At 45.3% G+C, this 288,358-nt stretch overlaps 4 protein-coding genes across 8 annotated transcripts; 2 read left to right on the top strand and 2 right to left on the bottom strand.

Moving 5' to 3' along the window:
* The first annotated feature begins 145,310 nt into the window (after positions 1–145,310).
* SLC25A48 (solute carrier family 25 member 48) lies at positions 145,311–187,664 on the top strand. Of its 4 annotated transcripts, none has more exons than XM_044227094.1 (8): positions 145,311–145,411; positions 149,926–149,969; positions 154,567–154,638; positions 156,688–156,946; positions 173,971–174,228; positions 176,584–176,717; positions 183,760–183,889; positions 184,811–187,664. In XM_044227094.1, exons 1-7 carry the CDS (start codon positions 145,366–145,368, stop codon positions 183,880–183,882), a joined length of 936 nt encoding a protein of 311 aa, XP_044083029.1. In that variant the 5' UTR covers positions 145,311–145,365; the 3' UTR covers positions 183,883–183,889; positions 184,811–187,664. The 4 variants fall into 4 exon arrangements, with proteins under 4 accessions (XP_044083029.1, XP_044083047.1, XP_044083056.1 ...); XM_044227121.1 differs by lacking the exon at positions 145,311–145,411 and adding an exon at positions 145,880–146,138; XM_044227102.1 differs by lacking the exon at positions 145,311–145,411 and adding an exon at positions 149,803–149,827.
* A 10,487-nt stretch (positions 187,665–198,151) lies between these two features.
* Positions 198,152–200,988, bottom strand: IL9 (interleukin 9). The gene is made up of 5 exons (XM_044227083.1): positions 200,872–200,988; positions 200,719–200,757; positions 200,601–200,633; positions 199,291–199,422; positions 198,152–198,262 (listed from the first exon to the last, which is right to left on the bottom strand). Exons 1-5 carry the CDS (start codon positions 200,986–200,988, stop codon positions 198,152–198,154), a joined length of 432 nt encoding a protein of 143 aa, XP_044083018.1.
* Positions 200,989–201,009: 21 nt separating this feature from the next.
* Positions 201,010–260,462, top strand: LOC122891419 (F-box/LRR-repeat protein 21). 2 transcript variants are annotated; one of them, XM_044227060.1, is made up of 9 exons: positions 201,010–201,091; positions 238,177–238,350; positions 240,449–240,504; positions 245,932–246,298; positions 246,748–246,870; positions 250,146–250,317; positions 251,570–251,703; positions 251,819–251,880; positions 260,264–260,462. In XM_044227060.1, the coding sequence occupies exons 4-9, from the start codon at positions 245,933–245,935 to the stop codon at positions 260,367–260,369; spliced, it is 963 nt and encodes a 320-aa protein (XP_044082995.1). In that variant the 5' UTR covers positions 201,010–201,091; positions 238,177–238,350; positions 240,449–240,504; position 245,932; the 3' UTR covers positions 260,370–260,462. The 2 variants fall into 2 exon arrangements, with proteins under 2 accessions (XP_044082995.1, XP_044082986.1); XM_044227051.1 differs by lacking the exon at positions 260,264–260,462 and having other exon boundaries at positions 251,570–252,268.
* Positions 257,086–264,754, bottom strand: LECT2 (leukocyte cell derived chemotaxin 2). Its single transcript, XM_044227072.1, has 4 exons — positions 264,709–264,754; positions 263,138–263,234; positions 261,988–262,133; positions 257,086–257,354 (listed from the first exon to the last, which is right to left on the bottom strand). Exons 1-4 carry the CDS (start codon positions 264,752–264,754, stop codon positions 257,188–257,190), a joined length of 456 nt encoding a protein of 151 aa, XP_044083007.1. The 3' UTR covers positions 257,086–257,187.
* Positions 264,755–288,358: the final 23,604 nt, after the last annotated feature.

Here is a 288,358-nt window from a genome sequence, read left to right as displayed (position 1 = left end):
CTGGGGGTACAAATACCCAGAGAGGGTCCTGGAGAGGATGGGGAGGGCAGGATGCTGGGGGAGAGTAGAAAAATGTGTACTGTCTCTTCCCAGTTTGAGTCTTTGGCCGCCTTGAGAGGATGCTTGGCCATGAAGAGCCTGCAGCTCGTGAGCTGGCTTCAGGCCATTTCCTGAGTCCTATGCGTGCAGTCGTATCTATACTTAAAGCAAGGCCAACAGCTGGATATTTGGGTTTATGCAAAAGAGGAGTACAAGGGAGTGATTTTTGGCATTCGTGTTAATTTTAAAAATTTTTAATCCCTTGAAATGTTTTTCTTAGTACAAAATCAAAACCTTTGTTACAGAAAAATCAGAAAACACAGGCAGAAAAAAAGCATAGAAAAAACACACCTCCCCATCCAGAGGTCTTCACCAAGATGCCACCCCTTTTGTCTTTGCTTGCATTCATTTGCATCAGTGTGATCAGTGTGTGTGTTCCGTTTAATAACTTGCTTATTTTACCTATCACGGTATCACCAACATTCTTCCACGTGGCTGGTTTTGCTTCTCCACGCTCTTTTTAAATATCGTTATATGAGTTCATAGAGCATTGTGCCTGGGACCTTGGTGTCTCTGTGTCAGACTGCCTGACACAGGTGTGTCAGACTGTGTGTCTCCGTGTCAGACTGCTACTAGCTGTGGGATCTGGGGCAAATGACCGAACTCTTTTCAATATTGACTTTCTAATCTGTGAGATGGTGAGGAGAATGGTACCTGGAGCTTAGGGAGGATTAAATGAGATCACACCTATAAAGCATTTAATGCAGTCCCCATCACAGAGGAAGTGCTCACTATGTGCTGTGTGTAGTTGTTAGTATTTTGGATACAGAATATGCCACTGTACGATGTGTCATAATTATTTTTGTCATAATTATTTTAAGTAATTACTCTCTGCTAGATACGTAGATTGTTTTCCACCGTATTATCTCAGAAGCAGTGCTGTGTGACAGATATTCTTGTAGCTCAATTTTGGGACCCTTTAAAACTTGATCATGTCTCGGGGTGCTTGGGTGGTGCCATTGTCAAGTGTTTGCCTTCGGCTCAGGTCACGATCCCAGGGTCTTGGGAGCCCCATGTCGGGCTCCCTGCTTAGGTGGGAAATGGCTTTCCTCCATTTTCCACTCCCTCTGTTCTTGTTCCTTCTCTTGCTGTCTCTCTCTCTCTCTGTCAAATAAGTAAATAAATTCTTTTTTTAAAAAATTGACCATGTCTCAGAATCATTGGGCCATGTCATGCCCATTTTAAGTCTTTTAATACAAATTTAAAAATTTAAAAAAATTTTAAAAATATAATGCATTTTATTCGCAAAAAAGCATTTCTCACCTACCAAGCTTTCTCAGACCATGTGAAATAGTTTTGTTTTGTTTCTTTTTAATTAACAGTGCTGATTGGTTAAGTAGGATCTAACAGCATCAAGGATCATGGTCACTGAGCTTTTATAGGAAAAAGTGGGCCCTAAAAATACAGGCCAGGTTCCCAACTTCCAGGGTGAGATCAGAAGTCAGGGAATCCCGTGTTTAGTCCCTAGTTGTACTCCTTAGTGTATGAATGCTCATCTTTGGTTTGCAGAATACAGCTCTGTGTGTGTGTGTGTGTGTATATGTGTGTGTTTAAAGATTTATTTATTTATTTGAGAGGGAGAGAGGGCCGCGTGAGCATGCTTGCTGGGGGGGAGGGCAGAGGAGAGGGAGAAAGAATCTTAAGCAGATTCTGCACTGAGCATGGACCCTAATGCAGGGCTGGCTTTCAAGACCGTGAGATTACGACTTGAGCCAAAACCAAGAGTCAGATGCTTAAGCAGCTGTGCCACCCAGGTGCCCCAAAATACAGTCATGTGTTTCTGCAAGCAGAGCTCTCTCCTGTTTGTGTGAGTTCTTCTGAGGGTCACTGGTACAGGAGAGGATGGGGGCCTTCTGCTGCCGGCCTGTCTGTGGACAATGCTTCTCAACTGGGAAAGAGAGTGCTCTCGACCTTTGACTTACCTTTAGGGTGCAGACTCTCTACTGAGCTCATGTGGGGAGTCTTTGAGCAGGTCAGTGGGGTAGGGTGAAGTGGATCTGGGAAAGACAGTCCTCAGCACACCAACACTGCCTAATTGAAGGGGATCTCTGGAGTTTAGTGAAGGACCACAGATATATCCTGCCCTTTGGAGCACAGTCTGGTGTGTGTATGTGTCTGTATGTGTGTGTAAGTACTAGCAACTATTTATGATCATGATGGCTTTTGTGGAACGGGTACATGCAAGTTGTGGGGTGCACAGAGATGGGAGGAAGTAGAAGCAGAAAATCATTCCTAGAGGGAGTGGGAAAACTGTCTGAGATCGAATTCAGAGTCTAGTGGGGGAAGACAGACATTAATCACACAACCAGAAATGCACATGAAGTTACTCCAGAGCTAGATGTACTGAAGGGAAGCTGGTGGGTCTCATCAGGGGATCTCAGCAAGTGGGTAGGCGGAGGTGGCTTCCCAGAGGAAATGCCCCCTGGGCGGCAGTCTGAAGGATGAGAAGGAATTAACTAGGTGACAGTGGGAGGAGACCACTCCTGCCCCCTTGTAGTCTCTACTCTTCACACAGTGATCTTCTCGGGTTAACACCCTGCTCAATGCCCTTCTGGCTCCTGATCTCAGGAGTCAAAGCCAGTCCCCTCGTTACCAGCATCCACCTTTCTCTCCATGGCCATTCTCCACCAGAGTGCCTTGTCCTCTCCTTCAGATATGCCAAGCCTGTCCCTGTCTCGGGATCTTTGTCCTTGCCCACACCGCTGCTGTCCAGGTGTTGGCAGGTGGTCCTCTTCTCCCGAATAGTCACTCTTGAGACCAGATCACACTGTCAGTCTCCTCCTTCCTGTGCCTGCAGTCAACTGCCATTGACCTATTTTACTTTTTACATTGTATGTGCAACAACCTCACATTGTACCATGTTCTTGTTTATTTGGGGGTGTATGGTGGGTCATCCTCTGGTCTGCTGGTTCTGTGAAGTAGCGTCTGTGACTTCCTTGCTCATCCTCTGTACCTACTGCTGTGCCTGGCCACATCTTTGAGTAAATAAAAGTGTGTTTCAGGCAAAAGCCCAGGGATGTGATAGAGAATTGCTGAATCTAGGCTGTGTAGACCACAAGGTCAGGTGAGAGGGGGAGAGGGGAGGGTGTGCACGTGTGTTCACGTGTAGGGGTGGGGAAGGGTGACTGTTGGAAAGACCATGTTTTCAGTAAAAGGCAGTTCTTCTGAGCACATTTGCTTTCAGAAAAGTGTTTGCTGGGAGGAGGAGGAGAAGGTGAATGAACAGGAGAGTGTTTTTCCCAGGAAACCCTGCAGGTATCTGGGTCTCACCCCAAAGGTCTGCAGAGCAGGTGGGTGTTGAACTGGTCAAGGCTGGTTTCCTGCTCAGGGAGCCCAGGGAGCCGAGAGACAACACTTCCCCGTGGTGGAGGTTTGTGTACCTTTCTCCTAGTGTCCCCCAGAACCTGTGGGATCCTGGGTGGCCAGTTGCCTCCTCTTTGGTGGCTTTCCTTTAGCACAGTTCTGCATACTGACCCCCTCCCCATGGCTTTGCTCTGAGGGAGAAAGGGATGCAGATTGAGGTTTCCTGAGGACAACTCTTGGTTTTGTTCTTTATACTTGGAATGTTTAGAGAGCCTGAGAAACCGAGCGTAGAGGAAATGGTGCAGGGGGTAGCCAGGCAGTGTTGAATTAGGCTTTGGGCAGCCTTGTGGAACAGAGGGGCTCTGCCACTCGGGTGGGTAAGCAAGGGGCTGTGTATTCCCCTGGACATGCAACAGGATTCTTGTGGCAGACACGACAAACCCACAGTTAGCATTTATCTTCCCATTTATTTATTCAGCACCACCTCACTGCAGACAAGCCACTTTACCATATCAAGAACACAAGCAAAGATCTTTTCAAAAGGGGGCTCTAACAAGTAAATGAGCAAAGGACATCAAAATGCAATTCAGGGGGAACACAGAAAAGCAATTATTAGCCAACTCATGAAAGAATGTGCATCCTCATTAGCAATCAAGGAAAGCCACACGAATGCTGCAGTGTCATGGCATTTTGGTTTGGGTCCTACCCGATAATGAATATTTATTTTAAAGCATGACATTCAAAGCGGACGACGGTAAAGGGCGGAAGCATCACTCAGGCATCACTGGCAGAGCTATAAATTGGTACAAGATTTGGGGAAATTATATTTATTGTATGTAACCAGACTGTTTGAAATGAACTGTTTCACCCCATTAACACACTTCAGACTTATTTAAACAGTTTATAAGGGAAAAATGCCACGTGCAAATAAGGAGTTAAACTGAATGCCCAACAATGGGATGTTGGTTAAGTAAACAGTGAAAGCCCTGAATGAAATATCATACTGGTACGAAGACTCCTGATTACAGAATCCGTGGAATTTCGTGGAGTAAATGCTTATGCAGCGAGGAGGGACAATACAAGGTCTTGTAAACACCGTGATTGCAAGTATGTAAGACAGCAACCGCTGTATACAGCAAGGCAGAATGAGAGGTACAAACAGCATGTTCTTTGAGTGGCAAGACTTTGGGCATTCATTTAAGGTTTTCTCCTCGATTTCCTGTTTATTTGAATGTTCTTATTCTGGAAGGAACTCAAGAACATTTAGTTGGAACAGCGAGGCCTGGGTCACCTTAACCGCTTTGCAGGGCACCACAGAAGCGGCACATAGAGTTCCTGGGGTGCAGGTGAGCCCCATGAGGGCTTGGGCCCCATTGGCACAGCTGTCCCTACGTTCCAGAGCATAGCTCACAGGCATGTCCCAGCAGGCCCCTCCTGCCTCGTCTTGCTTTCCTCCTCCTTCTCTTGCCAGTCCTACTTCATGCTCCCAGCAGGGTCCCGGACTCTCCCCCAGGCCTCTGTCAAGGTCCATTGAGCCCTGTCTCCTGATGTGGGTTTTGGGAGCTGCCCCTCACTAGCCTGTACTGTAGGGGTGTCCCCACCCCTTCCAGCCACACCCTTTAGTCTTCAATTCCCTGAAAGCTCCAACTCAAACTCCTTTGACAAGCTCCCTATTTCTCCGAAGCCTTCTCCCCTGCCCCCTGGTCAGGCCAGTTGCTGCTTTACCTTCTTAATCTGCAAGGCTTCACAGGGAAGCCTTCTGTGACCATGTGCCTCTGTCCCATCCCCTCCTTGCCCCTGTCCCAGTCAGGGAGAGGCCACTACTGTCGGCGTGCATGGTCTGTAGGCTCATTTTCTCTTTAGTACCTCTTCTCATGCCCACAAAGCCTCCCTCAAGATCTTCCCCATCAGTCTAGGAACTTCAGAGGACTTTCTTATTGACTCCAGTGTTCCGGCAGGAATCCATGGCCTGGTACACAGCAGGTGCTCAAGGAATGCATGAATGAGTGAATGAGTGATGAACAAACTGACACAGTTTACCCCAGTCTAGTGAGTTAGAGTCAGACTTTGTGGTTCAGAGCCGTAGTCTACCACTGGGTGCCTCTCGGTGCCCCAGCTTCCTCATCAGTAAAAAGAGGACAGGCGAAATAACAGTCGGACTGTGGTGGGGATCAAGTAAGGACGAGCATGCGGCACAAGGTCTTGTCACATAGCGTGCTCCACAGATGTCTGTTCTTGTTTTATTTTACTATTATTATTAGATTTCCCTGTCTTGTCCCCTTGTCTGTGGGTTTGCTTAGCTAATTGCTGTCGCTTTATGTTTGTGAGAGGCTTAGATAGCCCTCATTATGGTTTTTTTTTAAGATTTTATTTATTTGACAGACAGAGATCACAAGTAGGCAAAGAGGCAGGCAGGGGGCGGGGATGCAGGCTCCCCGTTGAGCAGAAAGCCCAATGCGGGGCTCATCCCAGGACCCTGGGATCATGACCTGAGCCGAAGGCAGGGGCTTTAACCCACTGAGCCACCCAGGTGCTCTAATAGCAATTATTTTGTGTCAAGGATTATTGTGAGCGCTGTACAACTATTTATTTATTTAATCATCATAAACACCTAGGGTGGGTGACCCCCGTGTGTAAAAGGGCACAGAGACACAGCAAAGGGAAGAAACTTGCCCCAAATAACTGGCCGGTAGCGGAGCTGATCTTTACCTCCAAGTAGTGTGGCTACAGGATGTGCTCAGAACGGCCATATGCTGCCCCCTGCGAGGAGAGAACAGGGGAAGGTGGCCTCCCCACTGCTTCCCTTGCCCTGTGGTGCTGGCCTGTGATCTTTACTTCCTGTCCCTGCAGGGTGTCCCAGAGCTCCCATCCAGCTGGGGTTGGGCAAACACAAACACACGATGCCCATGCAACATGCGGGGACACACTTACCCCAAAAACTTATGCATTACTCGTGTGAAATTCATATGTAGAATTTACGAAAGAAAACAAGGGAGCATAGGGGAAGGGAGGGAAAAATAAAACAAGATGAAGTCAGAGAAGGAGAAAAACCAAAAGAGACTCTTAACTATAGGAAACAAACTGAGGGTTGCTGGGGGAGCAGGGGGTGGTGGATGTGGTATCTGGGTGATGGGCATTAAGGAGGGCACGTGATGGAATTAGCACTGTTATATAAGACTGATGAGTGACTGAACTCTACCTCTGAAACTAATAATACACTCTATGTTAATTAACTGAATTTAAATTTAAAAAAGTTAAAAAATAAATCATAACTCCCCCCCCAACAGTTCACTAAAGTTCTTGTAATTTGAATAGTTACCCTACATTCAGCATCAGGGGCTGCAGTGTGGTTTTGGGCCACCCTCCTTCCAGTGGTGGTCTCAGACACACAGACGTGAGAGCCCCCTCGGATCTGCCTTGGGCAGGGCTGAGGAGGGGAAGGATAGACACACTTGGGAATTCTCTTGTGGGGCAGAGTGAACATTCAGGCTCTAGTGGGGGAGGAGGAGACCATCTGAAAAGACAGGCATCAAGGAGGACATTCCAGGTGGAGAGAGCAGCTTAAGTAAGTGCTTCGGAGATGGTGGAGGGGGCTGTTGTCACAGGGCAGCTGGGACAGACTCACAGACAGCTGTGGGTTTAGGGCCAGGATCTGGCACATGAGCAGGGATGGCTGGATGTGTGAATGAGGGCCATACTGCACAGGGCCTTGGCCTTCACCACCTAGATGATAAGGACCCCTTGAGCCCTGTGAGCAGGAGGGTCCAGTGATCAGATTTTACCTGTTAGGAAGATGTCTGGCTTTCTGTGAAGGAAACATGAAGGAGAGTTGGGAGGCAAGAGAAACCTTGGCCAAGGGAAGTCCTAGACCAAAGGGCAGGGAATAAACACTTTGTCTTCTTATTCTGAGAATTCTTTGTCTTCTCCTGAAAAATGTAACTCAGAGATGGAAAATGAAAGCCGGTTCAGGCCCCTTTGTTATGGAGAGGGAGGTGTTTGCAGTGCTGGTATTTCTACCAAGCCTTCTATCAGTGGGTCTTTAGCTCCCAGAGAAAGGAGTATAGCAGAAGGAGGAAGTGACTGGGTTTGGGGCGGGGATGTTTCTCATTTGCCCCTAAATCAGGGTCTCAGCCATGTATAAGAGGACAGGGTCAAAGGCGTTGCTCAGAGGACTTACCTTCCAGGTGAACGTTAGCCTTAATTAATCATGTATAAGGAAAATTTTTCAACCAACTGTCTGACATACATTGCAAATTTCTGTCTTAGGAACTAGTCTAACTAGTCCTTGCTTCTGAACACGACCAGGTTCCTAATGGTGAATGATTTAGGGCTGTAAAAGAATTGTCATAAACAGCTCCCAGGAGCCAAGAGCACAGCCCAGATTTTAAGCACATAATGGAATCATATCAAAAGCAAGGAGGGGCAGCAGGACCCATAAATCCTTGAAGTGCAGAATCTGTCCATTGTGAAACTTGCGGGGAAGGAAAACCAGATGTGCATGCTGGAGAGGGGCAGGTGGGAGGGGGCAGGCAGGAGGGGGGTGTGGGGGGGAGGGTAGGCAGTTGGGGGGAGGGTTACAGGTGGGGGCAAGTAAGAGGGGGAAGTTGGGGGGATAGGTGGGAAGGAGGATGTGCAGATGGAGGTTCAGGCAGGAGGGGACAGGCAGGAGGGAGGGTGTGGGGGACAAGGAGGAGGGACGGGGTTGAAGGGAAGCAGGTGCAGGGCAGGTAGTAGTGGGGGACAGGCGGGGGAGGGGATGGATGGCCTGGAGGGAGGAGGCAGGCTAGAGGGAGAGGGGAGCACCCTGTGGGCCCGAGGTGGAGGAAAGGGCTCCCTGTGAGGGCGGGAGGTGGCTTCTGCATCACTGACGGAGATGGAGTCCAGGCCAGGCCATGGCAAAAGGGCAGGTTTGCCCCTGTTGGTGGTGGCTGGGAGGTCCAGCTTCAAAGTGAAGAGGCAGAGACTGGAGGGTCTTCAGCAGGACTAACAGAAGTATTTTATAAGCTTCTCCTGAATTTTTGTCTTTGAAGACGACATTTGAAGTAGTCCTTTAACAGTATACTTGAAATATCACGAAAAGACCAACTTTGTTTATTCTGTAGAGGAAAAGAGTAACGTATATGGAAATCCCTTTGGATTGGGGTGAAAGTATATTTGCCCAAGTAGCCCTCCTTGGCTTGAGATGGAGGATTTATTTTATACTGTTGTTTACTGTCCTTTGACCATGAGCACTGCATCTTTGCCAGGGAGCAGGGGCTGCAAAGATGCGGGCAGCTTCGTGATGTGTCTGTGGCGGAGGGAACCACAGGCCAGCAGTCTGGGAAGATTCCTTTAAATGGGTTCCAGACGTGTGTTCTGGGATTTCAGAGGGTGGCTAGCGGCAGCCCCATTCAGCTAAGGAGCCAAGCGAGCTTTCATGGAGCAGGTCGGCTTGAGGTGGACCTTGCAGGATGAGAGAGATTTAGCCAGGGAGAGAAGGGGAATTTAAGGCAGAGCCATGGGGACTGAACAGCAGAACAGCCTGGAGGCAGAGTGTGGTGAGTCAGGGAGTAGCTGGTTCCATGAAGAGGCAGATGGGGGCTGTGGGCAGCAGGGACATTGGGAGAGTTTTGAAAGCTGGTGTCAGGAACTTCTAATCAACTTGTTGGAAAGTTGAGTTTGGTGCTTAGGTCTTTTTGATGCCATTGCAACACTCATTTCTTAAAAAATATTTAAGCAGCCGCGTCCCTGCCACCAGACAATACAAGTGTCTTGTCCTGAAGATAGTACGGGAGCACTGAGGAGAAGAAAGGGTACCATGGAGCTATGACCCTGCCAAGAGCCAGTCCTGCTGTCCCTGCTGACTTTCACAGAATTACAGTCATACTATATGATCCACGTGCATTGATCTTCTTTGGCACACATTATTTTATGACTCCCCTCTTTGCTCCACTTATTCCCCACTTTAAATGACCTAGGGAGGGTAATGACCTAGGGTAAAATACAGGCTTTCTGGAATATGAACAATTTCCAGCTTAGTGGTTTGAGTTTGGATTCTCCAGAAGTTTCTCTAGTTCATACCTGCTGAAGGTTGGAGAGCCCTTTGGGCTGGCTCCCCCATTTCACTCAACCATGTGCTCCTACAGTACCAGGGAAAGTGAGCTTGTGTTACTGTGCCCAGGTTCCTGGCTGGCCACTGGGGTGACAAAGGTCATGCAGCAGGACAGGGATTTATGGCAGCGCTCTGGGATGACCTCTTGCATCTGCCAGGCACTGGGCTCAGTCTGTTAAGGGCCCCAGGTCAGTCCTCTCAATAAAAATCAATCCTGAAAATCGAGGTACTGAAATACCAGTTTATCTGAATTTGGTTTCTGTTCACTACTAGTGACATCTATGGGCTTTTTTTGTTTTAAGATTTGCTTTATTTATTTGAGTGAGAGTGAGAGAGAGAGAGGGAGACAGAGACACCCGGCTGAGCAGAGAGCCTGACTCAGAGCTCAATCCCAGAACCTTGAGATCATGACCTGAGCTGAAGGCAGACACTTAACTGACTGAGCCACCCAGGCGCCCTGTGGGCATTTGGTTCTTGCCACAGCTGCTCATTTGGTTGCTGTATTTTTGTATCTGGTGATTTGACATGCTTTCATGCATTTTGAATTTTGGACATCTTGTGTGTTGCAAAAAGAAAGATTTCATAAATGGATTTTTCAATCCAGTGTCGTGATTTTCCTGACTCTATATATTCCCAGATTTGTTTAGTGAGACGTGAGAGGGACTGCATTTCTGGGAGTGTGTGGAGAGGATGGCTGTTCTCATCCAGGGCTTGCATGTACCCATTTCATATCCGCAGCAAGACAAGCTGCTTTTAAGAAAAGCCTGTCCCTGGGATGTAAGGCCTCTCACAGGAAAAGCTGCATGAACCTGGCTTTTCACTGAGCTGAACCTCTCCCCATCCTTCCTTCCACCCACCTGCAGTAGGGCCAGCCTAGGAGTCTGCTATTGGAGACCAGTGAGGAGCTGGAGGAGGGGCCTTTCCCACCCCATCCCTGCCTGTGGCCTGGGCCCCTACCACCCTACTGGGTGTAGGAACTGTTCTGTGGTCCCTGAATACCTTTGCTCTGTGTTTGGGTCTGTAAAACTGCTTGGAGCCCCTAAAAATGCACCACACTCCCTTGCAAAATCACCCTTTATTTGTAGATGATTCTTTCTTTCTTTCTTTTTTTTACTGAAGGCACCTGGTTCCGTTAAGCTCAGGCTCCTCAGAGGGCCGAGGGTCTGAGCTAGTGGAGGGGAACACAGCCCCTGCTGGGGGACTGTAAAGCTTGAGCACTTCCAGGGCTGCTGCTGGCCCCCCCCCAACACCTGCACAGCCCCCACCCCCCAGCACTGTTCTATCCAGTGAAGGAGGGTGGGAGGCTTTGCAGGAGAGTCAATAGCCTGACTTTGGGGGAGCCCAGCTGATATTCTCTGGCCCGCAGATTGGGGCAGCCAGCAGAGGGCATTTGCTGCAGAACTGCTCTGTGCTAGGTCTTGGGTACTGGTTCTTCACAGATACTGTGTCTTCAGACTATCAGCCAAGCCCAAAGTTCAGCCCGTTTCCCATTGGCAGAGAGAATGAATGACCTTTCTAAAGTCACCAGCTTTTGGGCAGACCTGGGCTGTGAACTCACATCTCAATTCCAAGGCCCATGCACTGTCACAAGCTCTCTACTGCCCTCACCCTCTCCAACCCCCAAATGCTCGAGCAGGAGCCTCCACAATGTCCAGGGGACGAGGACTGCCTTGTCTCCAAAGTGATTCCCTGCTTATTTTGCAAGGGAGTGTGGTGCATTTTTAGGGGCTCCAAGCAGTTTTACAGACCCGAACACAGAACAAAGGTATTCAGGGACCACAGAACAGTTATAAGGTACCTGTAATTTTGCTGTTAGACTGTACCTTTCTGGCCAAAGGCATGGGCTTAATTGGTGATGATGGGAGTGCAAAGCACTGGAGAGTCATATACTGCCTTGCATCCATTTTTGTGCCATCTGTAGAGAAAACATTCTGACCACTCTTTAGGGGATAGAGAAACTGAGACCCAGAGCAGATAAACAACTGCTTCTTCTCAGGAGTGGGGTTGTTCTCAGATGTTTGCCTGATGCCTAGCACATGCCTGGCATATTAGTATCCTTGGGGTGGTCCTTCTCTGGGATGGAGGCTGACTCAGGCCCAAATGTGCCTGTTGTGGTTGCTCCCTCAGCCTATCTCTGATTTCAGTGGTGGTTGTGGTGGGCAGTTCCAACTCACCTCCCCTCCACCCTGCCTCAACCCACCTCAGGTGTTCCACGCACCCTGTTGCTTTCTCCCGCAGAGGCTTCTCAAGCCCATAGGAGCCCCTCTTGCCTTTATTTATTTATTTATTTATTTATTTATTTTTAAGATTCCACTTATTTATTTGATAGAGAGAGAGAGATAGTGCATAAGCAGGGTGGACAGTGGAGAGAGGGAGGGAGAAGCAGACTCCCTGATGAGCAGGGAGCCCAATGCGGGGCTCAATCCCAGGACCCTTGGATCATGACCTGAGCCTCAGGCAGACGTCTAACCATCTGAGCCACCCAGGAGCCCCCTGGGACTACTTCTTTTTTTTTTTTTTTAAAGATTTTTATTTATTTATTGGATAGAAAGAGATCACAAGTAGGCAGAAAGGCAGGCAGAGAGAGAGGGGGAAGCAGGCTCCCCGCTGAGCAGAGAGCCCGATGTGGGGCTCGATCCCAGGACCCTGAGATCTTGACCTGAGCTGAAGGCAGAGGCTTAAACCACTGAGCCACCCAGGCGCCCGACCTGGGACTACTTCTGAATAAGCCACTCACACCTATGTCCCCATGCCAGGTTCTGTGAGTGTTAAACCTAAACTAAGTACCCCCATAGCCAATCCTACCCCACTTTTCAGGGCCAGGGGAATCTTCTGGGCCAGGGACTTGAAATATGTAGAGTGCCTGAAAACCATGCTGGCCTGCTTATGGTACAGCAGAAACTCAGGCCCAACCCTTCAGGCCTGTGGTGTAGTCTCATTAAGGGCTATGTAACTAAGCCCAGATGACCAGAAATGGACATTGTCTGTGGCTCCAGGAATGCTCTTTCACTCCTAAATGCCTTTGACTTTGTCCTGTCCCTGAAGATCCACTGTTAGTTCACACCAAGGAAGTTCTCCTTGATTCTGTGCTGAGGCATGGTGGCTCCAGAGTGCGTCTGTCTTGGGTTTCCATTGCTAAATGCAGACCATCCTAGACAGGGGTGTGTTAGGGGCTCAGCCGGAAGGGCCAGAGGGAATGGGACACGGGGGGAAACGGATAGGGATGTGAACATGGGAAACAGAAATGGGAAAAGAATGGACCGTGGAGAGTAAAACTGTAAGATGTGATGTGCTGTGAGAGCGAAAGGAAGGCAAGCTGGGTGTGATAGCGTGAGTGAGCTCAGGGAGGGTGAACATGTGTGAGTGAGCATGTGCAAGTGTTTATGGGTGTGCATTGATTGTGAACATGCATAAGTGTGAGTGTGAGGGTCTTTGTGAGTGCGAGAGTGCTGCATAAGTGTATGTGGGTTGTGAGTGTATGAGTGTGAGGGTCTATGCGTGGGTGTCTGGTGTGTTGTGAGGATGTGAGTAAGTGTGTGTATGAGAGAGGGAGAACACATACATGACCTGAAACAGTCTAGCCATGGCCCTGGGAAGCAGGAAGGTAGAATGAGGGCACTGGGAGTTTGGGGGAGGAGTTGGTTCCCACGTAAGTACTGGAGAGCGGAGGGCAGATGTTTGGGGCTTCTAGAAACTCTGAAAACACCAAAGGCACCAGTACCTGTAGCAGAACTCTCTGAGAGAGCCAGTGGGGGTTGAGGTGGGAGGGAGAGTCCTGGTGTAAACACCCTACTCCTGACAGGAATGCCCATTGCCTGGTCCATTGCCCAAGGTTCTGGAGCTCCAGCAGTGGCCAAGGGAGCGCACCACCCTCCCCCCCATCCCAAACTCAGCAAGATTCCAGATGAGTGCTCATGTCCAAGGTCTCTTAGTGCTGCTGACTAGGCTCTCAAGGTTGCTGCATAGGAAAAGGCACTTCATCCAGCTCTGCTGGTTTCTCCCTCCTCCTCTGTTCTCATCTACGAGTTCCCTCCTTTTCTGTTCACAGCTGATGTAGTCCTCAATGTTCTCCATTCCTGGGGCATAAGCCAGGGCTTCTCCATCTTGGAATACACAGGGTCAAGTACAGTGGGCCCTTAGTGAGAGGCTGGTGACCAGTGAGCCTGATTGCTTTGTGTCTGCAGTGGAACACCAGCTGACTCTCTGTGCTGTGACTGAGTGTCAGCCTCCATCACAACCTGTGTGTGCTAACCTCAGGTCAACACTTAACAGGTATGTGTGTATTATTTCTAATCTCTGCCAGATCTCATCCAGAACAGAAAATGAAATGGGGCTTCAATGGATCTAGGGAAGTATTTTCACTTGATTAAAGCAGCATCTGCAATTTCTGGCACCATAAGACAAAGTTCCAAGGGTTTCTTCCAAGAGGCAGATGGGGAATGACATCTTAAGGGACTGACTGATGAGCTAAAGCCATCACAGTGGCCCATACTCTGTGGGAGTATGGTACCCAGGGCTTTGGTAAGTAGTCCTCACTCCATATATTCTATCCCTGTTTTGTAGTTGGTCAGACTCTGTACCCAGATTTCGAGTCTTAGAGATGTGATCCACATGCCTTTGAAATCTAATCATAGCTGCAGTTGACTCAGGCCCCACTTCCAAATAGTCCCTGATGAGGCAAGTAGAGACCTCCATCTTTAAACAGTACCATTCTGGTGGGTCCTCTCATTCCCTTACCCAGGTCAACCCTGTATAGTCCCTGCCACCTTTTCCATTTGGAGACAATATTGGATCGCCAGGGCTGGGTGTTGCCTAACTCTTGGGCAATATTCCCATTGTATGCCATCTGGAGTTGTGTGACATGGTAACCCTGCTCAACCTCATGGACTCCTGGAGGTCAGAGCTGCTGGCGGTTCTACCCTGGTTGAGAAGGTTCCCACTGGATGGACACTGCTGACTGGAAACATAGAGCTACCAGTGGATTTTCACTACTGGGTAGGGACATAGGGCTACCAGTGGGTGGACTACTGACCATGGACATAGACCTGCCAATGGGCAGATACCACTGATCAGGGAGATAGATATACCAATATATAGACATTGTTGACCAATGGTTGAGTGCTTCTGGTCATCAGGAACATCTTCCCATCAGGGTCACCCATCTATGGAGCTCCATCCTGGGAAATTAGGAAAGCTGTCATGCCCCTTACCTTGAAAATTTCAGTGTTGTCTGGCAGTCATGACATCCACATTTGTGGGCCTGTCGTATAATGCCAGTCGAGGAGGGGGCAGAGAGAGCAGGGGTTTTAGACTGAGATGGACTTGGGCTCTACGTCTTTTTAGCTATGTGACCTCTCTGATTTCCTCTGTTTCCTCACCATAAATTTTTTATAATGACAGTTATATCTAACTCCTAGTGCTATGGTGAGGATTACAGAAAATACTGGTAAAGTGCATGACGATGACTGGCACACATTAAATTCTGTGTAAATGTTAGCTTTCATCACTCACTCACTCATTCATTCATTCATTCATTCAACACAGTCACATCTATTTACACAGGCTTCAGCATAAGGCCCCAGGCAGGCACAATCAATAAGTACAATGACGAAATGATCACTTACCTGAATGGTCCCTCTGAGTATCAGTCACTCCCAGCTCTAATACTCCCAGTGAACATTATCAAGTGCTGGACACTGTTTTCTGTGCACCCCTGCCTGTCACTCAGCCAAGCCCTTACCCTTGCCAGACCAGCCTCAGTGAGGACACCTGATGTGCTCATTGCAGAGTAGAGCTGAAAAAGCAAACTGCATCGGTTCTCAAATTATTATTTATAGCCATATGGTTACCCAATTTTATCTATTTTTGTGTGTAGATATATTTTATATTAAAAAATCTTAATAGGTTCTCTGAACATTCTGCATATTTGATTTCCATGATTGAAGCCCTAGGGGTATTTTCCAAGAATATTTTATGTAAAAGAGACAAGTGATAACTGTTTATACTCAGATGGTAACCATAGAGATGAAACTCCACCAGATCAAAGTATGAAGGTAATTAACTCCCTGAAAATTATAGTTGTTGTACTTATGCACAGAGACACATGACTTCACTCATGGGCTAAGCAGCCAAGGAAAAATCTCTGGGGGGAGGAAGAGGATTAGCAAGTGTTCCTCTGCATAGCTGTGTCCTTCTGTCCGCATCCAGAGAGAGGGCGTATGAGCAACCTTAGCTTCAACCTAAAGCGTCAGCGTCTACAGCTTTCAAAATCAAATATCTTGAGTCTTTTTCCCTCACTTCGCCATCCAAGTGGTCTCTTTTTTCGCCCTACCAGGCCAGATTTTACAGATGTGGGGAATGAAATGACCTGCCAAGCTCAGCTGTGAAGTTGCAGAGGAGTGAATGGTTGTCAGCCCCCACTTGCGCATAACCTCCATGTGCCAACTTGCCCCACTTTCTAAGAAGGACAGGGAATTTTCTCATTGGTGCCAACTGCTAAGCAAGCAGAGCTTTATGCCCCACTTTTAATCAGAATGACCCACCGCAGTGTCCTCCCATAGTCCACCACAATTTTGAGAAAGAGTGCCTATCCAGTGGGCCCCCCTGTCCCTCTCCTTCTGTTCTGCCCCTACCCCAGCCTAATGGAAGCTGGAAAAGACATGCCCACAGGGCAGCTTCTGCGAGGTAGTGTAACCGTGTGCTTCCCATCAGGGGATTATACTGTAAAGGTTGGGGGTGCACTTGGCATTGGGCTGACATCTGGTTCTGTCACTTACTAGCTGTGTAGCCTATTGTGAATTGCTTAGCATCTCTATGACTCAGTCCTCTTTTGAAATAATGAAGCTAATAGTAGGTCTGTCGTGAGGGGTAATGCATATAAAAACCCAGCACAAGGCCTTGTGCAATACATCGAGGCTAATTTAAGGTATAGCAAGGGGAGATTTAAAGTAGGGAATGAGGTCCTACAACTCTGTTCAGAGGGCTGGAGGAGCAGATCACTGACAAGCCCCTGGAAGTATATCCCAGACAGTTCAGAACGGAACCCTCTGGGGTAGGGCTGCCCGCCTCTGACACTGGAGCTCAGAGCTCAGGACTCAGGCTTGCAGCTGGGATCCAGGTACCAGGAAGCCAGAGTGAAAAAAATCACTGCTGCTGCTGGTGGCACCACACTCACCTCTCAATAATTGAGAAGTTGTGGGAGGAGGTCTGGAATGTGCCTCCAAGAAACCCCACATCTCCAGGGCCATGCTTGCCACTAGAAACAGCTGAAGGACATAGGAGGATGGCCTCTGTCTTCTGCTTTCCAAGTCTGGTGTGAGTGTATCTGACTGGCAGGACCTAGATCACACCCTAGACCCTAGCTGCAGGAGTCTAGGAAACTTGTTTAGCTTTCCAACCTCCCAGCTAGAAAGAGAATGGAATGGGGGTTGAGAGGACTAATCCACAGAATCCAGTGCAAAGCGTTCAGGATTAATGCAAGTGCTCAAAATATTTGATATTATTATTATTGATATCATTATCATTATTTTCCTGGCCTTCTCAGGAGTCTGGCTTGGCCCCTAATGAACAGTGTTAAGGTTCACCTTCCTCTTTGGGGGCCTCCCTTGCAGAGTGGTTTTCTGTGATCCAGTGTCTCATGTAATGGTGTCATATTGTCCTCCGCCGTACTGTCTGTGCCAGGAGCTTGGACCATTCTGACTTACTCTCACTGCCAACCTGCTCACCCCAACCAGCCACCAAGCCTCATAAGGCACCTACATGTCATACCTGTCTCTTTACCCGTTGCCCTTTTCCCTCTTGTTGTCACTTGAACTTGTCCTCTCCCACTCCTGGGACGCACATCCCCAAAGGACAGACCTTGACTTTACCTAGATGTACAGGTAGAAGGTAGAAGGTAGAAGGACAGACCTTGATGTTACCTAGACGTACCCCATGGGCAGGCTTACCAAAGCCTGACACCCAGGACAATGGTGCCTGAGGTCATTGCTGAACTGCTCAAGGGACAGCTGGAGAAGCCATCAGGATGGAGCGATGTCAGTTCCAAAGGCAAGGACCAAAAGGTGCCACAGGGCCCACTGTAGGTGGGTGAGTGGAGGAGGGGAGTTTGTAGGGCCTTCACAGAGTTAGTCCTTCTCAGTGGTCCCACTCTGTTCTTCCTGCTGGCCAGTGGCCTGCACCGAGTGCAGCCCCAGCCTTCCAGACACTTCTCCCTCCTACTCTGGCATTTTTCTCAATGGTTGTCTTGTCAGAAGTGTTCCAATTTTCCTGAATTACTTTTTTTTTTTAAAAGATTTTATTTATTTGACAGAGAGAAATCACAAGTAGATGGAGAGGCAGGCAGAGAGAGAGAGAGGGAAGCAGGCTCCCTGCTGAGCAGAGAGCCCAATGCGGGACCCGATCCCAGGACCCTGAGATCATGACCCGAGCCGAAGGCAGCGGCTTAACCCACTGAGCCACCCAGGCGCCCTCCCTGAATTACTTTAAAAAATATTTATTTATTTGAGAAAGAGAGTGAGTATGTGCAAGTAGGGGGAGGGGCAGAAGGAGAGGGAGAGAGGGAATCCCAAGCAGCTTCCACACCCAGCACAAAGCCGAAGTAGGGCTCAGTCTTACAATGTTGAGATCATTGCCTGAGCCAAAATCAAGAGTCTGCCCCTTAACCGACTGAGCTGCGCAGGTGCCTCTGGTTTCCTTGAGTTATTAATGGAAGACCTGCTCCTTTGACATGCAGACCTCACTGACAAGTAAGTAAGCCTTCTTTCTAATTTTGTTCTCGGCTTCTTCCTTGTGTGTGTACCCAGTGTGTGCCCAGAGTTTGGTGATGTTGTGGTACAGTGATGGCCACTGTCGCTATGGTGTCAGGAGGTGCTGGACACCCCATTCAAGCTTTCAGTCTAACAGTGATCCGAGGAGGCGGTACTGGCATTCGTCCCCTTCTGCAGTGGAGATGTCAAAGGGATGGCTAGTGAGCTGCAGAGGCAGGACTGCCAGCTCAGAACGGCTTGGTTCCAGAGTGTGAACTCCCTTGTGCTGCACACACCACTTTCTTATGATTGTGCTCCTGCCCTGGTGCCGGAGAGTCAGGGACAGATGCTCCTGGGAGGTCAGAAGGATGAAGGCTCACGTGGCCACAGGATGCTGACAGTGACCTTGGTAAGAGCACTTCTGGGGCAGTGGCAGGGATAGAACCAGACTGCAGTGGTTGAAGTGGACGAGGGCAAGCGAGGGTTGTAAGCAACTCTCAGAGGTCACCTCCCTTTGGTGGGAGGAGAGAGGGCAGCAAGTTGAGGGAAGGTAGAGAAATGAAGTGGAAGGAGAGTTGTGTCTTTGGTTTCTGGATGAGTGAGCAGGACCCAAGCGTGTTTGGGGGAAGGAGGCAGAGGGAGGGGGTAGAATTGGGAGACTGGCAAGAGGTGGGATGGGTAGGAGAGACCCGTGCCCCCAGCAGTGAGAGAGGGACCCAGAGCCTAGGGGTGGAACGATGACATGCGATATTGAATCAGAAATGGACCTTCTCCATGATGCAGGGATGGATCTGCACGTGGCAGGAAGGGCACGGTGGTGTCAGGAGGTGGGAGAGGAGAGTGAGAAGAGCTGCTGCTTGGAATTTTGACACAGAAGTCTGTGGGAGGATCACAGCCCCCTCATGTGAGACCGTGGGGGCGTACCAGTGGGGCTCTGAGGCAGGATGGGCTACTAGGGAAACTGAGGCTGGGAGGACACAGTCAATATTGCCAGTATTAATGGTGCTCTTGCTACTCTAGTTGTAGGGAGCACAGGCCAGCCCGATAAGTTGCTTGTCACCCCTTCCTTCTGGCATTCATTCCCCTGAAAATTTTATCCAGAAAATATTCCTTGTTGCTACTTTTGGGCTAACTCTGTGCAGGGAGCTAGAAGTTGGAGGGCACAGCCCCAGTCCTGGCCTTCAGCACTCACAGGCTTGTCCAGGATGGGGCTGCCTCTCCAGGCAACTTTGGGGAAGTCAATACATGGCAGTGACTTTAGGAAGAGGAGTCTATTCCTGTCTGTCCATGCCATAACATATCTAAGAAAGAATCCACTCGAATTTCTGCATACTCCCTTCTCCCTTGGCCAGCCCCCTCGGGGCTCGAGAGATCACTCAGCCCTTGTGCTGTGTTAGAGCTGTCAAGGCTCCATCTGCTGGCCTCATTATAGCTTCTTCTGCTAGCAGCTATGTCTTAGGGTGTAGTCTTTGATTGATTACAAGTAGGTTAAAATAATAAGGTAGATGAGGCATTTCCAGGGCCTTCATGCTCTGGTGCCTAGTTGATGGCTGGGACATTCCAAGTAGAACAGCTTAGGGAATAGATGAGTAAGGTGGCCTCCTTCTGCATGGGGGCAGGGTTGCCATTCTTGCCTTCTCTGCTTCCCAGTGATCAAGCCCTGAGGATGTTGTTTTGTCAATCTGAGGCTCTTCAGCTTACGGACAGTGGTGCCAGTGTCCTCTGAGCAAGTGTACCTGGAGGGAAGGAACACCTTTTCTCTTCTCTTCCCTTCCTTTCCTTTCCTTTCCGTTCCCTTCCCTCCGTTCCCTTCCCTTCCCTTCCCTTCCCTTCCCTTCCCTTCCCTTCCCTTCCCTTCCTCTCCCTTCCCTTTCCTTCCCTTCTTCCCTGGCTAGTACCTGGCACAAAGTCATGCCCAGATGCTACCCCTACCCCTAACCCTTTGTAGCCCCTACTTCTGTGCTCCTTGTCTGGAGTCCTTGCCTGGAATGTCTTCCCTGTCAGGGACTGTGTGTTTGGTGTCATATCCCAGCACCAGACACTGTGCCTGGCAAATAGTAGACACTCAAGTGTCTGTTGACTGACCGATTGACTAGATGAATGAACAATTGTTATCCCTCCCCTGTTCTCACAGAGTTAGTCACAAAAGTGGGAAGTCACAAACCCAACCATAGAAGAAGACACCAGAGATCAAAGGGCTGGCACTGGTTGAGGGAGTGACCTGGGGAAGTTCTGACCACTGGCTAGGTAGCCACCCATCCTGGGTTGGGTAAGTCATTTATGGTTTCAGACACCAAGGTCTCCATCTGCAGTAACAACCTATGGCTGCTTAGTGTTCTTGCAGAGGTCTGGGGCCAGGGGGACCTCTGCGTAGTGTTTTATGTCCATGTGAGAGGCTGTCACTGCTGAGGACTGCCTCCTTCTACAGGCATCTCCTGCTGCCTGGGGATTCTGGCTTTTCCTTGGTTTCCACCTTCCTGGTCAGGCCTGGGAATCTTCTAGGGACAAGTTCTTCTATCCTGGAGCTAGTCGTGTGTGTTTGAAGTGTTTGTCTTTACCTTATCTACACTCTTAGGAGAAAGTGTGGTTCTACTTCCCTTCTTGACCTGAACCCAGGGGTTATACAGTCTTTGAAGAAGCTGCCCTCTCTCCCCAAGCTCTTCCCTTCTTTATGGCTCCCTTCAGGGGGCTCCCACACTTTTGTGGCCTTGGTTGGGCCCTTGCCATCTCCTGCTGGACTGTGGGGACTGTGGGCTGCCCAGCTGGACTAGCCTGGGCTTCATTCCTATCGTATCTATCCATCCTTCACACGGCTGCCACAGTGAACGCCCAGCTATGACAAAGGAAGTCCTATTGTAGAATTCCTGAGGATGCCGTGTGCGTGTGTGTGTGTGTGTGTGTGTGTGTACACGCATGCACCCTGAGTTTGAATCTAGCAGCATACTTGCTTGCTCAGTGACCTTGGGTGGTTATGCAATGTTTCTGGGCCTTGCTTTTTTCTTTTCATAAATCTGGGTTAACAACATCTAACCCCCCTCCTTGGGTTTGTTGTGAGAAGTGACTTCAGTGTCAATCACCTTGCCCTGGGCCTGCCACTTAGCAGAGAGCAAAGAATTAGTGCTTCTCTCCAGCACAGGGCAGGCACCAATCCATAAACTGTCTCTTACTTTTTGCAGATTATATATAAAGCTAGGGCCCACTGCCTACAAAGTGAGCCTCTAACAGTAAGAATCATCTCTGATGGACAAAGTAGGGTTATTTACATCTAGCTCCTTCTGCGCTAATACGTGCAACTAAGAGGATCAGGAAGACTCAGTGGGGCTAAGTGTTTCTCCCACAATTGTGTTCTCTAATGTGCCTTCCATAAACCATTACAATGGAAGGAACCAAGCATTCCCTATCCTAGCTATCCTGAATTCTGGATGAGTGATTTTGATTTAGTGAGATTTTTACTGTAGGTTTGTGGGCTTCTGCAGACCTGGGGGTGGACCCAGCTTCCAGATTCTCTCCCCATGCCCCAGTTCCAGGAAGGCATTTACATACAAGGGTTTGGCGGCTGGCATCTCTACTCCCTGGGGCTTTTAAATTATGGGGTTTAGGATTCAATTTTAGCTTCTAAATAGATTTTTTTTTCCTTGTTGCAAAGGATTTTTCATTCTCAGCTGGGCTTTGTAGCCTCCCATGAAGTTTTCTGAGTGAGGAACTAGTCCACTCAGATAAGTCTTTCTGTCTCTCCGGTTGTCTGGTAACAGAGAATCATCCTGGCAGATAGGAGGCCACTGCTGTGGGGAGCAAAGGGCTGGAGAAACTAAACCACAGGACCTGTGGGAACGTGCTTGGGCACGACGGTTTCCTGGGTCAGACCTCCACTTGACCAAGTCAAATAGGCTCAGAGGGAAACCAGAAAAGACCCCCTCCAGTTCAGGCCCAGATGCTGGCTTGAGACTGAGGCTGAGGAGTCCCCCCTTTTTGTCCTTCTTGGGTATAGATTTAGCTGGTTAGCTCTGCTCCCAAGACTCTTGAGACCATGCTGGAGGCCCCCTAGGAATTCCAGATACTAGCACCCTAAGCCTCCACCTGCACCCTCCAGCCCCACAGCTGGTATGGGATTTTCTTCTGAAGACACTTTTTGGAGGTTGAGAGTGAATGACTTCAGGCAGATGATTAGCCTAATTAAACTTAATGCCTCCTGCAATTACGATGCTGGCTTTGAGGAGTGTCCTGTTCCTCCCTTATAGCCCGAGGGCTGAGTGGAAATACTGTAGAAGCAGGCCTGCCTTCCAGCACGCCTAGCCCTGCCTCCAGATTGCATCTCTCTGGAGCTGGGGAGGGGGTGTTGTCTTTGAGGGGCATGCCAGCTCAAAGTCCTAGGGAGCCTTATCACTGGAAGCTGGCAGGCCTGTGTGGTGACAGCCATTTTCCTGCATACCTCAGGTAGGAACCAAGGACAGGGACTTTGGAAACAGGTATTCCAGCCCCAGGGGCAGGATCAAGCTCCTCAGAGTGCTCTCCTTCCCTGATTCCTTTAGCAATGCTAGTGACTGTGTGGGGTACTGGAAGAGGCCTTCAAAACCCCAGCAGTACTCTCTGATGGTGGTGGCCAGTGGCCCGTGGCTGGGCATACTGGTCAGGTCTCCTGAGGTGTGAATTGGAAAAGGGAAGTTGGAGGGTGACCAGGTCTCTAACCTCCCCTCAATTCTGGCTGCTTGAGGGTTACTGTGTCACAGACTCAGACCTGATTGGTGGTTCCTCTGCCGCCGCCCCTCTCCACCCCCCCCACCACCCCGGGCTCCACCTCGACAGAGAAACGAATGAACACAGGGGAAATCAGAGAAGGTAGAAAATGAGCAAAGAAGTAGTACGAAGGGCTAGGACTTAGCGAGTCCCTGCCAGAGGCTAAATTCTTTGACATGTATTATTTCATCTAATTCTCACAATGGCTTGTGTGGTGGCTGCCATTATGATGCCTGTTACACAGGTGAGCAAACGAGGTTCAGAGTGGGTAGGAAAATTGTCCAAAGTCCCACAGCTAGGAAATGGCAGGGCCGGGAGTCAGTCCTACCTTGTCCGACTGTAGAGTCTGTCCTTCCCATCCCAGTGGATGAGACGACATCCACGAAATAAACAGGTATATTTTTAAAAGCCAAAAACAAAACAAACAACACCCCCCCCCAAAAAAAAAAACAGGCTTGTCCTGTACCCAACCCTGGGCCAGCTTGGGCCAGGTACTTCAGGTTCATCGAGATGTCTCCTTAAGTCTTATCAACATCCTGTCAGGCAGGTCCAAGTGCCCTGTGTTAGTGAGAGAAAGTAAAGTGCAGGCAAATGAGGCAGCCTGCCCAATCTTGAACAAGTGGGGAAGCAGCCGCTCCCTGGAGCACCAGGACCTGGGGGTGGGGGTGGCAGGCGTCAAAGAGCTAATGCTCTCACAATGGGTGTTTCTTTGGCAGTGTTTCCCTTACTTTGCTATACGTGGCTTGTAGTCAACAGTCGAGGTATCTGATAGCCAGGATCCTCTTCCTATGGTCAACAAACTGAGAGAGCCCAAAGGACCTTGGCCGCAAAGGACTTGGAGGACTTAAATGTGGCATTGCTTCAATCCCAGGAGACCCAATTGGAATATTATTGAGTCCTAAAAAGTCAGGTTTCCAAAGGCTGCAGAGACAGTGCCTCATGGTGGGCGAGGGAGCACGGCCTTTGGAGTTAGAAGCAGGTTGTGAACTCCAGCTCTGCTGCCTGTCTGCTCTGTGTCCCCAGCTGCACATAGGGAGGATAATAATACTCACCTCACAGGCCTCCTGTGAGGATTAATGCTTGTGAGGCGCTTAGAATAGTTCCTGGTGCAGAGTAAGGTCTATGTGGGTGTTCGTGAAATATAAACATTGAATGCCATTGGAAAATGCTTTTAAGTAATTTTAGGTGAGAACCGTGGGATGCAAAAATTATGCTTCTAATTATATATTTATATATATACACACATACACATTATATATATTTATATACAGACATGCATATACATATGCATTTATAGAAATTTTAATAATGATTATCTGTATGTTATGGAAATTTGGATGGTTTTTATTTTCTTCTTTATAACATTCTGTATTCTCTCTCTTTTGTGCAATGAACATGAATTACTTTATAATTTTAAAAAATCTTATTGAAGAATATAAAACAAAGCTTGTTCTTTCAGGCCAGGATCCAGCCTTCCCAGCCCTCACTCCTTTACAAGATGGGTTCTAAATTATGAGGACTGTGTACCTTTGAAAGATTGGGGGTTCTTGATTGGAAACGTCTAAGGCTTCCTATTTAGATCTGATTAGGAGGGTTTGGGAATTTCCTGGTTGGTGGCCTTCTTCTGGCTAGCATGTCTGGTGGGAAACACCTGTTCCTGGGTCTCTCTTCTGAATGAAGAAGGGGCATACCATCTCATCTGCAGAAATGCTGCGGGTATCCATGGAGACAGTGGACACTCTGGGTTGAGCTTACCTTGGGTACTTGCTTTCCAGAAATATGAGCGCTTAACATCATCTTCCTTGCTTGAAGTTTGAGCATCCTGAAAGACACATCTTTGAAAGTGGCAGTGAACTTGCGCTTGAAAATTTGTCCTAAGTTTGCCAGTGGAAAGTCTCAGGCTGAGCAAGACTATTCTGCCTGGTCTTGACTGCTCCTTGGCAGTGCTGGTTTTTACCGCAGCACCAGAAATGAACAGAGAAAAATCCGTGTTGCGACAGGAACTACAAGTTTTGGGTAGTGGACACCTGGCTTCGGACAGTGTTGTCAAAGAGATGTTGGCTGTTTAAAGCCAGCATTTCACAAATTACCATCTTATTTTCAGATTTAGTTCAAGAAACATGTATTGATTATCTGAAATGTGCTAGGTACTCTCCTAAGCAATGCCACTGCAGAGAGCTGTGAGAACAATTTCAGCCCGAGGGGAGGGAAGAAAAAAAATCTGGCCTTTTAGCAAGGGTAGACTGGCTCAAAACCTTTACACTGCAGTTGTATTGACGCGCGGTTAAGTCGGGCCCAGGCCTGTGTCTAGAGTGAGACCTGATGGTTCACGCTGGCTCACATTCTACCAGCCCTACGTTTTTCATCCATATAAAATGTTCAAATTTTCAGTTCAGAGGGTGATGGTCTGAGTTATTGGTTTATCTCGACAAAGCTGGGGAATATGTTAATTTGGGTTAAACTCAAAGTTAATATGAGGCCCTAGAAATTGATGATAATTTGCTAGGATCTGACTTCATTTTTCAATTTTACATTTGAAATATTTAAGGGACACCTGGGTGGCTCATTCGGTTAAGCATCCGAACCTTGGTTTTGGCCCAGGTCAGGATCTCAGGACTGTGGGATCGGGCTGTGTGTCAGGCTGTGTGTCAGGCTCTGCACCCAGCATGGAGTCTGCTTGGGATTCTCTCCCTTTCTCTTGCTCCCCTTCTCCCTGCTCTCCTTGAGTGCTCGCTCTCTCTCAAATGAATCAATAAAATCTTTAAAGTATTTGAGAAGCATTTATCTGCAGATAAGCCATCTGTGATTTTTAATCCTCTAAATAGACAAATGACACCATTGTCCCTGTGCAGAGCCCTTCAGGGTCAGCAGGTAGCCACCTGTGCTCTGTGACAGGTTCTTTGTGTCCTGACCAGGCCTGTCACCCAGCGGTAGTGTCAGGGTGGATTAACAGGTAAGAAGCCAAAGCTCAGGGAAGATAAGTGGCTCAGCCGAGGGTCCCTGTCGATGAGTGGCAGACCCTGAGCTGGATGCCAGCTCTTTTTGACTCCCAAATGCCCAGGGTTCTTCTGTCTTTCCTGGTACACAGGTCACGCTCTCTCCCAGGGCAAGTGAAACTTCATTGGGGTGTATACGCAACACAAGATGAGTAAGGAAGTTCCTTGGAAGCATAACATCACCATTTGAGGTGCCTTTGTTTCTGTGTCTCTGAACAAACTTCCCCAACCATAAAGGAGAGGTTTTCCAGGCCTGGAGAAGCTGCCCCAATGTGTCTTTGGTTTGCTTTTATAGTTCAGAGGAGCAATAAAATGGATGAGATTACCACTGTGGCTCATGAGAGAGTGAATTCCTTGCTGGTGAAGCCCATAATACCTTTCAGTTCTCTCATGTTTCCTGCCCCCCACCCTGACCATATCCTGCCTTGACCACTCCCACACTTTGTCTAGACACCAGGATCTCTAAGTGTCCACCGAGTCAGCTAGTCTGCTTCTCCTTCTCTGTCTGCAAATGGGCCAGCTAGTGAGGTGGTTTCCAGAAAGCCTGACCCATTTGAGGAAGAGCAGTTTTCCACTTGAAGCCATGCGCCCCTTCTCCACACTCTGACCTTGATCATGCAGCTATGCGGGTCTATAATGACTGAGGGTGCAGTATGTGGGGGACTGCTCCGTGATGGATAGCACACTGATCTGTGGAAGTGAGGGGGCTGGGTCAGAGGTTTAAGGGGCTCTCTTCTCCCCAGGCTGGCTATGCAAGTGTGAGAAGAAATTCCTGGGCTCTTTCTGGTGCCCCAAATCCCTAACAGTTGTCAAATGTGAGGAGGACAGTTTGTGTTCCTTGAGGGGCTAGCTGCTTCCTGGGGTGGCGTGGGGCACATCCTTAGATCTTAACTGGAGGAAGGAGTATGAGGGATTTGGGCCCCTTATCTGTGGATATCTGTAGAGTTAGGGTCCTATTTGAAAACAAGGACTGTCATTTTGGAAGCTGAGATTTGATGAGTATAAATCGGCATTTTTCTAGAGGCAGAAAAAGTCACAATGAATTGAATCACAATGTTTCAGTTGTAATTTTGACTATCACTGACCCACTGTGTGGCCTCAGACAAATTATACTTCCTCTCCAAACCTGTTTTTCCATCAGTTTATTGGGGTTAATTCTTACCCCATGATCTCATACTGCCTCATCTGTCCCTCGACTGGGAAACAAAGGAGCTTTGTAAAGTCACAAGGTTACTTTATTTTCTTACCCAGTGCGCAGAGAGCACCTGTCACAGGCAGTGTGTGCTGGGCACCAGGAGAATGACAGTGATCGCGGTAGTCATGGTCTTGCCACCTCATCGAGGGGCTGTCTCATGGAAAGAGACGCATGGTGAACCAGTAAATAGATGGGCAAATGAAGTAGTTGAATACCCTGTTGAATGGTATGGAGAAACCATACCCTGTTCCGAGAGAAGAATCCATCCGGCGGGGGTGGCAGGTATTTCTTAGATAAGGTGACCCAAGAGGACACATTGATGGAGGTGACTTTTAAGTTGAGACCGGAGCCTGAGGAAACTGCTGTGCAGAGTTGCAGAAATGTGTTCCAGGCAGAGGGACACATGGCAAGTCCCTTTACACTTCTGCAGGTGGTTTACAGATTACCTTTCCTTGCAAGGATTGGGGGAGGGAGTCTGAGCCTGTTGGGTTAAGGTTTAACTCCATCTCCAAGCTAGATGATCAGATGGAAAAAACAAAATGCAGAACAAGGTGTATAACTTACCATCATCTGTTTAAAAGAATGTGTATTTATTCATGTATGCTTGTACATTTGCGGAAATCTCTAGAAGGGTACACTAAAAATTGGTGGTTGAGAGGGAGAGCCTGAGAGGGATTGGGATAAAAGAAAGACTCACTTGTAACTGCATGTCCACTTGCACTATTTGATTTGTGTTTTAGCCACATGAATATATTACTTCCCAATGCAAAAACCCAGTTGTATAAAACTATGTACGCTTACTTAAAGGAAATGTCTGTAGGCCATTTGGCAACAAAAGTAAGACTGGTATATGAGGAAGGGTATGTGGAATCTTCGGTGCCAGAAAAACAAGCCAGGTGTGTGACTGAGGATGGGCCTGGGCCAGCTCCAGCCTGGAGAGCGGCGTGACCGGCCCCAGGCATCCATTCCCACAGGCTCAGACCTTTTTCCACGGCCTTTCCCCCACTGCATGAGACAGGGATGCCTGTTTTCTTTCTCTGGCATTCCTACCTCAAGTGACTGTTTCTTTGAATCTGATAATTGCAACCCCGACCCTCACGCATGTGCTGCCTGTTACTGTAATAATTCTGTGCACATTCAATTCTCTTCCAGGGTTGTGTCCCCTCAGAGTTGCTAGCATACATAGAGCTTCATGCAGTGTCAGTACTTGAGTAACCCTGGAAGACAGATGTATACAAAACCAGATTCAGTTGCCCCGGTAGATTCTTTTTTTTTTACATTTTTTTTTAAGATTTTATTTATTTATATGACAGAGAGAGATCACAAGTAGACAGAGAGGCAAGCAGAGAGAGAGAGGGAAGCAGGCTCCCTGCTGAGCAGAGAGCCTGATGTGGGCCTCAATCCCAGGACCCTGAGATCATGACCTGCCTGGAACCCACTGAGCCACCCAGATGCCCACGCCGGTAGATTCTTTACTGTTCCTCCTTTGTGTTCTTTCCAAGGTAGAAAGGGCATGGATAACAATAATTTTCATTGTGTCTTAGGATGAAATCTCCCAATAACTTCATAAGAAGCCTCTTGAATGATTATAGAATGAGATGTTTCATTTAATTTTCTGTTTTACTGTCTGCTTTACTCCTGTTTTATTATTGAAGTTCTTAAAGCATGTTTATGTTTGCTTTCTTGCCTATAGGGGTAATAATGCTCCCCCTAGCTGGAATCCTGTCTCCCTTGGAGCAGGACTGACAACCACTGAATACAGGGAGAAGTTTAAAATCAGCCATAATGGATCAAGGTTTATTTGTAATAAAACTCACTCTCACTCCTAAAGAAATTGCTTTCTCAGAGCTTACTCTCATTTTACATATAGCTTTAAGAAGTAGGGTTCTCTAACTTAGTGCTCTACAAAAACTCTATAGTGAACAGTAATTAGAGACACATGCCTTGCCGTCAGGAGGAAATGACAACTTAAGAGCACAGAAAAGAAACATAAAAAGCAGAGCCCTGACTTCAAGAAACATAGTGGCAGGAGACATGTTCTTATAGAGGCAAGAATGTTTGTGTGCCCCAAAATGTTGCAGTAGTGGATATGCAATCAGTGATTCTGAATTGTCAAGGAAAATTATGCTCTGAATCTTTCATTTAAAGAAGACAGAAGTCAATAGATTTTAGAAAGATTTTTTAATCAGAAATTAACATTTAAAAATGCTATGTTGCAAAGAATGTTTGTTTAACAGGATAAAGAATATTTGTCTAAGCCAACATCCAACTTTGTAGAAAATAGGGAAACAGCAGAGCCATTCCCATTAAAACCAGCAATATGATAAGAATGTTCCCTCCCACCTTTACATTTAATATGACTCTATGAAGTAAAGCGTGAAACCAGAAAACAAAAGGTATAGCTATTGAAAAGAAGAAACAAAGTGATCGTTACTTTAAAATTGTATAATTACTTTCCAAGAAAACTTAAAAGCACTAATAGGAGTATTATTAGCGTTAATAAGAATTCAGTAAGATGGCCAAGCTGCATAGATACTTTATAGTAGTTTTTCCAAGTATTAAAAACAGCTAGCTGGAAATGTTTTCAGTGCAAAAGGTCTTATTTTAATTTTTTAAGCATATAAAATATCTAGGAATGAGTAAGCAATATGTTGAACCTCAGAATATTACTCGGAGTAATAATTAAAGATGAACTGAATCAATGGAGAAGTGTGCCATGTTCATGAATTGGAGGACTTGGTACTTTGGAGGCATGTGAGACACTGCTTCATGAAGACGACATGGAACAGCTTATAGTCATATTACCCTGATCCTAGTGCCAGCTTTACTACTTACCAAATGTGTAGTCCTGGTTAAATTGTTAAATATTTCTGGACCTAGGTTTTTCCTCATCTCTAAGATGGCGACAGTACTAGTAATTGCCTCATTAGATTGTTGGGAGTTGTTATGTGGCAAGAGTGTAGAGGAGTGCCTGCTACAAAGGAAATGGCTTAATAAATATGAGCTATTATTTTTATACTAATTCCCCTAAATTAATGCTTCAGTTTATGGGAATATTAAACAAAAATCTAAAAGATGTTAGACCCAGGTAGATATTGGAATGTAATTTATTGTTTAGTATGTTATGACAATTGGTAAAGAAAGGTTATTCAATAAATAAGCTGGGACAATTCACCCATTACCAAAAAATGTAGCCTCTCACTCTATCAGTGTTTTTCAGAGTGTGGCTGCAGCCATCAGAATTCCTTGGAGCACTCTTAAAATGCAGAATTTTTTAGAGGGGAGGGGAGGAGCAGAGAGAAAAGGGTGAGAGAGAATCTCCAGCAGGTTCAATGCCCAGTGTGGAAGTATGGAAGGCCTGGAACAGGGCTCTGTTCCAGGACCCTAAGATGATCATCTGAGCTAAAACCAAAGGTCAGGCACTTAACGGATTGAACCACCCATGCATCCCTTAAAATGCAAATTTTTAAGGTTTACTCTGAGCTTCACATTAAAATGTGGGAACTGCTGTCCCATACCACACATCAGAATACATTCCAGGTGAGTTACTGGGATAAATGTCAACATCAGTATGTCAAACCAAAAACAGGATAAGGAAATATTTATATCATCTTCCATATTTTCAGTTTAAGATCTTTTACAGTTCAGTAAGAAAAATAGGAGTGTGCAAGAGTAAAAAGGGCAAAGGACATGAATAACCAAACCACAAAAGAAAAAGGAAAAAGGCCAATAAACATATGGAAAAATGCCAAACTTCACTAACAGTCAAAAAATGCACACTAAAACAACATCATTTTTCATATTTCAAGAGAGAAATTATTTTTAAAATGATAAGATGCAGTGATGTTAAGGATGTAGTGAAATGAGCATTTTGATTTTCAGGTGAGGTTGGGGATGCTAAAGCAGTTTTCTGAAATGCTTTGTTTGGAAAGTTTGAGAAATATCTATACCTAGGGGGCCAAGCTATTCATCTTCTATGAATATCTTGGAGGAGAATCAGAGATTCATATACAGACTTACATATGCAGGTATCTATCAAAGCATTATTTTAATAGAAAAAAATTGGAAACAGATGAAATGTCCAGCAATATGGTAACAGTTAACTCAATCATGGCTCATCCATGAGACAATACTCTGGTCATTAGAAATCATGTTTTTGAAGAATCCTGTCATTAAATTACCTGAGAAAATCTTTACAATGTATTAAGTAAAAACATCAGGATATAAACTGTATATAGTGTAATTCCTTTTTTTAAAAAATTAAAAATAATCACACACCTAGATAAAAGATGGAAAGAAGGAAAAAAGATATACCAACATTTTAATGGTGCTTACATCTGGGTGGTTGGATTTGAGCAATTTTTATGTTCTTTCTACTTTTCAGATTTTCCAGTTTTGTGCAATGCACACATACTTGTAATGAGAAAAATGTTAGTTGAAACATAATCAAACAGGTGAGACTAGCTGAGAGATTTTGAAAGTGAGTCGTATTTTAAAAAGGTAGTAATGACCCGGTGATGGGTATTAAGGAGGGTACTGATTGCATGGAGCGCTGGGTTTTATACACAAATTAATGAATCATGGAACACCACATCAAAAACTAATGATGTACTATATGGTGACTAACAACATAATAAAAAAAAAGGTAGAAGACTGGATTTAATAGAATGAATCAAGGAAGCAGAATGGATATATCAGAATCTGATTGTTCTCGAAAGGCAGTGTGGCATGGAGGTAGACAGGCAGGCTGGGCAGAGTATGTGAGGCCCTGCAGGGTGCCACAGCTTCTCAGAGAGGCTGAACCCCCTCTGAGTAAACCCCATCCTGCAGACCACCCTGACCAGGCATGAACGAAGCCCACACCCTTGAGCACTCACTACAGCATAGCAGGTGCCTCCAAACATGCCATGAGGCAAAGACGTATGGGGTGTGGCCAGTTCTCTCTTTTTATTTGATTTTTTTTTTTTTTTTTTTAAAGAGAGAGAGAGTGAATGAGCGCAAGAGCGGGGGGGGGGCAGGGGGAAGAGACTCCAAGTTGAGTGTGGAGGCTGATGTAGGGCTCATTCCCACAACTCTGAGACCATGACCTGAGCCAAAACCAAGAGTCACTTAACCAACTGAGCCACTCAGGCACCCCACCCCTACCCGCTCCTCAATTCTCCTTTTGACTCTGCTGCATTAAAAGGAAAAGATCCCTGGTATAAAGAGTTTACTCTTGAGATACCTCAGGTTGCCAATACGGTGCTGTGACTGAGCTTTCTTTCCTCTTATTCCTGTCTAGCACCCAGCCTAGTTCCAGGAACTTGGATGCTTACTGGCCCAGAACAGTGGTTGGGACATTCTGGAGACAAGTGTTTCCCCGTTGGCATGGTGCTCAAGGCCTGGAAGAGTGTAATCTCTGCTGACCACCCCAAAATGGACTATAATGTCACCTGGGGACACCAGGATGGCGGGGAAGGTTGGTCTCAGGTAGGTTGGGAGGAGCAGCAGAAGGCTCCTGGGCGTTGAAGTCCTTTACACTGGGTGTCGACTCCTGCTGTGGGAACGCAAAGAAGCTGCGTGACTCTGGGCGTGACCATGTCCCTTCACTTCACAGGTCAGCCTCAGGCCCTCCCTTTATAAATTAAGCTCCCCATCGGTATTAAGTACTTCGAGGGGCCATGTGAGCCTTAAGTAAGCAAATGTATGCAAAGCATTTATCCCAGCCCGACACAGAGGGAGGTGTTCCATAAATCACAGTTATAATGACTTCAGCCTTTGTCTTCCCCCAGCTAGGCAGCATGTGGGTATGGTGCCAGGTGCTCACGAAATTTACCTGGCATTTGGGCAGGAAGACGTCAGGGGCTGCAGGCTGTCATTATTATTGCTGTTGCTGCTGCTGTTGTTGCTATGGCCTCTGCCCCTAGGCACCGCGTGAGCAGATGGCAAGACTCTCCAGTCCCCACCTTCAGCTAGGTCTTTGTGAGAACAGGCTTCCTGCTGGTTCTCGTATCTGCCGGAGCTACTTGGAGGATGGAGAGCAAGTGGGTGGGAGCTGGAGTGGGTGTGCGTATTCCCTGAAATGAGCACAAAGCCTGGCTTTGACCTCCCCGTTCCAGTGTTTGCAAACTCTGCTCACAGTAACCTCCTTAACTGGGCCCCCGGGAGCTTCTGGGCAGGGTCAGTGAGTCAGCCGAGAGCCCGGGAGCCAGGCCCAGGAGCCACTGTGCCAGCTCCCTGATCAAGTGGAGCAGAAGTGGTGACATTTCAGTCCACAGAGTCAAAAGGCAGACACAGCAAATGGGGGCCACCCCCAAGGTGGCCATGCTCGACCCGAATGGGAGACCCAAAGGTTGTCTGTTGTGTACAGACTTAAGGAAATGTTAGCTGTTTTGCGTTTGGCTTAGTAGATATTAGGAAAAATAAAATGCACTAAATGAAGAAAGCTCGGTTTGAATAGAAGAGGGTAATTTTAATGTTATATGAAGAAAAATACAAAATTAATAATAACATAGATAGTAAGTGGATGATGGCAAAAATTATGACCATGGTGGGGATGAGCGTTTGAGAACTGGAATTCCATGGAGTCTTTTGTCCCGTTAGTAGACCCTTCTGATTCATCCATTTTTATGTGTTATTTTTATTTTAAAGATTTTTTTTATGTATTTATGACACACACAGAGAGAGAGAGAGAGTTCATAAGTAGGCAGAGAGGCAGACAGAGAGAGAGGGGGAAACAGGCTCCCTGCTGAGCAGAGAGTCCAATGCGGGGCTCGATCCCAGGACCCTGAGACCATGACCTGAGCCGAAAGCAGAGGCATTAATCCACTCAGCCACCCAGGTGCCCCTTTATGTGTTATCTTAAATGGATAATGGCAAGGCAGGGGATCCTTTAAATTTGTCCAAACCTGGGGGAGTCTTTATCAGAAGTTACCAACTTTGTGTTTGTCTGAAGCTTGTTTGAGTCTGTAGATACATGGAAAACACAGAATGCGTTTTTGGCTGCTATGGTTGGCTTAGCATTTTCTTGGCTGGATCCGATAATAGAGATTTCCTTTTAGGTCTGTGGCCAACAGGTCAGATATGTGGAACAGAATTGTCCACCTGAATCTAAATCAGGTGGGGAAGTGTGGCTGATATGATTAAGTGACATGGCTTCTCTTTCTGTGAACTGAGTTGTGGAATCTGAGTGTGCCTGGTAGAGGGCAGGTGACACGTTCCTGAGCCCTGCCCCATTGAGTTCCCTGTCCACTGGGGGTGAGGAGCCCGGGAAGGTGAGGATGAGACCAGAAGTGGTGGTTGACCTGGCCCTTGAAAGGAAGGTGGGAAGAGCCTTATGGGAGGCGGAGATTCACAGGCAAAGGCTCAGAAACTGCTGGCCTAAGAAAACCCAGGCTCTGTGTTGTGAAGATTGAGGCACCATAAGAGCCAGATGAGGGGAGTGTGGTAGAGACAGCAGGAAATGAAGCTTATGGGGCTTTGTGGACTGGACCCAGGAGACTACGATTCCTTCCTGAGAGGTGAACTTGTTTATAGGGCATTGCCTTGGTTCTGCTCAGGCTCCTTCTTACCCAGCTTTGGACTACTCACCCTCAGACTTGGTGGGACATGATGAGGCCCTCCAGGCAGAATGGGGCCCCTTCCCTTCCATCTCAACCGGGGAGTTCTGTCCTAGGGCTCAGGGTTTAGTTCCGTGTCTGTGTGCATCTGTTCCCAAGATGCCTAATGGCAGACTGGCATTTTAAGGCCTTTTGGAGTACTCCCAGGTATAATAGGGGAAGAAGGCCACTAAAGGGAGGCAAGGATATGGGAGGTAAACCTCCCCAGACTCCCTGTCTTGCCTGAGCTGGCTGTGACAGCCACCTTGCAAGGAACCATCCAAGTCTCGTGGGTCAGCCTTTACTTCCTGGGGTAGGGCAGCAGCTGGCAAACTCTGGATATGTGTCTGGTTCAGTAACACTATTCTGGCCACTGAGAAGGTGGGTCTTCCCAGGCCCCAACAATGACTTTGTCTGTATGAGCCAAGCTGCCACCCCTGGCCTTCAAATTTCTAAATGCCCCATCTCTTCTGGGCTTAGCATAGCCTCAGAGTCTCCCAACGTCAGTGACCCTAAAACCAAGGCTAAAGCTTGATGCAAAAAATCTCAAAAAGGTTGGGGTAGAGTAGGAATAAGACTACTCAGAATTTTGAGTCTGAACTTCGGGAGCCAGGGTCTACCTGCCCTTGTTGGTCCTTTTCCATTTCTCTGATGAAAGTTTGGACAAGGTGGGTGGTAATGAGTTTATTTAACATGTCAGATTCGTGAGGCAGATCCTTGAGTATAAACAAAGCTTCTAAATACCCAGCTGTTTCTCTGCAAAGTGGGATTTCTTCCATATTTTCCTGTAAACATTCATGGGCGTGTGAGCTCTGCTTATGTGTCAGAGTTGGTTGTTCTCGGCATTACTGGCCACTGGCTTCGAGGTTCTGGAAAGCAGGCTTCCTAATTCCTCCCTCTTGTGGTTCAAACCTCTGCTGGCTCTTATCAGATTGCAGTAGAGGGTGGTAGGCAAATCCATGATCTTAGAGGCATCCTGAAGCCCTGAGAGGCCAGGTCAATCATATGGCCCTGAGAGAGTTGACTTTATGGTCCCATGGGGATGGGGGCTCCTTGGGAGTGGGGTGAGGGAGTTGGGCAGTTCTAAGTTCGCCCAGGCTGTTGCCAGGCTTGGTGGTTCCCTTTGCCTGCACTGCTCTGGATCCTGACTAGCCAGGCCAAACCTGCCTGCCCGGGCTCCTTGATCAGGGGCTGATCATCCAAGGTCCAACCAGTGTCCCTCCCTGACCTGGCTGGTTGTCCTCTTGGAACAGACTTACAGAAGTATCTCCACTCATGGCCTGAATTGGCATGGCAGGGGTGGTGGTAGGAGGGACATAGAAAGAAAAACTCAGGACCATGGCAGGGATGGGACAGATGCTTGTTGTGGAAGAAGTGAAAGAAGAATGTTCTTGTACTGTTGCTTCAGATCCATTTCACCCCCTGCTCCAAATGGCATCACAGCAGCAGTCAAGGGCTTAGGTGGCATTCCTCAGGTTCCCTTACCTTCTGGTTTCAGAGTATGTTTGGCCAATGGGAGGCCCCAGTGGGAACCTGAAGGGCAAGAAACAGGCAGAAGTCAGGGTGTGTCTCTCCCTTTCTGTTTAGGGCAGTGCCTAGGGCAATGGCCGCATCTCCTCTAGGGTTGTATTTACCATAGACTGCGTGGCCCTCTTTGCTCTCAGATCTGACTGGTGGCCTTGGCTCCTGGACTCTGGTAATACTATCTCTGTCTTGTAACCTTCCAGCAGGGTCTAGTTATGGATGATGTCTAGGTTACCTCATTGTTCCCTGCCTTTGGCCACTCTGTAACTTGTTTCTTGTACTAAAATCCTTCTGTGAAAGTACTTCCTGTTTTTTAACTGGGCCTGGATGATCAAGGACTGTCTGTTCCTCTTCCTCATTACTTACTCTTCCTTCCTATCTCCTGCCAGCTCCATTCTGCTGAGGAAAGAAGTGATGTCACATGGGACAGGGGAATGTCATCTGCCCTATGCCTTCCTTTTGCCACTCTTGTCATGGAGAGACCTAAAAAGTTATTCCTTTGCCCATCTTCTTCCTCTAAAATGTATGGAGCACTTTTTGCAGCAAGAAGACTCTATGCTGATGTTGGGGGTGGGAGCTGGGGCCAGAAATGAAGAGGCAGGCCTCCCTGCCAGGAGCCTGCTACACACTGAGAATGTAGGGGCTTGCACACAAGTAAGGGTAACATGGAGCACCACCCAAGGAGGGAAGTACAGGGAAGTCTGGAGCATAAGAGCCTTCCTTTGGCATATGGAATCAGGGAGGGCTTTCAAGAGGAGGTGGCATTTGGCTGGGTTTTGAAGGATGGGTAGGATGTGCAGAGATGACTATAGGGAGATACCCAGAGGTTAAAGGTGGAGTCTAAGGTTTTTAATTCCTCTAAATAACTGCAAAGCCCTCAACAGCTTGTCTGTGTCTTAGTGAAGACTTCTAAACCCTTTCCATGGAGGTAGTGCTGCCACAAAGGGTTGATTCACACCCAGAGGAGCTTGAAGACAATCTCAAATACGTTTTAGGCAAGTTTAGAATTCCAAAGGTGGCTCTTTAGGGCTCAGTTGTCTTCTGTTGGAGAAGCTCACTTGGTATTCACTTTGCTTTCCATATATCTGCTTAGAGAGAGATTGAGGTAAATTGTTGGAGGGGAGAAGAGTGGAAGAGGAATAAAATGAGGTTTGGGCCCCAGAGATAGCCGGGGAAGAGCATCCCAGTGGGTCTGGACTATCTTAAGGCAATCTGAGGATACTGGGACCAAAGGAAGGTGAGATTGGGCAGATTTAAATCAGTCGGTGGTTGACAGTCTCTTCCGTGGTCTGGGGGTGTTGCATGAGACCTGTCTCACTGTTCCCAGGGTTATGGCAGAGAAGAAGCTGGTGCATGTGGTTAGAGGAAAACAGAACCTCCCTCCCTCTTTCACTACAGCCCTCCCTCCCTCTCTCCTACTTTGGAGGGATGTCAGAGGTGTCATTACTGAGATAGAGGGTAGGTTTTGAAATATATCATGGATTTAATAATGGAGATTTGTGGGATTTCATCTTGCATGCCTCAGCCCCCCGAGGCCATCCCATGTCCAGATGAGCATATGTGTGAAGACAAGGATATATGTCTGCAGGCTGGGGCCAGGAAGCTGCAGCTGGTGCTAGGTTAATTTCCAAAATTAGGCTGTGGTCTCTTTTCATAAAGTCCCCAACAATTATAACAGCCGTTCAACTATGACTTTCTAAGGGGGGAATTTTTATTATGATATGTTTCCAGTTCTGCCTTGTGGGCTATTGCACAGAAATTCAACTTTGGAATGAATCTAAAGGGACATCCAATACCAGAATCCCTGGTGTTGTAGCCTCTTTAAAGCAGCCCTACTTAAAGCAAAACAAAACAAAACAAAACAAAACAAAACAAAACAAAACAAAACTACAACAACAAATAACAGCAACAAAACTTCCTAGCCTTTGGATTCGTAGCCAAACACCTGTGTTGGACTCCAACTGCATAAAACAGGCACGGAATGCCAGGAATGCAGCACCTGTGGATAAGTTATTGACTCAGAGGCCAGTGTGGTCTCCGAAGACAAGGACTCTCCAGTGCCCCTCTCCCCTACTGCCCCTGGGGGACAGCTCTGTACAAAGAAAGGGGCTTAGTGTTGTGGAAAGATCTGGGGCTTTGGCATCACATCGTTTTGGCTTCTAATCCCAAGGGACACTGGACAGTGCAGGGTGGAAAGTGAGGAAGTAAGATCGGGAAGGGAAAGAAGCCAGTAGAGGGTCTAGTGGGTTACTCTGTGAGTGACTTAGAGTACATCAGACTCAGGAGCTCTGGAAGACAGTGCAGAATGTGCCCAGAATTATCACAACCAAGGAATGAGAGGGCTGGGATACTGGTCCTACAAATCCCATCCACCAGGGGTTGAGGGCTGCTGCTGGTGGTGAGTAGTGTTGACTCCCTAGCACTCAGGCTTGCTCTGTGCACAGCCTCAGCAGACTCTGTTGGCTGGAGAAAGCCCTAGGACAAAAACTTTCGGGACCCTGTGTTTGGAAGCCATGCAGTTGGCATGCATTATAATGGTGGAGAGGGTAAGGGCAAGGCATCAGCAGTGACTGCGCAGGTACCCAGACTCACAGATTCCTGATCTGGTCGTTTCATCTCTCTGACCCTGCTGGGAACCCAGTAGGTGATCCTTTCCCTGGCGGCGGGGGGCAGGGAGGTGTTTATTCTTACCTAGGACTTGGAAAGTATCATGCTTGATGAAGGAAAGAATGTTAGGGTTTGAAGACAATGGCCAAGAAAGGATTGTTGAGATATCTTTGTTGCAAAACGTGGTTTTATTAAAGCATGGGGACAGGACCCATGGGCAGAAAGAGCTGCACCAGGGTTGTGAGGAGTGGCCCATTTTACACTTTCGATTTGGGAGGAGATTAGGGATAGCTAAAGACTCTAGGGAATTTGGAAACAAGGTTTCCAGGACCTTGAGGGGGCTAGTTATTGTTAGGAAAAAGTCATTTATTACCATCTAATAAAACCTTAGTTATGACCTTTTGGATGTATATCAGTGGGTCATATGCTTGGAACGGTGATTGCCAACACATATCTTGGCGGGGGGATTAGAGATAAAGGAAATTTCTAAAGAAATTTTTATATGTTAGAGTAAACTTTCAGGATCCTGGTGGTGGAGGCTGTGGGGGAGATTATGCTAGGATTGTCTTTTGCCTTTAACAAAGTATTAACATGGAGGCAGTTGAGTCCCTAGAGGAATGTCACACTGCCTGTTTCAAGGACTTGTTAATGGGCTGTAGATAGTAAGGCAATTTAGTAATTTTTCTTCTGCCTTTGTTTCCCACATCAGTGCTTATGCCAGGAACTGAATGACTAGGGTAGAATGTGGCAGGTTGCTGAGAGTTTGGGGTGGGCAGGCCCCAGTCACCTTTCTGCAGTGATCTTCCTGCCAATGAGGAGCCTGTCTGGAGTGGGCAGTGCTCTTGTGTTCGGCCAGCTCTCTCAGACTCAAAGGCACGTGCCTTCTCCCATTTCTGCTGTAGTCCTATGAGGCCTCCTGGGAAGCTTTCTTCTGTGCCTCTTTCTTCTCTTCTCTTTTATTTATTTATTTTTTAAAAAGATTTAATATTTTTAAAAGATTTTATTGACAGAGAGATACAGTGAGCGAGGGCACACAAGCAGGGGCAGAGGGAAAGGGAGAAGCAGGCTCCCCACTGAGCAGGGAGCCCAATGCAGGGCTCGATCCCAGGACCCTGGGATCATGACCTGAGCTGAAGGCGGATGCTTAACAACTCAACCACCCAGGCATCCTGTTCTGTGCCTATTTCTAATGAAAAATCTCTTCCACAGCCCTGAGAATGGAGCACCTGGCCCCACAGGGAAGTTTGGAGAATGTTGTTGCAGCCTTGTTCCTCATCATAGGGATGGTGAGACCAAGGCTCTGGTGTAGATCGGGCAAAGCCTTGACTTGAGTGTCCTGGTCCAGGGGCCTCAGGATGGGGTTCTAGACATTAAACGTTTCTCCCTTCTGGATTGAGGGTAGATGGGAATGGCTGAGCGCCATTCTCATGCAACAATGTTGGGAGCTGGGCCTGACCAAAGGAGGCAGCACCACTTCTGCCCTCCTGCTATCTATCCCCAGAGGATGGCCAGGATAGACGATAGGGCCTGTGGAAGGATCCTGAACACTTCCCTTCCTCACTGACCCTGGAGTTTGGCATGAAGCCTCTAATTAGAAGCATGTATGTCTTTCATTTGGCAAAATGGACAGTTTTGTGGGTGGATGATCAATGATCCATGCAGAGTGTAGGGTTCTCTAGGTGGAATTTGGGGCATGCTTTGGTTAGGAGAGTGGAGAATGGAAGAGGAGGGAGGAAAATAGACTGAAGAGTCTTGACTTCCTTGTGGTGGGGTTTCCTTTCATGGGCTGATGAGTTTCCTGGGAAGTGGGCTCAGGTCATGCTATGAGTTTTGTGTCCAAAGTATGGAGATGGAGCCATGCCTTGTGCCTTCGAGGTGATTGCAGCCTCTCATCTCTGCATGGCTCCTATCTGTTTTGCAGCTCAAGAAAGGCTCTGTGCAACTGGCACTTGAGTCGTTCTCATTTTAGAAAGATTTCAGGATGACTTAATGCTCCAGGAGACCAAATTCAAAGGTAAAAACTCCAGGGTGACCCAGGAAATGCCTGATTTTCCAGAACTAATCTGTCCCCCTTGACTTGTCTCCTCACCTCTCCCCACATCAGCACAGCCGTCAAAGTCATTCTCATGTTGTGCAAAATGACAGCCGTAATCACAGATGAATGATACGGGTCTACTGTGGAGAGGAGACTCTTTTTGGAGGATGAGTCATTTAAAACATCTTGCAAGGTTGCTCTGCACTTTATCCGCCATACGAAGAACAGCCATAGGATTTAAACAGCTTCTCAGTCCAATCATTAGTGTTGATTTTAAATGGCGTTACTTCTCATAGGATATTTTTGCTCTTTATCTAAACCACTGTTTGGCAGAGGAATTCCTTTGAAGTCAGACCCAGGGAAGGGAGAAGTCTTTGAGACCATGCCAGCCTTCTCCCTGCTGTGATTTAGATGCCCTCTGCCTAGAAACAAGGGCCTACGTGTTGTGTTTTTTAAGATCCCCTCTACCTGTGTGGTTCTTGTCCCTCGAGGGTTAGGATGAAAGACTAACCTGAGTGTGACATCTCTTGTGGCTGGATAGGTTCTCCTAGCATCCTCTGGAGGCCTGGCCCATAGGGACATCACGAGTTACCACGGTGACCAGGTCACAGAAGGCCTTGCGTGCCATACTGTAATGTGTAGGCATTGTCCTCAGGGCCTTGGGGAGCCGCTAAAAGGTTTCTACAACAAAGTAGCAAGGAAGCTTAGTGCCATAGAAGGATGGTTCAGGTTTCCATGTGGTGGATGGATGACACAAGAGAACCTAGGGCCACCGAGACTTTGTGAGAGGTAGGTGTGTGCCCAGGTGAGAGAAGACATGGTGGCTTGAACTCAAGCAGGGGTGGAAGGAGTGCAAAAGAGAGGCACATTCGAGAATATCTAAGAAATAAAACTTAAAATCCATCAAGATGGACTGTGAAGTACTGAAGGAGGAAAAGTTTAGTTCCTACCCTGGAAATAGTGATGTACAAAGTCAGGGTTGACTTTGGCCCCTCATTCTTGGGAGCGTGTTACTGAACACAAGGTCTCTAAACCATTGGGAGGGAAACCTTGTGAAAAAACAGAGAGAAGAGCCTGAGCAGAAAGAATAGTGGGAAGGAAGTTCAAACCAATATTTTGAACTATTTTTTTAAATCATCATTTCCCAGACAATGTCATTCTCTTAATTTGAAAGAGAGCGATTCAATTCATTTTCTATTTGTGGTTGCCAGCCGCATGAATACTTGATGGTTTTGGATTACAAAGCTTCCAGCAGCGGCTCTCATGTGGTCAATAGAATGGAGGGCAAGGAGAGGCCCGCGGCGAGGTATTGATAGGCTGTGTGCCTCCTCATGTGTCTCCTTCTTCAATAGCATCTATTTTGAGCTGAGTTCTTTCTGAAGCTCTGGCAGGGTGAGGAAAATGAGCATTCTTCCTGCTTCCAGGACTGGCTGTCAGAGTTCTGGAAATGATCTGTTGTGACAAATGGCAATGGCTTCAGGTTATGTGGGAGGACTGCAGCCCTCAGATAGGTAATTATCTCTGCGGTGTAATGGTGATTGCAAGGGGATGGGGGAGCTGATCCGAGTAATGGGAACATGACAGACTAGATGAAGTGATGTTTTTTCTCTATGCGCTGTTGTTTAGATTTCTTGTAAGACAGTGGGTTATATTAATCAGACACATGCCTACCATGAGAAAGATAAGTAGTCTGGAAGAACTTGGAGACGTGGCAAAACTCATCACGGACATTGCTATGGACCGAATTGTGCACCCCTCAAATTCATAATCCCCCAGTGTGACTGTGCTTGGAGATAGGGCTTTTAGGCAGAGGTAAGGTTAAGGTTAAATCAGGTCATAAGGGAGGAGTCCTATTCTGATAGGATTGCTGGCCTTAAAAGAAGAGAACGAGGGAGAAAGAGAGATCCCTCCACGTGTGCGCACCGCACACACACACACACACACACACACACACACACACACACTAAGGAAAGGCCACGTGAGGACACAGCAAGAAGGTGGCCACCTGCAAGCCAGGAAGGGGGCTCTCACCAGAACCTGACCGTGCTGGCACCCTGATCTTCAACTTCTAGCCTCCAGAACTGTGAGAAAATAAATTTCTATTGCTTAAGTCACCCAGTCTGTGGTGTTTTATTATGGCAGCCCAAGCAGACTAAGACAGGTAGATGTGAGGATGATTCAATTATAGTATTTATTTGAACAAAACAAATCCACTCTCATGGTTCTAAGTTTGGAATCAGTAATAAACACTGATTCTCCTGGATTTAGATTTTTGTACAATGAAGTAGCAAATATCTTGCTCAGTTTTAGAATTTGCATAAGCATTATGAGCTCTAAAAAAAATTTAAACTTAATTTAAGTCTGAAGTTGGCAAATGGTTGACATGTTCCCCAGATGACTTCTGAATTCTTTCAGGGAAAGTAAATCCATTTCTCCCCAAGTTTGTGTTCTTTTCTGAGACTAAGTTAGAATTGGGGAAGGCCAGGTGCTTCATGCTATTTTTGTTTCTGTTCTGTGGGGATACTGTGCCCAGAACTGTCTTTTAGTCAGTCCAGTTTTCTCCAAGAACAAGGCAGGGCCAGCTCTGTGTCACCTGGTCATGAGGGAGTGCTGGGTGTGCTTAGCCTCTGGGCTCTGCTGCTTCCTCATTAGGGAAGTGGCTGCCATTTCTGTCACTCTCTGGGGAGGCATTGCTGGCATGGAGTCCATTCTGCAACCCAGTGTACATGCAAAGGCAAAGAACAAGAGAAGCAATAAAAAGAGCGAGAGAGAAAATATCTTCTAGAGCTGATCTATGATCCAGTGATTGGAGAGCCTAGCCAATGACCAATAATCATGGAACCTTGAGACCCCTGACATTGAGCTAGACACTATAGAAGGACGCTAGAGAAAGAAGAAGTTTGGGTCCTTCCCTCAAGGAGCTCATGGTCTCCTTGAAAAAACAAGACCCATAGGAAGTCAAGACAAGTCCAAGTAGGGGTCTTCACAGGATGACTTCCACTGGGGGAGTTTCTGAGAAGGAAAAGGAATGATTTGGGGTTAAGCCCTGGGTTTTTGTGGTATGCCTGATACCTAGGGTCTGAGAAGTCCTTCTGGAGGAGATGTACTTGTTCCAGTCCTCAGAGAGAGATGAAGTCTGAGAGGCCCAAGGCAGAAAATGGTTGTTAGTTTGCTCACTCAGAGAATACTTTTTCAGTGCTTACTGCCTGTCAGGCCATGGATGTGTCATGAAAAGGAGAAAACAAGTAGCCACATGTGCATGGGGGATTTCTCTAGGTCTGTTGTGGCTTTGAGGACGAAGAGAGCTGAAGCCAGATGAATTCCTTATTCACGGGAGGAAGCCAAGTGTCCCCATGCATTGAGTGCTGCCATTGTTGCAACTTTGCTTTGGGACAACTGCTAATTACCTTCATCTGTGTCTCCTGTGACTCCTGTACCCGCAGGCCCTCCCATTAGCCCCATGTGACTCTTGACCTCATGAGGATGGGATCCCTGAGGTAGATCTCAGAAACCACATGCTATCTGCAAGAAAATGCTAGTGGCCCTGCCCTGCAGCCTCTGCTTGTTCACAAGCATGTGGAGTCCAGGGCTGCTCCACGTCTGCAGCGGAGCTTGGGGAAAGCTCTCATGCCACAGAGCAGGAAATTATCCCCAGCAATGTGCCAACTCAGGGCTCTGAGCAGGACTGCCTTTGGGGGGCTAAATCTGTACGTACTGAGCCAGGGCGTGGTGGTGTTGGTGTTGGGGAGCCAGATCTCTGGCCAAGTCCATACGAGTTTAAACAGGTGAGATAAGCAGGCCTGGGAACCTTGGTTGTGGGGCCAGCAACAATGACAGCCATCCAAGGCGTGAGGTTCTCCAGAGGGGGCAAGAGATGTATCAAATAACTTGGTGCTGGTAGAGGCCTGAAAGGTTATCTTGCCAACTGTGTTTAAGTGTAGGATCTCATGTATAAATATCAGGCATTGAATCGTTAATCAGTGCTATGCTGGTAGATGCCTAACAGCTGGCTCTCTGGGGAAAATTTAAAGGTGTTTGTTTGTAATTAATAGTTTCCATGGTGTAAATACTCCCACCATGGCTGATTTCAAGCTACCACTACAACATCTTTGAACACAGCCCTGGGAAGATACTTACAACCAGCTCTCTCCAGGAAGTACAAGTCAGATGCTGCACACCATTGCCTTTAGTAAAATACCTCTAGTGATAGGAAATTCATTACCCTTGATGTTGCTCATTCCATTCTTCCTTTCATGTCTTGGGTCTTTCAGATTTCATCCTCTGGTGAGGTCAAAATAAGTCCTTCCCTAAGCAAATATTAGAAAACTATGTCAAACCCAAATCTGTCATTCTTTCATATTAAACAGTACTCCCCCTCCATCCCCAACTCTCATTTCTGGTTCCCATTTCTATAGATATTTAAGAAGCAGCCTGCATTTTAGGACTAGAGATTCTAATAAAAAGAGTAATTATTACTCACTGGTCTTGGATAATGACCTTCTGCTGACCTCCTAATCGTCCCTTTACAGGTTACCTCATATCTAGCATGTTTTGTTTCTAACTAATTTCATTCAACAAACACAATAGAGAATCTACTTGGTGCCGAGTCTTGTGACAGACACTGTGCGGAAGTAATGAGTGAGACACAGACTCCTCCTGAGGGGCTAAGTGTTCAGTGAGGGGGAGAGACAAGCCAATCTGAAGTGCTTTGTTTTATGATGAGGGGTAGGAATGTGCTCTGGGGCTTTCTGTTATGGAAAGGTCACTTTTGACTCTATGGTCATAGAAGATGACCTTGAAGTCTAGTGGCAGTCATCTGTAAATCGCTATAGTGCTTGTGGTGTGCTGTTTTTGGCATCTATGCTGTGGAAAGGGACCAGTTAGCATGGCTAACTTCTTAGGGCAGAGACCACTTTCCACAGAAAGTTCTGGGCAGCTTCTGTCACACTCATGTCTGTAGGAAGCTGCCCATGTTTCAGTGATAGGAGATTTAACAGCGCCACTGTTAATCTGATTAAGAGCTCAGCGTGTGAAATGGAACGAGCCCTTAGTTCTTGTACTAGAAACATCCTCTGTAGCAACTGTACACACAGTAGCCACAGTCTTTAGATGTTGGACTCTGGTGCCAATTTTTTTTTTTTTTAAAGATTTTATTTATTTATTTGACAGAGAAATCACAAGTAGATGGAGAGGCAGGCAGAGAGAGAGAGGGAAGCAGGCTCCCCGCTGAGCAGAGAGCCCGATGCGGGACTCGATCCCAGGACCCTGAGATCATGACCCGAGCCGAAGGCAGCGGCTCAACCCACTGAGCCACCTTTCATTACTCCTGAGGTTGAGCAATACCACTTTCACACACCGGGAAACATGTGGGCTGTTACTAGTCAAGCCAGACCGTGTTGTACATCTCTGCTGAAGCGTGGTCTGCTTCCCATGGGACTGAGGAAGAATTTTCCAAGTTATGTACTGCCTCAGCGTAGAGAGAAAGAGAGTGAGGAAGAGTGAACATCCATTAGGACTTGGAGTGAAAAATAGAGAAGATGACCTTTAAAAAGTCAGCCCCTTTTAACAAACACAGTTACTCCTGGCATCTGTGTTGACTGGCATTTGTTTAACAATTGTGTGTGGATTTGGAGCTGATGCAGGGTGAGTTGAACTGATCCCATCCCTGACCTTCAGAATTTGTAATTTATCATCAATGGGGTCAACCCAAATAGCCAACAAGTAAACTTCCTATCACATGCTGGCTATGAACTGGCAAAATAACCAATACAACCCAAATGTTGGCTTAGTTCTGCCCATGTGAAACCATACCCTCCTGTTGGAGTTGAACCAGCAAAGAAAGCTATGTGAAGTAGATGCTGCAGGATTCCCAGGACTTCCAGATGAATTCATGGCCTCCCTCTCGCTCTCCCCCTCCCTCCCACTCCTCCCCCTACTGACCCCTCCTGCCACTTCGTGAAAAGGAAAACTTACCAAGCACACAGGGACCCAAAGAAGAGCAGGATGTTACCAACTTAGGAGCTCGAGCCTCTGCAACCATTTTGGGGCGGTTGGGTGAAAGATTGTTGAGAAGTTCTTTTAATCATGGTCCCCAACTCATTTTTTTTTTTTTTTCACGCTAAAGGTCAGGTTAAGGAGTACAGCAGTTTTATTTAATCCAGGAGGAGTCTCTCTTGGCAGAAGTGTTTTTTCATCACGGGTTTCTCCATCAGGAGAGAAATGTGAGTGCTGAAAAGTCTGGTATGCAGCAAAGCAAAGAGAATTCCTTTCATAAGCAACAGAAATGGCAGTTATGAAGTGGGTTGGAAGTCTCAGCTCCCTATTCTTGGTTAAAGCAGCATCCTCAACCTCCTGTCAATTTTAGAGAAGCCATTTGTGGCTCCCTTCGGAACAGTTTAGGCCACAATGACAGGGACTGCTGAGAATATTTCGACTGTATTTGTTTTTGTAAGAAAGGACCTTGATTTCTAGTTCCAGAAAAGCCTAAATCTACATAAAGAGTGACTATATTTTTCATCACTTGCTCCATTTCATCAATTTGAAGATGCAGATTTTCTCTGTTTTTCTTATCTTAACATCTCTATAATTCATGGCGTGGTCCGGTTCCTGCTGGCCAGGGAGCAGTCATGACATGTCACCATCTGTGCATGTGAAAACTGGGTCTTAACTGTTCATATTTTCACTTCAGTGAGTTTGGAAGTTATGTACATTTTGGTGCTGTGTATGTTAAGTCTCACTGACATTTAGAATTGTTTTTTAAAAAGATTACATTATGCTTTGGTATTGAAACAAACACAAAAGAGCAGAGGTATTTAAAATTACTATTAAGTGGAGCAAATATCAGTCATTGGAGAAATGACCAAAATTCCTTATTTCTTGCAGAACAACAACCAAGTACTTTACGAAAATACTTCTTAAGCTTTTAATGTGCATACAAATTGTCTGAGAATCTGGTTAAGAGTATTTGAGAGATCTAGGGTGGAGCTCGAGGGTCTTCTTTTGTAGCTAGCGTCCAGGTGATGTTATTAGTACAGGCCCAGACCATACACTGAGTAATAAGGCTTTACCGAAGCTATAAAGGAAGTTAATTATAAATAAATGAAGCTGTGCTCATTTTGTTAGTGAACTGTATACAATGGATTGTATATCTCTTGATGAGTCATACTGCTAAAGACATGATAAATACCAAATCCCCAGGCATAGGATGAAAGAAATTCTAGAACCATAATGGTGCATCTGATTTCTTGTGTCCCAGAAGGCTGTTGATGAAGGATCATGTCATAGTTTAAGTAAGGTACCCAAAATAGTAAGTCTTATAATCAAATGGTCTTAGATTTCATGAGATACAGTGATGTGCACACATCTTTATCCTTATATAAATCATGAAGCACTTGGTTTCAATTCTAAGTACTCTATGGATTCTTTTTCTGCATCTTGTCAAGGTATTAGTATGACCTGGTATTAGGCTCAGAATGGTATTAGGACAAAAACACAATAAGACAGGGGCACCTGGGTGGCTCAGTTGGTTAAGTGTCCAACTCTTGATTTCAGCTTAGGTCATGATTTCTGGGTTGTGAGGTTGGTAGGTACCAACCGGTGTGAATAGCCCATTTAATATGGTACTTCAAACAAAAGGTATTCGGCAAGACCTGGGCTCTTAACTACCAACTTTGTCTTTATAATGATCCTAAGAGCACCAGAAGAAAGATACTTGTGTGTTTCAAGGGCTATAGTATAGTAAGGTAGATGCCAGACAATGAGAATTTCTAGTCTCATAGCTCTCCAGCTCTCTGTGTTATTCAGAAGGCTTAATATTCCACAGACATCTATCACCAGCTTTTTTTTTTTTTTAATAAAGCCTAGCAAATTAAAGTAGATTGATGAGGCAAAAATCAGAGTTTGGAGATACAGTGGGGCAGGGTTTTGGAGGGGAGGAAACTGCAAGGTTGGAGTGAATATAATGAGCTCTTCAAATGTTCAGTTATTACCCTGGAAAGATCATATTTTAGGAATAAGGATTACTCCCTAGATTGAGGACCATATCTTGAGACTAAGGAAAAACAAACAAACACACAAAGGCAAAACTGGACCAACCCCAACAAAGAATAAAACCAAAGTCAATAGGATCAAGATACATTATTTAACTGTTCCATAACAACAGCAATACGCTTTAAAGAAAGATGACATTATTCAGGACTTTATCAGGTACCACTGACAGTGTGAGGAATACAAGAAAAAATTACTGGGTGTACTAAGAAGCAATAAAATGTGACTACTAGTTAAGAAAAAAAATAAAGACCATAAGATGACCCAGATGACTGAAATTATAGAGAAGGGTCTCTGACAAAAAAAAAAAGTAGAAATCAGTATTAGTAAAATATCTAGGAAATCCCAAACAATACTTTTCCAAGTGTGTTCTAAAAGATAGTTTTGAACGGAGTTCCAAAATGAAATCTCCAGGGAAATTAGAAATATTTTTCTCTTTTTTTTGGAGATTAAGAATATTTTAAATGATAATGAAAACACCATATTAAAATTTGTTGGGATATGGTTAATGCACTAGAGAAAAAATTATACCTTTAAATGTTTAGAGTAGAAAAGTTTAAAATCAGTGATTAAATTTCCACCTCAGGAAGCTGGGGGAAAAGATGAGCAATTTAAACACAGAGTAAATACAAGGAAAGAAATTTTAAATGTAAAAAAAGTGGGGTACCTGGGTGGCTCAGTCAGTTAAGCATTTATCTTCATCCCAGGTTATGAACTTGGGGTGCTGGGATCAAGCCCCAGATCAGGCTCCCTGCTCAGTGGGGAGCCTGCTGCTCTCTCTCTCCCTCTGCCTCTTCCCCAGCTTGTGCTCACTCTCTCATGCTCTTCCTCTTTTTCTCTCTCAAATAAATAAAATCCTTAAAAAAAGGTAAAAAAAAATCAATGCAATAGAAAACAGTAACATGATAACAGAAAATTAACAAAGCTCAAAGTTGGCTCTGTAAAAAGATTTTTATTTTTTTTGTTCCAATTTATTTATTTTCAGAAAAACAGTATTCATTATTGTAAAAAGATTTTTAAATGTGATAAACTCCTTAAAAGATTGACTAAGGAAAAAAGAGAAGACCCAAATTACCACTATCAGGAATGAAAGAGGTCCCCCTATGCGTCCTACATTTATTAAAAGGATAACAAGGGAACATAATGAAGAACTTTATGCCAATGGCAGAGTAGATATAATGTACTGATTTCTTATAAAACACAACTTACTAAAATGGACCCAAAAAGAAATAGAAAATCTGAACAGTTTTATATCCATTAAAGAAGTGAAATACATAATAAAAAACCTTTCTGTTACCCAAACTGCAGGCCCAGATTTTCATAGATGAATTCAATCAAACATTCAACAGAGATGTGATACTGGTATAACACTATTTCAGCAAATAGGGAAGGAAACATTTCCAACTTATTTTATAAAGTCAACATAACTTTGATACTAAAATATGACAATATCATGAAAGAGGAAACCAAAAGAGTAGTATTTTCCTGAAAGTAGCCAAACAGAAAAAAGTCTTAACAAAATATGAGGAAATTAAATCCAGAAATATATATAAAGTATTGTACATTATGACCAATTGAGATTTATTTCAGGGATATAAGCTCAATTTAATATTTAGAAATTGATTATCATAACTCAGTATATTAAAAGAGCAAAGGAGAAAAACCATATGATTATTTCAATAAATGTAGCAAGAGCATTTGACAAAAGTTCAACACCCATTTTTAATCAAACTTTTCAGGACACTAGAAATAGAAGGGAACTTTCTCAACCTGATAAACAGCATCTGTGAAGAACCTATAGCTAACATCATATTCTCTCATTAAAGACCAAATACTTTTCTCTTAAAGTCAGGAACAAGACAGGGATGTCTGTTCTCACCACTTCTATTCAACATTGTACTGGAGCTTCTAGCCAGTGAGATAATGCAAGAAGAAAAAAAAATGAAAGGCATACATACAAGTTTAAAAAAAAAGAATAGAATAATCTTTATTTACAAGCAACATGATCTTGTATGTAGAAAACCCTAAAGAACCTATGGGGGAAACATACAAGAGTTAAGAAATGATTCTGTCAAAATAATGGGGCACAAGGTCAATACATACAATCAACTGATAAGAAGCTTGGTTTGAAATCTGTTGAAAATGAGACGTCAAATTGGCAGCTGAATCTAAGATCTAGGATTCAAGGAAGAAGCCTGTCATGGATATATAAATTTAGAACCATTTTATAAGACATTTAAGACATTTGGATGAATGATAGAAAAAAATAAAGAGGGAAGAAGAAAAGTCCAAGGACTGTGGGTCCTTTGTAAAGGAGATTTGCTGTTTCACATACTTGCTCCTGCTCTGAGTCTTGACTGTGAGGTGAGGAGCATATGGGGCTTCTTCTGGGCGAGAGTCAGTAAAAGCAATATTTCAAGCCACTTTCATTTGAACAATGGTAGGCTCCCCAGGGGTGTTGGAACTCTGTTGCCCACACATAGTTTTCCATTAGTACCAACTGACTCTCTAGTTGGTATTTGGGATGACCTCACTGATAAGCCCTAGGACATGCAGAGGCTTATGCCCACAGAGCATTTGTCCTTTCTGGGTTGGAAGAGGGGTTATCTGAACCATTAAGAGTATGAATCTTCTTTCCATTGATTGCCCAAGAGAAGGCATTTCTGTGATAAAGTGCAGGGCTATTTCTTCTTTGGGCTTTTTATGCCTTGGCATCTCATTGAGTCCATGTGCAGTGTTTGGCTCTGGGGCTCTGTAGAGACAGGAATGCTTCAATACATCACCGTCATCTCCAGGCTCAGAGCTCTCGTGTTGATGTCTCACTTCTGTTCCACCCCCAGATCTGGGAAGATGAAAACTCTGGGCATTTCACATGGCTGCAGGCTACTGATGACTATAAAATATGGAGCCAGATGGATTCACATTTTTTTGTAAAGACAAAACATAACTTGTCTCTGCTAAGATCTTATCTATTTAATGAGCAGAGGCAGTATAATTAAAGCCTCTCTTCATTGCATTAGATGTGCCAAACCTACTGGAAAGTTTGCTTAGTTTTCGTAAATCAAATTGATTTGGACTTTCACACACTTGGGGGCTAGTTTTGACATCCATTAATAGAGACTGTCACAGTGGCTTTTATTTTCTCCTCTCATGCGCAAGTTGCCTTTGTTTAGAGGGAAACCTTTCTGGCCAGATGGCCATTCTCAAGGCAAAGGCATGGGATGAAGGAATGTTGCTCTCAAGCAGGAGGTTTGAGAGGTAGTAGGGCTCTCAGAGTGAGCCCTATGGCATGGAGCAACTTCTGATATTGGAGAACCCAAGAATAACTAGTGTTAGGCAGTCCCTGACCAGCGAGCAGGGCCAAACCACTTAGGGTGACTTTCTAGGCTCTGCTGCCTGTAAGAGGCTTTCAGCATGGTTCTCCAGAATGCCTGATGGAATTAAATATATTTGCAATTTGCATTCTAAACAAGCTGTTTGGAATAAATATGCTGGCTACATTGTTTTCTTGGCTCTCATTCATTGGTTAATAATGTGTTATTTTTTTGGAAACTTGTCTTTCTCTTTTGGCTTGGAAGAGGAACCCAAGAGAAATATTGTTTTGGATTCAGTGCTAATCTTTCAAAACAACACGTGTGCAAGCATGGTTTGGCCAAACCTGACTACGTCCATAGCGAGTGGATCTGGACATAAGAAGGGCTGAGGTTGGGATGAAAACTCTGTTGGAAGGTCCTGATGGTGCTGATGTGGCATCTGATGGGCATTTGCTCAAGAGTAGAGAGAAAGGGGGACACCTGGGTGGCTCAGTTGGTTAAGCGGCTGCCTTCGGCTCAGGTCATGATCCCAGCGTCCTGGGATCGAGTCCCACATCAGGCTCCTTGCTCTGCAGGGAGCCTGCTTCTCCCTCTGCCTCTGTCTACCACTCTGCCTGCCTGTGCTCGCGCACTCTTTCTCTCTAACAAATAAATAAATAAAATCTTTAAAAAAAAAAAAAAAGAGTAGAGAGAAAGGAATAGGCATCCACCTCACTTATGATCTTTGCAATGGCATTAAGAGTCTACCTCACATACAAGCTCCACAGGAGGGACCTGGGGCCATGGGAGCTGGAGGGAATGGCACACAAGTCCTGAACCCATGACACACAGGCAAGGAAGTGTACAGAGAGCAGCGTGGGGGTGCACAGAGTGGACTCATCTCTCACATGTGTTAGCTGTCCCATCACCGGCCCATAACACATACTTGCTGGACACAATGTATTATTCTGAAGCGGGTTCTTTTTACAGCCACAGCTGCTCAATTTTGTTTCTGTCCTGTTTCCTGACGGGTGGTCGGGAAAAGCCAAGAACAGCTGCAGCCTCCATGAGAATGAAGCCCAGTTCTTTGGTCATTTGTGGCCCTGCCCAATGTGGGGCTAAACACAAAATCCCTGGAAGAGGTGACCAAGCTGAGTTTCTAGCCCTGTCTATGGTGACCCTTTCAGAATGGCACTCACCTGCTCCAAATAGAAGAACCTCCAAGCTAGGAGTGGGACTGAAGCAAGAATGAATTCTTCCTGCCTCTGGAAGGCAGAGGTGAGACCAGAGAGACCCTTCAGGGGCCCTGATGAGGCCAAGATGGGGGAAGGGCATTTTGCTGTAGAGAAGGGCACCCTCCATTACAACCTGTCTCCCATGGGCCTCATTCTCCTGCAGTGCTGATGAAGGGCTAACTTGCCCTCTGTCCCTACTTAGCATCATGCAGAGAGATCAGGATGGGCATGGTCTCAGCCTTCAAGGGCTAACTCTCCCAAGGGAAATCCTATTCAGCCATCATTTATGGAGCATCTGCCCCTGCCAAGAACCATGTTCTTCCTGTGGAGATGATCTAGTTCTTGGCCTTTGAGGGCTTCCAGGCTGGTGAGCCAGTGACCCAATTTACTCACACATGTTCTCAGAGTAGGAACAAACAGTTCTGGACTAATACATACCATGTGCCTTCACTTGCATAAATATGTTTAATGTTCCCAACAGTTTTGTGTGTTTGGTACCATGAGTATCCTCTCATTTTACAGATGAGGAAACTGAGGCTTTGTGCATCAAGTATTGCTTGACATGGGCCACCCATAATAAATGGAAGAACCCATACCTTGCTAGAGCCAGAGGACTGACAGCAGAGCACAGTACATTCTCATCTAGGCCTTAGGATAAGCAACTGATGACAGTACATAAGACTGTGCTGTGGAAGGTCAAGGTGGTTGTTCTAACAGAGATTGAGGAAGGCTCTTCAGGGAAGACCACTCATGACACAGATTTTGGAAGACCTATGGAATTTCAATAAGGGCAGATGGTAAGAAAAAATTCCCAAGCAGAGGACCAGTCTTAATAAAGATATTATAGTGTCCCAGCTAAGCAGGGTATGCTCAGGAGAAGTCTGATGTGGTAGGAACCTGGCATTTGTGGTAGAAGGTGGTAGAAGATGACACAGGCAGCTAAGATTCTAAGTCAACTTTGCAAAGCAGTTAGTGGGAGCTATGGGGATTGGGGCAGTGCCGTCTCTAATCCGAGTGCACATTTGGGGTTGATGCTGATATCTGGCATATGCGTGGCATACTGGTGATTAGTGTCCTAGGGGTGGTGTCACCTGCTAATATTCATGAAAAAGCCAGCAATTTGTTCTGCATATCTGCATAGCTGCCACCATACTGGAGGGTTTTTATTTATTATCTCTAGTATTTACCCTGCCCTGCAATGCAGATGAAGAAACTAAAGCTCAGAGAGGTTAAGTCACTTCCTCAAGGCCACCCAGCTAATAATGGGTGATGGAACTCTGAATCAGACCCAGGTCTGTGTCATTTGATAGCCATGCCCTTTGCACACCACATAGGTCATTTCCCAGGAGATTAGAGGATGAAATGAAGACTGTTTTCTTGCTCATCATCACTCCCATGAGGCCACCTTTGCAGGGGTGAGTCGTTGATGAGGCTATCACCTAGTGCTAATTTCACCTGCAGGGAGGTAGCATTCACCCAGGCCTTCCCTTGCCATCAGTGTTGATGGAAAGGGTTGGAATACCACAGAGGAAGGTTCTCACTCACCATAGTGCAGTCTCTGCAGAGGGAGTAACTTGTTTTGGGGGGGCAGTGGGAATAAGTCTCCTGTCTGCTGCTCTGTCACTATTCGGAAACAGCCAATGTCTCTGAACTGCTCAGGTGCACACCAGTTTGGAATGGAACCAGCTCACGGCTATTAAATGATATACAGGAGTCTTGATATCATTCTGAGGGTAAGGACTTGTGGACAGTTTTTCCTTTGGTTGTTCGCTTATTTTGCGTTGTGTTTTATGTTTACAGATATTAAACTACAGCTGGCTTCCTCCTTTCTGTAAAGGCCCTTTGATAGACAATCAACTGAATTTTCCACTATTATTTTTCACGGGGCTAATAGCTGTTGGCAACTACTTTGTGTTATTTTGTTCACATAATTATTCACTGGGCCTGAAATACCCCCAAACGACCATCAGCATCTCAGCTGTGACCTTACTCACTGGAGTCACTCCTAGAAAGTGGTTATAACCTCAAGGACGAAATGGGGAGCTTTTCCTGATGAGGTTGATTCAGCCACTAGGAGCAAAACCTGACATGGAAGTTGAGTTCAAGTTCACCCTGAGTTGCCATGACATGGTTGCCCCCAAGTTCCTTGAGTTCTGCCAGATCTGTCTGTGATCATAACTCTTCTTGGAGTAGTGTTTTGGGGAAGGACAGGCTGGCCTGGTCTCTCTTGCTCATGACTAAAATTGAGAGCAGAGCAGAGACCATTGATCCCTATGTGTAAATGCCCTCTGTGGGTTTGTCTCTTGTTCAGCAGCTCCTCGGACCAGAAGCTGCCAAGAATTCCTATTTCTAGCACTTAGTAGAACATGGATATTAGAAAGAGAAGACCCAGAGACTAGGACCCACTCCCTGCTCTGTCAGCTAACAAGCTAGTTGGGGAGAGAGCTTGAACTTCTCCTTCTCCTTCATCTCATGACTTCATACTTCCTGGCATTGGAATGCAGGGCCGAGGAGGGAAGAGGAGGGTGAGGGCCATCAGGGGCAGTGGTGGGCACAGTCAGACCGCAGGATGGAAGGAAGGCCTCATGCTTAACCAGAGACTTGGAAATAGCTGCACAATTTCTGTTTGTGTGAAAAAGAGCCCTAGGAAGTGTTTGAGTCTTAAAAAAATCTTATAAATAGAAGGAAGAAAGAATTTTCCCTTGGTAAGCTTCTGAGGACTACGTTCCAAGGCTCTTGAGGAGGGAGTAGGAAGGAATTTAATTTCCCGCTGGAAGGAGTTGGATGTGCAAGGAGGGATGGCTGCTCTCACCATTGACACTGCACAGGGTGGGAGAGTACTCTCAGGTGGGCTTTGGAGGGAGTTCAGAAGTCCTGGCAAGTGTTTCAGAGGCCTTATGGCAAATCGCTCACTTTTACTTGGATGTGGATTTCCATGTAGTGTGTTAATCCCAGAGTCCTTCTATATATGGGATTGTACAGGTGACTTCTTACACAATCTCTGCTCCTCTGAGGGGCGGTGACCTGCTGCCTACCTAGACTCGGAATGTCTGCAGCTCTGTCCTCAGTCTCCTTGGCTATAAAGGGTGATCATAATTGCAGCCTCCATAGAGTTTGGGGAGGATTAAATGAGATAATACAGAGGAAGTACTCAGCCCCATGAATGACACATAGTGATTCCATGATCAGTGGTTACTTTTTTATATGAACGTTTTATTTTGGGATCATTTTGGATTTACAGGGAAGTTGCAATAACAGTAGAGAGTTCCCATATACTCCTCACTCTTTTATACCCTGTTACCCCTCCTCTGTAATGGCTTTCCCCATTAACATCTTACATATTGGTGGTGCATTTATCAAGAGTAAGAAACCAACTTTGATATATAACTATTACTTAAACTCAAGATTTTATTTGGATTTTACTGGTTTTTGTACTAGTGTCCTTTTTCTGTCCCCTAATCCAATCCAAGGAACTACACTGCATTTAGACTTAATTTGATTAGGCTTCTCCTATTGGTCTGTAGGCCCCTGAGATTAGCAGCATCCTCCCCTCTCATCTCAGACACAGAACAGTCAGGCGCGTGGCCAGGCACAACCGAAGTCTGGGTATACAGTCAATTACTTTGCTCTGAAAACATCTTGGCTAAAACCTCTGTGCTTTAGGGAGACCGTTAGGGCCCAAGGTGGCAGTCCTCATTGTGCCATCAAACCTCAGCCTCCCAGCCGTGTGGAGATTGGAGCCTAGGACATTTCCAAAGGGAATCTTCTGGCTTTCCCAGCCAGCCTTGGCCTTCCCTATCATCCCAAGCCAGCATAGGGTCCAGTGTCCTCTGCTGAACAGGCCCTGCGGTGGGATCCCCTGGGGCCACAGCTTTATTAAAAGCTGATTCCTTGGAGCATAGGCCTTGGCTCTCAGAGCCCTGCCTGGAAGTCCCACGGTAGAGGTTTAGAAAGAGCTTTGCTCAATTTCCTGTCAGGGCCTGTGGTGGTGGAGAGAGGAAGGTGATGACCCAGAGGGCTTAGGGCCTGCATGGCGTCTTCCGGCCTTAAGCTAGACCCTTCCTTTCTGGTGTTGGGCTTTGAGGAGGCTTCCATTTACCTCAGCTGCTTACCTCAGCAGGGATCTCCATTCCTGGGTCTGTAGCCCCCTTATTAGGGAAGAACCTGGGGGGGGGAGTTTGACATGAAGAACCCTAGGATTCATCCTGCCTGGAGAGGACACATCCTTGCCGTCCTCTTTCCAGATGGGGATCTTGGGGGCTGCCACTGAGGCCTGGCACTTTGCTGTGGCACCGTGCTACAACATGAGCATTTTCAGGGCCTGTGGCGTGGAGCTGTGCCGCAGACGGCGAGACACACTGGGTCTCAGAGCCCTCGCATCAGGCAGCCAGCCTGCCCGGCGCTGGGGGATGGCTGACGACCAAGAATGTGCACTTAACACACATTCCTTCTCCAAACTCTAAGTGCTTAATATTTTGAAACCTCAAATCAGTTTGTTCTCTTAAAAACTAGAACCACATGCCTGCAGAGGCAGTGTGCTGATGGGCTCTGATTTTTCACACATGAAATGGGAACACTGGGTTGTGGAAGCAGGAGCCCTGCACTCCAGCCCTACATACACCACTAAGCGCCCTGGGAGCTTGGGCAGGTCCCTGTGCCTCATGGGCTTTGGTTTCTCCACTTGAAAAACAAGGACACTGGGATCTTTAAGGGCCTACCAGCTCTGCGGGTTTACGATTCTTAGGGGGATGGATACTCTGATGTTGACTGGTTTATAGGAAAGTTTATTTGAAATCCACGAGGGCTTATGATTGCTTATAAATGTTTAAGATGGATTTTTTTTTTTAGTAGGTCTAAACACAAGCAAAACTGGCAAGAATGTAAACAGTCCTTAGATCCTCTCTGCTGGTGCCTGTGGATGAGGACCACAGTAGGCACGGGGAGGCAGGCAAGGGCCAAGCAGCGGTGAACTGGTCTTCCAGGGCTGTTGCACTGGTGGCCTGGGGACTGACTCATAGCTGCCCAGAGCTGGCGCACACCAGCAGTCTGGGATGTCTCCTTCTCTGCTGCTTGTGGCCACAGTTTTTCAGGTCTTTCCCAGAAACAAGGGCTTGAAGCCTCCAGCCCTGACCTCCCAGCTCTTCTCTGAGAGGACCCTCAGACTCCCTCTTGCACACTTCCAGCTTTGAATTCTGGTTGGAGCCAAACAACTGGGAATAAGGTCCCTGGCTAACTCATTTATGGGAAAATGGAGCAGAGGCAGTAAGGGGACAAACACTGGCCTGTGACTGGCCCTCATTCGGCAGTGTCTGAGAGCCATAGCATCTGCAGGAGCCACTAGGTGGGGGCCTTTGGGTTTCTGGGATGAAATTGCTTTGGGACAGAGAAGGGGTTCTGTGGCTAATAACATGAATTAGAAAGAAATGCTGTAAATGATCCATGTGGTATCAATTAGCCTGGGAACCCCTCATGAGAGGTCTGGGAGTCCAAGGGCTTCATTTTTCCCATCATGGATGTCTCTCAAATGTCCCGGAGGTACCAGAGACTGTGCTGGCACCCGACTTGACGGAGCCGGGATCCTGGCAGGACAGAAAGAACATCACCAAGTGAACCACAGATGAGGAAGTGGTGACAAGTGGCAGACAGGAGGCCCTCTCTGTGGAGGTGACTTTACTCAGAGACTTGAAGGCTTAGGAGGAGCCAGTGTGCCGGTGGGTGGAGGGCAGAGCATCACCGGCAGATACCCCTGTACAGGCTAAGGCTCTCAAGCCAGAAAAGGCTGGGCAGAGCGGGGTTTGAATGAGAGGGGGTTCGGGCCTCAAAGATGCATGTGTAGGATTTGCTTGGCTGTAGTCCTGAGGAGAGGGTGGCTTTGGAATAGGATGGATGTGGAGGCAGGACGGAAAGAGGACTCTTCCTGTGTAGTCATCGGCGTCTTAGGAGTGGACAAACTTTGCCCACTGAACCAAGTGGGATATGTATGCAGCTTAAATGCCAGACTCTTGACTAAGAGGCTGAAAATCGCTCCCCAGAGCCTCTTTCAAACAGAGTGAATTAACAGAGACTTGCCCACCTCCACCCACCTCCCCTGCCAGTCATCATCAGGGGACATTCTCATCTTTTGTCGTTTTCTGGCCATTACTCACATTTCCCCAATATATGCCCATTTACATTTCCTGCAGTCCCATTGTTCCTGCTGCCCCATAATTGCTTGAGGAGAGAGTAGGCAGGAGTTCTTACTAAAGTGTCCTCCTCCTGCCTTCAGGGGTCAGAGAAGGAACCAGAGTGGGAAGAGGAATGTGACCGTGACACACAGCATGTACTTGATCCAACCCCGGGAAGCAGGGCATGCTGAGCAGGAAGAGCACGTGGGAAGATCAGAGGCAGGACAGGAGAGAATAGTGGTTGTGGCAGGAGGAAGTGAGGGTGCTGCACCCCTGCTTGGACGCCTCCCTCCCTGCAAAACCTCCTGGTCTTGGAGAGCCAGTTCCAGCGTCAGCAACTCTGTGAAACTTTGCCTGACTTCCTAGACCTTGTTGGGGCCTGTAGCCTCTGGATTCATGAGTTCCTATGTCACCATGGTTCTGTAACCCACAAACTGGAGACCCTTGCAACTCAAAGTGTGGCCAATAGGTTGGCAGCTTTGGCATCACTTGAGGTTGTTGGACATATAGATTGCCTGAGCCTTCCCTAAAACTTCTGAATAAGGATCTGCCTTTCAAGAAGCCTCACGGTGGTTCCTTTGCTCATTAAATGTTGGGAAGGATGGACCTTCAGCACCTGCTCTTCTACCCACCCTGCCTCATCCAGGGGTGGGACTCTGCTCTCCTGGGTGGGATGGTGAGCTCCTAGGGACAGAGCCCTCACATCCCTCTTAAAGCCAGGCTACGGAGGATAATGGCCATCCATGTAGGGACTCAGTACTTGTTGGATCTGCCTTTTTGAGGGAGGTGAGGGGTGAACCAAACTGAGCAGTAAAGGAGGGGAAAAGAGAACATTTATGAGCAGTTCATCCAGGGTCTCAAGAACCTTGGAGAAGCCTATGTATCTCTCTGGGATTGTTCATTGTCCAAGACATTTTTCACTTAGGGAGCCCAAATGGAGACTTTTATAAAATCAAGGCCACAACTTGGAGACATTGCAAGATTGAGAGCACAGTGACCATCCTTTCTTAATACAAAGTCCTGGAGACCCCAGGGGGCCTCTTTGCTTCTTTCTTTGTCTTTCTAAAAGCCTGACTCTTAAAAGGCAAAGGTTGGAGAGACCAAAATTGCATCCATCTCCAAGGTACGCCAAGGACTGCTCCTTCCCTCCACTACTCTTCCCATCATGACACTCCAGGCTCTCTCTGTCATGAGGATGGAGGGACTTTGCCGGCCCCCAGGAGGTCAGAGCTGCGGTTAGAGCAATAGAGGGTGACACTTCCTTTACACAGGGACGAAAGAGCCTCCAGAAGCAAAGTGACTTCTCAGGAACCAGCTGGGGTCATAGGCAGGCTGCTGTCCATGGGAAGGAAGATTTTAGGGCAAACTATGACCCTCAGGTTAAAGTGTGGTCGCATGCTGATGGAGTGGAACAGGAAAGTCTCTCAAAGTCATTGACTGTTATTAAGTACCTCCTGTTAGCCTGGCCCTGGCCAGCTTCTGGGGATATGAGGGAAGATGCTCAGATAAATGTCAGGCTCACAGAAGTTGCTTTTTGTAAGGGTGGTTTGCTTAGACTTGAAGAGAACTGAGAACACTCAGGCAGCCCCTACCCTTGGGTTGAGCGGATCATCTTACTGGGGTGGCAGAAGCTCACTTTCTGCCTCCTACAGGCAGTCTTTCCTGATTACTCTGGCCCTGCCTCCTGATGAAGTTATGTCTGCTCAGATTATACATAGAATAGTGCATTGCAGAATGTTAGTTTGCTTCCTGCCCTTCTCTCTGACCATCTCCTAGTATAGCACCCCTCAACCCATGCCAGTTGCCAATTTATTGCCTTTCAGCTCCAAACTCATCTCTGCCTGCTCCATGATAGTAGAAATGGGCTTTCTAAATATTTCTTCTTTGCCAGCTGGAATGATTCTAAGCCTTGTCAGTAGAGGACATTGAGACACACTGGAGAAAGAAGGGGTTTCCACTCTCTGGTTTTCATTTACCAGACTCCTACAGATCATGCTTTGTCCAGTACTCAGGTCCTGAGAGCATGTGGTTTCTGCTGTTAGGCTCCTGAAGGGGCTACCTTTCTCTAGTGCCTGCCTGCTGTAGTCGTGGTGTCTTGAGCTCCTGCAATGCCCTTATGGTTTGGCTTGATGATCCAGGAGTTGGAAGGAACATGATTGGAAGATTAGTGACAATAGAATCTGGGGGAAAGAGGTATTGGATGGACCTCTCTCAGAATGGGCACAAACTGTGAAGATATGTGTGTCCCATGTGGATACCCAAAGGGTATCCACTACAGGGAAGGTTAGTCACCACGTGGACAAAATTACATATTCTGTGGACATCAGTCAACCTCCTTCCCCAGCCTCTCCAGGGCTCGCTCAGTGGGCCCATTAACAAAGGAACCGTGTGCAGTCATGGAGGCTATGCAGGAGCTAAGTGGCATGGGTGCTTATACTGCTTATTCTGCCTACAGCAGAGACTGACCCTGGGCCCTTGATACCATTCCCTGGGGTAAGTAGCCAGCAACTTAGTGGCATATTGATTACATTGGACCTCTTCTGTCATGAAGGAAGCAGGTATTTGTCATCATTGGAATAGACATGTGTTCTAGCTATAGATCTTCACATAGCTTGTCTGTAGCACCACCATCCACAGAATGATTTGTCTACCCCCATGGCATTCTCCATAGCATTGCTCCTGATCAGCAGTCCATTTCTTAGCAAAGGAAGTGTAACAGTGGACCAATGACCCTTCCATGGAATTATGTGGCTTTACCCCATCCACTGGACATGGTTGGGCTAATTGGAAGGTTCAGTGACTTACTGAAAACATAATTGCAGTACCTTTTGTGAAACAACTTCCTGAATGGGTGCGGTTCTGTCTTACAGGATGTAGTATATGCTTTGAATCAAAATCCTAATATAGTACTGTCTCCCCAACAGTTAGAATGGTTGGGGCAAGGAATCAAGGGGCATAAATGGGAGCGGCTGCTCTTGCTAGTATGCCCAGTGATCCATACACAGAATTTTTGCTTCCTGCTCAGGTGTCTTTGAGTTCTGCTGGTTTGTAGGTTTTAGTCCCCCAGGCAGAGAGTGCTTCACATGAGCTGTGATTCCATGAAGTGGGAAGATGAGACCTTGCTGCTTTGGGTTCCTTACACCACTGAATCAAGAAAAAGGAGTTGGCCTACTTGCTGGAGTGATTGACCCTGAGCACCAAGAGATGATAGGTTATAGCTACACAGTGGGGGGAAGGAATACTATTTCTGGAACCCATGGGATTCTCTGGGGGCACCTCCTAGTAGTTCCACACCTGGCAGCACAGATTAATAGAAAACTACAGCAACTAAAATACAGGAAGTATGACTAAGGACTCTTCAGGAATTAAGATGTCAGTCATGCCTTCAGGTAAAGAGTCCAGCCATCTGAGATCTGACTGAGAGCATGGGAGGAGTATAGAACGGAGGAAGGAAGCCATAGGTAGCTTTGATGACAGTGTGAGAAATTCTTCCCTTGGAAGGAGGATAGCCTTATCATGGCAGGTGGAAAGAAGATAGCATTGTTTCACTGTTACCTGAAAGTTCAAACGTCTGTCCAAAGGCCCACGTGGAAACTGAGTAGACAAAAGAATAAACTATGCTAGTTTTTTGGGCATATTGCTTCTTAGCTCCAAATCCACCTCCCTTTGCTGACTCTGTCAGCAAAGGGAGGTGGGCATGGGCTTTGCAAAGAGTTCTTCTTTGCCAGCTGGCAAATTGTTCCATGTGATCACTGGGAACCCTGAGGGCACAAGGGAGAGAAGAGGAAGAGGCTTCTTCTTCCTAGTTCCACTGTGTCTCACTTGCCAGGCTGAAGGGCACACGTTCTCCAGCACTCCATCCCTGCAGAGGTTGGCTTCTGGAACTGCTAGTTCCTGTAATTGTGCCACAGCCAAAAGTGTTCAGTGGCCAGCATCTTCTTCTGGCATCTTTTCTGGCAGCATCTGGAGTCATGAAAATATTGCCAGCAAGGCATCTCTATGTGAGCACATCCTCCTGGGTAATTCTGGGGACAGTTGTCCCCAGGAGCATACCTCCTGGCATACCCCAGGAGGTATGCCACCTCCCCATGCCGAAGCCTTGTAGGCACATACGTTAAATAAATTTGAAGGAAGACAGGTTTAAAGTCCCACCATTATGAGTGAAATGGAATGAAGGATTTATTTTAGGGATGAAGAGTGAATGCAAGTGGGAGAGCTGATGAAAAAGTCAATGGAAAGCTATCTTCTCTGTGTCTCATGGTGGGCCTGAAGTTGTTCTAGGTCACAGAACAAGAGGGTGGGAAGAAAGCTAGACATGAAGTGGGGAGAGCAAAGATAAATGAACCTTGAACGTGAAGGTTAATTTTATGTCAACTTGGTGATTCTACAGTAGCCAGTTAATTAGATACGAATCTAGATGTGATTAGTATCTATGATCACTGGACTGTAAGTGAAGGAGTTGACCTTTAATAATGTGGGTGGGCCTCATCCAATCAGTTGAAGGCCACAAGAACAAAAACGGAGGTTTCCCAGAGAAGAAGAAATTCTGTCTCAAGACTGCAGCATCTAATCCTGTCTGAGTTTCCAGTTCCCCCACACAGACGGTAGGAGCCCAGCCGGCCCCACTCCTGTGCGTATTCCTAGCAACTCTGAGCACAAGGCTTGGCCCAGAATGCATGCTCGATAAATATTTCCTGTCTGGAAACGACAACCATCTGTCGGAGTCGGTGTGAACAGAGCTCTGCCTTGGGGCAGGGGCGGAAGCTGAGGGACTGAGGAGGGCCTTTCCTGTCCTTAGATCCTATGACAGGGAGCGGGAAGCTCTCCAGATTGAGAAGAGGTTGTTGGGAGACAAAGTGGGAAGGCAATCTGAGATCTATAAAGTAAAAATGAAAATTTAGGAGGCGTGCTGGAAGAGAAGCAGCTTCGGGGAGAGATTTGAAACTTCAGCTTTGCCGGAGTGCTTGCTGCAGGTGAGGACTTGTGTTGGCCGTTGTGAAGGGGCCGGCGCTTTTTTCGAGCTTCACATATATGAGTCCGTAGCACCCTCACAGCCACCCCACGAGATAAATTCTATATGGTCCTCAACTCACAGATGGGAAAAGGGAGAGACAAAAAGGGCAAGTAGCTGGAGAAGGATTCACTTTGCTCTGCGGGTGCTGCTTCTTCAGGGATGACCCTCAGGCAAAGGGAAATGGCCCCTTGGTTTGTCATGTCTGATTCTGGCACAGACCTCCACTTTTTTTTTTCTGGAGTTTGCCAAGAAAATCCCAAAGGCTGAATGAGTCTCCTATCCTCTCTGGGGCCCGCGGTATGCTCTGCATCAGCCCTGGTGGTCTTCAGCATGGGGACAAGATTTCTCTGCAAATCTTTTCACTCCGACTGCAGAGCTAACTTTGTGGTCACATGTGCAATTCATAAAGTTTGCATTTTCCATGGGACTTGGTTTCCAGAGCATTTTGGCCTGAGCACTATGAGCTTTCAAGAATTTCAGCTGAGAAATGCTGTCCACAGTTTTGCTCAGCTACATCCATCCTTCCCACGGCTGTGAAGTTTGGCACGAGCATTCTATTATTGCTCCGGGATTGGATTTAGAGTTTCATTTTATTAATATTCTTTTCTGCAAGGACTTAGAAGGGGGAGGGGATCTGCACCAGCACTGGTTTTTGCGGGTTCGTCGTTACTTCCTGCTGACACCTACCTATGTTTGGCGTCTTTCTGCCCATTTTTGACCCCGTTGGCCATGTAGACTCATGTCTTCTGTATCTTGAGGGCTGGCTTTTGTGCAGTGCATGGAAATAGAGTGTGATTATGTTTATAGTCTATAAATTTGAAAGCTTACTATAAATTTCCAACCACCATATTAGCTGGATTTAAGAGCCATGTTTACATTAGTTTTTTTTTTTTTTCCTGAATCAAAATAATCTTGACTTAAAGGCCAGAGCCTGGTGTTACAGGGTTTGATTTTGGTCACCATGGGGCTCCCATCCTGGGCTGTGCTCTCAGGCCACGTTGGCCAGTATCCTCGGGAAGTGTGTGGTGGTCCATAGCCTACACTGACCATATTGTCCAAGCACTTGAGGTCTGTAGCAGACAGCATTGCTACTTATGTGCCCAGTTTGGGCATCAGATTTTTGCTGAGGCTGAGAGCACTGGGTCCTACATCCTGCCTCCCCATGTCTCTGCTTCTCCTGGAGGTCTGCTTGTCTTCCTGCCATGCTCCCAGGACACTGGATCTTGCCAGTCATGGAACCCTGGGCCCACCGTCTTATTCAACCCCTCTGTATGGGTTGTATTATATCTCCTCCAAAATAGATATGCTGGAATCCACTACCTCAGAAAGTGACCTAATTTGGAAATAGGGTCCTTGCAGGTGTGATTAGTTAAGAGGTTATTCTGCAGTAGGATGGGCCCCTCATCCTGACATCTTTACAAGAAGAAAGTGAGAGACATGGAGACACACAGGGAGAAAGTCATGTGACAATGAAGACAATGACAGAGCTTGGAATTAGGTGGCTACCAGGCAAGCATTTACCATTCCCAGCTAACCCCTAGAATTGAGGAAAAGGCAAAGCATGGTCTCCCTCCAGACTTCAGAGGCAGTGCGCGGTCCTGCTGACACCTTGATTTCCAACTTCTGGTCTCCAGAACAGTGGGACAGTACATCTCTGTTTTAAGCCACCCAGTCTGGGACACTTTGTTACAGCGGCCCTAGGACAGTATGTATCCTCTGTCTCAGGGGTGGCATCTTTCCTGTCCCTCAAACACATGTCTGCACCCCACCCTCTGGGAGCATCTGGCACAGCCCCTCCTCACTGGGCATTCGCACTCATGTTGGTGGTGGATGCCCTTTTCAGAGGGTGAGTGTTGCAAAGTTGATGCTGAGACCAGCCCCTTTGCTTCTGTTGACCAGTTCTATTATTTGTTTCTATCACTATTTCTAAGCATCGCATGAGCATGTGACCATGGCTGGTTCAAGTTTGGAGCCAACATCCAAACACACGGATGTTCCTTTCCGTTAGCTCTTACACCACGGAAACCAAGCTGAGACCTAGGTTTGATCAGAGACGTTTCTCTGAATGCTGATGAAGCAGGGCCCCTGTGGGAAATGTCAGGCTCATGAAAGTCCATATTTGTGAAATGCAAACTCTTTCCCAGCTTTCTGGCACATGGCAGCCATGATCAAGCATGAGCTACAGGATAAAGAAAACCAATAAGGAGCTTTTTTGTCATTTGAGTGTACAGAGAACAGTGTTGTGCTGTGATTTCCTCCAGCCTTGGACTCTGTGGGTGCTAAGTGTGTAGCTCTGGGTTTCTGTCTTTCTCTTCTTGGTGCTCCTTCCAGAAAGTTTCAGCCTTAAATTTCTCATCCCAAACCTCTTTTGCATTACTTTTGGCATCAGGGCTCCATGCCTGGTTGCCCCCTGTGGTCTTTAGTTACTTGGCTCTCACCCAGGCCTTGGAGACGGATGGCTTTCAGATTACCTTTGACCTGTGTGGTCTTAGCCCTGGACTGTGTGTCTTTTTCTGCTCCATGAACTAGGGTGAAAACGGGGAGGCCACAAGCTGAGAAGAGATGAGATTCTAGTGCTCTGGAGAAAGAGAAGAATTTCTCCAGACTGGCCAGTGGACCATAAAATTTCTGGTCAAAGAGTGAAACCAGAAGCAAGAGAAGTAGGACTCACCCTCAGCTCTGAGATCAGTCTGAGACTGGTAGTCCCCCAAGAACTGTTTATTGAGTAGATACTATGTCCCAAGGTCCATGTGCTAGGAAGAGTGATGAAGTGACCAAATTGAAAACCCTACCCCCTGTGTTTACACTGAAGTGGATTACAACAAGAGAATAAGCAGGAAGACAAGACAGGAGGTCCTAAGCTGGAAAAACTAGAAACAAAATGGGAGGTGGAGTGTTCTGGGTGAAGACAAGGGGGTCAGGATAGAGGCTGCACAGCGCTTTGTGCTGATGGCACGTTTTCTTAGACTACTGGTGTCAGTCTACTAAGGTGAAGTTCAAGTCCCTATTAAACCTGGATTTTGGGTGTGGTAGATCTCTTCAGGAGCATATCAAACAGTCTTCTGGATATTTCCACTGAAGATGATGGAATTAATATAATCTTCAGCTGAATAGCATTCTCCAATGAGATGAGGTTTGAGGAAAAGGAAGACATACACACATACATATAGAAAGAGAAGGGGTGGAAAGAAGAAGGCTGATACTGGCTTCCGGACTGCCATTCCACAAAGACTGCAGTCCCCAGGCATGGCAGACCCGGTCCTCTCCTTGGATCACTGGGCAATGACCTCCCACACAAAGGCCTGTCTTTTCAGTTGCCACCCAATGTGAGAGTCATGTGGTGGCTTACTGGGACCACCCATGCAGGTTTCTGTGATGTGGTGTCTGTGACAATCTGGGGCTGGCTTCTGGCAGTGGTCAGCACGGAGAACATCCATCAGAAACTACTGTGCAAAGTGACCGGAGGTGGCAGTCCCCAAGGGGGCTTAATCTTCATTTTACAGAGTTCCCTGCAGCCTGGCAGGCCTTGCTGTGCTGTGAAGGAAGAGCTGCTTGCTGAGTCTGGTCTGGACTCTAGAAAGGAGTGTCAATGATGCCTACTAGCCGGCTTCTGCCACAAGTGGCCGGCAGCCAGCTGATGAACCACCCACCAGGGAGGTCATCTCTTCACCTTAGAACTTTTCAGCCTTTTACAAAAATGCCTGATTCACATGACCTGAACCAACCATTGGTTTCAATCAGAACTATGTGGTACACAACACATCTCTCTCTCTCTCTCTAACATACACACACACACACACACACACACGAGCTTTGGGGTTCACCATTGGGCTAGGTGTTTTTGCAGACTGTTAATTGACATAACTCTATCTGTGCTTGTCTAACAACCAGATAACCCCCTGCTAAGAACATTCTGTGAAGAGCAGGATTCTAATTTGGCTCTTTGCTCTTAAAAGTTGATGGTAGGGACACCTGGGTGGCTCAGTCGGTTAAGCATCTGCCTTCGGCTCAGGTTATGATCCCAGAGTTTTGGGAACGAGTGCCACATCAGGCTCCTTGCTCAGTGGGGAGCCCGCTTCTCCCTCTCCCTGCTCTGCCTGTTTTGCCTGAAGCTCTCCGTACCTCTGCTCTCTCTCTGACAGATAAATAAGTAAAATCTTAAAAAAAAAGTCGACTGTAGTCCATAGGATACTCTTCTTGTTCTGCTGCAAGCCAGTCATGGTTTCCCCACTTTGGAGCCCTCCTGTTTTATTCTTTAGCATCAATACTGCTTTATGAGATTATTCCCATCTAAATGACTAACAGGTTGTGGTTGTGGGAGGCATGCACACGTGTGTGTGTGTGTGCGCGCGCGCACACGTGTGCACACACGTGTGCATGCTATAAGCCGAGATACTGGAACAAAGGAGAATTAAATGTTAAAGCACAAATGGTTTTGGTAAATAGCTGCACTTGGATTTGGTACCTCCTCTCATTCCCCCTCCCCAGGCCTTTAATTGTGCATATTTTAATCAGAACACACTTCTGGTCCATATGTGAAAAATTTAACTTTGGCTTCTTCAGCAGGGTCTTAAGCTTGGAAATTATTAGCCATGGAGAAGGCTTTTTTTTTTCTCTTTAATTAAAACCCTTTTGAGACTCACATGCCATTATAAGAAATAATAGGGAGATCCTCTGCACACTTACCTTAGTTTGACCATAGTAAAATATCACAACCAGAATACTGACAGTGATACAGCTGAAATACAGAATGGCCCCATCACCGCAGTGACCGCCAGCTCCCACCCCACCCAGCTGCATTCCTAGTCCTGGCAACTACTACTATTCTGCTCTCTGATTCTGTAATTTTTAAAGACGTGGTTTTTTTTACCGAGCTAGTCATGGTGAAGTTGACTTTGTTCTTCACCCCAAGGCCTCTGCCATCTGGCTGGACAGGAAGTTCAGGAGGCTGTAATCCCTGCTGTTGACATGGTCTGCATTGTGTTGTGGTGGCTAACAGTGTAGGCTCTACAGGTCCAATCCTGCCCATAGGGTTTATTAGCCTGATGACCTAAGACAAGCTGCTTAAACTCTGTCTGCAAAATGGGGATGATAATAATAGGACTCAGAGGGAATTTAATAGAACCAAGTACTAAGGATAGTGGCTCTCAAGCTTTAATGTCACACAAATCACCTGGGTTCTATCATGACTGAGAGTCTGCCTTTTTAACAAGCTCCCTGGCGATGCTGACTGTTGCTGGTTCTCGGACCACGCTCCATGGCCAGGACTCAGAAGAGTACCTGATATAGAGTAAGCACTCAAGAATCGTTGATTTTTCCAGCTTTAGTATGAAGCTGCGAGGGGCAGAAGCTGGCACGGGGAGCCCGAGCTTCAAGGTTCAGAACCCGAAATGCCCCTAGCTTTGCCAGTCCCAGGACTGGACTGGAGCCGGAGTACGAGGCTGATGACTGGCCCTAACAGAAATGGGTGAGAGAGTGTGGATGTGCCCCTGACCTTGAATCTTTTTTTTTTTTCTTCTGTATGTGGCATTTTATTTATTTATTTATTTTGAAGTTCTTTTTTTTTTTTCCCAATTTATTTATTTTCAGAAAAACAGTATTCATTATTTTTTTCACCACACCCAGTGCTCTTGATCCCTGTGCTCTTTGCTATGGGAAGAGACGCGGCCCAGGAGTCACTTTGCTCTTCCTGGCTTCTTTTGCCTCCAGAAATGCAGCTTCTGCAGGCTGCTCCCTTCTTCACCTGGGCAGGCAGATGGGGAATGGAGGATGAGAGAAGCAAGACCACCAGTGCCCAGGTGTCTGCAAGCAGCCCTAAATTGCCCAAGGTTGACTTGCCCTTCATACATCAGTGGCAATAATGTTGTGACCTGGGAGCAGCCCTGTAGGGTGTCCTCCTGGAGTCTTTGTGCCCCAGGTGGCCATGGCTACCAGACCAGAGCTGGCAACCTTGGGCAAGGTGAGCAAGGCTGGGACCTCTTCTCTGTGAGACAAGTTGGAATCCCATCAGGTAGGCATTAAATCTCACCAGTGAGTTGTAATGACGTGACAGCATGCAAACATGGGTTAAAACTGCTACTCTCCTTCCCTCTGTCATCCCACAGACCTCTCAGGGAGAGAGCACTTTCAGCACATTGTACGTGTCTTCCAAGTACTATTTCTATGGCATATTCTATGGCATATTCACAGACATATTCATCTAGAAACAGGAATGTCTCATCTCTACTTGTCTCACAACTTCACCTTGCTCTTGTCATTTCAAAATATATCCTGACCCTTGTTTGCATATCAACACACATGGAGACCTGCCTCATTCTCCCTAACAGCTACGTCCAACAGCATAGCTATACCATAGGGCAGTCAGATCATGCCCTAGCGATGAACATTTTGTTTGTCTCTAAATTTTTAACTTTCTAAGTTTCATTGAACATTCTCTAGGATGGGTACCTGAGCAAATGGAAAGTGCCTCTGTGCATTTGATAGGTGGTACCTTGCAAAAGATCATACCCACCACCATGCACCTTCCACTTACAGCGTATATGTGTCCACTCAACACATCCCAGCGATGGCAGGGAAGCGTCAAGCCTTTCCATGGCTGTCATTCTTTAAGGGGAAAGACATCATCTTGTGCTTATTTATGGTTGCATGTCTGGATTCACTAGGAAGGCATCCATCCCTTCTGATGTTTGTTTCCCGTCTGCAGCTCATGAAATCCGGTTTCCAGCAGCCCCCGGCCACCAGCTCAGCTCCTCACTGAGCTCTCCACTGAGGAGTTACCACCAAGGGCTTCGCCGGAGAAGGTAAGCAGTATTTATTTGTTTAACATAAAGACTCTGTGCAAAAGCAGTTGCTATGGCCCCCAGAGGGCTTTCAGCTCATGTTGGAAAAAAGAAGAAAGCTTCTGTATGACACCAGACTCTCTCTGTTCTGGTAACTGTTAATCATCATTCTGTGTCTGTGATAGTCCAGCTCTAGCCAGCCCGCCTGTGTCCAGCAAGAGGTGTTCATGGACCCACAGGGTCCTGAGACAGTGTGATGTGGCCAGTGGGAAGAGCCCTGGGCTGGGGGCCAGCAGACCCAAGTTCAAATACCAGCTCTCCCTGTGGAGGGCACAGATGACATTCCCCCAGCTCAGCTCTTCGGTGCCATCTTGTAGATTTGGATCTGCCTCATGCTGTTCTTAGGCCTCATGGCACCATTGGCCTCTGTGGCACAGATTTTACTAGCTCTTTCCCCGCCCCTATGGCCATTCTTCTCTTTTGCCCTTGAATGGTTTTTGTCTGGGTATCCTCCAGGCCCCTCTCTGTACATTCTGTTCCTCCCAAGAACACCTACTGGGGTAGCTTCTGGTATCCCCACCCAGCCAGCTTTCAAATTGGGCTACTTACAGTTACTCAGATACTTTCTGGTCTCTGCACCTAGAGATGAGGGTTTTTCAACCTCAGCATTCCTGACACTTTGAGATAGATAATTCTTTGTGGTGGGGAGCTCTCCCGTGTATAGGAGAATATTCAGCAGCATCCCTGGCCTCTTCCCATAGTGTCACCTGTCCAGTCGTGACAATGAAAAATGTCTTCAGACACCGCCTAATGCCTGATGTTTCTGTGGAAGACAAAATTGCCCCCTGTTGAGAACCACTTATTGAGAGCTATATTGTTTCATCTGCATAGATGCCCCCCCCATATCTCCCCACCTACAATTTGTAATTTGGTGATAAATTTGAAAAACTGAATTATAGAAAAGTATGCACTGTGATTGTTATATACGCAAGTGAATAAGGACTGGAATAGAATATGCAAAGATGAACTTAGTTATGTAAGCTATGTTTCCTTGGGCTACTCTTGTGGAGGGTTAAAAATGTGGCTGTTTTTTATGGAACAAACCAGCATTTGGGTATCTCTCACTTCCACTTGTTATTGTAGGATTTGGGTCCCAGAAATTCCAGGGAATACTCAGTCTCCCCTATTCCCCAAAAGAATCTCATGACAGAAAATTTGCCTCTGCCATGGAATCTACCCCAGCCTCAGACACCTGTAGGGACTAGGAGATGCCCACACACAAAGCAACGGCCAAGCACTGAAGTCCTCCACCAGGCATACTGATGCTGGAGGCCCTGTGTCTGGGGGAACACTCATGGTAACATGGTCTGTTCATATTCTCTGCAAAGCTATAGATATGCAATTTTAATGAACCTGCTCTTTGCTGCTTAGACAGATGTTTATGGAAGACTGGGCTGGGACTCAATCCAAGGGACAGATACAATGACAGACTCATCATTCCGGCCACCTTGGCTTTGTTAGTGATCGAGCGGGTCATGGCTGACATGCTGCCAAAAGGCTCTTGGTGGCCTGCCCTCTAGCTCTCTAGGGCATGCCCATATGTGTCTGAATCCCAGTGGTGGGCATGGACCAATCTGGAATGGGTATTCCACTGCAGTGGGAAGTGGGATTATGAATGACTTATTTTGACATAAATAAATCTTGTCATATTTTTAAATACCCTGGTTATTATGTTCTTAAAAATATCTGATCCACCCTCAAGTTCTGCCTCCATGACTTCTGAGCTTCCTTCCACTTGACCTCTCCTGTCCCAGTGTGATGGAATGTAGGCTCTCGTGCTCCCTCACTGTCCTGCAGTTTGACCCTCTCCCAGGACATTCAGTGGGCTCTGCTCTGTCATATAGTTATTTGGGTATGTTTCTCTTCCTCTCTACTGTGTATACTCCTTGAAGACATGGAGTGCCTTAAACCCACTGTGGGTGCCATCACTGCTTGGTGAAATTCCAGCTATATACCTGGGCTCCATGAGTACCTGACCTTCGTTATGGGCCATGACCTGGTGAGAGAGGCGGTCTGCAGGTGACACAAGGTCTTTTCATGGAACAGCCAGGACATGGAGATCTTGGACCTGCTTTGCCACCATTTCATTGGGACCACAGTCAGCTCTCATAACTCCCCTATCTCAGTGTCCCATCCAGAAAACAGAGGAAACAACCCTGACCCCTGGGATCGGGTGAGACACTATTGAAGCACGCTGAACCACTGAGAGGAAACTTCTCCATTTATTCAAGGACTATTTTCAGTAATCTGTGCATTTTAGACCAGGAAATAGCAGTGTGGTTTTTCAGTAAAATACCCCAGCGATCGCCTGTTTTTAGCTATCTTTCACATAAAGAGCTCATGTTCAGGAAGAACTCAGCAGGATGGAAGTGAGGACTGAAATCCAATTCCAATCACTCCTGGCCTAGATCCCCCTGTTCCTCAGATGTTTGTGGGGAACTTCTAAAGCAGGGACCAACTTAGAGCCATGGCTGAAATCCAAGGCCCTTATTCTAAGACATGAGGGCTCTGGCAGGCTCTGATTTCTCATAGAAGCAGCTGTTGAGGGGCAGTTCTTGGGGACAGGAATCTTACTCATTCAGGAGTTCGGCTGTGAGTTGTGAGTGACCTGCGGATTGTAAGTGCTGCTTATCAGGAGAAGGAAAGCTGTCCTCTCTGGGCCCCAATTTGCTGGTTTTAGAGGAGCAAGGGCACAGAAGGTGTTGACTCTAGGGCAGGGAGGAAGGAGTTTGGGTGGGAAGTGTGGCTGTAAAAATGCCTTGCTCATCCAGAATTATGGGAACGAGTTTACTATGAGTGGATTTCCCAGAAAACAGAGCCTGTGAGCAGATTTTGAAAAAGCATAATCATCTGGGAAGGAAATCTTTCTAATGGTGTCGTACCTTGTCTGGCTCCTTGAAGGGAGTGCAGGAACAGCATTTTGCTTCTGCTGTATTTCAGCCTGTGCCTTGCACTGCAGCTTCAGCTAGTCTTGTGCGTTCTGAAGCACGTCCCGTGCTTTCCCATGTGAGCCTCAGCTCCTTGTCACATGTCTACATGCTGTGCCTCTGAAGCTCTGTTTTCCTAAAAGCACTCTGCCTGGCATCTGGCACACCCGGTGTGCCAAGTGAGCATCTTTGTAGAACAATTCAGTCATATAAAACCCCGCTGTTTTCATGTTGTGTCCGGTCCACGTCCTCAGGGCATCCAGGAGGGAAGAGGTGTTTGTTGTTTCACTCGCTGTCCAACGTCTCCCGACCTCCTCCTCTGCCCCAACACGATGCCAGGGTCAGGGGCATAAAGACAAATTGGACCTGGCTCCTTCCCTCAACTCCTGATCTAAAATTAATATAGAGAAAATGGACTCAATTCAAAGTGGCATGTGCTCTGCTGAGGTGTGTCCCGCATACCATGCCACAGAGAAAGGCATTTTTAAAGTTTTCTCAGATTTCCACCATTCTGCTCTTTTCTCACTGTGACCTGTTGATATACTGGATCCTCCCCACTTCCTGCCATTCTCCTTCCATCTTCAAACCTGTTCTTTCTCATCTGCTTTTGTTTAGGAAATTGGTTGAATTTGTATCCTTTCTTCATGGCACTGGGTTTCCCCTCTGCCTGACTGCACAGTACAGGAACCCAGGGATCCTTTTTGCCCCCATGCTGTGTTCCATGCCCAGAGATCTTGATCTGATTGGTCAGAGCAGGTGCCAGACTCCCAGCTGATGCCTCCATGCAGCCTGGGTTTATAGCTGCTTTACGAGCAGTTACAGATCCTCACCAGCCCTGTCTCACTTGTGAAGTTAAGTGTATGTGCTTTGTGACAACTCTTTCCCAAGCACAGAATTGATTTTTAAATCGCTGGGGTGTGAAAATCTCTAAGGCCTCAGCCTCTCTGTGAGCTGTAGCAGCCAGGGCAGAGTCTGATCATAGAGCGACAAGAAGTGGCCCCATGTACTCTCTAAGATACCGAAGGCCCTCAGAAACAGTCGTGATGTGGTTGAGGTAGTTCCTAATCAAGTGTTTAAAATCTCAGCTAACCAATATTGGTGCTAACAAAAAGGCTGAGATTTGACCCATAATAGCCAAATCATCAAAACTCAGGGAAGGAGTCTCTAAACTGAGATGCTTCAAGGCTTATGTCTTGGAAATCGAATATAAGCTACGTATACACCCAGAAAAGTTAAATGTAACCTGACGTGCATAAATGGTGTGTAGGAGGGCAAAGTTACCAATGTTAGTGACTATCTGTCACCTTCCAATTTTTGAAAGGTATTCTCTCATAAATCAGCCTAGTCAGGCCTTGGCTGTATCCAGCTGTCAGGGATACAGTCGTTAGAGCAAAGCCTCTGGTGCTATTTCACATATTCGTATCAGATTATTTGAGTCAAATGGCAAACATTTAATGAGCACCTACTACAGGCCTGGCATAGAGGAGCATGGTCACGGATCAACACAGGTGCTGTCCTCGAGGCCTGCCTCCTGTGAGACATGCTTTCACTATTCTGACGTAGGAAGAGTGAAATCATAACCTGTGAGATAACTCACAGCTGCCTCCTCCAGCTGTGGGCTCACACACATGCAGAGTAGCACACATGCACTAAAGAAGTCAACAAACAGGAAGTGCTTTAGGGCTCTGTTCCCTGCACCTGGAAAAAACGCAGCGGAATTAGGGTGCTTTCAGAACAGGTAGTGCAAAGATCAGGTAAAACAATCATTTATTGATTTTAGTTTTTTAGAGAGAGAAGGCACATGTACGAGAGTGGGGGTGGGGCAATGGGAGAGAGAGAGACTCTCCAGCAGATTCCCTGCTAACCAGGGAGCCCAGTGCTGGCGGGGCTCCATCTCACCACCCTGAAATCCTGACCTGAGCTGAAATCGAGAGTCGGATGCTTAACCAGCTGAGCCACCGAGGCACCTCTAGGCAAAGCAATTTAATGCAACAAGTCTTTAATGGAGTGTCACCTGTGAGGGGGGAGACAGAAATGAAATGCTCCTGGTGTGTGACCTTCAGGAAGTCACAGCTTGACAAGAGAGCTCAAAGGCAAGTGCTTGGGTTATTCTAAAATAAAAGAAAATAATAATAACCCCCCATATCACACCCTTACACTGTCAGCCTGCTTGTCAGTGCACTGTACCTTTGAGAATGCTGAGGCCATGGGAGATCAGCTCCTGCGCCTAGGATCACACAATATAAAGAAGCTTCTGTCATGCATCCTAAGGAGAGAGGCATGAAGGATATTCCCTGGGGTTGGAGTGGGAGAGGATGCCCTGGAATGGGGCTGGATTGCGTTCTCCCAGAAGCAGACCCCAGACAAGGATTGGAATGCAAGGACTTTGTTGGGAGTGGTGCTGGTGGGAATAATGATGTGAGAAGGGAAGGACACCAAGTCGGGGTGCAGAATCCAGAAGTTCCTTCTGCGGGCAACTGAATGTCACTTGCACTGGGGCATGCAGTGAGATGATGCAAACCACACCTTAGAGTTATGCTGAGTGTTGAAGATGCTAGAGTTATCTGTGGCCATGCCACCACCTGTCATTACTTGAGGGCTGCTTTTAGGGCCATTAACTCTCTAGCAGAAAAGGGTTGGCATTCTCAATGACCAGCCTCATGCATCTAGGTGAGTGCACTGTGCTAGGCCTACCTCTGGTTGTGGCCCCTGGGGGTCCAGGGATGAAGGATGGCAGTGCAAGTCCTTGACCACACCTCTACTGGGGAGGCACCATGTTGTCCTTGAGCTTAGAGATCCACACCACTAATTCCTCTTCAGAATTAGAGGGGCAGGCTCAAGCCCAGCAGAAACTCCTTACCCATTAATAAGCATGAGGACTTTATAAATCTTTCCATGGTGCTCCAGAATGATGTCCCAGCAATGTCCCAGAAATCAATGATCCAATTGTTTGTTAGTAAACTTGTATAGAAACCTTTGGAGGCTAGTTTAACAAACCATACTGGATTTCAGGTTTGAGAGTCGGCTTTGGTGCTATCAGCCAGGGCAGCCTCTCTGGGTTCTTGCTGACTGGCTAGCCCACAGAACCCCATCTCACCTGGTATGCTTTCTGGGGAACCTAGGGCAAAAGAACCATTGTGGGGGCTCCTCCCTGCTCATGAATAGAGCTGCTGCCAGGAGGCCTCCCAGAGCTGGGTCCCAGGTGCCACATTGCCGTCTTGTCCAGGGACAGACACAGAACAGTGGGAAGAAGCATGGGCTCGGGAGCCAGGGGCCTGGAAAGACCCCCGCTCTGCGGTTTACTCCCTGTGTTACTCTAGGCAAATCATGCACATTGAGACTCAGTTCCCTCATTTGTAGAAGGGAGATAAAATTACTCCCTTTTCAGGGCTGTTGTGAGAATGAAGACAGCTAGTGCACACACGCTGCTTCTCATGGTGTGCAGTACATAGCAAGAACTCTGTAAATGATTCACTACTTGTTCTCATCACTTTGCCCCAACAGGGATCCCCCTCGGTGGGGGCAGGAGGGAGCACTCCAGCACTTTGTGAGCTGCTTGGAAGAAATCCTGATGTCATGGGAGCAGATGCTCTTTGCCTGTCTTGGGCTGTAATTGTCAGGCTTTGTTCTCTTCAACAATTAGACGGATCGGGTTCAAAAGAGACATTGTCTCACACTAACGAATAGATTAATAGCCTTCCTCCCCAGATGCAGGAGACTTTATCAGCCTCTTGAAATGTTGATGATGTCTCCCAGAGGGAGCTTTAGGGAGGCACTTCTAAATAAATCATTCATCTGTGCCATACCTAGGCCCCACTGTTGGCGGAGAGGTGGGATCCTGTGGCCGTGGAGGCACATGAACTACCTGGGGATCTGTCAGGGAGCACATGTCGGGGTTGCCCAGAAGCTGGCATCTGATCAGCTATATGGGGAAAGATGCCGAACCTGACTCTAATATCAGAGGACGGAATAAGGGCTGAAGGAGCTAGAGAAAGTTATATTTTCAAGCGTTGGGTCAAGTTTGCAGCCCAGAGGTGTGTCAAGCCCAGCTCTGGAGTTGGGAGGCTGGTGGTCCCTGAGGAGCTAGTGGATACTGTGCCCTTGTCTTGTCTGTCCAGGAGGCCTGCTTGACAACATGGTGCCAAGGCTTGGGCTTTGTTTATTCCACTTCCCTCTCTGGTCTAGGGTGCAGGCCACTCCAGGCAACGTGCTATGTGTGAAGAGCTCCTCTTCTGTCTTTCCCAGGAAACCCAACCAATGGTCTGTTTATTTATCCCTCAGTGTATGCTCCTGATGTCTGATGTGGGGGGCAGACCCCAGATGATGATCTCTGCTCCCATCTACGGGGGAGCCCTGGCCTGTCAGCCTTTGATGAGATCAGCATTTGATGAGATGGGACACTTTCTTTCTTCTTTTTAAAGATTTTATGTATTTATTTGACAGACAGAGATCACAAGTAGGCAGAGAAGCAGGCAGAGGGGGAGGGGGAAGCAGACCCCCAGCCGAGCAGAGAGCCCAGCGTCCTGGGGCTCGATCCTAGGACCCTGGGATCATGACCTAAGCCAAAGGCAGAAGCTTAATCCACTGAGCCACACAGGTGCCTGAGATGGGACATTTTCTCCACTTGCCCAGCAGAAGGTCAGAAGCCTGGGGAGGAAGCAGAACTTATTTAGGAGAAAGATATTTCCAAAAAGTTCAAAATAATATCAGAGCCTTTTAACGAACAGAACCAGATTTCATATTTATTCCTCTGCTTTCATAATAGAATTTGACCTATCCTAAAATGAGCAGTTTTTAAAATTATCTATCAGATCACACAACAGAAGGCATTAGGTTCCCCACCCCCTCAAATTAACATTTTAAATTTAGAGACAGAGTTAAAAGAAAAACAGTGACGCTGAGGTATCTAGCAGTTCATAAGAAAATGGCTAGACTTTTAACACAGGGACTTTACCAGGCGTTTCCCCCCACCACCCCCCGCCTCGCTGTCCCCCAGTTTGGCCAATTTGTAGGAACTGACCTTCTCAGAAGGATTGGAAGTCTGAGCAAAGCCAACTACTAGTTTCCAAATTGATTTTCTAACCAAAACTGGAACGGTTCTCAAATGCTCCCGGGATTTGGGGCTATTAATATTGAAGAACAATGAGAAGGAAAAAGTGAGTGTGTAAGAGGTGATTTATGACCAAAAGGAAGTTGCGAGCTTGGAAACTTGTATGCAACCCAATCACAGAGCCCTCTGGAGAAGTTCCAGGGAAGAGATGGAGAATATAAAGGGAGAGTGTTTCCGAGGGATATTAAAGCTTATAAAAGGAGGTAATGTGGGCTTTGGGCCTGCAGTGAGCCATGGAGAAGCTGACCATGTTGAACTGCTCACAGCCACAGCAGGTTCCTTGCAGCTGTCATCGGTGCCTGAGACACCCCCCACCCCCCAAGCCTTTCCTTGTATTTATTTCTTACTATTACTTCGTCACCAAGCAGGTTAAATGGCAGGAAGAGAATCTCCCCGCCAGAGTGTTGGGACGGTGACTGCCGTTATTCAAACCCTCTATTCAAACCCGTGGTCTCATCTCAAGTGTCAGGTTCTCGGGTGTCAGGACTGAGGCTCAGCTGCTAAGCACAAGACCTGGTTGGAGGCACAGGGCAGGGAGCTTGGGCACTCACAGCCCGGCCAGGTGTTCTGGGAATGGACACTTAACCCCAGTCTTTTTTTTTTTTTTTCCTCCCATAGTTCTTACAAAAGCTATTATTATTTACAGAATTCCAAGGTAGAATTGATACAGGACAAATTGCACATGTTTAAAGTGTACAAATTACACACTTTATAAATATACATGTATGTGTGTATAGACATGCTCATATACATACATGCCTTTATTTGAAGGACTGAAGAGAATCCGCTAATCTGTACGGTGCTTTCTCTGTGGGCAGAGCATTCTTTGGGGGTGCACACCAATCACATTCCTTTGGGGGATTTGGGACATTTCCTCCAGGAGGAGGAAAGGCTGCTGAGATGGGTTTCTTTGAAAGCCAAGAGGTGGGACTGTTTGCAAACATAACCCAAGTGCCTCAACTGGCTAGGTAAAGGACTTTTTCTAAAAATGAACAGCAGGAAATAATCCAATCTAGGGGCCCCAAACAATACCTTGGGGCAGTTTTTTTTTTTTTTTAATAGATTTAAAACTGTTATACCACCAGGATTTCATCTGGGACGTATAGCATATCTGGATTGTTATGATTATAACTAATCATCATGGACCAGTTCTGCTTCTTAGAAGTCATGCTGTGGCTAAATAGGAGAAGGAGGAAGAGATTCAGGGCACTGGAGGACTGGGACTGTTTCTAAGACCCCAAGTCCCTCTGGGGAAGCCTCTGAGGGGTCGGCCAGAATGACTTTCCTCTGTTAACACGACTCCTACTTCCGGCATTGATTGTAACCCTCCACTGCCCAGATCGTGCCTCCAGATAATGCACATTGCTGCTGGCTGAATGCAAATAGAGAAAGTACCATGGGCTTAATCAGTGTTGGCCAAGGGGTAGGGGGAGAGCAGGGTACAGAAAGGTCTGGGAATGAGGAGAGATCTAGTACATGGAGAAGAGTCAGGCCTCATAAAGGCATTTTATGGCATGGCTATGGCCAGAATTGTTGGCATCAGATATTTACTGGTCCCCCAGGATCTACAAGAGCTGAGAAGAGCCTCCACTCCCAGTCTCCTTCTGCCAACTGGCATTCTTGCTGACTTAGCAATTCTTGAGAAAATCTCCTCTGATTTCACTTAGAATGTTTCATTTCTATATTCATAAATGGGATGGGGAAGAAACTTCTAAAAGCAAGGGCTTGGCTCATTATGGAGGCAGAAGTTCTCTTTGGAGGAAGCATCTGGAAAAGCACACCACCAAGTATGTGTTGAAAAGCTGGGTGGTCAGCAGCACCAAGGCAGGGCGAGGCCAGGCATTCAGATGTCTTCCCAGAAATGGGCCTGATGGGAAGGTCAGCCCCATCATCATCAAAGTGCTTCTGACCAGAGGACGCACACTACCCTGTACTTTCCGGTCCTCCGAATGATAATTCAGGTTAGCGCCAAAGGCCCAAGTTCCCTTGGTGATGCCTGTACTTTGGAAGCAACACTTCCGATTGCACAAGGAGGGATGCCCTACAAGAATCATTTCTCATTCCCAGCCCGGCTTGCATCCAGGATGCCTCTGTGGGTTTTGAAATGGGAACGGAGGAATGTCCTCCCTGCAGTGTCAGCAGGCCAGAGAGTAACCCAGTCTCTGGTTTCAGGCTGGCAGAGACTTCCCTCTGAATGCTGACAATTATGTAATGACTGGAAGAGTCCCGTTAGGGATTTTCTTAAACCTCCCCTGCCTTCGCCTTTTAAGGGTGCTATTACTTTATTTTGTCAATGGGTAACATATGCTCATGATATGAATTTCAAAAACACTGGAAGGGGAAACGCTTTTAAAATTTCAAAAAAACCCAAAAAGGGTCTCCCTACTTCACCTGGCCCCGACGACTTGGGTCTCCTCCCCAGAGCTGATCCATTGTGCACGTTCTTGCATGTACTTCTAGAGGTATTTTTTGTACAATCAAGTAGGTATGCAAGTGGATCATCTTTCTGCCCTTACCCTCCTACCCCTCGACTCCACCCTCAAATGGTACCAGTAGCAGTTGGTTCTATAGAAATGGACTCTGAGATGGAGATGGGCAGGGCAGGAGCCAGCACTGTGAGGAAGAGAAGGAAGCAGGGTTGACCAGAGGGAGGAGCTCTAACTGAAATGCTATCACAACAGAGGCTTCAGCTCCCAGGGAGCTCTGGAGCTGGAATGGCTCTCTGAGTTGGGGTATGGGGGGGCAGACATTTGATCAGTCATTGCATGTGGGCATAATCCTTTGTGATGCAGCTCTCTTCACCCCTGGGCAACCCCTGCAGAGAAACTTGGGGTCCCTCCAACACCTCCAGCAGCTGGTTAATCTGTGCGGGCCAACGTTAGCAGCATATTATGTACATTGTTCTTACATTGCTTTTTTCCCACTTTATAGTAGATCTTGACATTTGTTTCACATCAGTATATGAATAGTTTCCTTATTCCATTTTTAATGGCTGTGGAGTCATCCATTGGGTGGGTATAGCATAATTTAAGTTCCTCATTAATGGACATTTAGTTTATTAGCATTCTTTTAGAAGTACATCCAGTTCTGTAGATTTGGTATAGATTTGTCTTTTCACACACGTGCAAGTATATCCTATAGTCAAATTGCACAATCCAAGAATCTGTGCATTTTATTTTGGAAGATTCTATCTAGTGCCATCCCCTGGGGCTGTATCAGTTGACACTCCCACCAGCAATGTATGAGCTTGTCTATTTCCCCTACTGTTGCCAGTACTATGTTACTAAACATTTTTTTATTTTTCCCAGTATGAAGGGTTGAAAATAGTTTGTTATGGTCATTTCAATTTGTTCTTCTCTTTTTATGAATGAGGGAGTCTTTTTGTTAAGTTTAAATGAAATTTGCATCACCTTTTCTGCAAACATTTTAATTACAGCCTTTGTTTAATTTTTCTTTAGTTGACCATTTTCTTATTGGTTGGCAGGAGCTCTTTATATAGTATGAAAATCAGAACTTTGTAATATATTTTGACAAGTTCACCCTTTAACTAATGTAGGGAGACACAGAAACTATTGTATATTTAGGGAACTTTCAAGTAGGCATTAAGACCTGCTGTTTTTCTGGAACTTTTCTCCCCGGGCTTGGTTTAGTGTGATGAACCTATTTCCCATTTTTCTGTCTCTCAGGTGACTGTCCCTGGAACTGTAACACGCTGAACTTGGGTAGAGCTTCCTGTGGCGTGTATTCTTTTATTTTCAGAGGCACTAGAGTTGGACACATCTGGACTTAAATGTTCTCCTCGTTATTTAACAATTATGTCATCTTGTCATGAGCCTCTCTGAGATACAGTTTCTCATGTGTAAAATGGGGAAATAATAGAGATCTCGGGCGCCTGTGTGGCTCAGTCGGTTAAGCATCTGCCTTCAGTTCAGGTCATGATCCCAGGGTCCTGGGATCGAGCCCCGAATTGGGTTCCCTGCTCAGCAGGGAGCCTGCTTCTCCCTCTCCCTCTGCTGTTCCCCAAGCTTGTGCTCTCTCGCTCCCTCTCAAATGGATAAATAAAATCTTAAAACAAAACAAAAACACCAAGAGAGCTCTATGGGTTGCTGAGGAGATTAAACATGATAATGTAAACTACTTGATATGTCCCTCTTTAACCCTCCAACCTCCCCTCTCCCAGGCCACCCTCCCTCTTGCTGCTTCCCCTCCAGCTACACTGAGCCTCCTTCACTTCCTTGGAGACCCATGCTCTGGCTAATGCCCCGTTATCCTATAATCCTCAGAGTAGTCTCATCCTCAGAGAAACAGCCTTCTCTGGCTCTCCTGTGTGAGTTAGTGACCCCTCCCAGGGTCAGCCCTCTCATGCTGTATTACAGCACCTTCATGCCGTCTCCTTTCTTGTCCACCAGTGTCCCTCATTAGACTGAGACTACCATGAGGGCAGGGCCGCTTAACCTCTCCCCTGGACTCACATTTATCCAGGAGGCACGTGGTAAAAGTTTGCTGGAGGACAGATGGACGGCTGAGTGGAAGAATGGATGGCTAGATGGGTGGATGAGTGGGTGTGTGAGTGTGTAGAGGGACGGATAGATGAGCTGCCTGGGGGTCACACCTGATAGCTCTGGGAGGGGCTGCCTTTATTTCTGAAGGCTGTGACTTGGAAAGAAGGAGAAAGTGCTTTCCACAAAGCCGTAGAAACCTGAAAAGAACATCTTCTCCTCAGAACCCAGGCCATGGTAACTCCTTTTAAATGCACTGAGAAAGCATGACTGATTGGCTTGTCTCACTCAGGCTCTCTGTTTCCCACGAGGCTGAGTCTCAGTGTCCTTATGCTATCAGTAGCAAGCCCTCAGGGAACTAGGAAGGAGGCTGACATTAAGGAGTAACACTGAACTCTTCAAAAAGTTTACCTACAGACTGAATGAGAAGGTGAGCAATTCCCCACCTACATTATTTGAAAATCATTAGGTATGTTTTTCTATAAAAGCCAGTCATAATCTATCAAAAGATTAATCCTCAAAGATTTCACGGTTGCACTTAGAATTATGGTATTTATACACGGAAAACGTTTCATTTACTGCCAAGTTGAGGAACATGGTGTTACAGATGAGTGAGAGTTCTATGAAACTGAGGCTGCGTATTTAAATCCTTTTTTATTTTTCCAATGCTACCATTACTTCAAGGTATTTTTAAATTTTCTTAATTTTTTAAGGATTTTGCTTATTTATTCATGAGGAGAGAGAGCGAGAAGCACGCTCTCTCCCTCCTTAGCAGGGACCCCAGTGTGGGACTTGATCCCGGGACCCTGGATCATGACCTGACCTGAAAGCAGACATTTAACCAACTGAGCCACCCACGTACCCACTTCAAAGCATTTTCAGAATCCTTCTTTTGCAATTTCCCTCAAATTAACTTAGGACAGGTCTTATTTTATTTTATTTTTTTTTTATGTCACTATTTTTACAGAGATGTGTTCCTTTCCCTGCTTAGTGAACAGAGCACCTCAGACGCAAGTCATCATTTCACGAAGACTCGGGCTTCTCTTTATAAATAGACATGATTCTCCTGGGTTCTTGTATTCAAGAATGTTCTCCAGGGCTCCTGCAGTAATGTGGGGCTGTTTGGCTGTGTGGGAAGTGGCCTCTGACTGCCATGCCCATTAACTATAGATTCTTCTCCCCTCTTTATTACCTTTCTCCTGTTATGTCGGCTGTTGTCCCAAGTGTCTCTTGCGCTGCCTCGGCTTGCTGGTAGCCCATCACTTCTCTGCAGCTTTTTCACACAGCCTTCATGGACATAGTTGAGAGGTTCCCCTTACTGAGGCCTGATCTCTAGGTCACAGAGACGTCCCTTCTGGAGATCACGCCTGAGCAACCAGATATTTTGCAGGGATGTCTGTCAAGGTGCCTGTTATAGAACAATGTGTTGCAACTTAAAAAAAAAATAATAACATTAGTGGAAAGAAATTGCTCAAGAACCGATTCCATGAGGGAACGTGGCAATTGTTCCAGGGAACATTGATTCTAACACTCAGGTTTATTGTAAACATGCCAAAAGCAAAGGCTAACAGCCAGCACTGTGCACGAAGAAGCAACATTCATCTCATGCAACAGGGCTCATGAAAGTAGGCTGCCCTTGGGGGCCACTGGGAGTCTGCGGAGGAGCAGGTGTCTCTGTCACATGTGCAGCGAAAGGAGCAGTAAGTGGGACTGGGAGTGGATGTTCTCACCACCTGCCACCCCTACCTGAGCCTGGCTGAGCCCTCAGTGGGGGTCGACGTCAATAGGAGTAAAATTGGCCAACATTAACCTGGTCCTGCTCTATCTGGGTCCTTTTAAACACCAAAGGTTGAAGACCTGGCCACTGTCCTTAGGGAGTCTATATCTGCTTGGGGACTTGGCACTGAGGATGGGGGAGGAAGAGGAGCAAGGAACTCTGGAGAAAGAGCCCTGCTTTGGGCCAGCCAGGCATTTGTGTTCAAATGAGGGTGACTTAGATTGCTTGGGACTGAGGAGTTTTCTAGGACAAGGGATGTTTAGTGCTAAAACCAGGAAAGACCTGCACAAACCAGGATGACTTGCTCACCCAAAAGTTGTTAAACCTCCTCCGTGCCTCAGTTTTCTTATCTGCAAAAGGGAGGCAAGAACACCAAACCCTTAAAGTTGGTGTAAGAAAGGGCGGAAAGTGATTAGATTTGTAAAGCATGTGGAATGTGGGGGCACTAGCATATGAATGCCCTAAGACATCAAAGAGGGACAAGACTCATGCAGGAACATTCAGGAAGGGACACAGCCAGCATGAGCCTAAGTGAACAGAGGAAGACTCTGTGGAGGGCATGTGGTCCAGAGAGCCTTAAAGAGCAGTGACACTCGGTCTGAAATTATGCAAGGAGATTTGATTGCCTTGGAATAAAATGAGTGACTCTAGAAATAACTTCTTCCTGCTTCAGGCCCCTTACGTTTTGCAGAATTTAGCTACTGCTCTGCTGCGATTCTCAGTTGCCTCTGTTCCCCACCCCCACCTGTCCATTCTTTTCCTTGGGATTTGCTTCTGCTGTACCACAGGTCGAGTCCCCTTTCTCTAAAACACCTGCTCATTAATTGGCCACCCGCCCCCTCCCCATGAGAGGTGTCTAGTGAGCCAGGATTAGGGAAACTTAAGCTCAGAGAGGTTAAGTGACTTGCCAAGAATCACCCAGCAGATCAATTTTGAATCCAGAAACAGGAACCAGATGTCTGCACCTTACTCTGTGCTTACTTTGGAAGGTGGAGTGTGGGGCCTGGGAGGCCCCAATAGAAAGACGGGGCTCCTCTGGGAGAGACCGGGAGACCAAGAATTCCAAAGCCGTCCTGTAATTTATGGCCAGGAGTTCCCCCTAAATATGTGTTAGGGGAAGGCATTTTTATAAAAATTCAGCTTTGAAGATAGCTCCTGAGTTGGGAAGTTTTTCATCTGAAGGAAATCTCTGTCATTAGGAAAAGATGCCACAATTAGTGAATTTAATGAATTAAAGATTTGGCACAGGCTATATCAAGTATCAAATAATGAGCTTTCCGTTTCCAGTCACACTTTCAGTATTTCTCAATCCAGCCAAAATTGGCAAGAGTCAACCTGGTTATTAAAGCAAAACCTGGAAAAGGCAATTAAGCACTCCCAGGGTTAAAAGGTTAACTCCAGTGGAAACACGAATCATAAATTTTACTCACAGATATTCCTGTTACTCAGAGCTCTGTGTGAAGGGATGCCTCCACCTCCAGCGGCTGGGCCATCGAAGGCAAGAATGACCGATAGCTCTCGCCTGTCGGGGCAAACCAGCGTCTGGTGCTCTGTCCCACTGCAGGCGGAGCGGGCGTGGGAGCAAGCTAGGGATCCCAGGGAAACACCATGTTTCTCCAGTCACTTCACTGGACGTGGAAGGCACTGTTTGAGGCATCTGGCGTGTGCTCCTTGGATATTTAGAAATAGGCTGAGCAGCCATCCTGGACACTGACGGGTGTCCCGGGAGGCAGGATTTTAGTCAGCGCTTAAACTAGAAAAATCCCAGGTAAACTAGGTGACCGCTTTGGCCACCCCGTATAAAGGACCATGATGTTTTTGCGCAGGAGTCCTTATTTCCTGTCCAACAATTTTGCAGAATGCTTAAAACCAAAGGTGTTGGATGTAGATTTGGTGCTTCTGTGTCCAGAGCTGTTCCACCACCCGGTGTAGCACGAGGATTGGCTGAAAGTAGGCAGCTGAGGGCTAAGTCGTGGGCAGGGGCCCAGACAAGGTCCCTGCCCTGAGGTGACACCCATTTATCATCTGCCCCTTGCTCCATGTGGCTGTTTAAAGGGGGGCTATTCCCCTTTACTTGCAGCAGCCCAGAGGGCTCAGAGAAATCCTGAGTCCTACCCAAGGGTTACTCATATTGTGTCATTCACGCTAATATATTTTCAGAAAAGAGACGGACAGTAGCTCATATTAGTTCTTTGCCTCAGAGTGGACCTTGTTTCAAAGCAGCCAGCAAGGAGGGCCTGGTGCTCTTTAGAGAGTGAACGGCGTTGCCCTGAGAATGACTTTATCTGGTTGGCGGACTAAACCTGATTTGAAGAATCACTCATCAGGTAAAGACATAGATCACCTGGGGTGGATTTGTTAAGGCTTTTTTAGTGTTAAAGAATCCTATCCTACTTGGTCCTTTGAGAGGATTAGTGGCTGTTAAAAATGCCCCAGGGGAGAAGCTATGGGCAAAGAACAACTACCACCCAGCACCCCCAAGAGCCCACCTGAGCTGGCACTGTCTGTGTGTGTGCATTTCTTTGGAAAAAGTTACATAGCCGAGGATCTCATTCCGAATTGACATGCACTGCAGTCGTCCGTGGAGATGCTGTCTTTGCTAATAATCTAGCAATTAAAATGGAATGCGGCTGCTTGTTAAGCCTGCCACTACACTAAGAGATGTGTCCTTGTTTTCTAGTGGAGCTGGGTTTGATCAGCCTGTGTCCCACTGAAGCTGAGGTCTGAAGATGTGAATCAGAATGCGAGGCCCAGAGAGGAAAGTTCCTCTAAATAGCTTTGCATTTTTATTTTTTGAAAATGGACCTTATTACCAGCCAAGATCAAATCCAAAGCTCAAACTAAGTCATCTCAAAATTTTAAAGTGTTTGTCTCTGCAATGTGTTTTCAACATGGTTTTCCTTGTTGAATCTGTGAGTAGACTTTTTAATAACTTGAAATGTTGAGACTTTCTTAATGTTCTTTAAATTTTCTTTGATTAAAACTCCTACCACTTAGCTTGTGAATTAGCAGGGATCTGAAGCTGCTTAGTCTGCTGTGGCTGATGCCTGCCCAAAAAAGTTCTGTTTTGAACCCATCTGAGTCCCCATATGGTTAGGGAGTTTGGAGTCAAGGAAAGGACTGGATCAGACCTTGGAGAGTGCTGGGCAGTTCTCCTGCCCTCAGTGGGTGGGGATTGGGAAGTGGCTCTACCGAGCAACCCAGCAGCCTTCTAGATATTCAGCTCCACCAAGGAAGATGGAGTCCTATGCTAGCTTGCTTTCTGACATCTCCAGCCTGTGATAGGATTGGCAAATAAAGGCATGGGTGCTTAGGGTCTTCCCCTGTGCTCAGGGCAGACATCACTAATCTATCACTTCATTCTTTCCTTATGAAACACGGCATGATGTGAAGCCCTGTTAGACCTTTTGCAAAGCAGCCACTGCCAGTCAAGTAGAGTGGAGACGCAGATGAAACACAGCTGCTGTCCCCGCAGCATGGCCTGCTTTTTGAGCAGGTCTGAATGAGCGTCCACAGGGCCCTTCTGTCCTGCAGCCTTCTGGGTCCGGTGGGTTGGAACATTCTGGAGAAAGAGCATTTCCTCACCAGATGCTTTAGGGAACACACTTGAAAGGTGGTGAGTAGGGTGTGGATGGTGAGCTTCAGGTCACCGCTCACCTTAGCAGCCCTACCAGGTGTCTGTTCCCAGACACAGGAAGCCAGGCAGCCACAACAGTGGACAGGACCTTGGCAGGCCGGCGTGGAGACAGGGAGAGACTGCGAAGGAGGCTCTTGGCTTCTGGATGAAATGCGCTGGTCCCCTGGGTGGCCTGGTGTCCTGCGTTTACTATTTTTATTGAACCACCGGCTGCACGGATGTGTCCCACCCACACAGGCTTCCAGAGGCCCAGCCCTGGCCATGGCCTCCATGAAGAGAGGGCTGGAGAGGGTCAAATACTCTGAGCAGTCTTCACCTTGATGTCTATGAAGATGAAGCCAGCTTCCCTCTTAGCAGGACACTGCTTAGGTATTTAGGGATGAGAAATGGCTCTGGAAAATGGCTGCAAATAATATTAAAATCAGAACTCTGGCAGCTCCCATCTCCCTACTTTGACTTTTGCTCTCCAGAAACTCATTGCCCGCCTGGCAGCTGGAATGACTCGACCTGTCAGGCTCCATCACCTCCCGCACTCCTCGCACCCTTCAGCTTCTCCAGCTTCTCCATTCTCAACTTCCTGCTCCTCAAAAGCACAGGCCTGCCAGGGGCTTGGGTGAGCTGTGCTAGTCAGTCCCTCTGCCTAGACCACTCTTTCCCAATGCTTGCAGAGCCAGCTGCTGCTTATTACCTGTGGGTCAACTCAGTGGTCCTCTCCACAGTGGGGCCTTCCTGAGCATCCTGTCTGAAGCCACCACCTTCCCCTCCTGGAATCACTCTCTTCACAGAGCACATCACTCTCAGAAGTTGTCCTAGTTACTTTTTTTTCTTGCATATTGTCCGTCTCCCCCTATGAGAATATAAGATCTATGAAAGCAAGACCTAGCACCCAACAAAGGTGTTTGACAATGAGCTTAACTTGCTAGGTCTCCTAGGACCAGAGGATTGTTTCTTTGTTTTTTCAGCTGGCTTTACAGGATGGTGAGCTAGGATGGAAGCAGTCCGACCCTCCTGGGGCCGGTATGCCAAAACAATGCATGCATCAGCCTGGGTGAGCCCTCTTCCTTCAGCCTCCGCTGGTCACTGACCGGGAGCTGCCTCCCACCCACAGGGGCTTCTCACTGGCCAGCCTCCCACCTCAGGGCAGCAGTGCTGCCACCTTCCTCCTGCTGCCAGTGCTGGAGGCGGCTGTTTCCTCTTGGACCCCGGCTGCAGGACAGTTACTCTTGGGAGTCTCCTTTGATGCTGGCCACAACCTTCTTAGCAAACGGGCGTTTGGGTTCAGAGGTAAATAAATTCCCAGCAGTGATGGGACGTGAAGGAGATGACCTTTGTCATTTTGGAAAGAGAGAAAATTCTAAAGTCTCACCAAGAGCAAGATCTCTGTCCCTTCCTTGCCAGAATAGCCTATCCTTACCCAGGAAGACACGTTTTCACGTGCTAGCCTGCCGTGACAAAAATTTAGCCTCGATTTGCCCTGCAAATCCAGGGGAGAGATGCGTGGATCAGAGCCCAGCAGTGTGCTTCAAATGCCAACTCTCTGAGCTTTAGTTTCTTCACCAGAAAAAGCAGTAACATCTGTTACTCAGGGGCAGTTTTGAAGAGTAGAATGAAAGCCATGCATGGAAAGTGCCCAGCGCGAGCTCAGCAATGAAATATCTAGGAATGCCAGGGAGAGTTCTGGGACCGTAGAGCAGCAAGACCACTAGGTAGGGACCAGACTGACCTGGCTCAGAGAGGATGAGCCAGAGTCGGGGGGAGCAGAACCCTCCTCCCTGCTCTCAGCTGAGGATGAGGTGGAGCCAGTAGTCCTGCCAAACTCGTTGGTACTTACCAGGAGGTAGATGAACTCTGAGGGAGAAGGATCTGAGTTTCGATTTTCCTGGGTCCCTTGTGCCAAATTCTGTGCCAGGCATGCAGTAAGTATGAGTAAGGAAAGAGATTTGTTTGGCTGTGAGTTCCAAGAGGACAGTGATACTCAGTGAAGAATGAATAAGTGAATAAATGAATGAGTGAGTGAATCAAGGGTTATGGTCTCCCTGGCCTCTGTCCTGTCCCCACTGGGCCCCTCTACCTACATGCAAATTCACATACATGCCAAGGAGCTAGGACAGGCCATGGAGTACCGGTGGGAGTAAGTTTTTCCACAGGAAGGGGCTGGTCTAGGAGGTTCTGCTCCACTGTAATACCCTCTGGGGCTGTGGCTCCTTGTACCCCTGTGGGAGGTCTCTGGGTATGCTCAGGGCTAGCCTGGGCCTTGCTTGCTAGAGAGTATCTCCACGTAACACTTCCCACCTTCTGCCAGTCATTGTGCTTGGAGATGGGAAGCCTGTCCCTGTTCACAGTGACTTTTCTTCTGAACCATTGTGGGAAAAATCAAGAATGCCTTGAAAGGGCAGGGAGATGGGGGCTGAGTGGGACCAGTGACCTGGTGATGAGGCAGCAGACAATTAGAGTCCTCTCTTAATATTTACGTCAAGGGAAAAAGAAAGGTAATGGAAGGATAATTGGAAGGCTTGCTTATTTATTTATTTATTGAAAGGAGAAAGAAGCAGAATGCCTAAGTGTGTAAAAAGTGCTATTTAAATTTCTTGTCTGTAGCATATACTCAAACCTATAATTATGGCTTTGAAAAAAAATGGGTAATTATGAAAATTTCTAGGCTCATTAAAGACACACAATTGACATCCAAAATTACTTGAGTTGAAAGGATGCTGGAATGAGTCCCTTGTAAGAGACTCAGAGGCAAAGAACATTGTTTTTTTAAAACTCTAAGTTTTTGGATTAACCCAGAGTATCTCAGGCCACCTCACATGATTCTTCCCTCCTGGTGAAGGAGATGGCACAGACATTGCCCCTTCTGTATGGCCAGCTTGGCTTGGCCTCCAAGGTTTAGGCTTGTTGGCCTCAGTGGGTGGTGATTTTCAGGGGCTCCCCATAAACACTGGTCACCAAGGGTCCTGATATCTGTTTGTTTGCCTTGCCCCAAGGCAAACAAGGAGCAATCAGAAACCACTGGTCCACTTATTTCCTTGGGATAGGATATGATTCTAGAGTCAGGTTGCCCAGACTCAAATCCCTATGCTATCACTCATGAGCTGTGTGCCCTTGGCATGTCTCTTCCTGTCTCTGGAGAGGTTGGACTAATAGAGTGTGGGCTTCTTGAAAGCCTCGTTTGCCAGAGCTTTGACCTGCTCTTCTGTGAGTCCTAGCAGCACCCTCATCTTTGGAAGTACAAAGAAAAGAGAGAGCAGCTGTGTAACATAATTTATATTAGCTTTAGCCAGTTTATATCAACCAGGGCTATGATAAGAAGAGCCAGGTCCAACATAATGAGAGGGTAGACAAGACGTACAATGGGTTGCCAGCAGAGCCAGCAAGGCACTGAGTTTGTGGCAGGGTCTCCAGGAGAGACAGAACACCCCAGTGGCCTTCTCCCAGAGCCCAAGAGATGGACAGATGTCCTTAGTGTGTCCTTGAGGTGATAAGAACAAGTCTGACAGGCCCTAGCTGCCAGATGAGTTTACAGAAGCAGGCTTGCAAAGCCTGGGCTTCAGGCCTTTGTGGCTAAGTTCACAACCTTTGAATGCCTCTCCTCCTTGCCACATCATCCCCTCATGACCTCCTTCTGCCTCTTACCCAGGCTCCCCAGCTGTCTAGACATGTCCCATGTCCCTGGGCCATGTGGAGGGCTCTGACATCTGCTGCAAGCAGGTCCTGCAACCTTAAGGACTGGCTGTGTCCAGCCACAAGGAGCTGCCTAAAGTCATGTCATCTTCCAATTTGCCATTCTCACATGCTCTGAGGGCCAGCTGGGCTTCAATGGGGTGGGGCTTACCAGCATCCTGACAGTCATCTTCTGCTGGTCATCCTAGCGTCCTGCGCTGGGACCAGCTATGGTTCCCAGGGCCACCATAAGGTCACACTGTGGTTGTCTAAGTTAGTAATTGGAAGTAATTTGGAAAGTCAACATAGCTTTTTCTTTGACTGGTGGTTCTTATACCAGCCATTTGTGGCCTGTGGTCAGTCAGCCATGACTCTAACAAAGGCCCTTTCTTTGAACTGATGTTATCTCTTCAGCCTGCGGCTTAAGTGAAGTCAGATCATCTAAAAAATCTGAGTATTTCCTTAGTACTCATGACTCTCATCAACTATTACAATTTTAAAAAATAAGAATTTGAGTTGGATCGTAAATCTAAATGTAAAACCTAGAATCAGAAAGCTTCTAGAAAAAACATAGGGGTAAGCTTTGGGGTAAGCAAACTTTTCTTAGACGGGATACAAAAAGCACAAACCATGAATAAAAAGAATAATATATTGCTCGTCAGAAGTGATAAAAAGATGCTTTTTATCATCAAAAGATACCATTAAGAAAACGAATGGGCAAGCCCCAGAAGGGATATATATGAAATGCATGTATCTGATGAAGGAACTATATTCAGAATATATAAAGAACTTCAACAGATCAAAACAAAAAGAGAAGCCAACTTAAAAAAATGGGAACAGAGATTGCATGAAATAAGATGCATGATTGGCCAATAATGCACATGAAAATTTGCTCAACATCATTAGTCATCAAGGAAATGCAAATTAAAACCACAGTGAGGTATGCTTTCTCACCCAGGAGTGTGGCCGAAGTGAGAAGGACTCCTTACACCAGACGCTGGTGAGGATACAGACCTCTCACACATTTCTGGTCAGAAGGAAAAGCGGCACAAGCACCTTGGAAATGGGTTAGCCGTTTCTTCCAAACATAAGTCTATTCTGGGACTCAGTGATTCCTTTCTTGATTATTCACCCAAGGGAAATGAAAGCATGTGTTCATACTGAGCTTTATACTAGAATGTTTATAACAGACTGATTTATAGTAGTTTCAAACTCTGAACAAACCAAATATTCATTAACAGGAGAATAGGCTCTTTCTTTTTTTTTTTATTAAAGTGATAGAGTAGAATACTATGCACCAATAAAAAATAACGAAGTGCTCATACCTGCAACACCATAGATGAACCTAAAAAACATAGTAAGCAAAAAAGAAAGCCAGACAGAAGAATGGGGCCAGAAGAATGTCCACTCTGTGATTTCATTTATGTGAAGTTCTAGAATGGGCAGGGCTCACCTATGATCATGGAAATCAGAAATTATTGCCTCTGGAAGCAGGGAGGCAGAGATTGACCAGAAAGGAGTGTGAGGGAACGGGGATGATTGGAAATGTTTAATATCTGTATCTTGTCTGAAATGATGGTTACACAGGTGTATGCACTTGCCAAAATTCCACAAATGGGACATTTAAGGTCTCTGCTTTTGGTGTTATATAATAGTTAATGTATTCTATGTTGTTTTTAAGAGAAATGTTACTGATTTTTTAAAAGATTTTATTTATTTATTTGACAGAGAGAGCGAGATCACAAGTAGGCAGAGAGGCAGGCAGAGAGAGTGGGGGAAGCAGGCTTCCTGCTGAACAGAGAGCCTGATGCAGGGCTTGATCCCAGGACTCTGAGATCATGACCTGAGCCGAAGGCAGAGGCTTAACCCACTGAGCCACCCAGGTGCCCCAATGTATTTTATGTTTTAATTAGAAAAATATCAACAGCCAGCATTTATTGAACACCTATGCTATACAGCTCTGTGACTGACCGCCTATCAGTGGTCTCTGTCATGCTCACAACCTCCCTCTTAGAGGGGTAGGACCCATCATGACCATTTTTTATCTGAGGGGTTTCAGGGCCCTTTAAATGGGGTGGGGGACAGCAGAACCTAAACTCTGTGGCCTGAGGCCTTACAGGGTCTAATTGTATTTCTGGTTCTTACTTTGTTACCTCCATGTTCCCATCAGCATTTATCACTTGGCCTTGTGGGTACTTAGCAAAATGATATTGGACTGACAGTGGGAATTCCAGGCATTGTCCACTGTTGAGTGAACACGTGCTGTATATCGGGCACTCTTCTGTGGCTGAGCAGAAGCAGCAAACAAGAGGGGGTGCCACCCCAGGAATTTACAATCTAGAGAGGTCCATGCAGGCAAACATCTGGTTTCCCGGATGTTTGCTGGCCCCTGCACTCCTCCCTGATGGTCTCTAAGCCCAGTCTTTGGTTTTATTTTCCGATGCCTTCTACCCTGGCTCCTGCCTTGCTTGGAAATGTGTCCGTTGATGGTGCAAGTGCCCTTTTATCTTCACAGGCACTGGTTCTGCAAACAGGTTAAGGCATAGGGCCCCTGTCAGAGAGAGACTTGTGAAGTCCCCTCAGGCTCCAGGTGCACACCTGGGCCTCTTCATGGACTCCCTGTCTCCGGAGCTCTGGAGGACACTCCTGCCAGCGGCAACACAGTCGATGCTGCTTCTGCATGTGCTAAGGCCCAAGGGCAGGGGACCAGGCCTGTCCTGGCTTCTAGTTTTTAGACAGGTTTGGAGCAAGTTGAGATATCATGGCCCCCATAAATCACAAGGCCTTAGGGAGCTTGCTTTCTTGCCTTTGAATCATAACAGGCAGGTCTGCTGGGCCCATCCCACCTGCAGATCTGGTGATGGGCATCTTTCCCTATCATCTGCACACAGTCTCCCAGAGACTTATCGTGCTTCACACTCCCAGCCCCAGCCCCAGCAGCAGTGGGCAGAGTCATGCCCACCTGCCTCCGAGTTTGGGCCACTGGGTACCCTATCAAGGTAGCCTAGTGACAGTCCCCTGCTGCCTGTCCTGGTCCACTCGGCCCAGGTGTGCACCATTCTGCTCTCCCTATGCATCTCTGATCACTGGCAATCAAAGACGACAGTGGCTTGGCTGAGGATAGCTTTGGCTGAGGGTCAATACCTTCATATTTTAGGGGACTTTTCCCTAATAATTGCTTCTGCCCTGTTCTTACCTTCCTTGGGATTAGCGTAAGCCAGACTGTCTGACAGAGGCACTGGGTGGCTTGCTAGGAGCAGTATCTTGAGGGGCAGAATCCATACCACACCCCCACCACCTTGAACACCCCACCACCATCTTGAACACTCACTTGCATATTACAAAACTCTTCGCTGTGCATTTTGTCATTTGATCCCCATGTCATCTTGTAAGGGACATAGCAAGGGACCATCATTCTCACATTTAGAGGAGGAAACAGATTTCCTAAACTTTTGATCACTTGGCCCATGTCTCGTGATGATGTCTGAGCTAACAGACAGTGGGACAGACAGACAGCTGTGAGTTCATGTTCCCTGAGCACAGCCTCACACGGTCCAGATCTGGGCATCCATCCCATGTATTTTTTACTGAGGCAAGATAGGCTTTGTGAGGTGTTTCCTCAGGTGCACCCAGGAGAAGGCCCAGTGAGACCAAGACAGCAGTCTGGCACCGCCAACTCATCCTGTACCTGGAAACCAGGGTGATTACTTTCAAAAAAACTCATTTGATCCTGTCACATTGCTGCTTAAAATCCTATTGTGTACTGGGCACTGGGCGTCATGTTTTATGTGTTTATCTCTTTGATCCTTGCAACAGGCCTATGAGATGGTTCCATGAGAAGAATGAGACTGAAGTTACCACGACTAACTTGTTTCCATTGCTGGCTGGAATTTAATTCTAGATCTGGCTACAAAGCCTGGGCACTGAGCCACACTGTGCCCTGCTTTAACATTTTTTTTCTCTCTAGCCCAATGGTAGTGGGTTACTGTCCCCCAAAAGATATGCCCCAGTCCTAACTCCTGGTAGCTATGAATGTGATCTTAATTGCAAATAGCGCCTTTGCAGAGGTAACCAAGTGAAGATGAGTCCAACTGGATTAGGGTGGGCCCTGAATCCCATGACTGGGTCCTCATAAAAAGGCACATGAAGACACAGAGATGTGCAGGGAGAAGACCATGCGAAGATGGAGACAGAGATTAGAGGGATTTGTCTGTTACCCAAGGAATGCCAAGGGTTGCTGTCAACCACCAGGAGCTAGGAAGACATGAGAAAGGATTCTTCCCCTAGAGTGTTCAGAGGGAGTGTGGTGCTGCCAATACCTTGATTTTGAACTTCTAGCTTCCTGAACTCAGAGAAAACAAATTTCTGTTGTTTTAAGCCACCTAGTTACACAGCCCTGGGAAAGCAATACACTGTCTTATTGTTGCAGCGGGGAGGGTCTGGCCCCCTCTGGGTGCTATCTTCTCCTCCTGGAGATTTCCAGGGCCCAACTGCATATGAAAGGCTCTGAGAAGTCCCAAAGCCAGGAAATGTAGTCAATATTTTCTAATCACATATTTCCCAAACAAATGGCCTCAAGACCCCTTTCTCATAAAATGCCTTTTCACATGGTGTGAAGCTGAGGCTTCAAGGAACACACTTTGAGAACTGCTGTTAAATGCCAAACAGGCATCCTTGCTGGCTAAGCCAGAGCTGGAAATAGCCACACGCGGGGCCCTTTCCAGGAAACTGCCTTCTCGACTGAACCACCTGAGCATTTCCATCACTCCTCTCCCCGGCAGTGGGGAGAGGGAAAAAAAGACATCAATAAATTAATTATTATAGAAAGGGCTATGAAAATGCCATTCACAGCAGCTAGCAAGACGGCAATATTTAATACCAGACAGGGACCCACAGGCAAAAATAGCAGAGGCAGATGTGCGGACTTGTGCTGTTTTCGTCTCAAGTGTGAAAAAACACCAAGTCTGAAATCTGGAGTAGCTCTGTGGGAACCACACATGAGCTTTTGCAGAAGAATTTCCCTAAAGGCAAACCTGGAAACTTCAATCACTACTCAAGGATGCTTTGGCATGCCTCTACCTCTGAGCCAAGAATGTCTCAGAGATAACCACGCGGCAGCCCAGCCCGGCCTCCCTGTTGTTCCCAAATGGTGAGGAGCAGCAGTTTCTCACCCTCTGCAGCTGCAGACATCAAGGCTGGGGGACAGATGAGCCACACATTTGCTTACTCCGTGAGGAGCTGCTTTAACAGGGTGGGCATTTTTAGAGCAAGGTCATGTGACTCACTTGACATTCTGCTGCCCACAGTCTTTCCACTGCCCATCCCTGCCTGGCTAACTTCTCAGAAGAAGTGTCCCTTCTGCCAGGAAGCCATCCCAGACTCTCTGGCCAACTGTGTCCCCCTCCTCTACTCTCCCTAAGCACCCTGGACACCCTGCTCTGAGGCACTGACACCACACTGTGACACACTCAGTGTCTGTCTTGGCCAGACCGTGGGGCTCTATGAGGATAGAATGGTCACACTCACCACTGTATCCCCCACACCCAGCCCAATGTCTGGCCTAAGAGGGTATTCAGAACATAGCCAATGAATGAACATCTGTGCTTTTCCCTGGGTACCTCCTCAGACCCCACTGTCATGGCCACAAGCATCCTTTCTGTGTGCCAGCTCCCCCAAATCTGGCTGGAAATGGCTGCACCATCACCAGCACCCAGGAGTGTACTTCTGGTGGTCAGCATATAATGCCAGATTCAGTGTTCTGGTGTTTACAGCAGGCTCATGCTCCTGCAAAGATTTCCTTCCTGAGATGCAGCAAATATCTATATCCATTTGCGGCATTCAGTTACTGTTATGGTTATCCCATCCACTTGGGACCTGGCTCAAAGTCCTGCAGAAGGCCCAGATTTCAGTGGTGGGCTTGTGCCCTGCTCTGGGCTGGGAGGACTCAGGGAAGAGAGCAACCTCTGCTTCAGACACAGCGGTTCAGGATGGGGTTGCGAAACGCCTCCCTCGGCATTGCGAAACTCTTCCTTTGGGGTTGTGAAACGCTTCCTTCGGGGGTTTGCTGGGGAGAATATCCTCCGAATATGTGTATGGGTGGCAAATCAGGAGGGGAAGAAAGGTTGTTTTCTTAACCCGCTCAGCTTCACAGTCACATCAGACCTGCAGCCCCAAGCCTGCCCTTAATTAAAGTTGGAAGATTCTGGATTAGCTAGCTATCTATTATCTATCTATCTATTTATTTATTTACTTACTTGCAATTTTCTTTACTCATTTGAGACACAGAGAGAGAGAGCATAAGCGGGTGGGGGGGTGCGAGCAGTGGAGGGAGAAGGAGAAGCAGACTCTCTACTGAGCCAACCAGGAGCCCAAGATGGGGCTCAGTCCCAGAACTCTGGATCATGACCTGAACTGAAGGCAGGTGCTTAACCATCTGAGCCACCTAGGCACCCTCGGTTTAGCTATGTAGAGGACAGGCAACTTCTAACTCATCTTCCCCGAGGCTTCAGATTTCCCAAAGATCCTCATGCATGAGCCACATAAATTCTTTTGTCAAATATTGAGTAGGTTGTGGGCGATATTCCCATTTTAAAGAAAGAAAAACAGACCCAGAGATGTGTAGTTATTTGCATAAATTGAAACTCAGGACTTCCAACTTTCAGGTCAGTGCTATTTGGCCTTTTCCTTTAAGGGACACATATAAGGGTCAAGTTGGATCAAAATTAGTTTTTGTTTTTGTTTTTTTCTCTCTGTATATACTAAGTTCTGGGAGGTATATGAAGAGCTTTATGTACCTTATGCCATGTAATTCCTCTATTAACTCTTTCAGGCAGCTGTTGTTATTAGCCTCATTTTATAGATGAGGAAACTGAGACAGAGAGAAGTTAGTTAACTTGCTCAATGTAACATGGCTAATAAACGGCAGACTCAGGATTCAAACCCAGTACTGTGTGATGGCAAAGCTATGCTCCTAACTGAGTTTTCTGGCAACTTCCACGTACTCAATAGTTCCCTGGTGTCAGGCAGACTGCAGTGTGAGTCTGGGTTGACGATGCAAGCCCAGTGCTGTTCCTGACTGCTGCTCAGGTGTTGGGGCTGGGAGGATGTCTAAGAGGAGGCTTCGACTTGGGCAGGCATGGCCAGGATGGCTGAAAAGGAGCTGGGGCCGTGGGGAGTGTGTGGGCAGTTGCAAGGAACACTCTTGTCTGAGCGAACTTGAGCTGGCTCTGGGAGGGACTAGTCAGTGTCTTGTGGGCCCTGACCAGGCTCTGGACCCCCTTCCCGTTGACAAGGCCACCGTGCTCCCTGCAGGACTGTGCTGAGGCCCTCAGGCCTGGACTCCCCAATTCAGAGTTCCCATATCCAGTTTATGGTCTGCATTTTCTGGATCTGACACAGAGAGCAGCAGCCCCCGCAGGGCGAGTAGCTGCCTTCATGAGGTTCCACATAGCTGCTGTTCCTTACTTCTCAGGCTCATTCCACCATCCAGCAGTGGGAAGCCTTGGCCATGTCCTGTAGCTTCTGGGAGCTTTGGTTTCTTCATCCATAAAGTGGGAATGTTAATGGTTATCTCATGAGTCATTGTGGGGAACCAGGTAATCCATGCCAGGCAATCAGCACATGGTAAATTCCATGCCTGTTAGCTTTGAACATGAAACAGTGATGTTGGTGGCAACAGTTACAGAGCATGGGCCATGTGCCCAGCAGATCCCAGTCCAGGCTAGGCTGTGTACTCGTGTCATTTACTGCTCAAAACAGGGTACGACAACACTGCCTAGACAAAAAATGCGCTGGGGTCATCCTTCTTGTTTGTATATAGGCTCTGGTGCCTACTTGCTGTGTGAGTTTGAGTAAGTTACTTAGCCCTTTTGAGCCTCTCCACTCAGAAGAGAGTTCCTCTATAGCAGAAGGGCTAGGTCTTCTTCCCAGGAGATGGAGCTAGGCCTTCACAGGGCATTAGGATGGCAGGAGTTCCTGAAGTTGGCTGGTCCCACAGCCAAGTCTTGGGTCCCAGCTACACTGACAGGGAGCTGGCCTGGCTGGAGCACAGACGGGTGTACGTGGCCGCCGCATCCCACCTTTGTTCTCAGGAGTCACTCACCCTGTAACCACTTTCTTTGAACTCAGCTTTTTCTTCCTGGCTGCCCATCTGGCCACCAGTCCAGCCCTTTATTTTCAAAGTGGGCCTCGTGACTACAAGAAGGTGCTCTGCCTTTGCAGCCAGACCCCCACCAGACACCTGACACCTGAGTAAATAGGGCCTTTCTGCTGGCTGCTTCCCCAGGGTAGGGCCTAGCCCTGGGCTGGGCAGTCAGGAAGGGGATGTGTGTCATGGACCTCCTAGGCCCCTGGTGACTTCTGCCAGGCACTGAGGGTCCAAAGGCAATTTAGACTTTCTCTCTCCTGGGCTTGGGGATAGAGGAGTACAATAGACCAGGAGCAGGACCACTGCTCAGACAAACCTCGGTCCACATCTTAGCTCTGCTATTCACTAGTGTGGGCCATTGGACAAGGCACTCACATTCTCCTAGCCTCAGTTCCCCCATCTGTGAGTTGGGTTAACAATATTACCCACTTCAAAGGATCAGTGGGAGCACAAGATGCGCTGAGCATAGGGCCTAGCACATAGCAAATATGCAGTATTGACCAGTTGTCATCAGTGCGTCGCTCTTCTTACAGAGAGGCTTCTGGCAAGACCAGTGCTCCAAGGGAAGCAAGTGATGGAGGCAAGAGAAGCCCTGGGGGAGGGGCACTGAATATCCGGAAGGTGCCTCTGGAATGAGACTTGGAGGAGGAGCTCCCAGGAGGATGAGGGGCTTAAGGGGCTCAGTCCCTTTTCTCAAACTGCTGATGTGTGGCCATGTCTTCCCTTCCCATACAGGACAGGCAGGCATGATCATGAAAGAGTGGAGGGGACCCTCTAGGGCTGTGGTGGGCAGACTCTTTTGGCTTCAGTGATTAGGAAAAGATTTCATAGGAGAAGTAAAGAGTATAATAGATTCTGAAGCAACTACAGCCTGTGATCTGATCCCTTGGTCATCACTCTGACTCCCTTGGTCTCTTCTGCAAACCAGAGTGTTGATGGCATTCCACTCTCTCCTAGCAGGCTTTCAAGCACTTGTGTGTTATCCTCTACCTGCCCCACCTCCTCATCGTGGTGCCTGCCTTTCTCTCCTGCTTGCTGTAATTCAGCCACTGTGGCCCCCACTTTGGTTTCTCATATACTCCCTAGGATGCCTGCCTCAGGGCCTTTACACTTGCTGTTCCCACTGCTGGAGCACTTCTCTGAGAAGCCCTCATGGTTCATTGCTTCCCTTCACTCAGGTTCCAACTCCAATGTCACCTTTCAGAGAGGCCTTCCATGACCCCCACAGCTAAAGCAGCTAGCCTCTCTTTCCTAACATCCTGGTTTCTTGTCCCACAGTTCGTATCAGTCCGAAATGACCTCAAGTGTTTGCGTTAACTGTCCATCTCTAACTAGCATGTGAGCTATTAAAAGCAGGCACCGTGTCTGTCTTGTTGATTGCTGGACTCTGGTGCCTGGCGTGGAGCAGGCTTTCTGGTAGGAGGACAATAAATATGCATTGAGTGACAATAGATGGGTGCACGCAGTTGAGGCCCCTGTGCCTCAGGCTCAACATGAAGAGAGAAGGTGGGGCCAGGGTTTGGGACTCTGCAGCTGTGACATCCTTTCCCTGTTGGCTCCGTGCCACTGGGTCATGGACCCTCCAACCTCCCAGGCAGCAGGAGCTGTGCAAAGGAGTATAAATATCCAAGGTTCCCTTTTTTTGATTTTTAACGTTTTATTACAGAAACCCCCAAACATCTGCAAAAGTGGAGAGAAGAGTATAATCCATACCCATCGCAGTCACCCAGCTGCGACAACAATCAACTCGTGGCCCTTCTTGTTCTTGAGTGTCTCCACACACACCCCGCACCCAACCCCCGCAAGGGTTATTCTGAGGCAAACCCACAGGGCCTCCTTTTGTGTAAAGAGTTTCGAAGTACTTTCTGGCAAGTGTTTTCCTTCTGCCCCTCCCCCGAGAATCCTGAGCCTCCAGCTCCGTCTCTCCCAGGTCAGCACTAGCCCTCAGCAGGGATCTGCTCCATGTAGTCCCGCGGAGGTGTCAGTGATGAGATTTGCTTCGTCTTGGGTGTGCTTTCATCCAGATTCTCTACTGTAATGGTGGGTGTCAGGCCCTGCCCTAGCCAGGCAGAGGTGGCCATGCCATCGCAGGGCGACTTGGCCACTGCTGGTTTGTGGCACTGCCGCTTCCGTTCTCCTGGGTTGGTGTCCTGTAAGGAGTGGCTATGGACAATGGGAGGGATATTTGCTGTGCCCCGGTCCAGACCTGAGCTGGGGCCAGGGAGAGCCCAAGTGCCTCCAGAATCATCCCTAATGACTTCAGGTGGAAAAACACACAAGAGAGGGAGAGAGAGGGCCTGAAGGCTCCGAAGGCCAGGGGGGTGGTAGGCCAGCATGGCCTTGGAGAACTGGGCTGGCCCTGGTAACAACTATGGCCAAGGGCGCCCGTGCACCCACCCCCAGTCCCTTCCCACCTAAAATAAGACCTTTGCTTTGTTTCAAGTTGGTCAAGTGCCATTTCATTGGAGAGTATTTTCATTTAGGTCGCATGACTGTCCTGCCAAGGTGATTTTATTATTTTAAAATGTGGAAAAGTCTATTTTGAGAAGAAAATAATACAAAGCAGATTTTGCTCCATAAACTGAAAATTGTTGTAAAAGTGAGAACTCAACCACTACTCCTTTCTTGACAGTAAAAGAAAGGACCCTGCCATCTGCTCCAAGTGCCCCAGCCTCTGGGAACCCACAGCCTGCAGAGCCTGCTGAGCTGAGGAACTCACTGGTTCTTTGGGAAGGAGTTGGAATCAGCATCTAGACTCCCTAGCCATGGGCTTTTGGGCTGAGACCTCAAACCCCACTCAAGTCCTAGACCAACTCTCTGGCCAGGTTTCCCAGTAAATTTTATGGGAAGCTATGGGAAGACCATAGTTAGGGGCCAGTTTTTAACCCCTCAGCCCTCATCTGCAACTTGTAGTGAGCAGAAGAATCTCCAGAGAGTTTGGTACAAATCCAGAATCCTGGCTCCCCTCCCCCAAACATCATGACTTGGTACAGAAGGGACAGTGCCCCGGAATCTGCATTTAAATAAACCAGCTAGAAGGGGGAAAGGAGGGGGGGCCTGGCCATGTTTCAGAGGCATCACTATGTTGAGAGGTACAGTGAGGCAGCTCAAGGGTGGTTTAAATGAAGGCAATGATAATATGTACATGGCGTGTTTCCTATGGGTTATTCAAGAGAATAGCTCAAGAATGCGGCCAAGTGCCAGGCACATTGTAAGTGCCCACTTCACGCTGAGTAAATAGTAAATACCGTTCCTCACCCGCACATGGGCCCCCTCCCCCAACACACTGGTCCCAAGAACACTATCAACTGGATCTCCGCATTTTAAAGAAAAGTCCTGATCTAGGGCATTTACCAGTTTCTGTGATACAAATACTCTCCCAGGGCCAACTGCCAGCTTCTAATGCAATGATGTTGAACCTGGAGCTGAGAGGCGATGTGCTCAGCGGGCCAGGATGTGTGGCTGTGAATGGGCTCCGGAGTCCCGGTACAGAGTCCTTGTTCACTGTGGAGCAGGAGTATGTGGTTGCCTCAGCTGGAGCTGATAAACGCAGAGGGCTGAGGGCAGAGTCCAATGTAATTGCTACCTCCTGCTGCAAGGGGCAGCTGGATTTTGCACATTTTTGCTATCCTTGAGTCCTCCTAGCTAATGCAGGAAATGGGAATCATAACCTCAAATTACCGGCATTAGGAATCCAGAGAAGAAATGATTATCAAAGGGCAGCGATGGCTCCAACATGCTAATATTTACCATTTGCCCTGGATGGCATGAAAGGGTGTGAGGCCTCTGAAGCCACTGTTGCCTCCTTGTTGGTTCTGCTTTTGTCCTGTGTTGATCATTGAGAAAGGCAGGCATATGCCAAGGAGCGAGTGTGGGTCTTAGAACCAGACTGTCCTAGAATCCTAGGACTGCATGTGACCATTGTGCGACCTTGATGCAAGTTAGCTAGCTTCCCTGGTGCTCAGTTTGCTCCTCCGTCAAGTGGGTGTGTTCATGGATCTGTCACATGGGGTGGTAACACACAGACATAATACATGTTGTGTGCTCAGGATAGGGCCAGGCAGAGGGGTGGCTCGGTGGAGGGGTGCCACGTCGTGTCTAATCCTGTCTCAGAGGGGCTGTCCATATGGCTTTTCTGATGTTGTCCTTCATCCAAGAGTTTAGAAGCTCGGTGATAATCCAGCTGCGCTGGTATGGGTTGAGAAGAAGAGGTCGTTTCCATCATGGCAAGTTTCATTTCCTCCTCAAAGGGACCTTTCCTACACAAAGAAATATTAAGTTCTTTCCACTTATTCCAGCATGTGGAAGGAGTTGGATGATTTTTTTTTTTTTTGCCAAGTTTGGAGAAATCTTTGGTACGCTTTGATTTAAAATATAAGCAGTTCCATGCCACTTAGAGACCTGGTCATAAAATGTGACAGGCGCAGAGATGGTGGAGCCACACAATGGAAGGAGCCAGAATGCTTGGGTTCCTGCTGGAGGAGAGCTGGCTGACCTGGAGTCCACTGTGGACTTCCCGTGAGGGAGAAATAAACCTTGGTGTTAAGCCATTGAGTTTTGGGGTATTGCTGTTCCAACCCCAGCATTAGCCAGCCCTCGCTAATACAGTCATAGTAAGCAGACACTTTGAGAAGCCTGGGGAGCACTCAGAGAGGTGGTCAGATCCAGTACAGAGCGGCTACTCTGAGGCGCCAGAGAGCTTCGGTGTCACTGCTGTTGTGCAGACATGGAGCAGCAGCGAGAAGACCCAGAGAGAGGTGTCACATACGAACTTCAACTGGGAAGGCACAGGGTACAAGTTCTGCCCTGCACATACTTTTCCTATGGGCAGTTCTACGTGTCAAGGTCTTTTTGCTGTTCTGTGTGCCCTCCTACTCTTCAGTCCAGGGGGAGCCAAGGTGGCAGAGATGAGGGTTGTCTAGAGTTGGTGATACTCAGCTCCCTGTGGATATTAGTGTCCCCGACCTGTGGGAGAATTGCAGCCTTTCCAGGACCCTGCCCCTCCAGTTATTTTGGCCTCATGTGTAGGCGTGAATGGACTCTGTCTGGTCGGTTCTCAGAAAGGCCCTGTGAGCTGCTGTTTTCATGCTGTTTGGGAGGAAGGAAGGAAAGCACCAGTGCCAAGGGCTTCAAGGAGTATCCCCAAGAAGCAGAAACTCCACAATTTCCATTCTCTCACCAGTCCTCTTGGTTCACTTCAGTTCCCTGCCTTCCTGTGGGCCCAGGAACCTAGGGGAGCCGTCTGGACGGGGGACACAGGCATACTTCCACATTGCGACTGACTGCACGGAACTCTCCCCAGCACGTTCAAGTCTGTCCGTCCTTTGTGCCCTGTCCTCATTGCCTGGACCATATTCTTCAGTAGCTTGGAGTTGGTACCTCGAGACTGCCTTGGTCTCCTGGACTCCCCTTCTGTACAGTTCATTCACTGATGAGCCCTGCTGGTTCTCCCTGTGTAGGCTTTACACGTATCCCTCGTCTCAGCTCCACTGCTGCTGCCTCCCTGGGCCTAGAGCTTTGTCACCTGGACTGTTGCGGTCACCTCTTCCTGGTGTCCCTGCCTCTAGCATGTCCTGCCACCTCATCTTACCAGGAATCCTGCTGGCTGTGCTCCAGCACCCCAAAGCACAGCATTCCAGACTCCTTGCAAGTCTGCTCCAAAACTTTCCACGTCTTTGTTGGCCTTGACCCTGAGTTGTCGATGATTTTCGGATGGAATCAGAGGCGTTCTTTGTTCCAAAGTTTTCTCATTGTTTTCTTTCCATGGGATTGTAGAAAACATCTCCCGCCAGGCACACCCTACTGTTTTTGTGAAAATTATAGGCTGCAAATAACTGCTTAAGTCGACTGCCAGACGAGGTACTCTCTTCAGAGGGAAAATTCCAGCTGTTGAACAAGTTTATGAGCTTTATTTTTGGAGGAAAGAGTTCATCAAGTGAGGAACAGAATTTTCCAGGTGCCCCAACTCCATTCTTATTGTAAAGCATATGTGTCTGAGTCTGAGTGGGCGACCACTTGTAAGGTCAAATTTATGATCCCAGTACGTACTTACCCCTTCTCTTTCTGTTGACTTCCCAGGCCCCTTCTGTGGCCCTGCAGTAGGCACTTTGTGGAATACAGAGAGGAACAAAAACAAGAGAGAGGGCCTGAGCAAAAGGCCAGCCCCATCCCACTCCTCCTGAGGTCTGACAGCATTCCCTGGCACGGGCAGCTCCGCGAGCTGATGCTTTGCCCTGAGGATATTTTCTGGCTTGTCAGTTGCCCTAGAATTCAGTCTCAACTGAAACCCACTAAAAGACCATCTTCCTCCCCTTGAACACTTGTAGGAGAAGAGAATCCCCTGGAAGAAGCTGCCCAAGATCTGTGCCCAAACCATGCCAACCCCTCGCACTTGGGGCAACCTGTCATTCTGCAGAGCGTTCTGGACACCCCAAGGAACCCATGAAGTTGTGCTCACCCGTCTCTTCCTCCAGACCTCACCTCCCTCAAATGTCCCTACAGATACATAGACATACATGCCCTAAAGATACATAGACCATCCTCAGTGACCACAACTCCAAGAGGCCTTGCATTCTAGAACTTGCCCAGTGCCAGGCAGTCATATCAAAACTTCCCTATCCTATGTTTCCCCCCCACCAAATCCTGCAGTTAGCAGATCTGATAAGCCAAGTTATAGCTTATATTTAAGGAACTGTAACCACTCAGCATTAACCTAACTTGCTGTTCGCAATGTGGCCCCCATTCCAGTCACTTGAGAGCTTACGAGAAATGCAGTCTCGGGCCCACCCCAGAACCTTGAATCAGACTCTCCATTTTGACAAAATCCCTGGGTTATTCTAGTGCATGTTAAAGTCAGAAGAGCACTAACCTAATACACATTTTCCCCTTTTCAGCAGATGATAACCTTTAGCACAAGGCATCCCATGTCAATGATGCCAGTGCTTTCGCATTTCACACTTTCACAAAGCTTTTTCACAAATAGGGACTTGTATGGTTATCAGAGCAGCTCGCCTGGGTTCCTGGAGGCCCCAGGGACCGGCAGGCTGCCCCGACAGCCCGCGCCCAGGCCTGGCATGTGGCTGCAGTTTAATTAGCTGAACAAATGAATAAACGTAGAGGCCCCTGAAGGAGACAGGGCAGCAGGCATTCTTTCTGTTTTTGCACACGAGGAAGCTAAGGCTCAAATAGATCGAAGCTTGTTCCAGTTTATTTCCTAAGTGTCAGAACTGAAATTCCCCCAACCTCCCATCTCCGGGTGACTGCAGGCTGTCTTTCATGCTCCATTGCAAAAGATTTGTGTGGTCCCCCTGTTGTGGTTATGGAGGCTGCTTGCAAGTTCAAAAGCAAAGCTCTGGGTGGAATGACCTCCTCCAGGTGGGGGCACCCTGCACAGCCCACCCGAGTCTCCATCCTGGCACACTGTCACAGCCCTCTGGCCCCGGGGGTGGGGGGGCTCCCCTTGGAGCCCCTGTAGCTGGTAGTGGGAAACCCTGCAGGGAGCTGTTCCAGGGGATGCAAACACCTGCTGTTTACCATGCCCCCTCTCCCCCAGGACAGGAGCCAGTGCAGGGAGGAAGGGTAGGACAGGAGTGTTGATGAAGCTTATTGAGAATAGTTTCTGGTTGTGATGCTTATTAACTTGGAATCATCTCCCTAGGAGCCCCTTCCCCAAGGATGCTGGGTTCTGGCCATCCACCTGAGTGTAGAGAGGCACTTATTCACAAAATGCTCACAGGACCCTGTGGTGAAACCAGTGGCAGAATAAGGAATCAGGGGAACAGGGGATCTGCATGTTGAACTCCAGACCACACGAATGTGCCCAGCCTCCCTTAGGGATCACTACAAAGGACAGAACAGATGAGGCTTTGGCTGTTCCACAGATTCATCCAGGCCCTGTCCTGGGCTTTACAGGAGGGGTACCTGAGCCAAAGAGGAGCCAGGAGGGCAGTTGTCTCTCACTGCCATTTTCCACAGTTGGAAGCCCATCACCTCGTGCTTTTTTGCAATTGCTCAGCTTGTCAGCAGACTGCAAGTCTGCCTACCCCCTCTGGCTTGCAGTGGAGGCCAAGCCCAATGGGGATGATGTATTGTCTTCTCCTACATGCTTTGGCTTAGGTGCCCTGGCTGCAAAAATTCTGGGCAGAGGTCATACCACTTGTGATGGCTGGTGCTGTGTGAGCACTCCCCGCGCCAGGCACGCTTCTAAACACTTGACCTGCGTTCAGTCCCTTGATTCCCCACCCCAAACTAGGCAATAGGAAGGTCCTGTTAGGATCTCCATTCTACAGATGAAGCAGAGGGAACGTAAAATGGCCACGTGATTGCTCCAGGTCACACACTGATGATTGCAAGAACTGTTTTAAACCACCTCTTGGGTTAATTAGCTGGGGGAAGGCAAGTGGCTCGAAGGATGTTTGGGTGGGGGGGGCGTCTCTGTGGCCCTGCACAGTGCAGTGGAAGGATCGGTGCAAAGGGGACCTGCAAACCACACAGTGCTCTGAGCTCAGGCCTGGTGTGGTGGGGAGCGATGATGCCAAGAGGGGCAGGCTAAGAAGTGTGAGCTTCACCCTGTCGGCCAGGGGAGTTAAAGTCTGTTGTGTGATCCAGGAAGGTATGAGGTAGCTTCCTGGGGGCCTGGCTGGTGAGACAAGAGGCCTGGCAGCTGCACAGAGGCTCTTTCAGCAGGGCAGAAAAGAGGTGAGGGCTGAGCCACTGGGCTACATCTGAAAGAAGTAGCAGAGGGGCTGCCACTAGAATGAGGCCACACAGCCAGCCTGTTCACTGGTTGCTCTTCCAGGCTGCGGTTTCCAGTCCAGGATGGGACACTTATCTGTGTGAACCATGTGAGTCACTATGGCAGAGAAGAGCAGGGTCAGGGTTGTGTCCAAGTTCCCCAAGTTTGGCCTTGGGCTCCCACCCTGGCTGGGGTAGCACAACCCTTCCTGAGAGCCCAGGGAGGTGGTGGATGTGCATTGGGATGGCTCCATCAACTTCCATAGCTCTTTCAAAGGCTCCTCTGCTACCCCAGCATGGCCTGAGCCATTGTCCCTTCATGAGCTGGTATAGACACCCTAGCGGCTGGGTGGGCTACTGCCCAGGTGGGTAGTGGGAGGCTGTAACTGGCCAGAGGTGACTTCATCTCTCAGGACTTTCTCCAAAGCCCCAGGGAGTAGATGAGAGGTTTGAACCTAGGAGTGTTGGCATAAAAAGTGCACTTGTAGGAAAAAACAAATTTCTTATATTACTAATCCATCCATTCTGTGCTAATGCCTACTGAAAGAGAACTTGCAAGTTGGATAACAGCCTCTTCTCTCTTGAAACCACTTGTACCTGTAATTAGGAAGCTGGGTCTCCTTAAAGCTGCAGCCCAGAGTTACAAAGCTGGAAGATCCAGCTTGACCAGGGCGTGCATGGCTTTCTGGGGCTAAACCCTTTCTTGTGCCCCTGCCGTGGTATCGTCCTGTTTCCCTGGGCTGAGACTCCTGCTTTGTATTTCCTGCCTTTTATTTGGAACAAGTGATTCATATTGAGATTTCCTCTTTGCTTCCTAGCCCTAATAACTATGCCAGTTACCCCGATACATGGTTTGCAAGATTCTGTTCTAAGGCTTTTGGGTACTTGTGGCTTGGACCTGGTGGTGTGTTACCATCTTGACAAAGAATGCTCACCTATAGGGAAATATGTGAGCCTCGATCTTACCTGGGCCCCAGCCCTGGGGCATCCATAATGATCTTCAGCAGGGAGAGAAGCAGAATAGACTACATCCCTGAGAAAACTGTGTGAGAGCCACTCGGACCCACTGCCCTTCCACTGTGCCTGTGACTGGTGTACTGGCTTAGACAATTGGGTTTTCAATGAGCACCTTTTCATGGGCCAGCAAGAGGTGGTAGGTTTGAAGAAAGTGAGCCTATTGCTGACCTGAGGTCCCCCAGAATCTCCTGTGCTGCTGCAGAGGGGAGATACAATTTCTCAGAGGGACTGTTCTCTGATCCCATTGATTTTTGTTTGTTTCCACCTTTGTGTGCATGAGTCAGCTACTTCTTCAGGAGTATCTGCGTTGTGAGCCTCACTTGTGGTAGCTGATTGGCCTTGATTCTTCTTTAAGAGCTTCCAGGCATCTGTGAGAGGAATCCTGTCCTTGTCCAATGAGTGTTTCCTGATACTGTGCTAGAAAGACAGTCCCCAATTCTATCTCTGTAAAAGGTTTAATAAGGGGCAGTTTGGGAGTCTGAAACCTTGAATTATGAATGTGGGATTTGGGTTGTCAAAAGCTGTGGACTAGGAAGAATGGTCTTTGAGACCATTCAGCCCGAGCTCTGGCCAGCAAAGGATACCCTCAACTGTGTTGTCTCTTAGTCTGTTTAGATGTTTTCCACCTATGAAATTTCAGTACCAGGGAAATGCCACGTATCTGTTTATGTACTATGGTCCTTGAAGGGCACAGCCACTGTAACAGCTCAGACTTGTTTCCTCCCAAGAACTAAGCTTTGTCCTGTTAGGTGTATATCACTCTCCTTGGGAAACTCGCTCTAGACCATATCCCTGAGCAATGGCTAGCCTGCTCTGGCTTCGATGCCACCCTTGTATCAGGGAGCTAACTATCTGCCTCCTTCTCGGGGTAGCCTTGGAATATGACTTTGCAAAAAAAAAAAAAAAAAAAAAAAGGAACAAACTCTTGATATACACACAACTTGAATGACTTTTCAGAGAATTATGCCACATGACAAAAGCCGATCCCAAAAGGCTACATACTGTATGATTCCATTTATGTAACATTTTGAAATAGTAACATAACAGAAGTGGAGAAGAGGTTAGTAGATGCCAAAGACGGGGGGGTTGGAGGGACGTGGGTATGGTTATAAAAGGGCGTCAAGAGGGATCCTGTGGCTTTGGAATGTTTCTGTATATTGACTGTGGTGGTGGATACACAGATCCTCACATGTGACCAAACTGCTTTGAACTAAACACACGCCTGGGTACAAGTACAGTGAGGAATGTCTGACCGTGATCCGTGGATTACATCAAGGTTAGCATCCTGGCCATTGTCTCACAGAGTGTTACTGTTGAGGGAAGAAGCTGGGTGAAGGGCACACAGCATCTTCCTGTATTCCTTCAAACTGCATGCGAATCTACAATTACCTCAATATATGACGTTGCCTTTCAGAAACAGCTAACTTAAAAAAATTAAAGATAGCTAACTTTGAAAATAGAAAAGTAAACAAAATAAATTAAAGAGCTTATGTTTTCATTTGCAGATCTAGGATTTATTACACCCTTTGGGATTTTCTTAGGTCCTGTTGTCTCTTTGTCAGATTCAGTCAAATTACTTAAAGACAGGTAAATGAGCCCACTGCGTACCAGAGGCAGCGAGTATAGGCATGTCCCAGTGTCCTAGGGGGTGGGCGGGGGGCAGGGGGTGTGGAGCAGGCAAGCAGGAAAGGCAGGAAGAATGGAAACCTGGCTTCCATCCCTCCCTGTGGAGCCCCAAGGGAAAGGGTGGGGAGAGTCAGTGGGGGACAGGAGAGAATGAGCCCCACATTCCCCCTGGGGATGCCCCTTCAAAGGAGCAGCAGGGTTGGAAGGGAAGGTGCTCAGGCTGCTACACGAAGAGGGATCTGAGAAATTGAAGAAGCTTCCGTGAGGGCAATGCTTAGACCTGCTCAGGAATGTGGCAGGGGGTGTGGGAGGGGTGGGGAGGTAGTATTGGGGAGGAAGAAGAGAGAGAGTACTGTGGCTTCCACCGCTGGGCCTGGCCAAAGGCTGAGGGCAACAGCACTCTCACTGAGGAGACCTGAGAAGAAGCTGTGCGGGTTCTCATTTTAGCAGCTGAGCTCCTTCATACGGGGTGCGGGCACTTCCCCCTGGGACCCTCCCTGACCTAGAGTTGTGTCATGTGACCCCAACCCATCCCTGGGGCCTTACAGATGGACCCCATTTCTTTGGTCCCAGCAGGCTGAGGTGGGCAGCTGCCTGGGCCCAGGGAAAGGCTCTCCATCCCTTGTTCACCATTCTGTTGCCAGTACCTGGCAGGCAGGCTTTTAAAGCGAGCCTGAAATTCTCTGTTGGTCTGGAAGTGCTGGCTGGGCCTGGCCTTTGTGAGATGGAGATGCAGATTGGGTGATGAAGGCCAGGCCATGTGCTGAGTGACTCATGACTGACAGGACTCACACAAAGGTTACACAGCTCCCCCTGGCCTTAAGATGACCCTCTGGTCTCCTGCTACACACCAGTCCCACTATGATGAGGGCACTTGCCTGAGTCCCCACAGCTGGCCATGATCACACTCCAACCCAGTGTTATCTGACTCCCGAGCAGAGCTGCACACAAGATGACTGCCTTCTATTCACCTGTCACACTCTGCAGGGCCTTGCACACACTGGTGTGTACCCCAGTGAGGCAAGGGAGGTGGGTATTATGATCCTCTCAAGAGATGGGTGCTCCGATCCCAGAGAGAGTGACATGTCCAGAGACAACCAAAGCTGGCAGCGGACTCAGGCCCCCGACACTCACTTCTGTATGCTTCTCCTGAACTGCACAACCCCTCAATTGCATGACCCGGGAGACTTGCATGACTGAGAACGTTGATGGAAGAGTATATGGTGGCTTTTCATGGGAATCAGTGGTCCTTGTGAGTCCAGTATTTGCTGTTGCTGGTATGAAACGACAGCAGGTTCCTCAGAATGGTTGGATGCCCCAGGACGGTTCCAGAAGCCTCTGTTCAGCACAGCCCCTGCACAATCCTGGCAGATCCTGCTCTCTGGATTGTTTCCCACAATTCACTGCGTGGAGATGCCGGGTGGAAAAGGAGAAAAATATCCCAGGCCTAAAAACTGCTGGGCTCTCACCAACCAACATGAAGTTGGTTGTGGAGTGAAGCAGGGTGGTATAGGGAAGGAAGATTATTTTGGGGGATTGATGTGGTGGAAGCCTCTGGCTGGTGTCAAAAAGCCTGGGTTCAGGCCCTCCCTCTGACCCTGACCTGCAGCATTATCCTCGCATTCTTGGGCATATGCACGTGAAGATGCTGCTCACAGAGGGGTGTTCTGAGGGGCCGGGTGCAGAGGGGAGCCTGGTTAGCGGGCTCTGCGCTGCCATCCCCATTTTCACCAGCATTGTTCCACTTCCACGGGATTGCATGTTGGGGCCCACCCAAAGTTACTCGTGGGAAGGATTCCACAGCTGAAGCGGGTTGCAAGCCCCCAGCTGGATGGTCTGAGCAAATTTCTGCTCTCCAGAACCAAGTGTAGGAGGCGAGAGGGAGAAAATCAGTTACTGCAGGAGGAAGAGGCTTCTAACAGGAAATGGGTCCGGGAAAGGGAGAGAAGGATGCCAAGAGGAACAGCGCGTCCACCGCAGACCGCTGACAGCCTCGCTCACTGACCGGGATGACGCCAAAGCCCTGGGAACATTCCTCCGGACGCAGCCCAGGGAAGATGTGGTTGTGCTACCCTGGCATCGCTCTTCGAGTATTATTAGACGTGTTGTGGTGACAGCGTGTTGCTGGAAACCAGCAGAGAGCAGCGGAGAGGGCATTCAGCCCAGGTATGTGGGCCTTCTGCAAGAGGGCTCCAAAGCATCCCGGAGCAGGTTTCAGTCCACAGGGCTCTGGACCCTGCACTTCTGGGAAATGGTGCCTTGTGGTTTTGCCTTTGCTGTCAATGATTGCAGAAGTCCTGGGGCAGAGCCGAAGTTTATATTCAAGTATCTTCTGAGTCTGTGTGCAAACTGCGGGTTGAACAGTCAGGGATCCGGATCTCATTGTTCTTGACTGTCTTCTGCGTCCCTAACATTGCTCCTTTTTGTTTGTCCTCCATGGAAAGAGCACTGGGTCAGGCCATCTGGCTCTGTCTGCTGGTCCAGCCACCCCATGGTTCCTGTCCCCAAGCTTCTCAAGCTGCTGGCCACAGCTGGTACGTTCCAGGCAGTTTGACTGTGTCAACCTGCTGTCTGAGGAACCTGGTGTGGGTGTGTGAATACAGAGGGAATTTTGCCTGCAGTTTCTCTTTCCTTCCTCTTTCCAGGCACTTGGCTGCCCCTCCATGTTTTTTCATTATGGGAAGCAGGCAGGAATAAGATGCAGATTTGAATCATACCCCTTCACTTACAGGGATGAGTGGCTTTGACCTGGAGCAAGTTACTTGTTTCTTTGAAGACTCAGCTGCCTCACCTGGAGAGCTGCAGCTTTACTGTCTATGGACTTTGCCTGGGAGAGGCCAAAGGAGGGGAAAGCTGTACTCCATCCCACCTGAACTGAGGGACAGCCTGGCTGGGCCCCAGATGGGAAGAGGGGAGAACAGGGCTGGCATTCCAGGACATTGTCCTCTAAGACCCACTGACCATAGTGATAATGATGGGGGTCATTGATATTGTTTCCAATAGGAGGGATTATTTACTGGCATCTCTCCCCACCGGCTGCCTCCGGGGACCAGAGTACAGGTCCCCAAGTGACTGCTTTGATCGCTACAGGACTTGTGCTCCTCTTCAGAGAGGTCCTGCCTGGCTAGGTGTCCTAGCTGGGCCCCTTGGGCTCCACCTGAGGGCTCGAGGCTTTCCCTCCTTCACAAGGCTCCTGGCAAATACACGTTTTCATGTCTTGCTCCCCCCTACCCTTAAACTCTTTGAACTGCCCATTGTGCTGCAAACCTTGATAACAAAGCCCAACAATGTTTTTTCTCATTGGCTAATCAACTTGTTATTCTTTGAGCTACTGTAAATCTGCAAAAATCCCTCTTCAACAGGCCCTATTGGCTAGAGCCATTTTGAATGGTAGCTCAAGTGGGAGAGACTGAGTATCAGGGAGGGAGAATGAATTGAAGGGGGGGCATCAGAGCCAGGGACCCCCATGTACATACACTCCCATGCAATTCCTCACTTGCTCCTTTTACTTAAAAAACGACAGAGACCACAGTGTAACCACCAGAGCACAAATGTGGCTTTAATTACTCCCAGTCCTGTCACTCAGGCGAATCAACTGTTGTTCATCTTTGTTTCTTTATCCTGCCTGTACGCAGACATGTTTCCAAGCAGCTGTAATTGCAACACAATCCTGTATTCTGTATTTCCCCTTATTTCCTAAGTCTTGCCTCCCACTACCACAGTCTTTATAGGTATCGTTTTTAATCACTCACTCAGTTGTGCCTTCTGGAATTTACTGACCATCCCCCTGAATGGCCATCACGTCACGTTAGCTGGGAAACAAGCATGGGAGTCATTTGTGCAATCTCTCGGTGTTATTAACTCTAGAAGTTTCCGGCAGGAAAATGCTTCCTTGGGGCAGGCGCATGACTGTTCCAGGATGAGAACTCTTATCCTTGCTTCATGTGTGAATAAATGCCTTCATTTTTGAAGGAGACTCAGGCCCAGACTCCTTGCACACATACTTTTGTCTCTCAACAGTACAGCCGGAGATCATTCCTGTCCTGCTTTTCTGCAGTGTGAATTTGTCTCTCTCTTCAACTTCTCCATCATCATCCTCCTCACCATCTTACTCAGGGCTGCTGTTTATTGAGTGTTTACTCCATGCCAGGCACTGTAGTCTCGCCTCATGGCTTTATTCCATCCCATCAAGTGCTCTTGCTGTTGCTGTCCTCAGTTACAGATGGGAAAACTGAGGCCTAGGATGCTGAAGTAGCTGTCAGAACTCTAATAGCTCTCCAGGGTCAGAGGCAGCCTGCCTCAAGGTTGGGGTGGGGGGGATTTATACCATCGGCTCCTCGTAGGAGGACACTAATCCCATTCTTGAGGATTCCATTCACATGATCTGTTCACCTCTCAAAGGCTCTACTTCCCAGGACCATCACCTTAGGGATTAAGTTTCAGCACGGGAGTTGGGGGATGTAAATATTCGGTCCCTAGCATTTACCACAATGGATCTTTCTCTCCAGGGGAGAGAGGAGGCCTCCCCCAACCCCACAAGAATCCTGGGCAGAATGGTGCGTTCCTGGCTAAAATGGAAGCTGAGAGGTCATGGGTCCTTTCCAGAGATTCCAGGAATGGGACCAAGCCTTCCCAAAGGTCACGGGGAGAGTTATTGGCAGAACTGGGCTTGCATCTGGGGTCTTCTGACTTGTGAGCAGGTGGCTGACTGATAGCAGTCTTCTGTTGTTGGAAAACGCTGGTGCTGTCCCATAGATAGCACAGGGCAGGGGAGATGACCAGAGAGGAGACAGTGACCAAGCCCAGAGTGGTGGGCAGAGATGGACGGCAAACGGAACAGACTTAGAAGAGCCGGCCTCAGCCTGCCAACTCAACTTGTCAGACTTACCACAGAAACTCCTAACAAAGGGATTTCTACAAAGGGAGAGGCTCTTTGCTCTTTGGAGTCTCCTCTGGGCGGCAACACCCCTTGAAAGGGGCTTTATTGTGACTACAACCTTTTCTGAGCAGAATTAACCCAGAATTAAAGCTGCCACAGGAAAGGAGGTAGTTTTACAGATTCTTTCAATGGGTATTTTTCCAAACTTTCAGGAAGTGGGAAGAAGACAGATGAGCTCCTTAATCTTTGTGGGGCTCCCACTTTAGTGGGGATAATACACCAGCCAATAAACAGGACACTTCCTAAGGGTGAATGCTATGACGGACGAAAGTGTGGAGATATGCTAGGGACTGTGGGTGGAAGTGGGGGCAGGAAGCCAGCTTGCGGGAAGTTGTCAGGGAGTGAGGGCTCTTCCCAGGAAGAGGCACATGTGTTGAGACCCAGATCTTCCCAGATCTGGGGGCAGAGCCCTCAGGCAGGGCAAACAGCAAGTGCTGGGGCCCAGAGGCAGGCAGTTGAGTGAGTTGCAGGAAGAGAAAGAAGACTGATGGCAACAGTTCTATTGAGGTTCAGCATTGGTGCTGTTTAGAGCAAAGAGAGAGCCAGGCCACTGGGATTGTTGGCCTGCCTCAAGACAGAACATCCACTTGGACTGGATTCTTCCTTTGTCTCTGTAAGTCATTACTGTTTCCCCTCATCAATGCCTGTGTTCACATGCTGCAGGGAGTGGTGCGTGGCTGGGACTCTCATGCAGACAGTAGCTCTTCTAGACCAACGCTCGCTCCGATCTCTCAGTACCCTCAGCCTGATGGCTTGTTTACATCTGATAGCTATGTCCTCATTAGAGGCAATTAACAAGGCATTTCTTGGACTTCGTAAAGAAATAAATCATGTTATGTTTACCTTTTGTTACTAGGCAGAGTGCTAGGGTTTGCCAAAGAGAAAAAAGAAAAAGAAAAAAAAGGCAAAACAAAAGCCCCTGCCTGTGGTTATTTAATTGCAGAAAGCTGCTCTAACATTGTTATGGGCACTGAGCTAAACAGGCCATTAGCTCTGGGAGGGACAGCCCTAAACAAGCCATCCCTGCTCATTCTGCTTGCTGATGGATACCGACTCCAGATCTTACCTGGGAAGAGACAGTGTCACTGTTTCATCCTGCCTTTGGGCTGGGTTGATCCACATGTGCATTGCATTGAGGTCTGCTGCTGCTAGAGACAGAGAATCCTGCCCAGTGGCCCAGAGCTGACTGGAGAGAGACCCTACCATCCTAGCCCCTCTCTTGGGGGACCCCTGCCATGACCCTCATTCTTGCCATCCTCGTGTCACTTGGGTGCTGAGTGATTTGGGCTCCTTGTTGAATACAAGGCCTTTGGTGCAGCCCCAAGTAGCACAGCACCCAGGCCCATGTCTGCCCATTTTTTGGGGAGCGTCTCATCTCTGTCCTTTTTATTCTAATGAAACTTTTAATTTGGGGATCACAGTAGATTCACAGAAGTGTAAGAAATAACACAGAGAGACCCTGCATATCCTTTACTCGGCTTCTTCCAGGGTGACATCTTACAAAACCATGGTACGAGATCACAACCAGGATATTGATATTGGTAGTCAAAATACAGATATTTCCATCACCATAAAGGATCCCCCATTTTTCCCCTTTATAGTCATACCCAGTCCCTCTTGCCTCTACCCTTCCTTAATCATTTGCAACCGCTAAACTGTAATTTCTGTAATTGTGTCATTTTTGAACTGCAAATTCTATAATTTTGTCATTTTGAAAATTTTCTAGAGAAGGAAACACAGGATTATTGAATGCAATTATAAAATGTAACCTTTGAGCATAATTCCCTGAAACATCATCCAGATTGCTGTGTGTGCCAGTGGTTCTTCTCTTTTTCCTGCTGAGGACTGTTCTGAGGTGTGGATGTACCACAGCCTAACCTTTCACCAACCAAGGGATATCCATGTTGTTTGGGGCTGCTGTGAATGGAACTGCTGTTTCCACTCATGTGTAGACTTTGGTAGGGACATAAGTCTTCGTTTCTTTGGGATACATGCCCAGGAGTGCCATTGCTGGCTTCTGTGGTCATTGCATGTTTAGTTTTTCAGAAAACTGCTTTCAGGAAGGAATGTCCTATGTTACAGTCTCACTCGCACTGTTACGAGTGATCCAGTTTCCTTGTATCTTACCCAGCATTTAGTGCTGTCACTGTTTTTTATTTTAGCTCTTCTGACAGATGCATAGCGATATCTCATTGTGATTGAAGTTACATTTCTGTAATGGCTCATAACATACATCTTTTCATGTGCTTATTGGTCATCAGTAGATACCATTTCTGTGAAATGGCTTTTGTCTTTTGTCTGTGTTCTGGTTGGACTCTCTGCCTTTATTTACTCTTTGGTTTTGCAAGTTATTTACGTGGTCTGGATACGAGTCCTCGGTCCTTTATGTGTTTCATCCCCTCACAGGGTGTTTTTCAGAGCAAAAGTCTTTATTTTTAATGAAGCCCAGTTTGCTGGTTTTTCCTTTTATGGATTTTGCTTTAAATGTTAGATCTGAGAAATCTTTCCTGGCCCTGAAGATTTTCTCCTTTATTTTTTTTCTAAAAGCTTGATAGTTTTACATTTTATGTTTACATTTGTGATCCATTCTGAGTCAATTTTCATAAAAGACGTGAGACTTAGGTTGAGGATTTTTTTTTTTTTTTTAAAGGTGGGGAACTGGGGGCAAAGGGCAGAGGGAGAGGGAGAGACAGAGAATCCTAAACAGGCTTTACATTCTGCAGGAGCCAGATGCAGGGCTTGACCCACAACCCTGAGATCATGACCTGAGCTGAAATCAAGAGTCAGACTGAGCCACCCAGGCACCCCTGCTTTTAAACTTTTGTGAAAAGTCCGGCACATTTGTGTGAGTCTTTTTCTGGGTATCTGGATGCATCTCCTGGGATACCACACAGTCTTGGTGGCTGTAGGTACCTACTAAGTCTTAAAATCAGGTAGAATGAATCTTTTCATTTTATTCTTTTTCAAAAATTATTCTAGCTATTCTAGCTCTTTTGTCTTTCCATATACATTTTAGGATATTCTTAACATGTATCTGCAAATTATCTTGCTGGGATTTTGATAGGAATTTGGGGTTCTGTCTTTTTTATGTAACTTTTCTATAGTATCTACAGTGTATTTTATATAGTATTTTTAATAGGGCAAAAATAAATAATTAATAGAGAACTGAGAGCATCTGTAAATCTACCACAATATAGATATCCTGTAGAGACTGTTTCATAACCAGCTGTCTTTTACTTAGTATATTAAGACTCTTTTTCCATGGCAACAAATATATTTCTATGTTGTAATTTTTAATTGTTTAATAATATTTACTTGTGTGGATACAGTATCATTTATCTGACCAATCCCCCATTGTTGAATATTTAGGTTTTCCCTTAAATTATTTTTTTTGTTTATTTACTTTTCCTTGTTAGAAACAACACTGTGATAAATATCTTGAAGCCACATCTCTGTAAATATTTTCAGTTATTTCCTTAGAGAAAACGTCTGTGAGTCAAATAGCTGGTATCTTCTTGATTCCTCCATTTTACCTTTCACAGATGGAGTTCCAGTTCCTTGAACTGAAGCTCATGTTTGGTTATTAGCTCACAAAAAGATTGGGCATCCAACCACCCTAGCTTGGAAGGCCGTCACCCCCACCTGTACCCAAACTGCAGATGGGGGATCCATGATCTCCTCAGCTCTCTGTTTTTAACTGTCTTTGAGGCTCTCCCTGAAGTTCAGAGCTCCAAGTCCTATTTCTAACCCCAGATGTAAAACAGATGGGAAATAGATCCTGTGCCTTACTCTTAGACCATGCCCCCCCCACCCCCCCCACCCCCGCCCCTAGTGATTTGCCTAGTGATTCTCTGAAGGCTGTTCTTCCTTTCTGGAAAAAGGTATATGGGAACTCATGGGGCCCTTCCACCTCCGTTGTCACTGAAAAGCCTCTCCCCCACCCTGAGTAGTGTGTGACTATTTTAAGAAAAATTCTTTAAGGGCTTCAAAGAGTAATAGGATAGTCTTCCGGGATGATTATTAAAATTCTTGAATACATTTAAGGGATTTACATTTTCAAAGAGAGAATGTTTTCTGTTTGATGTTGAAAAAAGATGATTTTTTTTTCCATCCCTGTGAATTTAAATAATTTGCTTGACTTTCTAGTAGAATAACCACAGTGTTCTTATGTTCTGGATGTAGCATTTGTTAGAATCCTCCGTGATTGACTTTAGGGAGATTGTGTAAGTGATTTTGAAATGTGTTTTCAAACCAACGGCCATCTGTAAGTTGTCAGCTTAAAAAAGAATGGCATCTTCCTTGCATAGGGAAATTTCATTTCTTTGAGAGAAATAGTCTCTCTCTCTCTCTCTCTCTCTCACATACACACACACCCCCACACCCAGAAATACCAGTTTTAAATGATCTTTAATGATGACCCAGTGAGTACCTTTCAGAAGAAATGGAATCAGTCTTCCCCCTTGTGGAATAACTAGGAAAGTGTCTTTTTCCCAGATTAAAGTTATACGTGAGAGTGTTGAGGGAACTCTAGGGTGTTTGGTATTTTTCTTCCTCGTTTAAAAGTAATTGTGAGTACACTCTATCTAAAATTTTGTTAAAGTCACAAAATGTCTCTGTAATGGCTGATTTTTATAACTAGTATTTTAACACAAACCACAGGAAAAAAAATAAGTACAAGGTATAGTGTGAGACATAGGTATTTTTACATATAATAGAATGTCTTCAGCTATGTATATATGTTTGAAACTTTAGTTTCCTCTCCCACATCCCCAAATTATTGGCAACCACATCAGATAAGTCGGTCTTAATGTCCCTGTCTGGATCTTGTAAACTGGAAGGTTTAGGCAAGAACTTTGGGCGCTCACAGGAGAGGTGACAATAACGACCACTGTCATTTGGGTGTGGGTTACTCTATTTCAGGTACTTCTTCTTAACCTTACTCTCTAAATTAATCCTCATAAGGAGCTTAGGCTGTTATTGTCCCCGGTGTACAACTGAGGAATTGGGAGACCTGGGTTTTCTTCCTTAAAGTAATACTGCTAAGTGTCAGAGCTGAGATATAAAAGCCTGTGTCTGGACACACCCAGAGGGCGTGAGGCAAACTCCCTGCTGGGAAGCAGCATAACACCAGGACAGCCTCAGTGCTGGCGAAGTGAGAGGCCAGATTCCTGTCCCCGGGAGATCGTGTTTTTTCTGTCTGTACCCCAGCCTGAGGGATATAGGCAGAAGAGGTCTGAGCACCTCAGGTCCCAAAGAAACACATAAAGCAAAGCAAAGTGAAAACTCCTCCAACCCTTGGCTGAGAGGAAGCAAAAGAATAGGTCTGAGGATGGAGAAGAGGATCTGGAATATCTAAAGTCAACCTCAGAAGACTTTATGGGCTACATTTTGTCCTCTAAAATCTATGTGTTGAAGCCCTCACCCAAATACCTTTAAATGTTAATCAGTTTTCTTAAAGAGGTAATTAAGGTAAAATGAAGTCATTAGGATGAGCTTTATCCTAATACAACTGGTGTGCTTCTCAAAAGAGTTGAAGACACACACACACACACAGGGAAGACCATGTGCAGACCAGGGAGAAGACTGCCATCTATGTACAGGCCAACAACAGAGGCCTCGGAAGAAACCAGCCCTGTCAGCACCTTCATCTCAGACTTCCATCCTCCAGAACTAGAAGAAGATAACTTTCAGTGTCTAAGAACCCCAGGCTGGGGTGTGGAGTTAGGGCAGCCTAGAAGTGAAGAGCGCATCTGTGGCTACCTGGACCATGTCTTGGAGGAAGAGAGCGGGGCTCCCCTGGAAAAGAGAGCACAGTAGGGGGATGCACCAGGGCTGTTAGGGGCTTAGCAAATCTGGGGTGCCCGAGGGGAAGCTTGCTTCACATAGTAGAGAGGTAGCTGGATTGTTAAAGATCTGGGGCGCTGGACCATGCAGTCTGGATTTGCTTTCCTGGGCAAGAGGGAGCCACCAAACGTTTTTGAAATGCTGGGGCCCTGGTCTTGCACAGCAGCCGTGAAGAGGTGGTTCTTTAAATGTCACTGGAAACTTCTTACAGGTAAAGAAGAGTGTCAACCCCACAGAAGGGCCTGAGGGGCTGGCTTTGAACTATATTTAAGGGCAAGGGCTAAGTCCAGCACACACTGTGGCATGAAGAAAGTACATTGCAATGTGTGATTCCTCTGACATAAAATGAGTTAGTGTCATCCCCATCTCTAGATGCATGCGGACACAGGGACCAGACCAGAAGGGGTGAAGTGTCTAGGACGTGGCCTGCAGTGTAGGTCTCTCACATTGCCGTGTCTGATGACAGCTTGTAGTCAATATGTCAGTAGTAGACTTGGCATTTTGTTGGGGGGGAAAAAAAATCTACTCTTGTCCCAGGCAGAAATATCTAAAAAATCATGACTTTGGTGTCACGATATTATTTTTTCTAATATATTGAAAATCAAATATATTTGCTGTTAAAATAAAAACTGTTTACCTGTGTCACCTAAAATCATTTTCAAAGACAAAGTGATTAAATACTTCAGCCTCAGAGCCAAGCTGCCTAAATTTTAAATCTCATTTCCTTATCTTCACATGGGGGTAATAATGGTACATCCCTGATAGGATTATTAAGAGGACATAATCAATGACAACTGATTAGCACAGTTCCTGGAGTAGAGTAACTACTAAAATAAAAAACTGTTATTAAAAACTGGTTATAGAGACGTGTGAATATAGCTCGTACTAGATTTGTTCTCCTGCTGTGAACAACTAGAAAACTACATAAAATAGGAAACTATTTTAAGGAATAGAAAACTACATAAAATAGGAAACTATTTTAAGACAGTGGAAAACAGGTAGTGCATGTAGGACAGGGGTCTTGGAGGGAAAGGGAACAGGGAAGTGAGCCCTAAAATCCCCCAGCTTTCTGCAGGGTTTAGAACACAGCAGGGAAGGGACGCTTTTGCAGAGCACCATGGCCTTTGGGAGTCAGAAGGCAGAGGTCCATGTTCAAGGAGGATGAGTAACTAGAACTTGCATATGATTCTACTTAGGAGAGTTTTGGAGAAAGGCAAAACCTCAGGTATAACATTTAACTTTAAATGTTAAAGTGTATTTTGAAAAAGGACAAAACCGGGGCGCTTGGGTGGCTCAGTCAGTTAAGCGTCGGCCTTTGGCTCAGGTCATGATGCTAGGGTCCTAGGATAGAGCCCCTCGTTAGGCTTCCTGCACGGTGGGAATCTGCTTCTCCTTCTTCCCCTGCCCCTCCCCCTGCTCCTTTTCTCTCTCAAGAAAACAAATAAAATCTTAAAAGAAAGAAAGAAAAGAAGAAAAGGGCAAAACTGACCAATGACCCTAGCTGATTTCAAGGCATATGGTAAATTTGCAGCAGCAGTTCTCAGCTGAGAGTGGTTAAACCCCAAGGGACATTTGGCAATGTCCGAAGACAGTTTTGGTTGGCCACAACTTGGGAGGAGAGGTTTCTACTGGAATCTAATAGGTAGAGGCAAGGGATGTTATTTAACATCATAACGGGCACAGGAAAGCTCCCACAAGAAAAAGTAATCTGGCTTAAAATGTCAATAGTGCCAAGATTGAGAAACTCTGATCATCGTAATCAAACCCTCCTTACCCCCATCATTTTATCAGTTGACAGGACAGAGCAGACAGTCTGGTATATATGGACCCATGTATATAGTACTGACTTTTTTTTTTAAGATTTTTTATTTATTTGAGAAAGAATATAAGATCGAGTGGGGGAGGGACAGAGAGAGAGAGAGAGAGAATCTCAAGCAGGCTCCATGCCCAGTGCAGAGCCCCATGTGGGGCTTGATGTCATAATCCTGAGCCAAAACCAAGAGCTGGAGGGTTAACCGACTGAGCCACCCAGGTGCTACCGTATAGTACTGAATTTCAACAACAGTGCCAAGATATTTCAATAAGAAACAGGGAAAGATTTTTTCAACCAATGATAACTGACATAGTAGATATCCAAATGGAAAGATAGATCTTAATTACCACTTGAAATCACATTATTTAACTCCAAAAGAATCAAAGGAAACTTAAGTATAAAAGCTAAAGCTATAGAACATCTAGAAGAAAACACAGAAAGAAATCACAGTCCTAGGGTAGGCACATGTTTCTTAGGATACCAAAAGCACAAATGAAAAACAAATTGGATTTCCTCAAAATGAAAAAAATTTCCTAGAAGAACATTGTTAAGATGATGTAAAGTCAAGGCACAGCTTGGTAGAAACTATTCACAACAGATATGTCTGACAAAGGAGCTGTATCCAATAGATATAAAGATATAAAGTAGATATAAAGAGCTCATACAGTATAGCAATAAGAAGACAAAAAACCTTACTAAAAATAGGGGAAAAGAGGTGTCAGTGCTAACATGGTAGCATAAGCTCACTTAGTCTACTCCTCCCACTGATTAAAACTAAAAACCTTGAGCCAAACACGAAAATCAATTACAAGAGAACTCTAAAAATTAAATAGGAGCGGATTGTGGAGACACCACACTTAGACAAGTGATCTATGTAGGGGGGAATTTTCCCAAGCCCATTTTCTTTCTCTCTGGCTATCTTGGTCTCTTGCAGTCTCTCAGCTTTGCCCAGAGGGGCAAGTTCCACTTGCACAGCAGCAAGGCAGCCGTAACTGAATGAGGGGCCGTGGAGGACAAAGAGTGTGGGAGGAATCCAGGAGGAGAGAGAACCAGGAAAGTGGTGCCTTAATTCTGTAATGTAGTACTCACCAATCTCAGCCTAACCTCTGAGCTATGTGTAAGTGAGACAGACCCAAACCAGCACAGCAAGGCTTTGGAAACTAAACTGATGGGATGCCTGGGTGGCTCAGTTGGTTAAGCATGTGCCTTCAGCTCAGATCATGATCCCAGGGTCCTGCGACTGAGTCCCACTTTGGGCTCCCTGCTCAGGAGGGAGTCTGCTTCTCCCTCTGCCTGCCATTCCCCCGCTTATGCTCTGACAAATAAATAAATAAAATCTTAAAAAGAAAAAAAAAAAACAAGCTGAGGTTTAAACCATGTGCACACATCTTTATCGCTTAATCACTAAATAGTGCATGTTCACGGACTGAACCAAGCCAGTCCAGCATAGGCTTAGAGAACTGACCTTAGGTTTGGATCACTACATATGGAAGGCATGGCAGAGCATGGAGCTTGAACCTAATTAACCCAGTTGTTTGCCTGCTAAAACAAAAATACAGATTTCTTGGGAGGATTATATACAAGACCCAAAGTCTACACAACATAACATTCACAATGTCTGGGACAAATCAAAATTACCCACGATATAAAGAACCAGGAAAACGTGGCCAGTTCTCCAGGGAAAAGACAATGAATGCTAACCCTAGGGTGGCCCATGCGTTGGAATTATCAAACAAAGACTTCAAAGGAGCTATTATAACCTTGTTCCATAGGTCAAGAAAAACACATTTGGAATGAATAAAAGAATAGAAGTTTTCAACAGAAACATAGGACCTATAAAAAAGAGCCAGATGGAAATGTTAAGGCTGAAAAATACAAAATCAGAAATTTAAAAATTTACTGATTTCAATAGCAGCTTGGTGATGATGAGAGGGAAAAAAAAAAACCCTATAAACTTTAAGATAGATCAATGGAAATTACATACTCTGAAGAACAGAGAGAAAAGAAAACCAGAAAAAATGAGAAGAGCTCCAGGGACCCGTGGGAAAGATACTTAACATTTTTTTTTAAAAAAATTGTTAAGTTAAATTTTTTTCTTTTTTAATTCTGTGGAGAAGGTGTCTTGGAGGTGACATAAAACAGGAAGGAGGCAGGACTGGGCACAGGCGAGTCAGGAAGGGGAGGCAGATGGAGATCTGACCCCACCATGGGAGGTCCTGGGGCCACTGCAGGGAGGAGAGAGCCCAAGGATCCCCTGTCCACTCTGCCATGTGTCTTTAGGTAGGCAGCTGTGGCTTGGAGAGGGACAGATGGTTGCTCAGGGTCACAAACATGGGGAAGGAGCAAGAGCCATAGAAAGGAGCACAAGAAGAGGCAGAAAGAACTCCCAGCTCACAAGAGTCACCAAGAACTCCCACTGCTGTTGCAGCTTGGTTCCTACACCCAGCCCCTCACCCCGTCCAAATAATTATGTGGACTAGTCCCCAGGTGAGTCCATGCCCCTCAGGGTGGAATCCCAGAAACAGGGGCTAGGTTGCCCCTCAGAGGTGTCACTGGAGTATCAGAAGGAGAGGAAAAATCAACTGCAGAAAAATATTTGATGAAATAAAGTCTTCCAAGGTTTGGTGAAAGACATAAGTTGACAGATTCTGGAGGCTGTCCAAACCCCCAAAAGGATAAGGTCATTGTAAACCATGGCTTAACAGAAAGTGAAAGATAAAGAAAAATATCAAAACATCTAGAAACAAATGACCCACTACATAGAGTGGACTAATGATCATGGTATATCCATACAATGAAACAGCACTCAGTAATAAAAAAAGGGGCAAACTATTGGTACATGCAAAAACATAGAGGAATCTCTCGGTATTATGCTGTGTAAAAGAAGACATAATATATAGCATATGATTCCAGTTATATAAAACTGTAGAAAATATAGAATACTGCTGTGACAGAGAACAGGTCAGTGGTTGCCTGGAAACGGAGGTACAGATTACAAAAGGGCATGAGGAAGTTTTGGGGACTGATAGAAATATTTGTTGTTCTGATTGTGTACACTTGGTTTCCCAAGTGTGTCCATATGTGGAAACTGGTCAAATTGCATACTTTGAATATCTGCAGTTTGTTGTACTTTAATTAGAACAATAAAGATGGGCAAAAGATTCAAAGACTTAAAAAGGTATATAAATTGACAATATGCACAGGGAAAGATGCTCAATGTCATTAGTCATCAAGGCGAATTACAACCATAATGATATACCAGTACATTCCCACTAGAATGGCAAAATTTTCAAGTGATGGCAAGAATGGAAAGCAACTTGATCTTTTCCACATTGCTGCTGGGAATGTAAAATGGTACAACCTTTGGAATCAGTTGGGCAGGTTGTTTATTTTTTTAAGTTTTTTTTTTTAAATTTTATTTATTTACTTGAGAGAGAGAGAGAGAGCATGAGAGGGGAGAGGGTCCGAGGGAGAAGCTGACTCCCTGCTGAGCAGGGAGCCCAATGTGGGACTTGATCCCGGGACTCCAGGATCATGACCTGAACTGAAGGCAGTTGCTTAACCAACTGAGCTGCCCAGGTGCCCCAGGTTGGCAGTTTTTTAATACACTTCTCATATGACCAAGCTATTCAAATCCTAGGTATCAACCTAAAAGAAACAAAAACTATGCCCACATGAAGTCTTGTACATTACTATTCATAGAAGCTTTATTGATGATGGAAGCACCTGGACAGTCTGTACACTGATGAGTGGATAAAAATTTTGTTATTCCATGCAGTGATGTCCTGCTCCTCACTAGAAAGGCACAAACAGAACACCAATGCATGGATGACTCTTAAAAAGGAAATATTGTGTAAAAGAAGCCACACACAAAAGTGTACAGGTTGTGAGATTCCGTTCATTCTAGAACAGACAAAATTAATCTATGACCTCAAAATGCAGATAAATCACTTGGTTCCTTGGGGCTGGGAGGCCGGGGTGGGGGACTTCCTGGAGAGAGGCAATTCTGTATATTAATTTTAGGGTTGTTATGTGGATTTTTAGGTTGTAAATGATACATGTTATGATGCTTGTAAACTAGACTTCAGAAAAGCTGATTTTTAAAAATATGTCCCTATAATGGGGGCACCTGCGTAGCCTGAGGCACTAAACATCCAACTCTTGGCTTTTGCTCGGGCTGAGGAGGGGTCCCAAGGATCCATGCTGTCACCAAGGGCTGTCCAGACCTCTCCTTCCCCAGAGGCCTTAGTCCCCCTCGGGTCTCTGCTCTTGCCTCCTCTCCTCTATGGGTCTTCCCCAGTCAGGGTCATGGGATTGGGCCCCCTGTCAGGCTCTCTGCTTGGTGTGGAGTCTGCTCAGAATTCTCTCTCCCTCACCCTCTGCCCGTCGTCCTGCTCACTCGCTCCCTCCCTCCAATAAATTAAAAATAATAAAAATATGACTGTATCATGAATTATAATTATGATGACACTAAAGAGCTCAAGACAATATGGTATTGGCAGTGAGAGAGACAAAGAGAGCAACAGAACAATAAACTGGAGAAACTGACTCGGGTTTACAATAGTTAAGAATTTCGAAGGCAGTTACTTTGGTATTTCAAATCAGGTTGGTGGAGAAATACATCATTCATAAATGATGCTGCATCAACATAGGTAACTGTAAATATAAAATGGAATGAGAGCCTTATCTATTAACACTTAAAAAAATAAATTCCATGTGGATTAAAGGGTTATGTCTATCAAAAAAGAAAAGAAGGGTTTCATGGCCCAGGATGGGGGTGAGGGAGGAACCTGGCTGGGTCACCCTGTGCTTGGAATCCTGCACTGGAGAAGCTTGAAGCTCCTGGAGATAGCCAGGTCTTGTGGCCTTGGGCAGTGTGTCAGGGTTCTCTGGTCTCCAGCCCTAGGGCTAAGGATTACCTCTGAAGACCGTCCCAGTGCTGAACTTCAGCTCCCCAGACTGAAACATGGACCCAGCGTGGTACCATTCCTGACTCGAAGGGCTGTAGTGAGGACAGCATGTGGAGAACGCCCAGCGTGGTAGCTGACAACAAATGCTGGTCTCTTCCCTCGGAAGAGCAGCATCAGCTGGGGGCAGAAGTTGGGGGTGGTGGCTCCGTGGGGGAAAGCGGGCATTCAGCATGAGCCCCTCTCACTTGGTGCTCACAAGTGACTGGGGAAGACCCATTGAGGAGAGGAGGCAAGAGCGGAGACCTGAGGGGACTAAGGCCTCTGGGGAAGGAGAGGTCCGGACAGCCCCCAGTGACAGCATGGATCCTTGGGACCCCTCCTCAGCTTCCAGGGGTGGTGCTGGGCCCTCTCTGATTCTCCCGGCACAGATCCCTGAGCGAGCTCACTGGTCCTATCGTGGAGAGCTGATCTCATTCCCGAAGATGCCTGCCTGTCCTTTGTTTCCCCTAAGTCTCTAGAGAGATCTGGATTAAGTGGAATTAGAAGCAGGTGAGGATCACAGGTGTTGGGCACTTGGGCTGGAGTCTCCATGGTAACAGAGCCATCTGGCTTTCTTGCCTGGCACCAGGCCTTGTGACTTCATGGTAGAATCTTCTCTGACAGGCAGTGGGGGGATTCGCCAGGGTGAAGAGCAGGCCAGGGGGAAGGGACCTGCCAAGGACAGCTTTGTCTTTCTCACCAGAGTTTGAAGATTAGCCTTGATCATGTCACAAATTGGGGCTACTGCTGGGTCCAGAATGGATGCTGGAGGTGGGGCCCAAGGGATAGCATATGTGGCATTGGGCACAGGCCACTTTGCCTAGCCCCTCTGGAGAGTAGGTGGGGCGTACCCAGTCTCCTTCAATCCAGAACCCACGGGTGAAGCAGATCCAGGGCCCAGGCAGGGACGACTCAGGTGTGGGAGATCCGCTGGGCCAGCACCACAGGATGGCAGAAAGGGTAAGGCCTCGGGGGACCCAGGCCCTGCAGGGACACCACAGTCCTAGATGGGTCTCTCTCCAGAAGCTGCTCACGAGGTAGTGCCGGGAGAGCCCTGCCAACCTTCATTCTTGTGTCGAATCCCTTTGCCCATATAACCAGCCCTGTGACCCACCTGTGTGTGTGTTAGTGTCCTGGGGTCACTATGACCTGGATGGTTTCACATAGCACAGATGTCTTCTCGAGCAGTTCTGAAGGCAGTCTCCTTCTCAGGGACTCAAGGAGAATGTGCTCCCTGCCTCTCACAGTTTCTGGCAGCCAGCACTCCCTGGCAGCTGGTGCTCCCTGGCAGCCGGCACTCCCTGGCAGCTCTTGGCTTGTGGCAGCATCCTCTCAGTCTCTGCCTCCAGCATCATAGGATGCTCGACCTGTGTCTGGGTCCACATTTCCCTCCTAAGGACAGCAGTCGTCATATCTAGGGCCACCCTAATCTAGTATAACCTCATCTTAACTTGATTGCATCTGCACAGACTATTTCCAAAATAGACTGCATTCCCAGGGACCATGGGTACATATCTTATGGGGGACACAGTTCAGACCACAATACTACATAGGTCACAGCTTTGGAGTAGGGTGTACTTCACCTCAAACTCTGCCACCGTCTCTAGCCCATCTTATTTCCTAGGCCCAGCAAAGCTGGGACAGGGCTCCTGTAGCTGGCCTGAGAGAGGATTGCACAGGGTCCATGGGGTGTCTGGGAAGGGTCTGGGGTGTCTAGGTGATGCTGAACTGGGCACCAGCACTCAGGGGGAGGGGGCCTGACCTCTGCTCTTCAGGAGCTCTCAGTTTGTGGGGCCCTGGGCTCTTATCCAGGGCTAGGACTTACTCTGGCCAGGTACATAAGAAGTTAGGATCAGCATGGCCACATGACATGAGGTTGGGGAGGGAAACTCAAGCCCAGAGGCCCCAGCAAAGATCAAGAAGACGAGGACCAGACAATAAGTCCCTTCCTGTGGGACTCAGAATCCAGAGGGTACCCCCAGACCTTCCCATGTACCCATGGGCTCTGGGCCTGATCCTGACAGGCAAAGGTGGACAAAGGTTACTGACAGGTGCTCTGGGCTTCTCTGTCCCATCTGGGGCTGGAAAGTAACTCCTCATTCCTCTCCCCAACCTCCCCACAAGGCATATCTTCTCCTTCCTATGACATGGAGTCTGGCAAGGACTTTGTTCCTGGCCAAACCCAGTTTAATGTTCTCTTTCTTCCTCCTTCCCTCTTTCCCTCCCTCCTGCTTTCCTTCCCTTTATTCCAATATTTGGAATCTGCCATATGCTGGGGCTGTTCCAGGCCCTGAGGATACAGAAGACAGATGGATATTGCCTCAGTGGAATTTGTAACGAGGGAGATGAGAGATATTAATAAGTAACCATGCAGATGTATGTTTTGTAGCAGAGGGGTGGGTGCTCTGAGTGAGGGGCCTTAGGGTGGTGGGAGTCAACAACAGAGTGATGCAGCTAAATCAGGGAAGTATGGAAATGGCCCGGAGCCAGGGGCTGAAGTTGTCAACCAGGGAGGGAGAAGGAAGGGATTCTTAGCCGGAGCGTTAGCAAAGGCCCTGTGGCAAGAGGCTGCTAGGCGAGTGAGAAGGACGAAGAGTTCTGTGTGGCTGGACTGGACAATGAAGGGAATTTGAGATGGCATGAGAGTTAGGAGATTAGCCCAGCCTGCAGTGATCCAGGAGCATCAGACAGACAAGACCACCACACACCGGAACAGGCAGACCACAGAGCAAGAACGTTCCAGTGTGGGAGATGTGAGGGGGGAAATGGTTAGGACTCAAAGCAGGGGTGGAGGGAGGCTGGGGTTGGGAAGGTTCCTCTGGACTGATAGGTGAAAGGCAGATCTGGGCATGGGCCCTAAAGCTGCACCAAGCTTAGCATGACCGAGGAAGGGTAAGGAGACTGGTGTGTAGAGAGTAGAGCAATCAGTGGAGAGGGATGCAAGGCAGAGTGCAGATGCTGGTGGGGCCAGATCCTCCAGGACTCTTGGGTAACCTACTCATGGCTGGCTGCCCCTGCTGGGTTCTAACAAGGAGAGCTGAACTCAGGTTTATACTTTGGAAAGAAAGACCCCTCTGGCCTCCAGTGTCAGCAGGAATGGGGAGGAAGCTCAGGGGCAGGGAAACTGGGCTGCCGTAACAGATGAAATCCCTTTCTCTTCCCAGTCATCCCAGAAGAGCTGTGAGTCTGAGCTCTGGGTCTCGGTCTCCCAGAGCCTCCCGGAGGAGGACAGCCCAGAGCCCCTGTCCCAGCACCTCCAGGCCAGCACTTCCAGAGGCAGTGAGCCTCTCAGCAGCCTAGATCTCCCCTGTGGCTCCCTGGTGGCCTCGGAGTACCTGCCTGCCTTCCGCACCTATGGGAAGCTCCTGACTGTGGAGGAGCCAGCCCCGCTGCCCAAGGTTTGCAGGGACCAGAACATCAGAGAGGCGCCATTCCCTGAGGACCCAGAACCACCCAGCGGCTTCTTCCCTTACTACCGCTCCAAGGAGGAGAGTTTTCCCAGCCTGGTCCTTCCTGATAGGTTGTATGGGGGGTCCCAACACCTGCACACCAGGAAGGAGGTCCTGACTGGCTGCTTTTGCAGGATGACTGTCAGCTGCCAGTGCTCTGTGAGTGGCGGAGTATGGGGAGGGGACCCTGGCATCCTTTAGACCTCTGTCCTGGGATCTAGCCCAGTAAGCCAGGCCAGCACCACTACTGGGGTCTGCTGGGGCTCCCAGAACAAAGTGTACAGAGACTGGACACAGACCACCTTGCTTCATTCCAGCTCAGCCACTTGTGGGGGGGGCAGTGTCTTTAAGCCCCTTGAGCTTCAGTTTCCTTGCAGAAGAGAGAGAATAGTACAGCTGCTCTTAGAGCCCCAGTGAGACTTACATACAGTAATACGCTGATTACACCAGGCTTAGCTTGTGTTCCTGGACAGGAACATCTTAGTCCTCATGACCTGCTCGGCACCCAGACAGATGCTTCCTGTGCCTCATCTCACTTGTCCTCGTAATAGTCCTATGAGAGAGGCCTGATTGTTATTCCCATTTTACGGATGAGAAAAATGAGCCTCGGAGAAGTTAAATGATTGGCCAAAGACATTACTAGCGAGAGCAAACCTGGGATCTGACCCCAAGCCTGCACCCTGGCATGTCACTACCAGCCACTAGCAGCAGCATAAAGCTGAGTGCAATGCCTTGACTGCAAAGCCAGAGCAGGCAGGATGGGTGGGTTCTAATGCTGGATTCACTCCTCCTTGCAGGGAGGCCCAGAAGGGCAGATGACCCTGCTAAGTGTCACCTGGTCTACAGAACAGGCCAGCCTTCTAACCCTACCACTGCTGGGCGGTTGCAGGCCCAAGGCCAGTCCTGGATTTCCAGCTGAACCTGCGAGCCTGGCTCACCCTCTTGTCTCCTTCCCATACAGGCTGCCTCAGCAAGCCCAGGCATCCTCCCCGGGTCCTTCTCTACACCACCCTGCTGTCCCCTCCTGCTGCTCTCGGCCGGTCACTCTCATGACAGCAGCCTGACTGTCCCTCTCTCCAGTGATGCTGCCTTCAGGGGCCCCGGCCTTTGTGCCTCGGGATTCGTGCCATACTACAGAACCCCTGAGGAGAAGCTGCATACCAGCCCTGGGCCTCCTTCCTCTCTGTCCAGGAGCTGGGAGCCCGCAGGGGAGCTGCCCAGGCCTGCTGCCGCCAGAGTGAGAGGGAGCAGGAGCCCCCAAAGAATGGACCCCAGTACCTGCTCAGCAAGAGGTGAAGGTGGCTGGGGGTGAGACTCCCCGAACTGGCCTGGGACCTCCTGCCTCAGTGCCTAGGACCCACAGAGAGGTCAGGAAGAGTCCAAAGGCAGGCAGGCCCTACCATCCCCCTCAGTCTACTTGGGGGGGGGGCAAACAAGGGGACCCCGTGCCCTGCCAGTGTGTAGCTCTACACCACTGTCCGACTCAGCAGGCCTGGGAGCTGCCTTCTCTCCAAGGAATTGAGAGGCTCAGTCTGTGCCCCCTTGCAGCCACAGGCTCAGGAAGTGACCCCCAGCCCGGGGGGCTCCCTTGGGTCTGCTAGCCAGAAAAACCTCCTGATGACTAATGGAGTGCAGCAGCCCAAAAGTGGCTCCACAAAGGGGATGTCAGCCTGGCCCAGCACTCAGACCTCCCCACGGTCCTGGTTCTGCTCTAGCCTGAGCTCCAGACTCAGGGCAGAGAGCAGGGTCCACCAAACAATGGAGGGCTACAGACCAGAGCTAGGTCACCGCATTACGAGGGTTGGAATTGATGCCCTACTGTGATAGTTTGGAGAAATACAAATGCAGCTTCCATGTATAGAGTATTTGCTGTGGGTTAGGGATAGACACTGGGTCAACTCTATCCTCCAGTTAAAGAAACAGGCTCAGAGAGGTGGGCTGCAGGCCTGGGCTCACCAATAGTGGAGCTGGGATTCATACCCATGCCTGTCCTTGGGCCCTGAGTACTTAAAACTCTTTCTTTAACACCGTTCCTCAGTGAGTCTTCACACAGCAAGGAAAGAGCCAGCTGCCACCCGTCATGCTACCTGGAGGCCATCCCACCTTGCCTTCCCCCACAGGCTCCCTTCCCTTGCCTGGCTCACTGCGCTTTGGAGCAGCAAGCAGGAGAAAGCAGCATAACACATGTCTACCAAGGACCGGCCTCCCTGACCTCTGGGGATAACATTTCCTGGTGCCCCAGCCTTGACCCCAAACTCCAGGCTTACCCCACAGCATGGCGGTTGGCCCTGAGGCTGAAGCACGTGCTTATAATGACAGCACATGCCCCCCGCCCCCCGGGACTGTGAATCTTGGCTCCTGTTCGAAACAGCCTCTTAGTACCCACGTTCACAGCCACTCTGTCCCGCAGCACTGGTCCCATGTCCCTTCCCCTCCCCTCTGACCCGTACACCCCTGATGGCTGGATTCCTGTTCCTCCTCCACCCAGGAGGACACCCTTACTGACTCCCCAGTCTTCCCGAGGATGGCAGAGTTGAGAGGACGCACGCTAGAAATCAGTCGGTTGTACTTCAGTCACATCTAAGAATTTCTTTTTTAAAATGCACTTAAAAAAAGAAATTTTCTGAGGCACTTGTATGACTTCCCTTTGGGTTGGGCTGACAGTAGGGTGAAGACATTTAGGTGCCCTTGCTGGAAGGCTCCTTGGCTTTGTTCTTGGAGGGGGTGACTGGTCTTTCCCCTTTCACGTTCCACAGGGCTGGGGCCAGCCAGCTGGCATCTCTGGGCTCTCGCTGCCCTTAGAGAAACAGACTGGGTTGGGAAGTGTCTGGCTGCGTGTTAGAACTCTCTCCTTGTGCAGTCCAAGCTGGGTCGGCCATGTGGCTTCCTCTTCCCATGTGAGTGGCCTCCCAGGCTTCAGCAGGGCCACCTGCCAGCACTCCCAAGGGAGCTGGACGAGCCTGAATGGCTCGCATGCTGAAGAGAACCTCCCGTGTTTCAGGACTGAGAGATTTCTGGAGCGAGGGGTTCGCAGAAAGGATCTGGGGCAGGAGAGGTCCCGGGTGAAGGAATGGGCTTATGTGGAATGTGGAAGAGCAGGTGGCTTGCTGCTCGTCGGTCCAGGTGGCATCGGCTGGGAGTTCTGTGCTGACACAGACACATGCCCAAACACATGTCAGGACACCAAGGCCATAAAAAGGATAAGCGCCAGCTAACTTCCAGTGTTTGCTGTGTGCCAGCCATGGGGCTGAGGACTCATGGGCATTGATGATGAGTTAAGAATGATTTCATTTAGGGGTGTCTGGGTGGCTTGGTGCATCAAGAGGCTGCCTTTGGCTCAGATCGTGATCCCAGGGTCCTGGGATCCAGCTCTGCGTCGGGTTCCTTGCTCAGCGGGAGTCTGCTTCTCCCTCAGTCCCTCCCCTGCTCGTGCTTTCTTTTTCTCTCTCTCAAATAAAAATCTTTGAAAAAATTTTAAAGAAGAATGATTTCATTTAGGTATGATTAGCGCTCCCATTTCATGAATGAGAATGTCAAGATGCAGGTTGATTAAGTGGCTGAGGGAAGAACACAGCAAACAGATTCTGGCTGTGAACGTGTGTCATCTAGACCCCATGCCCTTGACTGTTACGTTTAGATCATAACATTAACATGATGCTTACATCTATCAGATATCGAATTCTTTATAATAAGTCATCTCAGAACTTAGTGGCTTAAAATAATGACGTACACATATTTTCTCCCAGTTACGAGGGTCAGGGACCTGGCAGCAGCTTGGTTGGGTGGCTCTGGCTTGGGCTGTCTCGTGAAGCTGCCGTCAGTGTATTGGCCAGGGCTGCTGCAGTCATCTGAAGGCTGGACGGGGGCTGGAGGCTCTGCTTGCTCACTCCCACAGCGGACAAATTGGTGCCGGTGATTTGGGAGAAGACCTCCGTCCTTCCCCTTGTGGGCCTCGCCGCAGGGCACTGGCGTGGCCTCCCAGCATGGTGACTGGCTTCCCCCAGAGCAAGTGATCCCAGAGACCAAGGCAGAGCTGTAATGTTGATTCCCACCTAGCCTTGAGAGTCACGGCTTGTTACCTTTGGCATACTCTGTTGATCACGCTGATGCGTTGTCATTCAGTGTGGAGAGACCTCACAAGGGCATGAATGGTGAATGTGAGTGTCCTCCTGGACATGGCTACCGAAATGCTGTCATACAAGATACAGAGCCCAATGCTGGTGACTCACAGCAGGAGTGAGCTCGTTCACTGTGGCTGGCATGCCGGAGGGAGAAGGTGGGGCTGTGGCTGGCAGTCATCCTGAGGAGGACAGGCAGCCGGCTGTTGTCACCGGAGAGCTGCAGGCGTGGGGCAGTGGGTGACTTCCCTTCTGCCTGGGCCCCAAGGGGCCTTGTACCTCATTTAGGGCTGGCTCCCCTGAGCCTGCTCCCTGGCCACAGCTTTTGGCACTTAGCAAATCTCTCTTTTCTAATCTAATCCATATGGTTTGGGATTTTGTTCTTTTAAATTTTTCCTTTGTGCTTTATACAAAATTGAGATGTCTTTGGAGTTCTTTAAAATCCTTCCTCTCTCAGCAATGGGAAGTTTGCTCTTTGCCACATTCACAGGGACCCTGGAGCAGAGAACAGTAGGATTTGGGTGGGTTCAGAGCTGTGGGTTTTATCACACCCTGTGGCTCTCCTTAAGGTGATGCACAGCAAGTGGGAAGAACTGTGCTCTCCCTGGGCGTGAAAGGTACTGATGGTCCTAGTTCCTGCCTGCCTGTCCCCTGGCCACCACCCTCATGCAGAGGGCATTCAGTTATGCGTGTCCTGGTGTGACAGTGAACTGCCCAGGCAAGTGTGGGGAGGGAGATCGTAGCCCTTCCGAGAGGCTTGACCAGCACAGGCCTCCAGTTTTTTGGGACAAGATGACCAGGTCCTTGCTGAGAGCAAAAGCTAATTTTCAAGGAGCCCAAGCCATCCTCAGCCTGGGCCAGGGAGGTTTGTCTCAGTGAGATGCAGATGGCTACAAGACGGGTCCTCTGTCCCCTCACAGGGAGCAGCACGAAGACTGAGACCACCTACAGTCAGTTTGCTGGCTAAAATCCCCAAGCCTTCAGCCTCCCCTCCCACAGCAAGGAGGCTCCTCAGGGTGCCCCGCCGTCCCTGGCTGGCATTGCTCAGGCTCTTCCCTCTGCCCACCTGCCTTTCTCTACTACCTTCATGGGTCAAAGCCCAGGTTGTCTCTTTAGGATCCACCCAGAGGTCACCTCCCTCCTGAGGGTTCTGAGTGTGTCCTCAAGACATTCTTCTGTCCCTCCTGGCCTGTATTCTTTTCAGATCATCCAGAGTAGTGGGTTTCCTGGCCTCCACTGCAGGACCCAGTATCTGATGTTTGAAGAACGCATGCTGGGGAGACCTACCACATGGCAGAGCTTGGCCACCCATTTTCAGCACAAACTTCTCTCCTGCTGTCAGCATCTCAAGCCCCCTGTTTCCCTGACAGGTTGGTCCCCACTAGGTGTTCAGCAGAGGCTTTAGGATGTGGTCGCAACTGCTGTTCTGGATCCTTCCACCCCTCCATCCTTTCCTCCCATAGAAACCCATCCACTGTAGATCTACCTGGTCCCCTGACCTGCCCAGCCTCCACGTGTCCTCAGCACCAGACCACTGATGTCCAGGAGTTGAGAAGAAAAGCCCAAGGTGGACCAGGCTTTCCTTGCTCTCAGATGTGCACAGAACCAGCTCAGCCCAGGGTAGTCTGTCAGGGAGAACTGGACAGCAGATATCCCAGGGCATTCCCCATGATTACTGGGGCATCTGCTGCAGAAGCCCTAAGAATATGAGTGTGGTTGGCAAATATTCATACCATCTTATTGATGGTGGGGAAATTAATCACAGAAGTTAGGACATTTATGCAGGTGGGCTAGGGCAGGGATAGGGACAAGCAAGGGCTTTGGAAAAAGTCATCTCCACTTTCTGCATCTTGGCCAAGAGGCAGGACTCTAGTTAAGAGCTAGGCCCTGGAGTCATACAGTAGGTGTATAATCCTCCATTCACTGGCTGTGTGGCTCTGGGGAAATTGCTTAACCTCCCTGAGCCTTACTCCTCTGAGCTATAAATGGGGAATTTACTCACAGAATACAATAAGATGTTGGAGATGGAGCATAGAGTACTGGGCCAGCTTGGAGCCCTGGTTTAAAAAAAAAGACCCTGGTACATTTGCTGTCTTGTTGAATCAAGGCAGGTGAAGCGATTGGGGGTGTCATCTCTCTTTACTGTGGCATTCTCCCTCCCAGTACCGTCAGCTCCTCACAGCCTCAGATGGATCCTCTTCAGTCCCCTCAGATGTCCCCTCTGGCACCTTCAGATCCCTGTGAGCCTCCCAGCTCAGCTCCTCTTTCACTGCCCAAGTGTATGCACTGCCAGCCCCAGGGCAGAGGAATCTGGGCTGGGAAACTCCCTCTGGAGCGGCCAAGCTGGTTTTTTCCTCCTGGGAGTCCCAAGTGCTGGACAGCAGCGCTCTCTGCTGGCACATCTTGATAAGACACGCATAGCCGGTGTCACGATAGCCCAGAATTTTATACTTTTTGGTTACTGCCTACGATGGAAGTTATCTGTACTCTCCAAAAGACAGGAAGGGAAACTGAGGGCTGGAGTTGCCCACGGGGCCCAGGGAGGCAGCAGCAGCACCAGAAGCAGAGCCCAGGCTGCCCAGTCTCCCAGTGGCTTCTTTGCCCCTTCCCAGCCCTTCCCAGCCGTGCAACTCTGTTTCTTGACTTGGAGTCAAATTTATTTAATGCTGATTCAAATACAGTCTGAACATGCTTTGAATAGACTTTCCCAAACAACTATCAATAATGAAGGGAATGTCACCCCAAGTGAGAAGTTTGAACAGCACCTTAAAAACCACCATATGGTCTTTCCCATTCCATTAGATTTGGAAGGAACCAGAGACCTCCCATTGTCTGAGACCAGTACAGGATGGATGCAGCAGGTACAAATGCCCACAGAAAAATACAACATACACATGTGTTTCCACTTAATTCATTTGCATTCAGCGATCAGGAATTCCCATTCATCTGTTCCATGGCCAAGGCTTAGGATGCAGTGGTGGTGGGTGATTCAGAAGAGTCCTTTGCTCCGAGGCTTCCTGGGCATTGCTCAAGGACTGACCTGAACATGGAAAGGGGTAGAATGAGAAATAAGGATGCCTTGAGAGAGACAAGGACTTGACCTTGGTCCAGGGGCCTGGAGAGCCCTCTATGAAGAGGATGTTTCACCTTAGGCCTGAAGGAAGTGGAAGCTCTCCTCTAGAAAAGCAAAAGGAGGGAGCCACAAGCAGGAGTGGTTAAGGCAAAGGTCTTGAGGTGGAAGAACATCTGGTAGCTTTGACGGCCTAAAGGAAGCCAGGCTTCTGTGACATGACAAGAAAGGACCAGGGCCTCTTCTGCTCTGCCTTCTATCTGGACCCCCTCTGAGGCTGTTTGCAGTCAGGACGCCTTTCAGAATTCTGCTCCACAGCCTTTCCTTTTCCACAGCCCACTGAGCAGTGACTGGCCACCAGGCCTGTGCCAGGCACTGCAGGTTTGCAGGATAATAAGGCACTGCCCTGTTCTTAGGAAGACAGACTAATCTTTAGAATGTGGCAGCTATGATATGGAAAGGCCCAAGATATTCTGGAAATACACTTGAGAGAGAGCAGATTCAGGGCGGAGCATGGTGGTGAGTGCTTCACGGAAGGTGTGACAGGAGAAGGTGGGGGCTGAGCTGAGTCTCAAATGGGTCAGGTAGAGGGGTTAGCCAGAGAAGCTGAGGGGAAGGCATTCACAGGAAGGGAACATGTGTGCCCAGTTGTATGTGGAAAGCAGGTGGGGTTTGGAGGACATGTTGTCCAGCTTGAGGTGGGGGTGCTAGGAAGTGGGGGAGTCTGAGGGGAGATGGTAGGAAGTAAGAAGTAGAAAGACTGTCAGACCCAGGCCCACATGCCGAGCTGGGGTGTTGGAGTTATGCTCAAGGCCATGGGGAATCATTGGAGGTCCCCAACAGAGGAGGGCCAGAGCGGATGCAAGGCTTCAGAAGCTCACTGTTGCAGCAGTGGGGGGCTAGACAGGTGATGGGGCAGAGGGCCTCTGTCACCCTCATCTAGGCAGGCAGTGGCACAGGCCTGGGCTCAACCACATAGGGAGAGGCCAGAAAGGGCTGAGTGTCAGCGCCAAGGAGGAGATGGCTGTTGGGAAGAGGCCTGGGGCAGAGAGAGGAATCAGAGACAACACCCAGGGTCTGGCTTGGGTGACTGGCTGGGTGGGAAAAGAGGAATACTTGGGAAAATAGGAATACTTGGGGAGTTACATAGCTCATTGAGGGACATGTCAAATCAGAGATGACGTGGGGCCACCCAGGTGGAGGTGTTGGGTAAAGAAAGGTATGAGGTCTGAGTGGGAGATGAGATGTGGGGCTTGTGAGTGGAGAGATGCAGACATGGTTGGGCCAGGGTGTTGATGAGGGTCCTGAGGACCTCATGGAGGTCCACGGGGGGGGGGGGTTGGAAGCACCAAGGAGGGAAGGCAGAACAGCAGAGAAGGGGAGAATAGCTGAGCAGGGCTGGGCTTCCAGAAGGGAAGAGAGCAGGAGTCAGGGTCGCAGCCACAGACCGTGAGGCAGGAGCAGCTGACTCAGGACTGTGTGGCTCAGGCATGTGTGGCTCAGGCATGGCAGGTGCAGGGGTCAGGGGTGGGAGGGGAGGGCTTGGCCAAGAGAGCCTTGAGGAGGCAGAGCCTTGAGGCTGGATAGACTGGGTGTAGCCCAGAGACTCAAGGCCTGGAGGCTTCCCTGACAGCTGTCTGGCACACAGCTCCCTCCCCAGGGCTCTCACCGTTGCCCCCCTGTGAGCAACTCAGACTGCCTCCTCTCTGACAGCTCCCAAGAGTGGAGACAGGCCCATAATAGGTGCTCAGGAAAGTCATCACCTGAAAAGGCAAACGAGAGGTGGGAAGTGGACTGCTGGTATCCTACGTGCATACCCCACAGCAGCAGGAAACGCTCCAGGAGGGTACCTCTTGGGAAGAGTTGAGGGAGAAAGGAAGTGGGAAGTTCTCTGGCCCTGGCAACCCAGGGACTTGATCTCTCTGTGCCTCAGTTTCCAAACCCTCTCTCTTGCAAGGGTAGAATATAAATGTGCATGGTAGCATTCCAAATGCTCCCAAGCAGGGAAACCAGAAGTCAGCCACAGACCAGACCCACTACTCAAGAGTGAGCCTTCTGCCAGGTCCCCAGCCTAGTGGTCTGGCTTGCTCTAGGCCAGCCCCGTGACTGCCATTGGACCTGGGTCCTCCCCCTGCCTGTCGGGTGATGTGCCTCATGGGTAGATTTATGGCACTCATCTGGGAATGGAGCACAGTGGTTGATTCTGGAAAGGAGCCCACTCCTTCCATTCTGCTGCACTCATTAGCAGTTTAAGCAGTAGCTTTCAGAGCCACTGCCTGCCAACTCAGGACCTTCCAGTTACTGCTGACACAGGACTGAGGAACGACAATTGGCCTGGTGGTCCTCTGAGACAGTGGGCCTTTCCACCTGTTGACTTGTTCAGTGCTGAACTCACAAAAGGGCCCATCTTGGGAGACCATTCATGTCTTGGAACTGTTCTGGCACATAGCTCAGGCCTGGTATGTAGGGCACAGCTTGGGGGTCAATGCTCATGGTGGGCCCTGACTCCTCAGCAGGCTTCTTGGTCCTTATCAGCAAGCCTCAGTGGCCAGACTTTGTCTTGCTTTGGAAGAAGGAGGCCTGGGTGGCTATTTCATGATGGACTGGAGGAGGTGACATAGACGTGCCAGCAGGATAAAGCGCAGACCCAGAAGAGGCCCCTTCTAGACCATACCTTCACCGTGAGGGGTGCCAGGGCTGGTGTCCTGCTGGAAACCAGCATCAAATCACTTTCCTCCTTGGAAGGTCAGGGAACTCCCACTGCACCATAAGCACCTCCACATAGCCAGGCTACGTGCCCCAATGAGCATGGACCTCCAGCTGGGTTCTGGCTGGGTGCAGAGCCTACCTGCAGAGAAGATATTTGAGGGACAGAGGAAAACCTCTCAGCCTTCCTGGGTGGCCCAGAGCAGACAGTGTAGGCTGAGCCTGGATCTGAGGGGAGCTAGGCCCCTGGAAAGCTCTATCTGAAAACCTGACACGACCCTGAATGTCCAGGTGCTTGCTTGCTTGGGTGCTGCATGGGACATGGTTGAGAAGGCAGTAAGCATCAGCTCCTGGGGCTGGGAGACAGAAGAGAAAGCCCACGGCTGATTGGAATCAGTGCTGTCAGAGCCGTGTCAGGTGCACACTGGGTTCCACCGGGGCAGTAATCAGCAGGGGACGTATATATGTTACCTTAAGTGTGGGGTCTAGCTAGGAAGTCTAAAATGTGGAGCACAGGCTGGAAAGCTGGAGATATTCAGGCAGGAGCTGACACTGCATTCCACAGGCAAAATTTCTTTTTCCTCAGGGAAGCCTCCATTTTGCTCTTTAAAAAAATTTTTTTAATGAAAAAAATTAATATTAACTTTTTTGAGAGAGAGGGAAAGAGTGCGTGAGGGAACACAAACAAGGGGTTCCAGCAGAGTGGAAGTCTCCCCACTGAGTACGGAGTGTGTTGTGGGGCTCAACCTCAGGACCCTGGGATCATGGCCTGAGCCAAAGGCAGTGGCTTAACCGACTGAGCCATCCAGGTGCCACTAATTAAATCAATCGAGCAATTAATTAATTAATTAAAATAAGTCTATAGAAATACCTCCACAGCGACACCTAGGTTAGTGTTTGATGGAATCGCTGGGTTCTGCTGGGAGGCCAGGCAGACACACAGAACTGACCCATAGTAGGGATGACCCTAATACCTGCTCCCAGCTGCTGTAAGGAGGAGGAACCATGAGGAGTGGAACCATGCACAAGGCCCTGGGCACAGACTCTGGCCTGAAGACATCCAGATAGCAAGTATTTATTTTGAGCTGACTTGAGTCTAACTTTGGGCTAGGTGCTTTCCACACACTCTTTATTCTTGAATAGATAGGGTTCTGCAGCCTGGGACTAGCCAGAGGGTTGTAGAGGGTGTGGCTGTGGAAGAGTCCTTGACCTTCAAAAAGGGCCTGCAAAATTGTGTCCTGTGTCTTTCACAGCGGAACTGTCTTCTAGCTTTCAATCAGCTCCTCGGAAAACTAAGGACTTGGGGCTAAGCTGCTCTCTGCGCTGTCAGTTACAAGTCCTCCAGCACTGTTTTAAATGATCCTATCACCTCCTGGTGTTTGTGATCACGTTGTTCTAGACTTGGGATAAAGCCTCCCTTTCCACCTCTAATGAATTTTGCAAAACTGTCCCTGACATCTCTTGCAGTGTCTCGGGGGAAGTGTGAACAAGGCAGGGCCGGCCTCTTCGCCTCGAGGCGTGGAGGGTGTGAGGTGGCCCAGCGTGGACGATGGAGAAGGGGACCCTGAGGGAATGCGGCGCGCACCGGACCCAGTGTCCGGGAGCGGCGAGGTGCTGCGCCTTTAAGGTCCGCCGGGGGCGTGCTAGCCGCGGCGGCGGGCGCTTGGAGAGGTGAGCGCGGCGGCTGATCCGCCTCGCGGCTCAGACTCAGGGCTTGCGGGAGGTCCTGGGGTGCGCTCCAGTCTCCCACCTCCTCCCCCGACACGCGGGCCGGCGGGGCATGCGCCGCGGCCTCTGACTGGGCACCAACCGGGCTCCGGGAGTGCGAGGAGCCGCGGCTCCGGCCATGGGCAACTTCCAGCTGGAGGACTTCGCGGCGGGCTGGATCGGAGGTGAGCCCCAGCCTGGATGGGAGGGAACCTCCGGGAGGTGAGTGTGCTTGCAGGATACGTCCGGGCCGGGGAGAAAACGAGAGACCCGGCCGAGTTTTACAGACCGTGCCGTGATACGTCTGGGCGCCCCGCACCCCTGCGACTCCACCCGGCGCACACAGTGCTCGCCGCCTGCTGCCGGAGTGCTCCACCGCACCGCGCCTGCTGGCCTCGCTGTCCCTCGCCCGCTGCCCCGCCAGCGTCGCAGGCTCCCCCTGAGCTGCGGCTTTGCCTCAAAGTGAGGATCCCGAGGACTGTCTCCGGTAACTTTTAAACCTGCCGTCGAAGCCGACAGCCAATGGAGCGCCCAGGCGCGCACACACCCTTCGGAGACCGGGTGTGCTTCCGAGTTTGAGGACACAGCTGCAAGAACTTCTGGGTGAGGGTGGCGGTTGTCCCGGGCGCGGGATGGGGAGCCCGGCTTCGCGATCTGGCTGGCCCTAGAGGGCGCCCTGGCTGAAGGGTGCGAGCGCGCCCAGCGCCTGGCTGCAGGTGCCCATTGCCAGATAGGAGGAACCCTTCCAGTTTTCAGCTTTTATCCACTGACTGTCCGGTTTCTCCTCCCGGCCATCTTAGAGCCATTTTTCCTTTGGAGCCGCTCCTGGAGCCAGTGTCTGCTAGGCCCGAGATGGGATTGCTTGGGCATGAGTTGCCTGCATTTCCTTGCTTCTCTGATCATCTCTTTACAGTAGGTTTATTTCTCTACTTTTATCAGCTACGGATGGGGCCCAGGGAGGGAATGAGAAGCACTAGCACTTACTGTAGAAGGTTATCTTTCTTTTGGCCCAATCTAAGAGGATCCTCGGAAAAGGGATGTTGGCAATTGCAACCTCCACCCAAAGTCAAAAGCAAAAACAAAACCAAAAACCTGAGGTGCTGAGGCAGAGACTATAATTAGTGTGTTTGTGCCCCACCAAGTGTTCTGGAAATGGGGACCAGGAGATTTATAGGAAAATGAAAATGAAACAGATAAAAAGAACAACAGACCAGATAGCATTCCAGGATCCCTTTCTGATGGTTCCTCCTGCCTTTGTCCCCCAGCACGTGGCTGCAGGGCCCCTGCTTCTCGCTGTCATGAACACAGGTGGTCCCTTTCACTATAAGCAGTTCTTTTGTACAGGCTTTCTAGACCTCCCTCTCCTAACCTCACCATGGGGTCAGGGGTGCTACCCAGGGGCCCACTGGCCCTATTCAGGCCCTCTTTGAACAACCGTCAGCTATTCTGGGAGAGAGCTGTCCCTACTTAAGGCTGTCCGCTTACATAGCCAGACGAACTTCAGAAGGGCTGTCCCTGGCTGGATTTGAGGGTAAGGCTGTCCGAGTAGCTCCAGGTCTCTGATGATCCTGGGACCCTCCCCAAGTCACACAGTAAATAGTGGATTGTCCTTTATTCTGCGAGTTGATGTTATCATTTTGTTGTTGTCTTTTGATTTGGGGGTTTTCTTGTTACCCTGGAGTGAGGATGAGGATCATACCTGAATGCTAAGTCAATAGCAGGTGCTGTTGAAGTGCCACAGGTAATTTTAAAATGACTTCTCTGAGGTTATTTTGTGCATCAATTTTGTATACAATTCAGTGATTTTTAGCAACCTTACCAGTGGTGCAGCAGTTACCATAAATTCATTCTAGCACATTTTCTTCCCCAGTAAGATTCTTCATGCCCATTCACAGTTAAATTCCAAGACCTCCTTCTCCCTCTGGGCAACTTTCTGAATCTACTTTCTGGCTTGATAAATTAGCCTTTTCTTGGCATTTTATGCAAATTGAATCAGACAATATATGGTCTCATATCTGTTGGTGTATATTTCTTTGTAGCCCCAGTGAGGTAGCTACCATTATTACATCCTCATGTTACCAACAAGGAAATGGGTGCATAGAGACATTCATAGTGCATAGTGATTTGCCCAAGGCCGTGTATCTAGCTGGAGCCCTGGAATCCAACCCACACAGCCTGGTACCAGGGCAGTCCTAACCCCTGTACTCATCTCTAGCTGTTTTCTTTCTTAATGAACTTGCAGGATAAAATCCCACCATGACATCCTTTACATTTTGTTGGAAGTTTTACTGGTCTGTGAGGCCCTCAGGTCTGGAAACCACTGACCTGATGGTCCCATTTCTGATCTTTGTATTCCCTGCTTTCAGATGCATGGGCTAATGAATGACCAGAGAGATACATGTCGTAGGTGGGCTCGGAGGCTGCTTTCCTGGGCTAAGGGATGCCCATAGTGAAACAACTAGAATCTGGAGACCAGAAGTCCTTTCTTCCCTGCTGGAAGGGGCTCCTATAGAATGAATACTCATTTCCTTCTGCCTCTCACCTTTCTGCCTCCACCCACTTCTGTGGGAAGGAGGGACTGAGAAGGGTCTGGAGGTTCTAGACAGAGCACATGTCTATTCTGGGGTTAGCTTTTTCCTCTGCCCCTCTACCCATCTCATATTCCAGGACTGCCTTACCTGGTTAAACCACCCCTGCAGACAGAAAGGCTTCACTCCTCATCAGCGTGGCAGGGAATTTGTTCAGGCCTTTGAAACTGTGTGTACAGATGGGCATTTTTCTGTGAGAAGAAAAATCCAGAGATTCCATCATCATGTCAAAGAAGCCTTCTTAAAAACAAAAACATTAAAAAAAAACAAGTTTAAAAAACCCAACTAAAAGTGGATAGTGACAGCCTATTAGAGCCAGAACTCTGCCAGTACTTGACCTTCGTTAGCTCATTTCATTCTTGCAATGGAATCATGAGGTAGGTGCTAATATGACTCCCACCCACATCTGCTAAAAGTGAGGTCTAAAGAAAGTGAAGTAAACTGAACTATAGGTAACCAAAATGTTTCTGTGTTTTCTCTTCACACCCTCCCCCCCTTTTGAGGCACAAATCACATAACCTAGAAATAATCATTTTCAAGCATCCGATTCAGTGGCATTTAGTGCATTCATGGTGTTGTGCACCTGTCTGCTCTGTCTAGTTCCAAATTTTCCTCCTGCCCAAAGAAGTCCTGGATCCATCAAACAGTCACTCCTATTTCCCCTCCCCTCAAGCCCTGACAACCCCTAACCAGCTTTCTGTCTCTGAGGGTTTGCCTGTTCTGGATAATTAGAGTAGATGGAATCAGACACCCTGGGACCTTCTGCGTCTGACCTCTTGCACCCTTCCTCCACACTGTAAGGGCATCGGCACTTCATTCCCGTTGATGTTCAACAGGATTCATTGCAAGGATTTACAGCATCGCATTGCATTTACCCACTCATGCACTGGTGGACATTTGGGCTGTTTCCACCTTTTGGCCATTGAGAATAGTGCTGCTGTGAATATGTGTGTTCATGTACTTGTTCCAGTGCCCGTGGTCCAATCTTTTAGCTCTCTATCTAGGAGTGGAATTCTGCATCATATTGCAATTCTTTGTTCTACTTCTTGAAGAAATGACAAACCGCTGTCACAGTGGCTGCAACATTTCACACTCCCACCAGGAATGAGCAAGAGTTCCAGTCTCTCCATATCCTCACCAACACTTCCTGTTTGCCTTTAAGAAAAAAAAAAACAATAACAATAACAAACAAATAATTGTAGCCATTCTAATGGGTATGAAGGGGAATCTCCCTGTGATGTTGATTTGCATTTCCCTAATATCTAATGGTTTTAGACATCTTTTCATGTACATCTTGGCCATGTGTATATTTTCTTTGGAGAAATGTCTCTTCCCATCCTTTGCTTTAAAAAAAAAAGGTTTGCACACCTGGATGGCTCAGTTAGTGGAATGTGAGACTCTTGGGATCTCAGGGTTGTGAGTTCAAACCTCATGTTGGGCATGAAGCCTACGTTTAAAAAAATACTTTTTTCTTCTTTTTTTTTTTTTTAGTTTTAAGTATTTCATATAAATTCTGGATACAAGACCCTTATCACATATATGATTTGCAGATATTTCTCCCCATTCCATAACTTGTCTTCACCTTCTTAATAGTGTCCTTTGCTGCACACAAAGTTTTAATTTGTGTGACATACAATTTATTTTTTCTTTTGTGACTTGTGATTTTGGTGTTCTATCTAAGGATCTGTTGCCAATCTAAGACCATGAAGTTTTTTCCCCTGTGTTTCAGCAAATGATTTTTATAGTTTCAATGCTTCCATTAAGGTCTTCAGTCTCCCTTGAGTTTGTTTTTGTATATGGCATGAGGTAGGGGTCTAGCTTCATTCTTAAGCATGTGGATTACCAGTTGTCCCAGCAACCTCACTGCCCTTTTTTGGAGGTGCTTCTTTCTTGAGGCAGGGCCCAGGTTTTACTTCATTTTCTCTGCCTTCCTCAGTGACTGGGCCAGTGCCTAGCACATTGCAGTGGTTCAGGGGAGGCTCTGGTAACTGGGCATTGACTGAATGAGTGAATGTGAGTGCCCAAGCTGTTTGTCTTATCCCAAGAGCCAACTGGTACATGTGAGGAATCCAGGGGTCAGTGACCAGGTCTTCTTCTTCTTTGATCAACAGGTGCAGCCAGTGTCATCGTTGGCCACCCTCTAGACACAGTCAAGGTACAGCAGCCATGTTTGCCTTTACTCTTGGAAAGTGGCCTGGAGTGAGTCTGTCTCCAGGAATGTGTCTGCCTTTTCTGATCCCAAGACAGTCTCCAGCCCAAGGCAGATTCTCTATGCCAGCCCTGGGGGTGGGGGTGGGGTGGGGTGCTGGGAGGACTGGTTTGGAATCCTTGCTCTCCTCTGGTTACTTGGCAGTGATTTTGTTTTTGTGAATGTTGCATACCTGCCTCCAGCTTCTCATGGGCTGTAAGGGAGGGAGCCAAGGCAATGCTAAGCATCCCCTGCCAGTCTCTGTGCAACTAAGGAACAAGAAAGGCTTCAGGCGTGAGGCGGCAGCTAAGTCCGGAATTTAAGGTTGGGTTTCAGGTGATGAGAACAGATACTCCAGGCTAGAGCTGAGACACTGAGGTAGGGACACCATTTGCAGGCCACGTTTGGGAAAAGCCAGCATGGCCAGTTTAGCCGATGCAGCGGGTTTGTGAAAGCTGCTCTAGATCAGAAGCCAGGAAAGGTGGGTCAGCACTCCATCCTGGGAGGTCTTCACTGTCAGAGCAGGGCTGTGGACTTGGGTTGGGAATAGGGAGCCATTATAACTCCAGGAAGTGGGGGAGGTTTGAGGACCCAGCACGGCCTTCTGGCATGGAGCTCATCCACACCCCTTGTTCTACCAATGGAGAAGCTGGCCCAGGAAGGGCAAAGGGCTTGCCTGAGGTCATTCCTGGTGTCAAAGTCTTCAGGAGTGAGGGAGTGAGGCGCTCTACAAAGGGACATTCTTTGACGCCACCCCCATCGCTGCCCCCTGTCCTCTGTGGTGAACAGGACTACAGAGCCATACCTTGGGGCATGGTCTCAAATAGTGCCTTCTCACCCTTGACTTGCACAGTCTTATCTAAAACTTTGCCTGGATCGTGCGCTAAGACAACTTCTCTGGCTCTCACCAAATGGCTGCTAAGATCACAACCCGGCCTCCCCTCCACCCCCTGCCCTGTCTTCCTCCCTCTCTGACAGCGGGCCCCTCCTAGGTCAGAGCCTAGGCCTGCTTTCTTCTTGATGGGGATCAGCCCCATATGGGCCTTGTTTTTTCTCATACTTTCGCATACTGGACATGTTCTGTGTGTAGACGGTATAGGGATAGCAAGGCATCAGTGGTAGACCAGGCAAATCCAATCCCTGCCCCCGTGGGCCTTCCAGCTACATTCCTGGCACAAGCTGCCTCTTGTGTCTCTCTGGTAGAGCATCCTTCTCTTAACCCTCGCCAGGCCAGGGGCTTGTTGAAGGTGCCCCCTCCCCACAGAGGCAAGTCTGGCCACCTGAAAAGGCTGGAGAGCTCCTCCTCCTGTCCTCTCTGCCCCTGGAGTCTCTGAGGGAACCCTTCCTGATACATCAAATCCAGTCTCTGCCCAGCCTGAGAATCTCCCTGCGCAGAGTACGAGCCTGGTGATGCCAGCTTATATGGCTGGCCTGGGCCCAGCCCAGGGATGTGGCCCAGGGCCCTTGTTCCTCCCCAGAACATGTTCCTTCCTTCCTTTCTTCTGGCTTACATTTTCTCTGCAGTCTCTGTCTTAGAAAGGTCCAGGCAAGAGCTTTAGAGTTGGAATAATCTGGAGTGCATTCTCAGCCTGCCCACCTACTCTCCTGTGACCAGGGTGCAGCACTTTACCTCCCCGAGCCTTGCTTTCCTCATCTGAAAAATGGGCAAAGAGCACCTACCAACAGGGCTCTTGTGAAGATCGTCCCTGTGGCACAGAGTCATGAGTGAACCGTTCCCATCCTGATGAACACACAAGCTTGTCTTGTGTTGCGAGTGCCTTGGGACTTCTCTGAGGTCCCAGAGCTTGCCGGGGGAAGAGCTGAGCTAAAAACTCCTGTGCTACTAACCTAGATCAGAGGCTCTTTTCCTGCCCATGACTGCCCCATCACTGGTGGGACGGCCAGCCCCTGGCTGCGCAGTGGCCCTGAAGCTGGGATCCAGATTCTCACATGCCTCTTGGCCCAGCTGGTGCATTTGGGGTGTATGCCTGATGCAGTATGCCCAGGACTTCCTGATTGGGGCTCAGCTGCCTTTAGACCAGCAATAAACTGGTAAGGGAATGAAATACATGTGGTAAGCCGCCAAATTTGTCATAGTTTGTTATGGCAGCAGTAGGAGAACTAATACAAGAAGTCAGCTTTCTCCATCTGTAAAACGGGGAGAGTGTCCAGGCTGCATGGCATTTGTGGGATTCTGTGAGATAAGCTCTGGAAGAGGCCCCTTACTTCCCCAACAACGTAACTGTTGCAACTAAATTCCAGCCCCTGTTGTAGCCAAGGCCCCAGAGGCGTGTGCCGTGCACCTGGCCTCCGTGGCAGCCTTCCCAAGGGCTCAGTATGGCTGGGAGACCCTTGCTCCATGGTTTTAAAACTCCTCTGTGACCTGGGATTGACTCCTAGGTTGAGCTTCCTCATGTACGATTTGCTTGAGTAACTGGGGCCCTCGAGCTTTTCAGTGGAACTTGAACCTTCTTGGGGATTCAGTCCCCAGAGGCAGCCCTGCCCACACTGGGGCCAGTGGAGAGTATCACCCCCACACCAGCCTTAAATAAGGGAAAGAGGGAGGCCTGTGCTCAAGTCTCCTCGCCTACATTCTTGTCCTGGTTGGGGATACCCCACCCCAAGGGACAGCTCTGTGGATCTGCCCATCCGTGTGAACCTGCTTCTCATCTCTCTGTGCTTTCCCCCATGTCTTCACCTCCAGATGGTTAAATACTGCATTTTCCCTCAATCAGCCCACACTTCTGACCCCCAGGTCTGTTTTTTGCCATGGCACTTGTCCTCAGCAGACATAGATATTTGCTTGGGAATTACCTACTACCGACTCTTTTTTCCCCCCATCCCCACTTAGTTCTAAGTTCCACAATGCCAGGAAGTTGGTTTCTTCTACTGCTAAAAGTCTCCTGAGAGTGGAACAGTGGCTGTTGGAAAACAGGTGTTCAATCGTACTGATTGGATGAGTCACCTGCTACATTTCTTTGATTATGAAAGTAACACTTATAAAACATACACTACCATTTACCTGTCCTGCTTGAGAGAGTGCTGTGGATTTCCCACGGCCATCGGGGTCTCTAAGCCCATGGAGATGAATGCCTATCAAGCTCGTAGCCACACCGTTAGCCATGCTGGTTAGCTCAGGAAGGGGGGGGCAGGGTGGATTGAGGAGGGAGAATGTTGAATTTTTTTTTTTTACTAAGAAAATTTATTCCCATATTAGTTGTATACTTAACATTATTTTTTAAAATAATGTAAATTGAAAATAATGAAAGTAACCCTTGTCTATCGTAAGAAAGTCAGACATGAAACACCGTTGAGGGCAGAAAAAACATTTCCTGTGATTTTCACCTCAGAGACCATCACCTTTATGATATGTGTTCTGCCAGAGTCTTTGCTCCTTGTCTACACACTGAGCTCAGGCTGTTAGTGTGACGTGTTAGGCTGCACTCTGGGTCTTAGTCCTCAGGGACCCCTGGGTTCTGCTGGGCAGGGTGTGGTCACTGCTCCTGTGCTTCTTGGAGTTCCTTTTTACCAGGCTCAGAGGGGGTGCCCTGACAATTCTAAGAGCCTCCTCAGACTCCCCATGCCTGTCTACTGATGCCCCTGGTCAAGAGAGCCAACCTCCAATAGAGGACACTATGTCTTCCCTTCTAGTCCCTCATTTAGCCGGTGCAAAGGGGTTACGTGCCAGGGCCATGCTCAGCATGGGGACAAGAGGGAAATGTGAGACAGCCCTGCCATAGAGGGGGGGCCCAAATAAACCCAAAGTAAACAGAGATATGACAAGCTCAGACACAAAGGATAAGCACGAGCTGAAGGAAGAGCCTTCTGGGGGAAGGAAGAGCCGGTGGAGAGTTCAGGCAGGGTGGGGGAGAGAAAAGTGAGGCCAGGGACTGGGGGATGTACCACATGGTGGGCTCAGAGGGCAGGGGCATGGAGGAAAGGACATGCAGGGGTGAGAGGCAGGCCTGGTGCCAACCCAGGCCTCTTTGACACTGGTAGAGAGTGGGAGGTTTACTCTGAGTCTGGTGGGAAGCCACCAGTGAGCTGTAAATAGCAATCTGCTCTTGTCAGAAGTGATCAGTGTGACTATTGTGTAGACCAAGGACTGAGAGGGAGCAGGAGCCAGTGGGGAAACACGCCAGCAACCAGCGTACCATCCCGGTGAGAGATGAAAGGGGTTCTGGAGCAACGAAGGGCGGGTCACTCAGGGAATACTTAGGATGGCAGAATGATGGGCAGCAGATGGGGCAGAGCCCTGGAAAATGTTTGCACTCAAGATGTGGGGATCATGTCCCCCAACAAACATTGCTTTTGAACAAAAAAGAGACTTTTGTTCTTCTCTCAGCCCAAGAGTGCTTCTGCCATGCTCAGCAAGGCCTGAAGGGGACACTGAAGGAGGCAGTGTCGGCTGAGGACAGAGCACCAGCCTGGCGGGGACAGAAATCCTGCCCTCCTTCCTGGCTGGGCCAGGAAGAGCCTCAGTGTCACAAGCCCATGCTCTCTGGGGCAGTGGGGATGTGAACCATCTTGGCCTGGGCCCTCACCTCCTTGCATCTCTCCACAGACTCGCTTGCAGGCCGGCGTCAACTATGGGAACACCCTCAGCTGCATCCGCACGGTGTACAAGAGGGAGAGTGTAAGTGCCTCCAGGACAGGGGCTGGAGCTGTCCCCCTCAGGGACTCCTGCACACAGCTCGAAGCCTGCCCAGGGCCTGGGCCCTGCGGCCAGAGCCCCAACACCAGCCCGTCAGGCTGGAGGCCCGTTCATTCCTGCTCATCGCTTCTGGCTCTGTGTTGCCTCTTCTCTCCTCATCTCATGCCACACCTCAAATATTGTATGTCCCCTAAACTTAACCCAGCCATCTTGTGTGCTGTTATGGAGGGCGGGGGCTGATTTTGTGAAACCTCTCTGGAGAGATTCTGAGGAATTTAGAATCACAGAGTGGAAAATTCCTGCAGAAACAGGGGGACCTGTCAGTTTTCAGGGCCAAAGGTGAGACCGGTAAACTGTTTGCTCACAGGCATCCCTTCACCTGGGGTGGCAGAAGCCAGGCCCTGGGATTCCAGATGCCCAGAGCTGGCTTGTCCCTCAGGTTGCTAGAAGGCAGGGGACCTAGGATTTTCCTTCCCAAAAAGGAAAATGCGAATAATATTTTGTGGAAGATGTATCATGTGCCCTTCTAAAGAATGAGTGTATGCTTTCCAAAGAGTTTCTAAAGCCCTGCTTTGGGGAATTTAAAATACATTTTCTAATTAATGATGAAATGACTTGATGATTTAAAGAAATCATTGATAGCAGCCCTGGGCTTTCCCTTGAGTACCTGGAAATGTGGCCTTCTTGTTGACCACCATCTCCACAGCCTCCATCCTAGCAAGTGCCCTGGGGCTTAGGAGCCTCCTGCCTGTGCCCGGACTTTTTCCTCAGAGGTGTGTTTTGTGTCAGGGCATTGCTCAAACTCTCTTGCTGGGCTGCTTTACAATGGACTGCAAGCTGTTCAGGGTGGTGTGTGATTCCTCAGTTCTCTGAGAGGTGGTCCCTGATTCTGCTGTTGGGCACACATTCTCCACAGTGCCTGCCAGCCCCAGCCCCCTCCCCCCTGCCTCTGGGCCATTTTTTGGGGACTGCACGTGTTCCTTGGAGACACAGCACCTCAAGGCTGAGTGATGTCCCACATTATCTGAGGAAGCTTGTTTTGGAAGAAGAACCTGAGGTGGGGAGGAGGTGTGTGTGCATGTGTGTATGCATGCACATGTGTGTGAAGGTGTGTGTGCATATGTGTGTGGTGTCCTACCTCTGAGCCAGATCAGGATTAGCAGGTTTGTGTGCAGCCTGGAGTTGGTACAATAGCTTCCTGGTATTTTTTCATTTTTGGCACGGGGCTGAAAGTAAGTGCTGCCCTGACTCCTTTAAGGGCCTGTGGAATATTCCAGATTTCAGAGGAGTGTCTGTGATGTTCCCTGAGAGTTCAGTGTGGAAAGGACCCTCTCCTCTCAGACTCCAGCACCCTCTGCTGAGGTCTCTGCTTATGTGCAAAGGAAGCCTCTTGGTGCTGTCCTTCTGCAGCTCCCTTCCCCTCAGACCCTTACCACACCCTTAGCAGGTTGAATTTTAATCGCCTGTCAGTTTATCTGTTGCATCCTCCCCTCTCCTACCCCCAGATGTGGGCTCAGTGATGGCAGCGAGTATTTTGTTCTTACAGTTGGCCCCCAGGGCCTGGCCCATGGCAAGTGCCCTAAAGAATGCTTTTAGTCGAGTGGCAAATGAGGAAGTTATGGGGGGTGCTCGGCAAGGCCACCACCCATGAGGGCTCCATGCAGCCTGATAGCTTTCCAGCCCAAGAACGCTGCCACTCTGGTGGAAAATATGGGTTCCAGGCCCAGGGCACCCGGACTCAGGAAACAGAACTGCCTACAGAAGTGGGTTCCTCCCTTGGGCCAGATTATGCCTTGCAGGGGAATGGAGAGCCACCCCTCACTCACCCACCTGGTCCCTCCCATCACACCAGCAACCTTTTTTTTTAATTCTTGTCACCGACATGATGATTTAGTTTTCCCATGGTGTCACCTCCCCAGCCTGCGGGCTCCAAGAGGGCAGGGTCTATGCCAAGTGCCACATGGGGAGCCTGGCACCTGTCCTGCAGACAGCCCGAGGCCCTCATGCTCCTGCCCCCTGGCTTTCCCACAGGTGTTCGGCTTCTTCAAGGGCATGTCCTTTCCCCTTGCCAGCATCGCTGTCTACAACTCGGTGGTATTTGGGGTCTTCAGTAACACACAGCGGTTCCTCAGCCAGTACCACGGCCGGGAGTCCGAGGCCAGCCAGTCCCGCACACTGTCTGACCTTCTCCTAGCCAGCATGGTGGCTGGTGTGGTCTCCGTTGGGCTGGGGACACCTGTGGACCTCATTAAGATCCGGCTGCAGATGCAAACGCAGCCGTTTCAGGAAGGTAAGAGGAGGGGAGGGGCCTGGAGTCTGGGCACCAGTGGCCCTTCCCTGGTCCACCAGATCTGGGATGTGGCTGCTTGTCTCCTCTTTGTTGAGCAGAGTACCTGCGTTGTCGTGTAAGAGTCTGCAGTTAGCATTTTGATCAATTGTAGTAAACAGTCATTAATTATTTATTCCATGCCAACCACCTGCTTAGCGTTCTGGGTATGCTCTCTTCATTGGTCTTCCTAACAATTCTGTAAGGTGGGTGCTATGACTATGTCCGTTTTACAGAGGAGAAAGTGGAGGCTCCTGGAAGTGACGACCCTTAGACAGGGCCACACAGATAATGAATAACTGGTGGGTGAGGACCAGTGGACCAGTGGCATCATTTGTGGTGTCTAGTGCAGAAGGAAAACGGGGGACCCCTTGTTCAAAAATGATTAAGAATTTTAGAAGAGCACACCAGTCAGAATGGCTAAAATTAACAATGGCTAAAATTAACAATGGCTAAAATTAACAATGACAGATGCTGGTGAGGATGCGGAGAAAGGGGAACCCTCCTACACTGTTGGTGGGAATGCAAGCTGGTGCAACCACTCTGGAAAACAGCATGGAGGTTCCTCAAAATGTTGAAAATAGAACTGCCCTATGACCCAGCAATTGCACTACTGGGTATTTACCCTAAAGATACAAACGTAGTGATCCGAAGAGGCACGTGCACCCGAATGTTTATAGCAGCAATGTCCACAATAGCCAAACTATGGAAAGAACCTAGATGCCCATCAACAGATGAATGGATAGAGAAGATGTGGTATATATACACAATGGAATACTATGCAGCCATCAAAAGAAAGGAAATCTTGCCATTTGCGACAACGTGGATGGAACTAGAGCATATCATGCTTAGCGAAATAAGTCAAGTGGAGAAAGACAACTATTATATGATCTCCCTGATATGAGGAAGTGGTGATGCAGCATGGGGGCTTAAGTGGGTAGGAAAAGAATAAATGAAACAAGATGGGATTGGGAGGGAGACAAACCATAAGTGACTCTTAATCTCACAAAACAAACTGAGGGTTGTTGGGGGGAGGGGGGTTGGGAGAAGGGGGGTAGGGTTATGGACATTGGGGAGGGTATGTGCTTTGGTGAGTGCTGTGAAGTATGTAAACCTGGCAATTCACAGACCTGTACCCCTGGGGATAAAAATATATGTTTATAAAAAATTAAAAATTAAAAAAAAAAAGAATTTTAAAAGAGCAACCCAAGCATTAAATCAGGCCTGAGGCCCTGAGGGACTCTGGGGCTCAAAACCATACCCATCCCCAACACCAGGGAGTTTGCTGGGAGGCCTTACCCCTACACCACCTGTGGCCAGGGTGAGTGGTCATTCCTCTTCCCCTCTTTGACGTTCTGGTTGGAACTTCATTTCTTGGTGTGTTAATCAGCCCTCCTGAACTACAGGCTGAGTGTGTTACTTCCTTCATCTTGAGAGAGGAGTGTCTGTGTCTGCTGTGCTTTGCCTAAAGGAGGATGGAAAGAATGGGAAGGTGCTTGCTGTTCGGAGTAGAAGGTGCCAGCTCATGAGAAAGGATGAGCTGGGGTCTTAGACAGACTTCACTCTCTCCAGGTTTGGTTCTTGGCTCTGATGTCACTCTGTCTCCTCAGGCAAGGCACTGCTCCTGTCTGGGCCACCATCTCCTGTCTGCATAAGGGAAGGGCTGGATTTGTGGTCCTTCCTGACATCTCAGTTATCTGATCTGGGCTGACAGCTTTCGTGGACAAGACCCCTCTTGCTGGCAGCCTTCTGAGTGGGCTGCCTTGAGCCCTCTGCCCAGAGAAGCCAGGCTCAGCTGGGCTCATCTGGGTTCTGCATCCGAAGCCCAGAGAGTGCACTCGGGAGCATTCCAGCCCAGCAGCTCTCCTGCCCCCAGCCCCAGCGCCTTGATTCAGCCTGCATATCTTGCCTGGCCCAGGAGGTTTCCAGGACAGGACTGCATAGCCCCTATTGCTGCTATCCTCACTGGGGCCCATGGAGAGCCTGGGGCCAGCTGCCCTAACATGTCGGGTCATGCCTGAGGGACACTAAGTGGTCACTGTCAGCATGTAGGGTGACACGGGACCCCAGCAGGCTGGCTCATCCTGAGGGTCACAGCATACTGTTTTTGGGGCCACTCAGAGAGATACAGGGCAAGGGGTTTCCACATCCCTCTACTCGACATACTGAGCCATGTCTTGGTATAGTTTAGTTTCACCAAAGGGTGACACCTCATAGAAGTGTTTGAAGCTCACTGATCTGGTCTCATCCCAGAGACAAAAGCAAACATGTTGAGGAATGAAGGGCATCCAGAGCAGATTGAGATTGAGGAGGCCTGGCCCCCAAGTTCACATTTGGCTCTGTCCCTCTCTTAGAAAAGCTTGTGTCAGTCTCAGGTGTGGAGGAAATCTCTCTCCCTAAGTCTTCAGACTTTTTGGGTCCAAATGTTGGAAGAATTACCAGTGTTGGGTCTCCTCTGCTCCTGGGAGCAGACCTGCCTCCTTCACAACCTGAAACTTTGACCCTGGAAGGGGAAGAAGAAGGGGAGGCATGCATTTATATATTGGGCAAGGTGAGGCACAGTGAGCCTGGACACCAAAGGAGATGTTTCTCAAAAAAAAAACCTTTCTTATAAACACCTGGGACAATTGGAGGTAAATTAATTGATTGCATCCTCTGTCCTGTCCTTCTTCACCCCTGCCTTCCCTGCAGAGGGTGCTAGATTGGTAACTAACTTGGCAGGCGGAGGCCTGAACTACAAGGAATCCTGAGGCTAGGCTAGAAGCCTCTGGAGCTTGGAAGAAGGATGGGAGACTGTCAAAGAATGGGTAGACCCAAGAGGGGTCCCAAAGCTGAGTGTGCAGCAGCAGCCAATGTTAGGGACATGAGCAGTCCCCATTGGCAGCTGCTAAAGCTGCCAAGCCATTCACCATATGCCCGATACTTAATACCCATTACAGTACCATAAGGTCTTCATGGCTGCTAGCCCTGTTCGTTTATCCAGTGTGCTATGTATGCACCTGCTGTATGCCAGGCACAGAGCTAGGTGCTAGGGATGCAGTGGTGAAGAAGTGTCTACATCCTATCTGTCCTGTAATGCTCTTTCCAGCAGAGAGCAATTGGGCAACTCTAGATGTGGTGGTAGGGGAGGAATCGGGACGGGCTGGGGATCAGGAAGGGCAGGTAGAAGGAGGGTGGAGGGATTGTTGCAGATCAGGTCTGTGCACATGCTCACGGCTACATTGAGGCTTACCCCTGCCTGCTCGCCAGGGCCTGAGCAGTTGTGGAGAACAACTGCCTACCTGGGAAGTCCAGATCCTTCTGGGGCCTCGTTTCCGGGATAAGCTCTCTGAGCAGTGAGAACATAGGGTCCAGGGTGCTCTCCACCATAGGAGGCATTGAACAGCATCCGAGGAGGGTGATTTCCTGGCTCTGCTTCTGTGTGGGTAGGCCACAGTCCGTGGCTTTAGGTTGTCAGTTCATCATAGTGCTAGAAGGAAACTTGTCCTCTTTCGTCAGTCCCTTGAGGCAGCAACAGAAAATGAACATGTGTTTATTCTGTCCTTTTCAGTGTGCCAGGAACTGGCCTTGTGTGAACTCAGGGAAGGCTCTCAACAAGAAGCCAAGGGAGGTTCCTGCAGGCCAGGGTTTCTCAGCCCTGCAGAGTTCTAAGTCATTAGCACCTGAGCCCAGTGGCTTAGCAGGCAGCTAGAGACAAAGACAGTTTACCTGAGCAAGTGCAGGGAGAGTAGAAACCAGGAGTGGAGGGTTCACATGAGCTGTGTTCCTCAAACCTCTGATCTGGGCGAAGCCAGGTCACAGCAGTGGGGGCAGAATAGCCAGTATTTACTGGTCCCTTACCCTGCGCCAGGTACTACGCTAGGAGCTCTGTAAGTGTTTAATCTTTCTAGCAACCCAATTCCTAGACATTAACAAAGGGGAGCCTGAGGCATCAGCAGCTTCTGTAGCTGGCCTCAGGTCACTCCCCTAGTGGGAAGTGGAGCTGGGATGGAGCCCCAGGCTTTCTGACTCACAGCCCACTGATGCTATTTCTGCTTCTGCCCTGGGATTTTGAGATGATGGCAGCTTTCGTAACACCTGGGCCTTTGCACAAACTCATCCCAAATCCGGCTTCAAATGGGAAAGGGGAAGTAGGCTGGGAGCATGTCTCCAAAATAACATTGTTCAGGTAGTGGGCATAGCTCTTGGATTCCCAGGGGCGGGTCTGAATGCCATGGCTTTGGGCAGCCCCTCTCTGCCTGACCTGTTGTCCCTCACCTTCCACCCCAACTGCTTGGGGGTAGGTCTTTGGTGGCTGGGCAGGGTCACTACTGGGGCTGGAGGAGGTCGGCAGGTAAGCAGTGCTTTTTGCCAGGAATCTTCCCAGGAAGGGAGAAAGGATGTGGTTTTCTTTTACTTGTCCCTCAGAGACCCTCTAGGCCAGAGATGGAAAGTTCAAAGACTCACTGGGACCAGGGAGGTAACATGAGTAACTTCTTCCATTTATCTTGACACCCACAGCCCTGCTAAACCGTATCTCCCTTTTCCTCTTCAAAATGTGAGCACAAAACATATTTCACTTCCCTATGACTCTGCTTTTACAAAAGCAGCAGGTCCCACACGTGTCCGCTCTGGTGCTGGGGAGATAATAGGGAGTGGTGGGGACTGTGGCAAGCCAAGCCCACATCCTGTCCGAGGGGGTGGCTTCAGCTCTGTTCTAGGTGATGGATGCCATGTGGCCTGAATTGGAAATTGTCATATAATTAAGAACAAAAGCAGATGCGAACACCACACCCTGAAGCCTAGCAGAGCATGGAGCTGGTGGTGTGGGGCTAGTGCTACCTGGGAGCCTGTGGTCTCGGCCCTGGGTCAGGCCCACTCTGTGGGGTGCTGACCATGCTGAGATGGGTGTTTCCAGGCAGCCTCAGGCCGGGCTTGTAGGATTGTCCATAGTCTGTGGATTTACCCTAGAATGTCCTAACCACTTCTGGGTGGAGACGATGGGCCATGAAGGAGCGCCCCCATATACTGAAGCTGAGTGCTGGAGGCCTCTGGCATCTGGGACATGTGACAGGTAGAATAGAGGCCGCATCGAGGTAAGAGGTAAGCTACCTGAAGGCTTGCAAATAGAAAGCCACTGAGCTCATCCTGATGAACTATTCGTGCTGACTTGTCGTTGAAAACATAAACAAGCTAGAACATTCAATGTGGAGGGAGAAGATGTCCATCCACCCGTCCAGTCGCTGTGAATACAGTAATGTGTTCCTTTTCTAAATGCATAGATAAAACATGTTAAGAAGTGGTACTCCTCCAGTTTCATATCCTCTTTTTAACTTAGTTTACAACATTTTCCATGTTATGAAAATGGCATTTAAAATGATTAACAATAGACGACTAATATTTAAAATAGACATGCATTATTCCATCACTGTGTCCATGAGCACACACATGTTTTGAGAGGGATGGTGCAATGTGGCAAAAATTTAGTTTCTGAGTTTGATTACCTGCTTCTAATTCTCCCCCACAACCCAGGAACTCTAGACAATTCCCCTCAAGTCACCAAGGCTCCGATGACTCATCTGCAAAGCAGACATAGCGACAGTAGCTACCTCATAACTGGGATGGAATGGGATGACGGATTTCACATGACGATCTGAGCATCAGGCCTGGCACACTGAACACCTGAAATAGATGTTCGCTGTAATACTGAACTTAGGTCACACCTTCCTAGGGATGGACCTTGACATTGTTGCTGGTTCATCCTCTTTCAAACATAATGATATGATCAGGTAATCTATCCATATGGAGTTGCTTTCATGTAGGGTTATTTCCCTAAATGTGTGGGCTCTTTGCTTCATGAATGAGTCAAAGGGTCTGGTCATTTTTAGATTCTTGGCACATACTGTGAAATTGTTATACAGAAAGGTTTTGTGTGTGTGTGTGTGTGTGTTTTTTTCCTTGTTTTTTTTTTAACCACATTCCATCGGCAGTGGCTGAAGTTGAGAGGGAAGTTCCATCTGGCCCCGACTGGAGTTGCATACTAAACAGCAGTAACCCCTTATGAAAACTGTTGCAACTTGACAGAGGTTTGCTCCTGGTGCCCCTGCCACTTGGCAGCAAGGAGAGGCTGGCCTGAGTTCAGTTGGCCGTGAGCTGCACTGTAAGGCTCTGATGAAGAAACCCTCCCTCTGGAAGTCATCATCATCCTTGGTGTGGGCATGAGCCTCTCTGGGTGCCCTGCTGGGCCTGAACTGGAATTCAGGGCTGTGGTCCCAGAGGGCAGCAGTCCCTCCTCTGCCCGGGCCAAGTCACGTCCTGGAGGCCGATGGCCAGTGACCCTCAACTTTTCCCTAGTCTGGGAGCTTTCTGGTCTGTGTTTTCATTGACAGCCTAATTAATGTGCAAATCACAAAGGCCTCAACCCCCCAAGAAGGCAGAATTTGGGCACTGGAGGAGGACTAAGCTTTAACTCTGTGCCGACCAGCCCAAGACTGTACCCGGCCCCACTGGAGGCAGAGGGCTGAGTGTGGCACCTGTTGGGACTCACTCTCTGGCTCTGTCATTCACAAACATGTCCTGAGCTCTTGCTGGGATCCAAGCACAGTAAATAAATCAGAGGTATGAGACACACAGCCCCTGTTCAGGGAGTGCACAGTCTGGTGGGGAAATCAGATGTGTAGCAGAATAGAACAGTCTGTGGAAGGCTCTGGAACCTTGGAGTCTGGCTTTGCAGGTCAGGAGGACTCCAGAGAGAAAGGGGCCTTTGATGGGGTGTTGGAATACTGGTGAGGCTTTGGAGACGGACACGTGGGAATGGAAAGCACCATAGCACAGGGTTGGAGTTCTAACTACAATGCAGGGAGGGGAAGGTGCAGGGGGTAGTTGTGAAGAGCTTGGATTACTTAGCTGAGCATGGGCTTAGGCGCTGTGCAGCGGGCAGTGCAGCCTCTTGGGCAGCAGAATGACCTGAGCAGAGCTGTGTGGGAGGAAGCTGGATCTGGCCTTCAGGAGATGTGGAAAGGGTGGGGAAAGTGGTGGTGGTGGGTTGATTTGGGTGTGCTGCCACAGACCAGGTGAGAAACAGGAGCAGGGGGCCCAGGGCCTTGGTCTCTGGGAATGGAGGGGAGTGGCCAGTTGGAGGTATTTGTGGTGGAGAATCAGTGGGCCAGGTAGGAGAGGGAAGTGTCTGCACTGACCCAGGACTGCACAGTTGGGTGACTGTGAGAGAGGACGCCCCTCCCCCCCCCACCGGGAATGAAATGGTGGAGTGTGTGAGGCAGCAGTTGGTGTGGGGCGTGTCACCCATACACATTACTGTCACTGCTGCTGTTCTGGAGCCTGGCAGGAGGGCTGGCTTGAGTGAGAACATGCTGAGTCTGGCTCGGTTCATGTGGGAGGTGCCACAGCTGGAATGTCGGGGCTGGAGGAGGAGTCAGGGGTATGACAGAGAAGTGACCACTGAGGCCATGAATTAGGTGCAAATGTCAAGGTGAGCTACAGATAGGAAGAGGTGGAGATGAAGGGAAAGACCCAGGAAAGAGCTCAGGGAGGAGTTCCAGTGGCATCAATGGCCGTGGTCAGCAGCGGCCAAGCCCATACCATGCATGCTGTGCTAACACACCCCTGCCTTTAAATCGTCACAGCAACTGTGTAAAAGAGGTGCCGTCATTCTTTTTATCTTACAAATGGGGAAACTGAGGCTTTTGTTGGGTGACGTGTTAGGTGACGTGCTCCCTCAGGTGTGACACGCTGCAATAGGGCATAGCCCGTCCACCTCCAGTGCCCCAGGAACCAGAGTCCTGGAAAAATTCCTGTCACCAAAGTAGGCAAAAAGGAATCAAGAGGGGAGAATGGCTGAGGTGGGAGGTGACACTAGGGACAGAGACCGAGGGCTGGGGAAGGAACAAGCCTTTTGTTTCTGGGTTGGGAGAGGAGAATAAAACAGACAATTCAGAAAGGATTTATTTTTTTATATTTTACTTATTCATTTGACAGACAGAGATCACAAGTAGGCAGAGAGGCAGGCAGAGAGAGGGAAAGAGAGAGAGAGGAAAGCAGGCTCTCCGCTGAGCAGAGAGCCCGAGGCGGGGCTCGATCCCAGGACCCTGAGATCATGACCTGAGCCGAAGGCAGAGGCTCAACCCACTGAGCCACCCAAGCGCCCCCAGAAAGGATTTTGAGGGCAAGAGAAAGGAGGTTGAGGGAGACCTCATTGCAAGGCCAGCCTCTACCATATTCAAGAGCCCGAACAGAATGAAGGGGACAGAATGTGGCCAGGATTTGGAGAGAAGAGTATCCTACTTTCTGAGCATGCGAGCCGAGATAAATAGGGCTGGAATGGTAACATCAGAGAGGGCCTCATGAGGGGTGGATCTGGGTGGAAGAGATCATCAACCACATACCAGAACACAAAGCCCGCCTGAGCCCAAGGATGACAAAAGTGGGATGAAACCATTTCTCAATGTCTGGCTGGGAAGGTCACCAACTGTGCCTCAGAGGCCCTGACCATGTACTTCAGTTTGTCTCTTTGGCAACATAGTTTTATTGCTACCGTAAAGATGTATGGCTGCCAAGAAAAACACTCTTCTCCAGGCAGGATGGCCTTGGGGAGGAGCAGCCTTCTGATAGAGCAGATTTTTCAAGACTTTCCCATTGCAGATCAAGAATAACTAATACTAAACTCCCTGAATGCTGCTCCATTTAACTCCCAACTGGAGACAAGCCAGGACTACAGCCTGACCCTTCTTGTCAAGTAGGCTGTGGGCTGCCAATAGGAAGTGAGGGCTGGCGCTGTAGCAGCCCAAAAGGAAAGGGAAGAAATTTGTGAAGAGGCCAGGCATTTAGCCGTGTAGTTCAAGAGGAGTCCTTGAATTCTGGGTGGTTTGGCTGAACCTTTTGCAAACTGTGGTCCCACACAGCTAGCAGAGATGAAATGATGGTGCATACCACGTAACACACCATTGTGAGGTTACATACGCGGATGACACATCCATCTGGTCTTTATATCAACTGAGGAGGGCAAGTATGGTCCTGAGTTGGGGACTCAATGCTAGTATTGAGTCGTTGGTCCTGTGTGGGCATATACAACCTCCCCCAGTAGGTCTGGCTGCAGGCCACCGCTGCCTGAGGTTGGCAGGTCCAGCACTCCCAGAATCTGGAGTCATATCAGGAGAGGGGTAATAAAATAGGAATGACTATTTGCCTCAAGTAAAGTACCTTTGCCAATTGTCACTCAATTTTCACAAAAAGCGAAAGAGGTGGCAGGCTATTTATTCTTCCCCTTTTCTAAGCGGCGGAGGAAACTGTGGGCCAATGTGGTGGGTTCCCTTGCACTGGATTGTATGGTAAGCAGCCACTGAGCAGCAAAGTGAATCCCAGCTGCTTCTAATCCCAGGTTTTCCCTGAATGCCTTTTAAATCCATTAAATGGTGTCCAACCCACAGAATAGCTGCTGTACCTTCAGTGTCTGTAGATTAAGAAGCCACATATGATCAGTTACTATTGGATAATTAGTATATTTAAGTAAATTTTTGTTGTGTTCCCTGCAATAGCATGTACACGTAGGAGAAAAACAGTTACACATGTATGTGAGATACTTTAGGAGTCCTGTGAATCTATAATGCTTACCAGTTTGTGGGTCCCTGAAATAAGTACATACTCTCAACTGTGATTTGGGAGTTCCCTGGCCTAGAAATATTTGAGCACAATAACCTGTGTAACCTGTACGTGGTAACCCTGTACGTCACTGACTGGGGAGCAGCGGGACCTCATCTGTGGATGGCTTAGTTATTAAGGATTTTCTGTAGAAAGTGACCTGTTGAGAAATAATGTTGTGTTTTCATCCCATGCCTGACTATGCGTACATAAGAGAAGTCTCATGGGCCTTTCCCTTCCAGAAAGTGGCCGGACCTTGTGTTTCTGAGGGCTGGCTACCCCTTACTGCAGTGGATCAGTGACCAGCCATTGTATTTCAGGTGCCTTTCCTGTTTCCAGTTATGGCCCATTGAAGACATTGAACAACATCTGAGAAAGGAAAGAGATGGAAGTTTTCATGTTTGTGCCTGGGAAGGGCCCAGCAGTATGCATGGCTAAACCCCTGGCTTCTGAGAGGCAAATCTGTGGGGACCCAGCCTGCATCTAGGCTGGTTCAGGCCCTCCGAAGTGGGAGAACTCCCAAGAGGTGACTGCATGGGTACCTGTTAGGATAGGCCAAACCTGAAAACTCCTACCTTCTGCAGATGCACCTGCCAGGAGGGCCCAGTCAGAGGCCAGTAAGCAAGTCATCGTACTCTGGTGGGCAGAGCAGTGAAGTTAAACAGCCACACTGTATAGTCTATGGAATGATGGTCCCCAGCTTCTGTGTCTCCTGCCTCCCAGCCGCACCGACCAGGTAGGCCAGCTGGTTGAGGTGAGGGAGCTTGGAGGAGAGGTTTTTTTTTTTTTTGTTTTAAAGATTTTATTTATTTATTTGACAGAGATCACACGTAGGCAGAGAGGCAGGCAGAGAGAAAGAGGGGGAAGCAGGCTCCCCGCTGAGCAGAGAGCCCAATGCAGGGCTCCATCTCAGGACTCCGAGATCATGACCTGAGCCGAAGGCAGAGGCTTAACCCACTGAGCCACCCAGGCGCCCCAGAGGTTTTTGTTTTGTTTTGTTTTTAGAACTGTAGAGGCTATCTTCTGCTCCTTGATGAAGATTAGGAGCTAGGTAGCGGCCAATTTCATTGACTTTGAGCATCCTGTCTTTTTTTTTTTTTTTAAGATTTATTTATTCATGAGAGAGAGAGAGAGGCAGAAACGGAGGGAGAAGCAGGCTCCTGGCTGAACAGGGAGCCCGATGGGCTTGATCCCAGGACCTCAGGATCATTGACCTGAGTCAAAGGCAGATGCTTAACCGTCTGAGCCACCCAGGTGCCCCACATCCTGCCTGTCTTGATATAGGGAGCTTGAATTGGTCCTAAGTGAATTTGGGAAAACCAAGAAAACCACAAGCATCCTGAGTGTTTCAGAGTTTTAATCCATATGTATCATCATAAAAGGTAACAGGGTCTTCATTTAGAGTACAGAAAAAAAATGGTGTCAATAGCAAAGCCTCCTGATAAAAAAATGATCAAAGTTTGATTTGTAATTTAATCCCCATTTTGGAACAAAAAATTCTCATTAGAGAAACTAAATGCATTTTGTCCCAGAAAAAAATATGCCCTATGTGAATCCCTTTACACGCACGTGTACACCCAAGCTAAACCCTGAAGGATCAAAAACAACTGGCTGAGAACAGGTGGTTCAGTGTGAGCAAAGTACTCACTCACCAAGCACCTCACCCCCTTCCTTGGGTTCTTTGCACAAACAACATGCAGATTTACGCATTTCTGTTGCACCTATTTCCAAAAGCTGCTTGCAGGCAACCTCCCAAGTCCATTTTTAAAGGTCACCAAAGTTTGTTTTAAACAGCTAGAGTTACCAAGAACTCTGATTCAGCTCTTTTCTAAGTGGAACTGTCAAGCCCTGCCTGTCTCCCAAACCCCACCTCCCCAGCCACGTTTTCTAAGCCGTACCTCCCCCGGGAGCCACGCCTCTCAAGCCACACCTCCCCAGGTCCTGTCTTAAGCTCTCCTCCCCGGGCCACACCTCCTAAGCTGTGCCTCCCTGGGCCACGCCTCTCGGACCACGCCCCCTCCCAAGGGGAGCCTCCCCCTGATGGGCCCAGCCTCTGAGCATCTCTTGGTTGGTGCAACTGATTAAGAGTTGCTTCTGTTTTCTGCTTTGTGGTCCCATATGAACAGTCCATGCCACTATTGCTAATGCAGATGGGCCAGCAACAACCATCGACTAGCTGGAAGATTTGTTTCTCATTGAGTGACACATCATTGATGTCACAGAGTTCCTATACCTTCAAAAACAATCAGGAGAGGGTAGGTAGGCTTGGAATCTTCACTGTGTCTTAGTGGGCTGTGATCAAACAGGTTGCTTCAAGTATAAGATGTCATTTTCTCAGGAGGGTGTGGTAACCCAGGTACATGCAGTTGTCAGAACTCATCAAATGTATACCTACAAGCTACACCTTTTATTGAATGTGAATTATATCCAAATTGAAAAAGGAAACTAATAAAACTAGGACAGGAGGCCAGAGAAGAAGACCAGGGGCTCCTGAGAGTCATTAGTCTTCATGGGAGGAGAGGTGAGAACGGGGAGGAAGTTCAGCCAAGAATGCATCATCTCAATGTGATAACAAGGAAACATCAAGCAAACCACAAATGAGGAAGGTTTTATTCATAAGAAGGGAGGCAGCACACTAATAAAAAATGCTGGTGTCTTTAAAAAGAAAGAAAAGCTGTAGAAATGATGCAGATTAAAGGAACTAGGGGCTGGCTGGCTCAGTTGGCAGAAGAGTGTGACCTTGATCTTGGGGTCATGAGTTTCAGCCCCACGTTGGGTGTGGTGCTTACTAAAAACAAAAATAAATAAAGGAACCTGAAGAATCATGACGACTAAGTGCAGTAACTCGCTGGACTAGATCCTGCACTAGTGAAGGGAGGAATGCCAAACAGGTCAGTACAAGATCAATTGGTAACTTGAGTATAGTTAGTAACATTAGGTAAAGGTACTGTCAACATATATTATGAGACTGATAACTACTCTGGCATTTAAGGCAGTATCTCTATTGTTAGGCAACAATTACTGAAGGATTTAGGGGTAAAGAACCATTCGGTATCTAACCCTGTAATGGTTCAGAAAATAATGTTATGTACATATGTGTGAAAAAGATATGCATGTGTATACAGAGAATTTCCTTATTGCTTACCTTGCGGAAAAGGATTTTTTTTTTTTTAAGTGCAAGTTTGGGTCTTGTTGACAAAGCCAGTTCAAAGTTTATCAGATGTTTTTCCAACATTGGCACCTCCAAACAAGGAAGATTTTTATGAGGATCTTTCTTATCAGTAACTCCTGAAACACAATCATACCCATACCTCATTCATGAAACCCTTGATTCCGGGTCAGGTCACTGATTTTGGATATGAACACAGCCCAGGCAAAGTTTATGCACTGGGACAGGGACATCTGTTCAGTGAGATGGGAGTGGGGAGAGAGAGAGAGAGCACTCAAACCATAAAACAAATGAGGTCAAATGTTAACATTAGGTGAATCCAGGGAAAGGATGTGTAAGGGTGTTCTCTGTATAAATTTTTCTTTTTTGTCCTTTATTGCAAGCTGGAAATTATTTCCAAATAAGTGTGTGTGTGTGTGTGTGTGTGTGTGTGTGTGTGTGTGTGCTTTAACACTGGGGATGAGGGAGCTAGAAGGAGTTCCAGTGGCCTTGTGTTCAGAAGGCGCTGGCTGCCAGTTAGAGTCATGTTAGTATTCCAGAGGATGGCAGTCCCCATGACAATTATATTGCTTTAATAGCCATAAATGGAGAATTCTTAAGCAGTAAAAACTAGATTGCTTATATAACAAATGTGGGAGAATCTCAGAGAAGTTCCTTATTGCTTATCCTGGGAAGAAAAGGGAAAAAAGTACAGGTGTTTTGTTGATAAGGCATGTTGGAGGTTGGGCAGGTATTTTTTTCAACATTTGTACCTCTACATAAGCAGAATATTATCAGGACACTCTCCTTCAATCAGTAACTTCTGAGAGCCACATCCTACCGGTAGTTGATTCATGAAAACCTTGACTCTTGGGTCAGGTCAGTGCTACTTGGACGTGGGCATGACCCAGGGAAAGTTGAGATGTTGGGACAATTACATCTATTCTGTCTCATCCCAGAATTTTTCAGGGTGACGCTGGCAGCATCATAGTGGATTTGGGAAAGGAAGGGGTGGGCATTGATATCTCAGTGGGCTTTCAAAGACCACAGTGTCTGATCTTGCTCTGAGCTCAGAGGCCCCTTGCCCTTACAGGGTGGCCACCACACTTGCTCCCTTCCTGGGGGATCTGCTGTGGAAGTGAACAGGACTCAGCCTCCTGGCCATGCTGTAGTTGGCTGAATGCACAAGTCTCTAATTAGTCTCTTCCCCTTGCACAAAAAGAAAATACAGGATTCATTTGTCCAAGCACACTTCCCAGGCAAATAGGAATCTCCCCCTCTACCTTACCTCCTTCTGGGAGGAGCAGAAAGACAGGTTGTACTTGACTCTCAGATCTTCAGTTTAGACTATAGAATCATGAACCTGAATCTTTGCTCCTAACCTTTTATCTGATAAGGATGGGACTGTATGGGGAACTTGGAAATTCACCTGTTCGGTAATGAAAGTTATTGCCTCTTTGTCAGCATGTGCAAAACCAAACTGGGATGCCACATACAGGGAACTAAACCCAGGTGGTAATGTAGGTGTGTGTCACAGGGAAGCTTCGTTCTGTTTCTTTCCTGGCCGTACCACGTTGGTTCCTCAAGAACGGAGTGTTGAAAATAAGAGTGCACTGCATCATCCCTGGGACTGGGGGGCCTTTCTGGTCAGGAGTCAAAGCTGAGATAAAGCGTCCACAGCTGGGGAGATGAGCATCAGAGAAGGAGATGGGAGCCTGGTGGAAGGATTAAAAGGAAGAGACAGAATCACTACTTGCTAGCCAAGGCTGGAGGGACAGCATGTCCAGCCCTCCAGCCCATGTACCCTCCAAATTCATGCCAATCGTCTCAGTCTCTGTAATAATCTGTGGGTAAATTACTCTCCCCCTACAGTGTTCCTAGTACCATGCTCAGCACTTTATAATATTGCCTTACACATACTGACCTGTTATCTTCGTTTTCCTTTAGAAATATTTGCTGCTTTATTAAGAAATGATTGACATATAACATTGTGTACATTTAAGGTATACAACTTGATTATTTAATATGCATGTATTGTGAAGTGGTTACCAAGGTAAGGTTAGTTAACACATTAGTCATATCCTATAGTTACCCTGTGTGTGTGTGTGTGTGTGTGTGTGCGTGTGTGTGTGTGTAGAGAACTTTTGAGATCTATTTTTTTTTAAGTTTGTTTTTTTTTTAAGATTTTATCTATCCATTTGACAGACAGAGATCACAAGTAGGCAGAGAGGCCAGCAGAGAGAGAGAGGAAGGGAAGCAGGCTCCCTGCTGAGCAGAGAGCCCTATGCAGGGCTCGATCCCAGGACTCTGAGACCATGACCTGAGCCGAAGGCAGAGGCTTTAACCCACTAAGCCACCTGAGATCTACTTTTTTAGCAACTTTTTATGCAATAAATAGTTGGCCCATTATCTTTTTTTTTTCTTTTTAAGGTTTTATTTACCTATTTGACAGAGAGAGAGATCACAAGTAGACAGAGAGGCAGGCAGAGAGAGAGGGGAGAGCAGGCTCCCCATGGAGCAGAGAGCCCAACATGGGGCTTGATCCCAGGACCCGGAGATCATGACCTGAGACGAAGGCAGAGGCTTCACCCACTGAACCACCCAGGTGCCCCTGGCCTATTATCTTTTTTTAAAGTTAAGGAACCAAAGACTGAAAAGTGTGGCCTACCAAGGTTAAGAAGTTATTAAGTAGTGGGTTTTGGATTTGGAACCAGAACAGTCTGGGTCCAAATCTCATATGCTTTTTTATTTCCTTACTTTTTTTTTTTTTTTTTTTTTTGGTTAACATATAATGTATTATTTGCCCCAGGGACACAGGTCTGTGAATCATCAGTCTTACACATTCCACAAGACTCACCATAGCACATACCCTCCCCAATGTCCATCCCTCCACCACCCCATCCCTACCCACCCCCCGCCCCCGCAACCCTCAGTCTGTTCCGTGATATTAAGAGTCTCTTATGGTTTGTCACCCTCCCGATCCTACCTTGTTTCATTTTTTTCCTTCTCTACCCCCTGCCCTGCCTCTCAAATTCCTCGTATCAGAGAGATCATATGATAATTGTCTTTCTCTGATTGATTTATTTCATTCAGCATAATACCCTCTAGTTCCATCCATGTTGTCGCAAATGTTTCATTTCTTTTGATGGCTGCGTAGTATTCCATTGTGTATATATATATATATATATATATACCACATCTTCTTTATCCTTTCATCTGTTGATGGACATCTAGGTTCTTTCTGTAGTTTGGCTATTGTGAACATTGCCGCTATAAACATTTGGGTGCACATGCCCCTTCGGATCACTACCTTTGTATCTTTAGTGTAAATACCCAGTAGTGCAATTGCTGGGTCGTAGGGTAGCTCTATTTTCAATTTTTTTTTTTTATTTTCAATTTTTTGAGGAACCTCCATGTTGTTTTCCAGAGTGGAGGCACCAGCTTGCATTCCCACCAACAGTGTAGGAGGGTTCCCCTTTCTCCACATCCTCGCCAGCATCTGTCATTTCCTGACTTGTTGATTTTAGCCATTCTGACGGATGTGAGGTGGTATCTCATTGTGGTTTTGATTTGTATTTCCCTGATGCCTAGTGATGTTGAGCACTTTTTCACGTGTTTGTTGGTCCTTTGGATGTTTTCTTTGCAAAAGTATCTGTTCATGTCTTCTGTCCATTTTTTGATTGGATTATTTGTTCTTTGGGTGTTGAGTTTGATACATTCTTTATGGATTTTGGATACTAGCCCTTATACAACTGACAGAATGGGAGAAGATATTCGTATGTTTTTTTTAACCACACTGTGCACAAGTACACACACGCACATACTCATACAGAGTACATTGATTTTGCAACCTCTGCTTCAGGGAAGAGTTTGGTACAGCTTGGTCATCTTTGATCTTGGACATTCCGCAGTCACTGCTGCTTACAAAGACATAGCGGTGGTTGACCAAAAGCCCTTCAGGCACCTGGTGCTTTCTCACCCAACAGGCAATAGTCTCCAGTCTGGCTGTACAGCTGGCTGCACATGTTGGCCTTCCTGCTGGGGCTTGAGAATCTCGGTTTGAATTGCTAGGGTCAGAAGTTTTGATAAAAACCAACAGACCATGGGAGTGGAAATTGTCAATGCGCCAGGCTGGCTCCAGCGCTGGAGATGGGCCAGTCTCTTGCCCCCTGGGTCACTTTTCATCTTCTTCTCCCTGTCTTTGCAGCCAACCTTGGTTTGAAACCCAGGGCAGTGGCTCTTGGGGTGCAGCCCATTTACCAGGGACCTGTGCATTGCATCGCAACCATCATGCGGACTGAGGGCCTGGCAGGGATGTACCGGGGCGTTGGTGCCATGCTGCTGAGGGATGTCCCAGGCTACTGCCTCTACTTCATCCCCTATGTGTTCCTGAATGAGTGGATCACACCTGAGGCCTGCACAGGCCCCAGCCCCTGTGCTGTGTGGCTGGCCGGTGGCATGGCAGGTAAGGATAGCCGTACTGACCCTGTCCCTGGGCTGACCCTTGTCCTGGGATGACTGGGAGGTCTATCATGCCCTTCTCAGCCCAGAAAAGGGCACAATTCATCTAGCCACTCATCCAACAATTCTTTATTCAGCACCTACTATGTGCCAGACCGAGCCAGTCAGAGGAAAGTGTAGGAATGGGGAATGGTCTCCCTCTATTTTGCCTCTCCTTTCCTCTGGATCTGTGGGAATGACAAGTTCCTTTTCAGGATTGTGGAACTTCCAGTCAGAAGATGTACTCTGACCCTTTCTTCTGTGTTAGGTATTACTGAGCTTTGAAGAGGAAATCTGTTATTGGGGTTCACTGTTTTTGAATGTTGACACAGCAAACCCTTTCTAAAGTGAGAATTTCATTAACTCTTTAAGGGAAGAATCAGCCTTCCCATTTTTCAGATGAGAAAACTGAGGTTCACAGAGATTAAGTGACCAACCCAAGGGCACACAGCTAATTAAGACAGCATAGCAGGGACTCTGCAGTCAGCAAGATCCCATTTCAAATCCTCTTTTACTCATTTGGTGACCATGGGCTGGTTACTCACCCTCCCTATTCAGAAACCACACAGTATCCCCACTTCGTTTTGGGTAAAAATCAGTGTTCTTACAATGGTTTTCAGTCCCTTTATGATCCAGTTGCCGGTTACCCTTCTGCAGTTTTTTTCTGCTCCTCTCCCCTTGCTTGCTCTGCTCCAGCCAGACTGGTCTCCTTGCTTCACCCTGACCATGGCTGACTTCTCCCTACTTCAGGGCCTTTGCACTTGCTATACCTGCTGCCTGGATTTAGCAATATGTAGGTCATCAGGGACTGTGACAAGACCCATTTTGGTGAAGAGAGGGGTGTAAACACTCAACTGAAGTGGGACTAGGAGAGAATGGGATGAAAGAAATTGGACAGTCTGAGGACACACATGTCTGAGGGGTTTAGCTGTGCTGTGATGGGAAAGAGTGGTATGCAGCTATCTCCAGAGAAAGGTAGGGAAATCAAGAGAAGGATGCTTTTTAAAAAGACTGATAACATAGCATGTGTGATATTGATGGGAAAGATCTTCTGGAAAGAAGAAAATTGATATTCTTCTCCACTTCCCCCGCCCCCGTATCATCATCATTAGCTATGCTCAAAACTCAGCAAACACACAACAAAGCCCATTTCTTACCTGCCAAACGCCAGTGTCCACCCTCTGCCCTCATGTGTGTGAGGTCCAGCCTCTGCCAGATCCTAGTAAGTGCTTACTAAGCACTTGCTGGCTGAGAGGACAAGGCCCCTACTATTCTCGAATCTGGTGAGAGCAGGTCTGAGTGGCCTGGTAGGTAGACTACATTTTGTATTGCCCTTGCCCATGGGCTGAGGAACAGGAGAGTATGCCCGGGAGTACATGGACAGACTCCAGGGAAAGCAGCCCCATTATCCTGCAGGAGGCAAGAGGGAAGGGAGGTGTGGAGGATTCCCAGGGGATCGTGGGCAGGAGGCCATGGCGGCTGGAGGCTGGGATGGGCAGTGGGTCCAGGACAGGCTGAGGCATCATTTGGGAGTCTCTGGACAGCAATTACTAAACTTTGCAAACCAGCTGCCCTGGACTTTGGCATCAGTTTGTTTTTCTCTTCCTGTCTAAGGACGTGCCAATTTTCATGTTTATACAAAAACCTGACATTGTTTTCCGAGAGTTCTTTAAAGTCACAGAAGTGCTCAAACTAGGGCACCCGAGCTTCTCCAGTGAGGATGACCCAGTGTTACATCATCCCGAGGCTTCAGTTTCAGATATTCAGAAATTGACCAGATCTGTAAAGACTTTCCTGCTCTTTCCAGTACTTACTTGGCCCTTTGTTGGCAAGCAGCCTATCTGCAAGTGTTTGTTTAGCTTCTCTGTATTCACAGTCCCTTCTGTTTCTGGGGAGCTGCAAGCCTTCCGCCACAGCCTTTGCTCTGGGCTGTGGCCCTTGGTGCCCTGGAAAGGCACTGCCAAGGATTGGTGGGACCTATTCTTGTCTCTCCAGTAAAAGCTGCCAATAAAGGCATCCGGACAAAGCACTGGCTGTGGGCCTGGCACTGTGCTCAATGCTTTGTGTGCATCCGTTTATTCATCCTAACAGGAACCCCGTAAAGGTCAGTACTGTAGGCCCAGAGGAGGAGACTTCTCTAAAGTTCCACAGTGACTGGTGAGGGAAGTTCAGGGATGGCCTTCACAGGTCCTGACTGAGCTCTTTCCACGTCCCCCAGCAGCCTGTTAAGCCTGTAAACCATGGGAAGGGGCAGGGAGCCACGTCCCCAACAGATCCCAACCAGCCAGTCCCTGACAGCTGTTTGTCTCTCTCTTTACAGGAGCAATTTCTTGGGGGACAGCAACTCCTATGGATGTCGTGAAAAGTCGACTCCAAGCTGACGGGGTTTATTTAAACAAATACAAAGGTGTCCTGGATTGTATCTCTCAGAGTTACCAGAAGGAAGGTCTTAAAGTAAGCCCCACAGCGGTGACACGGGGTCATGTCAGTCCCGGGAAGGTGGGCCAGACATTTTGGGGGATACGAGATTACAGAGAGGGAAATCAGGAAACTGAAGTTCTGGCAGTTACCACATCAAGCCCTACTTAGGATCCTTGTCTCATCTAGTCCATGCCCCAGGTTGGAGGAAGAGACAGGCTCAGAGAGGGCTGGTAACCTACCTGAGGTCATGCAGCTGTACATGGAAGAACCAGGACCTGGAGCCACATCTCCCTGTCACCAAAGCTTGCCTTCTCATCAGGAAAGGCTTGGAGGTGCTTCCTCACTCAGTACTTGGTGCCTCTCCTCCAAGTAGGGGGTCCCAGAGCCACACTGGTCATCACATCTCACAATGTCTAGTCCTCTGGTCTGTCTTCTTCTTCTCTCTCACCCCATTCGAGTCCACATCCTGTCACCTTTGGGCTCAGCTGTGGGGAAGCCTGCAACTTGGCCTTGCTTCCTTTCTCTTTCCTCCTCCCTGCACCCAAAGGGCTTGTCTAAATCCAAGCCCCTTCTGGTGTCTGAACTGTCCTAGGATGACAACCAGAATTCCAAATTTGGCATCTGAGGCTATAAACAAAATCATCTCTGTCTATATTGCCACCTGTGATAACTCCTAGTATCCTCCAGAGAAACCATCATGCATGTTCTACCTCAGCCCCCCCCCCAGGTTTCTTGACTTCCCCCCTTCAAGTCAGCAGACTCACGTTAAAGCCAGCCTGGCTACTCATGAGGTGGGGGAGGTCCAGGCAAGTTGTTTCACCTCTGGGCCTTCATTTCTCCAAGGATAATCACCCCTACCATGAACAACAGGGATATTTGCTAGTAGGATTAAATTAGGCATCTAAAAAGTACTTTAGCTTCATGCATAACATACAGAGTATATTTACAAAGAGTTAGGCATTGTTCTTGGCTTTACTATTAGTGTTAGTAGTTTCACTAGTGTTAATGTTACTACTGGATGCTGGACCTTTCTTCACATGGCTGCCTCATCCCCAGCCCTCCATTCTTGGCTCACTATCCACTCCAGCACATCCAGACTCTCTCTCCTCTCTCTCATTCTCTCTCTAACACACACACACACACACACACACACACACACACCACACACGCTGGCCAAGTCCTTTTTCTCCAGATGCTCCCAGACTGCAGCTGAGATAGGCTAGAGCCAGTCCATGGGCTGCGGAAGCTCCCACTGCCAGTACTGAGGTCTCTCTGCCCAGTCCCTGATACACAGGCAGGCACAGGCAGGCAGGACTCTTGCTTCCATCGGGATGTGCTCCTGGATCCCAGAACTCCCATAGAGGCACCTGTGTGAGTGAATGGATGCCCAATTTATGTTGTTGGGGTGGGGACAAGATAGGAACATTTTATACTGTCATGTTGCTGATGTCACTCTCATCATTAATTTACCTTTACTGAGCTCTTTGTTTCTTCATACAGATTCAGGTTACTCTCTAGTACTGTTTCGTTTCACCCTCCACAGCCCCTTTGAGCATTTCTTGCAGGGTAGACTGAGTGGTGATGAACTTCCTCGGCTTTTGTTTATCTGGGAATAAACCTGGGAATAAGACCTTCAGTCTCAAAGCATAGTTTTCCTGGATACAGGATTCTTGACTGACATTTTTTCTTTTAGCTCTTTGGCTATGTTGGCCTGTTGACTTCTGGCCTCTAAAGTGTCTGATAAGTAATCTGCTATTAAACCTATTGAGGATTATTTCTATATAATGTGCTCCTTCTATCTTGCTGCTTTCAAAAGTTTGATTATAATGTGTCTTGATGTGGGTTTCTTAGAGTTTATTTTACTTGGAGTCATTAAGTTTCTTTGATGTTTATAGTCCTGTCTTTCACCAAACTTGGGAAGTTTTTGGCTATTACTACTCCAGACATTCTCTGCCCTCTCTTCTCCTTTTGGGACTCCCATAATGTGTATATTTGTTTCCTTGACAGTTTCCCACAGATCCTCTAGGCTCTCTTCACTGTTCTTCAATTTTGTTTCTTTTTCTCAACTGCAGTAATTTCCATTGTCTTATTTTTAAGTTTTCTCATTCTTTTTTCTGCCTGCTCAAATATACCTTTGAATCCTTTTAGTGAATTTTTCATTCCAGTTACTGTGTTTTTCAGCTGAAGAATTTTTGTCTGGTTTCTTTCTAGATTTTTTTATTTCATATTGATGTTTTCATTTTGTTTGTCTATCATTTTCTGGACTTTCTTCATCTCTTCCTTTAGTTTTTCAAGCATCTTTAAGATAGTTCCAAAGTCTTTGTCAGCTTGATCTGCTGTCAGGTCTTTTTCAGGGACAGCTTCTCTTGATTTATTTTTTCTTTGAATGGACCATACTTTCTTGTTTCATTTTATGCCTTATTATTTTTTATTGAAGATTAACTTTAATTATGAATTTAATTTAATTATGTGTTAATTCTGGAAATCAGATTTCTCCCCTCTTTCCCCAGTGTCTGGTGTGTTTTGTTATTGTTTTTGTTTATTGTTTCACTTTTCAGGTTGTTGTAGGCTGTGTTTTTGCCAAAGATCAGCCCAAAGTGTAAACTTAAGGTCTTCTCAGTTCTTTTCTGAGCCTTTCTCTGGGAATGCATGGTCACTTTCCAACTTTCCTATACATGAAGTTGCTTTTGAATGTCCTAGTCTTGAACATCTAGCTTCCAAAAAGAAAAGAGAAAAAGGAAAGGGGAAAAATGACAAGGGAAAGGGGCATTGGCCAGAGGAGGAAGGACTTGCCTCAGTGGGGGTAGAAGAAACAACCATGGCTACTTTCCTCTTTGGACTTCTGTGATCAGAAACAGCAATTGGTGATCAAAACACAGATCTCCAATATTTGCAAGACAGGGTCGCTATTGTCCACTCTGGCTTCCACAAGCTGTGTGTGCAGATTGCTCCTAGAGCATGTGTGCACCTGCTGCCACAGGTCTGGGCGTGGAAGATGGGTAGCTCCTACCTTGCTATGAGCTTAAATGTACTGAAATTAACCAGATTTACTGTCCAAACCTTCTTCTGGAAGTCGTAAGCCTTTAACAAGCCCCAGAATTCCAAAATAGTTACATCAGGTGGATTCTGTCAATGCATCTCTTATCTAGGTAAGGAAGGAGACTGCTGGCATTTTCGATTCTGCCACCCTCCTAGAATCCTCACCTCTCTTGTTTTTTGTATTATTTTAGTAGAGACACAGTTTATGAAGTGTACAGAGGGACATGTGAGAGAGAGACAAACAGGATGCTCTTTTATTTTATATATTCTTGTCTGCTCTTAATTAAAATATTAATGTGTCAAGTTATTCAAATTAATGTGTCAAAATATTAATATGCCCTAATCCTATAAAGTCTACAGAGTCTTAATATATTGCTTATATTATTTCATCCAAAAATTTCTGTGCTCTGTTAAGAACAAGGTCCTGGAAGGCAACTGAGGTCAGATGATTGATTTCTTAATCTCAGTAGCATTGGTCCATAGTTTATATTCAGAGACAGGTTTTAGATAGAAGTGGCAGTATTCAGCTTGTATTAACCACTCACTGACTGCAAGTCATTTTTAATTTTTTTATTAGTTGGTTTTAAAATAGATAATGTATGAACATAGGAAGTTTCAAAAGGTAAAAGAGGATATAAGGCCGAATTGGCCCTCCTTGGTCTTCAATCTTCTCTCAAAGGCAATCACTGTTGTGGGTTTCTTCTAATGTATTCCAAAAACATTCACATACTGTGCAAGCTTATATGTGGATAGTTATATTTATATATGTTTTTATTTGTGTTTGCACATAAACACAAAGAGTAACATGACAACAATGTCCCACATAGCCCTGTACAGCTGGCTTGTCTCCAAGTCCTTCCCAGCAGCAGGAGGAATGGCTTTTCTGGGGGGCCAGTAGAGGGCTCCTGTCACAGCTGGCTCTGTGGTGCATCCATTCCCAAACTGTTTGTACCATGGCACACTGAGGCAGGGTAAGCCAACCTGTCCCTACCTCCCTATGGAAGGAAAACTCAGTGGGGATAAAGATTGAGGAAGGAGTAGAATAATGGTGATTGTACCCAGTCACTGCCAAGTGTGGCAGTTCTTTGTAACTCACTTCATGATTACCAGGAAAGCAGCCTTTTAGATAAAGGGAATTAGAAGTCTAGGACTTTGGGGGCATTCCCAAATCCAAAAAGAAGTCTGTTCTCCGCCTGCCATGACATTCGTCATGAGCCACTTGGGCCATTGCACACATTGGGAGAGTTACCATCAAGATCAGGAGGCCAGAAGAGGGAGTGGGTATCCTTCCACTGCACGGAGGTGGCTGTTGGGAGGGGGTTTGTGACAGTAGCTTGAGACTGAACTTGAGACTAAGGAGAGGTGAGGAGAATCATTTGTAGAAAGAGCCATTTCCTGAGGTAGCAGAGCTGGCTGCCATTTGGTTCTGCCATCTGGGGACCAGGGCTGTCCCTCCACTCTTAGAATCCCCCACTACCACTAACCTCAGCAAGACTCTTTAAGCTCAGAGACTGTTCCCTTTTCACAACAAGGAATTCGTTCATTCCATGCATCCATTCATCCGTCCACCGATTCATTTATAAGATTTATAAAGGACCCTCTGGGCCAAGGAAAGCACTAGATGCTGGGGGTTCTGAAGTATAAATGTGGGGGATTCAGATGTGTAGATGCTGGGGGTTCCAAGGTAAACCACACAGAGCTCTGCTGTCACTGCCCTGACTGAGTTTAACAGGGATTCAGACAGATGATGGGTAGTTAGGGACAGTGTGAGAAGTGCTGTGATGGCAGAGATTCTGAGTGCATAGAAGACAGCGGGCCATGGTCCAGCTTGGGGTGGCCCTGGGAAGACTGCTAGAGGATACAGCCAGACCTGGGGAACATTCCAGCAGACGGAACAGAAGACACCCAGTGATGGAAGAGAACTGGCTTCTTGGAGGAATGACAGGTTGTTAACTTGCCCAGAATTTCAGGTGTAAGAGGCTTCCCAGAGAAAGTGCAGGGCCCAAGCATAAGGGTCTTGGCACCCTTATGGCCAGGGAAGGATGTAGACTTCCCTGGGAAGTGGGGAGCCATCGAGGCTTCATGAGGAGAGACCAGCTCTGGTGGTTTTGTGTTCCAAAAGCTCAGGGTAAAAGCCAGCACGTCTGCACTTTGCCATCTCTGGGCCTCAGAGCAGAGAAGGCCAGGGCTGCTGGAAGGAGGTCGTGTCTATATGTCTAGAGTGTTCTGTAGTTCCCGTAGGGCCCAGTGCTGCGGGAGAGGAGGGCCACACTCCAATCTGGGCCCTGCCTGGCTCAGCCTCACAGAGCAGAGACAAGCGCAGGCCCACAAGGGAGTGTTTATGAGCACCCAGCATGGAATTTTCCTTTTGGAGCTCGGGCCAGTTCCTTGTTATTCAGTCACTCTGGGTGAGCCTGGGGAATTCCAGAAAGGTTAGACATTAGATGCTACAAGTGTCCTGCTTGCCCCTTGACTGAATCAGTCCTGGGTTTAGCTGAGCCACTTGCTCCCTTTTGGGGATCCTCATCCATCAACTCCTTTCCCTGTGAGGGTCAAGACTCCCCCCAAACCCACAAAGGTCATTTTCTCCCCATCACAACCAGGCTATGTCTTGCAGACTGACACAGAGTACTAGGGGGGCAGGAGCCTCACCTGAAGGAAGACATCCTGCTGTCCTGGCTGGTGACAGTGGCCTGTACCTACCCTCATGCCACAGTGGCTCACAACCAAGAAGACTAGAGAAATGTACAAGGGCTGGATTTCTACTTCTCCAAAATTCCCATACCAGCTCTATTTATTACACTTAGTAAATATACAGGAGTCAGCTAGGTATACATCATATTCCTGATACTTGCTGGATCATTTATGCTTGTGTAGTGTTTCCCTTAGATGTGTTGTCTCTTCCCAGGGAAGACATTCAAGGACAGGCTCTCCCCACCTCCCCCCACCCCAAAGCCCTGATCTATTGTCATCACATTCTAGACTGTATTGTAATAATTCCCACATGGGGCTTATCTCTCCCTGGTAGGTTTTAAACCAGGCAAAGGCTGGAACCATATTACATTGATCAACTTCTACCCAGCACTGGGCAGGAAGATTCAGAGAGGGAGATTGATTCATGATAAGATTCATCTTATCATCTGCCCTCGCAACAGAAAGGATGGAAGACAGAGACAGGGTTCTTGTATGAATGGCAGATTAAGCAGCTCATCGATACAGGCCAGTACCCTCAGCACTCATACTGATGATTGAAGATTGACTGCCCCTCTGTGTAAAGACGGCTACTGAGAACGAGAGCAAGGGGACCGTCAGCTTTCCAGGAACGCTGGCTGCATGGCAGGCCTGTATAAGAGCTTTGAAAGCAGCATCTCATTTATTCCTTCGGCAGCCATATTTGCTCAGTAGTATCGTTACCCCCATTTTGCCACTGGGAAGTTGAGTTCCAGAGACTTCGCCATTTGCCCAAGTAAAACAGCTGTTAAATGCCAAAGCTGTGTCTCCGCTTCTTATCTACAGTCTTAAAAGTGTGGCCTGAGTTCTTCCCCACTCTGCCCCTTGGAGGACACCCTGTCAAAATGGTTGGTCCTGACTGGCTGCTCTGTCTACCATTGCAAAGTGAGGGCGGTGCAGAGCTGGGATATCCAGGTTCCAGAGAATTTGGTGCTTGCTTGCGTGTGTGTGTGTGTGTGTGTGTGTGTATGTGTGTGTGTGTACACACATGCCGGTGGGTATATACATGAGAAAGAGCAGCAATTAAGCAAGTGTATGTGGGTGTCTGTGGTGAACAGTTTGCCCACAGTATTTAGTGTATATGTACAAGGCTGGGCTGGAAAAGCCCAGTCACAGGTGATGTGGGTCAAGGCAGAGGCATGACTGGGGCATCTGGGGTGGTTTTGGTTCACCAGGGTCCTTTGGGCTCTGTGGAGTCCAGCCTGGGACTAGTGACCAACATCCCCAGTCCTTCCTCCACGCCTCAGTGGTGGCCCTGCAGGGGGTCTGGATCAGTCCTCTGTGATAACGCTGCCTCCTGCCACAGGTGTTTTTCAGAGGCATCACGGTGAACACCGTGCGCGGCTTCCCCATGAGCGCCACCATGTTCCTTGGGTATGAGCTTTCACTGAAGGCGATGCGTGGGGACAACACTGTGCCCAGCCCATGAGCACCAGGTCAGTGTGCTTCCTTCCCAGCCAGCTGCACCTCCCCGGGGCTTGACACACTCTGCTTTGCCATGAACACTTGACTTTCTGAAACCTCCCTGTCATTAATTTTTTTCTAATCTCTGTCATTTCTGGGGCTACAATGGCTACAATTCTGTCATCAGAAGAACCTTCTGAAATGCCCACCTGTGGCTGGTAGTGAGCGGGTGCCCAGTAACTGAGATCGGCACAGAATTTACCTGTTGATAGTGGGCTCACCTATCTGTTTTCCCATCCAGTGGTGTCAGCAGCCCTTGGAGAGAAGTGTACTTCACTTTACTATACAAATTCAATGGGTTAGGCCCAGAAGTGAGGACTTAAACCACATTGTCCACCCTCTGTCACAGGCATCATCTCCCCACCTCCCTCCTGGACTCAGAGCATAAGTCTGAGAGCCACCAGTGGCTCCCAAAGCCCTGGAGGACAGCCTTTTCCTTAGGTCCCTGCCTCCTACTCCCTTTCTTTCTTCATCTTTCATTGCAAAAGATCACTGCAGCCCAAGGGATCTGAAAAACGAAATCTGAGCAAGTGACTCCCTTCGTCAAATGCCCTCAGTGGCTCCCCCATTGCCCTTTAGGTAAAGTTTTAGTCATCAACCCCGTCACCACCAGCATCCTGAAGATCACATTCTTACTCTTGCCTCTGGGTCTTTGCACAAACTCTCCCAACCTCATACCATCTTGTCACACCCCACCGCGTCCCCCTTGTCCTTCACCAATTCTTCTTTGTCATCCAGGCTTTAGTCTACAAGTCTTTTCCTCCAGGAAGCCTGCCCTTATGCCTCAGCCAAGATGAGTTGTGCCTGCTGTAGGCTCTCCCCTGCAGCTCCTGCTCAGCCCCTACCACATCCCCTTGCATCATAACTGCCTGATGACTTTCCTCACTCCTCAGTCCTAGGAGAGCTGTGACTGTTTCTTCACTTCTTTATTGCTGGTGCCTCGCATGGAACCTGACACGGAGACGGCCACTCAGAAACATCATTGAGAAGATGACAATCAACTTCCGGCATCCCCTCAGCTCCTTCTCTTCTCTTCCTCCCTGTTTCTCCTTCTCTGGCTCCACAGTGGTAACTGCAGACTTGAGAAGACAAAGGGAAATGAGTCAGTGAATTTTCTAGTCAACAAGAAACCAATTTACTTCAGCCTTGGTGACCGCAAATTCTGTCAAGAAGGGTGGCCTTCGTCAGAAACATCTAGCAAACCTCCCTGCTGTTGCCCCTGGGGCAGCAAAGGCCTGCTGGCATGTGTGAATGGGGCCAGACCCTAGACCCAGGGGAAGGGCTTGATGGATGAGGCCGACAAGACTGAGCCCAGGACAAGCCCTGGAACGGCGGCTTTATATAAAATGCTTTAGCTTTTCACTAAAGGACCCACATTCACGGCTCTCTTAGCTCTTCGCCCTCTCTTACAAAAGGAAAAGAGGAGTCACACATTTTGCGTACTTAAACATCTTGTGTGAAGCACTACTGTCCTTGGGTTTTGTCTGGGGCAAGGCAGAGGAATAGTCTGGTTCTCAAAGCTGTGCTCAGATACTGGCCACTCTCCCTGTGACCAGAAGAGAGTGGCTTTCCAAAAAATCCTGTAATAAAATCAGTGCCTCTTTACTATAGAAAAAAAAAACAACAACAACAGAAAATGCAAACAGAACAAAATAAAACGCCTATTTAATGCCCTATTTTATTACTCGTTCTTCCTATTTAAGAGCTCAGGACCGTCTTTCTTTGTGGTTAAATATTCAGCAGCAAGGTGGCTTGAGAGCCAAGATCTGGCAGCTCCTGGAGAGGTGGATGCTTGCCTGAGCTGTCACGCCCAACCACTTGTCACCACCCTGTTGATTAACTACTTCAGGAGGAAGGAAGAAGTTTCTAGTAGGCCAAATTCTGATGGTCCTGGATTTGGCTTTTCAGAGCAGCGACCACCCCAGTTGGAAGCTCCTCTTTCTGAAAGTCCTCTCCTGGGACAACGAGGTACAGACAGGGGCTGGCCTTGGCCTACAGGCATGGGACAGGAGGCTGTGGCTCTCTGGTGGAAGAGAAGGATCCCCATTGACCTTTCGGGAGCCTCATCCTGACCTCATCATCTCACTCAAGGAGTTACAGCTTCCGAGGCCTTTTATCAAGCCCTGGATTTGAATTTACCAAGTAGCTCTGAGTTCATGCCCAAGTCAAGCTCTCGGTGACAGCAGCGTCCAGTCTCTGAAGGCGTGGGAACCAGTGGCTCCCTCGGGAGTCCAGACTGGGGTCGGGGTGAGAGATGATCCATATTAGAGAGCCACAGAGCCTCCACGGTCCCTGTGAGGGGGTGGGAGGGTGACTTTCTCGTGTCCCTGGATGTAGGTGGTGGATGGGCTGGGACTGTTGCCAGTGTCTACAGGGAGCAGAGTCCAACCCGCAACTCCTACAGCCTCCTTCCAACGAGCAGAGGCAGAGTTCTCCCTCACCGCCCACCAGCTCCCATGGAGGAAGAACGTTTACTTTTCATTCATCCTCTCCATTATTTGTCCCCCAGGATTACACATACGAGTGGCCCAAGGGTTGTGTGAAACCCAGTGAATGCCACTTGAGGTGGTGCTTTGGGATGTGGTTCGTTTTATCTGTTCACAGGGAGATACCAGACTACCATGAAAAGAAGTAGGGTCCCAGCCTGGGTCAGCAGTCAGCTCTTCAGCTTGTTGGAAGCCCACGATGCCAGCTGGGCCATCCGCTACCCACTGACCAGGATCCGCTGTCTCAGAAGCTTCCTGGAATAATGCTGGTCTACCTCCTGCTGTGACCTTCTTGCTCCAAACCTCACTGATGTACTTTCAATTCCTAGGAAATTCAATTTCAAGGAAAGAAGATATATTCTTCTTGTAATATCTTTTTTTTTGAACATTTAGGAATAACCCAGACCATCTACTCGCCCTTCACATCTATTCTCCTGGTGATCCTCTGCCAATGGTTGCTTCACAGAAATGATTTTCTCAGTGGGTTGTTGACCCTTAGATCTTGCTGACTGATAACCTGGTTAGGTTAAGGCTATTTTTTTCATCCTTTTCCCCCAGAGCCATGTCACCTGACCACAGCCTCATTGTGCTACTGCTGAAGGCAGCCATCTAGAAACTCATGGGAGTGAATTTACTGAAGATAAATAAGGCCTCCTCTCCACTTTATGCTGTGGGCTCGGTGGGTGCTCAGCCATTGGCACTGAGAAGACCTCAGAATCCCTTCTTTCCCTGATCTGAGTACTCTGTTCCTTACCTCCTGGCTGGGGCCCCTCAGCGGCTGCCTGGGAAGGGAGCAGTGGACTGCTGACGGACACCAGCTAATTCCGATCTGCACTGGCGCTGGGTCCAAAGCAGGGTAACATCAACCCTGCCCGTGTGCCTGTTGTGTGTTCCCTGGGAGTTCGAGGAGGAGCTCCCTGGTCTCCACATTGTCAGATAAAAACACTGAAAACCTCTTCAGGTCATTTCTGAATCCAGTGTTTCTGCCTGGCTTCCAAGGGCACTGGCTACCCTCATTCTTCTCTCTGTTTAGACCTCTGTGGGTGGCACTGGCCCACAGACCCTCTCCACGCAGGTGAGGAGGGAAAGCGAGGATGGCCGTCAGGCTTCTCGTGGCCCAGGTGGGCAGGAAGGGCACCACCTGGGTGGCAAGCGCTAGTAAGGCACTTCGGAGGCCGTGGTGCTGAGCGTGCTGGGATGGGCATTCTCCGGGCCTTTTTGTCACATGGAGAATGAAACATAATAAAATATTTTGTCCACAGTCTGGTTTCTAGGGTGGTTTCATTATTCTGAGTTTCCCTCTTGCTAGAACCACATGGGAAGGCCACTGCTCTTTGGCTGTCCTGTGGCATGGATCCATGACATCACTGTCACTTCTGTGCCGACAACAGGCATCCCTAATCAGTCAGAGAGCCTTTTCCTGATCCGCTAAATGCCACCTAAGAATCCCCAGTGTAGGGCACTGGGTGGCCACCACCAGCCTGCAGAGCTGGCATACAGATTAATTGCCATTCTTAGCTTAAATCCAAGTGGGGAAAATATCCTTAGATTATTTTCCTTTCCCCTTTGGGACCGTTTTCCTTGATCTCTCTGTTCCCTCCTGCAGCACTACAGAAAAGAAAAGAAAAAAAAAAAAAATCAGTCACTCAAAGGGTCTCTAAGCTGAGGAACTGCAGAATCGCCACTTGGTGGCAGCAAAGGTCAACAGAACCATCCACAGATGTCAGCTTCTGGTAGCTCGTGACCAGGGTCCTCCATGGTGAGAGTATCTGAGTCCCACTTCTCTTCGTGTTTTTGGGATCTCACCATCTACGTTGTTATTGTCTTTTTACTTCTCTGTAGTGGAATGAACCTCAGGTGAGAGGGAATTCCACCTGGTATTCTAGGCCCAGGCTATTCTCAACTACCTTGGTGAGCTTGGCCCACTTTTGCCCCATCTGGGCCTCAGTTTTCTCACCTGTAAAATGGGGGGATTCAACAGTGGGGCTCCATTATTTACCTACTAGGGCCTTCGTAAGAATCAACTGCAAACATGGTTTTGTAAACTACAAAGTAAAAAACAGGAATTTGAGAAGGCAGGGAAGGCAATCGCTTATCTGATTTTTCTGGTTTCTTGTTTAGACTGCCCTTCCTCTCTGTGATTTCGGGTGGTTTGCCACACAGGGTGGTTGCAGTGGTGTTCCTTGGACCTTGTCTCTATGGCTGAAACCCGAGAACTACCAGTGCCTGGCCCCTGGGCCTTTGGATGTCCAAAGGGGCAGTCAATGCACATGCTTGGGGTAGGGTGGATACAGATACTGGTGTGTTTTTGCTGATGCTGAGGATGTCTAATGAATTATAGATGCCAGCCCTTCAGGATGCTGACTTCTAATGCCCCTTGCTGTCAGGCTGATAGCAAAGGGCTTTCCAAAAAACATTTGATCCAGCAGAGGAATCCAGCCCATTAGTACCTGAGAGTTAGAAAAACCATCCGGAGAATCGCTAGCTCTTTCCCATGGCTAAGAGTGGTGGGGCCAGCTTGCTCTGAGATCAGTTTCTGCTGCCAGTCGTAACACCGGTCCCCAGTCCCTGTACCTCCTGCCTCCCAGCTGCCTGGACAAGCCCTTGGGTCCACATGCATACATTCTGGACACGCCCCTGCATCCTCTCTCTGTGTTGAGTCCAGACCCTGGCACTCCCTGCATGCTTCACCGGTGTCTGCTGAATGATTCCACAACACCCTCTGGTGTACAACAAATAAATGAAGACTTTTTTTTTTTAAGATTTTATTTATCTATCAGAGAGCACAAGCAGGCAGAGCAGCTCCCCGCTGAGGAGCCCGATGTGGGACTCGATTCCAGGACCCCAGGATCATAACCTGAGCTGAAGGCAGACACTTAACTGACTGAGCCACCCAGGAGTCCCTATATGAAGACTTTTAAAATTTTTCTTTTTGTTTTTTTCAGGCCTCCATTCCATCTGATGGCGGTAAGAAGTAATTTTGCCATTTCATGGTAAAACTCAGAAACAAGTTAAAGGCAGGCAGTTCAGGATTTTCTCCTTCTCCTCCATCTCCTGGGAATGACCTTAGATTTTGGGGGGTTGGGGTGTAGGGAGAGGCTGACTCCTGGCTCTTGGGAGGTGCTCCATCCTATGCTGGAGTTCTTCCTGTCTAGTCCTGGGGTCTGGCCTTCCCTCCACGTGGCTTCTGGGGAAGCATCTTTATTCCCCTCTGATCTTGGCCATCTGATCTGTGGTCCATGCACAGCCTTCTCTGTCAAGTCCTAGACCCCTCTCTGTCCTCTGGGAAAGCCTTGGCTTCTCCATCAGAACCACTCAGGGGTTTGATGTATCAAGATACTTGATGTATCAAGCCCATCTTGGGGACTCCCTATGCTGCACCATGTGCCAGATGGCAGGAGGCATTCTCTTTTCAGATTGCTGTCTCCCAGGATAAGCCATCCAGAAGCCCTCCATTCTCAGGTACTCACCCCTCCTTGGAGTCCTGCCACCACTATCCCCGCTTCACTTACTGGCAGAGCCCTCACCGATGTCTGCTGTCATCCTCTCCTCTCCGACATCTGTGTAATCCTGGTTGGTGATAAAAGCACTCAACAAACAGAATAGAAGGGAATTTCCTCAACCTGATACAAGGCATCTATGAAAAGTCCACAGCCAACATCACACTCAACGGTGAAAGGCTAGATGCTTTCCCACGAAGATCGGGAACAAGACAAGGAGGGCTGCTCTTACTTCCACTCCACATGGTATAGAGGTTCTAGCCAGGGCCATGAGGCAATGAAATGAAATAAAAGTCACCCAGATTGGAAAGAATAACTAAAATACCTCCTGGGCAGATGACATGATCTTGTACATAGAAAATCCTAAGGAACCCATTGAAAAAATATCAGAACCAATAAACAAATTTAGCAAGATTTCATGATACAAGATCAATAACAGAAATCAATTATATTTCTATATCCTAGCAATGAGCATTCTAAAAATGAAATCAAGAAAACAATTCCATTTACAATACCATTTGGAAAATCAAATATTTAGGCAAATTTTAACAGAATAAGCACAACACTTACACTGACAACTACAAAGCCTTGTTGAGAGAAACTTTTAAAGATCTAACTAAATGAAAAAGTATTCCGTATCACAGGTCAGAAGACGAATGTTAAGGTGGCAGTACTCCCCAAATTGATCTATAGATTTAATCCAACCCCTCTCAAAATCCCATTTGGCTTCTTCTTTGGAGAGAGAGGTTCAGAAATTGACAAACTAATCCTAAAATTCATATGGAAATGCAAAAGATCTGGAACAGATGAAATGATCTTGATAAAGAATAAAATTGGAAGACGCACACTTCCTCACTACAAGTCTATGGTAATCAGAGTGTGGTGCTGGCATTAAGAGAGACATCGATCAATGGGATACAAGGGAGAGTCCAGAAATAAACCCTGACATTTATGGTCAATGGTGTTTGCCAAAGGTGCCAAGACAATAAAATGGAGAAAGAAGAGTCTTTCTAACAAGTGGTATTGGGACAAGTGTACATCCACATACCAAAAGAATGAAGTTGAGACCTTATTGCACACAATATATGATAAATTAACTCAAGATGGGTCATATACCTAGAGGGGAAAAGGTAAAGCTGTAAAGCTCACAGAAGGAAATATAGGAATAAATCTTTATGAACTTGCATCTGGCAGCAGTTTCTTAGAATAAAAATAGTGCAAGTGACAAAATGTATACAATTTGGACCACAGTTTAAAACTTTTGTGCTACAAACGAACCCATCGACAAAATGAAGTGACAACGTACGACATGGAGGAAAATATTTGCAAATCTTAGATAAGGGACTACTATCTAGAATATATAAAGAACACTGACAGTTTAACAATAAAAAGACAAGTGACCCAATTAAAAAAAAAAAAAAACAGACAAAGTATTTGAATAGACATTTCCCAAAGAAGATATACAAGTACCCAAAGAGCATGTGAAAAGATTCATCACAAGTTATTAGGGAAATACGAGATACCCCCACATAGCTGCTGGGAGGGTTATAATTAAAAAGACAGAAAATATCAATTACTGACAAGAAGATAAAGAAATTGGAACCCTCGTATATTGCCAGTGGAAATGTGAGATGGTGCAGCCACTTTGGAAAACAGTTTGGCAGTTCCTCAGAAAGTTAAATAGAGTTACCATATGACATAAGGGCACCTGGGTGGTTCAGTTGGTTAAATATCTCTTGATTTCGGCTCAGATCATGATTGCAGGGTTGTGATATTGAACCCTGCATTGGACTCAGCACTGGGCATGAAGCCTGCTTGAGATTCTCTCCCTCATTCTCCCTCTATCCTTCTCCCTTCCCTCTCTCGTCCTCTCAAAAAAAAAATGTGTGTGTGTGTATGTATAATATGTGTATATATATATATGTATATGTATATATATATATATGACCCAGCAATTCTACTCCTAGGTACATACCCAAGAGAAATGAAAACATGTTCTCACAAAACCTTTTACATAAATGTTGATAGCAGCATTATTCATAATGGCCAAAAAGTGGAATCAACCCAAATGTCTATCAACTGGTAGCAATATATCCACACAACAGATTATTATTTAGCAATAAAGGAATGAAGTGTTGATACATGCTACAATATGAATGAAAGCATCATACTAAGTGAAAAAAGCCAGTTACAGAAAAACACATACTGTATGATTCTGTTTATAGGAAAAATCCAGAAAAGGCAAACTTACAGAGAAGAAAGTAGATCATTTCTTGATAAGCCGGGGGGAAGGGACACTAGGGAATGGCTGCTCATGAGTACAGGGTTTCTTTTGGGGGTAAAGAAAGTTTTTTGGAGTTTAGACCATGGTGGTGGCCACATGACCCTATAATGACACTAAAAACCACTGAATTCTACGCTTGAAGTGGTGGGTGGTCTACATTTCTTCTGAAAGCTCCCTTTGCTGCGGAAGAGAGTTCTTGGTCTAAACTAGGTGAGGGGAGCAGGCTAGGAAAGGAATGGTAGTCTTCAGCCTTCACCCTATCTTCATGCTTCAAATTGGATGGATGGGCAAACTGATAGACAGACATATGGGGACTGGTCCCCGTCAGTAAACTGTGGGTGTGGCTTTGGTCAGTGTTATTGTGCCCTGGACTGGAATCTTCTAGAAACAACTCTGCCTGGGGTTGGGCAACCTGGACAAGGTGGATGGCTGTGTTGAGAGCTTCCACTCTCCTCTCTCCTGTTGGTTAGATGGAAGATGAGGCTCTAGAGCCAGTTACATGAGTCAGAACCTTGGCTTCACTTCTTGTGAGTTGTGTGCCCTGGCAAGGTATACTAACCTCTCTGGGCCTCAGTTTCCCCATCCGTGCACTGGGAATAACTATATACAAAAATTGTATATCTACCTCATGAGATTCTTATAAGGATCCAACTAGATATTCCATAAAACATGCTTAGCAGAACGCTTGGCACACAGTCAACACTCAATACATGTTCCTTCTTCTCCTTTCTCCAAGGGGCTTTTTAGATAAATCTCAACTCTCCTGACAGAGACAGAAGAGTAATTACTGTGTGCCTCATCACAGGCCCTGAGAACTGTGGGCTGAGCTGGCCTGCAGGGGTGTATCCTGTGGGTTAATGTGACTTTTGCAGAACAGCTGAGGGAAACCACCAGACGACACTGGTGACTCATCTGTAACAGTGGATTGCAGCTCATCTCCGGGCCCGTCGTCTCCGGCAGCCTATTCCAAAGTCATCACCAGCCACCAGCATCTGTCCTCCCTCTGATCCCCGTACAGGGTGAGTTCTGCTGAGGGGGAGGCCCCAATTGCCTCAGACTGTAAACCACACTGGGAAATGGGAAATGCCTGTCTGGGGCCATTCAGAAAAGCCAAGTGGAGGACATGAGATAATGCCCTGTGGCCAAGACCCGGAAGGCCATAAAGCCTCTGTCCCTCCTGGAGATGCCCAGCCTGGCCCCAGATAAGCCCTTGGGAGGGAGTCCCTCCCATTCTGTAAGTGGGGCCAGGACTAGGGAATTATCACAATTCTGAGATCCAAACAGTTCTGAAAGCCCAGGATTTGCTGAGACTCATTTGGCTGCAAAACCTGACTACTTTGTGTGACAGCTCAAGTGGATTTTTTTTTTTCAGAATATTAATGTATTTCATTATAGCATCCTGCCCCGGGGCCCTGCTCTGGGGATTATGTAATTCATAGCACGTGAGCTATGTGTTCCCTTTCTAGAAGGCCAAACAGTTTCAATTCTGAAAACTATCTGGTCCTCTGAAAACTATCTGATTCCCTTTGGAATCAGGGAGTGTAGGCCCATATTATTATGAATCTGATTTACCTTAAGACTGTCGTCAGAGGAAACACAGCTGGTATAAACAAAATAAGAAAGGAACAGAATGGAGAGAGCAATAGGTTTGGGATGAGACACTGGGGCAGAGGTGGTGCTCGAGGTCTCACTAGTTGTAGGGCTTTGGGTAGGTCTTCAGCCATTCAGAGTCTCGATTTCCTCACTTATGAAACAGAAATAATAATCCCTACCTCTTGTGCTTATTAGGGGATTAAATGAGATAATGCATGCTTAGTGCATACAGAGTGAGTGCTTAGTAATTACATGCTTAATATGAATAGATAACAATGTATGTATTAGCCAGATAGACCTTTTTCCTCAGTGCCTTGTGCACTGGGATCCCAGACCAGTCAGGGAGTCTGGTAGCCACACCTGGACTCCATGTTCTGGCTGCCTGGAAGGAACAAGCACCCAGCTTGAGGAACCCTGGGTAGAAAGAGGGAGGGTTCTGAGGATGTTTAGTACTCAGAACTTCCAGCGTCAGGGAAAAAGTCACGTGGGAGATGCTGAGATATACTATTATAAACAGCCACAGTGGAACATGAAGTCTGTACTCACACTTATGGGAGATGCTCAGGAATTCTCCTCGGCAGATCCAATGTCCCCGGTCCACGCCCCCCCCACTGCTACATGATATTTCTTATTTCTCTTGGGAAGCAGGTGGATCAACAAGTTGTGACGACTGTCTACTTGTCTTAAGGTCTGTGTCCACTACAAGCTGCTTATGGCCTTCAGCACTGAGAGAGAACAAAGGCTAAATGGTGGGTCCCCTTCTGAAAGCCTCTTGACTGAGAAAATCCGGCTTTGATTTTCATCTTCATGTCACTATAAATAAATCATTGAGAAACTTGTTTCTTTCTGTGCAAACTAAGATTAAAACAATTACGATTGGATATCCCCAGGGACCCAGAAGATAACCCAGCCCCCCTGAGTGAGGCAGTCCTTGCTAAAAATTCCTTCTCCATCCCCCCTGCCTCCTATCCCTAAAGTGTTTGCACAACTCTGGGGATCAGGGCTACTTAGAGTGTCAGAGAATCTTAACTTTGGCCAAGGGCTTTTTATTTATTTATTTGTATATTTATTTATAAAGATTTTATTTGTTTATTTGAGACAGAGAGAGAGAGACACTGAGCATGAGAGGGGAGAAGATCAGAGGGAGAAGAAGACTCCCAATGGAGTTGGGAGCCCAATACAGGTCATGACCTGAGGCAGTGGTTTAACCAACTGAGCCACCCAGGCGCCATAAGGGCTTTTTAAAGGACAGGTCACTTCTGGGGCATCTGGGTGGTGCAGGTGGTTAAGCACTTGACTCTCCGTGTCGGTGGCTCTGGTTGTGATCTCAGAGTTGTGAGATCGAGTTCCGTTCTGGGCTCTGTGTTGGGCTATGGGTCTGCTTAAGAATATCTCTCCTTCTGGGATGCCTGGGTGGCTCAGTGGGTTAAAGCTTCTGCCTTCGGCTCAGGTCATGATCTCAGGGGCCTGGGGCTTGGGCTCAGGTCATGATCTCAGGGTTTTGGGATCAAGCCCCACATCAGGCTCTCTGATCAGCAGGGGGCCTGCTTCCTCCTCTCTCTGCCTGCCTCTCTGCCTGCTTGTGATCTCTGTCTGTCAAATAAATAAACAAAATATTAAAAAAAAAAAAAAAGAATCTCTCTCCTTCTCTCTCTGTCCTCCCCCACCTCTCTCTCTCTGCCTGTCTCTAAAATAAATAAATCTTTTTAAAAAAATGAAGTAAGGTCAGTTCTGATATTGTTTAACATCATAACTGATTAAAAGAAAAAACAAAAAGCCGAGTGAAACTCCTTGAGGAAATCTTGATGCTCTGAACTTTCCGTATTATTGTCATCAGAAGTACCCAAGGGTGTTCTAGTTCAATAGAGAGGAGAAGCAGTTCTGGAAAAATACTGGAAAAATACTTCCCATGGTAGATTCCTGTAAGCTCTTCCCAAGCCTCTAACCCTTCAGGTGGTGGGGGAGAGGGTGATTGTGATAGTCAGACCATCCTAACCCCAAGACCCTTGCCTTAACCTTGCCTCCACCCTGTCAGTCCCACAGAGCCAGGCAGGAAGTTGCTGGCAGAGGGCCCCCTCCCAAGTGGCCAGGTTATGTGAACCCCAGCCTGGGGCCAGCGTGGAGCTCTGTGAAGGGACCTCACCTCTGTGAGCACATCAAATGTGTCGCCATGTCCTGTCTAGGTGAGTATGCCTGACCACCAGACCAGTTCATACTCTGCTTCTGCATCTCGAAGGTCTTTCATTCAGTCAGTCTGTGTTTATGGAGTTTTTGCTCTGGCATACAAGGAGTACAGGCTCAGGAAAGGCATCTGGGCTGCAACAGTGAGCTGAGGAAGTTCTCTCCCCTCAGGGAGCTGACATCTGGGCAGGAAGAGACAGACAACAGACAACAAACATGGTCAAGTCAGGAATGCCAGAGCATCATAGAAGGTAGTCAGTACCATGGAACAGAAGATAGGATCTGGGCTCCTGAGGGAAAGGACAGGTGAATATTGAAGTCAGGTGGATAGTGTATTAGCTAGGGTTCTCCAGAGAAATCGAACAATAGACACACAGATAGATAATAAGGAATTGGCTCATGCCATTAAGGAGGCTGAGAAGTGCCATGCTCTGCTTTCTGCAAGCTCCAGGTCCAGGAAAGTAGCTGGTGTGGGAATAATATTAGTCCAGAGACCTGAGAGCCAGGGAGCTGATGGTGTAAGTCCCAGTCCATGTGGAGCAAGTGTCCCAGCTCATGGGGTCAGCACAGAAAGGGCCAACGCTTCCTTGGCCTTTTCAGGCCCGTGTGGATTTGCATGAGGCCCATCCACACTGAGCTGCGCTGCCCGTATACCCATTCAAATGCTAACCCCACCCAGAAACACCTTCACAGACACACCCCGAAGCAACGTTTAGTTAAATATCTGGGCACATTGTGGCCTGGTCTAGCTGACATATAAAATGTACCATCAGAGGGGTACCTGGGTGGCTCAGTGGGTTAAGCCTCTGCCTTCGGCTCAGGTCATGATCCCAGGATCCTGGGATGGAGCTGCTTCCCCCTTTCTCTCTCTGCCTGCCTCTCTGCCTACTTGTGATCTCTCTGTCAAATACATAAATAAAATCTTTAAAAAAAAATGTAACGTCAGAGAGAGCCCCATATGCCAAGTCAACAACCTAGTCCAAGGATCCTTTCGGGAGAGTCCCCGTTAGGCTCCGCACCCTGGCTGGGCACGCTGCCTGCCGTGTGGTGGGCACTTGTGGAAGGTCATTCGGGATGAATAGGTGACTGTTGATCCCTGGGTGGCTCTAACTCAGAGAGTGTGTCCTGTGGGTCTCCCCTGGCTTAGTTTCAAACACTGCTGTCTTCTGTGTGTAGGTGCCCACATTTCTGGGTAGGCTTCTACCTCCTGGGCTTACCACATTGTGTTCTCCTGTTTCAGGTACACAGGTGGTTTAAAAAAATAATATATATTTTTTTAAATTTATTTATTCATTTGACAGGCAGAGATCACAAGTAGGCAGAGAGGCAGGCAGAGAGAGAGGGGGAAGCAGGCTCCCTGCTGAGCAGAGAGCCCGATGCAGGGCTCGATCCCAGGACCCTGGGATCATGGCCCAAGCCGAAGGCAGAGGCTCTAACCCACTGAGCCACCCAGGCGCCCCAATTTTTTTTTAACATAACAATACACCTTTACTGCTCTCATCACTCAGGAAATTCAAGGGTTTTTTAGGAGCCCTATACCATGAGCCAGGATGGGGATCACATAAGCAGTTCTAATTAAGAGCCACAGTATCGTAATAAAGTAGGCCTAAAATCCTTCCATTTTTGTGATTCCATTAAAAAAAAAAGGACAACATAAGTTTACAGAAAACGTATAATCGAAAATGTTTACCTCTAACAAAGTTGCATGACTGATATATTTTTCTTTTAATCATTATTAAATTATTATTACCCTGAACTCTTTGGCAGTGCCCTGAGCCTCCCTCCCCCAGCACCCACAAGGAGGGTGCCCTGAGCCTCCCTGAGAGCGGTCCTCAGACCAACCCCACACACCACTCCTAACTGTGACCTCTGTGTCCTCAGGCATGAGCAGTGGGTCTCCTAGTCTGCTCAGGATAAGGAATCTTGTTATTACAGGAGTCCTTGATCCATTCAGTCCCTTCATAGTATTTGTAGCTTTCTTTTTTTCTGAGCAGCAAGGAGCAAATAAGCACCTGGAGACCAGATGGTGTTCTTTTTCTTCATATATATTTATTCCAAAATAAAATACAATTTTAAACAAGTTAATTACAACTGATTCTGATTTAGCATGGCTTTACTTGAGTTTTTAATGGCCCCAGATTAAAGGGGAGACTTTTTCATTCAATAAATAGCATAAATAATATTTCATCTTCAGACTCTGCCTATCGCCCTTTGTTTCTGAAGAGTTTCCTGGAGACTCCGCAGAAACGTCAGCGTGTTGCCTGTTGTGGTTTGGTTACATGGCTGTTCACAGGAAAAAAACTGTGGGGAGAAAAGTTAGCGAAGACAGAGTGACTAGAACAGTGTGGACCAGGAATCACCCTGCTTAGAGTACTGAGGTGGGGTAGGGGTGCGGTGGGGCGGGGTATGCAGGCAGCAGAGGGCAAATGCTTGGGAAGGTCTGGGGCTAGCATGTTGCATAGACAGTGCAGGTGGCTAACATTCTGCTTCTGTTCCTGGGGTGTCACACATACACACACACACACACACACTCCCATCAAATGGTCCTAAATCTCCTCATTAGAGGAAAACTCAGGATTATTTGAGTCTTAAGGTTTTATTTTCCTTTTTGGTTGTCCTTCCAAGGTCATGGCTAAGAGTAGGACTTGGGGTCAGATAGACCATACTTCCAATCTCAACTCTGCCCCTCATTAAGTATCTAGCCTTAGGCAAATTGGTTAAGCTCACTGAGCATCTATTTCTCTGTTTCCTCCTCCCATAAAGTGAGGGTGATAAATGATCATTGAAACAATTGTCATTGAAATGGTGTTGCAATGAAACAGTAAATATTAAGCATTTAGAACTCCAGTGCTGATGGTAAGTAGCTCAGTAAGTAGTTGAAGGAAGGGCTCCCAGCCTTCTGGGGACAGTTGTGGAGATGGTAAATCCCAAGGAGTTCCCACCCAACTTTCCCTCCAGGGACCAGGGCATATGCTGAAGAAGAGAAGGTGCCCTTGTGTAACTTAGCTAGCATCCTTGGAGACACAGCTCTGATCCTCCAGATTTCAGCTTCTTACTACAATCAGGACAGATGCTTTCACCATTCAAGAGAAGTGAATGGCAACATGGGTGTGAGTATTTTTTAAAACTAGAGGGAATAATGGACCATCCGGGGCAGATCTCACTTTACTTTTGTCAGTCTGGGTAAATTTCTTGGAGTTCTCTTACTGACCTTGAGCTACCAATTCCAAGTTCATCATCCCTTTTCCTTTTTCATTTCGACAGAGTTGTCATTGACCCTCACATAAACACGACTAAGCAGAGCATATCACAAATAAAAACAAAGTCACCTGGCACTTGTTTTTCTTTAGGTCTTGGACTGTTCTTTTTACTCGATTGAAAATCAGGGGGTATCTTGTTCCCACAGTGGAGTTGGTCATCTGGGACAGACCTTCTTGGAAGCACGTTGTGGTGCAGCTGTCCTGGTAAATAAAAAGAATTGATTCAAAGAAACCTTCCGAGGACTACTTTGACAAGAATCACAAAGAGAATGCCTTCAGATGCTATTTTAACTTAACCGATGTAACCTAAACTGGTATTGTATTTAGACCGGTCCCTTCCCAGTCTAGGAAATGATCAGTATTTCAAGGTGAGACTATTTTTCCTCAGTGACCCTCCTTGGAGATTTCCAGTTGGTTCCATCCAAGGAACACAAAGCCTATGGATGCTGGGAAACTAGTTCTAGTCTCCTTGGCCCCTGATGTTCCTCTGCTGTATGTCTTGTAATAGTAAGGTCCAAAGTAGAGAGAGAGGAAAAGCTTTCTCATACCAGTCTGTTGGGATGTGCCAAATGAATAGAGCTGGTGTTTCATGTGAACTAAAATCATGGACCATAAACTGAGGGTCTGGCCTGGACGATAGATGCATGGTCCATCCTCAGAAGGCACCCCACACTCATCTCATTGAAGGAATGCCCCCTGATGGGCTGTGATATCTGACCCCAGCTAAGATGAGAAGCTCAGATTCTCCCAGGGTTTGCTTCCTTCCTCACCTAAACCAGAGAGTTTCTGCCACTCTTCCTCTTTGCCTATGTGGGGAATAAATGACCCTCCGGAACCCTTTTTTTCACCTTCCCTCTGCCTTAGAAACACTAACCTCCTAGCATTCAAACTCTAAGAGCCACCCTACATCAGCCGAAAAGACAGATAGGAAGGGAGGGAAAGGGAGAGAAGGTCTAGCACCTGGATAGTTCATGCAAGAGGAAAGAAAAAGAGTTACTTTTACTTACTCATTTTGCAACTCTAGAGTTTTAGGGAATAAATCAGTAAGCAATATGATATAAGCTATATTCTGATATTCTCATTCTCAGCTCTGGTATGATTTATCTGTGCACATGGCCACTAATCTAAAAAGACATACAAGATTCCTTTTAAAGGATTGAAGAGTGTTCAAACTTCTGAAAGGACATAAAGCTGACTAGATACAATGTGATGTAGACAGTATAGAATTTCAGGAGGCTGCTTTTAAAAGCAAACACTGAGCCGTAACAATTATAATCGAGTAACATCTTCTTACTTAAAAGATCAAATAGAGCAATTCATTTTTACTTGAAACTTCTAAAGAATACAAGGTCGAGATTATGTTGTTTTACTATACTTACAGAAGGAATGGTCAGACACAAACAATCGGTCACCTGCAAAAGAAAAATTCCAGAGTGAGGATGCCCGATGCAAGCACGGCAGTAAGTTTGCAAAGTTCTTAAAAGAGCATTGACTCACATTGGCACGGCTGCAGTTGCATTTTGAAGCTGGATGTTCCTAAAGTAAGTAGAAGAACAAGAACCCAAAATGGGCAGTGAGTTTTTCATTCTTACGTTTCACCTAAGTTTTCAATAGCTGCCTTTCCGGCCGGCACCCCACTCTGCTGTTTACCTGCAGTTTGTCAATGAGGTGTGTGACATCCCTGATCCCCATGAAGGTCGGACAACTCTTGCTGGTCACGGAGCAGAGGAGCAGGGCAGAGGCAAGGACCACCACGGGCAGGAGCATCTTGACACGGAGGTGCAAGCTGGCTTGCAGATGCCTTGAGATGGAGTCGTATTTAAAGCTCCCCTGCAAACCTGGGAAAACCCTGACATCAAACTGATACCAGGTGCCCACTTTTTCTATGTAAGATTGGGTCACTTGACATTGAAAATATACATGTATACGTCGAACTGAGTCACTTGGCAAAGACTATGTGACATTGTGCTGGGAAATGTCATTCTCCAGAAAAGATGCTTTTCAAAAGTTGGGTACTGAGATGCTGAAGGAAAAGTTAAAGATCTTAAAACCATAATTTTTTTTCTAAGACAGATGCTCTAGTTGTGAGAGTTAGAATATTTTCCATGAACACCCAGGTCTGTATTTTCCCCTTTTTACTTTATTGGAAATGCTGATCCACTAGCCAGTCATGGGTGTTCTAATGAAGGGCCAGGAGGGGGCGGGAGAGTGAGAAATCATGCCTGTGAGCTGCTCTGTCAGGGTTTTGCAAGCTCACGCTGGTGAAACCACTGCAACCTTAACCTTACTGTACTTTATCCTCAAATCATAACAGTGTTTTTCACGCCTCGGGCCAGATTCTCTATCTCATACAAATGCATCTTTGGGCAAGTATTCCTTTAAATGGATGTCTGAAGGAGGAACTCTTCAACTGTACCAGCAAGAATGTAGCAACAATGTCTGTTAAAATTGGCCTGGAGGATTCCTTAGTGTCTTTAGGGAAATTATGTAACCCTGCACAGCATCCAGTCAACACTCAGTGCTTGAAATAGGATAACAGCTAGCATTTATTGAGCACTTACTATGTACTAGACACCATTTTAAGCACCTGATGGGAATTCAGCCATATATGACATATAGACACCAAATTAGGTGGATACTAATTTGTCATCCACATTTTTTATCTTTTATTTTTTTTAAATACTTATTTATTTATTTTAGAGAGAGAGAGAGAAAGGGGAGGCTCAGAGGGAGAGAGACTCTCCAGCAGGCTCCCTGCTGAGTGCAGAGCCTGAGATGGGGTTCAATCTCACTGCCCCAAGATCATGACCTGAGCCCATTTTTAATTTTTTAATAAATAATCTTGTATCTTAGCTTCCTGCCTCTTTGATGAAGCTGTTTTTTTCCACTATGAGCCAGAAAGTTGTCTCACTGTTGCTCTATGAGATAAGTACTATGATTATCCCCATTGTTTTATAGGTGGGAAAGCTGAGGAACAGAGATGTATATGTGTCTAGTTCAGCCTTGTATCCTCAGCCCCCAGGCAGGCACCTGTGGAAGTGTGGTCTATCACTAAATGCTTGTTGAATCAAAACATAAATGAGAAAAGCAGTTTTTGAAATAGTAAGAAACATACACAAAAACTATGATTTAATGAGGTTTCAAAGCTAGTTTCGGGGACAGGCATTTGGGGGTGTGTGGGCTTAACAAAGTGTGTCTTTCTCAGACTAGAGACTACAAAAGCAGGGATTCTTTTCCTTGAGCCACACTAGCAAGTGGGACACATCCATACGATTTAGTCACCAGCCCTGTAAGAATGTGTGGTAATATTGTTGTTCCTGTTCATGCCATCCCTTAGGAGTCGTGATGGACTATGGGGAAGGGAGGTCTCTTGGGAGCAAACAAGGGAAAAATCGGCTTTTTGCTAACTTCCCCCAAATCCTCCTGCAGCTCCACACTTGTCCTCTGCAGGCACTAAGGAGAAGTTACAGAGGCCTACCAGCCTATGGCAAACTCTTTGATTACAGAGTATTGATCTCTACAGAGTAGTGATCTCCTTTTCTTGCTGATAGAATCCTCACTAGTTTGGGGTGGCAATGGGCCTGACCAAACACTCACTTTTTTAGTCCCTCTACTGTGCTGCTGCAAGGGGCCACATGACATGTTCTGATCAATGCAATGCCTCTAGAATTCACTAGCTTTTCTGGTTAACAGGAGGCTAAAGTAGCTGAGACCTGCCCTTACCTAACCCTTATTGCAATTCAAGTGTGGATATGATAATAAGAGCTTCCAAGGCCATCTTATAACCATGCAGGAATGGACAAGAGAATTGTAACAATAGCAACATGAACACTTTACAGAAGTAGAAGTAATCATTTAAAAAACCGATAAAAATAAAATCATGAGAGCAACAATAGAAGGTAACAATGAGACTATAATAGTGCTAGTAAATTCCAGCTAGAAATCACTGCCTACAGAAGACCCTGCCTCTTGAAGCTTAGTAAAAATGGAAATCTCTTCTAAAAATGGAAATCAGCACGTGCCAGAGAAATGTCAAAGATATGCCAGCATCAGATCAAATGTTTCTTTTTCTAACATCATTGGAAGACGTAAAAGAGACTTGAAAAGGCAATCACCTTCCCATTGTGTAGATCAGTACTATTTAATGCCATGTATGTAAGGCATGGAAATCCTTTCTCATCGCCTCAGATGTGCCTTCCACACTGAGGAAAACACCATACTGCCCCCTTACTGGATAGATGGAGGCTAGATCCAGAAAGAAAACTGGGCTTGTCCAGTTACCAGCTTGGTAATAGGAGAGTGTAGTGGTTAACACCCGTGACCTTGCTATCAGACTGCCTGGGTTCCAATGTTACTTCTATCACTTGCTGGCCATAAGGATATGGGCGAGTTGCTTGGCCTCTCATCCTTCTATTTCCTGACTGTAAAGCAAGGACGTGGATGTGGATGATGGGAAGAGGAATGGGAGTGCAGCTTTCATGTAAGGCCTACCTCAGAAGAGTCTTGTAAAGATTCAAAGAAATGTTTCATCAGTAAACATCATCTATGATCTTCCCCTCCTGGGAAATGTTGAGCTAGGAGTTGGTGGCCTGAGGGTCTCTCTTCCCATTCCCCTTCCTGTTATTCAGTTCAGGGCTCTGTACAGAAGGGAGGGCAGGGGAAGCTCTGGAATCATGGGCTGCCATCTTCTCTGAAGTGCTGGATACCCATCATCTTCTGCAATGGGCTGTACAGTGAGCTTCCTGGTCCCATGAGCAAAAGGTCTTCTCTTGGTATAGCCTGGTACCTACCATCAGAGTTATCTCAAGTAGGTCCTGGTTTATGTGAAGAACCCTACATATTGAAGTCAGGAGAAAAGTGGGTGAACTAACATTCCATTCTCTCTGGGTCAAATACTGGCCTGACAAACTGGCCTTGGGTCATCTACCCTTGTATCTACCCCCAAGTACTGTTGCAGGGAAATGTCATCACTGGACACTGGTGCTCCTTGGGCTGGTTACCTAGCCTTTCCACATATCCATGTACCACCAACACTCACCCACACCGGAATCTGGGGCAGATTACTCAGCCCCACCTCATAGAAGGATAGGGGTATCAATTTGGTATGCTTCCTCAAGAAGGAACCACATTTCCTCTTGGAAATGTGATCTCGTCTGGTCCAGACTATGCTCATATTCTGCTCTTCCCCTTAGCTCCCACCTGATAGTCATATTGGTTGCTTTCTATTTCCAGCCTCCAGGCCTTTGTTCTTGCTAAGCTTTGCCTGGAATGTTCTTCCTCAGCTCTTCCATGTATGGCTTGTTCTCATCCCTCAGGCTTCAGCTCAAGTCCACATCCTTCATGTGGCCCTCCATGACCACAGCAGTCATTGCAATCTGCACAATCGTGTCTTGTATCTATTCCTCCAAGTGGGATTAAGTTCCATGAGAAGGGTATGATGCTAGACTCTGATTCATTACTGTATTCTCAGGGCATGGTCTATTCTAAGTACTCAGGAATTTCTGGTTAAGTGAATGACTATGAATAACGTTAATTTTGTAAAACTGTATTTAATGTATATTATTTATGAAATGACCAAGACATGTTCCCAGTGAATCATTAACAAAGAACAGATATAACATTCATGAAATTTGAGCAAGGGAAGCATTTGAAGAGTGAGTAAGCAATCAACAAAATACAGCCTCCTGCAGGGCAGTCCCTTCAGAACTTTGGAGAGCTTTTCAATTTCTTCTCCCTTCCAGTTCTCATAGCCACTACATGAAGAAGGCATGTCAGGTGTGGGAACTCTGACTCCATAGAGGAAGAAACGGGGTGGGGGGGCAGAGAAAGAAAGTTAAGTGACTATTCCTTTTAGCTCTTTTCTATCCTCCCAACCACTCAGTTATAAAAATGAAAAGAATTAAGAATATTTAAATAGCAACTCTGCAGTTTAAAACACCATTACAACAGCAGATGTTTATCTAGCGAAGTCTACAGCTTTTGAGGTTTAGCTTTTAGGATTTATTGTGATACCAGAATGTTAGTAAGCAAATGATCTACAGAGGAAATACACCAAGCTCAGAAATTAATTACTCACCTGTTTTAAATATCAAGAAGATTGGAGAGTGGGATGCTTACCAAGATGTAGTGTAGATAATGTATTTTACAATAAATGAGAAAAGAAAATACTCAACCAATTATTTTGTTTCAAAGATAAAGTTTGACATTTTTGTGATTAAACACCCATGTGTCATGGATTATTGCTCTAGGAATAAAACAACATGGTTATTTGTTCTAGGAAGCCCCAGCATGAAATGACACACACAAAAAGACACAGAATTTCTAAGTAAAACCAATTCTGCCTTTTCTTTTAAATAGCCAAGAGATAGCTAGTTATGAGAATCCTCAAGCACTAATTTCTTAATCAAATAGTAACTTCTAAGTCATTGTTTCCCAACCAACTGTGACGGGCAAACCCCACTGGATGCTGTTATCCCTGAAGGGGATTCTCCCCCAGGGAGGGTGATTTCTAGGTGGTGCTCTGGACCTCTCCCCTCACATTGCTCCAAAGCACATTCTGGGTCCCGTGGACTCGGGGCCCACTGCTCCGAGTTTAGCTTCCAAGCAATTTCCAGAGCTCCAAGATCTCTTTTTGGCTTCTGCTCCTTCTCACCATCAGTGAATAATAATCTAGGCCATCCTTGTAAATGCACTCTTTACATTTTCCCATTGACACAGCCCATTATTAGCAGAAACCTGCCCCTGTGTTTCTTTTTTTTCTTTTTTTTTTTTTAAGATTTTATTTATTTATTTGACAGAGAGAAATCACAAGTAGACGGAGAGGCAGGCAGAGAGAGAGAGAGAGGGAAGCAGGCTCCCTGCTGAGCAGAGAGCCTGATGCGGGACTCGATCCCAGGACCCTGAGATCATGACCTGAGCCGAAGGCAGCGGCTTAACCCACTGAGCCACCCAGGCGCCCTACCCCTCTGTTTCTTAGAGAATGTGGGACCCACCTTCCCCTTGCAGCAGACAATTTCTTGGTGTACATCTAATTAAAAAGGGATGAGAACTTCTGTATTGGGTTACATTGAGGAAGGCACTAGAATTTGCTGAACCCTTACTATGTGCAAGGTAATATATGAAACACTTTATATATATATTATGTCCCTTGGCCTTCTGCACAGTCTCTATTAGCCCCACTTCATAGATGCTGAAGCTCAGATAGGCTAAGAGGGTTGCCTTAAACACACGGCTAATGACTTGAACTGGGTTTTTCTGATCCCAAAGCCTGTGATCTCGTCTGCTATGTCATTTATCAACCTCTGTTTCTGCTGACCCAACTTTATAGACTATATTTCAAGTCCATTGAATGCAATCCATATATCAAAGTATGGCTTTGGGCCTGAAGGTAGACTGTAGATACAGCTGTATTGGTTGGAGCATCTCAGCTCCCATATGCACAAGACCAGTTCGGCTCAGGTCATGATCTCAGGGTCCTGGGATCGAGGCCCACATTGGGATCTCTGCTCAGCAGGGAGCCTGCTTCCTCCTCTCTCTCTGCCTGCTTGTGATCTCTCTCTGTCAAATAAATAAATAAAATCTTGAAAAAAAAAGATAATCCAGAAACATTATGCTCACAGTAGTGGAGGACGTATAAAAGGAGTAAGACCAATTCTCAGTGTCATCTCCAGCCTCTGTTTGCATCATTTCTGCCAACATCTCAGTGCCAAAGCAAGCTATGGAGCCGATCAGTGAGCAAAGCAGGTCACCTTGCCCATGGTGAGCACACACTGAACAATTACATGGAAAAGAATTTGGCTATGGGGAGGACTGAGGAATTACAGCCAAATGATGCAATCTAACACAATGGATTTCTTAATGTTTATATCTTTATCTTATATACCCATCAACTACTGAACCCTCCTATTAGTTGGAATGATTTTCCGTTGATTCTCTTTGTTTTTTTTTTTCCTTAGGTGGATGTTTTCACTGAAAATAATGATCCTCTTTAAACTTTTTTTGTAAACATCCAGATAGTAAATATTTTGAACTTTGTAGACTATGTGGTCTCTGTTTGCAGCTATTGAACTCTTTGGTTGTAACAGGAAAGTAGCTATAGACATAATGTAAATCAGTGTGTACGGTTGTGTCCCAATAAATCTTTATTTAAAAGAAAAATAGGCAAAAAACAAACCAAAACCAGACCAAAACAAAACAGGCAGCCAGCCCAAGTTGGCTGATCCCCGATGCTGTAATCAATTCCTTTAGAATGCTGTCTTTTTTCCTTTTTTCCCCCTCCTCCCTTTCTTCCAACTGTCCTTCCTTCCCTCCCTTTTTTTCTTTGTACAAGCATTGCTGACATTTTCTTCATTTTACTGGGCATACTTTCAATATTTTTCATTTAAGTATCATGTTTGCTATTGATTTCATATTAGGGAATAGTTTTGCATTTCTAGTTGCTATTGATTTCATGTTAGGGAATAGTTTTGCATTTCTAGTTTTGCATATTAGAAATGATAGCTGAATTTTATCAAATATCTTTTCAGTTCCTGTCAGGATCATGAATTTTATCTGTTCGGTAATTCATGTGATGAATTATTTTAATAGATTATCAAATGTTGAGCCATCCTTACATTCCTGGAATAAATTCTATTTGGTCTTACTCTATCACCATTAAAAAAAAAAAAAGGCTGCATTCAATTTGCTATTCCTTTCTTTTGGATTTTTATCTTCAGTGCTCACTGGGAGGTCTTTTTAGACTCGGTCACTCAACCAAACATAGGGCCAACTAAGCATTCAGACTCATAAGACCATCTTAGGTTACACTCCATATGTGTTTCCTCAGAAGAGTAGATGAAGCACAGTTTGCCAGGATGACAGCACGAGGTGTTCCTCTCAGCGGGAGTGGTCCATACAGTCATCCAGGAGCTATTCCTTTACGTTTCTAGATGAGATGGCTCAGTTGTGACGCAAACTCCCATTTGAAGGAGATGGGCATGATCCTGGCTTAAAACCCTTGTGTCCCAATTGTTGTCAATATCTCTTGGGAGAGCTCCATAGTTGTAGCTTCTAAGGCCCCTGAACTTGGGAGCCCGAGGCTGTGGTGTCCCCTTGAGGAATTTATAGTTCATTTAGACTCCTCCCCATCTAGATACATTTTGCCAATCAGGCCTAGTTGACGTTTTACCTTCATTTGGTTTTCAGGAACAAAGCTAAAAAAATTTAATGGTAAGGCCAAATTCTCTTTTAGAAGTATCTGGTTAACACATTACCGACTTCATCTACATTTGCAAGTGAGTTCATTCTTAGTTATCCTTTTTTAAGGGTCTTGGACAGGGTTACTCTATCCTTCTAATGTGAATTAGGAGTTTTCCATCTTTTTCTGCACTTTGGAAGAGCATAAATAGTATGAGAATATTTTTTTGTGCCATTATTCCTCTGTGAAGAGCAAGGGATTTTTCTTGCTCATCTCCACAAACCCAGTAACAAAGCAGAGCTTGGGGCACAGAAATTAGAACAGCACCTGGAATATTTCCTGGCCTTTCTGTGGTGCCCAGAAAGGAGTCCATATGGCATTGTTCTGGGTACTCATCATAACTTAAAGGGAAACTTTCACAATCTTCAAAGTTCTTGATGTACTGCAGATGAAGGAGGAAGATGTCTTTAAATTTCTTGCAGCAGAAACCCACTTAGGTGGCACCAACCTTGACTTACAAATGGAATAGTACATTTGCAAAAGGAAGTGATGGCATCTATGTCATAAATCTGAAAAGAACTGGGGAGAAGTTTCTGCTGGCAGCTTGTGCCATGGTTGCCACTGAAAACCTGACTGATGTCAGTGTCCTAGCACCTCCAGGAATGCTGACTGGCGGGCTGTCCTGAAGTTTGTTGCTGCCCCTGGAGCCACTCCTGTTGCTGGCCACTTTGCTTCCAGAACCTTCCCTCACCAGACCCAGGAGCCATGACTTCTGCTGTTTACTGGCCCCACGGTTGACCTCCAGCCCCTCATGGAGGCCTCTTAGTTAATCTGCCTATCATCACTCTGTGTAACACAGAATGTCCTCTGTGTTTTGTGGACACTGCCATTCCCTGCAGCAATAGGGGAGCTCTCTCTGAGTCTGAGGGGAAGGATGACGGCCCCGGGAAGTTCTGCGCATGTGCAGCACCATTTCCCATGAGCGGGGCGAGAGGCCATGCCTAACCTCTAGTTCTGGGAGATTGTTGAGAGGGACGAGCTTTGCGGCTGCTGAAAGGGGTTGATCTGGGAGGAACCCCACGGTGCCTGGACTGCTCCAGCTACCAAATTTACTGGTACTCACTCCGATGTGGCAGACTTGTCTGAGGGAGTGGGCGCCCTCATGCTTATTCAGCCCATCCCAGCAGAAGACTGCCTCCCTCCATCGCTACTGAGGACTGGACCGCAGCTGATGGGTAGGAACAATCACCTAATGGTCTTAAGCTGTTTTTCCAGACTCTCTTTTTTTAAAATTTTATTTATGTATTTATTTGAGAGATAACGAAAGTGAGCGAGGGCACGCTCCAGAGCACACACACACATGCACATGCTGGTATGCACCTGAGTGTGGGGGAGGGGGTAGGGAAAGGGGGAAAGAATCCTAAGCAGGCTCCAAGCTCAGGGCAGCGCCCTGCACAGGGCTCAATTTCACCACCCTGAGAACATGCCTTGAACAGAAACCAAGAGTCATATGAACAACCAGTTTAGCCACCCAGGCATCCCTGTTTTTCCAGACTCTTAAGCAGAATATGGAAATAAGCTTGATGGAAAATAATGTTTCTTAAAAAAAATTTTTTTTTTTTTTGCTAAATGAATTAAGTTTTGATAAACCTGTCTGGAAAACCTGGATCTGATGGCCTTTGGGCATTATTTTTTTTGGAATTTTCTGGTTTTTCTCTTTTTAGTGCTCTTTTAGGTTTTCTACTTCTTAATTTTTTGTGTGCATTTTCCTAGACAATGATCCCAGATTTATGCTAACAAAGTGGTGAGATTGTGCATTTTACCCATGTTTTCTCTTGGGAAAAAACCTTGTAAGAAATTTATATATTCGATTCTTTTCAGATATTCAGGTTATGCTTTTATTTATCAATTCTGTGCATGATTTTTCTTAGCTTTCCAAATTAGCATTTTACATACTTGCATTCCTCCTTACTGGATTTGGATTTATTTTGTTGTTCCTCTTCTAGCTCCTTGAGTCATATGTTTGCTTCATTTTTTAAACAAACAGTAGTTTCACTTACTGAGTACACTGTATGGCAAGCAGAGTGCTACACGCTTTATTTGCATTATCCCACTGAATCCTCATAACACTGCATAAGGCTTCATAAGAAGTCTTTATAGCTTAGTGGTGATGAGTGCAGATTTGGGCTAGATGGTTACTGCCACTTGTAACTCTGTGATCTTGTGCAAGTGACTTACAGCTGTACAATGGATTAATCATATCATCTACATTATAGGGCTCTTGTGGAGGATAAATTAGCACTTAAATTCCCTAGAACAGTGTCTGGCACATAATTAGCATCATGGAAGTAACTGATATTATTTAAAGACAAGGCATTGAAGATTTGAAAAATTAACTAACTTTCCCAGAATTACACAGCTCTTAGCAGATTATGACCCACCTTCTTGGGAGCACAGCCTGGGCAGTATCCTGTGGTTTTTGGTGTTGGGTTGGCTCATTTGCATTAATTTCTTAAGAATCTGTAATTTCAATTTTTAATTACATCTTTGATGAAATTCCTATTTCTTTTTCCTCTGTAGGAAACCTTTTTGGAAACCTTTTCCCTTCTGCCTGCATGATCTACATCCTCATGCAGACTGAGAAATTTTACCAGAATTTGAATAGTTGTGGCTATTATGCTTTTTATTCCTGACCAGCACGTAGCCCATTTGATCTTAAGATCATAGTCTTTCTCCAGTAAAAGTCTTTCTTTTAGTTCACTGATCTCCAGTTCTCTTTTTTCTCCTTCTGTAATTCCTATTACACAGATTGAAATTCATAGGCTTATTTCTCATGCCTTTAGTTTTTTCCCTTAAGTTCCTTACCATTGTCTTTACTTCTGATTTTTAAGGGCACTTCTGGATTGTGTCTTTTAATTGCCAATTCATTTATCTGCGAACCCAGTCTGTTGCTTAAAAGCCTCTATTGAGGATGGGTTCCCCCCATTAATGAATGTTTTAATATTTTTAAATTTTAATTTGCATCCCCCCAAATAAGTAACAAGCTCATGTAGCCCACTTTGTACCGTTTTTTATAAAAATGAGGAAGGTGATACATACAAATCACAAAGACACATAAAATGGCCTTATATTTTCCACTAACATTAATTAAAAATCCCACTGAAACTTTCACTTCCACTGAAGTTTTTCTCCCTGGATTCAGCCATCTAGCTCCTCTTCCTCCAAAATCTGACAATACTTCCAAAAGCAGCCTACTCTCTCCCACATTTTACCAGTGTCTTCCTGTCTTCTTTTTTGATCTTTAATAAAGTTTTTCTATTAGAACACATTTCCAAGACAATCATGTATGTAGTACAGAAAGTTCTCATATATCTCACATCTAGTTTCTTCTATTGTTAACAACTTACATTTGTTACATAATTACCACATATTTGTTACAATTACTGCACCGATATTGACATGTTATTTCTAACTAAAGTCCTTACCTTATTCAGATTTCCTTCATTTTTACTTAATGTCCTTTTCTGTTCCAGCATCCCATCCAGAACACATTACATTTGGCCATTTTATCTCCTTAGGCTCCTCCAAGGTACGACAGTTTCTCAAGATCTTATTTTTGATGACCTTGACTATTTTGAGGAGTGCTGGTTAGGTTAGGTATTATAGAATGTCCCTCGGTTGGGATTTGCTTGCTGTTTCTCTCATGATTAGGGAGGAAGACCACAGAAATGATTTATTTTCATCACATCATTTAAGAATACAAACACTAACATGACTTATCCCTGTTGATATTGGCCTTGATGGTCTGGCAGAGATGGTGTTTGTCAGATTTCTCCACAGTAGATTTCTCTTTCCCCCTCTTTCCATGCTGTAGTCTTTGAAAGTAGACTTAGAAAGTCACCATAGACAGCCCACACATAAAGAGTGGGGAGTTAGGTTTCACTTCCTTGTGGGCTGAGTATCTACATAAATTATTTGGGATTAGTCTGCATGGCACCTTTGTCTTCCTGTTTATTTATTTATTCAATTATTTATATCAGTGTGGACTCGGGTATTTATTTTACATTTCAGGTTGCAATCCATTACAGCTTTATATTTTGTGGCTCATATTGTTGTAGCTTTGACCATTGGGAGCTGTTTCTTTTGTCTCCTGTGTCCCTTTTGACCCTGTGATTGTCGCGTTTATGTTTTTGTTTTGTAAGCACATTACTTTCTGGCACTACAAGGTGTTCCAGGTTCATGTTGTCTATTTTCTGGGGCAGTCCAGAGACAGCTGTTTCTCCAAAGAATGCCGATTCCTTTTACTGGAGAATGGCATTAGAAAGCAAGACGGAAGCTAGCTGTGCTTACTGCTGCTGGGATTCCATTTTTCTTTTCAGTTTTGCAGTTATAATTTTTATCTTCAAGAACTGTTATGCTTCTTTGCCGTAATAGCCTGCTCTCATTTTATCAATGCAATGGAAGAATAAGAATTATTAAAAAAAAATACAGAGGAAACATGGGAGAGAGGAGAAGCTCTCCTCCCCGCCCCTCAGGGTTATTCACTCTGAATGTTCTGTTTAAAAGGCTGAGTGTTTTTATATATCCGGTAATTTTTGCTCTGCTGATACATAGGAACAGTTGTTCAGAAAGATAATCTGAACTGAGATGGGTCCCAACAGAACCCATGTAAACCAGTGCAATTTCTTTCCGTCCTTAACAAAAATAGAAGACAAATTTAGATGTATGCTTTTTCTTTAGCAGCTGAGAGGTTGAGTGGTGGTTCAGAACAGGGATAGTGCGGTCAGCAGTGCGGACAGCTTCTGGGGTGGAATTTCACCTTATCTCAAGAGCCAGGCCTCCTTCTTGTCTTGGAGGTTGGACATCAGCCAGCTTGGAGGTTGGAGAGCCACTCTCTGCTCTCCATCTCAGAGGAGACAGGGCTCTGTGCAGCAGCACTGTAGGATCACATTGGGATCCACTTCCTTTGCACCCCCTCAGACTGGTTAACTATCAAGTTGGCCTTAAATGCAAGCTCTTGGCTTCTGTCTCCACTTCTACTTCTCTATCCTGCTCCCTTCGATGGAATTATTCAAAATGACTCTCTTTTCAGTTCTTGACTCAGTCTTTCTCCCCAAAGTCATGGCAAGCTCTGTTCCCCCTCCATGACTAGTGACAGGTTCTAGAAACCCAGCCCAAGTTGGAGGCCAGGCTTCTCACCGCCTATCCACAAACCTACTCTGTTCTGTAGACCTCCACAGTCATTCAACTGGTGAGAGACAGAGTCAGGACTCAACCCATTCTCTTTGCATTATCATTCTGCTCAGAGGCTGACCATTTAAGGAACTAGTTCATTCAAACTCTGCACTTGAACACTGTATTCACAGTTTATTATTTCCATACTCTAGATTATCCAGTTTGATGAAATAGATAAAGTGGAACAGAGAAAATGAATAAGATTCCTACTATGGTCACAGTCACAACTGAAAGTGAAGGTCAGGATAGGGATGGCGGCACCAGAAATTCAGAACAATGGTGGGTAGATGCAGAAGGACATCAGTGTCATACCCACCCCAACGCTTTATTTCAAAGCTCCTTTTGGTGGAAAAGGAGGCTTTACCTCTTGTTATACTTCTGCTGTCTCCAGAGCACCTGGGACACCAAGCACAGCACCCAGCAGAGGCCCTGCCCACAAAACCATGTGCTTTGGTGTCTGTTTGAAAGGAGGAGAGACAAGTGTGTTTTCCAAGTTGATTTCAGAACAAGATAAACAAAACAAAGAAAGAAGCATTGTTCTGCTTCTCATGATACTTCATGAGAAGCAGACTAAAAGATCCTGTGGAGTACCTCTAAAAATTCTCAGTAATAGTGGGGATCTCCAATCACCAGTGTTCATTAATTCAGTCATCCCGATGGGGTTTCAGTTTGGCTCAAAGAGCACAGCGTTGTCTGAATAGAGCATCATTGTAATTAAAAACAGTGACACGGTTTTATGAAATTTTGTTACCACTGGCCTTTTTAGATAAGGCATTTTTAAAATTATTATTATTATTAATTTCAGCTTGTCTTCAGTATCCTTCTAAGGAAGAGTTGAAGGTGTGTCAGGGTCAGGGTCAGGATCAGAGTACGGGTTAGGAGCCGTCATAGTCTGGACCTCCTGGGAACATTTGATTCCACTGAGTGCTCCCTTCCTCTGGAAAATTGCTCCTCTCATGGCCTCAGTGACACCACATATTCTTGACTTTCTTCCTATCTCATACACTTTCTCTCTGTAACCTTTGATGGCTCTTTCCCTCCATTTCAGCCTCTCCTTCCTGGGCTTCCCTAGTACTCAGTGCTGGGCGCTCAGCTCTCTTTTATCATGACATAGATGTCTCCTTCCTTCCTGGCTTTACTCCATCCACATGCTGATGAGTCTCCAATTATGTCTCCTTCACTGACAGCTTCACTGGGCTACAAACTACAAACTTGCATTACAAAGTGTAATAGATTTAAACACGTCCAGATGTTGTTTCCCATGAAGAATCATATCACCACTTCTCACACTCCGTTAGCCATCAGGGTTTAGCACTGAGACCAGAAGGAATTTTTGTATCTTTCAATATATTAGGATTAGGTGTATACATAGAAGATTGCCACCTGACTTTGCTGGCTGGGCTGTGAAGCTTGCTGCCCCAGGCCAGGGGAGGAAGGGACCAAGAGGAATGAAAACTGGAAGGCTATTTCTTCTGGTATTAAGGGATTATAGGGAAAAGAAGGTAGGGCAGACGAGACAGAAGGAGACACAAGGGTGCTGGTCTTTCCTCCCTGAACTCCCACTTAGGCAGAGGGAGGAGAATGCTGAGTGTCCTTGCCCGTTTTACTTTGGAAGCTCTGAATGGAGAGCATCACCTAGCTGGCCTTTCTGCCAACCTTGGTGTTGGGGAGCAGATGGTGGATGAACATATCTGAGTAACATCAGTGGTATGGCATGGTCAGGTAGAGGTGAGCTGGGTGGTGGCTCCCTAAGCTATCCCCAGTCCCCACATGGTGAGGATAGAACTCAGAAATTCCCATGTGTTGGCAATGCGTCCATGGATCCTAGCTGGATAGGGAGCTAGTAAACACCAACAGGGCCAGGGTGGGTGTTTGGGTCAGGAATTGGGTGGAGAATATGGCAGACACCCAGATAGGTGTACAGGGCCAGCTGGCATGAGACTGAGTCAGCCAGGGAGTCTCTGAGCCCCCACCAAGCTCTCACCAAGCCACGCTGGCTGCCAGCGTCAGCAGTGAATGCCAGCAGGGCAAGCAGGGACCGGGCCCATGTGAGTAAGATGTATTGCTCTAGAGCCCACAGCAGGTAGGGAATGCCAGAAGATACAAAGACTCCTTCCAAGCACAGCTGGGGGGCCACCAGGGTCTCCCATCACCTTGAGGGGGAGAAGTGTTCAGGGATGGAAATCTGAGAGTTTGAACCTATTTAAAATCTTCTGTTGGATGAAGAATACCCATCTGGGCTAACTCTAGTTCCCTCCCTCTGCCTGGCTCCAGTCCCCAGTGGGTCAAGCATCATGAGGAAGACCTGAGAAGAGGCAATAATTTCTTTATATTTCTGAAATCAGAGATTCCCTCAGCTCCTACATCTGATTGTTCAACATCTAGCATGTATCTTAGACTGAATCTAGCTCAAAATTAATTCTTGCCCTCTCTCCTAAAAAGAACCATGGTCCACTCCCAGTTTTCCCTACCCCAGTCAGTGATAGCACTGTACCCCATGGGTTTAAGGTTCACTGTTGTTTTCTCTGTTCCCCATCCTCCCATCTAACCCATCAGTAAGCCCTGCCAGCTCTACCCCCACATATGTCCTAGGCCCACTTCTCTCTTTCTCCACTATCATTTTATCCTTGCAATGATTACTCTGATACCTTCCCTGCTGTTCTCCTTCGTGCCCAACTGGTGCCTTGTATATGACAGAAAAAGATACCCTCTGTACAGGTGAACGTAGCCCCAGGCTGGACATAAGGCTTGGTGCATGGCACAAAAGCTAGATTTCAACCCCCCACTCACCCTCTCTGCCTGGCATCATGGTGTGAGATCCAGGCTAGAAATGAGCCAGTAACCCTCTTCATTCCTGTGCTCCTCCTGATGATCATTTATCCACCTGCACCCAGAGTGATCTTTTTAAAACATAAATAGGGTATCTCCTCCCAGCTTGAAGACCCTCAGTAGCTTCCCCAAACCCTTAGACAAAGTGTTAGCTTCCCACCATGCCTGTGATGTCCTGCATGGTGGGAGCCCAGCTTCCATCTCCAGCCTTGTCACACTTGCACGCAGCCACTTGTTTTCCCTCAGTGCAATGCCAGTCCATCCTTTGGGCTCTTGCTGTTCTCAGACTGGGAAATGCAGGCTGCCTTCTTTCCTTCTTCCAGTTTTGGGTTCAACTGGCATCTCCCCAGTAAGAATTTTCCCCCATGACCCCATTCATATTGCCATCACCCCATATCCTCGATGATATTATCTGTGTTGCTTTCTTGAACCTCTAAATCTCCTTTTTCAGGTGTTCATTCACTTGTTGCTTGTCTCTCCATGCTCACACCAGAATCAAAGTTCCCAAAACAGGGACCATTTCTGTATGGTACGACTCTGCTTTCAGAGTCTTGAACAGTGAATGGCACATATTTGTTGAATAAACCCTTGAATTAAAGAATCAGTGGTGAAGATTGCATGTGGTGCTATTGTAGGCATCTCATAAAAGGACTTCATAGTGCTCACCAGCAAAGCTAAGATTTTAGTATTTCTCCAAGAGACAGAATAATGGCTCTATGGACGTCCTCATGGAACAGTAAACACCAGAAGCCTGTGAACAGTTTGCTGGACAGCAAATCGTGCCCTCACATTGTAAGTTTCTCAATAATAAATGACACCAGAAGTTGATGTCACCACCATCAGTGAATCGTAACAAAACCCATACTTAATTTTTATAGATCTTTCAAAAGTTCAAAAATAATTGCTATAATATACGCTGCTTAGAAAACAAAACTACTGATGGAAAGATCAATAAAACCCACTTATAAGTGAGATGAGACCTTCTAGATTACCATGTAAGTCAGGCTGAAGATTTCTTACCTAAAGAAAACCTAATTTTAATAAATAATTCATACAACATGTTCTGTTTTGCTAATTCAGTTAGGGTGATAGTGAAATATCTTCCCCTTTCATTTTTATGGTATTTAAATTTCAGCTGAGGACAGCATGATATAAAAGATGCCTCTTAGCTTCGTGATTACGATGCTGTGGAATCTTTGGCCTTCCATTACCCAATTTGAAGTGGGGAAAGATCAAGTTTTAAAGTGGTGGAGTCTCTTAACAAGGCCATGGGAAACATATACATTCTTTTGATGATCATCTTATTTTCTGACTCTGAAACTTTTTTTTTTTTTTTACCATTTTTCTATATCCTGTTCGTGGTTGAAAAATTCTGATCACAAAGAATGATATAACACCCACTAAACAATAATTCAAATAAAATAATCTTAACATCTATTCATCATCAAGTGTTCAAATTTCCTAAAACGTTATTCATCATGTTACTAAATCCAGGAACTGGCCACTTTTCACACAGTTTACTCTCCTGTGTAGCCCTTGTAAACGAGGATTACTGAGCATGACTAAACCCTGTTGTAACCAGTTCACAGAACTGCTGCAATCAGGGTGTGTATCAAGGGTCACCACTGTTAGTTACCTCCTCATATCCCAGGCTACCAAGACAGGTTCATGATCTGTGGCTCCAGCTTGAGGTTTTTTCTGTTCAATTTAGAAAAAGCAGTGGTTGCATGGTAGACTGGGTTTCACAGACATATTGTAAGACCGCTACAAGATAAGATATGATGTAAGCTCTGCTCAACAAGAGAAAACAACAGTTAATTTTTACTTGAAACGCACTCTCCTTTTCTTCACCTGTCCTCTTTCTCTTCTTTCTTGCCTTCCTTCCTTCCTTCTCTCCTTCCAGTACCTACTGAATTTCACCTATGCATGAAGCCCACTGTGAGGTCACTACACATGAACACATTGATGGAAGACCCTATTGCTATGCCTAGAGCAAAGCAAATTGTTCTGGCGTGGGGGGGGCAGTAGAGATAGAATTGAGTACATGAATTCTACCTTTGATCCTGACATCACTGAATCCTTTATTTGGACTTAGCCTAGACACAAGTCAATTAATCTAAGCTCTCTTCTTGTGTCATGAAGTCCTTAATAAATGATTCTCCAGCTTTTGTTTAGATGAATGGATAGATTTTGCCATGATGCAGTATGGCATGAATAAAGACCTGTACTATCACTCAGAAAATGCTGAATAATTCACAAGAGAGTATTATAAAGCACAGTGTAATAGGAAATGCATTGGAATAGAAACTCTCAGACCTGATTTCAAGTCCAAATTTTGTCCCCAGTGTGCTATGTGACCTTGAGTCAGTCACTCCCTTCATGTGAACCTAACCTTCCTCATTTGAAAAATTAGAGGATTCTTTTAATCAAAAGTGACAGAAACCCAGCCAAAACCAGCTCAGGCAAAAAAGAGAATTTTTGGACTCAAGCATCTTCAGGCATGGCTGGATGCAGGTATAGGACAGTGTAAAAGGAATACCGTCTTTCTCTCAGCTCTGTTTATCTCTTTGTTGGCCTCACTTCCCCTCTAATAGATGGTCTTCTGCCAAGGGCCCAAAGGAAGGATTCACTGTAACTTCAGGCTTGCATCACCCTAGCTTAGTAGCTCTAGAGAAAATAAATTTTAAAGATTTTTTTAAATTTATTTGACAGAGATCACAAGTAGGCAGAGAGGCAGGCAGAGAGAGAGAGGAGGAAGCAGGCTTCCTGCTGAGCAGAGAGCCCCGTGTGGGGCTTGATCCCAGGACCCTGAGACCATGACCTGAGCCAAAAGCAGAGGCTTTAACCCACTGAGCCACCCAGGCACCCCTAGAAAATAAATTTTATTTCCCAAGATTCGTATACCAGTCTGAGGGAAGAACTTAGGTTGGGTCTGCTTTGGTTCTCTCTCTATACTTTGGACCTATTTGGATTGGTAGGGAAGAAGGTACCATCACTGGCCAAGTATGGATCATGTTTCTCTCACTGAAATCAGGTTAGGGGAAGGATCTTCTTGGTTCCTGCCCTCGTTTCATCTTCTGGCCAAAGAAAGGAACTAGAGAGTCTTAGGATAGCACAAGTGTGTTCTTAGCCTTTCTAGAAAATCTGTTTCTCCAAATCTTTGCTAGATTAGGAGATACTGTGCCAAAGAGGCATTTTACCTTTAAAGCAAAACTATTGTCCACTTGCTTTGCTCATCCATCTGCCTTGTCCTAGAAGATGACAGTAAGTTTGAATACTTAATAGGAGGATTTCTAAGTCCCAAAGAGATGAAGTGCTTGCCCAAAGTGAAATGGTTACCTTATGACAAAGACTGGGCTGAAACTCCCATCTACCTTCTCCCATCCAGTGTCCTCTTCATACCACCAGGGTTTTCTTTGGTCAATCAGATAAAGTCTGTGGCCATGGGGCTAATGTAGTTTAGAGTCAGATGACAGGTTTGTTCCTTCTTAGTCCCACTTGAAAACTTTTCATTATACAATCTATATTCCTAGAACATGGGCATTTTTGGAGCATCCTGGTCAACAGGCTCAGTCAAATATTAGTGTTTCAGACTCAGGGGATATGCAGAAATGATGAAGTTCTAGAACCTAGGTGAGGTTCGGTGGGCTGAGGTCCGGAGCCGATGACCAAGAAAGAATTTTTGAGACATCTTTGGTGCAAAATGGTGGTTTATTAAAGCATGGGGACAGGACCCGTGGGCAGGCAGAGATGCAGCCGCCCCCGGTTGGGAGGGATGGCAGGTTTTGTACCCTGCAGTTGGGGGAAGGTGAGGGGAAGGGAGGTTTCAATGGAGTTTTCATATGCTAAAGAGGGCCTACAAGGTGCCAGGATGTCAGAGGCCTACCGGAGGCCTTGCCCTTGCGGCTTGATCAATGTGGTCTTTAGACCAGCTATTAACATTAAGATAGCTGGGAGACTTTTTGGTGGGATGTCACAATCCTGCTATCAATCGCCTTTGTTAGTGAGATTTAGGACATTTGTAAGCCAAGGGAGACTCCAGTCTAGAAGGATTGTGAGCTCTGCAAGTTAACTATTTGCTTATTGTTCATGGCAGTCAGGGCTGCCTGAGGGATGCTACACATATGACAGAGGGGGAGCGGATGGAGAGGGGGGTGCAAGGCGCCAGCTTTTTTTGGTCTCCAGCCAGCCCCGTGCTCCCTCATCAGAAAGACTATGCTGAATTACAGGGCCTTTTGTAACAAATGCAGTCCAGTCATTTTCAAGCACACACAAAATCAAGGTATGGAGTGTTACTGAGGAGATTGCAAGCCAGCAGTCAACTCTTTGGAAACTTTATTTCCTTTTCTGTAAAATGAGAAAGTTAGATAAAGTGACTTCAAAGGTCCTCCCAAAGTTTGTGAGTACATGCTTGAAGGTCTGTTGAATTTCCTTCAGACTTTAGACCCATGGGCAGAGATAATAATTTTAATTAATTTTAATTTTAATGTTAGTCATTACAGTAAGTAAAGCAGGTACAGGCTCAGGGTAGAGGGGCTGTGCATGTCTGTCCTGCATGGCTTTATCTCCAGAGCACTGACAAAGTCCTGCCCCCTCAAGCAGAGGCTTGGTGATTCCTGATACTTCACTGCTGGCCCTTCATGCACTTTGCTTCTGGCTTCCCTCTCTCCAGAAGGACATACCACAACCTAGCAGGAGGCAACTTGTTTCAGTTGTGATCAGTGTCTTAGTTGTATGCCAGTTTTGAAAGGAAGAAGAGTGTAGGTCCTGGGCTTCTGAAGAGGAGACTGAAAGTGTGAGGGATGGGCCATTAGGAGGCCAGGGCCACCCTCTGAACAGCAGGCAAGTTTGCAGGGGCTCGGTCTCCTCAGGAACACTTGTCTTTTCATTGTACCTGTGGTCAACACCGAGTACTTGTGGCACTCACACTTTGACCTCAGGAGAACACTCTTGGTTAACCACCAAGAGTGAGCCCTGCTTCCTTCTCAGAGCCTTCCTTGACTAATGTGTTTCACTGTGACATGCCCACGTAGACTAGAAGAACCACGTGAGGTTAGCTGAGGTAAACGACTGGCCCAGGGTCACCGTGGAGCTCTGTTGACAGTCTACAAGTCATTTCACTTTTTTCTTATGCTAATAATGCAGGCAATAATAGACTTTCTAAAGCACAAAGGATTTATTGTAAATGTCAGACGACTTCTTGGGCTCATCTACATTTTCTGTTCCAATACAAAGGTGTCAGAAGCTGAGGGATCTTGACTCCGCAAAGCCTTCTACTGCTACCTGATGTATAATAGAGATGCATAAGTACGAGCAATTATGCTGCTTTTTTGAGGGGAACACATTTTAAGGTGCTCCAGGGAAAGGCGTTATTTAATACTTAAATTTCTGAGAAATATAAAATGCATAATGATTATATGCTGTCCTTAGGCTAAAATGGGGAGATTTCTATCTGTAATTTTGTATTGGTGCTTGGGCTGTCTTTCCTGGAAAGGGGTGGGGCATGGTAGTGACAGGTCCTACCAGCTTATCTGCAGGTTCATTTCACTTGTCTATCCATCCACACCCATCCATCATCTCTCTACTGGAACAAGATACGATGTAAAATAACAAGACATTTATTCATTCGATTATACAGTATGTACCTGCTGCATGCCAGGCACCACTCTAGGTAGTAGTGCACATATACCAGAAACCAAATCAGGCAAAGATCTCTGCCTGCCTGCAGCTTACATTTCAATGTGAGTGACGCATAAAAAAACACGTAGTATATCATATAGTGGTTAGTGAGAAAATAAAACAGCCCTGAAAGAGAAAGAGAGAGTGAGTCTTGTTAGTACCTTTAGAAAGAGCATTCCACATAGACGGAAAAGTGAGTACGAAGGCCCCAAGACAAGAGAGTACTTTGAGGGCTTGGGGGGACAGGGAGGAGGAGGCCCTTGTGACTAGAGCTGAAGGAAGGAAGGAGGGAGGGAGGAGGTGGGAGAAGATGAAGTCAAAGAAATGCAGTGGGCAGAACAGATTAAAGGGAGATTTTATAGGTACTGTGAGGATTGCCTTTTACTTTGAGGGCAAGGATCCCTCTGGATGTTTTTGAACAAAGAAATGTCATGAGCTAACATCTGAACAGGATGACTCTGGCTAGGGCGTTAAGATTTTATTGTACGAGTGAGAAAGGAGGCAAGGGGGGCAGTTAGGAGGCCATTGTGCCCTCCCGGTGAGAGATGATAGGGCTTGGATGGTGGCAGTAGGGGTGGTGAGAAGTATTCAGATTCTGGGCATGTTTTGAAGGTCTCACTGAGAAGATTTGCTGACCAATTGTGCAGAGAGTATGGATGGAAATATGGGAGTAAAGAATGATTGCGAAGTGTGCCTTAGCAACAGAAAACATGGCATTGCTATTTACTGAGATAGGAAAACCACAAAAGAAGCAGGTTTTGAAGGAGAAGAGCTGGAAGTTTCTTTGGATGTAAGTTTCTGATGGCCTTTGGAAATCCAAGGGAAGTCAAATAGAACATTGGATATTAAAGTCTGCAGTTTAAGAGAGAGGTCAGGACTGGAGATACACATTTAGGAGTCAGTAAAATATAGATTGAGCTTAAAGACACAAGAAAGAAAGAAGTGGCCAGAGCAACTGGGGAAAGACTAGATATTGCATCCACAGTCTTTCACCATGGGACAGGACATAATTAAATGGTGCACTCAGAAGTTCATTTTACATTATTGTCCTCTTTCTAGAAAAATGTTGGATTTGGGCTGGGACTCTGATACACTAAAGCTATTGGAATAGAATAACATGATGTCATCAGTTCAGGGAAATCTAATTGGGGATGCCCTCCCATTATTCTTCCTATTTTATAGCACACTGAAGTTTAAAAGTTGAAGCATTTTATTTAAAAACTATTTGGGTATATTTTTCTGCATAATTCAGAAGAAGTCATTACCATTCTCAACATATTTCTGTGTAATAACAACAAAAAAAGTAAATTTAGGCTATTTGAAAATAGGTTTTATATGACTTCCAGAATATAGGGGAATCAGGGTTTGTGAAAAGAAAGTTTTGTCAAGTCCATTGACCTCATGGTCAAATTCATACCATTTTATGGTTGGATCATGTTCTAGCTCTATACTAAGAACAATCAGGAAAAGTGCTAGAGATGCTATTAATGTTGGGAAAGAAATTCTGAGATTTATTGATTGATGTTTTTACCACAAAAATCTACCTCATTTTATTGTGCTTCAAGTTATTGGGCTCTATAGCTATTGTGGGGTTTTTTGTTTTGTTTTTGTTTTTACAAATTGAAGGTTTGTGGCAACACCATGTTGAGCAAGTCTATGGGTGCCATTTTGCCAACAGCATTTACTCACTTCATGTCTCTCCCTTTTTGTAATTCTTGAAATATTTCAAACTTTCTCATTATTATTATATTTGTTACATGATCTCTGATCATTGATCTTTGATGTTACTGTTGTAATTGTTTTGGGGTGCCATGAACAGTGCTCATATAAAATGGAAAACTTAACTGATAAATGTGTGTGTTCTGACTGCTCTGTCAACTAACTTCTCCCCTGTCTGTCTCCCTCTCCTCGAGCCTCCCTATTCCCTAAGACACAGCAATATTGAAATCGGGCCCATTGATAACCCTGTAAGGGTCTGAAAGTGTTCAAGTGAAAAGAGTCACACATCTCACTCTAAATCAAATGCTGGAAACGATTAAGCTTAGTGAGGAAGGCCTATTGAAAGCTCAGAGAGGCCCAAAATTATGTCTCTGGCATCAGCTGGCCAAATTATGAATGCAAAGGAAAAGTTCCTGAAGGAAATTGAAAGTGCTACTCCACTGCATAAACAAATGATAGGAAAGCAAAGCAGTCTTACTGCTGATACCTGAGAAAGCTTTATTGGCCTGGATAGAAAATCAAACCAGCCAGAGAATTCCCTTAATGCTCCTTAAGCCTCCTTCTCTTAAGCCTCCTCCAGAGCAAGGCCCTCACTCTCTTCAATTCTGTGAAAACTGAAAGAGATGAGGAAGCTGCAGAAGAAAAGTTTGAAGCTGGCAAAGGTTGGTTCGTGACGTTTAAGGAAAGAAGCCATCTCCAGAATGTAGAAGTGCAAGGTGAAGCAGCAAGGGCTGATGGAGAAGCTGCAGCAAGTTATCTGGAAGATCCAGCTAAGATGATTCACCAAACAGCCGGTTTTCAATGTAGACAAAATAGCCTTCAGCTGGAAAAAGATGCCATCCAGGACTTTCATAGCTAGAGAGGAGAAGTCAATGCCTGGCTTCAAAGGACAGGCTGATTATCTTGTTAGGAGCTAATGCAGTGGGTGACTTTTGGTGGAAGCTAATGCTCAAAATCCTAGGGCCCTCAAGAAAGATGCTAAATGTACTCTGCCTATGATCTCTAAGTGGAACAACAAAGCCTGGATGACAGCATGACTGTTTCCCACATGCTCCACTGCTGAGATGTACTGCTCAGAAAAGAGATTCCTTTAAAAATACTACCATTCATTGAGAGTGCACCTGGCCATGCAAGAGCTCTGAAGGAGATGTGCGAGATTAATACTGTTTTCATGCCTGCTAATACAACCTCCATTCTGCAGCCCCGTGGGTCAAGGAGTCATTTTGACTTCCAAGTCTTATTCTTTAAGAAATACATTTCATTGGGACGCCTGGGTGGCTCAGTTGGTTGGACGACTGCCTTCGGCTCAGGGCGTGATCCTGGAGTCCCGGGATCGAGTCCCACATCGGGGTCCCAGCTCCATGGGGAGTCTGCTTCGCTCTCTGACCTTCTCCTCGCTCATGCTCTCTCTCACTGTCTCTCTCTCTCTCAAATAAATAAATAAAATCTTTAAAAAAAAAAAAAAGAAATACATTTCATGGGGTGCCTGGGTGGCTCAGTCAATTAAGCGCCTGCCTTTAGCTCAGGGGTCCTGGGATCAAGCTCCACATCTGGCTCCCTGCTCAGCAGGGAATCTGCTTTTCTCTCCCTCTTTGTTCTCCCCCAAAATTGTGCACTCACTTGCCCTCACTCTCTCTCTCCCTCAGTTGAATAAATAAAATCTTAGAAAAAAATTATTTTGTAAGACTATAGCTGCCACAGACAGTGATTCCTCTGATGGATCTGGACAAAGCAAATTGAAGACCTTCCAGAAAGTATTCAGTATTCTAGATTTCATTAAGAACATCAGTGATTCATGGGATAGGTTAAACTACCGACATGTACAGGAGTTTGGAAGAAGTTGATTCCAGCCCTTATGGATGACTTGGAGAGTTTCCAGACTTCAATGGAGGAAGCCACTGCAGATGTGGTAGAAATAGCAAGAGAACAGAATTAGGAGTGGGGCCTGAGGATGTGACTGAACTGTTGCAGTAGGAGGATAAAACTTAAATGAGCGAAATGTTGCTTCTCATGGATGTTCAAAGAAAGTGGCTTCTTCGGATAGAATCTACTCCTGGTGAAGATGCTGTGAAGATTGTTGAGATGACCCAGAGGGTTTAGAATACTGCAGAAGTCCCGCTGATGCGGCAGTGGAAGCTTTGAGAGGACTGACTCCGGTTTTAAGAGAAGTTCTACTAGTAGGTTAAACGCTATCGAAATACCTCCATGGGATGATACAGAGGAAATTGTTCGTGAGAAGAAGAGTCCATTACTGTGGCAAACATCACTGTTGTCTTCTTTTAAGAAATTGCCACAGCCCCACGCAACCTTCAGCAACCACCGCCCTGATGAGGCAGCAGCCACCCAGCACTGATATGACAACTCGCAGAAAGCTCAGATGATGGGTAGCATTTTTTTTTTTTTAGCAATAAAGCATCTTTAAATTAAGGCATGTACATTTTTTGGACATAAGGCTGTTACACACTTAATAGACTACAGTGTAGTATAAACAGGACTTCTAAACAAGGTGAGCAGTAGTGGACATTATTGTCGTGAGCACCTCGCTGTGTTGTACAGATGCTTGTGTGGCTCACGGCTTGTTCTTTTGTACTCTTCTCTGTCCTGGATTGGGGACCATCATCACTGATGGCCAACCTTTATGTTCAGGTTTGGGAGCCCCATTTTTTTTCAATGTCTTCCTCAATAATCTGCACTGGGAAACCAAAAAACTCATTTGACTCAATTTATTGTGGGATCTGTTTTATCACTGTGGTCCAGAACTGAACCTGTACTATCTCCAAGGTATTTCTGTAGTTAATTTAAGGAAATGTAACTGAATTAAATGTAGGAGTCAATGAAGGAGATGCACATCATCACCACCCCCTTAAAAAAAGCGACCTATATATGTCATTCTACAAGTTTAATATTTGTGAATTTTCCTGGATTGAAAATGAAAACTCTGTTCCAAGGGAAATACATCAATCTAATAAGAGTTTGACTGGGTTCTCTTCTGAAGCATCTGTATAATTATCCTGCTAAAAGTAATGATTCACTTTCAGGATATGACTCAAAAGCAATTTGCTCTTAATGAAACACCCTCCATTCAATTGTGGACAGTGTCGTGATATCCTCTCAAAGATTTGAAAAGTTCCCTAGAGGTAAAATGGTGTGATTGATGTTGATAACAGAAATGGGTAACAAAATTTTCTCTGAAGAGAAAACTTCTTTTATGAAACATAATGGCAAAGATGCTTAATAAGGATTTAGTGATCTAAATATACTCTTACTATGATTCAACCCAAAGGGATATTATATTCTAGGACGCATCATTGTCGGAAGAAAACAGCTCCAGCTCTCACACATGAGATCTGCTCCTTCCTTCAGGAGGAAAATCATTCCCCCAAACCTAGAACTTAATGCATTCTCAAAAGACTGGGCTTCTCCCAAAAGCCCTTCTTAGATCCCATACCACCCTAAGTACTAGAAAGATGTGTGATCAAGAAAATGGTTTTACTTGATTTTTATTTGTACATGTTTTGCATACCTCATCCTGTTTTTGGAAGGCTCAAATAAGAATACTCATGTGAAAGATTTGAAGATGTAATTCTCCCTATGAATGTTGAGCTTTATACTTTCACTCAGTATAGGGAGCCTATACAGGGAAATGGAAAAATCAGACGTGCTGTGCTCTGTTTTAACTTCTACTATTGTAATAAATGCAATCACCACCACTGTCAAGCAGCCTCAGGTATGCATGTGCGTGTTTATGTGTGTGTTCTACATCCATGTGAGTTTCCTGTATGGTTGTATGCACCTGGATAGGTTGGACAGATGTCTGTGTGACTCACTGTTAGTTCTTTTGCACTGTTCTCTGTCCTTGATTGGTTACCATATTTGTTGATTGGCAAACCTTGTTTCTTTCTTTTTTTTTTTTTTTTTAGATTTTTTATTTATTTGATAGAGAGAGATCACAAGCAGGCAGAGAGAGAGAGAGAAGGAAGCAGGCTCCCGGCTGAGCAGAGAGCCCGATGCGGGGCTCGATCCCAGGACCCTGGGATCACAACCCGAGCCGAAGGCAGCGGCTTAACCCACTGAGCCACCCAGGTGCCCCGCAAACCTTGTTTCTGTTTGTGAGCCTGTTTGTTGTTCACAGTCTCCTTAATAATTCGGTAACAAAGAGCTGCCTTATTTCAGTTTGGGTGCTTGATTAGTGTGTTTGTAGGCAGTTTACTGCTATCCTGTGGCATTTTAAATATTACCTCTATTAAGTATCATAGTATTGTTTTCTGTGTCCTCTGACAGTTCTGCTTTATGATCTCATTGTAATTGACTGGCAATAGAGTATATTCCTTATGTTAATGAATAGTAATCATTAAAAAACACTGAAGCAGTTTCTTTCTAAAACCCATAAGTCAAATTAAATAGCTGTGTACTTAATTTTCAATTTTAAGAGACAATAATTTTTCAAAGATTTTGAAGTAACACAGGAAAACTTGCCATAAACAAGGAAATATAAATTTGTATCTTGAGTTTACTGTTTTGTATAAGAAAAATAGTTCAGTGTTAAAATGTTCTTTTGTTCAAAAAACTGAGAAATTTTCATTTTTTTTAACGACTCCTTTTTTGAAATGCCCTCAGAAATGGCTGATTACCACAACAGCTATAAAACATGACCTACTAACCTGTTTTATTAAATGATCTAGAATGACCATCCTGTTTCTCTCAGTGATCCCAGATTTGTGCTGATAATCAAGTTAATAACACAGGTTTTGCCTTTCATAAATAAAACAATTGCAAAAAAATTATCTCTAGATTTTGATGAAGTATTTACCTGATATGTTGTTCAGTTAATCAAGAAAATAAATGTATTCACTTTTCTTTTCTTTCTTTCTTTTTTTTTTTTTAAAGTAGGGTCCATGCCCAGTGTGCAGGGCTTGAACTCATGACCTGAGCTGAGATCAAGGTCAGACGCTTAACTGTGCCACCCAGGTGCCCCCATTTGCTTTTTTTTTTAAAGCAAAATGTATTTGCTGGATTTTTTACTTAGTTACAGCTTCTAAAACTAAGTAATCTACTAAATTGGAAAACATAATTCAGTGTTACCTTTCATTTTAAAGACTGCCTTATAAGGGCCTGGTTAGAAAAGCATTAGTGAAAAGTAACAGGTCAAAAATAATTTTTCTTCTTTGCTTTAACAAATGAAAAGGTCAGACCCATGAAAGCGTATAAGACAAAGCTACTTCACACCAGATAGAATGTGATGTTAATGAAATGTTAGGATCCACGCAATCCTCTTGATTTTATTCATTCTTCAATACAGGGTGATGGCTTAGAATCAATGTTGTCAGTGATGACTAACCTGACCCATTTAGAAATGCTTATTTCATAATTCCCCCTATTTACAGGGGCTTCCTACTGTGTTTGAGTACAGTACAAACAGCAGCAAGTTCATCCACGTTTATAGACACAATAGCTGGTGTTCGTGATTTAAAATGAATTGCCTTAAGGTTTCTGTAAAATTAAATGCCCCCTTCTTTCCTTTGGGGAAACTTATTCCAAAGGAATATGAGGTGAAAGCTGAATCTTCAGAAAAATACTGAGAGTATTTAGAAAATAGATAAGAAAATAAATTCTTAAAAGAAAGGCAGGATAGATCTTCAGAGCATATTTAAATGTATTGTAGAGGTCAACTGAGACAAACTCTAACAAAGCAAATCTTAGAGTATCTTTTTCTGTAGGTGTTGAGTTTGGCAATGTGCAAGAGGAAAAAAAGTGGGAAACGTACCTGAATTTTTCTCTGCCAAGTGGACAGTTTATATATTGAGGAAAATATGGCATTGTTTTTTCCTGTCACACTGTCAAAAATAAAGACTTTATATTAGGTAGCAAATATTACTGATACAATTCAAAGGCATGTTTTTTTTTCAATAGGACTCACAGGCCATTTCATTATAGAGTTCTGAAATCATGTTGAATCAAATATGATTTAACTCTGTGTAGTCAGGATTTATCCTTACTCAAAGAGAGGTCTGATCTTTACCCTCAGCTCCTGTGTTATAATCTAAGTCCTTGGAATGTTCTGCCTAATAAGAGTATCTGTTTATCTGGGGCTTTGGGTCACACCAAATAGTCAAACAGTATGATTTATGGTGAAGGCTTTGGGCCAGGAGGTATCATCTCAGCCTCTGGAGGGGCTTGAGAATGAAAGTCAGCCATGTAGGCAGAAAGTCAACCATGTCTTGTGAACAAGCCCCAGTAAAAACTCTGGACACAAAGGCTGGGGTGAGTGTCCCTCTGTGGCAATACTCTATGCATGCTCTTCTAAATATAATTTAGTATTGTCCATGACTCCAGTGGGAGATGACAACTGGTAGCTCACATCTGAAACTGTCTTGAACTCAGCCCCATGCATCCCTTTCCTTCACTGACCTTAATCTGTATCCTTTCATTGTAATAAATCATAACCATGAGTATACCAGCTTTTGAGGAGTCCTGTGAGTCCTTACAGTGAATTATCAATCTGAGGGGGGTCTTGGAGATCCCTGGTATCTGCTGTTGGTATCAGGAGTGACTGCAGTCTGAGGAACTTCCTCTCCTTAAACTTTATATAACCACCGACCCCATGAGATATTGTTTTCTTTTCTTTTTTTTTTTTTTTTTATTTTTTTTTAAAGATTTTATTTATTTATTTGAGAGAGACAGTGAGAGAGAGCATGAGCGAGGAGAAGGTCAGAGAGTGAAGCAGACTCCCCATGGAGCTGGGAGCCTGATGTGGGACTCGATCCCAGGACTCCAGGATCACGCCCTGAGCCGAAGGCAGTCGTCCAACCAACTGTGCCACCCAGGCGTCCCGAGATATTGTTTTATGCTTGAATATTTTTGGTGAAATTTTGGTTGCACACTTACTATATGGCAGTCATTATGGGGGTTCTCAAACAGTCCAGGTTTCTCCTTTCAGGTATGTGGTATGATTTCATTTTCTCACCCCCTTAAAGGTAGATGTGACCATTTTGACTAGCTTTTGCCCAAGGAGAGTGGAATTAACATGTGGTTAGAAGCAGAAGTTGCAGTGTATTCATCCCACTCTCTTTCCCTCTGTGATAAATTGACAGTTTACTAGCTAGTAGCTTCTCCGTCACCCTTGGTCCCAGAATGAAGACAACAGGGACCAGAGCTATCAGCTGCATTTGGAGAGAAATGTAGTATGACTGAGAAATAAACTTTTGTTGTACTAAATCACTGTCATTTGCAGCTGTTTGTTCCTGCAGCATAAACTATCCTGATTCAAATGACCAGAATCACTGTTTGTTCAAAGCATGACAAAATGACTATACAGAGATACTGTTTTTAAAAAGATTATTACTAGTATAATTCTGTGGTCCGTATTTGAAAGGAAGTAGATCACAATTATCGAACCAGTGCTATTTTAGATATTACCATATGTATCAAAATCTAAAATATTTTAACCATCAATTCCACTTCTATTAATGTTCTTCAGTAATATTCATAGAAATGCAAGATACATCATCTTCAAAGCATACTTCATAATAACAAAAATGAAATGTCCAGCAATACTTAGAGAACTTGTGATGTGACCACATACATGGAACTTCTCATTCAGCCATAACAAAGTATGCAGCAACCTCTCATTCCAACCAGGATAGAGAAGCAAGGACTAGATTGTTCCTCTGTGTAAATACCCACCCAAAAGCACACGATATATGATATAGAAGCTTTCAAGACACAAGTGATCTGAGACCTTACAAGTGCTCCCATTTTACTGCCTTGAGAGAGTTATAGGCTGCCATCTAGGGAGAGAGAAGGAACCCAGACTCTGTTTAGTAGACTCCCTGAATTTAGGCATCAGTGATAGGCCACTAAGGGAGTATTGAGGGGAATACTTAAAGCACTAAAGCCCATTGAGAACAGAAGAAAATGTCTTACAACAATGTACTTTGCTTCCACCTTAATAAACTAGAAAGAGAATATTGAATTAAGTCCAAAGTGAACAAAAGAGAAGAAATAAAGGTCAGAACTGAAGTCAGTGAAATATAAAACAGAAAAAACAGTTCCAGAAATCAGTGAACCAAAACTGGTTCCTGGAGAAGATCAATAAAATTGATAATTCTTTAGCTAAACTGATGACTAAAGAAGAGTGTACCAGCATCAGGAGTGAGAGAGGGGACATCCTCACAGATACGATAGACACAAAAGGGTAATAGGATAATATTAGGAACAATGTTATGCCAACCAATTTAATCACTTAAATGAAGTAGAGAAATTTCTTAAAAGACAAATTTCCAAAGCTCATTCAAGAAGGAATAGGTAACCTGGGTATATCTACTAAAGTAGATACCTGAATTTGTAGATAAACACTGTCCTGCAAAAGAAACTCCAGTCCCAGATGGCTTCGTTAGCTGATTCTACCAAGCATTTAATGAATAAATAGTACCATTATTACACACTGCTCCAGAATACTGAAGAGGAGGAAGTACTTCTAGACTTGTTCTATGGAACCAGCATTACTTGATATCAAACTCTGCCAAAGATATTACAAGAAAAGGAAGTTACAAACCAATATACCCCCATGAATATAGATGCTGAAACTCTGAACAAAATTTTAGCAAACTGAATTTAACAACTGGTAAAAAGATAATGAATTATGACTGAGTATTATCCCAGGAAAACAACGTTTGATTAACATTTGAAAAGCAATCAGTGTAATTCTTCATTTAACAAATGAAATAATAAAATCATAAAACCATCCCAGTAGTTATGAGGAAAAGCACTTGACAAAAATCTATTTTTTATTAACCAAAAAAAGCTCTCAGCAAAGTAGGAGTAGAAGGAAATCTCCTCAACCTGATGAAGAGTATTATGAAAAGCCTATAGGTAACCATGTCCCTTTTTTTTTTTTTTTCAGCATAACAGTATTTATTATTTTTGCACCACACCCAGTGCTCCATGCACTCTGTGCCCTCTCTAATACCCACCACCTGGTTCCCCCAACCGCCCATCCCCCGCCACTTCAAACCCCTCAGATTTTTTTCAGAGTCCATAGTCTCTCATGGTTCACCTCCCCTTCCAATTTCCCTCAACTCCCTTCTCCTCTCCATCTCCCCTTGTCCTCCATGCTATTTGTTATGCTCCACAAATAAGTGAAACCATATGATAATTGACTCTCTCTGCTTGACTTATTTCACTCAGCATAATCTCTTCCAGTCCCGTCCATGTTGATGCAAAAGTTGGGTATTCATCCTTTCTGATGGAGGCATAATTCTCCATAGTGTATATGGACCACATCTTCCTTATCCATTCATCCATTGAAGGGCGTCTTGGTTCTTTCCACAGTTTGGCCATTGCTGCTATAAACATTGGGGTACAGATGGCCCTTCTTTTCACTACATCTGTATCTTTGGGGTAAATACCCAGTAGTGTAATTGCAGGGTCATAGGGAAGCTCTATTTTTAATTTCTTGAGGAATCTCCACACTACTGCACCAACTTGCATTCCCACCAACAGTGTAAGAGGGTTTCCCTTTATCCACATTCCCTCCAATACATGTTGTTTCCTGTCTTGCTAATTTTGGCCATTCTAACTGGTGTAAGGTGATATCTCAATGTGTTTTGTGTTTTTTTTTCCAAAAATGTTTTAATTTGAATCTCCCTGATGGCTAGTGATGATGAACATTTTTTTCATGTGTCTGATAGCCATTTGTATGTCTTCATTGGAGAAGTGACTGTTCATATCTTCTGCCCATTTTTTGATATGATTATCTGTTTTGTGCGTGTTGAATTTGAGGAGTTCTTTATAGATCCTGGATATCAACCTTTTGTCTGTACGGTCATTTGCAAATATCTTTTCCCATTCCATGGGTTGCCTCTTTGTTTTGTTGACTGTTTCCTTTGCTGTGCAGAAGCTTTTGATTTTGATGAAGTCCCAAAAGTTTATTTTCGCTTTTGTTTCCTTCGCCGTTGGAGACATATCTTGAAAGAAGTTGCTGTGGCTGATATCAAAGAGGTTACTGCCTATGTTCTCCTCTAGGATTCCGATGGATTCCTGTCTCACGTTGAGGTCCATTATCCATTTTGAGTTTATCTTTGTGTATGGTGTAAGAGAATGGCTGAGTTTCATTCTTCTACATATAGCTGTCCAGTTTTCCCAGCACCATTTATTGAAGAGACTGTCTTTTTTTCCATTGTATATTTTTTCCTGTTTTGTCGAAGATTATTTGCCCATAGAGTTGAGGGTCCATATCTGGGCTCTCTACTCTGTTCCACTGGTCTATGTGTCTGTTTTTATGCCAGTACCATGCTGTCTTGGTGATCACAGCTTTGTAGTAAAGCTTGAAATCAGGTAACGTGATGCCACCAGTTTTATTTTTGTTTTTCAACATTTCCTTAGCAGTTCGGGATCTCTTCTGATTCCATACAAATTTTTGGATTATTTGCTCCAACTCTTTGAAGAATACCGGTGGAATTTTGATTGGAGTGGCATTAAAGGTATAGATGGTTCTAGGAAGTATAGACATTTTAACAATGTTTATTCTTCCGATCCAAGAGCATGGAATGGTCTTCCATCTTTTTGTGGCTTCTTCAATTTCTTTCATGAGTGTTCTGTAGTTCCTCAAGTACAGATCCTTTACCTTTTTGGTTAGGTTTATTCCCAGGTATCTTATGGTTCTTGGTGCTATAGTAAATGGAATCAATTCTCTAATTTCCCTTTCTGTGTTTTCATTTTTAGTGTATAAGAAAGCCACTGATTTCTGTACATTGACTTTGTATCCTGCCACATTACTGAATTTCTGTATGAGTTCTAGTAGCTTGGGGTGGAGTCTTTTGGGTTTTCCATATAAAGTATCATGTCATCTGCGAAGAGAGAGAGTTTGACTTCTTCATTGCCAATTTGGATACCTTTTATTTCTCTTTGTTGTCTGATTGCTGTTGCTAGGACTTCTAATAATATGTTGAACAAGAGTGGTGAGAGTGAGCATCCTTGTCATGTTCTTGATTTCAACGGGAAGGCTGCAAGCTTTTTCCCATTGAGGATGATATTTTCTGTGGGTCTTTCAGAGATAGATTTTATGAAGTTCAGGAATGTTCCCTCTATCCCTATACTTTGAAGTGTTTTAATCAGGAACGGATGCTGGATTTTGTCAAATGCTTTTTCTGCATCAATTGAGAGGACCATGTGGTTCTTCTCTCTTCTTATATTAATTTGTTCTATCACATTGATTGATTTGTGAATGTTGAATCATCCTTGTAGCCCAGGGATGAATCCCACCTGGTCATGGTGGATAATCTTTTTAATGTGCTGTTGGATCCTGCTGGCTAGGATCTTGTTGAGAATCTTAGCATCCATAGTCATCAGTGATATTGGTCTGAAATTCTCCTTTTTGGTAGGGTCTTTGCCTGGCTTGGGGATCAGGGTAATGCTGGCTTCATAGAAAGAGTCTGGAAGTTTTCCTTCTGCTTTAATTTTTTGAAACAGCTTCAGGAAAATAGGTGTTATTTCTTCTTTGAGAGTTTGGTAGAATTCCCCAGGGAATCAGTCAGGTTCTGGGCTCTTGTCTTTTGGGAGGTTTCTGATCACTGCTTCAATCTCGTTATTAGATATCAGTCTATTCAGGTTGTCAGTTTCTTCCTGGTTCAATTTTGGGAGTTTATAGTTTTCCAGGAATGCATCCATTTCATCTAGGTTGCTTAGCTTATTGGCATATAGCTGTTGATAATAACTTCTGATGATTGTTTCTACTTCCCAGGTGTTAGTTGTGATCTCTTCCTTTTCATTCATAATTTTATGAATTTGGGCTTTCTCTCTTTTCTTTTGGATTAGTGTGGCCAATGGTTTATCGATCTTATTGATTCTTACAAAAAACCAGCTTCTAGTTTCATTGATATGTTCTACTGTATCTCTGGTTTCTACCTCATTGATCTCATCTCTAATCTTGATTATTTCCCTTCTTATGTATGGAGTTGGTTTGATTTGTTTTTGATTCTCCAGTTCTTTAAGGTGTAGAGACAGCTGGTGTGCTCTGGATTTTTCAATTTTTTTGAGGGAGGCTTGGATGGCTCTGTATTTCCCCCTTAAGACCGCCTTTGCTGTATCCCATAGGTTTTGGACCGAAGTGTCTTCATTCTCATTGGTTTCCATGAATTGTTTCAGTTCTTCTTTGATCTCCTGGTTGATCCAAGCATTCTTAAGCAAGGTGGTCTTTAGCTTCCAGGTGTTTGAGTTCCTTCTGAACTTTTCCTTGTGATTGAGCTCCAGTTTCAAAGCATTGTGATCTGAGAATATGCAGGGAATAATCTCAGTCTTTTGGTATCGGTTGAGTCCTGATTTGTGACCCAGTATGTGGTCTATTCTGGAGAAGGTTCCATGTGCACTTGAGAAGAATGAGTATTCTGTTGTTTTAGGGTGGAATGTTCTGTATATATCTATGAGGTCCATTTGGTCCAATGTGTCATTCAATGCTCCTGTTTCTTTATTGATTTTCCGCTTCGATGATCTATATCTGAGAGACATGTGTTAAGATCTCCTACTATTAATGTATTCATATCAATATGACTCTTTACCTTGATTAACAGTTTTCTTATGTAATTGGCTGCTCCCATATTGGGGGAATAGATATTTACAATTGTTAGATCATCTTGGTGGATAGTCCCTTTAAGAATTATGTAGTGTCCTTCTGTATCTCTGACTACAGTCTTTAGTTTAAAATCTAATTTATCTGATGTGAGAATCGCCACCCTGGCCTTCTTTTGAGGCCCATTGGCATGAAAGATGCTTTTCCAACCCTTCACTTTCAGTCTGGGTGTATCTTTAGGTTCAAAATGGGTCTCTTGTAGACAACATATGGATGGTCCTGTCGTTTTATCCAATCTGCAACCGTGTGCTGTTTTATGGGCGCATTTAGGCCATTCACATTAAGAGTGATTATTGATAGATAAGTTTTTATTGACATCGTGGTAACCACGTTCTTACTGGTTAAAGAGTGAATGCTTTCCCCCTAAGATCAGGAACAAGCCAAGGATGTCTGCTCTCACCACTAGTATTCAATACTGTACTACAAGTACAGTGCCATCAGGCAAGGAAAAGAAATAAAAATCACTTACATTGGAAAGGAGGAAGTTAAACTTTTCATTCACAGACAACATGATTGTCTATGTAGAAAATCCAATGGAGTGTACTAGATTCCAATGGAAGCTCTTAGAACTAATAAGTGATTTTAGCAAGGTTGTAATATACAAGATCAATATCGAAAAATTAACTATTTCTGGCAACAATATTTAGAAATTAAAATTTTAAGAATAACACAATTTACATTTTAAAAAATGTGCCATACAAGGAGAGATCTCTGCAAGACCTGTATGAAAACTATAGACCCTGCTGAGAGAAATTAAAGATCTAAATAAATAGAGAGATATATTGTGTTTATGGGTTTGAAGATTCAATATTTTTAAGTCAGTTCTTCTCATATAGATTTCTAAAATTGCAGGCCATCTCTAGCAATATCCCAGCAAGACATTTTGTAGATATTGACAAGATGATTCTAAAATTCATATAGAATGAATATAGAATAGCCAAACAACTTTGAAAAAAGAAAGACTTGGAGGGTGAAAACTACCTGATTTCAATAATAATATAAAGCTATAGAAATCAAGGCAGTGTGATAATAGCATAAAGATAGGCAAATCTATCACACAGAATAAATGGTTTAAAAATAGATCAACACATACATGAACAATGGGTTTTCAACAAAGGTGCAAGGGCAATTACGTGGAGAAAAAAGTCTTCAAAAGCTGGAGATGGAATAATTGGATATATGTATACAAAAATAGTGAATTTTGATTCCTACCTTGCACCACGCACAAATATTAACTCAAATGAATTATCTGTCTAAATGTAAGACATGAAGTTATAAATTGTATGGGAGAAAAACTTTGTGAACTTGGCTTAGGAAAGGATTTCTTGGATTTGACATCATGATCTATAAAAGAACAAATTGATAAACTGAACTTTATCAAAATGAAAACTTATGGTCTTCAAAGGAAGAATAGAAAGAAAATCCAAAGACTGGGAAGAACATAGTTATAAGTCATATATAGGAGAACCAACACTATTGACTCCATCTCTCCACCTTTAGCCATCTGTTCCTTCAAGTCTGATCACTGACAGCCCCCCTCCTCCCACCATCACCACTGCAGACTTCTGGGACCCCTTGGAGATTAATAGGCACATCTTAGAAATGCCAGCCAAGGCCAGGATATGGGGGAGGCTTCCTTTGGCCCTCTGTAAATTTGTTAAAGATAACCTAATCTCTCGCCTTCCTCGTACAGGTGGTGCCACAAGATCTAATGGAATGTTTGATGTCAAGTAGGTGTAACTGAACCCTTCTGTCTCACTACACTGCCCTTCTGCCAGTCCCCTTGCACTGTCAAATCTGTCGACCAAGGTCCAGACTTTGTGGAGAACAATTGCAGAGCCGGATTGTCCCCCACCAAATCTTCCCTGTGAGTATGTTACCCTGAAAGTAACTCTGTGTTAAAACTGTATGGACTGGCCTGCTTCATTTTTCAGTCTCAAAGTGCCTTCTTGATTTGGGGAATACTTGCTAGTCCCTCCCCCACCTTCTAACAGTTGTATGTCTAATAGAGGAATTTTATCTAAATATCTAAATATTTTCCCAAATGCAATAATAAGAACAATGAACCAATTAAAATTAGGCAAAAGATTTAAATAGACTTCACCAAAGAAGTCATACAGATAGTAAATAGCTACATGAAAAAAAAATGCTCAACATCATTATTCACTAGGGAAATGTAAATTAAAACTGCACTGTTATCTCCCAGATACCTGTTGGATTAAAGTGTGGGTGAGGATGTGGAAAAAATGGATCTCCAGTAAACTTCTGGCAGCAATATAAAATAGCCTCCTTGGAAACACATTGGCAGTCTTCTTTAGAAGTTAAACCTATGCCTTATATGCAATGCAATTATTGCACTCCTGGGTATTTAACCAAGAGAAATGAAAGCATAATTGTATATAATGATGTGTACAGTAAAGCTCACAGCACCTTAATGTTGCAGTGGCCCCAAACTAGAAATAACCTTAGTGTCCATCTTCAGGTGAATGGATACACACACTGTGGCATATCCATACAATGGAATACTACTTGGCAATAAAAAGAAACAAAGTATAACATCCAGTAACCTGGATGAATCTGGACACAATTATGCTGAGTGCTCTGTGACTCAGTTCACATAAAATCTGAGAAAATGCCAACTAATGTATGAGTAGTGTCAGAAAGCTGATGAGGGAGGAGTTGAAGGAGGGATTACAGAAGGGTGTAAAGAAACTTTGGAAGATGTACATATATTCATTATCTTGATTGTAGTGATTGTCTCAACAGTGTCAAAATTTACCAAATTCTATGCTTTAAGTGTGCAGTTTGTTCATTATACCTTAATAAAGCCATCTGAAGAAAAAAAAAAAAAGTCTGGGGGGCACCATCTATGTTAATATGGAACTATGTCCATGACAAGCAAAAACAGAAGTTCCAGAACATTACGTACAGTTTGATTTCAGATTTTAAAAGAACTAATGTTTAAGAAAAAATAATAAAATCCTTACCCTATGAAGGTACACTTTTTGTGTGTGTGTATATTGATGGTCTGGTAGTTTATACAATGAACTATTGCGGTAGTTAGCCCCAGGGAAAGAGATGGGGCACAGGACAGAGAGGTAATATATACATATTTAACACCGACCTCTTACCACTTTTGATATTTTAAGTTTCATCTATTTGCATATTAATAAATCGTGACCTTTCCCCGGGGAGGCTCATTTCTAGGAACTGGAACTCTAAGTTCACTCTCCTTTGGCCCTCAGTTTGACAGCGCAGGGGTCACAGAGGTGTAGCTGAAGACCAGCAGGCAGAAGCCCTCCCACTCACGCCCGGAGGAGGCGCCCCCGGGACCTCGGAGCAGGTGTGCGTCCGCGCACGTGGACCTCCCGAGGAAGGGGGAGCAGGGCGCATGCGAGGCGGGGCCGGGGCGGGGCCGGGCAAGGCCGGCCCAAGGGACTACGGCCACTGCAGCTGCCGGGGTCTCGGTCTGCGTCCCCGCGCCTCCAGCTCCTTAACCGCCACTGGAGCCCCGGCGGGGTGGTCTGTCACTCCCGAGCGGACGCACACAGGCGCCCGCGGAACTCCCGCGGTTACAGGCTTGAAGGTAGCAGTTCCTTGTGGGGGTCGCAGTGGTCTTAGAGGGGTGCACCCCCGCAGACTTTGAGGGAGTCGGGGGCCGGAGCCCGGGTTCTGCCTGACTCAGGCGAGTGGCGATGTGGGGATGGGGAGGCGCCGTCGGTCCCAGCGCCCGCTCTGGGCACGAGGAGGCGTGACCTGGCCTTGTCGCGGGGCCGCTGCTGACGCGGGCGCGGCCCTAGGATGGGGGTGGTGGGAGCCCGGTGGCGCGGCCCCACTCCAGACCGCGGGCCGGGCCGCTTGGCAAAGCCGGCATTTGATTTGCCCGGGGTGGGGGTGGGTGTGTCGTCTAGCCAGTTTTATGGCTGCGCGTGGTTCGCTTCTCACCGTGTGCGTTTTTCCAACAGGGGCCTGCGCGGGACCCGCCTTCCTGAATTCGGTCATTTTTTCCCATCTTTGGAGGGTAAGCTTTGAGGGGATTGTCTGCATCGTAACGCGGCCCTCGAACGCTCCCTCGCGGATATTTTGAATAAGGGTAGTTGGGGATAGTGAGCGGTGGTCACTGATAGACGGGTTCGCTTTTGCAGAACATCTGGAAGGGTTTTAGGTAACAGGAGGGTAGCGGAGCGTTTATGTCTGCCACAAAAAAATGGCCAAGAGAGAAGCAGAGACCAGCCTTTCCCGTGGCTTGGGAGAGTCTGCACTCAAAGGTGGACTAGTTTTGCCTTGGCACGTGCGCAGACATTCTTCCAAAAATTTTAAGTTGAATGAATTGATTATATTCTCAGAAAAATGTTGCAAAATGCTTTCTTGAAACCCTTGTACTAATGTTAGATCCCTTAATGTGACCAACCCTAGGATTGGGACCCTCCTCCCCAGTTCCGAAGGTTTCCCTGTAAAGGGCCTGGCTTGGTGTCCTCACTGCCTTTTCTTTTTGAGTCTGGCCTGTGAGGTTGGGAGTGGAGAGGGTGGGGATGGGGGAATGGAGAGGGAAAAGCAGCCTAACAGCCTCCCCTCCCCAGTTCAGGGATTCTTACAGATTGCCTGGTTCTGATTCTCTGTAATAGAGGATTACAGGTGCTTTAAGTCTACGTATATTTTGAAAACTTCAGTTTTCCTATGAGTCACTAAAAGGAAAGACGCCTATTTTAAAATTTAAATTTTTCTTTTTACTTGTTTAAATGAGTATACTTAATACCACAGAGAGACTTTGGAGACAGTATAGAAAATTGCTAAATCGGTGGTGAAATATGAGAACGCCAAAATTCTGGAAATCAGTGCTAGAAAAGATTTACTTGATATAATACTTATTCTGTTTGTCTTGTTGAATCCTTGATGATATTGTAATTTGACTTTTGTATTCTTAAAAAAATGCAGTCTTTAGATTTAGATGGCAACTAAGGTGACGTCGGCTGCAAAGAATATAAATGTTTATTTTACAGTATCTCTAAAAAAAAATGTTTTTCTCTGTCCTTGAGTGATATTTATTGGGAGAAAGTGTTGGCCCTTAACATAATTGGCTCTATTATTAGAAAGTTGTGTGTTTGAAAGCTGTGTTTTGAAGCAGATCTTCAGTTCTCCTGCCCCGGCCACTTTCTGATTTTGGTAGCAGCAGTAAGATTTTTAGGGTGCTGGTTTAGAAAGCAACTTAAATAAAGAGCATTTCGTAGTTATTTCTGTTCATTTTCATCTTGGTGCTTCCAACAACTTTGTCTAGCCTTTTAGGTAGTTTTGAATCTTTATTCTCTTATCTGTAATATTTATACAACATTTCTAGCGTTGTGACGATTGAATACTTGAAACTTTTCAAAGTACTTCCTTTGTCTTCATTTAACCAATCTGGAAGAATCTGGCGATGCTCCAAAAGGTGGTTGTTTCCACTGCAGGCACCAGGTTGGCTTTGGATGTTCAGTCTTTCATTTATTCTGTCTTTGAAAATGTTATTCTAAAGAAACCTTTTGGAGTTTCTTAGATACTCAGAAGATCCAATTCACATGGTCACCTGTTCCACCAAATTAGTAAACATAATAGAAAGGAAAATCGGGGTAGGATGGTTAGCGAAGTCACTGACTGGACTTTGAGTCATTGTTACATTCTTTCCCAAATGCTAATAAACCTTTTTCAAGCTCTGGAATATTGCAGTTGTAAGTTTGTCTCATCACTTGATCGGGTCTCATATTCTGGTTTTAAGTTCTCCTGTTGCTCAGAATTCTGATAGTGACTCAGAAACAGCAATCAAGTTTCTTCAGTACCCAGGGAAGTAGTTCATCTGGTCCTGAAAACTCCAGTGAATTGATCTGAGATAGGTGCTTGCTCGCCATCCTCTTAGGCTTCTAGTGATTTACTGTTTATGTACCATTAGTACACTACTGCTGTATTCTCCAGCACACAGGAGGGCCTGCAAACACAGAGCTGTCTCGATTACCCAGTAGAAAAGTTTCTGCAGTAAGTAAACTTGTGTGTGACATCTGACGAAGGAAATACAAGTCACTTGACTTGTTCCTTCCCTTATTTGTGATGTTCTTTTGAAAATGGTGCCAGTAGCTCCTTTTCTGCCTACTTCTGGAGTAGAATAAAAAACGGGAGAACCAACCTTGACATTACCTTGTAAATACGGGTAGTGGAGGAAGAAATTAAATTGTGGATGTTGGAGCTCAAATTCTTTCTCCCTATTTGTTCACCAAAGCTCTGTTAGGAGTAAGATTCAGAGAGAAATTGAGACCTGGCAGGTAGCACACAGCAGTCCAGATTTTAGTGCATTAATGGGTTGTTTCCTCCACCTCCCCTGTACCATTGAATTTGGCTTATGAAGGTAGTAGAGTGCATTTATTTATTTACTTTGACTTTACAACATTTATTCATGATGCCAAGGCAGTGAGTATTATCCTGGTGTAGACCCATTATTATTTTCTTCCATGTCCATAGACTGCTCACAACTCTGGCAAGTTAACTTTGCCTGAAATTGGTTGGACCTCAAAGACAGTATGAATGAATGGACTGAGTATGAATGAATCAATTACATCTGTCAACAAAAATGAAAAACTTAAAAAACTACAGTTATTAGATGAGTCAAACTATATTCAATTAAATTTTTATGTCTTCTTATTTAATTATTGTAACTGTAGTGGCATTATGTGCTCTTAAAATCTGGAACTGAAAGATTTACACAGCCTATAAATAAATGTAAGCTTGGACTACTTAGACACTTTGTAAAATCTCTCCATACATGTTCATTAAAATAGAAATATTCAGAACCCTTTGTTTGATCCATGGCTTTCTTAGTAGATCTTCTAGCCTGATTCCTGGCAAAGGTTACCATATTCCCGCTCACCTAGCCAGTTGTTTGGATGGACCAGGTTCCTCCCGAGTACAAAACAGTTGTTTGGGAATCAACAATTTCATAACAAAATCCTTCAACATAATGCGATGATAGGTAAATGTCCTAAGCATAAAAGTCACTGGATTTTTACTTATACATTCTGATGAAGGTGTTTTTGTGGTATTTTGCCAAGCTAGGAAGTGAGATCAAATGGATGTTGGTGAGTACCCCATGGCAGCAGTTCATTTGCTCAGAGTGAACTATAACTTGGAAGCCTTCTTTACGTAAGAAAGTTGGCAGTTTGAAAAAGCAACCATCAGTTTTTTTTAAATGATCCTGTATGTTTAGGTTGGAGTTTTTTATATAAAGGTTTTTCAAGCTGATAAAGATTAATTTGCCTTGCATTCTAAGATATATTTAACTGATGTTCGTCGATACTGACTTAAATATAAAGCATTTGACTTTTAGATGAGTCTCAGACTCTGAAAATGAATGTTCACAAAGAAAAAGAAAATTAAAATATTATTTTAATAGGATGACTGGTATTCATTGAATGTCTGTCATTTATGGTGATTCTGTCAGTGAACTGGCAATTTAATATTTTGCTGAATAAATGAAACAATCTGTCCACGTTACCTAGAGTCACTTTAATGTACAGCACATTCCTTTTGTTTACAACTGCAAGGCAGTTTGCTAACCTGACCTTTCATTGAAATCTTATTTTCCTTTTGGCTGTGCTGCTTTTCCAGTAAGGGATTATATTAGGGATAACTCTTTTTGTGATCACTTAGTGAAAATTTAACAATCCATTCTGTAAGTTTACCAAATGAAACACATAAAAGCAAAATGCCCATTAATGTGCTTCATATCAGAATTTAGGATCCATCCTTCATTCTTTAAGCTTCCCTGGGCCAATGTATTTCATTTTAGTGAATTAAAATTAAAGAGTAGGGCAGCCATTTCAAAATAAGCATATTTTGCCAAAATAAGCATGTTTTAAATATGCTTTGAATTATTGGTGTCAGCAGTTTGATGTATTCTGTATTATTGGGCCAGTTCTCAGTTATGTGTATAACTAGTTGAGTCATATTTAATGTGTGTGGTAGCTCTTTGCCTCATGCTTGAGATACAACTTTGCACCTATTTTAGTTTTCCAAACCCTAAAGATGTCCTTTCATTTTGTTCAGCAACTATTATAGGTCAGCCCTGCTTTGGGATCCAGCTCTCTATTATGGCTAAGAAGTATTTCACATCAGGCAGAGATATATATATTTCTAACATTCAAGGATGAAAAGAGAGTTAAGTAGTCAAGCAAAGTTAAATAAAGTTGAGAGCCATTCCTACCATTATTTTGCCTCTCAAATAATTGTATATATAAAGCACTTTGCATTCTTATGTAGACTATATGTACACAGTAACCCTATATATTTGGGTATATCTAGACTTGAAATTTGTTGTAACTTAGGTGTGTCTCAGGCTGGCTCCTCCCTGGACATTCATCCTGCCTTTTTGTTGGGGAAGAATGTTCATCCCTTTGCTGTTTTACGTTTGCTACTGAGGGTCAGGTGTGTTGCTACGCCCAGTTTCTCTAGAGTTGCTGTGTCCTGGGTGTAACCTGGAAATTGTGCTTCAAATTAAGTAACGAAATTAGTTTAGAAAAATTCACTGGACAATTTAGTACAAGAATGACTGCAACGTTTCTTTTCTTTTTTTTTTTTTTAAGATTTTTATTTATTTATTTGACAGAGAGAGATCACAAGTAGGCAGAGAGGCAGGCAGAGAGAGAGAGAGGAGGAAGCAGGCTCCCTGCTGAGCAGAGAGCCCGATGCGGGACTCAATCCCAGGACCCTGAGATCATGACCTGAGCCGAAGGCAGCGGCTTAACCCACTGAGCCACCCAGGCGCCCCTGACTGCAACATTTCTTAAGCCTTTACTGTGTTCTGGTACTTATGGACTTTAATCCTCCCAACTGCCTTATGAAATTAGGTACTGCTGTTTTCCATGCTTTTCAGATGAGGAACCTGAGGCTTAAATTTATGCAGACAAGATCACATGGTTAGTCAATGGCTGAGCTGGGGCTTTTCCAGGCCTCTGCTTTTGATAATGTTTTACTGTCTTTCAGGACCCCAGGAGTTGTTAGCAGAATTGCATGGTGTTGATTTCTTCTCTGTAGGAGATAGTAAGAATATAGTAATTGACCAGTAATAAACTTGCGAGACACACTGCTTCTGTGGACATTTCCTCCCAGAAGCCTCCCCAACCATTCCCTCCCATACACGAACTCAGTCACATGTCATTGCTTTATTCTTCCAGTGCGACTTGTCCCAATGTCAGGGAAGGCATTTATCATGGTCCTTCACCATTTGACCGTAGCTCTTGGAGAGCAGGCTCCCTCTTACCTCTGTATCTATAGCCTGTGGGAGTACCTATCAGTGCATGATAGTGGAAGATTACTATTAAAATATGCTTAACTGTTTTTCATTTTCTAATGTTACTCTGTGCAGTTGGAGTACAGATGTCTGATGGAAATGTGGATCTTGTATGATCACAAAATCTTTTAATGTTTACAGAATGAAGAGGAACAATTTATCTCTTGTGAATAAAATCGTCCTGTCTTCACCAGCAGTGAAACAACCAAAAGTTGGCTTCTTCTCTTCTCTCAATCACACCCACATGCACACTGTCCTTCTAGACTGGGGGAGTTTGCCTCACTATGTAGTATTACGCATTTTTCAGTATCTTCCTTTAATAGATCGGGCCCGGGCGTCTTCCGTATGTAGGAAATGGAATGAAGTTTTTCATATTCCTGATCTTTGGAGAAAGTTTGAATTTGAACTGAACCAGTCAGCGACTTCATATTTTAAGTCCACACATCCTGATCTCATTCAGCAGATCATTAAAAAGCATGCTGCCCATCTCCAGTATGTTAGCTTTAAGGTAAGAAAAATAAGCATTAAATAGAAACAACTTAGGTTTTGTTAGTGTCATTTTCGTGTGTCTAGATCCTTGTGCCGAGGCAGTCGGTGAATTTTGCAGAATTTTTACTCCAACCTATGTCCTGTTTTTCTGAAATCGTTTGCACAGATTGAAGTGTACAACTTGAGCTGTAACTTAAACGTCAGTTGCCTTCATCTGGATGGTACTACTAAAATTCAGGTCATTGTAAAGGATTGGGAAGCATAGAGCACTTAGAAAGTTACGCTGTCATCAGCTCTATTCCTCACTTTTTGTCTGAGACCTTTTGTGGAAAGAAGAAATACTAATTTGTTGTATAGTTAGATGGAATAAATACAGTTTTGCATTGGGATTCTGTTACATAGTTAAATTGCCAGTAAGTTTCTGATAACTCACCTTCAGGAAATGAAGATTTAAAATTGTTTTTATAGGTGGATAGTAGTACTGAATCAGCGGAAGCTGCCTGCGATATACTTTCTCAGCTGGTAAATTGTTCTATCCAGACCTTGGGCTTGATTTCAACGGCCAAGCCAAGTTTTATGAATGTGTCAAAGGTAAAGATGCCGGGCTTTTTTGTGAGAGACACAAAAATTCTCAAATATTTCAATGTAGGCAAAAAGAATTATTTTCCATAAAACAGGCCACATCCTCCTTATCTTCAAAGAATTACTTAAAGCAGGTCCCTATTGATTAGCACTTACTTTTGCTGAAATAGCTTATGTATGGCTTCATCCTTTCGACATATTTTGTAATTCTAATTGTTGTTTCTATAGTAGCTATCATTAATATAAAATTTAGATGTTATACTTGGAACTTTCAAGTGCCAGTTAGTTTCTTTGAATATAAACCATGTATGACCAGTAGTGGATGTTTTTCTTGTAATTCTGTAGCCTCTCCATTGGAGGTTAGAACAACATAATACTAAATGAACTATACCAGTTAGGATGACGTCAGATTCTGTGTAATAGAAACTCCAAAACAATAGTAGCTTAAACAACATGGCTGGAGTTTCTTTTACATTAAAGAAATCCATGCATGAGCAGAGCCTGTATGAAGTTGTTAGGACTCCAAGCTCCCTTGAGGCATCTTGTGTTCTTGTAGGTGTTTCAGATGGCTTTCTGAGCTCCAGCCATCATGGTAGGAGGCTGGAGGAAAGGGGGAAAGAAGGGCATGCCACTGTTTTTCAAGAACCCTAGCCATGAGTACTGTGTAATGCTTTTGTTGATATCTCACTGACGAGCACTTAACTGTGTGGCCACGCTACGTTTCTGGGTGAGGAACCATTTTTTAGCTGACTGGTAACGTGCTCAGCTCAAAATTGCAACCCGATTAGCAAAGAAAGAAAGGATGAATGGGTGTTAGGAAGCCACCAGCTGTCTCTGACACTCAGAGAGATGCACGACTTTGCCAGAAGCATAAACTAATAACTGTCTTCATTCAGGCTTCATCTTGGATCCTATCTCCTCAGGCAGGCCTTCCTTGCCCACTTTGCTAAAGCAGCACCCCTTCCTCCAGTTACACTCTGATGTGTTACAGTATTTTTTTTAATGTCATTCTTTAACATGTTTATTCTCATCCCCTACAACAAAGTGTACGCTCTTTGAAGGCAGGGACTCTGTTTTGTTTATTTGCTGTTACAAGCCAAGAGTTAGAGTAGTGCCTGATACATAATAAACATTAATTTTGGTTGTCAGTAAAACTGGCCGATGGAAACCTTCCTGTAGTAAGGTTATCCTCTTCCTGTGGAAGAGGATAGGGGAATAGTAGCATCTTCTCACTCATAAACTGGGTCATGGCTCTCAAGCATTTCCACCAGCCTATTTATCTTTTTGAGAGATAGGGAAAATGGGTCATTTGGGGATTAGTGTAATATAAGCAATCAGATGGAAACTTAATACTTCTCAATAGTTATTTCCTTGTGTATGAGTGATGGAGTCAGCTTCGCCTGAAATTCTTAGATTCTCAGCTATCTCAGATGCCGCACATCAGCTTTGGTTCTGGGGAGCTGGTGCAGTCGCTGGGGTGAGGCAGCCACGATGAGCACACCTCCTTGCAGGCTCCGCCTCTACAGTCAAATGGCTGAGTGGCTTCTGGCAAAGTCCTGCATCTCTCTGAGTGTCAGTTTTTTCACCTGTAAACTGGGAAAGGATAGGGTAAAAATAGAGTATTTTGCTAGACGTAAAGAGTGCTAAAGGAATTATGTGGACAGCATGATGAGGTAGGTCCTGTAATGCTGAAATACATCCTGCAGGACTAAGAGTCCAGTGAGAATTGATTAAAGGGAAAATAAGCCTTATATTTCTTAAGGAAAAAGTAAAGTATTTCTCTCATGATTTTTGGCACAATAAAATTTAGCAAAGAGATCTAGCCATCCATCATTTAAAAATTTATATTAATCAATATATAATTATTATAAATCAGTATGGTTTCTAATAAATGAATGAGAGTTATAACCAATTGGTCATTGTCATAGGAGTATTAGTATCTTTGGCAGAATCCACATTGACTTTGAAAAGAGAAAAATGATCATGCCTGTATTTGGTTTTCAGATTTTCTATCTGTGTCAAAAAATACTGGATCTGAACCTTGTGAAGTTTTTTCCATTTTGGAGTCAAACTATAAATAGGCTTTTGTTTGTCAATTTTTATAATTTTTTAAAGGATTTTACTTATTAATTTGCCAGACAGAGATCCCAAGTAGGCAGAGAGGCAGCCAGAGAGAGAGGAAGGAAAGCAAGCTCCCTGCTGAGCAGAGAGCTCAACACGGGGTTCGATCCCAGGACCCTGAGATCATGACCTGAGCTGAAGGCAGAGGCTTTAACTCACTGAGCCACCCAGGCACCCCTGTTTGTCAATTTTTAAAACATAGTTTTAAAAATGTATCTTTATTGGGATGCCTGGGTGGCTCAGTTGGTTAAACATCTGCCTTCATCTTGGGTCATGATCTCATGGTCCTGGAATTGAGCCCCTCATTGGTCTCCCTGTTCAATGGAGAGTCTGCTTCTCCTTCTCCCCTGCTCCTTCCTTCCTCTTGTTCATGCTCTCCCTCCTCTCTCTTGAATAAATTAAAAATCTTAAAAAAAAAGTTAAAAATTAAAAATTTAAAAATCGTTTTTAAAATATTAAAACATTTATTTAGATGATTTTCTAACAAAATGCGTATCATTGAAGAATAAAATCATTTGTTTATTCATTGAGAAATATTTACTGATCTCCTGCAGTGTGCCAGATATTTTTTTAGGTGCTGGAAATATAGGAGTGAATAAAACATGAAAGTTCTCTTTATTCTATGGCAGGGGTGGAAAAGGTTTAGACAGTAAGTATTATGGGCTTCACAGGCTGTGATTTTGGAGCTCCTCCCCTCCAGCATAGTAGTGTGAAAGCAGACATAGTATGTAGATGGAGGAGCGTGATTGTGTTCCAGTCAAACGTTAATTGTGGACACTGGAAGTTTCTTGTAATTTTCACATGTTATAAAATATTATTCTGGACAAAATTTCTTTCAACTGTTTATAAATATAATAGCTATTCTGAACTAAAGAGCAATACAGTAACAGACTAGGCTGGATTTGGCTGGCAGGTCAATTTATCAACCCCTGTTCTAGGAAATAAATGCAATTATATCCTTTTAATACTGAAAAATCCTTAGAATTGAAGTAATTGGAAGGTATGTACATGAAATGACTAATGGTGTCATTAAAATGCTAATATGTTGATTGTTTTTACTATGTTATTGTTCGTATCTGTTGATATAGTTTCAATGAACTATTTGATTGAATCCATAGATTTTAAATAATGTTTTCCTAATTCTTTTCTTATTGCTGTGCAAGTCTCATTTTGTGTCAGCACTTACAGTTGTCTTTGTCAACTCAAAATCATTATCATCGATCAAAATTGAAGACACACCAGTGGATGATCCTTCATTGAAAATTCTTGTGGCTAATAATAGTGATACTCTAAGACTCCTAAAAATGAGTAGCTGTCCGCATGTTTCCTCTGATGGTAAGTTATTTAAGCAAGCATGATGTTTTTGTTATACTATTAGTATAATATATATCATATGTAATCCATATAATATACACGTATGTACTCTTATATACTATATACTATATCATAGAATAGTATATATAATATATACTATATGTATAATATACTATATGTATGTATATTCTACTGTACTCTATATTATGTGTAACAATGCAATTTCACATAGAATACTACATGCTTAGGAAACATAATGAAAAAAGTAATCTTTTTTCTAAAGAAGTCTTAATCTGTAAGGTAGACAATAGTTTAAATTGATTTTTTTAATAAATATTTTTAAGGATTTTATTTATTTTTTTTATTTATTATTTGTCAGAGGGAGGTGGGGAGAGAGGGCACAAGCAGGAGGAGCGGCAGGCAGAGGGTGAAATAGGCTCCCCACTGAGCAAGGAGCCTAATGTGGGACTCAATCTCAGGACTCCAGGATCATGACCTGAGCCAAAGGCAGACGCTTAACTGACTGAGCCACACAGGTTTCCCAGTTTAAATTGCTTCTAAAGATATTTTAGTCATATGTATATCTTAATATACATATGTTTTTTACTTTTATATGTAATTATATATATATATATCTTGCCATCCATCTCCTCAGAAGTCATTTGATGTCTATTTTATTATATTTAATTTTGAATTATCTTTTTTTTTAAAGATTTATTTATTTATTTATTTATTCGACAGAGAGAGATCACAAGTAGGCAGAGAGGCAGGCAGAGAGAGAGAAAGAGGAGGAAGCAGGCTCCCTGCCGTGCAGAGAGCCCCATGCGGGACTCGATCCCAGGACCCTGAGATCATGACCTGAGCAGAAGGCAGCGGCTTAACCCACTGAGCCACCCAGGCACCCTTGAATTATCTTTTTTTTAAAAAAGATTTATTTATTTATTTCAGAGAGAGAGAGAGAGCCAGAGGGAGAGAGCTAGTGAGTGTGGGGTGGGGAGGGGGAGAAAGAGAGGAAGAGAGAATCCTCAAGCAGTCTCCCTGCTGAGTGCAGAGCCCAACATGGGACTCAATCCCAGGACCCTGAGATCATGACATGAGCTGAAATCTATGAAATCTAGAGTGGGTCGCTTGACTGACCAAGCCACCCAGGCAGCCTGTTTGATATCTATTTTAGTAAATAATAAATATCTGATGTCAAATTTAAGTTTATAAGCTATCATCTTGGTATCAGTGTGATTCTTTGTTCTTAAGAACTTTTCCCCATTTCCCACAGGAATCCTTTGTGTAGCTGATCGCTGTCAAGGCCTTAGAGAACTGGCATTGAATTATTACATTCTAAGTGATGAACTTCTCCTAGCACTTTCAAGCGAAACTCATGTTAACCTAGAGCATCTCCGAATTGATGTTGTGAGTGAAAATCCTGGGCAAATTCAGTTTCATTCTATTAAAAAACAAAGTTGGGATGCACTTATCAAACATTCCCCTGGAGTGAATGTTGTTATGTATTTCTTTTTATATGAAGAAGAATTTGAGGCATTCTTCAAAGAAGAAACCCCTGTTACTCACCTTTATTTTGGTCGCTCAGTAAGTAAAGCAATTCTGGGACGGATAGGTCTTAACTGTCCACGACTAATTGAGTTAGTGGTATGTGCTAATGGTCTTCAGACTCTTGATACTGAACTTATTTGTATTGCTGAACACTGTAAAAACTTAACAGCCTTGGGCCTCAGTGAATGTGAAGTTAGCTGCAGTGCGTTCATTGGATTTGTAAGACTGTGTGGGAAAAGGCTAACCCAGCTCTCTGTAATGGAAGACGTTTTGATCCCTGATGATGAGTATAGCCTAGATAAAGTTCACACTGAGGTCTCCAGACATTTGGGAAGAATGTGGTTCCCCGACGTCCTGCCTGTCTGGTGATTGGTTACCAAAGATTCTTAATTTTTTAAAAATTATTAAAATTAGCTTCTTTCTTTCTATGCAACTATAAATTTTAAGATATGTTGCTGAACTATTTTAGGTAAAATATCTTATCATTTGCAAACTGTCTTAATGGATTAGAATAGAAATATTTGAAAAAAATATGAGAAATGGAAAGAGCCAGGAATTTCCATAAATAGGACATAGATCCTGTATTGTGGATTAGGTAGTTGATAGGCTAAAAACTACATATGGTTTGTACTTGAGTTCCTTAGCCTTTGCTGAAGGTACATTTTAGCTTGCTCAATAAATTTATAATATTGAGCTTTGGATCCCTAAATTATGACATTTGTAACTTTATACTGCTTTAATTGCTTCTCTTTCATCTTGGTATGAGTATGTTTTACAAGATATATAGGATTAAATCCAAGAGTAAAATAAAAGTATAGACACAGAAGCTGACTTAATTGTACTTAATTTTTAGCACTACATAAGATCATATTATAACTCAATAAATAATTTCTGATTTCTAACACATTGAATTCTACTTCATTTAACTCAGGAGAAGATGGGCATTAGGTCAAAATTAACACTGATCAATTTGTAAAGATACTGTGACTGTTAGTTGATTAAATATACTTATCAGCCTTTTGGCTAAGCTCAAGTGAAAAAAAGTACATCTTGCAGAGTGTCTTTGGGAGGGAATCTGCATGTACTGATGGCATACTACTCTGTTTGGAACCGTGCTAGAGATCCTTTGCAGGAGTGATCTTATAATGTAATTAGTAGCACAGCTAAAACTCTTTAGTAGTTATAGATTGCTTTTAGGGTGAAAATATATCCTTAAAATGACCTACAGTACCCTACATGGTCTGGCATCTCCCTGATTCTTTGCCCTCATTTGCTCTCAGAGCTTCCCCTTGCCCTTCTGCTCCATTCTCTTGCAGGTCCGAAAGACAGCCATGCACCCTCTAGTCAGGGCGCCTGAGGATATAGTCTCTTTCTACCTCCATTGCTGTTTGCTTCCTCAGATCTTTCCTTTAGATGTCATTTCCTTAGGGAAGCCTCTGACTCTCAGCACTCTCTGACTTCCATTTGCGGCACTTACCACTATTGTAATTTGCCATTGACTTGTATGATTAGATTATTCTCTGCTAATTCCACTGCCCTGTGAACTTTATCAGTGCAAGATCACTGTCAGGTTTGGCTCACTGTTGTATCCCCAGCATCTAGCATAATATTTAGCAAATAGTAGATACTCAGTAAGTTTTACTTAGATACTTTCATTTCCAGAGTTCCCTTGCATCTTCCCCCAGTATCTTCATTTTCTTTCTAAGAAAGCAATTAAACTTAAAAAGTTTATTATTTTCCAGTTTAAAATGTTTTTTTAAAGATTTTATATATTTATTTGACAGACAGAGATCACAAGTAGGCAGAGAGAGAGAGAGGAGGAGGAAGCAGGTTCCCCGTCGAGCAGAGAGCCCAATGTGGGGCTCGATCCCAGGACCCCGACACCATAACCTGAGCCGAAGGCTGAAGCTTTAACCCACTGAGCCACCCAGGCAACCCTTAAAAGTTTTTTTTGTTTTGTTTTGTTTTTTGTTTTTTTTTTAAAGATTTTATTTATTTATTTGACAGAGAGAGATCACAGTAGGCAGAGAGGCAGGCAGAGAGAGGGGAAGGGAAGCAGGCCCCCTGCTGAGCAGAGAGCCTGACGTGGGACTCGATCCCAGGACACTGAGATCATGACCTGAGCCGAAGGCAGCAGCTTAACCCACTGAGCCACCCAGGCGCCCCAAAAGTTTTTTAATTAGGAAAAAAATTTTTAATCTTCTTACCTGTTAAAGAAATTAGAATTAGGATACCTTGTGGTATGTAAGTGGTAACTTTTTAAAAAGAGCATATTTTCTGTGTGTGTGTGTGTGTCTCTCTCTCTCTCTCTCTTTTTTTTTTTTTTTAGAGAGTTACTTGTGCAAGCATTCTCTGCAGTGTGCCACATCCTTTCTCACCTTGAGCTCTGTAAGAATGGGCATCTTCCCTTCTTAAACTTTGTGTTTGGGACTCTCAGACCGCTGGGTAGCACATTAGTATACCCTCAGTAAATGTGAGTGGGGCTGAAATACTGGTTAAAAAAATCATATTCTCAAATACAGTTGTTACTATTGCAAATCACGCAATTTATACCTTAGGATTTCAGGAGAGTACAGAAACAGCACATTGTAGGGCACTCAAGTTCTGGTTAGGCTAACAGGACACACATGGAGGAAGTGGCATAACTGAGAGGAGGGTCAGGCTCTTTGGAGGTCAGAGCAGTGGTGGAAATGCTGAAGAGGTGAACTCTGGTCTCACAGGATGACGTGATGTGTAGTGGAGGGGTGGGGTGGGAGTAAACCTATCTGAATAGTAGGTGATAGGATGCCTGTGTTGGTTTCACTAAAGAGCAAAACAGAGAGGAACTGATGAAAGGTGGTCAAGGTGGAGTTTCTCCCACAGAGAAACCATGTGCTACCATTCTGCTAGCACGGAATGATAATGAGTACCTATCACCTCTCGTACATTGAGTGAGATGTTGCCACTCTAAATGGTGGCCTTTACTGGTGGTCTTCAGTGGTGGTTTTTAGTAGTCGGACTTAGTGAACTAAGCACTACAAGAACTCTTAAAGGCAAACGCAGTAGAATTGATCAGCTCATTTTCATGACCCTGGTTGGTCTAACTGCATTTATAAATTCAACAGCAGACATTTGTAGGATAGCCAAAATCAAGACAAGAAAATAGAGAGTATTTTTAATGCTTCATCTAATGAAAATGTCTCCATTTACTTTGGAAGTCTATGAAAAGTACAGTTTACTTAAGATTAGAGGATTCTAGATTTAAATGGCCACTTATCTTGTTCTTCCATTAAATTACTTTTCTGCAGAAAACTCAAAACATTTTACAAGTAAAAACTAATTTTGTTTGCGTTATTATCTTAACAGTCATTGAGCCTAGTATGTGTCACAGTTTTTAAAGTTTATTTTACAGTCATTTTCACTAAGGAAAAATATGTTATTCAGTACTATTCTGTCATTTGAACCTTAACAATACTTTAAGCTGAAAGTTTTGACACTCAAATCTAAAAAGGAAAGGAAATTTTTAACAAAACAAAACAGCCCTCCGATGAAATGCACCAGAGGGCGCTGTATGCTGGTTCTTTCTAAGAGCAGTCCTTTAGTCTAAAGTTTGTATTTCCATTTAACAGCTGCAAGAGTGCTTACGGAGTGCTAGACAGAAGGCTTCGGTCTTGCTCTACCTTGGGGAGGCTCTCCGTTCCAGTCAACAGGTCTGCTTTTTAAAACAATCACTAAATAAGGTTGATTATTTCTTGTTCAGACGTCTTAGAGCTCCTTTAAAAATTGTTTCGAAGTCTCTGTGCTAATTCCTATTCTGTGTTCTGAATGAGAACACAGCCTAGTCTTTTAAAAGCAACTTTAATTTCCGAAAACAACCTAAAGTGATTTGGCACTAAGGAGATTATTAAGGTAGATGATCAAACCCAACAGTATTGGTTATAGTTCTTTTTTTAAAAAACAGAAATTAAAATTCTTAATTTGTTAGCCTTACATGAGATGTTATGATCAGTAGAGAATACTATGTAATTGCATATGGGAATGTCCCAGTAGAGGCTCTGAATCAAGAGTCATCAGGAACTCTTCTTCCTGACCACCCACCGGCAAGTCTTGTTACTACTGTAACATATTATAATACTCACCTCCTAGCTGTAAAATGACAACATTGACATGACAGTAACTTAAATGTTTTTTTGTGGCTTCTATTACTTAGTCCTGCAGTAACGAGTGTCCATTATTTGCTTGATTTCCTTTAAATTTACTCTTATCACATACATGTGTTCCTAAAAATTACATTTTGGTTTTAATTGTTTTGACTTTATAAAAAGAGTATGCTACTATATATAATCTTCAGGACTTTTCTTTAAACTCAAAATTATATTGCTATGATTCATCCATTTGTTATGTTTAGCCGAGGCTCATTTACTGTGACCATTGTATACTATTCCATTCTGTAACTGACTCATAGCTCATTTGTTCATATCAACTGTAGTAAGCGTTTGAGTTGTTCCAGGGTTTGCCATGACAAATAGTGATGTGAACGTTCTCATACATATATTATAGCATACAAATGCGGCTAATTCTCCAATAATAAAGCTCAGTTAATTACATTTTCCTCTAGCACATCTGTACTAAGAATGGAATCTTTCTGCTGGAGTTTTCTACATTCCAAAAGGATTTAAGCAAAAATTCATGGAAAATTTCCAGGATGATAAATTCCTGTAATGCAGTCTTACTGAAATCGAGAATACTGATGTATTTTCTTATATTTATGTTTCAAAAATGTTTTGCTCATGTATTTTGGGCAAGTGCAGATGGGAAAACCAGCGAATTCTGTCTTCTCCATGCAAACAGTTCACCCTTTGACTGGTTTGACAAACCTGAGGATATTGCTGGAACTCTTCCCTACCTTTACTCAGAGTTTAACTCCAGTTTATTCACTTAATATTTATGAAGTATGTATGTGTGTCCAGCACTGTGCAACACTCTATTCTTGTACCAGGAGAACAGCTTCAGGTTTTTTCCTGTTCTTAGGCAGAAAGGTAGCTAGTCTTAGAAGTGTCAAAAACATGGTCAGGAGATGCCAGAATTTGTATGTTTATTTATCCTGTGTATTTAGGACTGAGAAACTTTAAAAAACAAACAAGTAAAACCCCTCAGATCCCATAGGTGACAGAAAAATCAGAGAACTCTCAGAAATTAGTTGACAAACATTCAAGTGGTAATGAGTTGAAATAAAAATGCTATTTTCTTTCTTACATTCATCATGTTTTTATTTGGACACAGATTTCTTGAAGAGTAGGATATGCATCCAGGTTTTTAAGAAGTTGGTTTTCTATTTAGAAGATGTGGTCATGTGTCTTCCACTTACAGGTACACGGTAGGATCACTCAAGTCACAGTTTTCAATATGTATGTGCGATTGTATGCCAGGATAGACTTTCTGCAAGGGCAGTAGAGTTCCTAGTTTTTCTCCCTTCTTGATAGAGCCTTTATATTTAATTGGCTTAATGTAGAACATTTTAATACAGAAACCTAAAAGAAATCAGAAGTTAATTTAGTCAATATCTGGGTTTCAGTAGTCTCGAATCAGAAATTCAAAAAATAAGAACAGAAATGAAAGAGAAGACAAAAAGAAATGAGACGTGGTTGAACTCAGTGAGGGAACAGAAGAAGACATCAAAATCATATCAGAGATGAAGACTGGTTGTCCAGGAGAGAGTAGATGAAAATGAAAATTTAATGAAGACACTGAGGAATAGCAGAAAGCACTAGGCTACTGAGAAAATTGAAACTTTTATAATATTTTTTGTTCTTACCCAGAATAATTTCAACTCCAAGACCTAGTTTAATAAAGTGATTGGACTTAAAAAAAAAAAAAGAAAAATGGACATAATTGGCACAAGAATGCAAATCTTACTAAGTACTAAAAGAAAAAAAAATTAAAGACAAAGACCCACCAAATATGTAAGGTTAATTTAATACTATAATTATGATGTAATATGACAATGTTGGGACGCATACATGAAGTAAATCTATAAATGTTAACTCCTCTGTTTAAAAAAAAATTCTTACTGGCTTGAAAAGCAAAACCCAGTTCTATGTTGTATCCAGTAAAACACAATACAGTGTTAAGTTACAGTGGGTTAAACATTCATTTCATCTCAGGTCTTGATCTCAGGATCCTGAGATAGAGCCCCATATCGGGTTCCCTGCTGAGCAGAGAGTCTGCTTCTCCCTCTCCCCCTTCCCCTCCCCCTGTTTGTGCTCTCCCTGTCTCTTTGTTACTCTTGCAAATAAATAAATAAATAAAATCTTTAAATAAAAAAAGAAAAAGGCAAAAAATTAAGGGCTATATCAAGATTTGTCAAGCAGATGGAAATAATAAGGCAAGCAAGGGTTATGATTCTGTTATCAGAGAGTAGAACTCAAGCCAAAAATCACAGAAACAAGACAAAGGAGGACAATTTATATTGCAGTTATACTGCAATTAAACAAGACAAAGGAGGAGAATTTATGCTACAATATGCAAATATATACAATTATTTATACTGAAAGATACAATGAAGATACAGCAGTTAAAATTGTCCATGGACAGATAACACAGAAACCATGTATAGAAAGCAGAGACTATCTGAGATACTGGAAGAAATAGAAACTCACTAGTAATAGAAGATTTTAACACACATATCCGTGAAAACAGGGCAAGTAGACAGAAAACATAAGAAACGCCTTAGAATTGTAGCTATCCACAGTGGTAATCATTAACCACATGTGGTTAGTCTGCACCTGAAGTGTAGCTAATCTGTGTTAGATGTACTTAAAGTATAAGATGCATCTGGATTTTGAACACCATACAAAGAAGGTAAAATATTAGTAATTTTTATGTTGCATTTTGAAATGTTAATATTTTAAAGATATGTAGTAAAATAAAACATATTATTAAAATTTATTTTCATTGTTTTTTAACTTTCTTAACGTAACTACTAGAAAATTTTGAATTATATGTGTTACTTTTATTTCTGTTGGACAGTACTGCTCTATATAGAAAATCTAAGCAAAATCAGTACAGTATGTCTTAGGTACATGTTAAACAGAATATGTGCCCAGCCTCAACAATATGACCACTACTAATACAACAGTGCAAGGGAGACCTAAATAAATGGAGGGTATAACATGTTTACGCATTGGAAGACTCATTACTTTTAAGATCTCCGTTCTTCTTGATTTGATCTATATAATCAGGGCAAGCCCAATCAAAGTCCCAGCAGAATTTTTGGTGGAAACTGATAAGATGGTTCTATAAAGTATCTGGAAATGCAAGTGACCAAGAATTGTCAAGGCAGTCTGAAAGAAGGACAGAAGTTGAAAGATTTATAAACTATCAGATATCAAGATGTATTCTAATGCTACAGTAATTAAGGCAGTGTGGTATTTGTGCAAGATTGACACACTGACCAATGAAACACAGTAGAAAGACCAGAAACAGACTTATTTATATTCAGACTGCAATTTATGACAATAGATACTATACTGAAATACAGTAGGGGAGAAAACAGTCTTGTTGAGTTAATGGTTCTAAGTCAGGCATCAACATGAGGAAAAAGATTTTGATTCCTACCTCAATCCTTACACAAAACCAAATCCCAAATGGATTGTAAATTTAAATATGAAAGATGAAAGTATTTTTATGATTTTAGGGTGGAAATGGGTCTTAGATAAAAAGTATGTTAACAATAAAGGAAAATACTAAATTAGGCTGCACTAAAAATAAGAATTTTGTGTTTAAAAGATAGCATAAAGAAAGTGAAAGGTAGGGGCTCCTCAGTGGCTCAGTTGGTTAAGCGTCTGTCTTGGGTCAGGTCATGATCCCAGGGTCCTGGGATCGAGTCCCACATCAGGCTCCTTACTCAGCGGGGAGCCTGCTTCTCCCTCGCCTTCTGCCTGCTGCTCTTCCTACTTGGATCCATCTCTCTCTCTCTGTGTGTGTGTCAAATAAATCTTTTGAAAAGAAAGTGAAATGTAACTCATGACGTGGGAGAAGATATTTACAACACACAGATCTGACAGAGGACTCTTATGTACAATATACCAAAAACTCCTATATACCAGTAAGAAAGGTCAGAAAATACAGGGCAAAATACTTGAATAGGCACTTTGCAAAATATAATATCCATGTCATCAATAAATGTGAAAAGGTGCTCAGCTGCATTAGCCATCAGGGAAATGCACATTAAAGCCAATGAGATACCGCTACATACTCATCAGAATGGCTGGAATGAAAAAAGTAAATAGCATCAAATATTGTGCATGGAGCAACTGGAACTTTTATGCGCTCCTGGTCGGCGTATAAATTGGAAGTAATACTCAGGGAAACTGTGGCAGTGGTGGCTAACGTGGAAGGTGAACACAGCCCAAGTGACCCAGCATGCCCATTCCTACAGCATTCTGCCGTCACTGTGTCGATGCCAATTATGCATCCTGGAACTGGGGAAATGGCCACAGAGCGGATGTGCGGACACACTGGGACCACTATCAGATGGACCCTGATGAGAAACTACATTGATCACCTGACCCTGGAAGCCTGTAGTCTGACTGGTTGACCACAGTGGCCTTTTGGATGTCCAGGATTAGTGTCCTCTTTGAGTGAGTATCCAGTAATCTCGGAGAAGCCCAAGTGTTTCTTCTTCCCCAGTGTGCACCTGTCCTGCCAAGTAGCTGCAGGTCCCATTGAGGGTAGCTAGAAGTAAGTTTTATGGTATAAATTTTTGGCCAAGTGACAGAGCCCTTCTTCAAAGGGACCCAGTCCTGGTTTCTTTCAAGGGGCTCTGGGATCATAAACTGGCTTGAGCCTGGCATTTGGTAGGGGGTAGGGAGAGGTTTTGTGTCCCACTCTTGTGATGATTAAAGTCACAATTTTGTTCATCAGAGTTCCCATTTACACAAATCAGGCTTTAGTAGGCTGCCCATTTGTTCAGCTCCTCGGTCACCATAATTAACCAGACAATGCCACAGATCTCGGTGCTTCAGACGAATCTGATTAGCACTTCAGCTGTGTTGCCCGCTGGGTAACCATGCCAACCTTGGCCTTGCCTCCTAAGTGCACCCTGTCCAGTGGCAGCAGTTTTCTCTTATCATTTCACACATACAGAGGACAGCCACCATAGAGATCCTTGAGGACCTGATGTCCCTCACGGAATGTTTCTTTCTTACAGCCTGAATGAGGGCAGTGTCCTCCAGCCCCACTCCCAAAAGGACAGCACATTTATGTTCGTTACAGGACATGTGCAGGAAAATTCATAGTATTTTCTTAGTCACCTAAAACTGGATGCTGCAGAAATGTCCATTTAGAGAAGGGTAATTACATAGATGAAGATGTATGCATATAATGGAACAGTCTACATCATTGAGAACAAAATTTTTGGCATGCAAAACAAATCTTGCAAACATGAGTGGAATGAAAGAATGCCACAAAAAAGACTTGCATACTGTTTAATTCTGTTTATATCATTTCCCAAGATAAGCAAAACTAGTGTGTGGTGGTGTAGTGATTATCCTTGTGGGAGGAATGAGTATATGTAGCACAGGAGGAGGTCCTTAGGATCCTACTGATTTTATTTTTTTTCCTTGATTCGGGTGCTGGTTGCACAGGTGTTCTCACTTTGTGAAAGTTTAGGAGCTGCGTGCTTATGCTTTGTGCGCTTTTCTGTGTGAATGTTAGACCTCAGTGGATTTAAACAAACAAACAAACAAAAATAAAAAACCCAAAAAAACTGATAAAGAATAGGCCCATACCTGGAGTACTAGATGACCCAACTTTACCTAGAACATAAAGGCCTTGAAAATATTTCTAGTCAACTTTTGCAGAAATGTCATCTTAGAAGTGTGGGATTTTGGTAAATGAAAGTATTTATTCTAGTATATACTCTTGAAAGTGATTTTGTTTGTAGAACAAGAAGAAAGTCCTTCAACTGACTGTGGGGTTAGGTAGATTGTGTGCATAAACATCTCAGGGGAGGGACTTTTTAGTTCGATACCCTATGTTCTTTCTATTATAGATGTCACCATTTTGAATTAAGTATGAAACTTCAGTATATGGAAAATGCATTAAATAGATAAGCATCAAACATTTCCAGTATGTGTCCCAGGTGTATACAACACCTCTTACCTCTTCCAGATATCCGAACACCATTATTAATGGCATTTTTGTTTTTATATGGCTTCTCCTGGCCCACAATCATTCCGGTGAAAGGTGCATACACGGTGGATCCATCAGAGCACAAGACATCCACACCCTGGTGAAGCCTGTGAGTTCTAGAATGTAAATAAGAATGAACAGACTGAGGAACTGCCCTTGGAATTTTTTTGTCCAGAAACGTGGTTCCCAGGCTAGGATATCAAACCCTAGAACTGGAGAACACATTGGGATGTCCTTAATTTCCTTTATCTCCATTTTAACCTCCCCCACTGAAGTTAGAATAACCATATTGTAAATATTAAAACATTTCAGATAGTATTTGGTATGTAGAGAGCCTTTAAGAATTTATGAACTATGGTTATTATATGGCATTTTGGGGAAATGAGCCAATCTATGTAAGTAAATTTTATAGATACATGAATCTTGACCCCTTCAAGTCCACTTAAAAAGCTGTCTTTTTATGGAGACCTATTATAAATGAATTACATTGCCCTCATCTTACTTTTGTCTCAGTAATCCCAAAGTGATTATAAACATCATTTACTGTTGGGGCATGTGGGTGGCTCCAGATATGAAGCATCCAACTCTTGGTTTCAGTTCAGGTCGTGATCTTGGGGTCATGGGATGGAGCCCTGAGTTGGGTTGTCTTCTCATTGTGGAGTCTGCTTGGGATTCTCTCTCTCCCTCTCTCCAGTAAATAAATAAATATTTTTAAAAAATCATTTACTGTATATGATATTTTAATACAGTGAGTTTAATACTCCTGAGTTTATCAGAGTGAATGAGGCACAAACACAAAATGATTCCAGCTTGTGAGATTTCTAAGTTGTCTCTGACAACCCTCACTGTTGTCCTTATGCCCACTCTTAACCAACCTCTTCTCCTCTGTAAAAGGCCAGCACCTGAAAAATCAGATTCATGATGATTGTTGGATGTTTGTCAGCCTCCCTCTTTATTATATGCTGTGTTCCCAATTCAGAGTCCGTCCTTGAAGCAGAGGTCTTGGAAGCTGCTCTAAAGACATTAGTACAGTTGCTTTTGCCCCTGGATCCTACTGTCAGAGGGAGATGAGCACTTGAGGCAAGGACATTAAGCAAAGAGGTAAGAACCATAAGAATACCTTTGGGCCGTGTACTGGCCACAGCCGTGACTGTCACATGTCCTGATCTCATTGGAAGACTTGCCAGCACAGATACTAGCCCATGGTCCAGCCAGTGCTAAAAAAGAGAAACATGAGAAGCAGGTTTTCTGACCTCCATATTTCCAGTCTCTCTTTATCTTATATGTATCCCAGTGGATTCAAAAATTCTGTTTTCACTATAGCTTTTCTCTAACTTTCTGTAGGTTATGGGCAGGTCTTCCTTTTAACTCCTGATTCAGATGGAAAATTACCTTTTTCCATGGCCATAAAATAACTGTTTTATTACATACAGTGTATTTGTAACTATTTATTTGTAAGCATAAATACATCTCCATCGTTATAGTCTGTTTCAGATTATTGACTAATGAGTGACATAGATTGTGCTTTTCAAATTTTCTTTGCTTATTACTTGGGGCCATTATGTTCAGGTTAAGCAAAAATGAACAGCATGGTTCAAAGAAATAATTCTAGAAATTCTAAAGTAACTTTGAAATGTTCCCTTACTGCCAGTCTTAATAATCAAATCCAGGAAAATGTTTGAATTAAAAGAGGAAACAGACTCTGAACTAGCAAAGTTTATTTAGCACTAAATAAATCTCTTTCATATTTGCAAACATGGAAGAGGGAGATTCTTAGAAATAAGAACTTGTCAGACCAATTTAGAGTGGAAAGAAAAGAAAAGGGAAAGAAGGGAGTAGAAATAATTATATGAAAATTGTATAGCAATAAAGCATGGAAGAGGGGCTGGCTCTCTCAGTGTATTTTATCCCCACTTGTTTGAGGTATAGCTTGTCTTTAGTATGGTAAGCAGTAAATACTCAATTGAGTTAAATTTCCTAGGCTTTTGATGTTAATATTCATAGAGAGATGCAGTTAGCAAATTCATCTTTTTATTTTGAAATAAACTAACAAAATAGAAGCAAAAACAAGAATGAGCTAATTTGATTGTTGATTTTATTTAAAGATATTTTACTATTCATTGATATACGTGGTATAAGAGGAGCTACAGAATATGGCCTTTTGTATATTCTTTAATATACTTTTTAGATGATGGGTTTCAGATGTCTTATACCTTTGAGCCAAGCTTCAAGTCAATATCTTGATCGAGATATAATACCATCACTTTGGCAACAAATATTTATCCCTGGGAATTGAGGCAGATATTAGACAACTTATTAAATGACTCATTTTTTTCTCCTGACTCTTAAGGGAGTGTTCCCCTTGTCTTAGTCCATACCAGTTACTATTATCAGGAATTCTCCAAATCAAATTCTCACACAGACTTTTTATTTTCTAATGATGTTCCAATTAAATCCTAGACCAAGATTGATAAACCTTTATTTAAGTCCTCCATTCTACTTTTCTGTTTCCCTCATTAAAGAGTGGAAATCATGGAGGACGACCCACCCCCGACCATGTATTCTTCCTAGCCCATTTTCAGTAGTCAACCATGTAAGTTTCTGTTGTGGTTGTGATATTAATGACTTTTAAATCTTTTATTAAATTTTTTTTCTAAATTAGCCAAGTTTCTAAAATTGTTTTTGACTTACCAGTTGAAATCAAGACAGCAGAGAGAAGGACTCCTGTGGAAAACATTTGGCTTTTGCTTTCTTTATGATGTTTCTTCCTCTGATAATTTGAATTGCCCCCACTTTCTTTGAAGAATAGCCAGGTTTGAATTATTTAGCCTCAGAATGTTGCATCTCTCATTTCTTTAATTTAGTGTGAGACACACACAAAAAATACGAGAATGAAGCAAGTCCAAGTTGAATATTCCCTGGGTACCTATCTGGTTCACATGTAGGACCTATGTAAAAGTGTTTGATCTGGAAAAGAAGGTAATTTTATTGGAAATGCTGACTAAATATTAACAGAAAACGATAAGGCTAGGTGACTGTCTTCTGGGCTGTGGCTGGCTTCCCGAATGGTTGTGTACATAGAAAAACTATAAAAATATACACAGATTAACTTTAGGATAATAAGTACCTCTGAAGAGGGAGGGAAATAGAATTATGGAGGGGTATACAGAATGCTTAAACTCTAAAATACTTTGTAAAAAGCATGAGAAGCCAGTGGATCAAAGTATGAATTAATCATCAGAGGTAGATACATGGTGATTGGTATATTAATATATGTGATTTTCTGTATATTTCAAGTATGTGTCAATACCTCCTTCTTGTTATGCTTAATATTATATGAGGCCCTGGGATTTTCTGTGGAAACATCCCCATGTAAATAATTTGTCAGGGGCTGCAGGAGACTGAGATTGTCACCTTAGTTTTTTTTTTTTTTTTTTTCCAATTTATTTATTTTCAGAAAAACAGTATTCATTATTTTTTCACCACACCCAGTGCTCCATGCAATCCGTGCCCTCTATAATACCCACCACCTGGTACCCCAACCTCCCCCCCACCCCCGCCACTTCAAACCCCTCAGATTGTCGCCTCAGTTTTTGCTCCCTGCATCCCCACCCTTCCCTCCTCTTCAGAGGCAGGGGAGCTTTCCCAGCCTTTGCCGTGTGTCTCATCTGCAACCTGCTTTGGCCAATCAAGTGAGACACAAGTGACAGTTCATGAGTAGAGCCTGAGCCCTACAGGGAATTGTTTCTCCCCTTCTTGTGTTCTGCCTTCACTGTGCAGACAACCTTCCCAGACTAACTTGCTGCCCAGCCCCCCAAGAGGGTGAAAGTCACATGGAAGGGATCCACCCTAGCCAGGCTGCCCCACCTACAGCCAGCCCTTCATTTACATTAGAAAACCATCAGCTCTCAGAGTTACAGAGAACAGTAAAGGAAATATTAAGGGAGTTAAAGCATATACAAGCTAGCCAACCAAACGGGCTCTGGAGGAGACTGACTTATGTCCATTTCGAAGTGGTAGCCCAGGGCCTGAAGGCACTCACTGTTTCTTGTGTGTTGTCAGGGATTGTAAGGAACATTGAGGTGATGGCTACATGGTAGAGATCGTTTGTTTAGAGACTCTGACCTGTTAGTAGACAACGTTGAGTTACCTATTTTTGAGTCAGATCTTCATCTTCTCTGAGTTGTACTTCCTCACAAGGAAATGTGTGTGGATGTCAGGTTACTTGTTGGGCTATAGTTACGGAAGGACGTTTAATGTTTGCAAGATAAGGTCAACTATCAGCATAAGTTGACCTCTCATGTCTCCCCCATGCCTCATGCCTGGACCATTTTATTTTTATTGGAACTTTCACAAAAGGTAAAGGGGTTAGGAGGAAGAGGAGAAATTCAAACTGGCTATAATTCCAGTTTGAAGGCAGTAGTATTAAAAACTACTTCTTGTATCAAGACTAACTAGCAGTGACTTGCCTCTTTTAACACGTCATTCTCCTCTCCTGTTAGAAAGGTTTGCAGTAGAATAATGTGAGAGCTCACACACTTGACGGACTCGATTGTTTCCTCTTGTCTCATCCCTGCTTCTCTGTAACTCTGTCTCTGCTTCCTCCAAGGTAGGAAGTAAACTCACCCCAAAATGCCAGAGTGAGGGGACTGGTTGGATTCCAGGAGTTGATGAACAAATTGGTTCTAATTTAAAACCACTGAATCCTATACTTTGATTAGCCAAAGAAAGCACTTCATCTTATTTTAGGGCTAATACTATCCTTTTGTAATAATTTATTTATTATTAATAAGTAGCTGTATTTATTGTTCTGATTATGCAAGTAATGCATTCTTTTTTTTCTTTTTAAGATTTTATTTATTTATTTTAGAGAAAGGAAGAGGGAGCTGGGGGAAGAACAGAGGAGGAGGGAGAGAACCCCAAGCAGACTCCATGCTAAGCTCAGAGCCCCATACCAGACCTGATCCTGCAACCCACATGCAGCATAGAGCCCAGTTCAGGACTTGATCTCATTACCCTGAGACCAAGACCTGAGCCAAAATCAAGGCTTGGACGCTTAACCAACTGAGCCACCACCATACTATATTTTTATGGCATAAATTACCTCCCCCCTCCCAACATTTCAGAAGAGTCTGAACATTCCCCACTAACATTTTTGGGTATATGTGTTTCTCTTTTAATTTTGACCTAGTCTCTCTTGTTCAGGAAAATACCCATATCCTATTAAATACTCTCTTCACCTGAGCATAACACTAGAAGTTAAATGCAAGAAAAGACTACCAATTTTAATAGAATACTAAATAATGGAAGAGTTGACATTTTGGGTATGTCTGAGTGTTTCCATTTGGGAACATTTACATGAAACCTTTTTGGTTTTCCCTAGCTATGGGAATGGTAGGTGAGAGGGCAAGGATACTGTTTCTTAATAACTTTGATATTTGGTTTGATCTGCAATTCAGAGGCCTTTGCGAAAGGGAGGAGGCCAGTGTGTTTTGCAAAGGGTTGTTGGCCTGGATCACCTGACCAAACATATAGAGTCCTCCTATGTTTCACTGGGATAAACCTATCTAGAAACAGCATGTTGTGTTAAGCTACTGATTTATTAAACAAATGCATTCTGAAACCTGAAATAAGTCCAGAACCGCTCTACTAAAGTCAGCCCTAGTCTTGATTAGAATAAAGAAGGCATAAAACACATGTTCTGGCTGGTAGAAGCCTCAGCCTCATGATGAGGCCCCATCTGGCATCTTCCATCTCTGATTCAAGAATGCTGAGTGAACATTTAAATCCTTTCTACCTTCCTCAACTCTCATTTCCCCCTTCCTTTCATCCCTCACAAATCCTCTGTGTAGACAGAGAACAGTAACAATTTTAAGTATGAGACATTAGTCACCACAGCTTTGAGAGGTGAAATTAGCAAGGGGGTGGCACTTGATTACAAAAATAATTTTAACATGGGGAATTGTTCCCAAGTTTTCTAAAGTATGGGGTGTTTGACTTCTCCTGGGAAACAGGAACTTAAGCATTTTTTAATAAGCCATTTACTTTGTCATTGACGGAATAATGGAAGGGATAGGTTGTAGTCCTTAGAATGGAGCATTCAAGTTTCCGTGTTTTAAGGTAAGTTCTGTACTACTGAAAGCAGAAAGCTATCTTTATGAAATATAGACACAGCACTTCAAGGTTAGAGGGATGTGACCTGGAGGTTTTCTGGCTAGAGACCCCTGAAGGAACATTGTCTATCTCAGAGTGGCAGCTATGCGGGTACAGGTAGCATGACTTCCCTGCCTGTGTTCAAGGCAGACACTATGTATCAAGCATGTTCCTCTGTCAGACTATTCAGTCATGTCCTCATGATCTTGCTTATTGTGGAATCTTTCCCAACTGTTACTATATTGAAATTAGCATCTCGATTGAAATCTACTTGTCATTCTTGATTGAGGCGAATTTACCTTCATCCAGAATCTGGCTTTTAGTTTTTATTCAGTATCCCAGAGTCTGAGGCAGGGCAGGTAGTTCAGGTTCATCAAGTTACTGGAGGTTAAATAAATGAGCACAGAGGTAGGTAGGTAGGTAAGTAGGTATGATTTTCAGTGGAGATGATTTCTCTCTACTGACAGGATGTGCTTCCTCTCTTCTTGATGTTAGAAATTTGGGAAAGTGGTTTGATGAATATAGAATGAGAGTAATAAGAGATACAGAATTTTAAGGGGTTTTCCAACCATGTGGAATCTCTCTGTCTCTCTTTTGAGAAAATGGATTAGAAAATGTTTCCATCTTGGGTGACACCAAATGGGCCCATGAGCCTCCGTCTCATTGATTCCCTCTCTGGCTCTCTAGACCCATGTTCTTCCATTGGGAGAACCTGGAGGTAGGAAAGGTGACACTTGATATGAGTGTTTGCTCAGGATTTGAGAATGAGCCAAGAGGGATAATTACTGTATGTAGTAAATGTGTGTGTGTGTGTTTTATATCTGCTAACATATTAAATCTTCTTAAAATTAACATTTAATTCACATACCATAAAATTTACTCTTTTAACATAGTTCAGTGTTTTCAGTATGGTTACAAAATCATACAGTCATTGCCTCTGTCTGATTTCAGAATACTTTTATCACTGCAAAGGAAAAACCTTACACTTTAGTAATCACTCCCCATTCCTACTATCTCTAGCATCTAGCACCTATTAATCTACTTTTCTTCTTTATGGATTTGCCTATTCTGGACATTTCATGTAAATGAAATCCTACAATATGTAGCCTTTTCTGTCTGGTTTCTCTCACTCAGCATAATGTTTTCAAGGTTATCCATGTTATAACATGTATCACAACTTTATTCCTTTTTATGATTGAATAATAAATAGTCCATTGCATGAATATGCTACATTTTGTAGTTGGTGGACATTTGGATGGTCTTCACTTTTGGCTCTGATGACTCTATGATGTCTGTATGATAACTGTGATGGCCGTAGTGATGTGTATGTGATGACCATGATGGCTGTCATGCACATTCAGCTACAAGTTTTGTGTGGACATGTATGTTAGTTCCCTTGGGTCTGTCTCTAGGAGTGGAATTGCTGTGTGTTTAACTTTTTTGAGAAACTGTTAAACCGTTTTCTAAAACAGCTACATCAGTTTATATTTTTGCACCAGCAATGCGTGAAAGTTCCATTTTCTCCACATCCTTACCAACAGTTGTTATAATTTTTCTTTTTAATTATAACTATCCAAGGGGACATGTGGTGACATCTCATTGTGGTTTTGATTTGAATTTCTCTCATAAGTAATGAGGCTGAACATCTTTGCATGTGCTTATTGCCCATTTGTATATCTTCCTTGGAGAAATGTCTATTTAAATGTTCTGTCCAATTTTTAATTGAGTTATTTATCCTTTTATTGTACAGTTGTAAGGGTTCTTTTCATATTCAAGATACTAGTCTTTGGGGGCACCTGGGTGGCTCAGTGGGTTAAAGCCTCTGCCTTTGGCTCAGGTCATGATCCCAGGGTCCGGGGATCGAGCCCCACATCAGGCTCTCTGTTCCATGGAGAGCCTACTTCCTCCTTCTCTCTCTGCCTGCCTCTCTGCCTACTTGTGATCTCTGTCTGCCAAGATACTAGTCTTTGTCAAATACATGATTTGTAAATATTTTGTCCCACCACATGTGTTTTCTTTTCACTTTCTTTGATGGTGTTCTTTGAAGCACAGAAGTTTTTAATTTTAATGACATTTACTATAATTCCTCCCTTTGGCTCTTGTGTTTTAGGTGTCATATCTGAAAAATCTTTGATCCAAGGTCATGAAGATTTATTTATGCCTTTGTTTTAAGAGTTCAGAATTTGCATTTAGGAAATGTATTTTGATCCATTTTGAGTTAATTGTTGTTTATGGTATGAAGCAAGGAGTCCACATTTATCTTTTTTGTATGCAGATATCCAGTTTTCCCAGCACCATTTGTTAAAAAGACTTATATTTCCCTCATTTAATTTTTTTTTGGCACCCTTGTTGGAATTCTGTACTGTCAATTCTGTTTCATTGATTTATATGTCTGTCTCATGTTACTACCATGCAGACTTGATTCCTATAGCTTTCTAGTAAATTTCAAAATCAGGAAGTCTGAGTCTTCCAACTTTTTCTTTTTTCTCATAATTATTTTGGTTATTCTCGATCTTTTGCACTTTAATATGAATTTTTTAGAATTAGCTTGTTGGTTTCTAGAAAAACTGAAAGGCAGCTGGAATTCTGATAGAGGTTGAATTGAATTTTTAGATCCATTTGGGGAGTATTGCCATTTTAATGATGTTAACTCCCCAAGTTTTTGAACATGGAATACTTTTCCATTTGTTTAGGTTCTCTTTAAATTTATTTTAGTAAGTTTGGTAGTCTTCAAGATACACATCTTGCACTTCATTTGTTAAATGTGTGACTTAAGTATTTCTCTCTTTTTTTGATGTTGTTATAAATCAAATTGCTTTCCTAATTGCATTTTTATATTGTTCTTTCCTGGGGTATAGAAATACAACTGCTTTTTGCATATATATCTTATATCCTACAGTCCAGCCAAATCCATTTATTTGGTTTAAGAGTTTTCATTTGTTGAGGGGGAGGAGCAAGATGGTGGAGGAGTAGGAGACCTAAATTTCATCTGGTCCCAGGAATTCAGCTAGATGGTTATCAAACCATTGTGAACACCTACAAACTCAGCAGGAGATTGAAGAAAAGAATAGCAGCAATTTTGTGAATAGAAAAACAACTACCTTCTGGAAGGTAGGACATGCAGAGAAGTGAATCTGAGGTAACATTTGGGAAGATAGACCATGGGGGTAGAGGCCGGCTCCCAGCAAGCAGTAGAGCAGTGGGAGCACAAAATTGGAACTTTTAGAAATCTGCTCACTGAGGGACATCACTCCAGTGGTTAAACTGTGGTGGGGGGTAGAATTGTCTCTGGGTCAGTGTGGTCTCAGGACTTTGGGGTCACACAAAGACCAGAGGTGTCTGAGTGTGGCAGAACCTTCAGATATCGGAGTGGGGAAGCCAGCTGTAGAGACAGAGCCTAGGAGTGGGCTCTCAACTTGGGGTTGCCATAAACCGTGAGCCCCAGGGACGCCTGGGTGGCTCAGTTGGTTAAGCAGCTGCCTTCAGCTCAGGTCATGATCCCAGCGTCCTGGGATCGAGTCCCACATCGGGCTCCTTGCTCGGCAGGGAGCCTGCTTCTCCCTCTGCCTCTGCCTGCCTCTCTGTCTGCCTGTGCTCGCTCTCTCTCCCTCTCTCTCTCACAAATAAATAAATAAAATCTTTAAAAAAAAAAAAAAAAAAAAAAAACCGTGAGCCCCAGCACAGTTGGGCTACTGCTCTTCCATCAGGGACCCAACAAGCAGCAGAGCTGGGGAAACTCACCTTCCTCCTCCAGGAGGAGCAGTGAGGGAGTGCATGACAGGATTCTGCTGGGTTTGGAGACTGCAGATGGAGCTGTGTGCCAGAGATAGAAACACTGTCATAGGCCTGGTGAGCTCGGAGTGCAGCTGGAGACAAAGGAGATGGGAGTGATTGACTGCTTTTCTCTCAGGGCACACTGAGGAGTGAGGCCCTGAGCTCTTGGTCCCTACAGGGCTGGAAATTGGGAGGCTGCCATCGTCACTCCCATCCTCCAAAGCCATACGGAAAGCACTCAGGGAACAAAAGCTACCAAGAGCAAACTGAGCAGATTACTTAGCCTGGCTCCTGGCAAGGGTGGTGCAATTCTGCCTTGGGCAAAGACATTTGAGAATCACTGCAACAGGCCCTTCCCCCAGAAGGTCAGCAAGAACATCCAGCCAAGACCAAGTTTACTGATCAATGAGAACTGTGGAACTCCAGAGCTAGGAGAATACAGCCCATGGAATTCATGGCTTTCCCTCCATCATTCTTTAGTTTTGCAAAATTAATTTTTAAATTTTTCGGTTTTTTCTTTTTCTATTTTTTTTAAATTTTGCTTCTTTCCTTTTTCAACTAGCATCTTATCTTGTCAATTCCTTTTAAAAAATCTTTTAAATTTTTCATTTTTACAGTCATATTCCATACCTTCATCTTATTTACCCTTATTTTTTACATATATAAGTTCTTCTTTCTTAAAATTTTGGGAGGCAGTTTCTTCTAAGAGACCAAAATATACCCAAAATCTAGTGTGTGGCTCTGTTCTATTCACCAGCCTGATCATATTTTTTTTCCCTCTCTTTTCCCCCTGGTTTCGGATCTCTTCTGATTTGTTTAGTGTATATTTTTCTGGGGTTATTGTTTCCCTTTTAGCATTTTATTCTTTCATTCATCTATTCTTCACTGGACAAAATGACAAAAATGGAAAAACTCACCTCAGAAAAAAGAACAAGAAGCAGTATGGACAGCCAGGGACCTAATCCATACAGACATTACTAAGATGTCAGAATCAGAGCTCAGAATGACAATTATAAAGATGCTAGCTGGGCTCAAAAAAAACATAGAAGATACTGGATAATCCCTTTCTGGAGAAATAAAAGAACTAAAATCTAACCAAATTGAAATAAAAAAGGCTATTAATGAGGTACAATAAAAAATGGAGGCTTTAACTGCTAGGATAAGTGAGTCAGAAGAGAGATTTAGTGATATGGAAGACCAAATGATGGAGAATAAAGAAGCTGAGAAAAAGAGAGGTAAACAACTAATAGATGATGAGGGGAAAATTTGAGAGATAAGTGATATCATAAGACTAAACAATATTAGAATAATTGGGATCCCAGATGAAGAAGAAAGAAAGAGGGGCAGAAGGTATATTGGAGCAAATTATAGTGGAGAACTTCCCTGATATGGTGAAGGAAACAGGCATCAAAATCCAGAAGGCACAGAGAACTCCTCTCAAAATCCATATAAATAGGACAATACCCTATCATTTAATAGTAAAACTTATAAGTCTCAGAGACAAAGAGAAAAATCCTGAAAGCAGCTCAGGACAAGAGGTCTGTAACCTCTTGTAGAAGTATTAAATTGGCAGCACACATATCCACAGAGACCTGGCAGGTCAGAAAGGACTGGCATGATATATTCAGAGCACTAAATGAGAAAAATATGAAGCCAAAAATACTATATCCAACAAGGTTGTCATTGAAAATAGATAAAAAGCTTCCAGGACAAACAAAAACCAAAGAATTTGTAAACACCAAACCAGCCCTACAGGAAATATTGAAAGGGGTCCTCTAAGCAAAAAGAAAGCCTAAAAGTAACAGACCGGAAAGGAACAGAGGCAATATACAGTAACAGTCACCTTACAGACAATACAATGGCACTAAATTCATGTCTTTCCATAGTTGCCCTAAATATAAATGGGCTAAATGCCCCAATCAAAACAGACACAGGGTATCTGAATGGTTAAAAAAATAAGACCCATCGATATGCTGTCTACAAGAAACTCATTTTAGACCCAAAGACTCCTCTAGATTGGAAGTGAGGGGGTGGAAAACAATTTACCATGTTAATGGACATCAAAAGAAAGCTGGGATGACAATCAGATTTAAAACCAAAGACTATAATTAGCAATGAGGAAGGACACTTTATCATACTTAAAGGGTCTTTCTAATAGGAAGATCTCATAATTTTAAATGACATATGCCTCTAACATGGGAGCAGCCAATTATATAAGCCAATTAACAACAAAATCAAAGAAACACATAGACAATAATACAATAATAGTAGGGGACTTTAATACCCCTCTCAGTGAAGTGGACAAGTCATCTAAGTAAAAGATCACCAAGGCAATAAAGGCTTCAAATGACACACAGGACCAGATGGACATCACAGATGTATTCAGAACATTCCATTCCAAATCAATAGAACACATTCTATTCTAGTTCACCTGGAACATTCTCCAGAATAGATCACATCCTGGGTCACAAATCCTGTCTCAGCTGGTACCAAAAGACTGGGATCAGTCCCTGCATATTTTCAGACCACAATGCTCTGAAGCTAGAACTCAATTGCAAGAGGAAGGTTGGAAAGAACTCAAATACATGGAGGCTAAAGAACATCCTGTTAAAGAATGAATCAGGAAATTAAAGAAGAATTAAAAAAAATTCATGGAAACAAGAAATGAAAACACAACTGTTCAAAATATTTGGGATGCTGTAAAGGTGGTCTTAAGAGGAAATATATAGCAATACAAGCCATTCTCAAGAAATAAGAAAGGTCTCAAATACACAACCTAACCCTACACCTAAAGGAGCTGGAGAAAGAACAGCAAATAAAGCTTAAACCTAACAGGAGAAGAGAAATAATAAAGATCAGAGCAGAAATCAATGAAATAGTAACCAAATAGAACAGTAGAACAGATCAACAAAAGTAGGAGCTGTTTCTTTGAAAGAATTACTAAGATTGATAAATCACTGGCCAGACTTATCAAAAGAAAAAGAGAAAGAACTCAAATTGATAAAATCATGAATGAAAGAGGAGCACTCAAAACCAACACCAAAGAAATGCAAACAACTATAAGAACATATTATGAGCATCTATACGCCAGCAAATTTGACAATCTGGAAGAAATGGATGCATTCCTAGAGATGTATAAATACCAATACGGGACAAGGAAGAAATAGAAAACTGAATGGGCCCATAATCAGTAAGGAGAATGAAGCAGTCATCAAAAATCTCCCAACAAACATGACAGGGCCAGATGACTTCGCAGGGGAATGCTACCAGACACTTAAAGAATTAATACTTATTCTCCTGAAACTGTTCCAAAAACAGAAATGGAAGAAAAACTTCCAAACTCATTCTAGGAGGCCAGCATTACCTTGATCCCCAAACCAAAGACCAAGACCCCATCAAAAAGTAGAATTACAGACCAATATCCCTGATGAACATAGATGCAAAAATTCTCACCAAAAAACTAGCCAGTAGGATCCAATAGTACATTAAAAGGATTATTCACCACAACCGAGTAGGATTTATTCCTGGGCTGCAAGGTTGGTTCAACATCTGCAAATAAGTCAATGTGATACAATACATTAATAAAAGAAAGAACAAGAACCATACGATATTCTAAATAGATGCAGAAAAAGCATCTGACAAAGTACAGCATCCTGTCTTCATCAAAACTCTTCACAGTTAGGAATAAGGGGTACATACCTCAATATCATCAAAGCCATCTATGAAAAGCCCACAGCAAGTATCATTCTCGGTAGGGAAAAACTGAGACTTTTCCCCTAAGCTCAGGAACACAGTAGGGCTGTCCACTATCACCACTGCTATTCAACATAGTACTAGAAGTCCTAGCCTCAGCAATCAGACAACAAAAAGAAAATGCACCTGAGTCGGCAAAGAAGTCAAACTTTCACTCTTTTGCAGATGATATGATTCTCTATGTGGAAAATCCAAATGACTCCACCCCAAAACTGCTAGAACTCATACAGGAATTCAGTGAAGGGTCAGTATATAAAGTCAATGTTCAGAAATCAGTTGCATTTCTATACACCAACAATAAGATAGAAGAAAGAGAAATTAAGGAGTTGGTCCCATTTCCAATTGCACCCAAAACCATAAGATGTCTAGGAATAAATCTAACCAAAGAGACAAAGAATATATACTCAGAAAACTATAGAATACTCATGAAAGAAATTGAGGAAGACACAAAAAAATGGAAAAACATTCCATGCTCATGGATTGGAAGAACAAATTGTGAAAATGTCTATGCTACCTAAAGCAATCTACACATTTGATGCAATCCCTATCAAAGTACCATCAACTTTTTTTCCAAGAAATGGAACGAATAATCCTAAAATTTGTATGCAAATTTTATTGCATTTATTTGCACCAGAAAAGACCCCGAATAGCCAGAGGGGTGTTGAAAAAACAAACAAACAAACAAACCAAAGTTGATTGCATTACAATTCCGGACTTCAAGCTCTACTACAAAGCTATAATCATCAAAACAGTATGATAGTGTCACAAAAACAGACACATAGATCAGTGGAACAGAATAGAGAGCCCAGAAGTGGACCCTCAACTCTGTGGTCAACTAATCTTCAACAAAGCAAGAAAGAATGTCCAGTGGAAAAAACCAGTCTCTTCAACAAATGGTGTTGGGAAAATTGGACAGCCACATGCAGAAGAAAGAAACTGGACCATTTCCTTACACCACACACAAAAATATACTCAAAACAGTTGAAAGCCTTCAGTGTAAGACAGAAATCCATCAAAATGCTTAGGGAGAACACAGGTAGCAATCTCTTTGACCTCAGTCATAGCAACTTGTTCCTAGAAACATTGCCAAAGGCAAGGGAAGCAAGGGCAAAAATGAACTATTGGGACTTTATCAAGATAAAAAGCTTCTGCACAGCAAAGGAAATAGTCAACAAAACCAAAAGACAGTCAACAGAATGGGAGAAGATATTTGCAAATGACATATCAGATGACAGGCTAGTATCCAAAATCTATAAAGAACTTATCAAACTCAACACCCAAAGGACAAATAATCCAGTCAAGAAATGGGCAGAAGACATGAACAGACATTTCTGCAAAGAAGACATCCAAATGGCCAACAGGAACATGAAAAAGTGCTCAACATCACTTGGCATCAGGGAAACAGAAATCAAAACCACAATGAGATACCACCTCACACCAGTCAGAATGGCTAAAATTAACAAGTCAGGAAATGACAGATGTTGGCAAGGATGTGAAGAAAGGGGAACTCTCCTATACTGTTGGTGAGAACAAGCTAGTGCAGCCACTCTGGAAAACAGTATGGAGGTTCCTCAGAAAGCTGAAAATAGATCTACCCTACAACCCAGCAGTCACACTACTGGGTTTTTACCCTAAAGATACAAATGCAGTGATCTGAAGGGGCACATGCACCCCAGTGTTTATAGCAGCAATGTCCACAATAGCAAAACTATGGAAAGAGCTTAGATGTCCATCCAACAGATGAATGGATAAAGATGTGGTATATATATATATTCAATGGAATATTATGCAGCTATCAACCCCCCCCCAGCCAAAATCTTGCTACTTGCAAAGACATGGATGGAATTAGAGGGTATTATGCTAAGCAAAATAAGTCAATCAAAGAAAGATGATTATCATGTGATCTCACTGGTATGAGGAATTTGAGAAACAAGACAGTGGATCATAGGGAATGGAGGGGAAAATGAAACAAGGTAAAACCAGAGAGGGAAACAAACCATAAGAGACTCTTAATCTCAGGAAACAAACTGAGGGTTGCTGGAGGGGAAAGGGTGGAAGGGATGGGGTGGTTAGGTGATGGACTTTGGGGAGTGTATTTGCTATGGTGAACACTGTGATTTGTGTGAGACTGGTGAATCACAGACCTGTATCCCTAAAACAAATAATATATGTTAATAAAAAAGTTTTCATTTGTTGATGGATTCCTTAGAATTTTTATATACACACTGATATCATCTGCAAATAAGCTTTTTTATTCCTCTGTTCCTTTATAACTGCCTTCTTTTGGGTTCAGTAGATATTTTCAGTATACTTTTTATTTCTAGTCATTTCTTTTCTATATATTTTTCAGTTATTTTCTTAATAGTTAGACTGATTATAACTTATAAAAATCTAGTTCAGTTTAATATGAACTTAATTGCAAGTTATACAAAAGATTTTCCCCTATATAGCTCCATTTTTCACTCCTGTACTTTGTCATATAAATTATACTGGTATATTTTTTGTGTTCATCAACACCCAGATTTATAATTACTCTTTTATTTGCCTATGAAAATAAAGTAGTTAGTTACCTTTACTGATGCTTTTTATTTCTTTGTATGGGTTCAAGTTATTATCTAGTGCCCTTTCATTTCAGCCTGAAGGGCTTTCTGAACATTTCCTGTAGAGCTTATGTGTTAGCAACACATTTTCTCAGCTTTTGATTATCTGGGAATAGCTTAACTTCTTCATTTTTGAAGGATAATTTTGCCAGATGTAGAATTCTTATTTGGCAAGTGTTTTTCTTTTAGTACTTTCAGTTTTGTTTTGTTTTGTTTTTCTGTACTATGTCATCCCACTGTATTTTGGCCGCCACCATTTCTGATGATAAATCAACCATTAACCTCATTGAGAATTCCTTGTATGTATGAATATTTTCTCTCTGGTTGCTTTCAAGATTCTTTTATTGCCTTTGTCCTTTGGTAGTTTGGTTATGATGTGTCTAGTCTTCGAGTTTTTAAGTTTACCTGGATTTTGTTGAGTTTCTCATTTGTGTAGATTGATGTTTTTCATCAAATTTGAGAAGTTTTCTTCAAATTTGAAAAAAAAATTTTAGAGACATCACAAGCACAAGTTGGGGGGAAGGGGAGGCAGAGTGAGAAGGAGAAAGAAAATTTTAAGCAGACTTCACATCTAGTCTGGAGCCCAACACAGGCCTTGATTTCATGACTCTGAGATTATGACCTGAGCCCAAATCAGGAGTTGGATGTTTAATGATCTGAGCCATCCAGGTGCCCCTCTTTAAATATTCTTTCTGCCTTTTAATCTCTCTTCTCTCCTTCTGGACTCTGTTATGCATATATTGGTGTTCTTGACAGTGCCCCATGGGTCTCTGAGTCTCTGTTCATTTTTCTTCATTGATTTTTTTTTCCTGTTCCTGAGACTAGATAATCTTACTCAACAAATCTGCAAGTTTGCTGATTTGTTCTTCTCTATGTTCAAATTGATATTTAACTTCTGTAGACAATTTTTTTCTTATTTCAGTTATTGTGTTTTCCAACTCTAGGATTCTTACTTGGTTTACACACACACACACACACACACACATATACATACATTTATATTTATATAAATAAACATATAAAACATACATTTTATAATGTACATTATATAGCATATAATATATATTATATAAACACATAAATATATAAATAAATATATTGAAATATATATATAAAATTTCTCTCTCTTGAAATTCTTTATTTGGTGAGACATTGTTTTCATACTTTCCTTCAGTTCTTTACATATGATTTCTTTTAAATTTTTGAACATATTTAAAGTAGTTGATTTATAGTCTTTGTCTAGTCTGTGCAACATGTGTTTTTCCTAATGACAGCAGCTATTGGCTGCTCTCTGTGCTGAGTCCTTACGTAAAGTTGTGATCCCATGGGAAGTCCTTGTACCTGTAGAGAATGTAAATGTCCTCTCTCTTTCTACTGTGTGCTAAGGACAGAGGATCAAAAACAGGGAGGTTCCTCCTCATGACTCATCAGATGACAATGTCTGCTTCCACAGCTTATACCACTAATATTTTACCTGAGGTTGCTCGCAGGAACTCTTATGAACTGATTGATTCGCCATCTATGAGAAACCTTTACAGCTAGAAGTCATTGGTAGTCACCTCCATAAAATAAAATAAGATCTCTCTAGTCTGTGAGATTTAAATTATACATGAACTTTTCCTAATAAAATTTTCTTTGTCCCACTGGGCATAAATATACAATCAAGAAAGACTCTGCACACATTCTTTATTTAAATCTACCTTTTTTCCCCCCCAAATGAGATTTGGTTTTAAAATCCTGCCTGAGAATTTTGTCTTACAGCTGAGCATTTGATTGTAAGATTCCAGAATGTACTAAGCCCCAGTCAATAGACAACCCTCACTCTATCAAACACTTGCCGACTCACAGTGGGTATATTTCCTCACCCACTTTCACCATCTGCTAGTACTTTGACCAGCAGAGAGCAAACAGCCTTGGGCCACCTAGGGAAACACAGACTTAGATTACCTCAAATCATGGTAAACAGATGTAACTGGCCCAGTGAGCTTTGAACCCTGAAATTGCACCACACACAGACATGGTCAGAGCATTGCCAGAGGTTACAACACACACATTCTTGGCACCATTGTTCTGATTGACTCAGACCAGAAGAACATCATAAGTTGAATGATAATTAATTATAGCAGTGGAAGAAATAATGCTCTTCTGTTCAGGGATTAATATTTCTCTTTAGCTACCGATATCCCCTAAAAAAGAAACCATCTGTATGAATGACTGTATGAAAGTCACAATACTACTTCACTGTTCGATGACACACGTCATCCCGCATTCAGTAGGCAAAGTGTGCAGGGCACCAGATGCAGCACTTTGAGAATGGAAGATGAGGTTGGAGGCAAGCAAGTCTGAAAAGACTAAGAACCTGGGAGGGGCCCATCCTGGATGTGGAAATGAGGGTAAGAATGAGCCAGGTTGAGTGAAACAGGTAGAGGGAGTGTTGATTGTCCTGTAGCTGCCCGAGTCCCTGAAGGATTGCAGAGAGCCTTATAAATCAAGCCTAATCCAACTGTTTGCTTGTTTCTAAGAGTAGAGATGGAATTTTTGAATTTCATTTGACTCCAGGGAGATCTGGAGCTGCTCCAGGAATATTTGTGTTGGATGCTATGAAAGAGGATAGGGAAGTCATTTTTGGATACATGAATACATTTGTGCAAGGACAAGGTACATTTGTATTTCTCTCTGTCTCCAAAGTTTATTTTTAAATTGTTTTATGAGAAGTTATGTCAGAGATATAAAACAATTTTCTTGTGGTGGCTAAATAGAAACTATCAAGAAAAGAAAGGCAGTTGGACCTTTTGGACATAAAAGACAGAATGTAACCTTCAAAGTAGATCACCCCACCTAAACTGAATCTTAGCCAGACAGCAGGGTAAACAGAAGTTTTCAGGGAAAATATAATAGTTCTCGGCTGGAAGTATCTTTCATAGCTTCACATTCAGAGAGAGTTGTCCTCTAAACAGTAGGGATTTGAACTCTGCAGATCCACTTACCATGCAGATTCAGGTTTTTAATCAATATGGTATAGTAGTATAAATGTTTTTTCTCTTCCTTGACTTTCTTAATAACTTTGTCTTTTCTCTGGCTTACTTTACTAGAGAATGGAACATATATAAAGGATACAAAATAGGTGTCATTTGACTGTTTATGTTATTAGTAAGGCTTCTGATCAACAGGCTGTTCATAGTTAAGTCTTGGGGGAATCAAAAATCATACATATCTGCCCAGGGCATCAGTGCCTCTAACCCCCATGTTGTTCCCGGGTCAACCGTAATTTCCTTCCTCTGGAGATGTCTTCTTTTTGCACTTAACAAAAGAGTATCCATTTGTATTAATCAGGGTTCTCCCCAGAAACAGAACCAATAGGGTGTGTGTGTATGTATACAAAATAACACTATTATTTTTGTAAATATATTCTATACACACACACACACACATATGTGTGTATGTATGTGTGTGTGTATATATATATATATGTGTATATATATATATATATATATATTCTACATATACAAAATAACCCTCTATATGCTGAAGAGAGAGAAAATGCAAGAAGAGTTATTTAAAAAAACCGGCTCATGTAATTATAGAGGTTGGCGGGTCCAAAATCTATAGGCAGGCAGGAGGAAGACCCAGGAAAGAGTTGATGTTGGAGCTTGGAGTGTGAAGACAGCCTGGAGGCAGAATTCCCTCTTCTTTGGGAGACCTTCATCTTTTTTCTTTTAAGATTTCAACTGACTGAATGAGCCTCATCCACATTGTAGAGAGTAATCTGCTTTACTCAAAGTCTACAGATTTAAACGTTCATCTAAAAAAATGCCTTTACAGGGACATTTTTTTTTTTTACAGGGACATTTTTATAAAAATATTTTATTTATTTATTTGATAGAGATCACGAACAGGCAGAGACAGCAGAGAGAGAGAGGAGGAAGCAGGCTCCCTACTGAGTAGAGAGCCCGATGTGGGGCTCGATCCCAGGACCCTGGGATCATGACCTGAGCCGAAAGCAGAGGCTTTAACCCACCTAGCCACTCAGGTGCCCCTACAGGGACATTTAAACTGGTGTTTGACCAAATGTCTGGATACCCTGGCCTCGCCAAGTGGATCCATGCAATTAACCATCCCAGCACCGTTGCTTCAGAAATAAGAATTTAACTATGTATTTCGACTTCGAGAGTTGAACTAGAACAGAGACCAAACTTGGCATGCTGTGGTGGGAGCCTGTGGCTGTGGGAGCCTTCATGGGACTTGAGGAAATTTCATTTTGTTGCTTTCATTTATGGAAGCTTTATGTCCTTAATTATGTTGTCACTGAAAACTTTCCTTATGGTCTGTCCAATTTAAGACTTTTGATGAGGAGTTAGAGGAGAAGTAAGACATAATGAAAATGACTAAGCCAGAGAAGCCTCCCTAATTCCCACATTTCATTAGCATGTTTTGCATTTTGTGAGAACTCTGTACATCCTTTGTGTTTTACCAGTGCCAAACCATACAGAAACAGAAGGGCTATCGGGGAGGAGCGGAGAGTAGGTGGTGTGCTGGAGCAAACAGAGAACCCCGCAAGAGAGCATGCATTCAGGTTAGCCTGAGGCCCCCACATTTTCAAGAGCAAATAGCACAGGCTGTTCCAGTTCATCACTGAAGAACAACATTAGTTGGAAGGGGGATTTCTGGCCAAGGGTTTTGAAACAAAAATCACCTATTGCATGATTTAGTGCATTTGTTGATCATTATTAAATATTTTGAAACATCTTTTCATCATCAGAAGTTACAATTTGTCCTTTTCTTCCCCAAACCGTATTGTAAGAAAAGAGAAAAAAAACATGTTGCTTTGCCCAAATTAGAAGGGTTATGCAAAAATCTTCCATTTCACCACTTAGAACACTTCATTCTTGGTGTGTTTCTTCTAAAAAGAATGAAGCACTTTTTTTGCATTTACTACCTTTTTTGTTTCTGCTCCTGATTTGTGCCAAAACTGAGGCTCAGTCATGGTACGTGATGACTGTCTGACCTTGACTCCTTCTGCATCCATTGTCCTCTAAGGATGATCTCTCTGGGATGACTGTTACTTCCTGGTCTCTTGGAACCATGGGAGTTCCAGGTCTGAATAGGCAGCAGAGAGCTCTTTCCCCTGTGTATCTCACATTCACCTAAAGCACAAAATGCCCACAAGCAAAGACAGTGCTCTCTTCCGAGAGAGGCTGAAAATGTAAGAGTCGAGGGACCTAATTATCGCGTGTTACCTGAGGCAGTGATGTGGGAAGGTGAGGGGATGGTCTGGAACACAGATGGAGAATATGTGACAATAAAGAAACACTTTACAGTGGTGACAGTATATGTTGGAAAGTTCCTGTAGAATAGCTTCACCGTCCTCTGAGATGGGGTGAGTAGATAATATGAAGATGGTGAAGAAATGACCATGAGCTTGAATTGGAACTGACCACTGTAACTGAGAAATGAGACATGAAGAAAAGGGTTGCCAAGTGGCTGGGGCCTGGGAACCCACCACTGGGACTCTCCAGTAGTATGTGACCACCCCAGAGTGGGGCCAGAGAACGTGATGAGCAGAGGGAGGTCAAAAGGTAGCTAAAGGGGCGCCTGGGTGGCTCAGTGGGTTAAGCCGCTGCCTTCGGCTCAGGTCATGATCTCAGGGTCGTGGGATCGAGCCCCGCATTGGGCTCTCTGCACGGCAGGGAGCCTGCTTCCTCCTCTCTCTCTGCCTGCCTCTCTGCCTGCTTGTGATCTCTCTCTGTCAAATAAATAAATAAAATCTTAAAAAAAAAAAAAAAAAAAGAAAGGTAGCTAAAGCCCAGGGTTGACAAGCTTGAGTAGAAGTGCTGACCATGAGTTCTTCACTAGACAGGAAACAAGAGAGAGGTCAGCCGGATACATGGAAGAGGCTTGAAGAGCTAAAGTCATGAGATGTGCCCTGGCAGGACTAGTCTGGATACTGTCTGTCCATGGAACTCCTTTCTGCATCAACCACCACCATGAATCATTGTGAGTTTGCCTTCCCTGAACACGTTTTTTTTTTTTTTTTTTTTTTTTTTTTTTTTTGCTTCCCTTCTGCTTGAATGTCCTTCTTATCCTTAAGGTTCAGGTCAAGTGCTACCTGCTCCATGAAGTTCTTCTAGCTATTTCTAGGTTTGTCAGCACCCTTTCTCAGAACTCACTCAGAACTTTTTTCTGGGACACTTAAATTACTTCAGAATTCGAGTCGTATATTTTATCCATTGTATATACCTTAATTCTTTGCAGAGATTTGCAACTGTCCTGGTGTAAGAACTGAGTCGTATGCTGCTTTTATTTTTCTAACAAGATAAAATGCTATTTAAATACAAGTATGCTTAATAATAAAAAAAAAAAGTACCGATTGATTAACCAGTAAATGACATTACTAGCATATACTTGTTTGGAGACTGGTGGATTTTGTCAGATTGTTTCTATTTGAGAATTTGAAATATGCTGTCCTGGTCACTTATGAGACATTCAAGTATCCGTCAAATAATCCTTATTTACAATATTGTTTATCTCTGTAAACCATTTGATTCTGGTAAGATGTGCATGGGAGATGGGGCTCCTGGGTGGCTCAGTGGGTTAAAGCCTTTGCCTTCAGCTCAGGTCATGATCCCAGGGTCCTGGGATTGAGCCCCACATCGGGCTCTCTGCTCCGCAGGGAGCCTGCTTCCTCCTCTCTCTCTCTTCCTGCCTCTCTGCCTACTTGTGATCTCTCTCTGTCAAATAAATAAATCTTTAAAAAAAAAATGTGCATGGGAGAGGGGATCCCAAGTACTTTATTTTTACAGTTACTAAATTATGATAGAATCAGAAGAGGACTCTCTCCAGGTATTTTATATTTCCTTGGATTAAGTAGAGAGGAACTTTGCACTTTGTTTTAACATGGTGACTAGTATCTAGTAGAAATAAATATTAAATGATAGGGTGTGATGGGGAACAATTAGTGTATTGTATGGAAGATGACTTTTCTGCATGGTCCAGAATGGCTGCCAACAGGTCAGCCCTACCTCTGATTAACTGGTGACCTTGGGCAAGGCATTTCCTCTTTCTCCTTTAGGTTCCGCACCCGTAAGATACAGAGAGCTCTTGGAACCGCTGCCACCAGCTAGTGTCCATGGCCACATTGGGCTTTCCACTAGTGGGCGCCATTGAGCAATCTTCAGAGCCTCAGCAGCCCTCCAGAGCAGGCCACAGCATTTCCCATCCTCACTGACGCATTTGGCTCTGAAATGGCGCAGGATTATGGAAGTCGTTGGCATAATTCGATTCCATCAGCTCTTCTGAAGGTCTTCCCTGGCTCTCTGGTTTTGAGTCATGCCCACACTGGAAGCTTGCAGTTTTGCTACCACAGCCCGTTGCCATCGAAACTGTTCATCCCCTGTGGAAAATGCTGACTCTTTCTCTTAATAGACAGTTAATCTCTTCCTATATATTGAAGGCAGACATCAACTTCCTTGGGCTGCTGGACTAAATCTCACAGGCAAAATCTTAGCAGTGACTTACCTTGTAGAGGGAGCAGAGGGAAAACTTAGGAGTCCTTCTCAACAGATCCTCTTGTTTTACAGAAGAAAATCAGGTTCAGAGAGAAGTGATTGGTCCAAAGGCACCCAACCCTTCAGGGAGTGAGGCAGAGCTGGGACCCGGGGATGACTGTGTAGCAGAGGTAGAACCAAAAAGGGATTCTCAACTCCTTGGTTCTTCTTTCCGACACCTTCAGTGATGTGGATGGTGTGTGAGCTGCAGCTTGCATTTGTCTATTTTTGTATAAATGTCCTTCATGGTGCCTTTTTTGGCAACTCATTATATGCCAAGAGCTAGACTAAGCCCCTCAAACACGTTATGTCTCATTTAATCCCAGGCTGGGAAATCCGGGCTCACAACGATGGTCTCTGGACTGGGCTCAAGTCCCACCTCACTTCTCAAGAGCTGCGTGGGCTGGAGCAAGTTGTATGCCCTCCCTGCACCTCATTTTCCTCTTCTGAGTCTGGAGATGATAATAGAACCTCCTTCTATCCAATGAGTTAAAGTGTATAAGCCACTTAGCAGGACCTGGCCCATGGGAAGCACCCCAGAAATGTTAACTATTATTTCTATGATCCTTAGTCATTAGTGTCCTCCATATTGGTAAGTAACACAAGAACTATCTACGTTCTCTGTTGCATTTATCATGTAAATGAAGTATTCAAAGTGTATGTAGCTATAAATATGTTCATCATTGTATTGTTTCTTCTTCACCCTACAATAATGTTACTGGGAAATGGATGGATAAATAAAACCCAAGTGGTATAATTATCCTAAAAGAAAAAAAAAAATCTATGGTAGGGGCACCTATGTGGCTTCCAACAGTTAAGACTCTGATTCTTGGTTTTGGCTTGGGTCATGATCTCAGGATTGTGAGATCGAGCCCCATATCAGGCTCCACTCAGCTCTGGTGCTTGCTCGCTCTTTCTCTGTCTCCTTCTGCTCCCCCCCCCTGCACGCATGGTCTAAATAAGCAAAAAAACAAACAAATAAAGATTTTAAAACTCTATGCTAGTCTTCAAAACCACTTTATGTCCTCGTGATGCCTCTCTTTACCCCCACATTTAAAGAGATCATAACAAAAACAAGAGAACGCTTGGCATCAAAGTCATCCTCATCCTCACACTTCTTCCCGACAGTCTCTCTATTTCTTTTAAGGATTAGCGCTCCATTTATGGCTCCGACCAAAAGTCTCTTTCGGCTTTAGGACTTTATTCTTTTTAATCAGTAGGAGATAATTGTGGTTCACTTTTCTCTTCACGGAAGGGGATGGTGAAAGACCGTGGAGACTTTGATTGCCTACACTGGTTCATGTGGTGGTGCAGTCTGAACCGTACGTTAGAGCCCCGTACCCGTATCCCCCACGTGTTTACAAGTTACATAAGCTCCTGCCTTCTGGACAGCCATCAGCGTTAATGCATCCCAGACAGAAGATTCTGCCTGAATTCTCTTGACAGGCTCAGCATTCAAAGCAATAGCTGTGTTCAATTTGTTGCATTCTGAACCTGGAAGCCGGAGTTCTAGATATAAATAGTATGCACAGTTGGACAACAGGATTGCCATCGGGGTGAGATCACTTCCAGGAAAACACTGAAGTGAAGCAATGGGAATAACATCTGGCCTTTCCACAGTTGCATTTGATTTATCCTTGGACATCCTACATAAAATAGAGACGGTATTTATTAATGACTTCAGTTTCCATGCAGTTCCCTCATTTTAAGTTGAAAAGTAGGACCTCCATAGCTATTAGTCAAACGGACTATGTTTAGGGTACGGATGCAGAGCTCTTTGGACTTTATAATGTTTGCTTGCTTGTTCCTCCCTGGTGCATCCCTTCCCACCTTATACCACACCAAAGGAATAGAGGCAAAGAGGACCCTAGAGAACAGTTTCTCTTTTGGGGAGGTATGGGTTGTAGTGATAGGATGGGAAAAAAATGTCCCTTCAATAAGATAAGATCAGAATGGAAATCTTTTGTTTCTCTCTCTCCATTTCAGTATCTGGATATCATTTTAGTTTTCCCTGTGTAGCAATGAATCCTTTTTTTTTTTTTTTTTTTGCCACATGGCCAACCAAAATAAAACCTCTACCCCCACCTTTCTGTGAAGCTAGCTGTGAAAGCAACAAGTTCTAGCCAACAAGATATAAACAGAAATAGTGCTTGCAAATTCTAGAAAGTGTTTTTTACTTTTTTCTTTTTTTTTTTTTAATGAGCTCGTGAAATCTCCTTCCTTATCTTTCTTCATCCTGTGTTTGGAATGTGATTCCAATGGCTGGAATTTCCGCAGCCATTTTGAGCCAGGGGGTAGCCTTGAAAATGGGAAGTATACACAGCGAAAGCCCAGAGTAGGAAAAGCCTCTCAGTCTTTGGCACGACGGAGGATCTTAATAATCCTAGACAGAATTTCCAGATTACTATGGAAAAAATGGTACAAAAACAGTAATGTGAATAAAATAAAAATATACAGTGCAATGATTCATCAAAAAAGAAAGCTCCATGTAACTACCACTTGGTCACTTTTTGTAAA

Source organism: Neovison vison, chromosome 1 (genome assembly GCF_020171115.1).
Source record: "Neovison vison isolate M4711 chromosome 1, ASM_NN_V1, whole genome shotgun sequence".
In the NCBI taxonomy this organism is placed as follows: domain Eukaryota; kingdom Metazoa; phylum Chordata; class Mammalia; order Carnivora; family Mustelidae; genus Neogale; species Neogale vison.
The sequence above is the reverse complement of the archived record's forward strand: the minus strand, read 5'-3'. Positions and strand labels throughout refer to the sequence as shown.

Excerpts from the sequence above, each read along its gene's own strand:
- IL9 (XM_044227083.1), bottom strand. The coding sequence starts at position 200,988 with ATGCTCCTGCCCGTGGTGGTCCTTGCCTCTGCCCTGCTCCTCTGCTCC. Across the intron at positions 200,634-200,718 it reads GCAACTGCAGCCGTGCCAAT|GTGACCGATTGTTTGTGTCT; the intron begins GTGAGTCAATGC and ends TTTCTTTTGCAG. Across the intron at positions 199,423-200,600 it reads TGTGTCTGACCATTCCTTCT|GACAGCTGCACCACAACGTG; the intron begins GTAAGTATAGTA and ends TTTATTTACCAG.
- SLC25A48 (XM_044227094.1), top strand. The coding sequence starts at position 145,366 with ATGGGCAACTTCCAGCTGGAGGACTTCGCGGCGGGCTGGATCGGAG. Across the intron at positions 145,412-149,925 it reads CGCGGCGGGCTGGATCGGAG|GTGCAGCCAGTGTCATCGTT; the intron begins GTGAGCCCCAGC and ends TTTGATCAACAG. Across the intron at positions 149,970-154,566 it reads ACCCTCTAGACACAGTCAAG|ACTCGCTTGCAGGCCGGCGT; the intron begins GTACAGCAGCCA and ends ATCTCTCCACAG.
- LOC122891419 (XM_044227051.1), top strand. The coding sequence starts at position 245,933 with ATGAAGAGGAACAATTTATCTCTTGTGAATAAAATCGTCCTGTCTTCA. Across the intron at positions 246,871-250,145 it reads GTTTTATGAATGTGTCAAAG|TCTCATTTTGTGTCAGCACT; the intron begins GTAAAGATGCCG and ends TTGCTGTGCAAG. Across the intron at positions 250,318-251,569 it reads TCCGCATGTTTCCTCTGATG|GAATCCTTTGTGTAGCTGAT; the intron begins GTAAGTTATTTA and ends CATTTCCCACAG.
- LECT2 (XM_044227072.1), bottom strand. The coding sequence starts at position 264,754 with ATGTTTTCCACAGGAGTCCTTCTCTCTGCTGTCTTGATTTCAACTG. Across the intron at positions 263,235-264,708 it reads TGCTGTCTTGATTTCAACTG|CACTGGCTGGACCATGGGCT; the intron begins GTAAGTCAAAAA and ends TCTCTTTTTTAG. Across the intron at positions 262,134-263,137 it reads GGCCAGTACACGGCCCAAAG|AACTCACAGGCTTCACCAGG; the intron begins GTATTCTTATGG and ends TTTACATTCTAG.